The following is a 227,798-nucleotide window of genomic DNA, read 5'->3' as shown; positions in this document are numbered from 1 at the left end:
GGAAGGACAGTGAGCCTCTGCATTCTAAGCCTACAATCTCTTGTCTGTCTGTCTGTCTTTTCATTTTATGTGTATGGGTGTTTTGCCTGCATGTATGTCTGTGTATCACATGTGTGCAGCACCTGAGGAGGCCAGAAGAGGGCGTCAGATCCCTGGAACTGGAGTTACTGTGGTGAGCCACAGTGTAGGTCCTGGGAGCTGAACCTGTATCCCCTGGAAGTACAGCAAGTGCGCTCTCTCTCTCTCTCTCTCTCTCTCTCTCTCTCTCTCTCTCTCTCTCTCTCTCTCTTTCTCTCTCTCTCCTCTCTCTCTCTCTCTCTCTTGCTCTCTCCTCTCTCTCTCTCTCTCTCTCTCTCTCTCTCTCTCTCTCTCTCTCTCTCTCTCTCTCGCTCTCTCTCTCTCCCTCCCTCTCGCTCTCTCTCTCTCTCTCCCTCCCTCTAGCTCGCTCTCTCTCTCTGCCCTCGAACTCACAGCGATCTGCCTGGCTCTGCCTCCCAAGTGCTGGGATTAAAGGCGTGCCATCTCTCAGTCCTCTTTTGGGTTTTTTTGTTTGTTTGCCAGTGCTAGGGATGGAATCTCTGACCTCCTACACGCTAGGTAAACGTTCTGCCTCTGAGCCACCTCCTGCGGCCCTGTCCTGCGGGTCTCTGGCATCCACCAAAAGATGGGATTGTACAGAAGGGAGCGGCCTTAGCTTCCAGATTCTTCTTACTGTTGCCACCGAATGTGCTGGCTGTAGGACTGGATGGGACAGTCACTCTGCAACTGAAAGTTATTTTCCATCCTGGGCCCCCAAACAAGCTCCAGCCCTGCGGTGCCCTCTGCAAACCTCAGCCGCACCCAGCTCAGCCGGTCTTCCCGCCAGGCCCTACAGCTTAGCCACAGCTCTGCGCAGACTCACAGGCTCCGTCCGGGAGGAGGGGCAGCAAGCGTGCCCTGGAAAAGGGCAAGAGCAGGGCCGCGGGCCTCTTCCCTCCTGGAGCGCCGGGACCTGGCAGTGTGGGGCTGCCAAGAGCAAGTGAGGCACAAGTCCATTCTCAGCCGGTTGTTTGCGCTCTGGGGCTTATTTTCCCACAGAAACAAAGCTCAAGTGGAGGTTGGCTCCTTGCCTGGCTCCAAGGAACTGTTATTGAGTTCACAGCTACAGCCTCAAACCTTCACCCCTCCACATTGTCTGGGACTAGCTGGGGCTCTAATGGGAGCTTCTGAGACCACAGACCCACAGGCACCTCTGCCGAGGCTCTGGGGCTGTGGGAACTGGGCCCACAGAGAACACAGTTCAAGCTCCCCACCCCCTCCTTTTGGGGGTGCTAACCCAGGGCTTCTTGTCTCTAAGGCTCATGAGCTTCATCCCGAGAACTACTCACCAAAGCCATGGGGTAGAGAGTGTCCTGAACAGGGGAGTCCTGGGCTACCATCTAAATACTCAGGCTTTCTCATTTATAGACGGCAATGGGGCCAGATCCATAATTCTCTAGCTTTTTCTCTTTCTAACATTTTCTCACGGTGGTGTATGCCTACAGCCCCAGTACTTAGGAGTCAGAGGCAGGAGAATTGCGGGGACTGGAGGCCGACTTGGGCTACATAGCGCATTCCAAAGACAATGTGGGCTGCAGAGTGAGACCTTTTCTTCAAAAGAAAAAAAAGTTTTTAAAGCATCTTTTGTTTTTGTTTAAGATAGGAGCTCACTCTGTAGCCCAGGCTGGCCCAGGCATCTGAATATCTAGCATCTTGAGTGCACGATTCCAGGTGTGAGCTACTACCCTGGGCTTCAAGCAGTTTTGACTAAAACCGATTAAAGCATTGGTGAAGCTGGTGAAGGGATAGACTCCCCTCACACTGCCTATGTGGCAGTGGTGGCCACATCATGCGGCTATATTTCTTCCTACCTCTTCCTTGAGGAACGCTGGGGAAAAAGTCACAGGGCTAGACACAGCCACCCCTACACAAGTATTCAACCAGACAGACATGTACGCATACAGGTACACACAACATACATGCATGCATGCATGCAGACAGACACTAACTCACCCTAGCATTAGCTTAAGGTCTTGGAGGAAATGCAGAACTGTGCATAACATTCCAGACTGGATGGGGGTGTGTGTGGTCTGAACCCAGGGGCTTCTCAGCTCCCTGTGCAGCCATGGGCAAGCCGACACCACTCTCTTCTCCATTTTGAGCTGTAAAGCTGTATCATGTAGACTAGGGATAATGATTTATCATCATTATTATTTCTTTCCCTTTTTTTTACACTTATTTATTTATGTGTGTGTGGAAATCAAGAGAACAGCGTGCAGGGGTTGATTCTCTTCTACCATGTAGGTTCTGGAAATCAAACTCAGGTCATGGGGTAACAGCATTTACCGTCGCTTGAGACAGTCTTCTCGTTGCTTGAGACAGTCTTCGGAAACTGAAAGTCATTCCACAAGCAAGATGCGTACGAGCGGCTGAAACCATAGCCATGAATGGTGGAGCCGGATCCCAGCGGGGAAGGAAGCTCTAGGCCCGTGAGGCCCCTGTCTGCCATACTTACATTCCAGGGCATGCCAGGGCTTCCTGCACTCGGAGCAGAGGGTGGCAGCAGCAAGAACCTGCCGAGCTGGGTGAGGAGAGGAGACAGCGCAGGTGGTCTAGGGGTGCCAGGGCGCTGAGGAAGATGGAGGCTGTTTGCAGGTGAGAAGAGACTCTAGGAAGCCCAAGCTGGCCCACTGTGGGAGACAGTGGAACAGCCTCCTCACAGCCCCGTGGTTAGATGTCCTGGGACCTGTGGGACCTGTGGCTGCCATGGGAACAGGGCTAAGAACTCAAAGCAGCAGGAGCAGGGAGGCCCCACCCGGAAAAAAAACATCCTGGTTGCTGGGGCCAGGCAGGCTCTGTGGGAGGGGTTATTTTTAGCAGTTTAGGCGGCTGGGGCTGGACTTGTATGGCCTTGCTGTCTGGCTGCATAACACACCCATTGTCCTGTCTGACCTTGCATAGCTGTTAGGAGGCCTCTCTGTCTGCCCCTTGCCCTCTGGGGTGCACCCGGGCTACAAAGAACCTAGACAAGGAGCTGGCCTGGAAACACAGCCGCTCTGCATAGCCCAGGTTATCCCAGACAGGGAGAGAGTTTCTGGGGTAGTGGAGGGCACTGGGTCTTCCTGGACACCAGCCAGAGGCTCTCCTCCTGAGGCACAGGGCCAGAGGTCCCCCCGAGAGCTGGAGCAGGGCTACGATGGGTGCAGAAATGTGACGACCCAGAGGACATAGACCCTTTTATTGTAGGTGTCCCTTCTTTCCAGTCACACCCTGGGTGGTCTCTGCAGGGGCTGAGGAGTGTGTGTGTGTGTGTGTGTGTGTGTGTGTGTGTGTGTGTGTGTGTGTAAGAAGCCAGGTTGTCTTTCCATTTCTCTCGCCCACACCCAGGCATCCGGCTCAGCTCTTGGCTTTGGGTGTGTGACCTCTGTTTAATTCTGGATACAACACACACAAAGTAGGTCCAGAATTGGCTTGTAGCATCAAGGATGAAAAATCCTGCAGGGGGTACCCTCCCCGCATCCAAAGCTAACATGAGCAAGGAGGATGACTATGGAGCTGGACTCGGGGAGAAGCCACCTGACTGGACCTGCCTAGAGCTGGGGTGCTGCTGAAGGACAGACAGCATGTTTCAGCCCCCTCCTTCTGGGCCAAGGGAGCTCTACTCTCTCCTACCTGCTCATTCTGGGGTGTGTGTGTGTGTGTGTGTGTGTGTGTGTGTGTGTGTGTGTGTGTGTGTATGGAAGGTCTCAGATGTGCCTCTGCAGACATTCACCTTATTTTTTTTTAAATTTTTTTCCATTTTATGTGCCTGCTTGTATATCTGTGTGAGGGTGTCAGGTCCCCTGGAACTAGAGTTACAGTCATGAGCTGCCATAATGAATGGGGGAATTGAACCCGGGTCCTCTGGAAGAGCAGCCAGTGCCATTAACTGCTGAGCCTTCTCTCCAGCCCCCTCACCTTACCTTTTGAGATAAGGTTTCTTACCTGAAGCTCACCTATTAAGTGAGGCTAGCAGCCAGCAAAGCTGAGGGAACTGCTTGTCTCTACCTCTCCAGTGCGGACATTGCAAATAGGATTCTTTCCTGGGGCTCGAACTCAGGTCCTCTTGGTGCGTATGTGTCGAGCACTTTCCCAGCTCTGCTATCTCCCTGCTTGTCTGTTTAATTTTACACATTTGTTTTTATTTATTTACTGTATGTGCGTGTGTTTCTGCCTGTGTTTGTGGCTCATGCACCAGGACATGCAGTTAGAGGCCAGAGGACAGTTTGTAGGAGTCAGTTCTCTCCTTCTACTGTGTGTGGTTCGGGAATCAAACTCGGATTTTGATTGGACTTGGAGGTGAGCACCTTTTCTGACAGAGCCGTCTTGCCTGCCCCTATTCTCAGATCTTGAAGGCTGAAAAGTCAGGAATTTCTGGTGGATGAGGAATGAAGAAGGGAGTCATGTACTCAACGAATGTTTATTGAGCACCTACTGTGTGCCAGGTAGTTCTAGAGACCTGGAGAAGAAGGGCTGGGGCAGTCTGAAGTTGTCCCAGCTCAAGGTCTCTTCCCAAAACAAGTCCTGCAGGGGGCTGGGGACCCCTGCCTTGAGAAGTGGAAGGTCTAGTTACAGAAAGCAGAGACCTGTAGAAGCGCGACAGCTGGGAGTGGGGGGTCTCTAAGACTGGTGCCTTCTCCCAGGAGATCCGGGCAAGGCCTCTGCAGGATGAGGCAGTCCGTCCTTCATCACCTCCTCTTCAGTACGGATATGCACGATTTCTTGAGGGGCCCAATCTGCAGATGGGCGTCCACACTCTCCAGGAAGAAGGCAGGCTTGAGCCTGTGACTGAAGAGCCCTGAAAAGTGGCTGTCCAGCCGACTCTGGAAAGGGTCAGTGGGGGAGGCCAGGGCACCACTGCGGCGTGGCCGGGAGGCTTTGAGCCTCCGAAGAAGGCTCAGCTTTCCGTCTCGAACAGCATAGAAGGCCAGGGCGTGGTCAGCATACTCTAGGCAGACCCCAACCGTAGGTGAAAAGGCATGGGGCAGTGGGGCCTCCAGCCCACAGAACCAGACTGAGAATCCACGCCCATTCCACTGCAGACAGCATGAGAGTGCATTTCGGCCCAGCCGGCCCCGGTCATAGGGCTCTTGCGGAGAGAAGCCCTCGGCCATGACGCCCACACTGACCCATCCCTCGATGATCTCCACCTCCCAGTAGTAGGTACCCCGGTCCAGGGCACCCTCTCCTAGCACCTGCTCACAGTGCGTGAAGCGAGTGGGTGACTCCGGGTAGTTGATGGGACATAATACCCTCTTGACGCCTTTGGTTCCGAAAAGCTGCAAGAACTTGTCTGCTGTATCACTGTCCAAGTCCACGATGTAGGCAACTGACCCCATGGATGGGAAAGAGACACAGATCACAGCCAAGCTCGGATGGGACAGTCCCCCACAGGGACCCACCTCCCCCAAACACAGCCTCGTCCCTTCCTCAGAACCACTGAGACCGGCGCTAATGGGGACCACCCATGGAGGTGACCTTGTCCACCCTAGAGATTAAGGGGAGGGTCCCCAAGCTCTGTGTTTCTGAAGGCTCGCAGCTGACAGAGGCGGTTTGGTAGCGTCGGGCTGGCTACTTACACTTGAGGAAGTAATCCCTGGGAGCCTCACTCTCCAGCAGGTTGGTGCTGTCAGGGTCCTGGGACTCCACATCAGCTGCAGAAGGAGTGGTGTGAAAGCAACCTCTCTGGACCACCTGTGGCTGGCGGCAGGGCTACCCTCGGTAGTGCCCACCCCCACCTGTGGTTGTAACTCCATCCACCCTTCCTTCCAAAGCCCCCAGCTACTTGGTGACAGACACACCCGTAAGGGCCCTGTCCTCGTGCATGTGTATCACTTGAGTTCCCCCACCCTGGCTCCTTGTGTGCAAGGCCTTGATCTCTCTGAAGTTCGTGGGAGAGCAAGAAGAATCACTTCGGGGGTTGGGGTGGGGATGGCTTCAGTTCCTGGCAGGATTAGGGTCCCCTCCCCCAGGGCCGGACACCTTTCCCTCCTCCACTCCTGGATGGACACCAGATCTGGGGGCCCACACAGTGTATCTGGGGAGGGGTGTGAGTCATCTGGGAGGGGCACCCACCTTCTGAGCCTCGTTTCTGCAGCTCATCCTCGTCACTGCTCAGCCCCCGCAGCTGCTCCCACTGCCTGGCACAGGCTGAGACCAGGATGTCTCTCAATGCTCTGACCACTTGGGAGGACTTGGTGAAGCTGAGTTCCCTGGGGGGCCCAGGGCCGGGGCCGCACCCCTCCTCCAGGGCCAGCCGTAATGCCAGGAGCTCCTGTGCCAGACAAATGCCCATTAAGGCTCTGCTGGCCGTAGCTTCTCCCAGCCAGGGAAGGTAGCAACTGTCTTGGAAGGCCAGGTACCCATCGCCTCTGCCATCATTTCTCACCCCCACCCCCTCACTTCCATCCCCCTGTGGCTCATGAGCCATCCTCACCTGTAGGAAGCTGACTGAGTCAGCTTCTGGAACCTGACTGAGGTTGTGACGTGCCCGGCTCAGGCGACTGCGCTGTTCCTCCTGTCTACGCAGGTCACCCTGGGAGCGGCCCAACATAGTGGCCTCTCCCTCCTCGATGAACCCCAGCACCTCGGTCTGGAAACTCTGTAGGGTGGCTGTGGCCTCGGCAAACATCTGGCTCACCCTCTCTCGCTCGGCCACAGCTGCACTCTGCAGGATTGGGCGGTGGAGGCAAAGACCCAACCTGGCTACAGTTTCCTTCTCTGACTGTGTGGGCCCACCCCGCCCTACTAGGAGGACAGAAGGAGCAGCCCGAGCTCTGGGTCTGAGCCACGGCTCGGGAAACAAGGTGTTCCTGCCTAGTACGGTTGAGCGGTCCCTAATCGGGGCATGTCTAGAGTGGGTGGTCCATACTGGAAACTTACGCCCAATTTCAGAGGCCTGCTTCAGGGGTGCACAGGGGATTAGGGTGGGGTCTGACCTTGATGAGGGCCACAGTACGGCGGGACTGTGCAATGCTGGCACCCAGTTCATCCATCCGGTCCTCCACGGCACTCAGGACTTTGGGCTGCTCAGCCTGTGGATTGGGCTTTTGTGAGTCTGATGTGTGACGACAAAGGTCTCTGACCAGATCTGTGAATGGAGGGACTGAAAGTGGCTGTGATACTTCAGAATATGCCCAAAGCACCTTTGGCCAGGCTGGTGCCATTCCCAAATGCCTGGCAAGGAAGCCGGCTGTGGGCACCTGACTACCTGTCGACCAAATAAGCCAGTGTAGGGCCACCTCAGGTTCTCCATTTATTTGGGATTTTTCCCCTCAGTGGGGAAGAGGTGAAGAGTGAGAGCGTGGGGTTGGGGTATGACTGAATGAGAAGGAGGACACTAAATAATCCCGGGGATTAGCTTCAAAAGAGCCTTCACCCCCAATCCAGCTCTGAAAAATGGGGATTCCGGGCAAATCCCTTGGGTCTTATGAGTCACAGCTCCAGGCAGGAGAGACGGAAAATCCCAAAGCCAGAGGCGCCAAGACCGGGGTGGAAGCCAAAGGAAACTGGGGGTGGGAGGCAGTGGGACACTGGGCACATGCTCCCAACGGCCCCAGAATATTCGGACAGAGAAGTTCTGTGTGACCAGCCCAACCTCCATCGCGCTCCTGGTGCCTGCCACACCCATCCACAGTGGCTGACTCAGTCCAGGACAAATCTGAGTTGGGACCAGCAAGAAGAGCTCCACAGCCATAGGGCCACGCCCGCGGCCAGCCACTCCTGGTCCCCACCGGCTCCAAGGGTCTAACCCAGGTACCTCTCTGGCTTTACACCCACACTGACCCAGTTTTACACACACACACACACACACACACACACACACACACACACACACACTCCCTTTCGGCTCTTTGTCATTCTTTCATCTACTCAGTAGTTGCTTCTGACTCCGCTTCCATCCACACCAGCCCTAGCAAACGACACTATAGACTGGAAGCGGTCGCAAAGATCCTCAGGTTAGAGGGGGAAACTAAGGCAGAGCCTATTGAGTCAGAGCGATGAGACCCACGCAAAGGTGAGGACCAACTCCACAAAGTTGTCTTCTTAATCTCCACGTGCACATCCACAATAATAACAAAACAAACAAACAAAAGACACAGCCCGAGAAGAGTGGGGGGACTAAAGAGCTCTCCTGCCCCGCCGGTCGCCCATCTCCACGTGCCCGCTCAAGGTGCCCACGCCCCACCTCCTGAAGCGCGCGCTCCTGCTCCAGCGGCACTAGCTCGTGGCCGCGATGCTCCTGGGCGGCACAGGCCTCGCACAGGCACACTCTCTCCACGCGGCAGTAGCGCTCCAGCGGCCGCAGGTGGCGCGGACACAGGCTCTCCTCCAGCCGGCGCAGCGGCGGCACCAGGCGGTGGCCGCGCAGTGCGGGGCTGCGTTCGTGCGGGGCCAGATGCGCAGAGCAGAAGGAGGCGAGGCAGGAGAGGCAGGAGAGCGCGGCGGGCAGGGCGGCGCCCTCCGGGCACGCGTCGCAGCGCACCGGCTCTTCGGCGGGCCAGGGCTCGGGCGCGCAGGGAGCCGATGGCTCCGGAGCAGTAGGGGGTGCGCTGGGCGCCGAGGGTTCGGGCGTCGCGCCCCGGGCGGGGTCTGAAGCCGGGGCGGACATGGGTCCCGGGCCCGAGCCCTGGCGGAGTTGCAGCAGCTCGGACAGCGTGTGGTTCTTGCGGAGCTGCAGGCCGTCGGGGAAAGGCTCCTGGCACAGTGGGCAGCGGGCCGGACCTCCGGAACCACCGTTGCCGCCCGCACTCCGGTGCGGCCAGAGCGCGCCCAGGCAGGCGAGGCAGAAGTTGTGGCCGCAGGGCAGTGTCACCGGCTCCCGGAGCGGTTCCAGGCAGATGGGGCAGCTGAAAGGCCCGCTGCCGTCCATGGCTCCGCAGCTGCCCGGGCACCGCCTGTGCTGCTCCCGCCTGGGAGGGACCAGGGACGGTTCGCGCCCGGCACCGCCCCCTGGGGCCAAGGCCAAGGGTCCAGCCCCCTCCTACCCCTGCGCAGTTCTGCCCGCCCCCAACGCGGCCAGCCGCTGTACCACCGGTCAGCAGACACCGGGCCCGCCTGCCTTCCAGGGGCACCCGACCCTCTTGAGCCCTCCACCCGTCGTGGGGGGAGGCGGTGGCACTGCCAAACGGGCGTGAAAAGGAGAGGACGAGAACCGAGGATGCGAGGGGATGTATGGGGAGGAGGCTGGGAAGGCATCCGACCTCCATCCCCCCAACCTTGGTCAGCCCGGTGCCTCGGGAGAGGTGGGAGGGCACAGCCGTGTCGCCAAGTACCTTTGCCCTCCACACCCCTCCTGGGTACAGTTAGCAAAGTTCACGAGTTGCTGACATATAGAAAAAATTACTGCTAGTGTGTGTCTGTTTTTGCCCCCTAGAGACTCTATTTACCCGCGCTGGGGAACTTGGCCTTGTCTAGATCTGAAATGGGAAGCTGACATCACTGGACAAATCCCTTGTCTGAGGAATTTACTTCCGCTCATCACACTCGAGGGCGCCTGGAGTTCTCTAAAAGGAGGCACTGGTTAAGACTTGCCCAGCTGTGCATCTAGAATGGCGAGTCTAATTGTAGTATTTGTTTGTTTGGAGACATCGTCTGTATATGCAGCCCAGATAGACCTAGACCTCTTCATCTTCCTGTCTCAGCCTCCTCAGCTTATGCATACGTCTGTTTTTAACGTACTGTTTTTTGAGACAGGGTCTTTTTTTTGGTTTTTCGAGACAGGGTTTCTCTGTGTAGCTTTGTGCCTTTCCTGGAGCTCACTCTGTAGACCAGGCTGGCCTCGAACTCACAAAGATCCGCCTGGGTCTGCCTCCCGAGTGCTGGGATTAAAGGCGTGCGCCGCCACCACCGCCCCCCCCCCTTTTTTTCCAGTGGAGTGGTGGGTGCTTGGTTTTTTGAGACAGGTTTTCTTTGTGTAGCCTTGGCTGTCCTGGAACTCGCTCTGCAGACCAGTCCGGCCTCGGACTCACAGAGATCCGCCTGCCTCTGCCTCCTGAGTGCTGGGATTACAGGCGTGCGCCACCACCGCCCGGCGAGACAGGGTCTTTCTTATATAGCCTTGGTTATCCTAGAACTTCTTATGTTGGCCTTAACCTACTGATCCTTATGGCTCCACTTCTCCGTGCTGAGATTACAAGTGTATGCCATCATGCCTGGATAAACTGACATTGTAAATTCTACATCAATAATGTTAATTTTTCTTTCTTTCTCTCTCTCTCTTTTTTTTTTTTTTTTTTTCAAGACAGGGTTTCTCTGTGTAGCTTTGGAGCCTATCCTGGACTAGCTCTGTAGACCAGGCTGGCCTTGAATTCACAGAGATCCACCTGCCTCTACCTCCCGAGTGCTGGGATTAAAGGCGTGCTCCACCACTGCCCAGCAATAATGTTAATTTTTAAAATTCGTAGAATTCAAATTGTCAATATTATTATTATTATTATTATTATTAATATTAATATTGGCTATGAATGCTCGGCCTTATCTTATGCTTGTCTTATGCTGGGGAGACTCCTGGTGCTGGGGAGACAGCTACTCAGCTGGTAAAGTGCTGAGCAGGTGTGAGGACCAGAGTTAGAACCCAGGGCCCATACTAAAGGCAAAAAAGAAAAGGATAAACAAAATGGGTGGGATAATGTTGTTATAACCCTAAATAAAAAATAAGCATCTGTGTACCCATGCTGATAGTAATAAGTAACTGGAAAAATGAATAAATAGAGGGCTAGTAGATACCTTTCCCATTCAGAAGAACCCCAAATAATTTCAGTAGTCTCTCCAAAGTGACATCCTACTCCTTACCTGTGCACCAAGCACAATGGCTTCTTTTTCTTTTTCTCCAGACAGAGTTTCTCTGTGTATCCCTGGCTGTCCTGGAACTCTCTCTGTAGCCCAGGCTGGCCTCAAACTCCGAAATCTGCCTGCCACCACTGCCTATTATAGAACATTACTTTAACTATGGAAAGATGTATTACATTTGACCGGACGGTGGTGGTGCACGCCTTTAATCCCAGCACTTGGGAGGAAGAGCCAGGAGGATCTCTGTGAGTTTGAGGCCAGCCTGGTCTACAGACTGAGATCCAGGACAGTCTCCAAAACTACACAGAGAAACCTTGTCTCAAAAAACAAACAAACAAAAATAATAAAATAAATAAATAAATGAAAGAAAAAAGAAAAAATGTGTTACATTTATTTATGCTGCATTTGCTTAATTTTGTGAAGATGTGTTGCATTTGTTTCACCTTGCCTGCCTAAGGCACCTGATTGGTCTAATAAAGAGCTGAATGGCCAATAGCTAGGCAGGAGAGGGATAGGTGCAGCTGGCGGGCAGAGAGAATAAGGAGAAGGAGAAATCCAGGCTAGGAGAGGAGAGAAGGAGGGAGAAAGAGAGAGAGATGCCCGGGCCAGGCAGCCAGGCAGCCACCAGCCAGCCAGACACAGAGTAGGACATACAGAATGAAAGAAAGATAAAAAGCCCGAGGCAAAATGTAGATGAAGAGAAACAGGTTAAATTAAGTTATAAGAGCTAGTGGGACAAGCATAAGATAAGGCCGAGCATTCATAGCCAATATTAAGTCTCTGTGTCTGTATTTGGGAGCTGATTGGTGGCCCCAAAGACACCCTGCTACAACTGCCTGGCTAGCACAATGACTTCTAAAGGCAGCAAAGGCGCACTCTCTAAGTGTGTAAATTGGACACGCCTTATCCAGGCAATCCTGGTCAGTATCAGTCATGGTCAGTGATGCTACAGCATGGAGTCTGGTGTGATGACGAGATGGCGTGGGACAGGATGGTATATGAGCTTCCTTGCCCAAGACACATGACCTCCCAAGTGCTGCCATTACATTTGTGTGCTGCCATGATTGGCTAAAGATGTTCGTTTGGAGGGCTGGAGAGATGACTCATCAGTTAAGAGCACTTGCTACTCTTGCTGAGGACTCAGGTTCAGGTCATACACCCACATCATTGGGCTCACAACCATCTGTTATTCCAGTTTCAGGGCATCCAACGCCCTCTTCTGGTCTCTGAGGGCAGTGCAGTGCACACGGTGCACATAAATACAGGCAGGCAAACACTCATGCACATGAAATAAGTAAAAACAATATTAAAGTTTGTTTAACAGAATAAAGTCCTTGAGGCAGTTCTTCCCAACCTGGGCTGGCTAATCTCCAGTGGATGAGAGTCAACCAGAGGATAAATACATTTACAGATGAACAGGAAACCGACACAGAGGCAGGAATTCATCTTTCCAGCCACACAGCCCCTTCCTGCAGCCTAGGAGACCCTATAGACTTTGTTTTCAAAGTAATGATTTTTTCACATCTATTATTTATTTAGTCTTCATATGTAAGGGTGTCCCTCCCCCTCCCCCATGTGCACAGGACAGAGGAGGCCATGGATCTGCCGGGATGGGAATTTCTGACAATGTTGAACATCTGTGTGGGTGCTGGGCATCAAACTCCGGTCCTCTGGAAGAGCAGCCAGAGGTCTTACCTGGTGAGCCGTCCTTCCAGCTTCTTAGTTTCCTTAGCTTGAGGGTCCAAAGGGTGGAACTCAGGTAAGCAGGTGTAACAGCAGCACCTTCGACTGATGAGCCGCTTCACCTGCCCAAGAGTCCCTCTTTAAAGAAATAAACAGGGGCTGGAGTGCTGTGTCAGTGGTTGAGAATATGTATTGAGCTGGGGTGGGGGTGGTGGGGGTGGTGGGGGTGGTGGGGTGGTGGTGGTGGTAGTGGTGGTGGTGCACACCTTTAATCCCAGCACTCGGGAGACAGAGCCAGGCGGATCTCTGTGAGTTCGAGGCCAGCCTGGTCTACAAATCGAGGTCCAGGACAGGCACCAAAACACCACAGAGAAACTTTTAATAGGTTTTGGGTCTGGGATAATTTTCATTGATTAGGGGGGTTGGTTACAAGTCGTTGTCAAGGGTTAGCAAAAGGGCTAAACAAAGGAGATTAGATTTAAGGTTCTTGTTTTAAAAAAAAGAAAAAGAAAAGAAAAGAAAAATGTAAATATTTTACATTGGATTGAATTGTTTTCTATTGTATACAAATTATATATATTGAAATTGATATTGTTAGAAAATGCTATATGTATATTTCTAATTGTACTTATACCATTCATTTAACAATGTAATGCAATTTTCTGATCTTTGAATGTTATTATTACCAACTATTAGGATATAAAGAAATGAAAGTTAGTAGTTAGACATTATAATAGAACTTGTAGTCATATTAGGTATGTTTTCAAGACTGAGCAGATATATTTTAGATAGACAAGTCATCTTCAAACCCTTCAGAGATCTACAGAATATGGCATTTAAAATGTTTTAATAACTTAGAAAATTTTTCTTTTTTGTTATGACTATGAGACATGTCGGCTCCTGGCAGTACCAATCTACTTCAGAGAAAATATGGGCATTGAAGAAACTGCATATGGAGTTAACTTTCATTGTGGCAAAAGTTAGCCACTGGACAACAAAGTATCCTCGAATCAAGTGCTGACAAACAGGACAGACAGGACACGAAACAAAGGGCTACTGATTCTTGTCAAAACAAGTGTGGTTATGGCTTTATCAAAAGGCATCTTCTGAGGCCAGGACAATATGGCACCATCCCTGAAGTGGCCTTCGCAATCTGGAAAAGGTACAGTGCCCTTTTCTTTGAAGGCAGCTGAACAGGCAGTGGGCCGATGCCCTCTGATGTGCAATGGAACAGCAGCTGAAACAGTTATTCTTGAAGAGTAACTAAGCTCACGCCTCTCAATAGTAGACTGGCATTTGATGGAGGGATATGGAGAAGAATGGGATGCTGAGATGAAGCCATATATACACAGCCAAGAAGAATGGACAGCTGAATTAAAAAAACATCAACAATTTCCAGAATTTAAAATCCTGAATCATGACATGACACTAGTGGAATTCAGGTGTTTCTGGTACATGGACTACTCTCACTCAATGTGAGGTTGAACTGTTGACCTTGTGTACATCCTACTTCACAAATGAGTCTGTCAGATATGCTAAGCCTATAGGCTGAAGATGATACCCCAGCATTGCGGAGAAACCTCAGGTGACTGTCCAGGCAGCTGACTGCTTCTGTCAACTCACAATTTTTTGGAAGTTGCTTGCATGGACTTCCTGTTTTTATTTTTGTTAGCTAATATTATTTCCTTCTTGGGTCTCTGAGGGAGTTGAAGATTAGTTAGTTATAGTTGAAGATTAATTAGGATAGAAAGTGAATTAGATACAATAAGATAGATAATGGAATTATTTTCTCTGAATTTGTCAAATACAAATGGACTAGACATTGTTTAGGTATTTATTACTTGTATATATTGTATATAGTTATTGTACTTTTGTATATAGTTTTTTATGTTAGTTATAAGCTTTTTCCTTTTTTCTTTTTATTACAATAGAAAAGGGGAAATTTGGTGATATTTTATTTGTATTAAAATGTTATTTGTATGTTAATAAATAATGTTGCCCGGCTAGCTCAGTCGGTAGAGCATGAGACTCTTAATCCCAGGGTCGTGGGTTTGAGCCCCACGTTGGGCGCCAAATGTAGATGTAACCAACCATCTTATTAAATCAGAAACACAGAACCAATGCAAAGAAGAAAGCCAAGAGGTCAGAGCTAAGAGCTAAAACCTTACCCTTCCTCCTGCGGTGGTCCTACCTCTCCGAAAGAGAGCTATTTCCTGTGTTAAAGTCTTTATATAGACTTTCTGTTCTGCCTTCTCATTGGTTATAAACCCAACCACATGACCGCCTCGTCACTGCCTGTCTATATAGACCTCCAGGTCTTCTTTTTTTTTTCGGTTTTTCGAGACAGGGTTTCTCTGTGTAGCTTTGCGCCTTTCCTGGGACTCACTTGGTAGCCCAGGCTGGCCTTGAACTCACAGAGATCCGCCTGGCTCTGCCTCCTGAGTGCTGGGATTAAAGGCGTGCGCCACCACCACCCGGCAACCTCCAGGTCTTCTATGGTTGGTATTGAGATTAAAGGCGTGTGTATCCAATGCTGACTGTATCCCTGAATACACAGAGACTTACTTAGCTCTGCCTACCAAATGCTGGGATTACAAGTATACGCCACCACCGCCCAGCTTTCCTATGGCTTGCTAATAGCTGAGCAACTTTATTTATTAACATACAAATAACATTTTAATACAAATAAAATATCACCATAAGAAACCTTGTCTCAAAAAAAAAAAAAAAAAAAAGAACATGTACTGAGAGGACCAGAGTTCAATCTCTACATTAGGTAGCTCACAATTACTGTAACTCCAGCTCCAGGGGATGCCTCTAACCTCAGGCAGGCACATGCATATACATAAACATACACACATGTACATGTAAATAAAGAATAATAAAATATGTTTAATAGTAAAATGAATTCCTCTTTACATAAAGACACAAGAAAATGGGTTAGGGCCCACCCTACTCCAGTATGCTCTCACTCTAACCTGATTACAAATGCCAAGACCCTATTTCCAAAAATTGTTCCAGCCATAGGCTTGAGGGTTAGGACCTGAACATATTATTAATGGGGGAGCACATGACCCATAATGGTGCACACGTCAGGGAGGGCACAGAGCCATCACCCAGGCCAGCAGGGCCAGAGGTGGCCATTCATGTCTCCCCTGTGTCCCATCTCTCTCTGTATTCTATGGCTCCTCTCCTTGCACATGTCTCAGTGGCATTCTGCTGCTACCACCCTGACTTCTTGCCCGCTCCTCCAGCCAGGCCTCTGTCACTGCCTCTGTTTCCCCAGCTATCTGTGCTTAGAGATGGGAAAATTTCCCTCAGTCTCTAAGATCAGGTTGGAAATGTTTAGTAAGTACTTAAGTGAGGAGCCAAAGGGGAAAGATGAACAGCAGCACAGAGCTGGCCCCTTCACACACACACACACACACACACACACACACACACACACACACACACACACACGTCCCAGTTTGGAGATTTTTTTTTTTCAGTGTTTCAGTGCCAGGGATTGAGTTCAGTTCTTTGTGCATGTTAGACAAGCCCTGCACCACTGAGTCACACCCAATGCTGGCTAGGTTTATGTCAATGTGACACAGGCTAGCGTCATGAGGGAAGAAGGAACCTCAACTGAGAAAACACCTCCATCAGATTGGCCTGTAGGCAAATCTGCAATGCATTTTCTTAATTAGTGATTGATGTGGGAGGGCCCAGCCCACCGTGATGGTGTCAGCCCTAGGAAGGTAGTCTTGGGGTGCTATGAGAAAGCAGGCTGAGCAAGCCAGTGAGCAGCACCTTCCCATGGCCTCTGCATCAGCTCCTGCCCTGACTTCTCTAGCTGATAGACTGTGAACTCTAAGCTGAAGTAAAACTCAAGTTGCTTTTGGTTATGGTGTTTTATAGCAGCGACTGAAACCTAAGACACATCCCAGAGTCTGAATCCCCAGAAAAAAGATAGGCATCGTGGTACAGTCCCAGAGCTGGGAGGTGGAGACAAGAGGAGCCTGGGAGTTTGCTAGCCATTCAGTCTAGCCAATCGGTGAGATTTAGATTCATTGAGAGACCCTGTCTCCAAAAGTAAGACAGAGGGGCTGGATAGACAGCTTCATAGTTAAGAGCACTGGCCACTTTTCCAGGGAACCCAGGGTTCAATTCCCTACACCCACATGACAACTCATGACTGTCTGTAACTCTGGTTCCAAGGGATCCAGTACCCTCGTCTGGCCTCTGCAGGCACTGCACATACATGGTGAACAGATATATTCAGGGAAACATGCACACTCACAAAATAAAAATATATAAATATACATATTTAAAATAATGATGTGAAGAGTGATGGAGCAAAGAATCTGGTATTGGCTCTGACCTCCACATGCGCACACATGTGTGCACATACTTACCCTATCCCTAAAAAAAAAAAATGTTGGTGGCAGTGATGGCACACACCTTTAATCCTGGCACTCGAGAGGCAGAGGCAGGTGGATCTCTGAGTTGGAGGCCAGCCTGATCTACAGTGAGAGTTCCAGAATAGCCAGGGCTACACAGAGAAACCCTGTCTCAAAACAAAACAAAACAAAAATCAAGTGTGCAGTCTAGAGCTGGTCTGGTCAGGAATACCTAGCACTCTGTAGGTAGAGGCAGGAGGATCAGGAGTTCAAGGCCAACCTCAGCTACATAGTGAGTTTCTGGCTAGCCTAAGGTCCATGAAAGGCTATCTCAAAAAAGCAGAAACTATCCATATATAAAGTGTGTGGTCTAGCCAGGGTGGCGGTACATTCTTATAATCCTGGCACACGAGAGGCTAGGACAGGAAGTCCAGTTCAAGGCCAGCTTAGGCTATATAGGGAAGCCCCGCCTCAAAAGGGGAAAACAGTATACAGCTTGTTTAAAAAAAAATTAATAGAATCTTTCTCTGGGGCTATCTTGGGCAATGCTGGATGGTGAGCTGTATCCCTGGCTTCTACACAGTGGTTGACAGGAACACCACCTAGTCATTTACACTCAAAATAGTCCTCAGACACTACTCTGTGTCCATGGAGACTGAGTCTCAGCTGAAGGCCACTCTAGCCCTGTATCCCTTTAGTTGGTACAGGAAGCTGCTTTCCAGTGGTCTCCGAAAGAGGCAGCTCGCTGTCCTGCCAGTCCTCATCTCCCTGTGTGTACAAGACTTTACCCTTCAAAGCCTGTGTCGATCCTTCCCCTGGACCCAGTCTCCAGCTGCGGCTGTCGCTGTGAGAAGACAAGGAAGATCTGGGGAGTAGGCAGCCCCTCTGGGAAGTAAGCCAGACGTGGTACAGCCCCTGCTCTCATGAGTTAGGGCTACTGGGACAGAGTGAGGCTGACTGCTTCATGGACACCAGCCCCCTATTTCTGGAGGCCAGGAGACTGAGCTCTGTGGGGAGGTCTCTTTCCAGATCTGCAGGCTGTGATATGACATGTCCCCACTCAGCAGAAGGAGGAGTGAGATCCCTCTGCATTCCCCTTTAAAGATTTATTACTACTATTATTATTATATAAATTTAAATTCTTTATTTTTTATAATTTTAAAGTTGGTTTTATTTTATTGTACTTTATATGTATGATTTTTGCCTGCATGCATGTCTGGACATCATGAGTATGATTGGTGCCTGTGAATGTCAGAAGAGGGCATTGGATCCCCCGGAACAGGAAGGAGTTTCAGGCACTTTTCAGCTGTAGAGGGCAGAAAGGCCTCATGTACGCAGATGAGCACGGCAGAAGCCAGTAAAGTTCACCTCTTCAACGGAATGAGGTGCGCAGCTGTTCTTCCTGGAATGCCAGGAATGGTGTCGTTTGCCAACCCGGTAATCCTTTGCTGTCTGATGAGACAGGCATGGTGTACATCCCAGAGTTTACTTCTCTCAATGCTGTGGGGAAATGCTCTTGCACACTGCAAAGATTTGTCCCTCCAGTTGGTTTAATAAAACCCTGATTGGGGCTGGGCGGTGGTGGCACACGCCTTTAATCCCAGCACTCGGGAGGCAGAGCCAGGCGGATCTCTGTGAGTTCGAGGCCAGCCTGGGCTACCAAGTGAGTTCCAGGAAAAGGCGCAAAGCTACACAGAGAAACCCTGTCTCGAAAAACCAAAAAAAAAAAAAAAACCCTGATTGGCCAGTAGCCAGGCAAGAAGTATAGGTGGGGTGAGCAGACTGGGAGAAAGGAAAGGCAGAGTCAGGAGTCACAGCCAGACACAGAGGAAGCAAGATGAGAATGCCACACTGAGAAAAGGTACCAAGTCACGTGGCTAAATATAGATAAGAATTGTGGGTGAATTAAAGTGTAAGAGCTAGTTAGTAATAAGCCTGAGCTACTGGCCAAGTATTTATAAATAATATTAAGCCTCTGAGTCAACTGTTTGGGAAGCGACTGCTGAGTATTTGGGAACAGGCAGGCAGGAGACAAACTTCCACCTACATCTCAGACCCCCCTAAATCTTGAGCATTGCTTTCAGACCATAAACCCCCCTTTTTTTTCTGTTTTTTTTGTTTGTTTGTTTTTGAGACAGGGTTTCTCTGTGTAACAGCTCTGGGTATCCTGGAACTCTCTCTGTACACTAGGCTGGCCTCGAACTCAGAGATCTGCCCGCCTCTGCCTCCTGAGTGCTGGGATTAAAGGCTTGAGCCACCACTGCCTAGTTTGAGCATTGTTTCTAAATCAATAAGAAACCGTCTTATGGATAAAGCCACATGCTAAGAGCTTCAATATAAACATGTTTTAAGCTTTGTTGTACTCATGGGATTGAATTAATCGTTACCCGAATACTTTTCCTAAAATTGTACTGTGCTTAAATATGGCTAAAGTAAAATGAGCTGGGCCAGACTCTGGAAGTGCTGGTCCAGCACCGGTTACAAAAAAATCGGGCTGAGCCGATTTTCATTCTTGTCTCTTCATGGGTCACCACTGTCAGTCACCATGTGGTTGCTGGAAATTGAACCCAGGTCCTCTGGAAGAGCAGCCAGTGCTCTTAACCACAGAGCCATCTCTACAACCCCAAGAGGGTTTTCTTTTCTTTTCTTTTCTTTTTTTTAAGTTTTAATTACGTGTACTGTGTGCATCTGTGCATGTGAGTGCTGGTGCTTGCAGGCACCAGAGGTGTTGGATGTCCCGTCCCTGGAACTGCCATGGTTCCCAGGAGAAGAATCGATACTCTAGGAGAACAGGAAGCGCTGTGAAATGGTGAGCCGTCTGTCTAGCCTCTACTATTAGTTTTTATTTAGGTATATATTTCCATGCGAGTATATATACTGTGTGTGTGTGTGTGTGTGTGTGTGTGTGTGTGTGTGTGTGTGTGCCTGAAGAGGCCAGAAGAGGGCATCTGATCCCTAGGAGCTAGAATTATAGGTGCTTGTGAGCCACTGGCTGTGGGTGCTGTCATTCATACGGGCTCCACTCTCATGACGTATTTCCCGAAGGTCCCACCTCCTAACGCCATCCTCTCAGGGTTAGAATTCTAGAAAATAGACTCTGAAGGGACACACACACATTCCAGTTGTTAAATTGCCCCCCTTAGGTAGGGAACAAGTGTCAAAAGAGAAGCACACTGATGCCTGGGACCCTGGACAGGCCGGGGATGGTAGGACTGTGGAAGTGGCACCCGAGCTTGGGTGGTCCCAAGCTGCTAGGACCCAGGCGGAAGGAGACGGGGTGGGAAAAGGCCTTCTGGACAGAAGGAGCCGTGTGGGAGACAGCCTGGGTGGACCCGGCTTGGCAGGAAACCTGATAATGAGTTCCATACGTTGGTCTCCACAGCGGCTCTTGATCATGACCGTAAAGCGCTTGCCAAGCTCCAGGCGTGGCTGGGAGGCTGAGCCACAGCACCCCCCTGCTCCGTGGTTTGGTGGCCAGGCTGTTGGGGTTTGCACAGAATATACACACGCCTGGTTCTGAAGGGGAGAAGGTGCTTCTAGGTTGAGAAGGTTTCTCAAAGATGTGTCCAAGTGGTCCCTCTGTTTCCCATACAGCAGCTCTCTGTCCCCTTTGCTCCCCTAGAAGGCAAGCGTGGAGATGTGATTGATCAATGCTGGTATGTTTTAATTTAAAATTTGTGTGTGTGTGTGTGTGTGTGTGTGTGTGTTTCGTGTGTTTTTACCACGGATTCCAAGGATTGAACTCAAGTCTTCAGACTTGCATGGCAAGAACTTATACCCACTGAAGCATCTTGCTGGCCCAAGGTAGATGTTATTAAATATACTTTAAAAGTTTTAGGGCCTGGGGAGATGGTTCAGCAGTTAAAAGCACTGAATGCTCTTCAAGAGTTCCCCAGGTTTTATTCCTGGCACCCACATGGCTTAGACGCCCTCTTCTGGCTTCTTTGGGCATTGCACAAACATGGTGCATAGACATACAAGCAAGAAAAACATCCATACACAGAAAATAAGGGAATTTCTTTCTCCTTCTCCAAGTTTTAGGTGCTGGAGAGATCGCCCAGTGGTTAAAGTGCTGTGGTATAACCATGAGGACCAAAGTTCTCACCCACAGAACCCAAGTCAATGCTGGGTGGGTGTGGGAGGTGGAGACAAGGGATGTCCCTCCAGACTAGGTATATCTGTGCACTCTGGGATTGATTTAGAGACCCTGTCTCAGTGAGTAAAGTGGAAGATTGTGCCTCCACATGCAATGTGCACCCACATATGTGTGCCCACACACCACACACATGGAAATAGAAGAAATAAAGCTCTTGAGCTTTGGTGTATTTGTTAATGTGGCTTTTGTAAGTTATCTTTTTGTTTGTATTTTTTATTTATTTATTTATTTATTAATTATTTATTATTATTATTATTTATTATTATTATTATTATTATTTATTTATTTATTTATTTATTTATTTATTTATTTATTTATTTATTTCAAGACAAGGTTTCTCTGTGTAACAGCCCTGTCTGTCCTGGAACTTGCTCTGTAGACCAGGCTGGCCTCGAACTCACAGATCCACCAGCCTCTGCCTCCTGAGTGCTGGCATTAAAGTCGTGTGCCACCATCACCACCTGGCTGGAGTAATCTATTGAAAGAGGAATAGATCCTCTCTGTTTCCTTTGAGATTCTGAGCAGTTGAAGCTTTCCTTTTTAAACTGTTTTAAATTTTTGTTTGTTTGTTTGTTTTGTTTTTTGAGACAGGGTTTCTCTGTGTAGCTTTGGTGCCTGTCCTGGAACTCGCTCTGTAGACCAGGCTGGCCTCAAACTCACAGAGATCCGCCTGGCTCTGCCACCTGAGTGCTGGGATTAAAGGTGTGCACCACCACCACCCAGCTGTCTTAAATTTTTTTAAAGATTTATTTATTATGTATACAGTGTTCTGCCTGCATATATGCCTGCAGGCCAGAAGAGGGCACCAGATCTCATTATAGATGGTTGTGAGTCACATGGTTTATGGGAATTGAACTCCGGACCTCTGGAAGAGCAGCCAGTGCTTCCAACCTCTGAACCATCTCACTAGCCCATCTTAAATTTTTTAGATTTATTTTATTTCTATGAACATTTTTTTTTGCCTGAATGTATGTCTGGGCACTACATGTGTGGTTTGTGCCCATGGAGTTCAGAAAGGGGTGTCAGACCCTCTGGAACGAGAGCTACAGGCAGTGTGAGTGCCCATGTGGGTGCTGGGAATTGAACCGGATCCTCTGGAAGAGCAGCCAGTGCTTTTAACTGCTGAGACATCTTTTTGGCCCCAGTTGAGATTTATTAAAGAACTTGATTATTGCAAATCATTGGCACACTAGAGGACAATGAAAAGAGAATTCATCTGAAAATGACAGTTCCTCTCAGTTCTTTGCATATTGTGTTCACACAGAGATGGCTGCTCATGGTAATGAACACTAGTAATCCCAGCAGCAGCCCACGGGAGGTGCAAGCAGGAACGGTAGCCCAAGGTCATCTCTGGCTACATAGCCAGTTCTGGGTCAGCCTGGGCTTTGTAAGGCTCTCCCAAAAAAAAAAAAAAAAAAAAGTAGCAAGTAGTCTAGGTGTGATAGCGCACACCATTAATCCCAGCATTTGGGAGACAGAGGCAGACAGGCCTCTGTGAGTTCAAGGCTAGCCTAGTGTACAAATCAAGTTCCAGATCAGTCAGGGCCACACAGTGGGATCCTGTGCCAACACCCTCCTCCCAAATACAACATGTGTCAGTTGTGTAGCCCAGTGCTAGAGCCATAGTTACGATGTCCAAGGTTGAGGCTGTCATATTTACTTAAAGATGGGGTCTCACTGTGTTGCCAGGCTGGTCTGGAAATAATGAGTTCAGGCAATCTCCTGCCTCGGCCTTTTCAGTAGCTGAGTGTATAGACAATTTGTCATTAATGGCACAGACAAAATTACTTCAGAGCGATGTAAGAATGTGCTCACACCTGCCTCTCCTACCGTCCTTAGGACTCTGTCCAGAAGGGAGACAAATGGAAACCCCCATAACACACCTCATGGCCAGCCGTGCAGGGGAAATGGGACAAGTGCAGCCTGAATAACTCTAACCTTATGGGAGTGTGGCTGCCGCAGTACTGAGTCAGAAACAGCAGCCACAGCAAGACCCGGCAGGTATGGTGGCTCACAGTTCATGCCTGTAATCCTAACACTTGGGAGGTTAAGCAGGAGGATTGCCACCAGCCTGAGGCCAGCCTGGGGACACTGCAAGTTCCAGACCAGTCTGGGCCATAGATTAAGACCCAATCTCGGCCGGGCGGTGGTGGTGCACGCCTTTAATCCCAGCACTCGGGAGGCAGAGCCAGGCGGATCTCTGTGAGTTCGAGGCCAGCCTGGGCTACCAAGTGAGTTCCAGGAGAGGCGCAAAGCTACACAGAAAAACCCTGTCTCGAAAAACCAAAAAAAAAAAAAAAAAAAGACCCAATCTCAACCCCTCATCTCACAAAAAAAAAAGTCAAACAGAAACAAAAACAGGCCAGAAACAGTCTAGCCATGTTGGGTGGGTGGGACACGCCTATAATTTGCAGTACTTGGGAGGTAGAGGCAGGAGGGTGCCTGGACTTCAGTGGGTTTGAAGCCACACTGGGCTTCCTAGGAACTTCCAGCCAGCTAGGTTACATAGCAAGACTGTCTCAGGGCTGGAAAGATGGCTCAGTGGTTAGGAACACTTGCTGCTCTTGCAGAGGACCCAGGTATAGTTCCCAGCACCCACATGGAGGCTCACAATGGTCTGTAACTCAAGTTCCAGGAGATCGGACACCCTATTCTGGCCTCCTTGTGCATTGCTCATAGTACATGTAGGAAATACACACATAAAGTTTTTGTTTGTTTGTTTGTTTTTTCTGAGACAGGGTTTCTCTGTGTAGCTTTGAAGCCTGTCCTGGAACTCACTCTGTAGACCAGGCTGGCCTCAAACTCACAGAGATCCTCCTGCCTCTGCCTCCCGAGTGCTGGGATCAAAGGCATGTGCCATCACTGCCCGGCCATAAAGATTTTTAAAGAAAAATGCTTAAACATTTCTATAAAATAATTATCTTTCCTAGTGTATACATTATTACACATATTACCCTTTAAAAACTGCTATAGGCCAGTGATGGTGGTTCATGCCTTTAATTCCTGCACTCAGAAGGCAGAGGCAGGCAGATCTTTGTGAGTTGGAGGCTAGCCTGGTCAACATAGTGAGTTCTAAGCCAGCCAGCGTTACACAGTGATACCCCATCTCCAACAACAGCAACAACAACAAACTGTTACTGTGGGCTGCTGGGATAACTCAGCAGGCAAATGTGCTTAAGGCCAACCTGACAGTCTGAGCTCCATCCCCAGATCCACATGGTAGAGAGAGAGACCAACCCTGTACTTCATCCTCTGACCTCTGCACGGACAGTCCACACACAGCAGCCACCCCGCCGCCAGCTGCACACTAACTAAAGAGAAAAGCATTTCTAAAATCCTTTATTGGGCAATGTTTACCCATGAGCATATAAAACAGACAAATGCTTAAGGAATTACAGAAGAAAAGAAAAAGAAGTTACAAAAGTAGACATCCTTGTAAACACCAAGGCCAGAACATGGCGCATCTCAAGTAAGGAAATTATACCAGGCTGAGGACACTGTCAGCGAGAGAGGGAGGGACTCTTTTTTTTTTTTTTTTTTTTTTTAATTTGAGACAGGGTTTCTCTGTATAACAGCCAGCCCTGGCTGTCCTAGAACTCACTCTGTAGACCAGGCTGGCCACTCACAGAGATCTGCCTGCCTTTGCCTCCTGAGTGTTGGGATTAAAGGTGTGAGCCACCATGCCTGGCCAAGGGAGGAGCTCTTGTTTATAGCATTCAAAACACTCCAGGTTCTAGCTCCTGTACAAAAAAAAATTCTACTTCCAGAAATGTGAGCAAAAGACCACCCCAGGACCCTCATGGAAGCATGTTCTGGAAGAGCAAGAGCAAGCTGCTCACAGCTGCAGCACCTACACCCTGATGTCACCACATCTGCTTTCCACACTTGTGCTTGGTCCCCAGCTGGTGGAATAGTTTGGGAAGGATTAGGAGGTGTGGCCTTGTTGGAGGAAGGGTGTCCTTGGGGTGGGCTTTGAGGTTTCAAAATTCCATGCCAGATTCAGTGTCTCTCTGTTTCACTGTCTTCTCTCTCTCTCTCTCTCCCTCCCTCCCTCCCTCCCTCCCTCCCTCCCTCTTTCTCTCTCTCTCTCTCTCTCTCTCTCTCTCTCTCTCTCTCTCTCTCTCTCTCTTTCTCTCTGCCTGGTGCCTGTGGATCAGGATGTAAAGTTCTCAGCTACTGCTCCAGCACCATGCCTGTCTGCTTCCTGTCATGATAATCATGGATTAATCTTCTAAAACTGTAAGCAAGACCCCAGTTAAATGTTTTCTTTTATTGTAAGAGTGGCCGTGGTTATGGTGTCTCTTCACAGCAATAGTGGCTAAGATAGATGTCTAGGCAATGCCAAGAACTTGGCTTTTGCTTGGGGCTGGGGCATCCTATTAATTTTTTCCAGTCCCTGTCCCCTTCAAAGAGAGTAAAAAGTAAACTGATTTAGGGCTCCCCTCTCATCTCTCTCCTCGGAGTCAACAGAGAGACCAACTGCAGGGGCAAGTTTCTTGGTCTGGCCTGGGCCCGCAGTCCAGTCAAATCTCTCCCACCCACCGTCCTGCAGCCATTTATAAAATAATTACTCAGAAGCTTATGTATTAATTACAAACTGTTTGGTCTATGGCTCAGGCTTCTTGCTAGCTAGCTCTTACATCTTTTCTTACCCATTTCTATTAACCTATGTATCGCCACATGTCTGGTGGCTTTACCTGTGTTGTATCACATCTTGCTTCCCCTGGCGGCTCTCAGCATCTCCTCCCAATCCTGCCTTTCTCCTTCCTTGTACCTCTGCTTGGATTTCCCGCCGGCCTCTGAGCTGCCTTGCCATGGGCCAAAGCAATTTATTTATTAAGCAATGGTAGCAATACATATTCACAGCATACAGAAAGACCATCATCCCACAGCAGCCAACAGCTATTCCTTTTAGAATGGTGGCCTTCAGTCTCCAAGTCAAAGGCTGAGCCACCCTTGGGCACACAGGCATGGCGGCACCTATCTGTGCCTCCCTCAGATGAGTGCTGAGGCCTCTTCCCTGGGCCCTGGAGGGGGCTTGGCCTCAGGCTGATGGCAAAGAGTAAGGGTCCTCCCCTCAAGGAGCCAGAAGACTGGGAAGAGAGGCTGGCTGAAAACTGCATGGAAGGTATGCAGCCGCTGTGTCTGTGGCTCGAGGCTGTAGAAGGTGAGGTAGCCAGAGGTCAAGTTCAAATCGATGCCCAGGAGACGTCCAGGCACCCCATGCAGGCGCTGGGCCTTGCCATTGTGCCAGGCCTGGATACTGTCCTCCTGGATGGAAAGGCCCCAGGAGGAAGGCCCACGGCCGATGTTGTCCGTGTGGGTCCCCACCTTTCGGCGTGATAGGTTTGGGTAGGTGATGCCCAACGTCACAGAGTGATCAGAGGCGCGTACCTCCCAGTAGTGTTGTCCAGTCTGAAAACTCTGGGCACACTGCACCTGCCACAGCTCGAAGCTGCCTGGCCTGGCTGGGCCCTGGGCCTGGAAATGGTGTGTCACCTGCTGGTCCTTGTGGGACAAGTACAAGTACTGGTTGGCAGTGTCCGGGTCAAAGGTCAGGTTGCGATAATCTGTTGGAAAGAGTTGACCAGAGGTGGCAAAGGTGTCATTTTCCCCCTAAAGCATAGAGTTACTGGGGCTCCATCTATGGACAGTTCAAATGTCTACCAGGCATCAGCATACTAGGGAGTTGCTCATTGCTACCTCTGAGCTTTATAAGAGGGGAAACTGAGGCTCAGAGAGTTAAGTTCACATAGTATTAAGTGGGAGAACTGTGATGGACCCCAGATCCAGGTGGTCAGAATCTGCCCTTTAACACTATTCCGACTGCATCTGCCTCAGGGTGGATGTGGACAAGGTTCACATCCTGTAACAGGTGTGCAGAGGTGGAGCCTGGCCCAGGAAGGACCATGGACAGGACAGTCAGAGCAGGTCCCTCACCCCATACATACACAGGCATATGCAAGTGTACACATGCTCTCACATGCACACAAAGGTGTACCCATGCACATGTACACACACAGGCATCGGGTCTCCTTACTCTGCCAGAGTTTCTTCCTCAGTGGACACACGGTGCTGGGGACTGGTGGCGGGGGACCCAAGGCTTCTAAAGAACAAAGCAGAATCAGGGAGTGTATGGGGATGATCCCTGACTCCCCACTTCTACCCACTAGTGTGTGTGGGGGGGGTTGGACCCAGAGGGCAAGGAGAAGTCAGCCTTACCCACAGGGTCAGCTTTGCCTGCCACCCTGGGGGGCTTCTCTTCAAGGAGGAGTTCACATAGTGGGCCAAGCATCTCATTCACGCTGTTCAGCTGCTGCTCTTCATCCCACTGTGGAGCGGTCAGTGGCCCCTGAGACTCCACAGGCTCAGAGAGCTGCTGTAATTCCTGAACCCCAGGGACAGTGTCAGAGAGTGGGGTGCAAGGCAGGGAAGCAAGGCCCTAGCCCACTGCCCTGAGATCTGGTACCTGGAAGAAGATGGAGTCATCCACTTGCCCCAGGAGACCCTGGACACTGTGGTCATACTGGGACAGGACCTCCAGGTGGTCGGTTAGCCGCTGTATCTCACTCAGAGCCTGGTCCAGAGCCCGCTTCTTGGCTACCTCTATGTTCCTCAGTGTCAAGGCCCGCAGCTTCTCCAGCGCCTGTAGCAGGCTGCTGAATCTGCTGGAGACCACTGAGGTCAGGGTGCAGGCTGAACTCTGTGTGGGCACAGGAGGAACCTCAGGGTGGCCAGTCTTGGCACTATGGCAAGGTAGGCTAAGTCCTCAGTCGCCCACTGGCTTGAAGGATGGGACACAGGGAGTCAGAGCCCTGGAACCTCCTCCCCGCTGGGGCCTGGTTTCTGGCTCAGCTTCCCACTCCCTGCTGCTGGGAGGCATTTAGAAGCAGCCCAGGGAGCAGATGGTAGGGAACAGCATGAGGACATGGGAAGTACCTCGATCTGGCTGCTCTGCTGCTGCAGCTCCTGAAGCTGGGTCTCAGCCTGGGTGACCTGTTGCCGGGCAACCGCCGCTCTAGCTTTCAGTTGGTCCTGTGGCCCCCATCCAGAGGGTGAGCAACAAGAGAAGGCCAGGATTGATAAAGCTTACCTCACACCACCACCGTCCACACGGATCCTAGGCACTATCCTGCCACTCAGGGTAGACTGCCCCCTTAACATCCTAGAACTAGGTCAGAGTCCCAGGGAGGCCCGGACAGGGACCGTTCCCTGCATGGAGCAGGGATGCATACGAGGGATGCGGAAGTCTTGGGTTGAAGACCCGGCTTCCGGTCCCACTCGCACTTCCTGCAGGTTGAGTGACCTGAGCAGAGCTCCTCTCCCGCCTTCTCAGGTCCATAGTCCACCCCACCCCGACTCCAGGCATCAAACAGAGCAGTAACTCTGGCTTACAGAGTCTGGGACAGAAAGGGAGATGGCCAGAGTCGCCTGAGCGCAGAAGAGCCCAAAGGGAAGACAGGACCCCACTATTTGGTTGAGTTGTTTCCCTTGGGGACCAAAAGGTGCTGTCACAGGAGCTAGAGACACCGTGCTGGTGCTCTGAGCTGGTGTAATGCCTGGCTAAGAGTCTCACCACCTGCTCTTACTCCTTCCAACATCCTATCACCGCTGCTTTGAGACAGGGTCTCACTATATAGCCCTGGCTGGCCTGGAACTTGCTAAGTAGATCTTGAACTCAACAGAGACCTGCCTACTTCTGCCTTTAGAATGCTGGAATGAAAAGCATGTGCCACCACCATGCCAGCTAATTTATTTATTTTTAATCTTACAAATAAAGAGGTTTTTTTTCTTTTTCTTTTTTTTTTTTTGGTTTTGGTTTGTTTTGTTTTGGTTTAGTTTGGTTTGGTTTGGTTTTTCGAGATAGGGTTTCTCTGTGTACTTTTGGTGCCTGTACTGGATCTCACTCTGTAGAGCAGGCTGGCCTTGAACTCACAGAGATACGCCTGGCTCTGCCTCCCGAGTGCTGGGATTAAAGGCGTGTGCCACTACCGCCTGGCACAAATAAAGATTTTTATGTAGCCAGGTGGTGGTGACGAATGCCTTTAGTCCCAGCACTTGGGAGGCAGAGGCAGGTGGATCTCTGTGAGTTCGAGGTCAGCCTGGTCTACAAACCAAGTTCCAGGACAGCCAGAGCTATACAGAGAAACCTTGTCTCGAAAAAAACAAAATTTTATGTAAAGTTTATGTAAGTGTAGACAAATGGATGAATGCCACACTGCATGTGTGAAGGCCAGAGGTAATCTTGGGTGTCTCAGCCCTTGCCTTCTGCCTTGAGACAGGCTCCCTTGCCACTGTGTATGCCAGGTTAGCTGGCCCTTGAACTTCCTGTGCCTCAGTCCTCTCAAGCAAAATCCCGTCCCGTCCCGTCCCCCCCAGCACGAGCCATCTGGCTGAAGCGTCCTCCTTGATGAGAGCTTTTAACCTCCCTGCAAACCTTTGTGCCCAGCTTGGTCTCCCACACTTGGACCACCAGCTGTGTCTCAGCCTCCTCTCTGGGGCTTCAGCAGCTCCAGGGCTCACCCTCCAAACCTCTGAAAGTCCCTTTCTTGTCTCAAGTTAAGGCCCTGCACATCCCTAGAGGAAGAGTCAGCTCCTCATCACCACCCCATGGTCTGGTCCCCCACGACCTGGAAAGCCTGTTTGGAGATCCTCAGGGACCTGCCTCCTGCCATCATCTCAGTGAACAGGCCAGCCTTCCAGCTCTTCGCACTCCATCCCCACTCCTCTTTTTCTGGTTGGCACTTCCTCTCCCCTGAGGAGTCACCCAAAGATCACCTCTCTCTCCTCCTCTTAAGCAGGGTGGCCCTGCTGTCTCTATAGAAGGGAACACTCAGGTTTTGCCACGACACTATCTGACCCTCCGTCTCTGAAGAGCAGAAAGCACAGATGACTGATTTGCTCTACACAGCCCTCCTTCCATACTATGCTGCGTGCATGCGCACTTACTGAATGCTGGCCAGGGCAGCAAATGGGGCTGCCAGCCTTGGCCTAACACTCTGGGTCTACTTCATTCAGAGGACGTGGGGAGGGCTGGGTGCCACATTCAGATGCATAGGCACTCTGGGTTCATACTGGAACCCGGCAGCCTCCTGCTGCAGCCCCAGTCTCTGGCCTCGAGCAGTCCCCCGACTTCCGGAAGGCCCCATCCCTCACCTCTCGAACGCGGCGCTCCACGTCCAGCAGCGCCCGCTCGTGGTGGCGGCACTCGTGCACTGTGCAAGCGCTGCATACGCAGAGGCCATCGGTGAGGCAGAAGAACTCGAGCGGCCTCCCGTGGCGCGGGCAGCGTGCGCTGTGGCCGGCGCCGGGCTCCGGGCGCGGGATGGCGGCCGCCTGCGCCTGCAGATCGAGAGGCAGCGTCTGCAGCAAGGCGCTCAGTGTCACGCTGCGGCACAGCTTGGCGCCCTCGGGGAAGGGCTGGCGACACTCGGGGCATGTCTTCTCCCAGCAGCGCCATGAGTCCTGCATGCAGCCTCCGCAGAAGCTGTGCCCGCAAGGCAGCGTCACCGGGTCGCGGTAGCGATCCAGGCAGATGGAGCAGGTCACTTGGTCCTCCACCAGCTGAGCGGCCATGGCGGAAGTGAGGCCAAGAGGCACAGACTTCTTAAAGGGACGGAGGCTACCGGTGCGACTGATGCGGGAGGGAGGACAGCCCAGAAAGACACGGCAGTGTGCCAAACATCACAGGCGCTGCTGCTCTCGGTTGGTTGGCCTAGAACCTTCCTTGGCAGGGATCCAAGCCACCCTTGCCCGCCTTCTGACGCGCTGGGAGCTGGGGTGCGGCTCCCGTGGGTCCCACTCTGGCACCTCCTTGTTGCTTTTCCTGATCCTCCTGAGGATCTAGCCTTACCTTCAAGGGACCGAGGCTTGGAACCCCACTGGGCCCAGGGCCATCTTGAGATACCATCTCTGGGGGTGTTTTCTTGGCCAGTAAATGAAACTGATTGAGTCATCCAGTACGGAGCTTGGTAACACTTGGTAAAAGCTCCTGACCCCAGGCCCCATGTTTTTTTGCTGGAACAGGATTTTAGGCACTGGGGTATCTCCCTTCTCTGGGAAATGTATAATTTTGGTTCTTTTAAGACAATGATATAGCCAGGCGGTGGTAGCACACGCCTTTAATCTCAGCACTTGGGAGGCAGAGGCAGGCGGATCTCTGTGAGTTCGAGGCCAGCCTGGTCTACAAAGTGAGTTCCAGGAAAGGTGCCAAAGCTACACAGAGAAACCCTGTCTCGAAAAACCAAAAAAAAAAAAACAAAACAAAAAACAAAAACAAACCCAAAGATATGGAAATTTCTGGTCATTAAAACCCATTTAACCTTTTTTCAGAGACCCCTTATTCTCTTTTTGTTGTTGTTTTTTGTTTTTTTCAAGACAAAGTTTTTCTGTGTAGCCCTGGCTATCCCGGAACTCTGTAGACCAGGCTGGGATCTGCCTGCCTCTGCCTCCCGAAGGTGTGCACCACCACCACACCAGCTGAGACCCCCTCACTCCTTATCTGATGAGGTCTCACTATTGCAGCCCCTTGTGGCCTCTGAAGTCTTTCCAGCTATGTGAAGAGAACACTTGTTCCTCTTCAAGGGTCCTCTAAGCCACCAGCTCAACCTTTGTTGGGCAAGTTCCTGGTCTCCCAGCTGCTTTTGCATCCCATTCATAGGGTAACTATCATTTCCTCTGCAGCCCAGCAGGGCAGATAGGGGTCCCAGGGCCTCCCTGGGCAATGTGAATCAGAGTTGACATCTTTCTAACCATGCAGGTAGAACCGACTTGCTGCTAGGTCTCCTTTAGACATCTAGCCACACAGTGGGGGTTCGAGGCCTTGGCTGGAGCTGAAATTATGCGAAGGTCCCAAACCAGCTGTTGCTAGGTCTGACAGGGTCCCCAGCCCAGGGGCAGGAATAGGTTCTGATACCCAGGGCGTCTCTTTCAAAAACTTATAGGATAGGTAAAGCTTCCCTTCCCTTGTGTTATCTCCAGCTCCCAGGCTGCATGGTGCCCTCTTCTCACCCACGGGGCACTAGTTTCACTAGAGGGGGTTCTGGTATTGGCATGAGGAAAAATTACTTTATTCACACATAATCGAAGCACCTTCGAGCAAGCCCCTGGGCAGGATGGGAGAGGCCCTGCAAGGGACTGTCTCAGACAGGGCTCCAGATGGCTTGGTTCTCATGAGGTGCGACCTTCTTCCGGCTGGGCCAGCTCACCCTCTAAGATGAATGGATTCTGCCTCTCAGTAGATTCCATAAGTGGGCTCATGACTGTCCCTGTATCGATCCAGATAGCGTAGGGGCTGCTGGTGAGGGAAGCGCTTCTGTTTGGGGTGGTAAGGGGGTGGTCGCACAAATTCAAACACAGGTTCCCGCATGTCTACAAGAAAAGTAAAGGGATGGGGTAACTCCTGCCAGGAACTGCCCACCCTGGCTTCCAAAGTCAAGGCAGGAGAGGCTTTCGCCTTCAGGCCTGCCAGACCACCAAGCCCTAAAATACCCTTACCTAAAAGCTGATGGAAGGTGTGGGTGACTGAGTCATCCCAGCGGCACTGGAAGAAAGCTAGGCCAGCTGGAGTCATGGCTTCCTGGTGTTTCTTGTAGAAATCAAAAGTGCGGAAGGTCCGCTGGGCCAGCTGGTAGCTGTGACAAGATGGACAGCATCTGAGAGTGGGAGGGAGCACTCCAGGCAATCCTGGGAAGCCCCTGGAGTCCACCCAGCCTGCCGAACTTCTGCCAATCTCAAGGCCTATACCAAGAGGAGGAAGAAGCAAGAGCTACCATCCCAGAGAGCTGGCTTGGGGCTCAGGGTCCAAGTAGGGGTGTAAATTACCAGGGCGAGGGTCGGGTGTCCTCAGAGAAGTTGATTGGCTTGTCTTGCTTGAAGAGCAAGAAGACAAAGCGGTGGAAGCCAGAGCCTCGAGCAGGGAAGGGGGGGAGGTAGGGACATGTCTCCTGTCCTTCAGCCACCCTGTTGCTTGGGATGTTGGTCCTGGTCAGAGGGGAGGAAAGTACCCATTAACTACCAGGCCAGTGAGGTGGCAGGAGTATTACACCCTAGAAGCAGAGTCACCTCAGGGGCCAGACCCTGAATAGTCTCTAGCATGCTGACCTCCAGGACCTCAGGGACATGCTGCAAATATTATTAGGGAGCACAAGTGGTTCAGAAATCAGAGGGGATGGAGAGATGGCTCAATGGTTAGGAGTACTGACTGCTTTGCCAGAGGACCCAGGTTCGATTTCCAGCTTCCACATGGAAGCTGAAAACCATCTGTAACTCCCAGGGAATCCAAAGCCATAGGTGTAGCTGGAGTTTTCTCCAGTCCCGCTCGGGCCTGCAGCTGCTCAGACCCAAGTAAACACACAGAGACTTAATTACTTATAAACTGTATGGCTGTGGCAGGCTTCTTGTTATCTAGTTCTTATATCTTAAATTAACCCATTTCTATTAATCTATACCTTGCCACATGGCTTGCGGCTTACAGTACTTTACATCTTGTTCCTCATATCGGCGGCATCTCCCAACTCAGACTTCCTCTTCCCAGAATTCTCCTCTCTGCTTGTCCCGCCTATACTATACTTCCTGCCTGGCTACTGGCCAATCAGCGTTTTATTTATCAATCAATCAGAGAAACACATTCACAGCATACAGAAAGACATCTCCAGCACACAGGCATCAGGCATGCATGTGGTGCACATATAAAAATGCTTGCAGTGTGGTGGCACACGCCTTTAATCCCAACACTCAAGAGGCAGAGGCAGGTGGATCTGTATGAGTTCAAAGCCAGCCTGGTCTACAGAACAGCTAAGGCTACACAGAGAGACCCTGTCCTGAAACAACAAAATAAATAAGAAAGAAATCACTCACACACATGAAATAATAAAATTAATAAATCTAAAAAGATAAAAGACTAAGTTTGGAGTCTTCTGCAAAAAGCAAAACAAAACAAAACAAAAACCCCACAGCAGTGACAAAATGAAGCAGCTGGTTTACTCAAGGATGGGAACCAGGGCATCTGCCCATCATTCAGGTCAGGAAGCCACACCACCTTTGGGCAGCTTTTCCTTCCATGCCCTAGGGTCATGTCAGGCAGTTTCCCAGCCTGATGCTGTGGTAGCCACTGTATCCCCTGCCCAGACACAACCCTCCAGAAAGCCCTGCTAAACTGCAGTCGGGGAGCAGTGACAGGCAAGGCAGAAGCCAGCTTCCCAGTTCCTGGTTTCCATTACAGAGGGATTGCCAAAGCTCAGGGCACTGCATGACTTCTGCCCAGGCCTGTGCTCAGAGCCGAAGCCCAACACAGACTGCTCAGGGCGGAAACACCTGTGGGCTGAGTGTCTAAAGAGTGCTGCCATGAAGAGCTGACCGTTACAGCACCCCCGGGTGGGTAAAACACATGGCGACATCTCCAGTTTCATAGGACAGAAAATAGCTCAGAGCAACACAGATGCTTGTGAGGACTGGCAGGGCCTACTGCATCTTTTTTTTTTTTTTTTGAGAAAGGGTCTCATTACGTAATGTCAAAATCACAGAGAGATCTGCTTGCCTATGCCTCCAGGGTGCTAGGATTAAAGGCTGTGTCACCACACCTGGCTTCTGCCATTTTCTCCTGTACTTGTGTTAAGTACATACTTGAATCCTAGGTCCAACATTTCCAGGGCCTCCTGGAATCCCCTGGCTGGCTTCCCACCCAGATACTCACAGCAGCCAATGAACATACTCGGCATCTGGCTCCAGCAGGTGTCCATCTGCACAGAAACACGGAGAGACCCTCATTTCAAAGGAGCCAGGGCTGGAGTGTGCTACCTGCCCAGATCCCCGGGTTCTTGGCTCAGGGAAGGGAGGCTGGAGGCCAGGTGGCCCCTGACACCTACCCAAGTTGGTAAGTAGTAGTGTCCACAAGGAATCCTTGTCTGCCTCATAGGTCACCTCTGGGGCCTGGGAAGCCTAGCAGCGAGAGATCAAGGGAGCACTCACCCTCACCAGGTTTCTCTATAGAGGGCTGGAGTCTGCGGGGCACTGTGGAAGGGAGTACCCACGCTGACTCAAACCAGGACCCCTGACAGGTCCTCAGACATCGACAGAGAAAGAGATGTTTATAAACTGCCCGCTGTTGGTAGTGGGTAGCCATTCCAGCTTTGATCTGGAAGTTCCAACCCCCATTGAGGCATAGGTAACTGTCACGCCTACAAGGCGGGGCCAAGAGAGGACCCTGAAGACCCGAGATCAGGATGCGCCATCTCTCTTGGTTCCCGGACCCTGGACGCTGGAGGTAGACCGAGCAGAGTTCTCCAGAGAACACCGCCAGACTGCGCCACACCTTTCCCAGACCTTGTAACCTATCCCTTCCCTTGTAAGTTACCCCACAAAATAAACCTCCCTTTTAACTACGTGGAGTGGCCATAATAATTTCACCAATAGCTGTTCATCCTGAGATCTGAACTATAAGGACCATGTGCCAAGAGACATGGAGGCCACTCCAAAGACAGCAGCTGCTCACAGAACAGGCATAGATGGCACTTCTCTTTATCTTATTCCTGTGACTTTCATGATGTTTATTTCCAGGAAATCAAAGACACAGAGTAACAAAACTTCAAACCCAGACACTGTGATGCCACAATGCGTGTGCCCATCCACACACAGAGCATGGAGAAGCACAACAATTATTACCTCGGTTGGAGTCACTTCATTGCCATGATACACTGGGACCAGGTCCTCTTCTCCCACAGCATAGGCCACGTGAAGGGGGACCCTGGGCACAAAAGTGGCACCGTGGAACAGGTCTTGGTAGAGGCCATAATACTCGGCCAGACGCTGCTTGTGGTAGGGACCGCAGGTTCTCTCCCACTCGGCCCGCACTGCCTCCAGTGAGATGCTGGCTGGGGAGGAACAGCACAGTTTGGATACAGTGGGGAGTGTGCACCTGGGGCCCCTCTTCTGGGAGGCTCACCTGTGCGGAGGCGGGCTGCCCGCTCTTCTTCTATGTTGGCTCGAAGCTCCCTTATAAAATGTTTCCGATCCTGTAGCTGTTGAGTCCGAATGACCCGAGATGGGGGCAGTCCAATGTCAATTTTGTCTCTGGGATCTAGAAAAGTAAGACATGATGGGATAAGCAGGACCAAATCTTTAATTCGAGTGTATGTGTGTGTTGGTTCGTGTAGAAGCCAGAGGTTGACTTGGAGTGTCTTGCTCGATGTCCTCCATTTTTTTTTTCTGAGACAGGGTCACTCTATGTAACCCTGGCTGTCCTGGAACTTGCTTTGTAGACCAGCCTGGCCTTGAAATCACAGAGATGTGCTTGCCTCTGCCTCCCAAGTGCGAGATTAAAGGTGTACACCACCATGCCTGACATTTTTTCGTTTTTTGAGACAGAGTCTCTCACTGAACCTGGAGCTTGATGATTGGCTAGACTAGCTGGCCAATGAACTCCAGAGATCTGCCTGTTAGGCTACCCCCAGCACTGGGGTTAGAAGAAGACCCTAAACTGGCCTCTATGTGGATACTGGAGATCCTACCTCAGGCCCTCATGCTTTGAGGGTGGGGTAGGTGCAGGCAGACACTTTATTAACTGGTCCATCTCCCTGACCCAGAATCAAAGTTCTTTGTTAAGCAGCCTGTCTTTATCTAGTACCCCTCGCTCTGCTACTCCAGGTTTTGATGGAACTATCCCTGTGACCCACAGAGCTAACCTGTGCAGTCTGCTTCCCAGACCCGAACAGGGCTCAGCTAGTAAGAAAATCAGCTAGCAGGTAAAACTATAGCTCCTGATCCCTAGACTAGGTCACGATGTTTTGTTCAGGTCCTGGGACTCCATGTTTGAGGCCAGTCTAGATTGCACAATTTATTCTAGGCCATCCTACACTACAAGACCCTGTCTCAAAATAAAAGTAATACATACTAAGAGTAAATTCTTTAAGGCTGGGACCCTAAATCACTTTTCCAGGCTTAATTTCACTTAACAAATTACTACCCACGTAGTGTCACGCACTGTGGTGGGTGCAAGGATCCAGGGATGGGCAAGCCAGGCAAGTTTCTGCGCTCAGGGTGCCGCCCCTCTGTGGGGAGGCTGGAAGACAGGACGCGGTGTGGCAGAGTAGTTTAGGAACACTGAGGGGTGTTCCAACACGAAATGGGGGCGGAGCTGGTCAGGAAAGGATTTCAGTCGCCAAGTTAGAAGGAACGCTTAAGAGTTGGGGAAGGGCCGGGCGGTGGTGGCGCACGCCTTTAATCCCAGCACTCTGTGAGTTCGAGGCCAGCCTGGGCTACAGAGTGAGTTCCAGGAAAGGCGCAAAGCTACACAGAGAAACCCTGTCTCGGAAAACCAAGAAAAAAAAAAAAAAGTTGTTGGGGAAGGGGTTTTCCAAGTGGGAGGACCAAAAGATGTGCAAACTAGCGGGGCTTAATGGCCAACAGTGGCCTCAGGAGTGCAAACAGGTCCTCCCTCGTCCCGGGAGCACACGGGGGCCAAGGCTGGGGGAGAAGACGCCAGCGGGCCTCCGGTCCCCAGCTCCCGCTCCCGTCGGCCCGCACCTGTCTCCTTCACGAAATGCTCCCGGTAGGTCCGCCACCAGTGCGGGGCCCGCGCCTCCTGCTCCGCCCGGCGGCGGTACCGCTCGAAGCTCCGGTACTTCTCCAGCCGCTCCAGGTTGCTCACGTCAATGTCCTCGTTGGGCATAGGCCCGAGAGGAGGTGTCCGGCGGCTGAGGGAGGCTGAGGGCAGAGACCGGGCTGTCACGCTGGCGCCAGGCGCCCGCTGAAGCCCAGGGCTGGAGCTACAGGAGCCCCAGAGCTCCCTAACCCCACACCACTCACCCGAGGTGCTCAAGCCCCGGCATCTCCCAGTCGCGAACAACGCGGCACGCCACCAGGGCGCCGCCATCTTCCACTGGGGTCGCTAAAGACGCCGGTAGGACCCAGAGGTGGCCAGGCAGAAGCCTGCGCGCCCGCGGGAGGCTCCGCCCCGCCCCTCGGCTGGCCCCGCCCCACCCCTCGGCAGGCCCCGCCCTGCGGACTCAATTCTGAAAGCTCCAGGACCTTATTTCTAGGGGCGAAAAGGATACAAGCTGCGCCGGGGCTGAGAGCTGCCACCAGGCGGTAGCTCCAAGAACAACTATGGGTTTGATCCCGGGGATTTCTCTCAAATTCCTCTTCCCATGACACAGGGATTGATGGGGAGGATTCTAGAGGGGAACAAAACAGGTAATAATAGTGCTCACTTCATAGGTCTGTTAGGAGGATTTGCACGCTGATGTATCTGTTATCTCTTGATCATCTCCAGTTTATAGTTCTGGTGGTCCCTACCTACTTCTGTCCCAGCCTCAGCCCCTCTGCCCTGGAACCCACGCTTCCAATAGGGCGAAGCTTCACTTCCTCAGCTTCTCCCCAGGCTGTTATGTCTGTTCCCTCTGTGACCTCCCTGCCTCGAAGTGGTCCTTTCAGGAGGTCTTGACATCCCAAGTCCGGACTGATGACAACCACTTGCTACTAGCAGAAGTTTGACCTCTAGCTCACACGGAAATGCAATGGGGTCTCTATATCCAGCATAAATGGCCGCATCTTAGATTTCTTTGCTTCCAGACAGCTAAACCTCTCGCCACCACTGCTGCTTCTTTTTTGTACATTAAAAGAAGAAAAGAGCCGGGCGGTGGTGGCGCACGCCTTTAATCCCAGCACTCGGGAGGCAGAGCCAGGCGGATCTCTGTGAGTTCGAGGCCAGCCTGGGCTACCACGTGAGTCCCAGGAAAGGCGCAAAGCTACACAGAGAAACCCTGTCTCGAAAAACCAAAAAAAAAAAGAAAGAAAGAAAGAAAAGAAAAAACTTATTTATTTTACATCCCGGCCGCAATTTCCCCTCCCCCTCCTCCCCCCACTCTCTTCTGTTCCCATCCTCCAATCTACTCCTCATCTGTTTCTGTTTTGCGACCTAGGCATTCTGCATATATGTCACAGCTTGGTCCTCCTGTGGGACTCCTAACGGTGGGAACTGGGGCTGTCTCCAACTCTTTTATTGCCTTTTGGGACCCTACTCCTCATACTGGGTCTCCTTGCCCAGCCTTAATACATGGGGAGGTGCAAAAATTATAGGAAGCCTACAATCTCATGAAAACTGAATAATGCCCACCTGAAACACCAATGGGTCAAGGAAGAGAGAGAGAGAGAGAGAGAGAGAGAGAGAGAGAGAGAGAGAGAGAGAGAGAGAGAGAGAAGTTAAAGATTTCCTAGAATTCAATGAAAATGAAAGTACAACATACTCAAACTTATGGGACACTATGAAAGCAGTGCTAAGAGAAAATTCATAGCTCTAAATGCACACATAAAGAAGATGGAGAAATCTCATACCAATGACTTAACAGCACAACTGAAAGCTCTAGAACAAGAAGAAGCAAACTCACCCAGGAGAAATCCATGGGGAGGTGCTTATTCTTACTGCAACTTGATATGCCATGTTTTTTTTTTTTTTTTTTTTTTTTTTTTTGGTTTTTCTAGACAGGGTTTCTCTGTGTAGCTTTGCGCCTTTCCTGGAACTCACTTTGGAGACCAGGCTGGCCTCGAACTCACAGAGATCCGCCTGGCTCTGCCTCCCGAGTGCTGGGATTAAAGGCGTGCGCCACCACCGCCCGGCGATGTGCCATGTTTTGTTGAGACTCATCATCACTTCTAATTCCTCCAACAATGAGCACCCGCTGTCTGACAAGTGTTGGAGTTCACAGGTCAGGGTGAGTGAGGCTCAGGCGTCCTGAGGAGTTGATGCTTATTGAACGGTTCCCGCTGAGTGTTAGGGGGACTGAATGCATCCTGCAGTGTGCTTAGAAAGTCTCACTGTTTTAGCCTTTTGTTTCTGAATCCTCATACACAAGCCTCTAAGTTCTCTTCTTTGCTCTTGTACTGCTGAAGACACATGGGGTCTAAGGAATGTATGGAGGCTCACTGCTCAACCAGGTAGCCTGTTTTTCACTCTCATTCTCCCTGTCTGGAAAGCTCTGAAGAGAGGGGCTTGGATTTCAGCTGTTTGAGAGGCCTAGCATGGATCCACATGTCCCGGGTGGAAGCAGCAGCTTCAATAATATTAATATTAATTTTAAATGAGTGAGGGCTTTCTATGTATCCCTACCTACCTTGGCATTTATAGTCTGACTAGCCGTGAACTCATGGCAATCCTTTTTGTTTGTTTTTTTTGTTTTTTCCAGACAGGGTGGGTTTCTCTGTGTAGCCCTGATTGTCCTGGAACTCGCTCTATAGACCAGGCTGACCTCAAACTCACAGAGATCCCCTGCCTCTGCCTCCCAAGCACTGGGATTAAAGGTGTGTGTCACCACCGCCCCACTTCATAACAATCCTCTTATCCCAGCCTCCCGAATGCTGAGATTACAGGCATATGGGCACTGTTCATCTGAGTGATGCTGCGGCCCTGTCACATATGTCATAGATTTGGGTTCCTCTTCACATTTTCCTTTCTGATGCATGTTCAGGTCCCTAGGAGCACTTTTCTGTGCCCTGTTTGCTGTGTCAGGTGCAGCTCTGCTCTCTGTCCCTTCCCATGCACCAGTTTTCTGACACGCGCACGCGTGCGCACACACACGCACTCACTCTCTCTCCCTCCCTATTCTCACTCCTGCCCCTCTTGTCTAGTTTGTAGCTCATGGCCACAATGGATTTTCAAATATGTACTTGTGGGGCTAGAGAGATGGTTCAGCTGTTGGGTAAGAGTGCATGCTGTTCTTCCAGAGGACTTGAGTTTGGTTCCCAGCACCCACACTGGTACCTCCCAACTGCCTGTAGGGGATCCAATGTCCTCTTCTGGTCCCCTTAGGTACCCACATGTGGAACACGAAAACACACACACATTTTAGAAATGCAAATGTACTTCGTAAGCTTCAGTGAGCACTGATTGCCCTAATAAGCTCAAACTTTTCAAGATTTTATGTTCATGGGTGTTTTGTCTGGGTATGTCTGCACACCATGTGTATGCTTGATGCCATGAGGGCCAGCAGAGGGCACTGGATGTCCTGGAACTGGAGATGCTGAGGGTTGTGAACTGTCATGTGGGTGCTGGGAATGGAAGTGAGGTCCTCTGCAAGAGCAGTAAGTGCTCTTAAACATGGCGCCATCTCTCTTTTATTCTTTTTGTGAGACGAAGTCTTTCAGCGGAGCCAGACTCTCCTAGAGCTCACAAGCCTACAAGTCGGCCTCCGCAGTGCTGGGGTGACAGGTGTCTACCACCACAGCCAGCCAAGTTCAGACTCCTGAACAAGGTAACACAAGGCTGGCTACACCTGCTCCCAAAGTCTAAGCTTCATTGCTCAGGAAGACCATGGTTTGGGGGACTCTTTGTAGTGCCTTCCTTCTCCTGCACTGGAAGTTCCCCACTGTCCCTTCAGTTCATGGCAAACAAAAATGCAAGATGGCCCTGTATATGCCAGCTGATCACTCATCTTCAGACCCTCAACTCTTCATACCGGTTTGACTCTGGCCTGCTTGTGTGATGAGAGGACTGAGTCCCAGGCGTGCTCAGTCCTACGGGCACCAGCTCCAGAAGCAGTGTTGTTCACCGTACTTGCACTGTGTGTCACATCCTCCTCCCCTGGGGGCGCATTAGGAAGAAGCCATGGTTGACAGTTGGGACTTGAGAGTTAGCCTGGGCAGAACTTAAGCCCAGGCCCTGCTGCTTGTCACTTTGTGCAGAGTTGGCGGTCCCCAAGTCTCCTCTTCCACCCTTGAGGCAGAGGTGGTGAAATATTCCCTGCAGGTGTCTGAAGGACTGCAGATGCCAGAGGAAAGGGTATGAGGTCACAGAAGCCTGGGCCTGGCCACTTCCGGTCAGCTTTCTGCAGAAGCACTTGCCTGAGGACTGTTTTGCAGCAAATAGCAGGAGCATAAAGCAAACATTGTATTTCATTTTTGTTGTGTTTTGTGTTGTTTTGTGAGAAAGCTATCCCTGGCTACTCTGGAACTCACTCTGCAGACCAGTCTGGCCTTGAACTCAGAGTTTCGCCTGCCTCTACCTCCTGAATGCTGGGATTAAAGGTGTGCACCAGCACTTATTCTGTGGTCCAGCTGACCTGGCTTGGAACGTTCTGTAGCTCAGACTTGTCTCAAACTTGAGGTAATCTCACTTGCTCAGCCACTTGAGCACAGAGATTACGCATGTGAGTCCCCACAACTGGCCAGGGCAAACATGTTCTAACTAAGGACACATTCCAATGGGCACTGGGAACTCTAAGGATCCAGATAACAGGAACGTAGCAGATGGGCTCCAGATGCAACTCAGGGGAAGAACATTTGCCTACAATGTGTGCAGCCCTGGGCGTGATCGCCAGCAATGCAAAACCAAAACAGAACCCCAAAGAATAGAGCAGTTTAATGGGTCTGAGACCAAGGCTGCAAATCGTTGGCTAGAGAATTAGGCTCCTTTGGAATGGTCCTGAGAGCAGAGGTGGGCTCTGCTTCATCTTCTCAGGCATTGCTCCTTTGCCCACCTGCTCCTGTGGACATACCCTCAGGTGGAAAGCAAGGGGCGCTCCTGAATGGAAGCTGCTGTAGGAGCAACTGCAGTTTCTTTCCGAGTCCTTCTGCATCATTTGCCCTCTCCTGCCCCTCTCCTGACACCCTATGAGAGGGTTTTAGCATACTAGAGAGTGGAGGAGCAGCAGCAGCTCAGCTGTGTGGCCTCTCACAGGCCCCAGTGCTACCCCATTTCCAGGCAGAGGCTCTAGCTCTCAACATCTTCCTTCCTCCTCTGCTTCCCCATACACCCTCTGTGGTCCACAGCTCCCCATCCTACCTCTGGTGGGGACTTGGATGGGGAGGAAGAAGCTGGTGTTCAAGATGAGATAGGTGGTCTCCTGGAAGTAATGGGAATGAGACGGGATGTGTGCAAGTAGCCTGAAGAGTGGGGATAAGTGCTGAAAGAATCCCAGAAACACCAAACTAGAAGCTGTCTGGGTATGCTGCCCTCCAGAACAATGCCATCCATGTCCTTGGCCAGGCCTCCCACTCACTCAGCTTGGAGGCCCTTCTCCGCATTTGGGAGGGGACCTATCAGTCTGAAAAGTAGAAGGCTGTTCATCGTGTCCCACCCTACTTCCCTGAGATAAGCCCAGGCATAAGGATCCCCAGTGCCTGCCCTGTAGAAGAGGGTGATGAGCTGGGGCCTTACTATGGGACAAGAGTGGGCGATGGGTGGTGAGACAGCCTTGCTGTTATTGCTTCCAGGGGGAAGGCACCAGCTGCCTCTCAGCTGCAGGTCGTAGTGCCTGGGAAGAACACACAGATACCCTGTCCACACAAAAAGTTGTAATCAGACTCTGGGTAGTGCGCCACCTTCCTGGGAACCTTTTCCATGGAAATGGGAGCTGGTCAGCAGTGGGAGAGAGTTCTAGGGCCAGACACTTGCTGGGGAGGCAGTGGGTATTTTCAGGCAGAATGGTATGCCATATTGTAGGGCGCTTTCTTCAGAGTTTCCAGGAAGAACTGTTCATTCTCCAGGAAGTCGTGGTCCTGTGAGGCGGATTCAGATGAGTGTTCACACTTCTGTGCACTGACAGGGACTCCTGACCCTGGTGGAGCCAGCCTGCACTTGGGAACCCCTTCACCTACTCCCTGGCACTGGGAAGCAGTGGGGGTATGTGGGAGCTCAAGCATGGAGTGAGACAGGCTATGATGTCAGTCCTGGCGAGGTCTTGAGAACCTTGGAATTTATTAGCAATGACCTCATGTCTCTAGGGCACTGTGTCTTCATCTACAAATGGAGGTCAGACTGTCTCACAGCTGGGCGTGCGGGCTCACACCTGTAATCCCAGCACTTGCAAGGAGGCCTGCATGCAAATCCAAGGCCAGCCTGGGCTACAGAGCAAGATCCCAGCTCAACAAAACAGGCAAACAAAAACCAAAAAGGAAGAAAAAGGCTAAAGCTATAGCTCAATGGTAGTCATACACACATCCCCCTCATGTAGGGCTGTGAGAAAGGAAAGTTTATGATGCACATGGAGTCTTCACCTTGGAGCACAGCATGTGGAACATGCTCCTTGAGTGACAGCTGTTGTCGGGGGTGTCATAGGTTATTTGCAGTTTAAGGGGTTGTTGTCTTAGAAGCTGTGTAGGCAGTTTGCCTCCTGTCTTTTTTTTTTTTTCTGGCAGGTTTCACTGTGTAGCCCTGGCTGGCCTAGAACTTGCTGTATAGAACAAGCTGGCCGTGAACTCAGACATCTACCTATCTCTGCCTTCCAAGTTGCTGGTTAAAGTTGTATGCTCTGCATTTTTTTTCTTTGATTTTTTTTGAGATAAGGTTTCTCTGTGTGTAGTCCTGGCTGTCCTAGAACTCACTCTGTAGACCAGGCTGGCCTTGAACTCAGAGATCCACCTGCCTCTGCCCCCCAAGTGCTGGGATTAAAGGTATGTGCTACCACCACCTGGCTCAAAGCCAATTTTTAATGGGGTTCTTACTGGGGATTGAACCAGGGCCCTGTACAAGTTGGACAAGTCTTCTACCATTGAACACATCCCCAGTCCTAGCTGTCCACTCTTCCCCTTTGTGAGCAGGGGCCAGCCATCCTTGGGGCCTTGGAGGGACCGTTTGTTTTGAGTGTAAACGGGGGAGCCTGGGCCCAGTGCAGACCTACCTGTGCCGCTGTATGCTTCAGCAGCAGCAGCTTGGCAAGAAGGTGTGTAGGCACCGGGGCAGCAGGTATCTGGCTACACTGAGGAGTGGCGGGAGCAGAGGCCTGGACGGCTGAGGAGAAAGGCAGGAGCCAGTGTCAGGGGGAATACTGAGGGGCCTGGCTTTTTTCCGCAGGACCCGTACTCACACTGCCTACGGGAAGAGCCTGGCCCGTGCCTTGGGACTCTTCCAGAAAACCCAGGTTCCAGTCATAGCCCCCACATGGCATTTGTAATGCCAGTTCCAAGGGATCTGAAGTCTTCTTCTGGCCTTTGTAGGCACCAGGCAGAACACCCCACACAACATCTTTTAAAAAGGACAAGCCAGACTGTGCTGGAACAGGACACCTGGTGACATCCTGTGGGCTCTATGCATGGTGCATTACCCCCACACAAAAGAACAAGGAAGAAAAAAGCCTTGGAGCCTGTGATAGCCAAACACACCTTCAATCCCAGCATGGGGTGACAGAGGCAGGAGGATTACTCTGAGTTCAAGGCCTGCCTGGTCTGCAAGGTAAGACTTCAAAGAACCAAAAACAAACAAATAACAAAAAGGTATGGTGACCCATTAATACCAGTACTCAGGAGACACAGGCAGGAGCATTTCTGTGACTGTGACTTCAAGGTCAGCCTGGTCTACATAGTGAGTTCCAGGGGAGCCAGGGCTACAGAGTGAGACTGTCTCAAAACAAAAAAACTCGCTCACAAAGCTGGCGGCGCATGCCTTTTATCCCAGTACTTGCGAGGCAGAGGTAAGAGGATCTCTGTGAGTTCGAGGCCAGCCTGGTCTACAGAGCAAATTCCAGGACAGCCAAGGCTACACACAGAAACTCTATCTTGAAAAATAAAACAACAAAACAAAACAAAAACAAACAAACAAACAGAAAACAATAAAAGGGGGTGGGTCTACAGAGACAGCTCATAGCTCAACAGTTGACACACCTGTAATCTAGCATCCAGGACACTGAGGCAGGAGGATCTGAGTTTGAACCCAGTTTGGGCTATAAAGCAAGATATCTGTCTTCAAACAGCTTCATGCAGCCCCTAACTTGAGTAGCTGGAGGAGGTCCTGCTACCTCCTGCTCCAGGCTCTGTCCCATCCTCCTGGAGTCACTTACCCTCCATGCTGGACGCTGCTGCGCCCTGAACTGCAGAGGGCAGCCCTGGTAGGCTGGAAGGCACTTCCTGTCGCACACGGTCCAGCTGCAGCCTCTGCTGAGCCAGGCTCAGATGCTCCTGCGCCCAACCCCAAAGAGACGGATTCAGTGAGGAGGAGAGGCAGGCGGGCCTGAGGGACAGGAGAGTGGGGACTGGACCCTTGCCTGGTGCATACGCTGCTCCTGCTGCCGCAGCCACTCCTGCTGCCGCTGCACTGTCTGCAGCCGGCCCTGCTGCTCAGACAGCATCTGCTGGGCTTCCTGTAGGGCCTGCTCACCCTCCTCATACTTCTTGGAGGCCACCTGCAGGGGCGCCACTGGGTCAGAACTGGCTAGAGTCAAATGGGGGCTCTTTCCACAGCCCTTCCAAGGCACACCTTGCTCATGTGTTCCACCTCTTGTGCACGGGCCTGGAGGCGCAGGCTGGCTTTGTGTAACCTGTCCTTCTCCAGTCGAAGCTCCTGGCGCTCTCTCTCCAGAGCCTCCCTCTCAGCAGCTAGCTTCTCTTCCCTGGCCCGGAGCTCACAGGCCCTCACTGTCAGCTCTGCCTGCTCCTGAGAAGGCAGAAGAATCATTGCTGTGGTTACCCATCCAGAGCTACTCCAGGCTCTGCACAGCCCTTGGCGGTCCCTTCTCCCCCTGCCCCTGGAAGTGGGCAGTAGAGCAAGGGGCTTCTTAGACATGGACCAGAGAGGCCTGGAGCCAAGCTCGGGGGCTCCCACACAAGCCACACAAATTCAGTGTCCAGTGTCTCTGAATATCAGCTTCCTCACTTAAATATCTGAGTCAAAGGAACCAAAGAAGACAAATACGCACAGTGCCTCAGAAAGGGCAAGTGACCTGAGGTGCTGACTGCTGTTCCACATTCTTGCTATATCTAGCTGTGCTCTGAGTGCCTAGGCCTGGGATCTTTTGCACACAGCTGGGAGGCCAAGGACACCGAGGCTCTGAGCCCTACCTTGGTCAGGCTGATGATGGTGCCCTCGCGCTGGGAGTCCGCATGCATGGCCCTCTCAGCCTCGCGCTCGGCCCGTTCCTTACTCAGCTTCTGCTGTGTGAAATACTCGGCCCACTCTGCTGCTAGGCGCCGGCGCTCCTCCCCACACTTATTCATGACCGACTTCTGCTCCTCTAGCAAGGTGCTCTGTGAGGGGGCCAGTGAGGGGAGTGTGAGTGTCCTTAGGCAGGAATGGTGGGGTCAGCAGCTGGGTATGGAGCTGGACTCACCTTGGCTCTCTCCAGCTCCTCCCTCTCCATGGAGATCTGCTGGACCATGACCTTCCTCTGCTCCTCCAGGGTGCGCTGTGCAGACTCTGCCTTAGACTTCTCAGCAGCCACCCGCCAGCGTTCCTGCAAGGCCCAGGGCAGGGCTGAGGGTTGGTTCCTCACTCTGGGAGCAGGCCAGGCTGTTCCAGAGGAACTGGGCAAATCTGCCTTCTCCCAGGCTAAGTCATAAACTCCTCATTCCAAAGAAACAGGAAGTGACAGGTGCTTGGGAAATACTGCCCAGGTGCAGCTCCTGCAGTTCTGAATTAGGAGGTTCCAGTACTCAGGTCAAACTGCACCACAGGGAAGGTTCAGGAGTGCCCTGCCCTGAACCGCCCGCCAGGTCTGGCCCATTACCTACCAGTCACACAGGCTAGGAACCCAGTTTCTGCAGGCATGAGAAGTTCAGCCAGCTTAGTCTTCCTGACAGACTAAAGTTGGGGCCTAAAGCTCAGCAGTTAGGAGCACTGCCTGCTCTTCCAGGGGACTGCTCGGTTCCCAGGACACCACAGCGGCTCACAACCACTGTTAACTCCAGTTCCAGAGCGTATGACATTCTGTTCTGGCCTCCAAAGGCAAAACACCCATACACATTAAAAACAAAACAAGACTGACGCTCACTTTCATCTATGAATGACACATAGGGGGTTCAAACACCTCTGTTACAAGATGGGGTTAAATAACATTTAGTAGGCAAGAGTATCCATTCCAATGTCACACATTTCAGCTGATGTGACAGATCTGAGTGACAAGAGGGAGGGGGAAGTATAGTGATGGTGGGGACTCTGCAGGATGGCCCTGGGGCTGGTAGCTGAAGAGCAGGTGTTGGGTGACCCAACGCAGGGTTGAAAGCAGAAGCAGGAAGAGAAGGGAAGAAGAGGCCTTGGCCACTGCCTGCTTGAGTGGAGGTCACAGAGTGGCTGAGCTCATGACAGCTGGCCCTGGAGTGCAGGTATCCTGTACATCAGGACAGACTCACCTGTTCCAGGAGCCGGCTCTGTTCACTCAGGCGCACCTCCATCTTCCCAATGACCTCCTGGAGCCGGCCACGCTCTTCCTCCATGTCTCGCTGCTGCCTGCCCAGCCGATCCTGCAGAGCTGGGGCAACACACAGGGTGCTCACTGACTGCCCTCCATTCTAACAAGGGGGTCTCAGTCACAGAGAGGGGCTACCTCGCAGCTGCTCATCTTGCTGCCGGATCCCCAACTCTCGTTCCTGTGAGGTGCTAAGGTGTGAGGCCTCCACACGGGAGGACAGTGTGTTCAAGCTGCTGGAAAATTTCTCCATCTGCTCAATGATGCCGTTCAGAGACCTGAAGGATTATCAGGGTATCTCATCCTGGGGCCACCCGGGCCACCCAGGCCTAACTAATCCCTTAGGGAAGCAGCACCAGGTCGCACACATACCGAGTATGGGAGGTGGCACTAGTGACAGCATCGATCTCTTGGTCCTTCAGCATCTTCAACCTCTGTAGTTGGTGCTCATGGTCCTTGCGCATCTCCAGGATGGATGCCCTGAGGGATGGCAGCAGAGGCAAGGAAGGCCGAGGGCCACTGTGAGCAGGACTACACAGACAGATGACACCAAAGAACATGAGAGGGACATGCCTTTGACTACTATCTTCCTCTTCCTCCTTCAGGCACCTCCTCAGTGCCTCAGTTTCCCTGGCTCTTCTGTCTCCTCTCTTGCTGCTTCCATACCACATGCACACGCACGTGCTGCTCAGCAAAGGACACCTTTCACAGTGCAGGAGGAAGCCATGTGCCTAGCCCTCTGTGCTGGCCCACGGGCAGCTCTGGCCTCCAGCCTTTACATGTCTTTTCTTAGTTCCATTCTCATCCAGAGAGGCTCCCGTGAGAGCAGAGTGGGTGGAACCCCACCCATGAGGGGAAGGGATTGGTGTGCTCAGCCTTGAGCCTTCATCTCAACAGGCTGAAGGGAAGGGCGAGTTCATGCAAAGGCTGCAGAGCCACACTGTGATCTCCTGGGCACTGCTGTCAGTCAGTCAGTCCTCACAAGCCTCCTCCCCAGCTCCCTGCCCCATCCTCGCCAGTCCTTGCAAGGCCACTCCCCAGCCTCTTGCCCTTACTGCTGCAGCTCCCGAAGCCGGGCCACCTCCTGGTCCTTCTCCTGTGCAGCCACGGCCAAGTGCCGCTGGTGCTGGGCTATGAGCTCAGCCCTTGCCTGCTCAGCTTCCCGGCAGTACGACGCATGCTGGGCTGACAAAGCCTCCTTCTCTCTGCGAAGCTGCTCTTCCCGCTGCTGGTAGGATGCTTCCAGCACCTTGACACGGCTTCTGTCAACAGAACACCCACCCCGAAGGCCTCACTGAGCACACTGACGTGATCCTGGGGCTCAGGGAGGAGATCTGAACCTGAGCTTGGGCAGGCCCCCAGACTGGAGATAGCAGGTACCTGTGCGCATCTTCAATGAGCGTCAGGTCGGCCTGGTGCTGCTGCTGCAAACTCTCCAGCAGCATCCTGTGCTGGGTCCGCTCTAGCTCCAACTTCCTCACCTAGGCATGGGTGAAGCAAGGGTGCTAGGGTCCTTCAAGCAACTTTGTGCATCCAGTCGCTCCTCCCTCCTGGGGGTGCCTCCAACTACTTCCCATGAGGACAGTGGCCCTCAGTGCCCTGCAACTCTCACCTGGGCCTCCAGCTCGGACAGCTTGGTCTGGCTCTGCAGCAGCTCGGCCTGAAGCTGGGCGGTGCTGCTCTGAAGCTGCCCTTGGGTGGCCAGGAGTTGCTTCTGGTACCCTGAGCCTGGCAGCAGACTCTGCATTACAGACTCTGGGAGAAGGGGCTGTGGGAGAGGACGAGAGCTGTTCCAAGACAGAAGCTGACAGGCCTGCTGAGCTCCACCACCCCCACCTTCTCTGCTTGCTGGACCTCCTGGCCATTCCTTAAGACAGGATAAGACCAGAGCAGCTCCAGCAGGACAGGATCTTGGTGAGTCCTACGCCTTGCAGGGAAGCAGTCATCAGAGCTCCCCTTGAGCTCTGGTCAGGAAATAGAGCACCCTCCCTCCCCAAGGACATCCTCCTCAATGAGGAGCCATCTCTAGTCCAAGAGAACTTAGAACAAATGCCTCAGTTATGACAAAAGCTTCTGACCCTGGCCCATTAGGTGTAGTAAGCTGCCCTTCAGCCACTGTTTCCCAGGGCTGCACTCCTGACTGTCATACCTCCCAGGGACAGTGATGCAGTTGGAAGATGCAGAGATGGGGATGTTTTCCAGCAGAACAACAGGGTCTCTCACTCTGTAGTTAGGGTGGCCTGGCTTGGAACTATAGCCCAGGCCTGGCCTCAAACTTGATCTTTCTACCTCAGTCTACTAGACTAGGGGATTGCATGAAATAGACCATGTTGGTGCTTTGCATGAGAATGGCCCCCATAGGCTCATATATTTGAATGCTTGGTCCCTGGTTAGTGGTACTGTTTGGGAAGGATTCGGAGGTGTGGCCTTGTTGGAGGAGGTATGTCACTGGAGGTGGGCTTTTAAGTTTCAAAAGCCCATGCCAGGCCCAGCATCTTTCTCTGTTTCTGCTGCCTAAGGATCAGGATGTAACAATAACTAAGACAGCATTCTTTTTCTTTTTCTTTTCCAGTACTGGGGACTGAACCTGGGGCATTGCACATGCCAGACAGGCCTTCCTCTAGAGAGCAACCCCCACCCCTCTTGAACACAGGCTGGGCTAGAACTAACTATGTAGCCTTAGGTCAACCTCAAACATATGGTACTCTGTCTCAGCCTCTTGAGTGTACCACCATGCCAAGCTTGTACTAATGCTTTCTCACTGGAACATTCCAAGCTGCTCCTGCATAGCAGCCATCTCCAGTTCCCTGCTGACGCTGGCAGAGTGACCCCCAACTCCACTCAGGAGTAGTGAGACCAAAAGTTTAGGAAAGTGCTAATGGGGGACACCAGAGTGAGTGGGCTGCTGTCCTACTGGATATATCTGATATATTCTAGCAGAGTGTCAAAGTCCAGCTCCTTGAGTTGCCTCTGAGTAGGGGAGAATTGATCTCTGGGCCCAATACCTATACCTGTTTGAACACCTTCCCTACCTGGACAGGCACAGAGAGCCCCGTGGGTTCCTGGGAATGTGGAACATAAACTGCAGGCTCTGAAAATTGACAACAGAGAACACAGCAGGCGTTTCAAAGGACTGCACAGATCTGGACCAGTGAGTACCTGGGAAGAGTCCTTGTCACTCATCTTCCAGAGTCCCCAAAGGAGCTCAAGGGACCTCTTCCTCACCCAGGGCCAAACTCCAACCAAAGAAGGAAACAAACCTCTGATAGAGAAGTCCCCAGAGGCAGAGGCCATTCCCGTCTTGGGGTCACCTATAGGGAGGACAGTGGAAGTTTGGCTCCAACTCATGGAGGATCTGGGGACAAAAAGACGAGAGCACATTGAGTGGCTTCTGTGTGAGCGAGAGGCAGAGAAGGGAAGCAGGGAAAACCACTGGATTCAAGTGACTGGGGGCTGCTCTAGGGGCTGGGACTTTACAGGGAGTGAAGGACCTGGCTGCACTGGTGGTTTGGTAAAGGAGGTAAAACGTGCCCTCAGACATCTCTGTCATCTAGGTATAGATGCTGCATATGACAGAATCAGTAAGCCACCTTGGGTCCCGGCACAGCCATCCTGTCTATCTCCAGGGAAGGAGGCCTGAGCTGGCCCACTCCTCTGCCACCTCCCAGCCCTGTCTGTGCACATACCCTGCGACCCCAGGCCTGACGGCTGCCATCCCTTGTGCGGTTGCTCTTGAGGCTTCTCCAGCAGTGGCCTGCTCAAAGGCCTGGGTGCTAGCGACAGGTTGGCTGAGGAAAGTCCATGGTAAAGGTGAAGGCTCGTGGTGAGCTACATGAAGACAGCCCCGGACAAGCTCCTAGCGTGAAGCTTATGGCAGTCTTCTTCCCCTGCCTCTGCTCCCACCACTTGGCTGGAATTTTTTCCAGGCTTGGCTCTTGGAGTCTGTGGGTTGCCTTTCCCTTCTAGGATGCTGCCCACCTCAGCATCCATCGTGGTTCAGTAACACAGCAACCATGGGCATGTCACACACACTGGAGTTCAGTCCACACACTCAAGCTCCACAGCTACCCTTGGATTCCTCTATTCTCTCCTCTTCTTTCTGGGCTCTCAGGTCAACAGCTTTCCCTTGATCTCAGGTCAACGTTGACACTGCTCTCCCAGCACACCAGCTCTAGGACATCTAAGACACGGTGGTGGTGTCCCTGGACTCTCACAAAATCACACAATCTCCTCCACTTGGTTCTGGTGGCGAGGCTTGTTACTGCTTCCTCTGGACTTGGCCCTGTCAGCCTCTTTCCCTTCCTGCCTACAGGGTCACTCACCACCCAGCCTTACTGGACTGCCATTCTCAGGAGCTGCCCTCTCAGCTTCCATGTTTTTACTCAAACACTTCCAAGAGGATACAGGAAGCTCAACTCACACACGCATTAGCCACCTTTAACAGGAGCTGACAGAAACACCAACACTTGGCACAATGGGTTTCTTTGCCACTTTGATTGGTGCTGTGGACAGGGTCTCTGCTCAGAGACAAGGGACAGTGGATCCTGCTACCTCAAAACATCTTTGTTTTCTCTTGCCCAATCCAATCAGTACCTGTTCCCACGGCAGTCAGGGCATGAGTGTTACCAACCCCTGGCCTGTCTGTCTGCATCTGGGCAGCTCTCTGTTGCGCCCGTAAGGAAGAGAAGCAAAGCTGAGTTGGCATCAGTGCCCACAGTGGTATCTCTAACAGAGGATGGGACAGGTAAGATGGGTCAAGTTAGCTCCCCAGACCTTGCCAAATCCTTTCCACCAACCATAGTAGCCCACACTCATACCTGCTAGAAGGAGTCTGACCCAATGATCCTAGTGAGTTCAGGCCCTTAGAGGGCCCAGCATGTTCCTCTCTGGCTAGACCATGGGATTTCTTCTGGGATATGACATGGCTCAGCCAGTCATCTTCCTTCTCCTCAGAGACTTTCAGTGAGGCCTGGCTGGCTTTGGTAGAGGGCCTTGCACCCTTGGCTGTTGGCTTTGCTGCTGAGGGCAGTCCAGCTGGGACAGAGTGTGGCTCTGGGGCTGAGTGCTGGTTTGTAGGAGGGGGTAGAGAGGGTGTCAAGATGGCTGAGTCTTCTTGTTGAGCCTTTTGAACAGGAGAGGGAGACAGCAGGTCCAGGTCATCATCCTTAAGGCCTAACCAGTCGGCTCCTCCTTTCTTGGGGTGGATGGGGCTGGAAGCTGGTGGAGGGCTTTGTTTGAAGCTGGGTTCTCCCTTAAGGTCTGAGCCACCTTCTCCCAAGAACCTGCTTCAAGACAGAGAGGAGGGTGTTGGACGGGGAGGAAGCCCACCCATTAGACACTATCAGCCTGACTCTCTGCTGTTGAGGGGGCGCACGCATATCTGGCCCACAGCAAACTGGACATGGGAACTCACACCTGTAATCCCAGCACTCAGGAGGCTGAGGCAGGACTGCTGTAAGTTCAAAGCTAGCCTGTGTTACAAAGACCCTGTGTTCAAATAGTATTAACAACAGTGAACATCCCACAGCAGCTGGAGACATGGCACAGCTGGTACACCCTGTGTCTAGCATATACTAAGCTCATTCCTGGCACCACAGCCAACCAGGATGCTAATGCACACCTGCTGTCCCAGCATTCTGCCCAGAATGGAGGCAGGAGGGTAAATTCAATGTCATATTTAACTACATAGTGAGTTAGAGGCCAGCCTGTCTCAACAATAACAACAAAAAGGGCTAGAGAGACAGGTCAGCTGCCACATAAGCATGAGGACCTAAGTTCCAGGGGATCTGACATCTTCTGACCGCCTCAGACACCAGGTACGTGCATGGTGCACAGACACACATGCAGGCAAAACACTCATACACATAAAATAAAAAAAATAAATCCTTTTAAAACAAAAATATATACTTGGAAAAAAACAACAAATGCCAGAAAGTTCGTTGCTGGTCTGTTTCTGTTGCAAATTCAGAGTGTGCCATGAGGATATGGCCAGTGCCAGGGTTCCTGGAAGCCATTGGAGGAGCCCTCTGCTATTTCAGGATGGTGGCTGTGCTACTCCTTGGGCTGTGGTTTCTCTGGGAGACCAAGTGACATAACAGCCTTTCATGACATTCAGGGCTTCGATCAGAAGCAGACCCAGCTCCTCCTCCTTCTGAGGAGTCCAGGCGTCGGGGCTGCCAGTCTGCCCAGCTCCGCCTGGACTGCTGGGCACTCCTGGCTTCCATCTCCTTTAGCACCCGTAGACTCATGGCTGCCAGGTGGGATGGGGAAGGCCACAGGGACAGGCCTGTCCCCAATGCTGACCTCCCTGAGGCCCCACTTACCTGACCGACTGCCGACGGGACTGTCTGCCCTCAGAAGAGGCCACAGTGGGCTGGTAAGCCCCAAAGGTGAGGATCTCATCATCCCAGCTGTCTTCTTTGTCTGTAAATTAAAGGGCATGAACAGGATTGAGAACAAGGAAAGCCAAGCTTTGTACAGGATCTGGCAGATGCTAGGCAAGTGCTCTACCACTGGGCTACATCTCCAGGCCAAGGGAAGTCAACTGAGTGAGTGGAGGCCATAAATCAAACAGCAGCTACAGAAAGGAAGAGAGCGCTAGACCGCCTACGGTAAACTATCTCCTGACAGCTGCCTCAGTGACAGTGTTCAGAATGTGTGTTCGCAGTGAAGCTTTTGTTACAGGCTGTGCTAAAGATGTGGTGTGAGCTGAATACAGCAATACACAATCCTAGCACTTGGGAGGCTGGTGCAGGATTATCACAAATTTGAAGCTAGCCTAGAGTAATATTCTGTCTCAAAAGAGAGAAAAAAATGGGCATGGGGGCTCACACCTTTAATCCTAGCACTTGGGAAGGCAGAGGCAAGCCGATTCCTGTGAGGTCATGGCCAGCCTAGTCTACACAGTGAGTTCCAGGCCAGCCAGGAACTATAGAGAGACCCCCCCATCTCAAAAAACAAACAAACAAAAAACACGGGGTGTAGGGGAGGGACAGAGAGAGAACAGTTACCTTGCTGCTCTACAGCCTCCTCCCTTCCCACCCTCTGGGCATCCTCACCCTCTGTCTTCTGATGCTTCTTGTCTAGCTTGAACTCTCTGTGTTCCCCAGGGCCTGGGCGATTAAGGAGCTTGGCAGCTGAGCCTCGACCCAGCAGTTCATCCAGCTTTGAGCGAGCAGGGAGGGGCCCTTCCCTGCGGGACAGGGTGTAGGGAAGGAGTGTGCCATGACATGGGGTTCCCATGTTGCCCCAGCCTTTGAGTTTTTCCCTGGGCCTTAGGCAGCAGCCTGGCCAGGGACTCCCCACTTCACAAGGATCCTTACTGGTCTTCTGTCTTCTTCCTCTCTGCCTTGGGGCTATCTTCAAAACCCAGGGAGGTCATGATGTCATCGCCTTCATCAAACAGCAATTCTTTCTTCCGGATGGGAGTGTCTCCAGGAGTTAGAGGACCAGAAGGACCTAAGAAAGAGAACCAGGGCCCAATGCTTGGTGACTGAAGGGGGTGCGAGGTGGCAACTGTTTCCACCTGCCTGGTTTGTCCAGGGATCCTGACTCTAACCCCACCCCAGGCTCACACATTCACCCCCTTACTCCTGAAGCCTGATAATCAGGTTCTGGACAGGGACCCAGTGGCCTGCCCCGCTGAGGTCTCGGGCTCTGGACTAGAAAGCTGTCAAGACTCTACCCCAGGACCAGGAGTAAGCCTCTCTGTCCTACCTTGGCCTGCAGCCATGCTGGGGCTCTTAGAAGCAGGCTTACTCTCCACTGTGGGTGGCTTCTTGGCAGTTTCTTCCTCCTTATCAGAGAGAAGTCCTGCCAGTGGGTCTTCGAAGTTTCATGGCCAGAAAGAAAGACAAAGGTCAGACTGCTGTCCTTTGCTTCGGAAAAACAAGCCAGGAGCTGAAGTTAAATGGACTCTTCCTTTAATCCCAGCACTCAGGAGGCAGAGGCAGGTGGATTTCTGAGTTCAAGGCCAGCCTGGTCTACAAAGTGAGTTCCAGGACAGCAAGGACTAAACAGAGAAATCCTGTCTTGAAAAAACAACAAACAAAAAAAACCCAACCAACCAACCAACCAAAATCGGATTCTTCAGTATCTACAGAGTGGGGTGGTCTATGGGAGAGGGTAGACACAGAGGGGCTTGAGCAAAGGAGTAGGGAGCTGGGTGAACCCTGGGACTCCTAGAAATGTCCGTAAGGTATGAATCCATTCATAAAGAAAAAGGGAACTTTTCCTTATATTTTAGAAAAGCTTCATTTTGAAGCCTGGCTTCAAAGTCTTTGCAAGTAAGTTTCTCAAACATCCTGGCTGATAGAGCACAGTTAGTTCCTCTGGGAATTCGTGAAGACTAAATCATGACCAGCTCTCTATTCCTCTGACACACACAGAGACTTGGCATTATCATTATCCAGACTGCTCTCAAGTCAAGCGTTCCAGAAAGGGGGAGGATTATGTGTGCACGCGGCATTCCAGAAGAGGGGGGGTGCGGTAGGGGAGATGGGGCTCTGATACCTTCAAAGGAAAACTTCCTGTACTGTAGCCCAAAGCTGCTGGAAGCGGGAGGTGGCTTCTTGGTGGGAATGGCATCTCCTACAGGAAGAAGAGAGAAGGCTGTCATGGAACTGGGCCTTTCCTGTCCAAGGTTTTCCTTGTATTGGAGTCCCAGGGTCAGTGGGCACTTTCTTCTGACAAACTGAGGTTCTTGGCTGTAGGCACAGCCATGGAGGAATCCACACACCCTGGTTCTCACCTGGGCCACTGGAAGGGAGACATGATTGGAAGCTACTTCTACCCCTCACCACCAATCACTCGAGACAGGCTTGGGAGATTTACAAGCTGCCATCAAACTTCTTTTCCTTTTATTGCAGTGTTGTGGGGTGGAACCCAGGATGCCATGCACAGGCAAGTGATCTATCACTGGGCCATATTCCCTAGCCCAACTTTCCATTTTTAAGTAAAAAATGATCCTTTAGCAGCTGCACAAGAAGTGTGCTAGACAGTTTCAGGCCAACTTGACACAAGTTATCTGAGAGGAGGGAACTTCAGTTAATAAAATGCCTCTGTAAGACTGGGCTGCAGGCAAGCCTGTAGAGCAGTGGTTCTCAATCTTCCTAATGCTGGACCCTTTAAAACAGTTCCTCATGTTGTGGTGACCCCCCAACCATAACATTATTGTTGCTGTTATTAATCATAATGTAAATATGACATTCAGGATATCTGATATGCACCTCTTGTGAAAGGGTTGTTCAACCCCCAAAGGGGTCACGACCCACAGGTTGAGACCCACTGCTGTAGAGCATTTTCTTAATTAGTGATTGATGGGGAGGATCCAGCCCACTGTGAGTCATGCCATCCTTAGACTGATGGCCCTGGGTTCTATAAGAAAGCAGGCTGAGCAAGCCATGAGGAGTAAACCAGCAAGTAGCAGCCTTCCACGGCCTCTGCATCAGTTCCTGCCTCCAGGTTCCTGCCCTGTTTGAGTTCCTGTCCTGACTTCTTTCAATGATGAACAGTGATATGGAAGTGCAAGCCCAATAAACCCTTTCCTCCCCAACTTGCTTTTGACCATGGTGTTTCATCACAGCAATGGTAACCTTAACTAAGACAAGAAGAAGGGACCAGACCTTTTCCCCACATAAACACACAGACAACTGGCTCCTTGGCCTCTTCATCCTAGGCATATGTGGTGTCCAATGAGAATGGCTCCCATTTGCTCATAGATTTGAATGCTTGGTCACCAGGGGGTGGAACTGTTTGGCAAGGATTGCAAGGATTAGGAGGTGAGGCCTTGGTGGAGTAAGTGTGCCACTGGGGCAAGAGGGGTCTGGGGGTTGTGGGGGTGGGGGTGGGCTTGGTGTCTGTCTTTCTCCGTCTGTGCGTCAGGATGTAGCTCTCAGCTACTCTGCCAGCACCATGTGTGCCTCCATGCTCCCTGCCATAATAATGGACTAACTCTGAAACTGTAAGCAACCCCCCAGGTACACGGTTGTTTGCTTTTTTTAATAAGAGTTGCCTTGGTCATGGTGTCTCTTCACAGCGACAGAACACTGACTAAGACAGTACAGAAAACTCATAGGACACAAGAGCTAGCCTCCACTTACCTTTCTCATTAGCTGTTAATGTGCCAGCAGGCTTGGGACTGCTAGGCACTTCTTTCCCAGAACCCTTTGCAGTTCCTTTGCCAGAGGGTGGATGAGACTTCATCTGACCAAAGAGATCATCATCCATGCTGTCCAGGTCCTAGGACAGCAGGAAGAGCGAAGCCTGATGTCTGGGAAGGCGCTATGTTTAGGATTCCCCAAAGGTCCCTAAGAGGAGTCTTAGGGTGATGTATTAGGAAGCAGGAGTCCCTGGTCATTGGGGGCAGTCTCTTGAAAAGAACATCAGAGCCACATCCATCCTTTTTCTTTGTTATGCTCAAAGGTCACCATGTGACCAATACACTTCCCTGCTGCCACGGCCTCACCAGAGGCCAAACCAATTCCCGCTCCCAACCTTATCTTGGACACCGAAGCTCCAAAACTGAGCTAAAGAAATGTCATTTGCAATTGAACACTTTTCTGTAGCAACACAGAGCTGACTGGCTTGTGGGAGGAGGGGGAGGAGGGGAGGAAGGGAGCAAGGCTGAGTGCTGAGGGCACCTGGGCACAGAACTGTGAGAGGACAAAGGAAATTGAGGAAATGGAAGCAAAGGCAAGCAGAGTGGGGGAGGGGTGGGAACTGGTTCATGAGACTGCAATGAGACACATGTCACCACAAAGAATGAGAGTGGGGACATGCAACTCCTTGGGGAGAAAAATGGAGACAAGAAGAAAATGGTCACAGAGCTCTACAAGGCTGAAACCAAGAGCTCCGCCTGGGCCTGGGGACTACGGCAGAGCAGGACAAAAGTGCTGCTGGTTGTGAAAAAGGTGCTGAGGCCCAGGCCAAGCTGCCCAGTCACTGTGAGCCTATGTTCTTATCCACAGTTCACAATTTCTCTTAAGAGTCCAGTAAAGATTCATGTCCTGCTTCATCTGATGAGAAGGGAGCTCTCTTGACAGGGGGTTTGGAGGAGACACAGGAAAGGCGAGGAACATACTTTAGAGGAAACATTAATCCTGCTCTACTCCCCAGGTGGAAGCAGGGGATGTCAGGGACCCAGCTAGGAAAGTCTCTGGGTTCCCACTAGAGGCCTGTGGCAGACTTTGCAGGCTCTAGATGCTCAGAGTTATAAAGGAGAAGTTACAAGGACTGGGAAGCCTTGGCTGGGACTGTTGGGGCCCCACACCCACCCCGGCTTTGAAGAGGACAAAGCTATTTTGCTACCTTCATGTTCTGCAGGAAGACCTGTGGGTCTGCATCCGAGACACTGGAGACCTAGTCCGCAGGTGAAGACACAGTGAAACCAACGTTAGTCAGGACCCAGCAGCACTTGGGGGTTCCCCAGCCCCAGTCACACTGCTTTTGCTCAGCAGGGGCAGGGAGCTTACTAATGGGGTGCAAACAGGAGGGTCTCTTACTCTCCAACCTCCAGGGATCAGCTCTTTGAAGTCAAACCTGCCCATTTGTGGAGACCCAGAAAGTGTTCCCAGTGTGTGTTCTCCCAACTGCAGAAGCCATTTCCACCACAAGCCTTCAGGAAGACTACTTCCTGATCACGCAGCCAGACAGCTTGGACTTTCTCATGGGAAGAGGCGATACACAATTCCTACAGTTGGGAGGGCTCTATCATCTAGCTCATTGTTCTGGTGAAGAGGAAATCCATGCTGTTTGGGTCCATTCAGCAGTCCATGGGCATTACTCTACTCTAAGAATCAAGTACAATGCTGGGCATGGCAGCACACCCCTTTAATCCCAGCACCTGGAGGCAGAGGCAAGTAGATTTCTGAGTTCTAGTTTGAGGCCAGCCTGGTCTCCATGGTTAGCTCCAGGCCAGCTAAAGCCACATAGTGAGACCCTGTCTCAAAAACTGTGGGAACAGTACAGGTTGTGTGCTTGTGGGTCTTGTCTTGGGCTGAGTCAGAGGGCTGGGGCTACAAGCCAGCTTGGGCCACACAGAGAAAATCTACCTCAAAATGACACAAAACAACACAAGCCAACTTTGCAGGGACTGCTGAACCTATCTGCGAGCAGCTATTAGGCCACTCCAGTCTCACTGTTTGGGGGACATGCACAAAGGTCAAGGACTGGGGAATGGACCAGGCTCACCTCAGCATCAGCTCCCATCAGCCCTTCAACACTGTCTTTTTGGAGGAACCTGCAAAGAGACAAGGTCGGCAATGACCCGTATGAAGGGGAGGGGAGGGGAGAGGAGGGGAGGGAAGGGAAGGTAGTAGGGGAGGGAGGCAGGCCAGCCAGGTGTAATAGTATACACCTGTTATCCCACCACTTGGAAGCAGAGGCAGAAGGATGAGGACTTCAGGTGACCTCAGGTGCATATCTAACTTTAGGCCAGTTTAGAATACAATGAGACCCTGTCTCACAGAGTTGTGGAGCAGACTACAGTGTCAGAGTGAACTTGGAGCGATTTCTCCAGGGGACCAAGACAGAATAAAAATCTCACAGACAGCTGTGTGTGGTGGCGCACGCCTTTAATCCCAGCACTAGGGAGGTAGAGGCAAGTGGATCTCTGTGAGTTTAAGGCCAGCCTGGTCTACAGAGCAAGTTCCAGTTCCAGGTCAGGTAGGGCTACACAGAGAAATCCTATCTCAAAATACAAAACAAAACAAAAATCCACAGACCACATAATACAGAAATTTTCTCCTTAAATTGTTTTTCTACTTTTTTAAAGCAGGAAGCCCTTTAAATATGAATTGTTAATAATAAATAAACACTGGGGCCGAGGGAATGGTGCAGCCAGCGAAGCAGGGCTCAGCTAGCATTTCAAGCATCCCTGTCTCCAGCACCCATGTGACAGACTGGGCAAGGTCTGGCGTGTCTGCAACCTTAGTGCAGGATGGGGGAGGGGCATGCAAATCCGAGAATCCTAGGCACTCCCTGCCAAGCAGCCCAGCAGTCTGATGAGTGCTGGACACAATGAGAGAGCCGGTCTCAAAAGATAAGGTGGAGGGCACACACACACACACACACACACACACACACACACACACACACACACACACGTTATAGTTAAAGCTGGGCACAGTGGTACATGTCTGTAATCCCAGTATTTGAGAGGCTGAGGCAGAAGGATTGCTCCAAGTTTGAGGCCTATGGGCTCAATGATCAGTACCACTATGGGCTACATGATTAGTACCAAACCAGCCGTGATTACATAGCAAGACCCTGTCTTAAAACAAACAAACAAAAATAAATAAAAGAAAAAAAAAAGACAACAAAAACCCAAATAACATAAACAAAAAAAATGTTTAAAACAAGAGAGAATAATAATTGTTTTTTTGGTTTCTCTCTTCTTTTAAGACAGGATCTCACCAAGTAGCCCTGATTAGCCTGGAACTTCCATGTAGGCCTGACCAGCCTCAAACTCACAGAGATCCATCTGTGTCAACTGGGATTAAAGGCATGCATGCCCCACCCCACCTAGATGGAAAGAAGGTGAAAGGTGGAGTGCTCCTTCTCAAGAGGTTGACCTGAGCCAACCTCTCATTTTGGGAATAAGAAAACCTGGGCAGAGAGATAGGTCCAGGGGGACCCAAGTAACAGATGGAGGCCTTCAGACTCCCGGGGCTGGGTTCCTGGTTCCTTTCCCCCCTCTCAGATTCCATCAATAATCAGAGCTGAGGGGAAAAGTAGAATCTCCCAACATTAACTGCACTGGCCAAGATGGAGTGCAGTGGAGGGAGGGGGCTGGAGAGAGACGTGCCAACAGGGCCTACCTTGCTTTAGCCTTTGAAGGGGGCCACTGAGGTATGCTTGCTGTGTCTTTGGCATGTGAGGCTGGCTCAAAAGGCTTCTCAAGCAGTGCTGCTGGAACAAGGAAAACAAGAAAGACACACCACGCTCTTCAGCCACAACGAAGAGGAAGGTGATTCCTACACTTAGCTGCTTCCTGCACCTTCCCACAGAAAGTGTGGCTTGTTGGCATCACAGCATGCCCTGATGCCATTCCTGAGAAACATGAGTGGAGTGGGTACATTTCCAAGTAGGGAGTCAATCTTAGATGCCAGGAGTGCCAAATGGACAGTTTAACCCACCCCATCTGTGCCACATGAAAAGACAGAGAGACACAATGGCTTTCCATAGTCCTAACTGTAGGTGAAATACATGGGTTCTCCCTGGAAACAGAAGCCTCGACACTCCTGGTGAGCTCTGCACATCCCCTAAGCCCTGTCCCTCAGTGCAGCAACATGGACACAAATAATAAGGCCTAGCTGGGCATGGCGGCCCATGGTTATAATGTTAGCATGAGGGAGTCTAAGAGAGGGGATTTCCTCAAGTTTGAGGCCAGCCTGGGCCATACAGTGAGACTCATCTCAAATATAAATAAATAAACAAATAAATATCCAGCAAGATGGCTCAGCAGGTAAAGGTGCTTGACACTGAGTCTGATGACCTATGTTCAATTCCTGGAACCTACAGACTAGGAATTGTCCCCTGATCTCCACACGTGTGTTATTACACAAGTATACAACACCCTCCAAAAACAAAAAGTAAGAAAATAAACCTAAGAGATATTTTCTTTAAGATTTATTTATTATGCATACAGTGTTTTGTCTGTAGGCCAGAAGAGGGCACCAGATGTCATTACAGATGGTTGTGAGCTTCCATGTGGTTGCTGGGAATTGAACTCAGGACCTCTGGACAAGCAGCCAGTGCTCTTAACCACTGAGCCATCTCTCCAGCCCCCTAAGAGATTTTTTTAAAGAAAGACTATATAAGGAACTTGGGCTGCGAGAAGTAGCTCAGTAAAAGGCACTGTAGGACCCTGGGTTCCACTCCCAGCATTATAAAAAATGTAGGAAAAAAACAAAATAATAGCGTATCTGAGGACTCTTACAGCTCCACAATCAAAAGCCAAGGGCTTTGACCACAAATGAGCAAAGCTCTGAACGGACATCTTGCCAAAGATGATACCTTTAATCCCAGCACTTGGGAGGCAGAGGCAGGTGGATCTCTGTGAGTTCGAGGCCAGCCAGTGAGTTCCAGGACAGGCTCCAAAGCTACACAAAGAAACCCTGTCTTAGCCGGGCGGTGGTGGCGCACGCCTTTAATCCCAGCACTCAGGAGGCAGAGCCAGGCGGATCTCTGTGAGTTCGAGGCCAGCCTGGGCTACCAAGTGAGTTCCAGGAAAAGGCGCAAAGCTACACAGAGAAACCCTGTCTCAAAAAAACCAAAAAAAAAAAAAAAAAACCAGAAACCCTGTCTTTAAAAAAAAAAAAAAAAAAAAAAAAAGTCATAAGCACACTTATGAGAAGACACTCCACAGCATTTGGGAAACATACATCCTAGCCACCCACAGCACGGCCATGACCATGGTGGGGAGAGCTGGGCCTGGTAGCACAGGCTTGTGAGCACAGCTGGTCTGGAAGCAGAATGGAAAGTTAGTGGTTCCCTGAGCTACTCAGTGAGTTCAAGGCCAGCCTGAGCATCACAGTGAGATGAGACCTCGTCACAAATAAAAAGTAATAAACTGACTGGGGATACTGCTCAGTGGTGCAGTGGCTGCCTAGCATGAATCAGGCCCTGGGTTCAATCCCCAGCTCAACAAACAAATAAGCAAGAAAATACAAATCAAATGAAAAACCAAAGCTGGGAAATAAGCATTGGTGGGGAGGAGCCCCTTCAATGCTGCTGGTGCTGCTGGTAGAAATGTAAAACGTATGGCTGCTGTGGGAAACCACTTGACAGGTTACCATAGGGTCCAGCAAGCACCACAGCAGTTTGTGGGAGTTGGTTCTCTCCTTCCCCATGTGGGTCCTGGGGGTGGGACTCCAGTGGTCAGGCTTACACCCTCACTGGCTGAGCCCTCTTGCCAGTCTCCTATGCCCTGCCCAGGGAAGGAGTACTTACTGTCATCTCCCAGGAGGTCACCAAGGACATCATCAATGGAACCTGAAAACAAATGGGCCATCAGGACTTCAGGAGGCAAGAAGAATGACATTTATAAAGAACTCAGACTTCTGCCAGGCGGTGGTGGCGCACGCCTTTAATCTCAGCACTCGGGAGGCAGAGGCAGGCGGATCTTTGTGAGTTCGAGGCCAGCCTGGTCTACAAAGCAAGTTCCAGGAAAGGCACCAAAACTACACAGAGAAACCCTGTCTCGAAAAAACAAAAAAACAAAACAAAAAAAAAGAACTCAGACATCTGTGTTCTGAGTTCTCTGATCCCAGACTTCAGGCTGACATCGATGTTCCCTGGCCACGAGATGATTTCTAATGGCAACAAGCCACAGTGCCTTGGTGAAACCTCAGGTAGAAGTTTAAAAGAACCTTCCCGAAGAATGATGATGACGATTTTTCAGTGAAAAGTTTCTACCCACCTCACCCAAAACATGCAAGGCCATCGGGGCGGCAGTCGCACACACCTTTAATCCCAGCACTTGGGAGGCAGAGCCAGGCTGATGTCTGTGAGTTCGAGGCCAGCCTGGACTACAGAGTGAGATCCAGGACAGTCAGGACTACACAGAGAAACCCTGTCTCGAAAAACAAACAAACAAACAAAAAAAAAACCCACACAAGGCAGCAATCAGTCTTCCAGCCTCTAAGAGGCCGGTATGGTCTTCGGGAAAGCATCCACACCCATGAAAGCCTCTTGGGTCTCTGTACCCGCATCTGACAGCCCCTAGAGCTGGAGGCACAGTGGGGACACCTAGGTGAGCATGTGTGAATGAATTCTCCTATCCCGCTTTCTTCGCCTCTACCACCCTTACCTTCAACCACATGTCCCCAAATTTGGAGCTCAATGAGAAACATTTTTTCTACAGCCTCATTTCTTTATTTACCTGTTTGCTTTTAAATGTTGGGTAGTAGAGTCCACCCTGTGGTCTTCTCCACTAAGGGCTCTGTCCTCCCCACCTCTTTTTCTGGGAGGAGGGTATCAGCAAAGTCCTGCTTCATCGGACAGCCTTCTTGATCTTCTAGGTTTTTATGAGATAGGGTCTCTCTCTACTACATAGATCTCTGGAACTACATAGATCAGCTGGCTTTGAACTCACAGAGATCAGCTTGCCTCCGCCTTCCCAGTGCCAGGATTAAAATGGTGCACTGACATACCTGGCTTTTTTCTTTTTCTTTTTCAAGTTGGAACAGAAATGTGTGTCCTGACATTTGTGTGGAGGTCAGAAGAAAACTTGCAGGAGTCAGTTCTCTCCTTCCACCATTTAGATCCTTGGGATTCAGGTTATCAGACTTGTGGTGAGACCTTTACCTGCTGGGCCTCCTCACTGGCTTTTTTTTGGGGGGGGGGTAAAGGCATATCCCTTTAATCCCAGAACTCTGGCAGAGGCAAGCAGATCTCTGTGTGTTCCAAGACAGCCTGGTCTACAGAGGGAGTTTCAGAATAGCTAGGGCTACACAGAGAAACCCTGTCTTGAAAGCAAAAAAAAAAAAAAAAAAAAAAAAAACAAAAAAAAAAAAAAAAAACATGTACTAAGGGTGATGTTCCATGTCTCCACTCACCTTTCAATCCTTTCTTGGTTTTCAGTGCCTAAAATGGAGGGGAAAAAAGATCACATCATCACATCAACAAAATGCAGCAGTGAGTATGTGCTGGAACTGGGCAAGAAGAACGCTCTGCCTTTCTCCTGACCCCCAGGGAAGGAGCATCAGGCATTACAGGTGAAGCTGTTTTCCTCCAGTTTCAGAGAATGGATTTACTCAGAGACCAGACACAGTCCTTGCTAGCCAGCAAAGCCAGGGTATGGATGGACACCTCTCCTTGAACTTACAGATACCACATGCAAAAGCCACCCGGCAGGTGAAATCAATAACCAGAACGTTTTCTTCTGTTCTGTGTGTCTGATGGGTGTTTAAAATGCTTCCAACAGGAAATGCAAAGGACTCAGAGGCTCAAGAGATAGACTGGCATGGCTCACCTTCAATCCCAGCACTCAGGGAACAGAGGCTGGTGGATCTCTGAATTCCAGGCCAGCCTGGTCTTTCATATAGCAACTGTAGGCCAGCCAGAGCAGCAGTGGGACCCTTGCCTCAACAAAACCAAACCAAAGAACAACAACAACAAAAACAGAGGCTCACGGGAAACTTTGCTCACTGATTAGTTAGTTTTTTTGCAGGGCCTGGGAAGGGTCTCACTGTGCAGTCCTGACGGGCCTAGAGTTTGCTATGTCAAACAGGCTTACCTAGAATTCACAGAGATCTACCTGCCTCTGCCTCTATTTCCAAGTGCTGGGATTAAAAGCCCAACTGAATGCTTAAGGTTTTTCTAATGTGACTTTGCTATGGAGACCATCTCCCAGTCCTTGCCACAAAACTTCTGGAATATTCTATGCAGTCAAAATGTTCATGGTGCAGGGATGGGGTGGGGATTTGTTTATATTTCCACATGTCTTACGCTGTACTCTGCCTACCATCTTGGGCTTTGGGGCTTTCTGCAGCTCCTTTCACAGTACTGTCCAGTCATGTGCATTCTTGCTGAGCAAGTTCATCTTCCCTAGTAGAGAAAATTAAAGTAGCTGTTTAAAAGTGATGAAGCCTCAGCCATCAGGAGCACTTGCTGCTCTTCCAGAGGAGCTGGGTTGGATTTCCATTGCCCACGGGTGGCTTACAACCTCTGTAACTCCCATGGAGGGGAGGAGGGATAAATGGATCTGATGCCCTCTTCTAACCTCCCAGAGCTGGAGAGATGGCTCAGGAGCTAAGAGCACACACTGTTCTTGCAGAAGACCTGAGTTGGGTTCCCAGCACCTGTGTTGGGTAGCTCACAAACTTCTATAACTCCAGCTCCAGGGGGATCCAAGCCTCTGGTCTCCATGGCACCTGTACCCATATATACTTACACACACATTCACATAATTAAAAATAAAATTAAAAAAAATATGTAGTTTAGCTGGACATGGTAACATAATCCTGAAATACCAGAACTTGGGAAAGGAAGGTGGAAAAATTAGGAGCTCAAGGTCATCCTCAGCTACACAGAAAATTCAAGGCCAGCCTGGGCTATGTAAGTCTCAGAAACAAACAAAAACCCAAAACAATAAATAAACAAATAAATAAATAAAAAACAAACAAAAAAACAGCATTTACCAGTGCTTGACCCTAAGGTTGTTAAGAATCCTATAAGAGGTCAAAACCTAGCCAGGCGGTGGTGGCACACACCTTCTATCTCAGTGCTCAGGGACAGAGGCAGGCGAATCTCTTGTGAGTTTGAGGCCAGTCTGGTCTACAGAGGAAGATCCAGAACAGCCAGGAATAGGTCAGTGAATAATGATGCTTTTTGCCACCATGCCTTGCTGTGGGATGATCCTTCTGTATGCTGGGAATATGTATTACTCCCATCGGTTAATAACAAAGCTGTTTGGCCTATAACAAGGCAGGATAAAGTTAGACAGGACAATCAAACTGAGGACTGGGATGAAGAAGGGTGGGGTCAAGAGAGACTCCAGCAAGCTGCCCAAGAAGCAAGATGCCAGAGGACTGGTAAAGCCATGGGCCACGCGACAATACATAAATTAATAGAAATGGGTTAATTTAAAAGTAAGACCTAGTTAATAATAAGCCTGACCTATTGGCCGAGCATTTTGTAGTTAATATAAGCTTTTGTGTGTTTAAAGACTGAGCGGTCAAGACAGAAAAACTCTGCCTCTGTTTACAATGCCTTACTACGTGAGTTGGATCCTCAGAACACATGTGGAGGGGAAACTGAGTCCTGAAAGTTTTCCTTTTACCTCCATGTACAACTATGTTCCACCCACCCACCAAATAAGTGCAATTAAAAAAAAAAAAAAGAAAGAATTCCAGAGCTGGGTATGGTAACACATATTTAGCTTTAATTCTAAAACTTGGGAGGCTGCAACAGGAAGAGCTATGTAACAAGACTTAGTCAAGAAAGAAAAATAAGAAAGAAAAATCAACTGGGCAGTGGTGGCGCACGCCTTTAATCCTAGCACTCTGGAGGCAGAGGCAGGCGGATCTCTGTGAGTTCAAGACCAGCCTGGGCTACAGGACAGCCAGGGCTGTTACAGAGAAACCCTGTCTCAAAAAAAGAAAGAGTGGGGCTGGAGAGATGGCTCAGAGGTTAAGAGCACTGACTGCTCTTCCAGAGGTCCTGAGTTCAATTCCCAGCAACCACATGGTGGCTCACAACCATCTGTAATGAGATCTGGTGCCCTCTTCTGGTCTGCAGTCATATATGCTGTATACATAATAAATAAATAAATCTTTAAAAAAAAAAAAAAGAAAGAGTGAAAGAGCGAGCTGGCTGGGGGAGCTGAAGAGAAGCCTCAGCCATCAGGAGCACTTGCTGCTCTTCCAGAGGAGCTGGGTTGGATTTCCATTGCCCACGGGTGGCTTACAACCTCTGTAACTCCCATGGAGGGGAGGAGGGATAAATGGATCTGATGTCCTCTTCTAACCTCCCAGAGCACTTCATGCATGTGGCACACAGACAGACATGCAGACAAAACACCCCTACACATAAAATAAAAATAACTTTTAAAAAAAAGAAGAAAAAGACATAGTGCCTCATGCTTGTAATCCCAGCCTTCGGGGCCTAAGCAGGATTGCTTGAGTTAGGGGCCAGCTTTGACCATACAGTGAGTTCTTGGGCTAGGGTGAGCTCCTGTCTCAAGAAACAGTGTGTGTGTGTGTGTGTGTGTGTGTGTGTGTGTGTGTGTGTGTGTGAGAGAGAGAGAGAGAGAGAGAGAGAGAGAGAGAGAGAGAGAGAGAGAGAGGAGAGAGAGAATATATGAGAGAATACATGAGAAAGAGAGAATATGAGAATTCCCTATCTACTTATTGGGTTTTCCTTGGCTTGGAGAGTACTTGGAAAAGGCAGTCCACATCCTTTACCCTGGAAGAGGATGCTGAAGTCACAAAGAACCATGTGGGAATGGTACCACATCTTGGCCCGTTTTACCAAGAAACTCTGCCGACCATTCGTAGGCAGCATCCAGCAGAAAGCGTGAGAGTGAGCTCTGGTTTCTCCTTTCAGATGACAAACATTTCACCCTGGAAACATTTTTCTAGCATTTCCTCCCTTTTCCACTTCACCCAAACCCACCTTCACGTGCCTAGGAAGAAAGGCGGCTGTGGCGCTCATCTGTTTTCCCGGTGTGTCTAGCCTCTTAGTAAAATGCAAAGTGTGTCTGGGGTTGATGACACTGGGGAATGCTTGTGTCTCCCCCGTGCAATGGCAACTTTAGCGACCTACAAGTCCAAACGCATTCTGGCTCATATCACATCAAGGAATTTCTGCTATCTCCTAAGCATCCCGTCGCAGCTTCCCAGGTGGTGGGGCATTTTCTAGAAGCGGCTTGTAAGGGCCGAAGGGTCCTAGAATAACGTCGAGTCTTCACACCGAGTCAACCAACTCCATGAAGACATTTGAAAAGCCGCAAGCCCGCCCCTCAGCCACAGCGGTTCCGGGAGTGTCGCGCCAGGCCAGGCGTGGTGCCCCTCAATGTTCCATCCCCCGCGCGCCCATCCCGTGCTTCTCCTAGTCCCTGAGGACCCTGTTACGAGTCGTCCTTTCAGAAACACGGCCACGGAAACCCAGCCCAACCACAGTCCCGGATTCCGACTCCACTCAGTCCGCCCCTTTCCGCCAGGCCTACCACCTCTGCGCCAGCGACATTCCCACCTCGCCGCCTCCGGCCTCAAATAGAAGGCGGCGTGAAGCATTCTAGGAACTGTAGTCCGCGCCCCGCTCACTTGCGGGTCGAACCACAAGAGGTATCAGGAAGAACTACATTTCCCAGCGTGCTCCGCGGTGGGGCGCTTCTCCAGGCAGGGCGTCAGTTGGATGCTCCTTGAGTTGCTAGGAGCTGTCTCCACGGCGCCACTCCGGTGAGGAGCAGGGATAGCAAGCCCGGTTCCTCTCGCTATGAGGGCTGATTGATGACAGTAACCTTCTTGGTCATAGATAAGGTCAAAGTTGCGCTATCAGAAAACCCAAAACCATCAACAAAGACACACAGTGGACTTGCCAAGCCCGGAATCACAGCATTTGTAAAGCCTAGACTGGACCAAGGTCAAAACTGGCTGTAGAACAAATTTGAGGCCAGTTACATAATAGCGTCTCAGAACTACGATTAACATATTTTCCTGGGTGTACTTATTACAGATTTTTAAAAAGACAGAGTCTCACTATATAGCACTATCTGTCCTGGAACTCACTATGTAAACCAGGTTGGCCTCGAATTCATAGAGATCCCCATGCTTCTGCCTCTCAAGAGGTAGGATTAAAGGTCTGCACTATCATGCCTATCTCATTACAGATTTAAATATAAGATTTTATTAAAGTGTTCGCAGGCCATCAGTATCCAACCGTAATTTGCAAGCTGTGGTCCTGAGAAAAACCTCCTATCCCTATTTCTACAGGGCTAGGTAGTAATACAGGCTAAAGGTTATTGTCAGGAGCTAAAGGATACAAGTCGTTTAGATAAACCCATAGCAACTGAAAATGGAATATTTATCAACCAGTAGCAGGCAGTCTTTTAAAAGATAATTTTAATTATTGTTTGTATGTGTGGGTTTTTGCGTGAGTGCAATGCTCAGAGGAGTCAGAGGTGGGCATCACATTCCTAGGAGCTGGAGTGACAGGCAGTTGTGAGCTTCGGAAATGGGTGCTGGGAACCCAACTCGAGTCCTGTGCATGAGCAGTATCTTAGTTTGGGTTTCTATGGCTATGAAGAGACACGATGACCACAGCAACTCTTATAAAGGAAAAACATTTAATTGGTATGCCTCACATTTTCTGTTAGTCTATTGTCATCATGCAACATGGTGGTTTGCAGGTGGACATGGTGCTGGAGAAGTAGCCAAGTGTCCTACATCTTGACTTGCAGGCAACAGGAAGTGTCCTGTATCACTGGTGTGGCTTGAGCATATATGAGACCTTAAATCCACAGTGACACACTTCCTTCAACAAGACCACACCTACTCCAACAAGGCCACACCTCCTAACAGTGCCACTCCCTTTGGGGGCCATGTTCCTTCAAACTGCTACAAGCAGTATGCCCTCTTAATCACTGAGCCATCTCTACAGGGTATAAGTGGCCATTATATGGAAGATAATGTGTACTGTCTTAAAAAAAAACACTATTAAAGCCAATCATACTGTAGCAAAATAGATTCAGAATTCCTCTTAATATTTATTGTTTCTCATTACTTTTTTTTAATATTTATTTGTTTATTATGTATACAGTGTTCTGCCTACATGTGTCCCTGCAGTCCATAAGAGGGTACCAGATCTCATTCAGGTGGTTGAGAGCCACCATGTGGTTGCTGGGAATTGAACTCAGGACCTCTGGAAGAGCAGTCAGTGCTCTTAACCACTGAGTCATCTCTCCAGCCCCTTAATATTTTAAAATTATGTTTTGTCTTAGTTGGAATTTCCATTGCTGTGAAGAGACACCATGACCATGGCAACTTTTATAAAGGAAAACATTTAATTGGGGCTGGCTTACAGTTTCTGCAGTTTAGTCCATTATCATCATGGTGGGACATGCAAGCAGACATGGTGCTGGAGAAGGAGCTGAGAGTACTACATTTTGATCCACAGGCAGTAGAAGGAAAAACTGTCACACTGCCCAGACATGAGCTTTTAAAACCTCAAAGCCTGCCTCCCCAGTGACACACTTCCTCCAACAAGGCCACACCTACTCCAAGGCCACACCTCCCTGTGAGCCAAGTGTACACACACACACACACACACAACCACATGTGTTCCTGTGTACGTTGAAGGGAGACGGCAAGTGAGTGCACTCATGGAGGTCAGAAGAAAGTTTCTACTGCCCTGGAGTTACAGCAGTTGTGGGAAGCCTGACGTGGACACTGGGGACTAAATTTGGGTCCTTTGGATGGAGAGTTGGCTCAGTGGTTAAGTTTGAAAGACTGATTCCCAAGACACATGGAGGCTCGCCACCTCCTTAGGCACCAAGGAATGTGGTGTACAGATGAACATCCAGGGCAAAATACTCACACACATAAAATAATAAAAATAAATCTAAAAATAATGTAAACTTGGTTTCTCTGAAAAAGTAGTGGGTAATTTTTTTTGTTTGTTTTGTTTTTGGAGGAAGGGTTTCTCTGAACAGCCCTGACTGTCCTGGAACTCAATTTGTAGATCAAGCTAGCCTCAAACTCAAAGATCTGCTTGCCTCTGCCTCCGAAGTGCTGGGATTAAAGGCCACCACCACTTGGCTTAATTTTGAGTTTTATGTTTATGTTTAGATCAAATTCACCCTCCACTCTACATCCCCCAACTCCTCCTATATCCCCTCCCCACCTGTTCCCTCCCAGCTTCATGTGCTCTTTCCTAAAACCACTGCATTCACTAGTGCCTCCAGTAAGTGCAGGACACTGGAGCACTGGCTCCAGGAATCAGGGGAAGAATTCTGGAATAAAACCGGCGCTCCCTCTCCCATCGGCCATCAAATGCCAAAAGCTTCTCAGCCAGGGGTGGGCCTTTTGAGCCTCTCTACGTCCATGTTGAAAGCTTGGCTGGCTTGCTCTTGTGAGAGCAGTAATAGCCACAGTGAGTTCATCTGTGCGACCTCCCATCATGGTTGGAAAGCACTGTTTGCAGCAATCCCCACTACTTCTACCACTTTGACAAAGATCCCTAGCCTTAGAGTGTGTGTGTGTCCCATTTAGGACTGAGCACTTCCATAGCGCTGTCTCGGTATTGCCATCTATTGCAAAAAGAAGCTTCTAATGAAGTTAACCTGTAGACGAATTTCTAAATGGTCTTATTATATAAAAAACATGGAGCCAAATATAGGGGTGAAAGCATTACAAAGATCAGGGAAATAGGAAGGGCCACCAGCCAACCTTACCTCACCAACTCTACAGCTTCCAAATGTGAGCTACTTCCTGTCTACCCACACCTTTGTATGCCTTGCTTTTCTGCCCTGTTATTGGCTCTTAGCCCAGCTACCTCACTTCCTTGTCACTGTCTGTCTGTACAGACCTCCAGGTCTCTATAGTTGGTACTGGGATTAAAGGCATGTGTCACCACACTTGGCTGTTCCCTAGTATGGCCTTGAACACACAGAGACCCTGCCTGCTAAGTGATTGGATTAGGGTGTGTGCTGAATGACTTTATTTATCAAAGCACAAATAAAACATCACCACATTTCAGCACAAATAAAACATCACCACATTTCCCTTTTGTCTAATAAAAATACTGGCAGGTGAGAGAGATTTGTCCTGACCGCAGGCCAGGGGGGACACAGGAAAACTTTCAGCTACAAATGGCGCCAAAATGTGGGACCTAAAACCTGAGAAAGCTTAAAAAAAAATAAAAAGATTCTAAAACGGAGCTAAAACCAGCTTCCTAATTGTATCTCTCAGGCTAGCCATGAGCTACAGTATGGCGGGTTCCCAGTGGCCTGTGGGCTTGAGTGTAGCCTGGCAGATTTCCACCGCGGTAGAGTGGTATCTCCAAGCCGCACAGTGCACTGCGTTGTGATAGATTTAGCTTTTGCTAGTACAGGAAAAAAAAAAAAATGAGGTTTCTGGGCTACACACCGCTGGATGGAAGCAGAGATCCACTGCTTCCCATAGTCAGCGGTGAGTCTGGTTCCCCCAGAGCTTGTGGTAAACGTAGTTCTGCCATGTTGGGAAGCTGAGGTGGGTGGAGCCAGCAGCCAAAGCTGCCATTTCAGTCCTAGCAATGCTGCAGTTTAAAGCAACAGATTCACAATAAGGCAGATTCAGATGGAACAAGACTTTAAATGGTTTACAGTGTGCGTAAAAATATATGTAGGCTTGGAAGAGAGAAGAAAATGAATATAGACAGTTATATAAAGAAATAGTTTTATAAAATAAGTCTTTAAAGAGACAGTAAAGGTAGTATAAAAAATAAGCCACATTAAGATGGATATTACACAGAGAATCTGGATTGTGTTGTCTTTGGTATTTTTAACTGCAGAAAGAGATTTGATTGTAGAGGCTGCTAAATTAAGCCAATATATATCTTTTAAAGGTATCTTGACTTCAAAATTTGGATCTAAAGATACGTTGCTTTGGAAAGGAGGCTCTGCTTTTGTTTCCACAGGAAGCAAGAGGCTATGGATTTGTTCAAGATTAAGATACATCAGGTTTGACCAGCCAAGACCCCCTGAAAGGTCTCCGATGACACCATGGCCCAGATCTTCCAACATCCAAAATAAACTACAAGGCAACTGGTTCAGAGAATACAGTGTCACAGACTACTCCAGTCAGGACTTGACCATAATCCTAAAATTTTTTTTGTGTCCCCATAAGATTACCAGTGCCCTCTATCAGCAGGAAGTAGCCTAGAAAACTACACCCACATTCCCAAAAAATAGATTATGGATATTTGTCTTTGTTTAGGTAATTGGTTACAAATTGTTATTAGTTATAATCAATATCTTTCGAAAAGAAGAAAGGGGGATATGATATGGAAATATAGGATATAGATGATAGGATAAAAGGGTGGATTGTTGAACCTACTTTTAAAGAGCAACTTGTTTACAATGTTTTACATTGGCATAGATTTTAGTTTATTGATACAAATTTAAAGTTAATTTTTTTATACTATATATATACTTCTACTCTTGTTTAAGGTATTATGTCTGTGCAGCTCATTTAAATTGTAATGGATAATTAAGAAATACAGACTAGGGCTGGAGAGATGGCTCAGAGGTTAAGAGCACTGACTGCTCTTCCAGAGGTCCTGAGTTCAATTCCCAGCAACCACATGGTGGCTCACAACCATCTGTAATGAGATCTGGTGCCCTCTTCTGGCCTGCAGAGATACGTGCAGACAGAATACTGTATACATAATAAATAAATAAATCTTTAAAAAAAAAAAAAAAAAAAAGAAATACAGACTAATAATTAGTCTTCTATGATTATCAAACTTATAGTCATGTTAGTTAAATTTTCTAGGTATACATAGATATATTTCAATTAGGTAGGTAATCTTCAAACACTTCAAAGACCTACAGAATATGGCATTTAAAATGTTTTTAAAAACTTAGACTTTTTAGACAGTGAGACACATCTGCTCCTGGCAGCATAGATTTATTTCAAAGAGAAAGATGGGAATTGAAGACACTCCATATGGAGTTTATCTTCTTCTTGGCAAAAAATAGCCATTTGGGCAAGAAACTGTTCTTGCCTGGACTGCTTGACAAAATGTTGTATCAACTGGACATTCAGGACCCATAGGAAGGTGACCACTGGACTTTGCAAGGTAAAATGGTCCTTCAGGTTCCTACTTTGCAAAAGAAACAGTCAGACATTCTACAGGACACAGAGAGAAGTTACTGAGAGACTCTAGACCTATGGGTTGAAGATGGATGCCCCAACATTACAGAACTCTGGGTGACTGTCCAGACAGGCAGCTGTCTCTGTCATTTCCAGAATTTTGGAAGTTGCTTACAATGCATTTCCTGTTTATTGAGGTAATATTGTATCCTTCTGAGGTCTTTGATGTAGTTGAAGACTAGATAGCTATAATTTTCCTTAGTTATGATAAAAGATAAGTTAGATATGAAACCTTAGACTCACAAATATAGGATAAATAGAATATTTTCTTTAGTTTTGCCAAATACAAATAGACTATATATTGTAAGTGTAATTCTTGCTTGATAATTGTTCTATTATATGTAATTTTACTATGTTAAAGTTAAAATCTTCCCTTTTGATTAGACATAAAAGGGGAAGTGCGGGGTTGGGGATTTAGCTCAGTGGTAGAGCACTTGCCTAGCAAGTGCAAGGCCCTGGGTTCGGTCCTCAGCTCTGGAAAAAAAAAGGGCGGGGAAAGTACTGTGGAATGTCATTCTGTACGCTGTGAATGTGTGTTGCTATGATTGGTTGAAAATTAAATGATGGTTGGCCAGTAACCAGGCAGGAAGTATAGGCAGGATAAGCAGACAAGGAGAATTCTGGGAAGAGGAAGGCTGAGTTGGGAGATGCCAGCCAGCCATTCAGCATGTAATGGCACACAGGTAAAGCCATGGAACACGTGGCAACATATAGATTAACAGAAATGGGCTGAGTTTAAGTGTAATAGCTAGTCAGTAGTTAGCCTGAGCTAATGGCTGAGCAGTTTTAATTAATATAAGTCTCTGTGTGTTTACTTAGGTCTGAGTGGCTGCAGACTGGGTGGGACACAGGAAAACTTCAGCTACATTAACCCAAATTTATTTATTGATTGATTAGTTTTTCAAGACAGGTTTCTCTGTGTCCTGGAACTTGCTCTGTAAACTAGGCTGGCCTTGAACTCAGAGATCCACCTACCTCTGCCTCCCAAGTGCTGGGATTAAAAGTGTATACCACTGCCTGACAAACAAAATTTAAATGGTTAAAGCAAAACTAAACCAAACCACACTAGAATCTAGGAATTTGCAGCCATTAAAAACTAGTTTATAAAAAACTAGTTTAAAAAACTAAAAACAGGGTTTGTAGTACTTTTACCATTATAGACCACAGGAGTTTTTTAAAAATTCAGTAAGCTCCCAAGTGATGATAGCACACATCTTTAATCCCAGCACTCAGGTGCAGAGGTAGGCAGATCTCTGAGGCCAGCCTGGTCTACAGAGTGAGTTCCAGGACAGCCAGGGCTACACAGAGAAACCCTGCCTTGAAAATAACAAAGTAAACAGACAAAATCTTCAGTAAGTTGGGGCTGGAGAGATGGCTCGGCAGTTTTAAGAGCACCAACTGTTCTTCTAGAGGACCCACATGGTTCCAGGGGTCCGCCACTACATGTGGTACAGACATACACACTGGCAAAACACTCATATACATAAAATACAAAATAAAAATTAAGAAAAATTCACAAGGATAGACAGATAAAAGCAAAATCTCATATATATTCTTTAATTTTACATTTACTCACGTGTGTGTAGCACCCACACACCACAGCATGTGTGGAGGACAGAGGACAACTTCCTGCAGTTGGTTCTCTCAAAAAAAAGAAAAAATAATAATAAAATAAAACAAAGACCGACCTGTAGGAAGGCAGGCTGACGCAAGGCTTTTCAGTCCCTGATTAAAGGACAAAGGATCGCTAGAGGACTTGGCAAGGTCTGGTCTAGGGCTGGACCAGGGCCTTGAAGGATTGTTTCAGTTTGTGGGCACCTGACTTTTCTCCCTTGAAAAAACTGGCGTTATCAGTCCCAAGACTGTGCTTGGTGCATGGTGCACTTGAGATAACCTGGGTTCTCTCTGTGCAACACAGCTTGCTTAACTTCCTGCTGGCATCCCATCGTGTGGTTGCTCCCTGCTGACTCTGGCCCATTTTCCTCCTACAAACTGTATATAAGATACACTGTGTGTGTGTGTGTATATGTATATATATATATATATATATATATATATATATATATATATAAAATTTATTTATTTCTATGTGCATTGGTGTTTTGCCTGCATGTATGTCTGTGTGAAGGTATTGAATCCTGGAGCTACACACAGATGTGGGCTGCCATGGAGGTGCTGGGAATTGAACCTGGGTCCTCTGGAAGAGCAGCCAGTGCTCTTAACCATGGAGCCATTTCTCCAGCCTGATACTGGTCTAAGATATAGCTCAGGTAAAACCTCCTGACCTTACAATTTCCTATCTATATTTTCTGGTCTCTTGGTCCTTCCTCTCAGGAACCTGTCACTGAAGAAGCTGCTGATCCAGATCACCAGCCAACCATAGTGACTGTCACCCATACCTAAGTCACTTCCTAGGAAGACAGACTTGAAAAAATTCAGAAAAGGAAGAGCAACTCTGGGCAGCAAATGTTTAAACTTTTGACTCCAGAGAATGCAAGATGATGAGTTTGTAAAGTTCGAGATGGCAGCTAAAAGCTGTACCGTGAAGTTAAACCAGGAAGTAAGATTAACACACAAGTTTTAGGGTTCAGGAGGCAACAGGTTCTAGCCTTTGGACATAACATAGCAATAAGCAAAGCACCTAAGGACAAACCCAGGGCTTCTCCAGGTAGAAACCAAAGGACACATGGCTAGCGTGGTCAGCTTGATAGAATCTATAATCATCTGGTGTTGGAGCCCACTCTGCATGGGAGGTTGATTGGACCACCGGCCTGGATACCAGGACTTTGTAAGGGTCTAACTAATAAGGGGGAGGTCTTTTCTTCCATCCCTTGGCATTGTTATAAATAGATCTTTGGAATAAAGTTCTGGACCTGTTTGGATAAAGATAGAGGCCCACCCGAGTCTACCTTGTGTTTTCTCTCTCCCTCTATTTCTAAGTCTCTTATCCCTCAATCCTCAAGAGTTCCTGGGGTAAATAAGTGTGGTGGCTGGTCCACCACAATCTGGAAGACTGGTCTCTGGATATGCATGCAAGGGACTGTCAATAGATGTGGGAGATGTAGTGTTAATTGTGGGTAGGCCCATTCCTGGGCAGGGTATTCTGAAGTGGAAAGAGCTGAGCAATAGTAATCTTTTCTGCTTCTTCCTTTCTTTTTATCTTCTTTTTTTCCCGCCCCCTTCCTTTCTTTTTAAAGGTTTGTTTTTCTTTTATGTGTATGGGTGTTTTACCTGCATGTATGTATGTGTACCACGTATGTCTGGTGTCCTCAGAGGCCAGAAGAGGGCTTCGGATCCCTGGGAACTGGCGTTGCTCATAGGGAGGACTAACAAATCTCTGTAACTTCCGTTCCTAGGGATTCATCATTCTCTTCTGGCCTCCAGGGCAACTGAACACAGGTGGTGCACAGACACACATGTAGGCAAAACACCCGACGCATCAACTGAACACATGTGGTGACACCCGACGCATTAAAAACTCTAGTACCGAGTCACGGCAGCTCTAGCAACCTGGAACTCGTTATATCAACCAGGCTGTCCTTGAACTCATGGAGAGCCACTTGCCTCTGACTTTGCCACCACACTTTCACTTTTTAGAAATAAGTCTACATTGAACAGCCACGATTCAGTCATTTAAATTTATTTATTTTCCAGAATATGAACTAATGCCAATAGAAACCCAAATGAAGTGATATAGTGCTAATCTTCAATCTTTTTTTTTTTTTTTTTTTTTTTTTTTGGTTTTTCAAGACAGGGTTTCTCTGTGTAGCTTTGCGCCTTTCCTGGAATTCGCTTTGGAGACCAGGCTGGCCTCGAACTCACAGAGATCCGCCTGGCTCTGCCTCCCGAGTGCTGGGATTAAAGGCGTGCGCCACCACCGCCCGGCTGCTAATCTTCAATCTTAAGCAATTATCAGTTGTTCCAGCAGAAAGGTTAAGGCTTGTGTCAACAAATCTAACGTTATCAACTCCCCTGGGACATTTTTTCCACTCCATTATACTGTGTTCTCAATAGTATAATGTTCTCAATTTTTTCATGATGCAAATGCCATGAGAGTTAACAGGTTAAAATGTTTTCTCTACTGTGATTTTATGAACAGAGTCCTTATTAGCCAGACATGGTGGCATACATCAGGATCAAGAGTTCAAGGCCAGTCTGGGCCCTATCTCAAAACAAAACAAACAAAAAAATCACCACACAAAAAATGCACACATACACACACATACCACAAAAGGTGTATTTCTTTCACCTTTAAGCACAATGATTGTAGAGACTGGACTGCAACTGAGGGGGCCAATTGACCCCCCAGGTAAGGCTGCTAGTGGCTTACCACGAAGCCGGGTACTTAACAGCAAGAAACTAGCTGCGACCTCCAATCGTCCTTCAGCCCGCACCAATGATTACATCTTCTGAACTAGAAACCACAGCACGTGGCTGTGGCAAAGGGTTTTCTGTTGTTTCTGGGTGTAAAAAGTGACCTGAGTGATTTATATGCCAAATATTGGCCACCAAGCATTTTAACAGCTTATGACAAGATGACACAATCTTTCAAATCTGGATTGTCCCAGGAAATTTACTTAATAAAGTCACCAAAAATACAGCAGTGCCACAGCTGAGGGCTCTCCCTCTACTTAATCTACAAGGAAGGACAGTTACTGTCTTTAGTACCTCTTCCAGGAGGAAGCAAGCAAGAAACGAAGACGTCAGCCACCATGATTGAAGTCCAGGCAACGGTCAAATAAGGGAAGATAACTATGGTTACTATGTCAGAAAGTGGGGACCACAGGCGCGACATGCTATACCAGGAAAGTTAGAGCCTGGAAAGGATGATCACTCCCAACTGAGGCTTATGGCTCCCAGGCGGATGTGTGTTGAGGAGTCTTGTTGACTATGTTAACGTGAAAGTTCAGAGAAGTAACACCAGCACAGCAGGCGGCGGCGGGGCTCGTGTACCAGCCACACACCCACATCAGGGTTTCTGTTAGTTTCTGGCTCCCAATCCGTCCTCAGTGTAGATCATTTAGGCTGGAAAGTCTGGAAAATTCCACCTTATAAAATACCTTTGTTTTAAAAAACATATATTCAGTGATTAGCAGTAAAAATGTGAAACTAAGAATTTAGTAGTTAAACTGTTAATTACTCAAAGTCATGGCGTACTGGGATTAGCAGCAGTACAACCGTGAAGCCCTCTGAGTACCTCCAAGTCTCCGTGTTACTTAAAACATACTGAATTTCTCATTTAATCTCTAGTCTGCTCATTTTTCTTTACTTATAGAGAGGAAAAAGGCCAACCCATCATCTGCTCTAGAGCTACACAAATGTGATGAAGATTTCCAGAAGATCAATGAAGTGAGGAGGAGAGATTTCCGGCTGCTGTCTGGAGCATATGGACGTGTCCCAGGGAAGCTCAGAGCTTGGACAGCAGGGGTTTCAAGTGCTTGTAGTAGGACTCGTGGACCTGCGTGAGAGCAGAGGATGCCAGTGAGGACCTGTCCCCTGAGTTAGCATTCTTCTCTAAACACCAACACCACTTTGAACTGAGAAAGTAGTGAACCTTACACAGACACAAAGATAATTATTTTATGTTTGTTTTGTCTTGTTTTTTAAGCCAGGGGCTCATTAGATAGCCCAAGCTGACCTCAAACTCATAGAGATCTATCTGCTTGCCTCTGCCTCCCCAGTGCTAGGATTAAAGATGTGGCCCACTATGCCGGGCCTTTATTTAAAAAAAAAAAAGTTTTTTAAATGTATGTATTATACTATTTATTTATGTGTGTGTGTGTCCGTGTGTATGTTCCTATGTGTTCAGGTGCCCATGGAAGTCAGAAAGGGTGCTGGGCTGGCCCCTGGAGCTGAAGTCATTATGTGAGCCACTCAACACAGGTGGTAGGAACCAAATCCAGGTCCTTTGTAGGCGCATCAAGTACTCTTAATAGCTGAACCCCTCCTGCTCCATACTTATATGACACTCAATGACAGAGTCCTTGCCCAGCATTCAGTGAGAACCTCAGAAGTTGACAGACACTGTTTTTGTTTGTTTTACCTCCGTTTTGTTCAGTGGGGACTTCTTGGCCCACTCAAACAAGTTCTCGTACACATTCCCGTCATAGCGGCCAAGGACAGAGCCGAGTGCCATATCCTTAAAGTCAAAGGCATCCACCAGAGCAACAGCATTGGGGCGGATCAGTGTGAGCAATTCCAGTATCCGGCTGTTTACTTGTGACATCTGAGCCCCTGTGATGATGTTCCCCTGGGGGAAAATGAAACAAATGACTAAAGCTATGTCCAGACCAGACCTTTATACACACATAACTTTAAAACAGACAACTGTTAAGTCAAACGAACAAGCACAAAAAAGGGCTTCTGCGTCCAAAGTACTGACCTCAAGAAAATCTCCTCCTTTCTGGCTGATGCCGTAGAGAGAATACAGGAAACACAGATTCCTCAGGACAGCCTGGACGGCTTTGTCTTGGATCTTGGGGAGTTTGTCTGAAAAGATCTTAACTACCACGTAGTGGCAATGAGCCTGGAAGAAGACAAACAGCGGGGTGTGGGACCCTTGACAAGGTGGGTGTGGTGGCCTGTGTCTAGTTCCAATGTTTGGGAGGCTGAAGCAGGAGGACTGCCATGACTTTGAGGTCAGTTTTAGCTACTTGGTGAGTTCCAGATCAGCCTGGGTTAGCGAACGTCTGTCTCAAAAAGGCTACCACAGTGACCCGGGCACCAAGGAAGGGGCAGCAGAGCAGTGAGGGGAAAGCCACCACTGACCTCACTCGCCCGAACAAGGTCAACAGAAGTTAGGTTCCATGCTACTTCCTTGCTCTTCCTGTGACTCATATGAGTCTTTAGGTTTTTTGCAGCAATTTCTACTAATCTGTTAAGCAAGAAGGAAGAGTAGAGAGCTGAGGAGACCGTCATGGTTCCCACTCCTCTACTCGGCCCCAGCCTGGAAGGCCCCACAGCTGGCCTCTTACCCTGAGGGGAGCTCACCTGGCTGCACGAAGCTTGTAGGCTTCAGTCAAGCTGTCCAGGCTGTTGATGTCCACCACAGTTGGCCAGACTGCCACCTGCTGTGGCTGGATACGCTGACTGGGTAGGTCATTCAAGTAGGACACCATGCCACCCACCAACTTCCCCGAGTGCACCTGGTCATAGATTTTCATCAAGAACCTAGAAATCACCAAAACACATGCTTTTAGTAACTCTACTGAAATGACTTCACAGTCTGACCAGGTGCTGGCTAACTTTATGTCAACTTGATACAGGCTAGAGTCATCTGAGAGGAGGGAACCTAGGAAAGAAGTTGGTACCAGGATCGTGGGGTATTGCTGTGACAGACCTGACCATGTCTTTTTTCAGGGGAAGACTGTGGAAGGACTGTGGAACTTTGGACAAGGAGAGCCACTGAGTGCTCAAAGCTTGGTGAGCTGTCATGTAGAAACTTGGGAGGTAAGAATGTTAAGAAAAATGCAGACAACAGAGGCCTAGCCTGTGAGGTTTCAGAGGAAGCAAAGATCCTGCCATTGATTCTTGGGAGCTCAGTGGGCTGTTCTGTAGGAGTCTGGAAGGTAATGTTGAGATCAGTGCAGAGGATGGAGGCCTGGCCTGTGAGGTTTCAGAGGAAGCAAAGATCCTGCCAGGCCTTTTGTGTGAAGAATCTGTGATTCTGGTCAGCTGGAGCTGAAGGATCGGCTGTGATTACCAAGAGACCAGAACCGCTAAAGTTAAACCTTTGCTTTGCTGGGACAATGGATGCTAGTCTGCTGGGGCTGAGGAATCAGCTGTGATTAAGAGGCCTGAGGTGAAGTCTTCTCGGAAGTGTTTCCTCAGGGCCACCACATAGAAGCAGTGATCCAGAGGTGGCCAAGGTTGTACCTTGTGCTGGCAGCTGAACTTGGTAGTGTAAGAGTCACCCAGGTGGTGCTGGTTTTGAAGGCATGAAGGGGTCATGGAGAGCAGCTGAGGTTTATGCTGTGTGACAGGGCTGGAGTCCCTAAGAGAGCCCAGGAGAGGTTACTGGTGAAGGTGCAGCCCAGGTGCAGTTTTGGATATGCCAGTACCATGGGGTGACCACCGAGAGCAGCAGCAGCGGTGGTGGATGACCACCGAGAGCAGCAGCAGTGGATGACCACAGAGAACAGCAGCAGTGGTGGATGACCACCGAGAACAGCAGCGGTGGATGACCACAGAGAACAGCAGCAGTGGTGGATGACCACCGAGAACAGCAGCAGCGGTGGATGACCACAGAGAACAGCAGCAGTGGTGGATGACCACCGAGAACAGCAGCAGTGGTGGATGACCACCGAGAACAGCAGCAGCAGTGGATGACCACCGAGAACAGCAGCAGTGGTGGATGACCACAGAGAACAGCAGCAGTGGTGGAGGACCACCGAGAACAGCAGCAGTGGTGGATGACCACCGAGAACAGCAGCAGTGGTGGATGACCACCGAGAACAGCAGCAGCAGTAGATGACCACCGAGAACAGCAGCGGTGGAGGACCACAGAGAACAGCAGCAGCAGTGGATGACCACAGAGAACAGCAGCAGTAGATGACCACAGAGAACAGCAGCAGTGGAGGATGACCACCGAGAACAGCAGCAGCGGTGGAGGACCACAGAGAACAGCAGCAGCGGTGGATGACCACAGAGAACAGCAGCAGTGGAGGATGACCACCGAGAACAGCAGCAGCAGTGGATGACCACAGAGAACAGCAGCAGTGGATGACCACCGAGAACAGCAGCAGTGGATGACCACAGAGAACAGCAGCGGTGGATGACCACCGAGAACAGCAGCAGCGGTGGAGGACCACAGAGAACAGCAGCAGCGGTGGATGACCACAGAGAACAGCAGCAGTGGAGGACCACAGAGAACAGCAGCAGCAGTGGATGACCACAGAGAACAGCAGCAGTAGATGACCACAGAGAACAGCAGCAGTGGAGGATGACCACCGAGAACAGCAGCAGCGGTGGAGGACCACAGAGAACAGCAGCGGTGTGGATGACCACCGAGAACAGCAGCAGCAGTGGATGACCACCGAGAACAGCAGCAGTAGATGACCACAGAGAACAGCAGCAGCGGTGGAGGACCACAGAGAACAGCAGCAGCAGTGGATGACCACCGAGAACAGCAGCAGTAGATGACCACAGAGAACAGCAGCAGCGGTGGATGACCACTGAGAACAGCAGCAGCGGTGGAGTGGAGCCAGCTGGAGCCTAGGAGACAAGCTGTGTGTGCTGCAGAGGACGGAGCTGGAGAGGTGACCCAAGCCCCTTGGAGCCCAGATGATCATGAATGAATCCCAGACAGTGGACATTAAATTATTTATCTGTTGGGAGTTTGGTTTTGCTTTGTTCAGATTATGACTGTGCCCTAGTTCTTCTCTCTTCAAGTAAGAAAGTATTTAATTTATTTTTTATTTTATAGGAGTCCACAGTTGAAAGACTGAATTTTTTTTAAGTGACTTCGCTTCTGTTAAGTCACAGTATTTTTTTTTTAAGATTTATTTATTTATTATGCAGAAGAGGGTGCCAGATCTCATTACAGATGGTTGTGAGCCACCATGTGGTTGCTGGGAATTGAACTCAGGTCCTCTGGAAGAGCAGTCGGTGCTCTTAACCTCTGAGCCATCTCTCAAGCCCGAAAGACTGAATTTTTTAAAGTTTAGATTTTAAGAGATTTTGGATTTTTACAAAGACTGAATTTTTTTTCCGAGACAGGATTTCTCTGTGTAGTTTTGGTGCCTGTCCTGGATCTCGCTCTACAGACCAGGCTGGCCTCAAACTCACAGAGATCTGCCTGGCTCTGCCTCCCAAGTGCTGGGATTAAAGGCATGTGCCACTGCCATCCAACCAGAGACTAAACTTTTAAAGTGCAAGAAATGGTAAAGATTGTGGGACTTTCAAGTTGTAATATGTCTTATATTTGTGGTATTTATTAATCTGAGATCTTGGGGATGAACCAAAAAAAGGGGGGAAAGATTATGTCTTAAAAGGCCCTTTCCTCCCCAAGTTGTACTGGTCATGGTGTTTCATCACAGCAACAGTACCCTAACTGAGGCAGACCACAAATAAGTGAGTCATGACGGAAGCAAACCATCCCTGCCTTTCATGATGAAGTCTGTAAAGACTGCTTCTCACCTGGCCGTCTGTAGCATCATGACAGTGTTCTCTCCCTCGAAGGTGCAGGCTGGGGTAAAAGTGACGTAAATATTTGGAATTCCACTGCTGTGAGAATAGCCGTGCCCACCACAAGCCATCCGACATTCTTCAATACCAGCATTGGCCGTCCATGTAGTAAAAGCCTTAAGCCCAGCAGTGAGGGCGTGAAGCTAGGGGACAAGCACAGGCCATGAGAACCCTGGCTAAAACCCACCTTCTAACAGGAAAATACATCCTCCTGAAGTGCGCCGGTCAGTCACTGTCAGAACCAGTTGTGTGCATGCCCACTGAAGAGGTGGGCATCTGCAATCTGAATGAGCAACGCTCTCACACCTTTCTCAACGGTTGTACTTGGCCAGTCACCCCTTTCTTTAAATTCTATTAATAAAAATTCGAGCTTCACATATGGTCCGCCTTTAATTTTAAAAAGTTCCAAGGTTCTGTAATTCCTTTCAGGAAATTCCAACATGCAGTTTCTGCTGGATGTCTGCCAGCAGGTAAACATGAAACCTGAGGGTATCTAAGGAAATTACAGGTATCTAGGGAGGAATGAGAAAAGCACGTGCGTACCTCGGGCAGCTCACTCAGGTCCCCTTGGCCAATGCTCTCATTAATTCGAAGGTAGGTCTCCTTCATGTACCTTCCTACAAAGTGGAAGGCATAGGCAGTGGCCAGCAATGGGAAGAGTTTATACTGCTGGGTTTGAAAATCCAAAATCTGTGGTTCTGGTTCACTAAGTAACAGAAAAAAGGAAAAATGAGTAAACCCTGCCTTGTATTACCCCAGGTTTCAGTCCCAGTTCCCTGACACAGCAGCCGAAGTCACCCGTATACAGGTCCTTCCGGTACAAGAGCAGCTGTCCTCACCCTTGTCATTTTACAAATGGGGAAACGGGGAGATTAGGAAATCTGTCTGAGGTCACACAGCTCAAAATGGTGATTCTTTGGCTCCGTAAGGTCATATTCTTTTCTTTTTCCCTCCTGGTTCTTTGAGATAGAGTCTCTCTTCACAGCCCTGACTGTCCTGGAACTCATTCTGTAGACCAGGCTGACCCTGAACATAGAGATCCACCTCCTGAGTACTGGGATTAAAGGTGTATGCCTCCACACCCAGCAATAGTCCTAACCATTCTACTGCACTGCCTGAAGGCAGTCTTCCAACTGCCTCAGTGTTTCCCCTATGACTGAGGCAGCCATATCTCACGGCTACACAGAAACGCAAGCTGAACAGCTCACGGTGAAGAAGAAACAACAAAGGCCACCACAAGCTCAACACACTGTGTTCTGACCACAATCCCGGAGATGACACCATACGGAAGTAATACTTTAAAGTGTTAAGAATTGACAAAGGTCCTGGGGTTGAATATGAACAAGATGACTTTGAATATGTGCATCAAACTGTGAGATAACAATAAATATTTTTAAAAATAATTTATGGGCTGGAGAGATGGCTTAGCGGCTAAGAGCACTGACTGCTCTTCCAGAGGACCCGGGTTCAATTCCCAGCACCCACATGGCAGCTCACAACTGTCTGTAACTCCAATTCCAGGGGACCCGACACCCATGGCAAAACACCAATGCACATAAAATAAAAAATTTCTAAAAAAATTTATTTATTTTTGTTTTATTTGTATTGGTGTTTTGCCTGCATGTATGTCTGTGTGAGGGTGTCAGATCTTGGAGTTAAGACAGTTGTGAGCTGTCATGTGGGTGCTGGGAATTGAACCCAGGTCCTCCGGAAGAAGAGCAGTGAGCGCTCTTAACCACGGAGCCATCTCTCCAGCCTAATAAACATTTTTTTAATTAGCAGTTTTGTGAGGTTTTTAATTTTTAAAGACAGAAGCAGTCTGACTGCCTGCCCTTGATTCCTTGACATCATGCATGCTGGCTAGGTGGTGTGCCCTTGGGAGGCCTAGCATGTGTAAGCTCTGGCTCAACACCTAGCACACGGGGCTGCTGCCAGGGTGGAAAGGCGGATGAAGTGGCTATTCTGATCTAGTCTCTTAAGAACAGGGTCAAAGCCATCAGCACGAGCCCATCTCAGACCCTACCCTCACCCTGGCTTGATTTCAGACTGGTGCCTCACAGCGCTGTATCGTATGGCAATGGTGCATGCCTTGGACAGACACCGAGCTGCATCTCCCACGAGGAAGGACCTGACGAACACCATGGTCCCATATGTCAGCTTGTTATTCAAGGGCTTCACATATGTGCCATCAGGCTTCACCTGAAAAAACAAAACAGGCCTGAAGTGTCTTTCTGTGAGGCCAAGAAACCATGGACTGATTCTCCAAGTGTGTCTCCTGGAACAGGAGGGCCTGGCAACTGGTCTGAAACACTCAGTTTCGCCCCTGCCTCTGACCTTCTGAACCAGAGATTTTGGGAGCAAGGGCTTGATTTAAGACATGGGCTTAGCAGAGCAGTGGTGGCGCCCGCCTTTAGTCCTTGCACTGGGAGGCAGAGGTGGGCGGATCTCTCCGAGTTTGAGGCCAGACTGGACTACAGAGCGAGATCTAGGACAGTGAGGGCTACACAGAGAAACCCTGTCTCGAAAAACAAAACCTAACAAAAAAGACATGGGCTTGCTATGCAGCTCAGCCTGACCTTGAACTCGCTTCCTCTGCCTCAAGTGCACACCATATTTGGCTCACAATCTAAGTTCCAACTGGCATTCCTGATGACTCCAAGTTGCTGAAGGGCTTGGGAACCTCAAGTCACTAACGAGGTGATACTTTTCACACCCTCCTCAACTGCTTCTAAGTCACTGTCAAGAATGAAAGAAGTTCAGAAGGAAGAGCATGTCACCTTCTGCAACTAACATTTAGAGGCTGGGGCAGGAGGATTGCTTTGAACCCTAGCTTAGCTGGTCTGGGATATATAGTGAAAACTTGACGATAACAAACCTAAAACCAAATAAAATAAATAAATATACCTGGGTGAGCCGGGCGGTGGTGGCACACGCCTTTAATCCCAACACTCGGGAGGCAGAGCCAGGCGGATCTCTGTTAGTTCGAGGCCAGCCTGGTCTACAGAGCGAGATCCAGGACAGTCACCAAAACTACACAGAGAAACCCTGTCTCGAAAAACCAAAACCAAAACCAAAAACCCCAAACAAACAAAAAATACCTGGGCGTATTTCATCAGCATGTTCTCTCTAGGAATACGGTAATTGTCCATCTTCAGGTAGCCATTATCCATCTCTTCATAACCAAATTTGGGGCCAATATCTCCAACAGTAATACCTACCGAAGCAGGAAACACATGAGATATTAACGCTTTTGAATCCTTGCCTTCCTATATTGTTTAATTGTGCCTTATACTTTTTGCAGTTTATTTAATTATTTTATTTTTATGTGTGTGGGTATTTTCTGTGCATTTATGTCCATGCACCACATGTGTGCCTGGTGCCCTGGAACTGGAGTTACAGCTGGCTGTGGGCCACCATATGAGTACTGGAACTGAACCATGGTCCTCTGGAAGATCAGCCGTTGTTCGTAACTGCTAAGTCATCTCTCCAGCCCCATGCAATTTTAATTTTTACCTTGACGTCAGATGAACAATCCTTACCTGGTAAGGGCTTGTGGGTTCCAATTTCACGGATAGGGACAACAAAGGCATGCAATCCATAGCACTCCCCTTGAGTGATGAGCTGAGCAAGAACTATTGCATGATTGGAAGTCTTCCCAACTGCAACATCAAGAACAGAGGAGAAGTTAGTGAGCTGTTCCTGCTTCTGAATTTTTCTTTTCCTTTCTTTTTTAAGGTAGAGTCTCCTGAACCCCTGATCCTCCTACCTCTGTGTCCTGAGTGCTGGGATTACAAGCATGTACCACTACACTTGGGTGTGTTTTTGTGTTTTTACTGATTATATTACACTTATTTGGGGGGAAGTAGCTCATGCTTGTAATATGGCACCCATGCAGAGGTCAGAAGAAAACTTGTGGGAACTGTTTTCTCCTTCCATCATATGGGTTCTGGGGATTGAACTCAGGTCATTAGGGTTGGCACAAGTACCTTTACCTCCTGAACCCTCTCACTGGCCCTGTCTCGAATTTCTAAATGGTTGAAACACAAAAGTATGTGAAAGCAAGTCCTTCCTGTGACAACCTCACACGAAGTTTGTGGACAAAGCTTATAGCTTTGTTCTTATTTTATTTTTTGGCAGATAAATCCTACTTTAAACAAAAAGGTGTATCTTCAATTTTTTTTTAACATTTATTATTGTGTTTGTGTGTGCACACCAGCATGAGGAGGTGACACACATGTGCCACAGTGCACGTAGAGGTCAGGACAACTTGAAGAACTCAGTTCTTTCCTTCCACCATATGGTTTATGGGGATCAAACTCAGGTTGGAGGCTTATACCGAATGTGCCTTTCCCTGCTGAGTCAGCTCTCTGTTCTGGGGCCTGTCCCAGCTCTTTATCTCACTCTATTCTCAGGAATGCCTTTATTCTCTCTCTCTCTCTCTCTCTCTCTCTCTCTCTCTCTCTCTCTCTCTCTCTCTCTTTTGGTTTTTCGAGACAGGTTTTCTCTGTGTAGTTTTGGTGTCTGTCTTGAATCTCGAGCTGTAGACCAGGCTGGCCTTGAACTCACAGAGATCCGCCTAGCTCTGCCTCTTGAGTGCTGGGACTAAAGGCGTGCGCCACCGCCACCACCACCCGGCTGCTTTTATTCTCTTTAAGAAACTGTCTCTATTTCCATCACACAACAAAGTTCTAGTCAGAAGTGGTTGCTCACTCTAGGAATTCCAACACTTCAGAGGCAGGTAGATTTCTGTGGGTTCTAGGCTGGCCAGGACTACAGAGAGAAAACTTCTCTTAAAAAAAAAAAAAAAAGCAGAGGCTATTCTGAGATACTGAGAATCTGAGACCAGCCTGGATTACACAGCAAGATCTTGCTCCCCAAAACAAAAATAAACAAAGAGAGAATGTAAATAATCAACTAGTTATACCTGAAATAGACATTCCAACTCAGAGTGAAAGGAGATACTAAATATAAATTTTATATCAAAGCCAATTAAATAAAAATCTGAAAGTAACTCAATTTTTGACAGAAATAAGAAATAGGGAAGTTATACTGGGTGTGGTTGCTCATGCCTTTAACCCCAGAACTTGGGAGGCAGAGGTAGGTGGATCTCTGTGAGTTCGAAGCCAGCCTGGTCTACAGAGCGAAATCCAGGGCTGTTAAATGAGAAACCCTGTCTTGAAAAAGCAAAAAGAAAAGAAATAGGGAAATTTATTTGATTTTTTGAGACAGAATCTCACTATGTAGCTCTGACTGGCCTGGAACTCACTCTGTAGACCAGTATGGCTTTGTACTCATGGCGCTCTACCTGCCTCTGCCTCTCTGAGATCAAAGGGGTGTACTCACACTTGGCTAGGAATTTTATTTTAAGTGAGGACTATGGAAGCTATGGTATGTGGGGACATTTAGATGAAAAATTAAACCAAGTGTTGTAAGACAGCCATTACTGTTGCGCTTTTACAGTAGATAAGCAGAAGTAACATCTTATGATAGTTTAGGAATTTAACTATTTTTTTACTTCACAATTATATTCTCATATAAGGTCGACATTCTAAATATAACCTCCTAAGTCCTCAAAATGTTCAAAAACAACAACAACAAAACAACAAATGTTTTCTGTTTTTGTTTTTTTTTTAAATCAACTTACGTCCCCCAGGCCACCACTTAATAGAAGTCACAGTGGGGCTGTTGAGAATGAACTCTTGGGTTTTGGGGTCGTATGTGGCAGTGGTCTCCAGGCCTCGAAGATGAGTTCCTAAGGAAAGAGATCACATGACCTCAGACACAGCGCAGAGAGGAAAGAGTAACAAAACAGACAGTCAAGATTCTCCGCTGAGGCCTGAAAGTTCCAGGCCTCAGAGGAGCCAAGAACCGGGGATGCGTCTGTGGAGGAGCTGTGGGGGATGGATGGGCACACTCCATCCCATTGGTAACATTCCCCTGGCCAGTTCCCCACTAGGCCGCAAGCAGAAGTGCCGTGAGCATTCCACTTCTGAATGGGGCTCAGTGGGTGTGTCATAGTCACTGAAATTAATGAAAAGAAAATGTAAAGGCAGCTCGTGTTCTATACACCAGAGGCAGCTCGTGTTCTATACGCCAGAGGCAGCTCGTGCTCTATACGACAGAGGCAGCTTGTGTTCTATACGCCAGAGGCAGCTCGTGTTCTATACGCCAGAGGCAGCTCGTGTTCTATACGACAGAGGCTTCTACTCTCCTTTAAACCCGGTTCTTTCACATTTTAAAATTACATTTCCTCTGGGTGCACTGCGCATGAGCTGGTGCACACCAGCCACAGCACACACACAACCTGTGTGAGTTAGTTTTCTCCTGCCAGGTGGGTCCTGGGAATTGATCTTGGGTCACCAGGCTTGCCACCATGTACCTTTACCACTGAGCCACATCGCCAGCCTGGCAAGTGCAAGCCATTTCTAAGTTTGAAAAGGAAAACTGCCAGTCTAGCGAACTATTTACTTCTGTACTTCTGGGGACAATAAGAAAACGTGTGACAGAAACAGACTCAGCTGACCTTCCGTACGTTAGAACTTATTTCAGAATGATCACTAAAATGGAAACTAAGAACTTGAAAACATTTATTCATTATGAAAAAAGTGACGTCCTATAATTCTCCTAGAGTCCAGCAATGCCTGGGTCACGCTGGCTTTCCAGGGCCAGGCTCCACCTCAGTGCTCACGGCTCATGAGAGTGAGGAAGCTTGTGTTCAGTCTCGTGTTGCTGGAGCTGGATGGACACTTGCACTCTGAATCCTAGTTGGACACACTGCAATTCTTTGAAAAGCAGTATAGAAAATGTGGGTGTCGTTCTAATAACACTACACTGCAACAAATGCTGAGGACTTCTTCTTAAAAACCAACTACTTGGAGAAGACCAGCCTTCACTGAGCACTTTGAAACATCTAGAAATTTCCAAGCCAAGCAACAGAAATAGACAGTTTGTAAGCAACAGCCTTCAAAGCAGAAGTCAAGAAACAGGCACTGAGTAAACTCCTCTGCCAAAGCAGCCTCTGGTGACACATTAGACAAAGTGTCCTTACCAGGACAGCTGACCTCAACTGTACGCCACTTTGTATCCATGAGGAGCCTATAAAATACTGCTCAGCATTAAGAGGAGGCTGTACAAAATACACATTTTTTTCTGACTCCTCAGAATGGGGGGAGGTCCGGGGACGACACGGGATGGAATGGGACACAGGTATATACGAATGGCAACCAGAGCCAATTCAGAGAACATGAGAAAAACTACCATCTCCAGCCCCACCTGGTTCAGAAAGATGGGTGAGGTGGCAAGATGGGTGAGGTGGCAAGCGTGTGGCAAACAGAGTTTGATGTCAGTGGCCTCAGCAGGACAGCTTAACTTCTAACCTCTGGTCAAACCACCTTCCGAACTTTTCTGATGCACTACATCAAGTACAAGTAACTTCAAGACATACATACAGAATATTTCTGATCACAGGAAGTCAAAGGGCACTCACACATTAACGTGCCCCTCTAGGTAATCATCAGAAAGTAACCAACAGATGGGTTCAGAGCTTACACGCAGATTCCACAGACCGCATGGTAAGTAGGCCTGACTGGTCATTCCCGAGAGTCAGAAAGAACCAACAACCACAGTGATAAAATAACTTCATTTACACTGCCCGAGCCTCCGCTGGGAGCCGGACTCTGCAGAGGCTCACAGAACAGCCAGCAGCATCCTGCCGTGCTCTATATAGATCCGGTTGGCAGGGCCCGCCCACCCAGAAGGTAGACTAAATACACTGTACCATGACCCATCTCTGTCTGGGCATAAGTGCCCGTGATCTCCAAATTCCAGGCCGGCATGAAGAAACGCTCCTGCTGCTCTGCGGTGGCCTGGTGAAGCAAGGTGGGCAGGAACATGCCCAAGTGAAGGTCCAAAGGCTCAGGTCGCCCTCGGTGCACAGAGCTTCGAAGAAATACCAAGGACGGGCATTGGAGGGAAGCATCATCGGGTGTGTGAGAATCAATAATGTGAACAGATAGAGCAGGGAAGGAGAAAAAAAAAAACTGTGAGTATTAACCAATCACGTGCACTTCATCATGGACGGGAGCACTGTCCTTTTCTGTATTACTTTATGATTCGCAACAATGTCCATCTTTCTTAAGTTGGCAGAGTGTGCGGCAGGACGGGCTACGGAGACCCAGACCCGTGTAGCACAAAACAATGTGTAAAGGCAAATTAAATGAAAGGAAACGAAAATTCTGAAAAGGAGACTTGAAGGGGAACAAGGCGTCCTTGGGTGGGACAGAAACAGGAAAACAGGGCCGTTCTCTCTGGGATAAAATGAATTCGGGCTGAGGTTTTCCTGGATGTAATTTTAGTGAAGCGTCTAGACTGGGATCCTTTCTATTTGTTCAGAAAACATCTAGGACAGACCCACAGTCTTCACATGACCAATTTCATCATGGCAGATATTCAGCTCAGCTCTACCGGTGCAAATTAACACAGAAACTGACAGTGCTCTCCATTCCAACAATTCCAGCAATTAAAGACAAGCCATCGCTAGTGAGGACCATTACATTGCAAATCACAGGTCTGTGCGTAACAGGGTCTGCACTCCGTTATGATGCCATTTAATTATCTTAGAGATGAGCCTGGACAGCCTTCCAGTCTTTCAACCTCTCGGCTTGTTCCAGCTTGTTCCCTCTAAGCTGGGGAGGAGACTAGGCTGATATGCTCAGCAAGAGCTCACCAGGACCTCTCCAAGGCAAGTGGCTGCGCCTTCAGCTAACATCCGGACCCAGTGAAATCCCCACTTCATAAGGCAATGAAGATGGGTGGCCGAGTGCCACGTTTGCATCAAAATGATGGTGGTGAGCCAGGACAAGGATTTTGCAACCTAGTCCTGTCTCTGGTTGGCGAGCTTAATGTTCAAGTGAGACATGGACTGAGAAGGTCTAAAATCCAGAGCTGTCCTTGGAAACATCAAAACGGAAACCCCAAATGATTGGCTACTGGCAGAGCAGGTGAAAGGCTGTGGGGACTCTCGGTGCGGCTTTTTTAACTCCCTACGAATTTGCAATCATTTTTAAATTAGAAAAAAATTGAAACTGATTCATGGAATGAGCTGTGATGGTGCACATCTGTAATCCAAGCACATAGGAGGCTGAGGCAGCATTCAAGTTCAAGGCCAGTTTAAGCCAGACAGGGAGATCCTACCTTAGAAACCCAACCACATCAACCAAATCAAAGCAAACTGCATTTGTGAGATGCCTTTCTCACTTATAACTCTTCCAGCTTTTAAAACGCCAGCAATGGGAATGGGGGTAAACAGTGGTAAACAGTTTGCCTTGGGTTTGCTCAAAAACCAAACCACTGTTAATCCCACACACTTAAACCTAGAACTCATCTGGGAGGCCCTGGATTTCAATGTGGGGGGAGCCCCAGGCTGGGGTGACACTCAGAGTAGTGTTCATGTTAGCGTACTTAGACCCTGGTTTAATCCCTAGAGTTTTCCTCCCCAAAAGGCTAGGATCCAAGTCCCCAGGCAGTAACTGACCTAGGCCTGCCACCTAGGGCGGGGAGCAGCTCGCTTTCTGCTTTCAGGAGAGCTGTCTGTGCTGTCAATGACCAGAGACTGCTGGAGAAGGAGCCTGGAAGCGGCCCCCTTCAGACTCCCCTTCAGACCGAGGGAGGTTTGTGCCTGTGCGTCGGGCTAGCGTAAGAACAATACAGTGTTATCAAACACAGGGAGGAAGGCAGGCAGGCACTCCAATCAGACACTGGGACAGAAGAATGTCTGGGGAAAAAAGTGTCTCTGGTAGCTAACATAGGTATTAGTCACACATGGGTAAGATTTAGGAATGCGCAAGAGAAAAGGACAGTTTCTCTACTTGAAGTTAATTATGCATGGCAATGACACACACTACTGTGAGATAAGATATCATAAACTGTATAGCAGTACATTTGGCAAACTGTTAAAGTCAGTTCTTCTAAAGCTGCTATGTTGAAAGGTCTCCTCAGTCTCTCCTTCCACAGGCTACAAAGCTGGAAAGGCTCGCAGCCAACAGCAGGGGAATGATCTGACTGAGCGGCCCTGGGGCTGGGAGTACACAGTCAGTAGAGGGGTGGTCGAGCATGCATGAAGTCAGTTCCACCCAAAGGAAAACCAGGCTGGGACACACACCTAATAATTACACCAGAGGCAGGAAGATTCCCCCCACAAGTTTGAAGCTAGCCTGGTCTACAGTGACTCCACAAGCCCTGTCTCTCACAAACACCCTCCCCAAAAAGATCTGACTAACAGGAAAGAATTAGCTGGTTTCTTCCTGAGAGGACCAAACGAATGGAGTACTTCCCAAGAAAATAAAAAGTTCTGCCATATACCAACTCAAATTCCTGCAGCGCCTTTTGCAATGTGACAAACTGAGATGAGAATTCTGAAGTCCGGAGCTGGTGGTGGCACACCCAAGTAGGCCAGTGCTGAAGGTGAGGGAGGAGGATCGCAAGTTCGAGGCTAGCCTGGGTTATACCTCTGTGAGGCACGGCAGGGCTTGCCTGCGATCCCCACACTGCAGAGGCAGAGGTAAAAGGAATGATGAAAATTGCAGGCCAGCCTGGTCCACACAACGAGAGTTCCGATAGTTAGTAGGACCCTGTCTCAAAACAAAACAGAAAGCAAAGGAGGGGCTAGAGAGATGGAGAGACCTGCTGCTTCCCACAAGACCTGAGTTCATTTTTTGTTTCTTTTGTTTTTGAGACAAGGTCTCACTATGTAGCCCTGACTGGCCTGGAACTTACTATGTGGACCACGTGGGTCTCAAACTCACAGAAATTTGCCTGCCCCTGCCTCCCAAGGGCAGGTGTGCATCACCACACCTGGCTACAAATAAACCCAAAACAACAACTATAAAACCACCAAAGGAAAAAGAAAACTGTAGGCAAGAACACCAAACACATATCTCTTTTGTTTTGGGAGTTTGGTACTGGAGAGTGAGCCCAGGGCCTTGTACACACTGCGCAAGCAACCAATCTCTGAGCTCCACGCCCTGTCTCCAGACACAGGGAAGCACATGTGTACAGTACATTCCAGAAATAAAGTCTTACTATTACAAAACTCTAGAAGAAGCTACGAAGAACCAACAGGAAAAAAGCTGAGAGCTGAGGGACATACAAATGTAGGAAAATGTCTGAGAGTCGCTCTCTCTAAGTCAGTGCTAGAGATGAGCTAACAAACCCAGAAGACAGAGCAATCAGAGGAGAGGTCTGCACCGACTCCAAAAGGACACATTGAGAACATTGAATAAAACGTTTAACACATGAGGCAGGGATGGGGAAATTATTAGATGGACACAATATTCTGAGAAGGTCAATATGCAGATTCTATTTCCATCAATACTCGAAGGAGGGAAAACAGCCCCTTCAGCTCACAGAAGAAAATGCAGGGCTGGAGAGATGGTTCAGAGGTTAAGAGCACTGACTGCTCTTCTAGAGGTCCTGAGTTCAATTCCCAGCGACCACATGGTAGCTCACAACCATCTACAGTGAGATCTGGTGCCCTCTTCTGTCATGCAGGCATCCATGCAGACAGATCACTGTGTACATAATAAATAAATTAATCTTTAAAAAAAAAAAAAAGAAAATGCAGACAGCAAAAGAGGATGTGCATCGGCGTACAGGCTAGTAACAGAAACCGTAACCCGGACTCTCGGGTGTGTACTAACGTGGAGAGAACAAAGTGGCCACCTTGACAGGCTACCGAGACAAAGGGATTCTGAAGGCACTAAAGAAGGGACACGAGGGACTATAATCCCAGCACTGGGAAGGTTGAGGCAGGAGGATCACAAGTTCAAGGCAAGTATGAGCTATTTACAACAAGAACCTGTATTAAAACAAAGCATTAAAGATAGTACAGGCTGGTTCATCTTGGAGTCTCTTATATTATTTTATGCAATACAAACTATGAAATGAGGCTGGGTTTGTAACCCGACACTTGGGAAGTTCAAGGTCATCCTTGGCTCATGATGAGTGTCTCAGAACACAAAACAAAATAAAAACTGTTGGTTTTATTTTTTTATTTTTATCTCCTGGGACTGGAGAGATGGCTCAGAAGTTAAGAGCACTGGCTGTTCTTACAGAGGTCCTGAGTTCAATCCCCAGCACCCACATGGTGGCTTACAACCATCTATAATGAGATCTGGTGCTCTCTTCTGGCCTGCATCCATGCAAGCAGAACACTGTATACAAAATAAATAAATAAATCTTTAAAAAAAATATTTATCTCCTTCAGTGCACTAATTCATTTCTGATAACCCCCAATACTACATATGTTTATGTACATATGTCTGTGTGCGTATACACATATATGTTTTTTCTTCCTTCACTGCAGCGCTGGGGGTCGAACTGAGAGCCTCTGGTGTGCTAGGCAAGCACTGTTCTTAGACAGAAGTTAGATGAGAGCAGCAAGGAAGGGCTACAGATGCCACTCAGTGTAGAGAGCTTATCTAACATGATGGAGATTGGGTTCCATCCCAGCATCAAAGCAGAAAGACAGACGGACAGAAAAAAGTTGAGAAAATTACAATAACCCAAAACCAAGAAGCAAGTCTCATGGGAACCCCCAGGGTTCAGTCAGCTGGGAAGAAGTAGCACAGAGGCCGCAGTGGAGCGGCAATGCAGGAGGACTATTACTCAGGAAATCACGTCTGCTGTCTTCCAAGTTCTGAAGGGAGACAGGAACTTCCTCAGTGAGAGGAATCTGCCAATGCTGTCTTCCAGGGCAGTGCCTGGATGACAGATCTACATTCCTCAACCAAAGTGCTAATGTGAAATGAGGTAAAAGAAACAGTCCCTATGAGGTGATAAGTTCTTCAACTGGTCACCTGCTTTCTGACCTAAAGAAATGTGAGGCTGATTTCCACACTGTTCCTTCAACACTAGAGCCCTGTAGAGTGACCTTCCTCAGCCCAGGCCTGGGCCTTGCCACGAGGCTCACAGAACAGGTTTGATAGATTTCCTGGTATGTCTCAAGAGGAGGGAAGACACACTCTAGAGCAGCTCTTCTCAACATGTGGGTCTCGACCCCTGGGGGGGTCCACCAGCCCTTTCACGGGGGTCACCTAGGACCATCAAAAAAACACAGATATGTACATTATGATTCGTAACAGTAGCAAAATTACAGTTATGAAGTAGCAATGAAATAATTTTATGGTTGGGGCGGGGTCACCACAACAGCATGGGGAACAGTATTAAAAGTTCAGCATTAGGAAGGTTGAGAAGCACTGCTCTAGAGGGAAAAGATAAAACTGACAGGGATACTGTCTACAGGGCTCTGCCTTTTCCTTGATGGGGAGGGATTTTGTTTTAGCCTGCTCTTTACCAGGCAATACTGTCATGATACACATTAACCAACAGACCTGACCTGGGACAGAATGGGGGTGGGGAGGGAGAACACCAAAATGAATGAACAAAACTCCAAGCAGCAAGCCCTCGTCCTCTAACACTGTCCTGACCGTGTTCTCAGAGACAGGACTGAACTGACTCAGATACAATGGCTTTCTCCCCCCAGGGCACCTGTCATCAGTGCTGGCACCCTGAGGAAAGCCCTGGGTGTCTGTAAACAGGCCACACACACACAATCTCGAGTCCCAGCCCTCTCACCTGCCCCCCACTCCCGGCTGCATGGCTCTCTGAGAGGGTCTCACTATACAGCTCAGGCTCACTTCCAACTCCCAATCTTCAGCCTCCCAAGTGCTGGATTATGACTGCTCTACCATGCCCAACTTCCCTCTCCTTCACACTCCCTCCATCTTGGCAGTGAAATATGAGGCAGAACATCTCAAATTTAAAACGTTCATCCTGTTGGGCATGTGGTGCAAACCTACCATCCCAGCACGTAGGAGGCTAAGGAGATGGCCGGTTTAAGGCCAGCCCAGGCTAACAAGGCCAACCTTGTCTCTGCTTTCTTTTGTTTGGTTTTGGTTTTTCGAAACAAGGTTTCTCTTGTGTAGCCCCTGGCTGTCCTTGAACCCACAGAGATCCACCTGCCTCTGCCTCCTGAGTGCTGGGACTAAAGGTATGCACTACCACTGCCCAAATTTGTTTTGGTGTTTTGAAACAGTTTCTCTGTATAGTACTGGCTGTCTTGGAACCGGCTTTGTAGACCAGGCTGGCCCCTCCTGAGTGTCACCATACTTGACGGGCAATCTTGTCTGAAAAAACCAAAGCAGCCAGACACGGTGGTGCACACTTTTAATGTCAGCACTCAGGAGGCAGAAGCAGGTGGATCTCTGTTAAGTTTGACGCCAGCCTGGTCTATAAATTGAGTTTCAGGACAGCCAGGGATGTTACACAGAGAAATCTTGTCTTGACAAACAAACAAACAAACAGCACACAAACAAAAGTAAACCACACCCATTCTCACAGGTGTGGTCCCTGAAAACAATCCTATTCTACACTGAGTCCACAAACATAACTTGCTGAACATGCCCAAGCATTTAGGAAGGATTTAACCAAAAACTACTGGCAGTCAAGGACCCACAGGCCTTCACGGGGAACTGTACAATGAACAGCTGAAGAAAACCACCGGACTCATTTCTCAAACTGGAGCAGCTAGCAGTCAAGGAAAGAGCAGGACAGTCCCCTGCCATCACTGTGTTATTACAATGCATTCTTCTGACGTCACCTCTAGGCACTGCTAAGGCATCCATCATCCCTCTGGAGAACTTCCAACAGACTCCTTCACAGTCACACACGCCAACAGAGTTGGGTGCTCTGATATGCTTAAATGCCACCTCTCCAAGGTGCTCAGTAACTGCTCACACTGGATAAGTGTGACAAACGGTGGCTTTAAGAAGTGACACTGAAGGATGTTCATAGGCCAGAGCCCTGGGGAATAAACTCAAAAAGGGGAAACTGGGCTTTGATGCAACAATTTGAAAATAAATCCTCAAACACATAGCTGCAGGGGAGGAGGAAAAAAAATCAAACGTCAGGAGTCACTTTTCTTGAACTCATGAGGTGGTCACCCCGGGATCGTCAGATGTGGACTAACCGTGGCCCATCTCCGTCTGGGCGTAGGTACCAATTATCTGGAGATCTTTGGACGGATGCATCCATTTCTCTTGCTGAGCAGTGGTGCCCTGATTCAGCAAGGTAGGAATAAACATGGAGTAATTGAGGCCCACAGGTTCCACAAAATTGACCAAATGTAGTCTACGGGAGAGAAAAGAAAAGCGTCTCAGCCTCACGCAGGACACTGCACCCACCGCTCGTCACCGCTCACTCTCGTGAGCTTATCATTGGTGTGTATGCCAAGACATGGGGGTGGAGGCACCGGAGGGCAGAGGGCCTCCTTCCCCTCTAGGTTCCAGAAATCAAGCTCCACCTGTCAGGCTTGGCAGCAAGCACCCTGAGCTATCTTACCAGCCCCCCGACCTCACATGCTTGAGAAAAAAATCTTGGTGCTCAGGATGAAGAATAGAAAATTGAAGACCCTTTCACTAAATGAAATGTAAAATTTACCGTCTACTATATAAAAGCCAAGAGCAGGTCTTATGTGGCAGCTCTTGTTCCCATCACCTCAGGGCCAGATTCCTTCTGTTCCTCTGGCGCAGAATGGACCCGGCTCCTCGGGCAGCTAAGCCTGGTGCCAGCTCTGACCTGCAGCCCGCAGTCTTCAGAATCTCGTCTCATCTTTAAAAGAGGAGTCCTGTATCACCGCTACACTGAATCTGAAACAGTGGATGACTCTGTGGTTACCTCTGCTCTGACTGTGGGTGTCACAGAGTGGGTGTGAGTCCGGCTGCGGTCCTTTCAGGTCTAACTGGCTTGGAGGATCAAAGGGAACTCTACAAACATCCCTCACTATGGAGCCATTAGCAAAAACTCCTGACAATATCGATTTAATGTCTGTTTTTTCTCTCACTACATATCCCTGGCTGATCTAGAATTTACTATGTGGCTCAGCATAGTCTCAGATTCCTGGGAATCCTCATCCATCAGGCCCAAGTGCTGAGACTACAGGCATTCACCACCATGCCCGGCATCAAGAATAGTAGAACAGTCTCTGCCTAGACGACCTAAGCAAATACCCTGATGAATAAGTACGTATTTCAGGGCACGACCATGGATCTCTAAAGGTCACCAGGGTATCTAAGGTGAGAAGTTTAAAAATTGTCCCCAGTGGCCAGTGCACATCGCTTCAGATTAAGGGAACTGCACATGACACTGAAATCCAGCCCGCAACCTTGCCCTCAAACAGACCCCATGACACAAAACTGAGCACCCCAGCCAGGCCTGTGCTTCCACCCCGTGGACTTCCTAGGAGTCTGCTTTGCATTTTGGCCGTGTGCACCCAAAGAACTTGAAGTACAAATGCTGTGTCACCTAAGTGACTTTGATGTCTTCTCAGGGGTTACTAGAAGAGATGTCACCCAGGAGACCTTGGGCTTCACAAGAAGCAGAGCATGGACTACAGGAGGAAAGGGACACTGTCACTCCACAGAGGGGCCACCACCTTAAAAGCAGCAACAGCAAACACAGTAATTGCCTACTATTCTATTTCCGAAATAAAACCACATAAACCAGTCCAGATTCTTCTGCTTTCCATCAATCTCAGCCACTCTGAGACACTCTCCTCATGGATGCTCTTAGACACTGATACTGCCAATCAACCCAACTGAACTAATGTGATTACAGAGTCTAGCAGAGGGAGTGACTTCTGTGTCCTCTGTCCTGGGGAATGCTAATGGATGCTGCTCAGTGAATATCTGCTCTGATGTCAACAGTTCCAGTTGTGTGGTTAGGGCAGAAAGATCACTTTCCAGCTTTGTCTAGTAAGTAGAGGGCACTATGTTCACTGCCCAGCAAAACAAATAAATCACTTTTCGTGTATGCTAGGAACAAATGCCCAAATGTCCATGAGATAACTGACTAGCCAACGTGAGTACAGAGATGACAATAAAACCCCAATAATGAGGTGCCTTTTGTCTCTGATTTCTCTAACATCATATTCATCAACTACTATTTTAAACTGATGGAAGCTGGTGTGGACCTGCCTGTTACTTCAGCAAAACAGGAGGCTAAGGCAGGAGGATCCAGAGTTTGAAGATGCTGCAGAACAAGAAACAGACGGGAAATTGGAGAGAGGATATGGAAAGGAAGTTAAGCACTAAAAGTCTGGTGAGACAAACGCTTAAGTCACTCCTCAGGGCAAAACTGGAGCAGCACCCCCACAAGCCTGCATCTCCCCAAAACCATTGGTATTACACACTTCCCATTTCTTTGAGCACAAGTATGCGTGTGTAAAGAGGAAACAAGGAATTTCTGAGAAATAAGGTGTAATTGAGGAGCCAAAAATGGTGAATATATAATGCATCCATATTTCCCCGAGGGAACTGAAAAGCCTGAGAACTTTAGTAAAACACTCTGAAAACTGGAAAATGTAATTATAAAGACATTAACACAAAGCGGTTTTAGGAAATGAGAAGAGTGGGTGTGACAGCATTATCCTATGAGCCTAGTACTCAGAAGGCAGAGGCAGGCATGTAACTGAGAGTTCCAAGACAGCCTAGACTACATAGTGAGTTCCAGGCTAGCCAGGTCTACAATAATGAGACCCTGCCATGAAGGTGGAGGAAATAAACAGGATCAAGTGCTAATTTTTTTCTTAATTAAAATTCTTGTTGTTTCCCCTTCCCCAGACCACTAGAAATGTAACTGAGGAACAAGGTCTGTAGCTGGGAGCAGTGGGACACACCTGAGAACCCAACATTCAGAGCCAAGGTGGGGGGGGGTAGAGAGAAGGAATGCCTGGGCTATATGACCCTGTCCTACGCTAACCAAAACGAAGAATAAAATCTGAAACTTTGTATTTTAGTGATGGCTAATCCCTCCTGCAGATGCTTGTCAAGAAATCAGGCTTAATTAATTAATTAATGGGGTCCAGGACCTCAAACACGGAAAGTGTTCCATCAACTGAGCTGCACACCTTTACCAGCCTCAAGGGATCCTTTACCAGCCTCAAGGGATCAGCTTTAAAAACCTAAGGAGTCTATAAAAAACCCAACTGACCCTTGTTGGAATTTCAAATTACTCTTAACCTTTTCTTTCAGAGCAAAGGGTATAGTCAAAAGCACTCAGCAAGCTGAGGCTAGAGAGCTTCCAAAGTCCAAGGCCAGTGTGGGCAACAGGGCAAGACCCTGTCTCTAAAGCAGGGAGAAGGAAAGGGTCTCAGCAGTTTAGAGCACTGGCTGCTCTTCCAGGGGACCTGGGTTCAATTCCCAGCACCCACATGGCAGCTCACAACTGTCTGTAACTCCAGCTCCAGATCCCATACTGCTTTTGGTCTCCTCAGACACCAGGCAGGCAAGTGGTATATAGACATACATGCATGCAAAACATACATATACACCAAGTATTTTTTAATCAACTTTGTAAAAATAACAACACATTCTTTAAAAAGAAAGAAAAACATCAAACAAGACATAAGAGAGACTGTCTTAAGAAACAGTAGCTGAGCAGTGGTAGCACAAGTTTTTAATCCAAGGACCTTGGGAGGCACAGGCAGATGGATCTCTGAGTTCCAGGACAGCCAGGACTACACAGAGAAAATCTGTCTTGAAAAACCAAAAAAAAAAAAAAAAAAAAAAGAAAGAAAGAACTAGTAATAAGTACCTAACAAAGAGCCCGGTAAACGCCCTGCTCCCCAGGAATCCTCCTGAGTCGTCAACTCTGGCACTCCTCCCCTCCTCCCTCATTTAGCTTACCTAGTGTATTTTACAATTAATGGTAAGTTTTGGGTTTTTTTCCTAAAAACTTATTACTAGATGAAACAGACTTACAACATAGTCTACCTGAATGCAAAAAAGCCATTTACAGCAAATAATAAGAAACTGGACTACACAGAGAAACCCTGTCTCAAAAAACAACAAAACAAAACAAAGAAAAAGGAATAATGATAAGTTTTCTTGGTGGCACATAAAATTCTGACGTGAATTACAGAGTTCAAGCTACAGGTAGGACTATATGCCCACAGAAGGCCTAGCACACAGTCACTGCCAAGACCAGCTCCCAGGCTCCTCCTCTAACTTAAATGGATCTCCTGACACAGGGCATTAAAACTTATCGTTAATATTTCATCTGAAAAGGAGGCATGGCCCACAGGAAGGACTCTGTTCAAGGCCTCTGTGACCTCACTTAAATTTGTCTGCATAGTGTGCACTAACACCAGTTACGAAACATGCTGTATCATCTACTTATAGAACAAAACAGTAACCCTTCTCTCTTACGCTGCTTTGAGAAGGTATAAAATCTTAGCAAGTTTTAGGTTGTAAACCCAACTTAGTCCATTTTGTAACTCTTTCCTAGGATTTACTGTGCTTCAAAATCCCACGAGTTACAAACTTTAGAAACAAAAATGAATATTTGGAAGTTGGTGAGTATTCTGATTTGGGCTGCCAAACTAAACAGAAAAAAAGTTTAAACGTAGCTCAGACAGTCTTCAGACTGGATAGACATATAAGGATGACCTTGATCTGCCTCCACCCCCATGTGCTAGGATTACAGGTACTTGTCATCAGCATCAAACAAGTATTTCTGATTAGTCAGATTGAGTGGAGTTCTGAGGAAGTCTTAAGGGGCAAAGCGTATCACTTCATTGTCACAGTAATGACCACATCAAGTCACACGTAGACACTGAATGTACTGTACCCACAGTGCAAAGGGAAGGGGAATAACCATTGCCACATTAGCGCGGGACTTAGAATCATTTATATTAGTTCTTGAAAACATAATCTTAATAAAATGTAACCTCTTTAAGCCAGGCAGGGTGGCTCGTACCTGTAACCCCAGCACTTGGGAGGCTGAGGCAGGAGGATTACTTGGGAGTTGGAGGCCAGCTTGGACTACAGAGTGAGTTCCAGGCCAACCTTTTTCAAAAAACAAAATGAAAACAAAACTGTCTGTTGTTGCTCAAGTACTGTAGATAATCTAGGGCATGGGGCACACCAGGCAAAAGTGAGTCATACTTCTGGTCCAAATTTTTATTTCATTTTTTAAAAAAATTATTTTCGTACATGAATGCTGTTTGCAAGTATGCCTGCAGGCCAGAAAAGGGCATCAAGTCTCATTATAGATGGCTGTGAGCCACCATGTAGGTGCTGGGAATTGAACTCAGGACCTTTGGAAGAGCAGCCAGTGCTCTTAACTGCTGAGTCATCTCTCCAGCCCCCTTTATTTCATTTTTATTTATTTATCTGGCAATGCTAGGGATTGAACCTAGGGAATTGCGCATGCTAGGCAAGTGCTCTACTGTTGAGGTCTAGCTCCAGCCTCCCAATTTTACTTTTATTGATGAAAACATTGGAGTTCTTCTACAATGTAAAAACCCAGAAATAAGAAGCAGCAGAGACAGCACAAAATCTGTGCTAGAACGCCTGTTAAGGCTAGGGGGGAATCTCTATGTATAACTGAAAAGTAAAGTGTAACACAGTAAGTAAGAAAAGGACAGTTTCCCCAGCAATGGACGAAGGCAGGTTTTACACACAGGACAAAATGACCACTACAATACATTCAACAATGCTGGATTCTTAGAATGTGGTTCTCAGAATACCAGATTATTCATTCTGAGACCTGACATGTTGTTCTTCATCTACTCTCACTTTTCCTATTATTTTATACTCAAGATACACATTATATAAAAACAAAATAGGCTATTATTCCAAAATATTTAAATGTCTGGTCTTGCACCTACATTTCAGGCAATCAGTAGGCCTCTTTTCCCCTTGTCTTCAGTGCCGACAATCAAACCCTGGGCCTTGTGAATACTAGGCAACCTGTGTCCTACTGAGCCACACCCCTGGTACAGGAAGCTTTCTTACATTCTGCATTTAAATAAACCTAATTGGGATTTTTGGAACAAAATTTTTTATTACTATTTGTTTATTCTTTTTTCTTTCATTTTTTTCTTTTTTTTTTTTTTCTGAGACAGGGTTTCTCTGTGTAGTCTTGGCTGTCCTGGAACTGGCTCTGTAGATCCGCCTGCAATTGCCTTCTGAGTGCTGTATGGGATTAAGGGTGTGCACCACCATTGCCTGGGCTAAACAGAATTTTTTAAATTACATTTTAAATTGAGTTCTATTGTGTGTGAGGGTACACCACAGACTCCTCTAGTCAAGAGAGGTCAGAGGACAATCTCTGACTCTCTTTCTACAATGTGGGTCCTGGGAATTGAACTCAGATCATTAGGCTGGGTGGCAAGTTCCTTTATCCACTGAGCAGCCACCTCAGGAGCCCTTAACTTTAAAAAAAAAAAAAAAAAAAAAAAAGATACAAAATTGAGCATATCCATTCATTATTTGCATTTTACAAATATGCCACACTATCCCACTAAAAGACTTAGATGTGATGTGGAAGTAATATTGTTCACATAAAATGGAATCATGAAACGTTCAATTTGAGCCTTCAAACACATGAAAGATAAAAAAGCCTCCCCAGACTGCAGCTGTAGTCTGGGTTTGCACTACTCTGCAAAGGTACACCTACTTTTTGAACCACATGATTTCTTCAGGGTCTGAGATGCCAAACTCCCTCATCTTCTTCACCATGGTGGCACTCTTCTTAACAGCCACCTCGTAGCGTTGGCTGCGAGTGAGGAAGTTATAGTCTTCATGCTGGAAGTCTGGATCGTTCAGAATCATGTTCTCTGCAAGGCAGAGAAACGACATCAAGAGAAACCCCATTCAACCTCCCGGAACCCCAGCGGGTTAGAACGGAGGGCGGTCCTCTCCTAAGTAGGGAGTCCCGGCTTCCCCTAAACTCCAGAGACCCCAAGTTCTTATTCACGGGGTCTTCCCCGTGAAGAGGGAGGCCTGACCCTCCGGCCTCACCGATTTCTCGGCGGCGCCGGGTGTTCTCTGGGCTGCCATCCAAGACGTGCGTGATCAGCTCCGGATTGAAGGTGGCGGCGGCCCGCTCCTTGCGCAGGTCGGGGTTCATGGTGGCGGCCAGTGTTGGTGGCGGAGGAGGTGGCGACAGAAGTGACAGGCACCGAAGCGACGACCCTTGTCTGCAGCCGAAGCGCAGAGCCGGCCCTAAGAGCTGTTCCGAGACGGCCCGAGGCCCCGCCCCGCCCGCTCCGGCACGCCCCGTCCCCGCCGCCACTCCCCGCGTGACCGGCCGCGATCCCAGACGCCGGGACCGCCCGCCGGACGGACGAATCCCCTGCTGCGAGCCAGGGGAGGTCCCTGAGCGGCTCCTCGCCAAGGAGACCAAGGTAGAAGGTCAAGAAACCGCGGTAGAGCGGGAAGGGGAGCGGGGCGATCGCCGGAGTCGCTTCTCCAGGCTCACGTGATCTCTCCGGGCGGAAAGGAGGGACTTTGACGCCCAGGAGACGCGCGCAACGGATTGGCCAGGGCCTTGAGGGGCGGGATTGCGCCTGCGCCGTGGGACTCACCTAGTTCCAGGCTTTGGGGTCCTCTCGCTAGACTCTCCCGGCAAAGGAGAAGGGGAACGGGTGTCAAGGGCCGAGGGCGGGATGAGGAGGCTAGTAGAGGAAAGATGTTGGTTCTAATGGAACCCACCCAAATTGGAGCAAAAGGGGACCAGGACAAAGGTCATGTCCGGGAGAAGGTTCATTACCATCGGTTAAAAATACTGGCGACTGACCTTAGAGGCATGGGCCTGGCCCTTGCGAAGCTTCCCGGCTTATGCAGTGGACATTGATTTAAAGTGAGAGGGAACGGGAGGTGTTTCTCTACATTTTATAATCCAAGACATTTTCCTCCTAACCTGGCAGGACCTAGAAGTTTTGAAATCCAGACTTTGGTTATCTTTATAATCGTCATCGAAGACGTAAATGTACACATGCCTAAGAAGCTCCAGCGTACGATTTATAACAGAGTTCCTTTAGCCTCAGAGATAGCCAGTTTCCACCAATTTGTTTTTTAGTTCTTATTCCTTTAAAAAGTGCCAAATTGCCGAGCATGGTGGTTCGTGCCTTTAATCCCAACACTCGGGAGAGTTCAAGGCCATCCATCCTGGTCTACAGAGAGTTCCAGTACAGCCAAGGCTACACAGAGAAACGCTGTCTCGAAAAACAAAAACAAACAAACAAAAGTGCTAAGTAGTGGGCTGGAGATGCAGCTCAGTACAGTCCTTGTCTAGCATGCACGGAGCTCAAGATTTGATCCCAAGCACCACATAGACTGGGCACGGTGGCACAGGTTTATAATCCCAAATTGAGATCTAAGGATCTAGAAGTTCATTGCATTCTCAGCTGTGTAGAGTTTGAGGACAGCCTGGGCTGTGTTTTGGGCTGTTTCAAAGTCTTCAAGTACTAAGTGAAACGCACTTTCTTCATTTCCTTTAGCTGTCTTTTGACTTCACGCCAAAAGGGAGAACTACAGTTTGTTACCTCTCTCTAACTTGCCCTTGTAACAACATATTTAAGACCCATTAACGTTAATATTACCTCGAGTGGGTAAAATGAATGATTTATCTTGAAAACAAAATTTAAGGAAGCCCCCAAATTCAATATTTTAATGCAATGTTTTTTCTTGGTGCAGGAGATGGACCTCTTAGCTACAGCCCCAAAATATGTATAAGTTCAAAAGAGAAAATAAGCAAAATACTAAAAATTGAAAGACTATAATATCATTGTTGCCAATTGTACCTTTGCCTCAGGCTGCAATTTGCCTGATCAAGGTTTGATCATGCTTTGTTACTGAGGCTGTTTTCAAAGACACTCCCCAAGCACTGATACATTATTTAGTTTGGTTATTGTGAATTGTATTCCTCTTATCAAAAGCTTGTATCCCAAATACAATCAGCACAAGCTATTGATGAGATAAAACGGAGGTTAAGGTTATTACTTGATGGGGTAAAGGGGAAACACTGCATGACAAACCTTTGGCAGTGACTTGGAGAGGGGAAGATCTGCTCAAACTTAGTGACGACTGCAAGTTCGACCTGGTCTGTTGGCACAGACCTGGAATCTCAGCTACTTAGGAGGCTGAGGCAGGAGGATCACAGGTTCAAGGTCAGCCTGAGTTCAGAGAACTGTTAATTTGGTTTAAAGCTGCTCCTTCGACTGTGAGTCTTAATTATAGTTGTGTAAGAATCACAGTACATGTTGGGTGTGGTAGTAAACACCTTTAATCCCGGCACTGAAGAGGCAGAGGCAGGTGGATCTCTATGAATTCCAAGCCAATCAAAGCTACATAGTGAGACTCTGTCTCAAGACAACAACGGAAGAATCACAGTACAAAATTGGAGATGACAAGGTGAGGGGATTCAGATAACCTCAGAGGGCAGACTGGCAGTTAATGTTGTAGCCATTCACCAGGATGGACAGTCCAGGCAGAGGTAGAAATGCAGATGAAGACAGAATTCTGGCAGATTTACATTCACGCAGATAGTAAGGTATGGCTTTAGCTCAGTGCCCAGCAAGTGTGGGGTGGGCGGCTTTAATCTTCATCCTGTTCATGGATCTAGCCATCCATTAATATTTAATAATGTCGCCGGGCGGCGGTGGCGCACGCCTTTAATCCCAGCACTCGGGAGGCAGAGCCAGGCGGATCTCTGTGAGTTCGAGGCCAGCCTGGTCTCCAAAGCAAGTTCCAGGAAAGGCGCAAAGCTACACAGAGAAACCCTGTCTCGAAAAACCAAAAAAAAAAGAAAAAAAAAAAGAAAAGAAAAAAAAAAATTTAATAATGTCCCAGAAACTGGTAGATGAAAAGAACATAGTGTTAAGACTTATTACGTGTGTGTGTGTTTTGCGGGGGGGCACCCCTGAGGGTATCCCCCGAGTGCAGGGAAACATGCTGGGCAGATGCAAGCCATGCAGGCATGGCAGTGGCGGCCAGTAATTCACAACCCAGATGCTGCATCCATGTGGAGAGTTTATTATAATAGAGAGATGAAGAGAAAGAGAAGAAGAGAGAGAGAGATCGAGGGTACGCACCTTGAGGGAGGAAAAGGAGAAGAGAGAGAGGAAAGGGAGGAGTTTTTCCTTAGAATGAGGATTTTATGTCAAGATGCAGGGCAGCACCAAGTGGGGGGATTTCAAGGGGCAGATCAGAATATTAACACATAGTCATCAGAATCCCTGCCTCATGGGGATGATAATCTGGTGAGTAAAACAAGAAAACAGACGGACCTGTTTGAAACCTGATTATTTAGTAAACTGTATGAATGAAGTATGCTAATGAGGGGCTGCAGAGTGAGCAGGCTATAGAGAATGCAATTGTAGAGGTAGAGGAGGAAGACGCTCTATCAAAGAGATATCTAAAAATACCTGAAATAGAAGGGACCTAGAAGAGAAGAAACAGTTACGTAAGGTCTGGAAAAGAGAAACTGTTCACATTGGGCTGATGAGATGCTCAGTGGATAAAAGCCCTTGCCTCCTGAAGGTGCAAGCCTACAGGCCTCAGAACCCACATAAAGGTTTTGAAAGAGGAGAATTAACTCCACGAGGTTGTCTTCTGACCACCACTGTGTGCTATGACATGCATGTGCCTGCACATACACCGACAATAAATGCTATTTATTTAAAAAAAAAAAAAAAAAAAAAAAAAGGCTTGTCAGAAGTCAGAAGCAGGGAGAGCTCTGTAAGTTCAAGTCCAGTCTGGTCTACTACATAATGTTTGTTTAAGTTCAAGTCCAGCCTGGTCTACTACATAATGTTGTTATGGTTGCAGGCCAGCTAGAGCTACGTCGTGGTTTTTGTCTTAAAACTAACTGAATAAAACCTGCTTGAGAATCAGGAAGAGCTCAACTAAGGCTGTGAGTTGATCATGAGCCAGAGGAAGGGGGAAGGGAAAAAAGGGTAAAGTCGGCCACTGCCCACCCAGTGTGGCACCATGGACCAACCTAAGACTGAGTTCTGTTAGTTATAGTGAGGGGTTGCCCTTCATGCTGTTTACAGGGTGTCCTGTGTCTGACCGCCACGTGTGGATTTTCACTTTTGAACACTCAGGAATCCCAATAGGGGAATCAAGAAGCAGTTCACCTTTCACCCAGATTCCCTAGTTAACGATTGTCACAGTGGCTTTACTGGTCACCTGCAGGTCAGCTTTGTTTATTCACTTTCTCTTTTTGAGCTGTCTGAGGAAACTGTGGAAGTCCTCCATTGCTTACAGATATTTAGGGATTTCCTAAAAATAAAAACATTTGCAAGATGATTATGGTTAAGATAATTTAATGTTGACGCAACACTCCTGTCTAATCTACATTGCTTTTTATGGCTTTACTGTTGTCCATTACTGTCCTTCACCAGGTGTTTTACTCATCTGGAATCTAATCTAGCATCATAAGCGATACTGTGTTACCTGCCGGGGGCTGGTGAAATCACAGAGTGACTTAAATAACACACACTTACAGGCTCATCTCTGAGAGCAAGAAATCTGAGGTCAGAATGTCCACAGAGCTTCATATAGCAGTGCACCACTCTAAATGCCAGCAATTGGGAAGCTGGGCCAGGAGGAAGAGAGTTAGAAGCCAGCCAGAGCCACGGAATGAAACCCAGTTGTAAAATGTCCAAGGACTGGAGAGACTGCTCAGCAGTTAAGAGCACTTGCTGCTCTTGCAGAGAACCTGAGCTCAGTTCCCACCACCCATGTCAGGTGACTCACAACTGCCTGAAACTCTGTTCCCAGGAGACTGATACTCTCTTCTAGCCCACAGGCATACACACCTGCACATACACACACAGAAGTAAAAATCTTTTTTAAAAATGAATGTGCCGGGTGGTGGTGGCACAGGCCTTTAGTCCCAGCACTAGGGAGGCAGAGGCAGGCAGATCTCTGTGAATTCGAGGCCAGCCTGGGCTACAGAGTGAGTTCCAGGAAAGGCTCCAAAGCTACACAGAGAAACCCTATCTCAAAAAACCAAATAAATAAATAAATAAATAAAAATAAAAATGAAGATAAGGGCCTAGAGAGATAGCTCAGTGGTTAAGAACTCTTACTGTTCTTGAAGGGGGCCCAGGTTCCCAGCACTCACGTGGCGGCTCACAGACATCTGTAACTCCAGAGGCACCAGGCACGCAAGTGGTGCACAGACATACATGCGAGTAAGCCACCCGTGCACATTTTAAAAATAGCTTTAAAAAGGAGCTCTGGGATGGGTTACTTCCAGTTCCTGCAGTACTGGGGATCCAACCCACGCTAGGGCAGCACTCTACCAGCCGAACTGCATCCCAGCTCCAAGTTGCAGCCAGGACGTGTTGGGATTAAAGGCACAAGTGGCCCAGGTTACCAGCTTGTAGCCAGTGTTGGATTAGAATGAGTCAGGCTCCTTTGTTTCTGTGTTATCTATAGCTATTCTCAAATGGCAGGGGCTGGAGAGATGGCTCAGCAGTTAAGAGCTCTGGCTATTCTTTCAGAGGACCTGGGTTGGATGTCCAGCACCCACATGGTAGCTGACAAATGTCAGCAGATCCTTTACCCTCTTCCAGCTTCCTCAGGCACTGCTCATACTCAGTGGACAGGCATACTTGCAGGCAAAACACACATAAAAATAAAAATGAGATGGCTGATAGAAGCGGCGATAGAGACCTCCATCCCACAGAGATGGAATACATATGTGCATCTTTTTGGGAGGTGTTTCAAGACAGGGTTTCTCTATGTATCCCTGCTGTCCTGGAACTCATTATATAGACCAGGCTGGCCGCAAACTCAGAGATTCACCTGCCTCTGCATCCCAGTACCAACTGATATGTGTTTCTTTACAGACCCCTGCCCTATGGAATTGATGGAGAATGGAGACTGCAGTGGGAACAGTACTTCCCCTGTAGCTTTTATTTATGTACAATGTATATGTGTGTCAGTGTGTGATGCAGGCTTGTGTATTAACATGTGAGCTCATAACATATCAAAGACATCACAACCCTTCCTGCTGGAGCTAGTCTTCCGGATGTGGCTGGTCTCTCATGTCTTATGGTTGGCTTGGTTTATCAGGAATCTTCAAAACTCCATCCCAAAACTATTTGGTTCCTGGTGCCATCAATGCTGCCCAAACCTGGTATCTATTACTTCCCCTGGGAAGTCAGTGATGGCCAAGTTCCTGATGGAAGCACACTGCGAACGTTTGGCAGGTAAGAATGGTCATCCCTTCATGTGACAGGGGTGGTTAAATAACTCCCCTTCAAATAATCTCAATTAAAATGGTTTTAATATAATTTTGCCTAATTATAAATACACACACACACACACACACACACACACACACACACACACACACATATATGACAGGGTCTCACTGCGTAGCCCCAGCTGACTTGGAATGAGCCATGTAGACCAGGCTGACCTTAAACTCACAGAAATCTGCCTGCCTCTGCTTCCTGAGTGCTGGGATTAAAGGCATGTGCCACTGCCGCCCGGCTGTATTATTTGTTTTAATACAAATAACCCACAGAGGAGTAAAGAAAGCAGAAATCACATGTGGTATTATTGTCCAGACAACCATTGATAAACTTTGTGACCACTCTATACTTTCTCATGTGTATATGTGTGAGTGATCATCTGGGTGGAGGTGGCTACATACTTACATGCATGCATATGCATGCATACATACATACATACATGCATACATACATACATACTACGTTAGTTGTATACTGTTAATCCACAGATCACCTGAACATAAAGCAACACCAAGCATAGTAACACACACCTGTCATCCTAGCTGGGGAGGCTGGTGCAGGAGGGTCTCAGGTCCAAGGTCGGCTTGGACAGCTTGGCAATGTACTGTCTTAAAAAAGAACAAAAGAAGCTGGGCATGGTGGCTCATGCCTTTAATGCTAGGCCTTGGAAGCAGAGGCAGGTGAATTTCTGTGAGTTCAGGATCAGCCTGGTCTATATATTGAGTTCCAGACCAGCCAGGGATGCATAGTGAGACCTTGTCTCAAAATAAAAAATGGACAAAATTCAAAGCAAGAGTAAGAAAATTGAAAGGCAGTTGCCTCCCATCCATAAGGGAAGTGGGAAACACTTGTTCTGGTCCGTGGCTTATATTTTATTTTTGGATCTGATTGAGGGCAATCGTGGACTTCCAGGTAGTTGTTGGCCTCCTCTATGGAGCTTGGTGGTAGGCTTGTTGGTGAGTGGAAATGTTCACGCGTCCTCTGCCCTCCAGGTTGTGCCTCTACGACATGGCACGCTCCCTTGTGACCCTGACTGCGCAGCACAGATCCGAACAGTGTCAGCTGCACGTCTGCACCAAGCTGGTGGAGCCCTTTGAACCACACGTGGACTTTCTGTACATGGTTCTTGGGGAGCTGGAGCATGATGAGGGTAAGCTGTGCTCCCTAAAACCTGCTTCACTCTGTCTCTTGAGCTGGGGCGTCTTTGTCTTTTATGTAATCAAGAATGCACTGGGCCTGGGACACACAGCTTTAATCCCAACACTCAGGAGGCAGAGGCAGGCAGATCTCTGTGAGTTCCAGGCCACCCTGGTCTATAGAGTGAGTTCCAGGACAGCCAAGGCAAAACAGAGAAACCCTGTCTCAGACAAAAACAAAAAATAAAAGAATCAGGGAAATGTGGGGGTGGGGATATAGCTCAGTTGGTAAAGTTCTTGCCGTACACATGTGAGGACCTGAGTTCAGATTCCCAGAACACACTGAAACTCTATAGGTGTCTGATTCCAGTGTTCCTACAGGGAGGTAGGGAGCAGAGACCAGACTGGTATATACCATGGTGAGCAAGAGACCTTGCCTCAAACAAGATGGAGGTGAGGACTGACTCCTAATATTGTCCTCTGATGTCTACACATGTGCCGTGGCATACACAAGCCAACACAAAGAACTAAAAAAAAAAGTCCAGGCAGTGGTGGCGCACGCCTTTAATCCCAGCACTCAGGAGGCAGAGGCAGGTGGATCCTTGTGAGCTGGAGGCCAGCCTGGTCTGCAAAGTGAGTTCCAGGACAGCCAGGACTGTTACACAGAGAAACCTTGTCTCGAAAAACCAAAAACGAAAATAAAGGAGGAATGGATTGGCCTGTCCTATGATCTACTGGGGTTACTGTTGCTTACAGATCAGCCCCGGAGGTCAAGGACTCTTAGGAAGCAGGTGTGACTGGACTCTGGTGGACCAGCCATGTGGTGCCACGTCAGAAAAGGGATGGGGAGTGACCAAAGAGAAGTCAGGTTTCTGAGGGTCTGTGTGTGATGATGTAATTTGCTAGATCTTCAAATGTGCCCACCAGCCCTTAATCTATGTCTTATGGCTCCTTCACTAAAACCAAAACTCAAGAGAAGACGGGGCCAGGAAGTCAGGGCAAGAGAAATAAAATGCACAAGGAGGAATAGAAACAGTCTGGAACAGCCATCTTCCTGCATGAAGAATAGAAGACAAGGAGGGAGTATGGCCAAGTGGGAGATGCCCAGCATGCATCAGTCCTGGGTCCCAGCAGCAGCCTAAAAAAAAAAACAAAAACAAAAGCAAGAGTTGAGCAGGCTGAGCTCCTGGGTCATGGAGAGGACGGCATGACTGACTCCTGGGGTGGAGATGCTTATCACCGACATCCTGTGGGGGGTGTGCTGAGTTTATATCCTCATTTTCACATGCATTTGCTTCCCTAACCCCGTTATCAAAGGAATGTTGCTCACTGTAGAGCATTTAAAGAGTAAAAGGAAAGAGGAAAGGGGCTGAGGATGGAGCTCAGCAGCGGAGCACTTGGCTGCCTTGCATAAGGCTCTACTTAGTCACCAACAGTGCAGAGATGGAGGAGGGAAGAAAGAAAGAGACAGGAAAAGGTCACCGTTGATCCTACCCAGAGACAGGAACTGTCACTAACCTTGCACGGTGCCCCTCCACTACTTTCCACTTTTGTATTATTAGAAAAAAATGTCTCCTTACAGTGTCCTGTCTGGTTCCACCCTGAGTTCAACTGATTCTCTTGCCTCAGCCTTCTGGGTGATCGGCTCTGCAGGGCATGGTGCAGTACCTGACTTCAGTAGTTGGTAGGCCGCCTGTCTGCCTACTCTCTCTCAGCAGACAGCGAGGAGTTTTATTTAAATGGACAGTACAGGGGGCTGGAGAGAAGGATTATCAGTTGAGAGTACTTGTTGCTCTTGCAGAGGATCCCTGTTCAATTCTCAGCACCCTATAACGCCAGGCCCAGGGGATCTAACACCTCATTTGGCCTCCACAGGTACTGTATGTATGTGATGCACAGACATACATGCAGGCAAAACACCTATACACGTAAGATAATAAAGTAAATAAATCTTTAGAAAATGATAAGTGAGATACAGTACAGAGTCCACTACCAGGGAGCAGTAGGCAGCTTCAGCTGGAATGTGTCTGTGGGTTTTGTTTTGTTTTGTTTTGCTTTTTTTAAGTTTTTAAAAACCATTTAACGCCGGGCAGTAGTGGTGCACACCTTTAGTCCCAGCACTCGGGAGGCAGAGGCAGGCAGATCTTTGTGAGTTTGAGGCCAGCTTGGTCTACAGAGCGAGATCCAGGAAAGGTGCAAAGCTACACAAAGAAACCCTGTCTTGAAAAAAATAAATAAATAAAATTTTTTAGTGTGTGTATGTGTGTGTGTGTATGTGTGTGTGTGTGTGTGTGTGTGTGTGTGTGTGTGTGTGTGTGTGTGTGTGTGTTGTTGTTGTTGTTTTTGAGACAGGGTCTCGTGTATCCTGGGCTAGCCTCAAATTAGCTATATAGTTAAGACTGGCCTTAAACTTGTGATTAGAGCTGGAAAGATGGCTCAGCAGTTAAGATCATTGTTCATTCCTGCAGATAACTACACCTGTTGTGATATATTCACAGCACCCCGAATGGCAGCTCACAACTGTCCATAACTCCAGTTTCAGGGGCTGTGACAGGCTTGTCTGTTCTCTATAGACACAAGGCTTGCACATAATACACAGACATACATGCAAACACTCATACACGGAAAATAAATATATCTGGAAAAAAAAAAACAAAACAAACAGAAAACCGGGGGGTGATGGCACACACCTTTAATCCCAGCACTTGGGAGGCAGAGGCAGGAGGATCTCTGTGAGTTTGAGGCCAGCCTGGTCTACAAGGCCAGTTCCAGGACAGCCAGGACAAGAGAAACCGTGTCTTGAAAACAAACAAACAAACAAAAACCTTGTGGTCCTCCTGCCTCTGCCTCCCAAGTGCTGGGGTGACATGCATGCCCCACCAGACCCAGCTATGAAATGAAACTCCCCTCCCACCCCTTTGCTTTGCTTTGGGACAGAAACTCTCACTGTATAGCCCAGGCTGGCCTTGAATTTATGGTCTTCCTGCCTCTGACTCCTGACTACTAGGATTTCTCATATATGGAACCACAGCCAGCTAAATTTTTAGACTTTTCTTAGCATTTTAAAAATAACTTACCAAATTGGGTATTTATGTATTTTGAGGCAGGATATCATTTCATACCTCAGGTTGACTGGAATGTACTACATCGTAGACCATGCTGGCCTTGAACCCACAGCAGTCCTTCTGCCTTAGTCTCCCACATGCTAGGATTATAGGAGTGTGCCAATGTACCTGGCTGTTCCTTAGCTTTTCTGTTTGTTTTTTAGATAGGTCTATGTAGCCCAGGCTGTCCTGGAATGTACTGTATAGACCAGTCTGTCCTGTTGGCCTCAAGTGACTTGAATCTTCTGACTCATCCAGAAGGATTAAGACTAGCAGCATGGACTACCATGCCTAGTACACTTATGTCTCTTAATTTATACTTTTAAAAATCCATGGGCTGGAAGATGGTTGGGGGTTAAGAACACTTGCTCCTCTTGCAGAGGACCTGGGTTTGGTTCCCAGCAACCAAATCTGGTAGTTCACAACTGCCTATAACTTCAACTCCCCTTCTGGACTGTGCGGTCTCTTCACCCATATTCATTCCCAGTCTCACACACACACACACACACACACACACACACACAATTAAAAATAAAATCTTAAAAAAAATTTATAGTGAGTTATAACCTTGGATGAAATACATTAATGAAATTTGTTAATTAAATAGGGAAATTAATTAGTTTAAAAATAGAAATTAGCCGGGCAGTGGTGGCGCACGCCTTTAATCCCAGCACTCGGGAGGCAGAGCCAGGCGGATCTCTGTGAGTTCGAGGCCAGCCTGGGCTACCAAGTGAGTTCCAGGAGAGGCGCAAAGCTATACAGAGAAACCTTGTCTCGAAAAACAAAACAAAAAAAAAAAAAAAAATAGAAATTAATTAAATGGTTGATTTTAATTATATTGGGGTTTTTTGTTTGTTTGTTTTTTGTTTTTGTTTTTTAAGATAGGGTTTCTCTGTGTAACAGCCCTGGCTGTCCTGGACTCACTTTGTAGACCAGGCTGGTCTTGAACTCACAGAGATCTGCCTACCTCTGCCTCCCAAATGCTGTATTGGATTTAATAAAAGTTCATCTCACTCAGATTTAAGCTTTGAACATCAAAGTTCCTATCCTCATAATTGATTTGGCACAGATGTGAGAGGAGGCACAAAGGGCCTTTTATCTTTAAAGAAAAGACAATTTCATGACTGCGTGTGCGCACACGCACGTTCATGTTTGCCTCAGCATGCGTAAATGTGCTGGTATGGTGCTCCTTAAGGCCAACTCTCCAGCTGCTGTTTGATTTTTTTTTTTTTCCTTATAACTTTTTCTGCATTTTTCTGAGTACTTCATACATGCCACTCTGATCTTGAGTGAGGAGTTAAAGAGCAAGCAGTGGGTGGAGCCCTGTGTAGGCTGAGTGTGGCCATGTCTGTCCTGACCTCTCACCTGGGCAGAGGGTATACTGTGCGGGTGCTTTCAACCTTCCTGGGCATGGCCTTAAGTCCTCTCTGGGTGCAAAGGTCCATCAAACATGTGTTGTGCCCTGTGTCCAGGTTGAAAGTCCTGAGGACGAAGGAGAGGTTAGTTAGAGGAACTTTGCTAACGTTTCCTGTAGAGCCAGCCACAAGACTAGTGTGAGACAATGCGAGCTATGAGATGAACTCCTAAGATGTGACAGCTCCTGGTACCACCCACGGGCCTGAGGGGCTCCTGTCTGGACATGAGGTGTTTCTGACCACTTCCCCAGTCCAAGGGTTCCCGGCTTTGTAATTAGCAATAATCACACTTTGTATACGCCCCACTGGCTGTAAGAACTGCCACTTCACAAATCTCATTTCTGCTCTTTTCAAAACTGCTGTAAAAAGTTGAATTGGCTCGTGGTGAGTGTATATGCATATTATAGGGCACAAGGTGACATTTTAGTACTTGTCCATGATAGATAATGAATGGCCACATACAACAATTGGCATATCAATCTCTGTAGACATTTCGTGTGTGTCTGTGTGTGTGTGTGTGTGTGTGTGTGTGTGTGTGTGTGTGTGTGTTAGGAATACTAAAAAGTCCTCTCTAGCTGTTTTGAAATATTCAAGTAGTTGGCAACAAGTGGGCCTGGTGGTTCAGGACTGTAATCCTAGCTACCTAGGAAGTTCAAGGCCTGCCAGGGATACAGCCTGGGCCTCCAAAAGTTAAAAACAGAAAAGAAAAAAAAAAGCTGGGAAGGGGGCGCACAGTTCAGTGGTGAGAACACAAAGGCAGGAGCTTCTCTAGGAGAGACAAGGGGCATGAGGAAGCAGTTACATGTTTGGTAACTGCCTGAATAGCTGTCACAGAGCCTGAGGCCAGGCTGACCAGGTCACAGGGAAGAGTTTCTAGGCAGATGGAGGGAAGCTGCGCAGGGAGAGAGAAGATCTGAAGTCCTTGTGTTATAGGAATCCATGCAGAGGTCTGTGGTCTTCCTCCACCCATCCGGGGGTGTGACCAGGGAGGGTAGAGGCTGGAGTTCATCGGGCAGGAAGGAAGCTTGAAAGGCCAAGGCTGATCCCTACAATACCATGAAAATGACTGGAAGGTACTTAGGGCCAGCCGAGGGGACAGAGAATGTGAGAGGAAATCCAGGAGTCCCGGGGGCCTGTCGGGGCTGAAGTGGGCTGCGGTGGGAGGAAAAGGGCAGGGACGTAATTGAGAACAGTGTTTCTACAGCAGAGGTGGAGGATCCAGGGCAACCAGTCCAAGGTGCGAGGTGGGTGTGGAAGGTAGAACTGGGGCAGAGGTGAACAGTGGTGTAACTGGTTATCAGTGGGAAGGAGGAGACGGGGTGCGGTGTGAAACCTGAGCAGCGGGGAAACTCTGGACTCAACCTCCCAGCTCAGTGGGGAGTGTGGGAAGACCCGCTTGTCTGGATGATGCCAGGTTCTAGCCAAGTCCCACAGCAAAGCTAGGAGCATTCTAAAGACTCTGGAAGAGAGAGACACAATCTCCCAGAGGGTGTAAAAGGAAGGTTGCAGCAGTGTGTGCGGCGGGATGAGAACATGGTGGGGTTTGGGGTGATAGGTCAAGGACAAGCTCTGCTGTAGTCAAGGGACCACCATTAAGGGGTACACACGGCAGTGCTAGTGCTCTCCGAACAGCAGGGCAGCAATGGGACTTGGCAGTTGTGTGTGCTAACAGGGGCCTCCTGCGGGCCAGGCAAGTGCTTATGTGTCTACTGTCTTAGATGGTCTCTCTTATACACTAGACTGGCTGTGTATTGGAGGATGACCTTGAACTCCTGATCCCCTACCTCCTGAGTGCTGGTATTCCAAGTGTGTGCCACCATGTCCATTTTATGTGGTGCTGGGGCTCAGACCCTAGGCTGAGTGGGTTCTAGGCAAGTACTATACCAGCTGACCTACATCCCCAGCCTTTTCCTTTCCTTTGAAGATTTATTTTATTTATTTATTTATTTATTTATTTATTTATTTATTTATTTATTTATTTTGGTTTTTCGAGACAGGGTTTCTCTGTGTAGCTTTGCGCCTTTTCCTGGAACTCACCCTCGAACTCACAGAGATCCGCCTGGCTCTGCCTCCCGAGTGCTGGGATTAAAGGCGTGCGCCACCACCGCCCGGCCGATTTATTTTATTTTTAAGTGTGTGTGTGTGTGTGTGTGTGTGTGTGTGTGTGTGTGTGTGTGTGTATGTGTGTGTGTCTTTCTGTCTGTATATAGGTATGTGCACATATATGCAGGTACCTATAGAAACCAGAGGCCTTGGATTGCCCTGGAGCTGGAGTCAAATGGTTGTGAGCAATTGCTGGGAACTGAACTCAGGTCCTCTGCAAGAGCAGTTTGTGCTCTTAACCACTGACCTGTTTCCCAGTCCCTTTTTTTTTTTTTTCCATTGTACATTTTTGGCATGCTGAAGGTCAAACTCAGGGCTGCATACACTAGACAAGTATTCCATTTATTGTTTGAGATGAGGTTTCCAGTCAGCCACACCTTTCCAGGAGCTAGGATTCTAGGCAAGCCCCAACATGCCCAGTTCTCCTCACACCTCTTCCAGTTAGAACTGAGGCCACGGGCAGCTGTCCCCAATCATGTGCGCCCATGCCCATATTATTCCTTCCATCCAAAACAAGCTGAAACACCTGGACTGCCAGCCTTGGGTTGATTGTACCATGGGACGCCATCTGTTCTGTGGGTCACTTACTCTGTTACATGCAGTGAAGTGTTGCCCAACTAAGACTATTGACCTTAAAAATAGAAGTAATGGAGCAGGAGAGCTGGTTCAACAGTTGAGAGTGCTTGCTGTTCTTCCAGAGGATCCAAACCTGGTTCCCAGCACCCACCTCAGGCAGCCCACAGCCACCTGTAGCTCCAACTCCAGGGGAGTAAATATTCTCTTTGGGCCTTCATAGGCAACTGCACTCATGTGCACATACCCACACACATATACACTTAACTTAAAATTTTAAATCTTGGGAGCTAGAGAGATGGTTCAATGGTTCAGAGTACTGGCTGCTCTTCTAGAGGACCCAGGTTCAATTCCCAGCACCCATGTGCTAGCTCACAATCACCTGTAACTCCAGTTCCAAGACATCCCTTGCCCTCTTCTGACCTCCCCAAGCACCAGGCACACATGTGGCCAACAGATACACATGAAGACGAAACATTCACACACACACAAAAGGCTGTGCAGCATGGCGCACGCCTTTAATTCCAGCACTCGGGAGGCAGAGCCAGGTGGATCTCTGTGAGTTTGAGGCCAGCCCGGTCTACAGAGCAAGATCCAGGACAGGCACCAAAACTACACAGAGAAACCCTGTCTCGAAAAAACAAACAAACAAACAAACAAAAAACCCGAAAAACAAACAAACAAAAATATACACACAAAATAAATAAAAATATTTTAAACATTTAAACCTTGTAAATAATGTAAATGAACACTTTTAAAGATTCTGTGAGGCTGGGCGGTGGTGGCACACGCCTTTAATCCCAGCACTCAGGAGGCAGAGGCAGGCGGATCTCTGTGAGTTCGAGGCTAGCCTGATCTACAAAGCGAATTCCAGGAAAGGCGCAAAGCTACACAGAGAAACCCTGTCTCAAAACACACACACACAAAAAAAAGCAAAACAAACAAAACGATTCTGTGAGAGCACACACACATGCATAAACAAACACACACACAGACATACACACACAGACACACAGACACACTCACACACGGTCACTCTCCCAGTCTCCCCTCACACACACACCGATTGAATAAATGAATTTAAAAGAAGGAAACAAAGCCAGCCGTGGGACTAGAGAGATGGTTAGTAGTTAAGAGGGAACATTGCTCTTCCATAGCATCCAAGTTTGGTTTCCAGTAGCCATGTCGGTTGGCTCCCACTGGCCTATCACTTCAGTTCACCTCTGGCCTTGATCACCTGTGCTCATGTGCACAGATGCACGTGCACACACAGAATTAAAAAATAATAATAAATATTTTTAAAAAAGGTTCTGTGAAATTTAAGCAGATTTCTAAGAAAATCTTTACACCAGAAGTTTGGGAACATTTGACATGGGCTCCTGTTTTGAGTTTAGTATCTCCCATCCCTCCTTCCAGAAACCTCCCCCATGGCGTTCACATCAGGGCCTCATTCCTGCTGAGGAAGAGCTCTCAAACTCCTCCCGTGCCTTCCCTGTTTCTTTTGATTCATTTTGTTTTGAGACAGGGTGTCTCTATATGTGTAGCCCAGGCTGGCCTGGAACTTGCTCTCAAACTCACAGAGATCTGCCTGCCTCTGCCTCTCCCTCCCACGTGCTGTGCCCCCACCTCCTGGCTGTTTGGTTTTGATTATGTATTGTTATTGTGTGTATGTGTGAGTACAGGTTCCCACAGAAGCCAGACCTGGAGTTACAGATGTTTATGAGCCACCCAACATGGACGCTAGGAATCAAACTCAGGTCTTTCAGAAGAAGAGCAAATGCTCTTAACCACTGAGCCATCTCTCCAGCCCCCAACCCTCCATTTTGACATTGTGATCATCTGATTCTGTTCTTGTTCTTGCCGATCCTTCAAACTCTTGAGAGCAAAGTGTGTGCCCAGGCTTCTCAGGGTGGTATGAATGTTTGATTGACATGTGTAGATGTTATTCAAATCTTAGGTGGTCTTTTAATAAAAAACCCAGAGCCAGCCGGGTGGCGGTGGCACATGCCTTTAATCCCAGCAGTCAGGAGGCAGAGCCAGGCAGATCTCTGTGAGTTCAAGGCCAGCCTGGTCTACAGAGCGAGATCCAGGACAGGCACCAAAACTACACAGAGAAACCTTATTTCAAAAAACCAGAAAACAAAACAAAAAATCCAGAGCCAGATATCAGGGTGAAAGCTGAAAGATCAGAGAAGCAGAGCAGCCAGCCTCTAGTTCTTCCATCTACAAAATCCTCAGCCTAAAGAGAGTGTGTTCTGTTTCCTCACACCTTGTATACCTTTCTCTGCCCTGCCATCTTACTTCCTGGGATTAAAGGCTTGTGTACTTCCCAAGCAAAGGCATGAGCTCTCAAGTGCTAGGATTAAAGGTGTGTGCCACCACTGCCTGACCTCTGTGTCTAATCTGGTGGCTGGCTCTGTCCTCTGATCCTCAGGCAAGTTATTAGGGTACACAATATATCACCACATGTAGATATCCCCTGGCCAGAGGCCTGAGTAGTGATAACCGGCAGCCAACACCCATTCATAGGTGCAGATGGAGCCAGATACTGAGGCCTCTGTGAGTAACGCCATCTCTGCCACTCGGCACCCAGAAAATGAGGCTCAAACAAGTTCATTTTTCACAAGCAACCTATGCAGGTGGTTGAAACTAGACAGCTTGATGATGAGTTCTGCCCCCAGACTATCTGCAATAGGTAAATGGCCTAGACTAGAAAGGTCAGGCTAGACTTCAGCCAGAAAGCTGTTATCCCAAATGCATCAAAAATAGATGGAGTAATTGAGCTATTCATTGAAGTTCCTGGGAAACAGTGAGAACTCCAGGGGAAGTTCTTTCTAAGCCAGGCATGGTGACATGTCCCTGTCATCCCAGAACTTGGGAGGTAGATGTAGGGGATCATGTGTTGAGGGTCATCCTAGGATAGATAGCAAATTCCAGGATAGCCTGAACTGTACTAACCCCGTCGAAAAGCAAGTAGGGGCTGAAGAGACGGCTCCAAGATTCAGAGCACTCACTGCCTTTGAGAGGACCTGGGTTCCATTCCCAACACTCACATGGTGGATCAGAACCATCCATAACTCCGGTTCCAGAGGATCTGATGCCCTCTTCTGTCCTCTGGGGGCGCCCAGGAACACACATGGTACAATTACCTGCATGCAGGCAAAACATCCATGCACATAAAATAAATCTGAACATAAATAAGTAAATATCGGGGCTGGAGAGATAGCTAGATGGTTAAGAGCATTTGGTGCTCTTACACAGGACATGGGTTCGGTTCCCAGCACCCACACAGTGGCTCACACCACCTGAAACTCCAATTTCAGGGGATCCAATACCCTCTTCTGCCCTCTCAGGGTACTGCAGCCCCACTGTGCATCTGCATACATGTAGGCAAACATTAATCCACATAAAATAAACAGAATTTTTTTTCTTTTGAGACAGGGTTTCTCTGTGTAACCTTACCTGTCCTGGGACTGGGACCAGGCTAGCCTACAGAATTTACAGAGATCCACCTGCCTCTGCATCCTGAGTGCTGGAATTAAAGATGTGTGCCACCACTACCTGGCAAAAAAAAAAAAAAAAAAAAAAAAAAAATATATATATATATATATATATATATATATATATATTTAAATAAAAAAAGCTAAACGCCTGTTGTGGACATCCCAATGTCTTTCCTGTTTGATATTACAGGAACACTGGCATTATATATTAGGTCACCACTACATCTGCCAGCAGGTCCCCAACCCCCTTTCCCAGGGTAGGGTGATTTCCCCTTATAAGGCCAACCTTGCTTGGAGCTCAGTCCCTTGGATTTATCTATCAATATGGTTTCTCTTCACTCCAATTTCCAATGCCACTGGTCCTAGGGTGCCAAGGAAGGTGTTCCTAGAGCAGACAGTGTTTCCTCAACGCTGGACTTTTGGAAGGCAAAGGAATTAATGGCAGAGTTGGAATGTGGAGGTTCAATTCCTGCTTCCTGACTTACATCATGAGCCCACAGTTCTGGGTATCCTGGAGACAAAGTTGCCAGCTTTCTTAGTGCCTCAGGAATGAACACCAGGAAGCATCTGTAGAGTGTCACAGACCCTCTAGGAAGTCACTGCTATGCGTCGGTGTCTGTCTTTCAGATGGAGGTTCTGTGGTGAAGGCCCGACTGCTCACCTGTGTGGAGGGGATGGATCTGTCCATGTTAGAAAAAGCCATCTTGGAGCAGAGGCTGTACCTGCAAAAGAAGCAGCAGCCAATAGGAGACACCAACACCTTGCCACCCCCTCCACCTGCTCCTCATTCCCAGTGACAGCCTTCATCTGGAACCAGAGAGCAGAAAGCAGCGGCAGGGGTGGGGGTACCCCTTTCCTGGACTCTAGACTGACCTGTGAATGAACCCCCACCCCAAGCCGGCCATGGTGGCCCATGCCTGTAACCCCAGCGCTAGGGAGGCAGAGTCAAGAGGATCGGAGTTTAAGGCCAATCTGAGCTACATGAGACCCTATCTCTAAAATAAATAAAAAATATATAAATAAATATCTATATCTGTCTGTCTATATCTATATATATCTGATACCCCACCCCAGGGCCCTGGGGCTGTGACTTGTGAAGGACACAAAGGGTTCCTCCTTGTCCTCATGAATAAAGCCTAGTGTGTGTACATGGTGCAGAACCGGTTGCAGCCAGTAGGGGCCAGCAGGGGGAGCCACAAGCAGACGGCTTGCCTGACAGAGAAGCTACAGTCTGCTGAGGGCTTCCTTCCGGTGACTTCTGGGCTAAGAGGTTGAGGGGAGGATGCTAGGGGCCCAGGGGCAGAGTTTGGGGGTTCAGGAGCAGAGTTTGGGGGCCCAGGAAGCAAAGGGGTCACCTTTGGGCTAGAAGGCTGAAGTTCTGACCTGAGAGAGGCGAAGAATTGCCAAACGGGCCAAACTGAGGTCCTGGGCCCTGATGTGTGACCCAGGGCAGGATTGTGGCTGCAGAAGCCTTGGCCCACTCCTAACTTCTGCCTCAAGTCACCCTCCCCTGTACAGCCTTCCTGGGTAGATTCTTTGGCCCCGGAGCATGAGTTTGACTGGACCGAGGCATGGGCTGAGGCAGAAGTTTGGGCTCTCCTGCATTCCGTAGCCAGGCAATGGAGAAGAATCCTGGAGCTGGGTTGAGCTGGGCTGGGCAAGAAGGAGCCCCCAGCCTTGAACCATCTTCCCAAGGAGGATGGGGAGAGCAAGGCCAAGGCTGGGTCTGGGCAGGGTGTTACATGCAGACTGGAATCCGGCAGAGGGGATGCTTCATGTGGGATTTAAACGTCCAGACTCGATCTGTTTCCCCGGGCAGCTCTACAGACATGGATGCATTCCAGAAGGTCGAGAAGATCGGAGAGGGCACCTATGGGGTGGTCTATAAGGCCAAGAACAAAGAGACTGGGCAGCTTGTGGCCCTCAAGAAGATCAGGCTGGATGTGTGAGTGTTGGGGTTCATCCCAATGCCCTGTCTGTCTCTCGGGAATACCAAAACCTGCCCTCATCTCATGGGCTTGCACCCCATCTCTGTGGTAGCCACAAAGGAGCAGCCCCTAACTCCTGGCCTTCTGACTAGCCTTTGTCCTGGGTCCAGCCCTGTGAAGTTGGGGGGTGTAAAGTATGCTGAGGAGCACAGGTCCTATTCTTAGACAGACCTGTGCAGAACTGAGGAATGGTGTATGTAGTGAAACACACAAACATGAACATGTGCATGCACACACACACACACACACACACACACACACACACACACACACACGCACCCTGGCCAGAGGTGACTCCTTGTGTCCATTGGTATTTCATCTTTTCCAACAGGGAGACTGAGGGGGTTCCCAGCACTGCCATCAGGGAGATCTCCTTGCTCAAAGAGCTGAAGCACCCCAATATTGTCAAGTGAGCTGGGAAAGAAAGTGGGGGGTTGGCATCCTGAATGCCACATCCTGAGACTGACCCCTCCCTGCCAGACTGCTGGATGTGGTCCACAGAGAGAAGAAACTCTACCTGGTGTTTGAGTTCCTCACTCAGGACCTGAAGAAGCACATGGACTCCACTCCCACCTCAGGGCTCCCCCTGCACGTAGTCAAGGTGCCCAGGGAAAGGCGAGAGGGCAAGGCCACACCCCCACCCCTGCCAGCCCCCTCTGTTTAATGGCTCTTCCTCTTGTCCTTCCCACAGAGCTACCTCTCCCAGCTGCTGCAAGGACTGAACTTCTGTCACTGTCATCGGGTCATCCACCGAGATCTGAAGCCTCAGAACTTGCTCATCAACCAGTTCGGAGCCATCAAGCTGGCAGACTTTGGACTGGCTCGAGCCTTCGGGGTTCCCCTGCGCACCTACACCCATGAGGTGGTGTAGGCCGGGGGTGGGAGGGACAGCCGAAGGATGCCACTGGTGGATTCGGTCACCATGCATGACGCTGCTTCTGGCCCCCACAGGTGGTGACACTGTGGTACCGTGCCCCCGAGATCCTCCTGGGCAGCAAATTTTATTCAACAGCCGTGGATGTCTGGAGCATTGGCTGCATCTTCGCAGAAATGGTAGGAGGGGGACAAGCTGGGCTAGGGGCATGTCTCAGTGGTAGAGAGATCACCTAAGCTGGGGGGAGCCCTGGGTTCAATTCCCAAGACTGCAACAAAAAACAAAACTTTGAGCCAGTGGCCGGGGAGATGGGAAACCAGTACTTACTGTTCAGCCTGGCAGCTTGAGTTTAAAACATACACACAATCAATTAATAAATGTAAAACAAATGTTTTTAAGATTTATTTATTTATTATGTATATACAGGCCAGGAAAGGGCACCAGATCTCATTATAGATGGTTATGAGCCATGTGTTTGCTGGGGATTGAACTCAGGACCTCTGGAAGAGCAGCCAGATGCTCTTAGCCACTGAACCATTTCTCCAGCCCAGCAAAAAATTTTAAACCAACAAATTTGAGCTGGGCATGGTAGCATGTGCCCGTCATTCTAGCACTTGGGAAAACGGTGTTCTTGAGTTCAAGGCCAGCTTTAAAAACAAGGACTAAGAATGAAGCTCAGGGGTAGAGCACTTGTGTAACATTAAACAAACAGGAGGGAAGGGGGAGGAATGCAGCCTGGACTACACAGATCCAGGGCAGCCGGACCGCACTGAGGCACCATGTCTATTAGAGATGGGTTGAGGTGTATCTGTGGCTGGCTGGGGAAGCAAGTCTTGTTCCAGGAAAGATTAGAATTATAACATAACCCTGGGGAAGATATCTTTTGTTGTGTTGTTTGTTTTGAGACAAGACTTCACTGTGTAGCCTGGCTGGCCTGGAACTCACTCTGTAGACCAGGCTGGCCTCAAACTCATAGAAATCTACCTGCCTCTGCTTCCCGAGTGCTGGGATTAAAGGCATGGGCCACCACACCCAGCTTGGGAAAGAGATCCCTCCCTGTGTCTTTCCACTTTCTCAATGTGGGATTCTGTATCACAACACTCATACAGAACACACCCTTCCTCCTCTCTCCTGCTCCAGGTGACCGGCAAACCTCTGTTTCCTGGGGACTCAGAGATCGACCAGCTCTTCCGGATCTTTCGTATCCTGGGGACCCCCAGTGAAGCCACATGGCCAGGAGTCTCCCAGCTGTCTGATTATAAGAGCAGCTTCCCCAAATGGACCAGGAAGGGGCAGGAGGAGATCATGCCTAGGCTGGGACCAGAAGGCAAGGACCTGCTCCTGGTAGGTACAGGGGAGCAAGGAGAGCAGCCCAAAAGCTGCCGCTGCTCCAGAGCGCCCTCTCTCAGCCACCCTCTTACATAACCCAGAGTCGGCTGGACTCTTCTGACCTTTGTACGCCCTTGGCTTGTATGTATTAGGTCAGGAGCTTCACTCCTGACACCCAGTGTTCATCTTCCCTCTTGAACCTTCTCCGAAGTAATTAGCTTTGTTTTCCTGACGTGACTCTTGTCCCTTTTTCCTGGTCGTCTTGTGTCTGACTCTCTCTCCCTTGTGGACGTTGTGCCCCATCTCGGTGGAGCACTTCCCTGGGCTGAGGCCACACCTCCTCCTGCCTTGGTGTCCCCCCATGCCTTTCTCAGAGGTTGGTCTTCACATGGGACTGGCTGTACAGAACAGGCTGTTCCCTACCTTCTGGACTCCTGCCACCCTGTGACCCTTCAGCTGCCTCCTGGGCCTCAGATAAAGCTGTCCCAGTTTGCCCGCAAAGTCTTCACCCTGGGGTTGGGCCTGAGGAGGAAGGGCAGGGTCTCCGTTGGGGTCATGGTCAGCTTCCCAGGGGTCTATGCGTGTTGTCCTACCAACATAGTGGCAGCAGGATGGCATGCACGTTCTGCTAAGGCCCCTCGTCCTTCCTAAGCTCTTCCACGGCATCCTGCCTGGGTCGTGTACCTGAGGGCAGAGAGCAGGACAGTTCCTGTTAGTGCCTCCTTCACTTGCTCATTGTCCGTCCAGCACCACCCCAAGCAGACGTTATTTGGACAGGTTTAGGGACTGCTACCTCAACATGAAACGTACCTGTTCTCAGCCAGAAGCAGGAGGAACCTGGAGGGGACCTGGATGAACCACAGGCCTGGGACAAAACTAATGGTTTAGCTTCCATTCCGGGAGTGTCCAGAACTGGCTTACAAGCTGGGGCACATAGGCTGAGGAGATGGTTCAGGGGGTAAAGTGATTGCCGTGCAAACGCGAGGACCTGACTTCAGATCTCTGGGTCCCACACAGAGCCTGGGGTCAGGGCTGGGGGGATGGTTCAGTGGCTAAAGCTCTTGAGGCACCATCGTGAGCATCCAAGAAACCACCTAAAGCTGGACACAGTAGCAGGAATCTATAACCCCAGTGCCCCCAGGGCAGGATGGGTACCTGAGACAGGAGGATCGCTGGAGTTCATGGGCCAGCTAGCCTGGCACATGCAGTGCAGGCAAACAACAGAGACCTGTCTTCGGGCCGGAGGGATGGCTGGTCGTGCAGAGTTCAGCTCCCAGCGCCACACCAAGCGGCTCATAGCCAACTGTAACTCCAGTTCCAGGGACCTGATGCCTCGGGCCTCCATGGGGCTGCACCTGTGTGCACATGCGGACATACAGGCATACAGAGAGACACACAGAGCTCAGAGGCAGTGACTTCACAAAGTGCTGGGTTTAGGCAACCTCTCAGGGACCGGCCCTCCCAGTGGGACCTGTGAGGGAGCTCCTCTCCTGACCCTGGTTGCACCAAGTTCATTCTGTTGTCTTTCCTCCTCAGCATCTCCTGCAGTATGACCCCAGCCAGCGGATCTCAGCCAAGACCGCCCTGGCCCATCCCTACTTCTCTACAGAGCACTCCCTAGCACCCCGCCATTGCACGGTGGACCGTTTCTACCACTAAGATCATGTATGTGGGGCCCACCACCTCACACCCTCTCTGGCTGCCCCCCCCCCTTACCCCGCACCCGTTTCAAATGAAGCATATTTAGGGAGAGAATACACCTCTGAGGAATTTTACATCAGTCATCAGAAGGCCAGGCTTGGGTTTGTCCTGCCTGCAGGTTGGTGAATTCCTGTGTTGTTTGATTTAATGGTGCATTTCAAAAGGCATGCAGGTGCTCCATACATGAGGTAGGACTGGACCCCTGGTGTCAAGCTAGTTGATAGGCTCCAGCCCTCCCCCTTCCCTTCTGCAGTTACAGAGCCAGCCCAAGGACAGGGCGCCCTCTGTGGGTCTTGATTTTGTTTTAAGCTGTTTGTGGGAAGAGGAGAGTCCAGTTCTGAGGGCTCAAGCTGGAGGTGGGGTGGAACACTCTGGGGGCACCTGAGGGTGTTCTAAGTAGTTGTCACATCATCAAAGAGGCTGTGGATGTCCTTCTGTGTGACAAATGGGGAATAAATGTAACTTGTTCCTGAGTTTTCGTGTGTCATTCTGCTTATGGGGGACACAGCTTGCCAACGAAAGGGAGGTTGACAGAGGGCTGGAGACAGTTCTGACAGGGACTGAGGGATCAGGGGTCTTCGTGGTCTCTTTTCATGACCACCCATTTCTCAGGCAGGTGACTTGGACACATCTGCCCCACCTAACACATACATTGGGGAAAAATTCCCAAGCAGTGCTGCCCCTGGGTTCACCCCCAAAATATACTGATCCTGCATGCCCAAATGAGAGCAAGACACGACCCCAAGATAAATCATTTATTAGAAGTGTGGGGTGGGGGTTGGGAGGAACGATGGAGTTCCCCAAGTTTGGGGACAGAGCCCAACACCACAAATGATTGAGTAGCAAGATATGGATGGACAGAGGGAGGACCCACTGCGGGGGTTACGCTGCTCCGGGGCAGGGGGTGCATGCATCCTCCCTTGCCCTCTGCATAGCCCTCATTAACGCACGCAGGAGCGTGGCAGGGTGGGGGAGGCCGCGCGGTAGCAGCGGTAGCCTTCTAGCACGGCTGGGAGCAGCAGCAGGCCACTGAGAGGGTCTTTGCGGCAACGCTCCATGGCCTCCTTGTAGCTCAGCCGCTCCTTGGTGATGGGGTCTGTCAGATCCTTCTCGTAGCCTGACTCATCTTGCAGGAGCTGGCCCAGGTCTTCACTGACCATCCCGCAGAGCACAGCCTGAGGCACAGGGATGCGCCCCGTCCTCTTGGGGTCAATGAGGCCCCCGGTCAGGTGCTGCACCAGCAGGTGGGGAAGCACGCTTTCCTGGGGCATCCACCCCTTCTGGATGGCCTCACCTACTGACAACCTCTTCTTGGTGACCGGGTCCTCAATGCCAGTGAAGGCCTTCTGAGCATTGAGTAGCCGTTGCGTGGAGGTGTTCTCAATGAGTCCCCGCTCCACCGCCTTGTGCACGGAGTATCGCTCTCGGCTGAGAAGGTCCACGATGCCCCCTGTGGCTGCCTGGGCCTCCAACAGCTTCTGCCCAGTGATGGGGTCCAGCATGTTCTTGGCCACGGCGGCCTGGATGCTGCACTTCCTCTCTGTGGTTGTGTCGTACACCCCGGCGATGGGGAAGCAATCTTCAGTGAGCCCAAAAGAGAGGCCTGGGGAGAAGAGAGTGGTACTCTGGGGGCCTGGGGAGCAGAGTGGGGACTTGGAGATGATGGACCCAATGGAGAGTGAGGAACAGGGCTTGGTCTCCCCAGCCACCAGCAGGGCAAACTCGGAGATGGGGAGGCGGCCGTCCTTGTACCTGTGGTACTCCTCTTTGGAAATGCGGCGGCAGCGGAGGGCAGCCTCAATGGAGTATTGCTTTCCACTCTTGCGGTCCAAGAGCACAGACTCCTCCCCACAGGGGCTGGAGGTGGTGACTTCTTCCCAGTCACACTCCAGCTCCTGCAGCTGGAGGTACTGGCCTCGGTCGATGATGCCCCTCTTGTAGGCCTCGTACGGGGACATGTCATTCCCAGTCTCCGGTTCCAAGATGCAGATCCTAGTGGAAAGGTTGGTCTCCCGGGTCTGGGTTTCCTGGTTGAGCTCCTCCAGGCTCACCTTGGTGTGCAGGTCCCTGAGGGTCCTCTCCTTCTCATAGATCTTGTCCTTCTCATGGAGAATGGCTGCCTCCAGCTGCGAGAGGGCCTGGCCACGCTGGGCCGCCTTCTGACGCTCGCTCTCCGTCTTCTGGCTCAGGAGCCGCCCCTCTTCCTGCAGCTGCTGGGCTTTCTGCTGCTTCTGCCGCTCCAGCCCTCGAAGCTCTTGCTGCAGCCGCCCACACTCCTGGCTTGCCTGGTCCCGGGCCTTCTGGAGTTCAGCCTCCTCACGGGACCAGGATCTCCTCAGAGCCTCAGCCCGGTCAATCCGCTCCCGCAAGCTCCGGACCTCCTCCTCCCGGGCCTGGCGGGCTGCACGCTCCCGATTGAGGGTCTCCCACGCTCGGGCTCTCTCGCCCTCCAGCACCGGATCCTTCTCCACCCTGATCACTTCCTTATAGATGGTCTTCTCCTGTGATTTAGTTTTCTGGAGGAGGTCAACCTGGACCTGCAGGCCCTGGCACTCCCGATGCAGCTCCATCACTCGGCTCTTCTCCTGGTCCAGCTCCCGCCTCAGGGCTTCTGTAGACCTCTCCAGATCCGGGTCCTTCTCTAACTTGACCACTTCCTCCATGATGATCTTCTCCTGCCGGGCAGGAGGCCGCTTCTCCAGCTCCTGGATCTTCAGGGTCAATTGCCGAAGCTCCTTCTCGGCAGCCAGCTTCTTGCTGCGGTCCTCCTCAAAGCTGAGCAGGGCCTCCTTCTCCTCTACACTGGCACTCAGCTGCCGCACCTCCAGCTCCAGTTGCCGCCGCCGCCCCACCTCCTCATCCAAGCTCCGGCTCAGCCGACTGTGCTCCTCATGCAGCTTCGGGTCCTTCTGGGTGACCACCACCTCCTGCACTACAATCTGCTCTTCGGGCCGCCTCCTCTCCAGCAGCAGGTACTTGTTCTGTAGCTCATAGACCACATCCTCGGCTGCTCGCCTCTTCTGGACCGCCTCCCGCACCTCCTGCCGGAGCCTCTCAGCCTCTTTCTCCAGCACCGGATCCTTCTCGTGCCGCACGACTTCTCTGCTCACCATCTTGGTCTCCACCTTGGACCGTTCCCGCTTCCACTCATCACGTTCCCCCTGCAGCCGGATGAGCTGCTCCTGGCAGCGCCCGTTGGTGTTGACCAGCTCATTGAGCTGAGCCTTGAGGCGGTCGATCTCACGGAGCACCTCCGGGCTCCTCTCGTGCCTCACCACCTCCTGAGTCACTTCCTTGTATTCCACCACGGGCTTCTGAGCCCGCAGGACCTCCAGCTCAGGCAGGAGTTTCTCCACCTCCTGCTCCATGCCGCTCCTCTTGTGGCCTGTCTCCTGCAGCTGGGCCTGGAGCCGTGCGATCTCACACTCCGTCTCAGGGTGCACCTGGAAGATCTCGTTGACACGCTCCTGGAGCTGTACCTTAGGCTTCTGCTTCTCCACCACCCTGTGCTTGTCCTGCAGCTCTTGCAGTTCCCTGGCCAGCGCGACATTCTTGTTCTTCTCCTCCTCCAGGAGGCTCCTCAGCCTGGCGGCTTCCTTGAGAAGGCCAGGGGCCTGCTCCACCCTCTTTATCTCCTTCACAATGACCTTGGGCTCCACCGAGCTGATCACCTGCTCCAGGTCTTTGATACGAACCTGTATCTTGGCAACTGCCTCCTTCACCCCCTTCCTCCGAGCAGCATCCTCCTCAATCTGTAGCCTTAGAGTCTGGACCGCCTTAACCATTTCCAGATCCTTCTCCACCTTAACCACCTCCTTCACCACAACCCTCTCCTTCACGTCCATCTCCTTCTGCTCCAGGGCCAGCAGCTCAGCCTTCAGTTCTTCCAGCCGGACCGTGAGGATGCTGTTCTCCCCACGCAGCCGTTGCCGCTCATCTTGCAGCTGGGTGGCCTGGCTGTCGAGGCCAGGGTCTCTCTCAATTTGAGTGACCTCTTTGGTCAGCAGGTGAGGCTGCGTGGTCCTCCTCTTGCCCTCCAAGTGGACGACCTTTTGGGCCACCACCTCCAGCTCAGCCTGCAGGCGGGCCCGCCTCTTGGCCTCCTCCTCCATCCGGGTTGACATTGTAGCCACATCACGTTCCAGCTGGGGGTCCCGGTAGAACTCCACCACTTCCTTCTCCTCCAGCCTCGCCACAGGCTGCTGGGTCCTCAGCTGCAGCAGCTGCTGCCTCTTTTCCTCCAGCTCACGCTGTACCTCAGCCACCCGCTTCCTCTCTTTCTGAAGCTGGGACTTGAGGACCTCTGACTCTGCCCCTGCTTGGGCTGGGCTCCCAGATCCCTGTCTTGCTGTGTGTGTCACTTGGATGTCTTCACTAAGCTCCTGCAGTGGGAGGGGACAGAGAGAGTCCTGGGGTGAATGGAGAAAAGATTGGAGCCCCATTTTTCTGTACCCCACCCCTGAGGTCAGAGACCCCTTCCTGTTTTCTGAGACTGTAGATCCTGGGCCATGGAGCTGAAGACGTGGGATGCTTGGACACAGGATTTTGAGGCTCTCAGTTAGATGCTATTAGGGTACAAGGCAGGGTCCAGGCCATTTGCAGCAGATAGTGAGCACAGGACCCTCCCAAGCCCTTCCCAAACCCTCATACTGAACCTTCTCCAGTAGATGCTGAAATATGGCTCGGGAAGAGAAAAGCGGGCAAGCCGCCGGAACTAGAGAGAGCTCTTGGCTTCCACTCTACCAGCAACAGAGACCCAGGTGTTAGGACCTGGGTCCTAAGGCTGATGACTGGAGCATTTCTTGGCTCTCTGGGGCTAGAGGACATGTCCCCATCAGAGGATTGCCCATGGCTAAGCAATGACTACAGGGCTTCTCCAGGGCCTGCCCAGAACGGGCACAGGCCGGTGAACTTCTGGAGAAGTCTTCATGCGCAAGCCCTCTCGGGGCTGGAGGCTGCAGGGGAGAAAGGATGACATCCAGGCCAACAGGCCTGGTCGGCTGTGTGGGCACAGGGTGGGCGCTGTCTCTTTACCTTCTCCAGCATCTTTTTAGCAAACTCCAGCTGGTACAGCTGCTGCTGCTGGGCTGCAGTGACCTCCGTGTAAGCCTTGGCAAGGTTCTTCTCCTGGAGGTGGTGAAGGGGAGGACAGCAGCGTCAGCTCTGGCCTGAGGATCTGTAGAGCTGGTGCCAGAGGATGCTGAGCCCTGCCGGGACCCGCCTCACCTGAGCCTGGATGCTCTCCTGCAGGGAAATCACTCGGAGTCTCTTAGGAGCTGGTACTGCCAGGGTGGGCTCCAAGGAGCAGCGGTAGGTATCTGCTTGCAGCTCGTAGTCCTGAACAGGGAGAAAAGTCACTTACAGAGACTGGGCATGGAGGATCGGAGTCTGGAAGAGGGAGGGAGGGAGGCTGGTGGGAAAAGACGGAGAAGCTGAAGTAAGCGTGCTCACCTGAAGAGCTTCCTGCAGGTCCTGGGTGAGGCGGGACACTGTGGCCCGGTCCTGCTCACGCCCCAGGATCTCTTGCATCAGCCTCTGCCAAGGAGGAAGCAAGAGTCACGGGTTGGGAAAAGCCTCTCTGCTCTAGCTGGTATCTTCGGGGTCACAAGCAGCCAGCACACACAGAGGCAAAGGGAACCAGGCGCCTAGCTTCTCTGACACCATTCTCTTGGACCTTCATGTCTGACGACCCTAGGAATTCTGTCTTGGCCCAGTGGTTCTCACATTGTGGCTTTAGTGTCATCAGGCCACAGATCTGCTGGACCCAGCTGCCCAGTGGGAGACTCTGCAGCCCTGGGGCACTGCCTGAAGAACAGTCTGAACAAGCTTCCAGGTGATGTCAATGGCACCGGTTAGGGACCAGGCTCTGGAAGCCACTGCTCACCCATTGTTCTGAACCCTGGGTTTGCCTTTTGATTCACCTGGAATCTTAAAAACAAAACAACAAACCAACAAAAAATAATCACCAGCCAGTGGTGGCGCACACTTTTAATCCCAGTGCTTGGGAGGCAGAGGCAGACAGATATCTGAGTTCTTGAGGACAGCCTGGTCTACAGAGCGAGTTCCAGGACAGCCAGGGCTACACAGAGACCCTGTCTTGAAAAAAACCAAAACCAAACAAACAAATAAGAACCAAACAGTCTCAATGCTCTAAGAATTCCAACTTAATTTTTTGGGGAAGGGCACTGGGGCCCCTGCTCCCCTGGACTTCTGCCCTGGCTCTTCAGAGACCTCCCTGTCTTCATCCACACCCTTTTATCCATTGTCCATTTGGAGCCAGAGACCACTTTCAAACAATCTGAGGGTGACCTCCTTCCTCCAGGGCTCCCAATGCTGTAAAGTCAGGTCCAGATTCCTTCCTGTGCTTAGAAGAACCTGTGTGGCCTGTCCTTGCCTCAAGACCCACTTCATTGTCTGGACCAGAGTCCTCTGAGTGGGACATTTCTCCTCCACCCAACTGCCAGGCTTTTTCCTCACGTCACTTGCCCTCACTCCCACAAGTGTCCACCAGGGGGTGCTCACACTAAGCTGGTGTCTGGTCTCTGAAAGCTTTTGTTAGCCTCAGGCCTGGGATGGACAGACTGCCCAGCAGGTGGACTGCCTGAGGGAGTGGGTCTGTGCCCTCCATTCCTGGCTCATCACCTACAGCATTAACAAGGATCAGGAAGGGCATACAGCAGTGGCTGGAATCCCACCAGAGGAAAGTGCTGTTGAGCAACTGTGGCCAGGGAAGGACCACGCTCCCAAACCTCCTGGTCTCAACCGTGAGGCCTCTTGCTTTTGAGCCTTGGCCTCATGAATACAAGCAGCTGTCCCTGCTGAGGAGGTGACTGGAAAGAACAGGGAGCTAGCTCTAGGTCCCAGCTCTGGGCCAGGCCCTGACTCAGGTCAACCCCATAGCCCCAGCCCTCACCTTCTGGGCTTCCAGCTTGTAGGCAATCTGGCTGGGCCCATCACTGGGCTGCACCTGGTTGTGGGGCAGCTGCTCCAGCCAGGAGCTCAGGTTGTCCCTGATATTTGTGAATTGCTGGTAGGTGAGCCTGGCATCTTGTAGTGTCTTCTCCCTGCCGGAGGACAAGGTCCCACAAGGGGGTGAGAGCTGAAGCCAGGGAAGAGTTGGTGGTCCACAGAGGAGGCTGATGGATGCCTCCATCCTGAGACAGAGCAGAAGGCCTGCGTGACAGGCCATGTAGTTCTTCTCTCAGAGACACAATGAACAGAGCCTCCCCGACACAGGGAAGGGCAAGAAGTCAGTCTGGTTGCCACCCCATTTTAGAGGGGACGAAACGGTCTTAGAAAGGCTGTCGCTAGCTCAGCAGCAGCCATGCCTGGGCTCCCCTACGTTCCACTCACCTCAGATCCAGCTGGTCCCCTACGGCGTGGTAGCGGTCTGTGAGGACACGCACCTGGCGCTGCTGGCGAGGCAGGTCTTGGCAGAACTCTTGGAAATTGTTCTGCAGCGCACTGCATGCATGCTCAGCAGCCTTCAGCTGGCGGTGCAGCCCCAGCACACAGGCCTGCTGCTGGAGGAGCTCTTTCCGCTGGTGCTGTGGAAAAAATGGACATGCTCCAGGCTCCTTGGGATACCCAGACCCCTCCTTACCTGCCCCTTCCACCAGGAAGCTGCCGCTGAGCCTACCTGCAGCTCGTTGACCCTCTCCTGCAGCGCCCCAGAGCCTTCCGGGATGGGCCCCTCCTGGGCCAGGGCAGCCTCAAAGCCCCGAATGACCTTGTCTGCCTCCTGGATCTGCTGCTCCAGGCCCAGAGCAGCTCTGGCTCTGCAGTGAGGAAGCCACCGTCAGACACTTGGGTCGTACACTCCAATGCCCTCCAGATGTCCCCCCAGCACTCACTTCTCCCCATAGAGGTGACACAGACGCTGCACGTCATTATACTTATTCTTGACATTGTTGAGGATCACAGGCAGCTGCAGGGCGGCTGGGCCCACAGGCTTAGTAGACAGAAAGGCCTCACACTCCTGCTGCGCTGCCTCCTTCTCTGCTCCCAGGCTCCGAAGGTGCTGTGCTGTGCCCTGGGTCAGGGTGGAGCAGGCAGAAAACACAGTCAGAGATCCCTGGGTCACCTGACCCTATGAGCATGAAGGCCTGGCTATTCTAATCCCCAAGAGGATAGCCTAGGGCAGGACACCCTTCTCCCACCCCTACCCCCCCCACCCCCCGCCCCCCGTCTTCATCTGCAGAATGATGGATTGGGCCATGAAATGAGATCCTGTATATCAGGCGCTTAGCAACAAGAGCCAGGCCCACGGTGGCCTGGGGTTGGTACTGTTACTCTTGCCCGCCATCAGGCCCCCACCCTGCTGTTTCTTCAGGCTAGGCAGGCAGAGCCCTGGCTCAGCTCACTCGGGGCGCTGTCCTCTGATCTTTCATCACAATTAATTCACCCATTCCATAAGGCAGACCTTCAAACTGGGCTTTTAGTGGTCTTGCCAACACCTCTGATATGGCAATTGACATAAGAACCAAAGGACCTCTGGATGTGGTGGCTTATGGCTGTAATCCCAGCACTCAGGATGCTGGGGTGCGAGGACCAAGAGTTCAAGGCCAGTCTGGGCCACAAAGGAAGACTGTCTCAAAACAAGCAAGCAAACAAAAAAAACCCCACAGACCTATTTTGGTGTGGCAGGGTCAGCCATCAGCCTCCGATATCCTGTACCTATGACCTCCTTTCCACAAACATCCCATCTGTGAGGCCCTCCAACGAGCACCCAGTCCCCCCGCCCCCCCGGGGACCCCACTCCAAGCCAGAGCACCCACATGCAGCACCTGACTTCATATCTCCTCCTCCCTGGCTGGGCTGAGTGAGCTGCTACCTCCCTCCATTCACATTGTGCAGCAGAGAGACCAGAACAGGTTACACAACAACCTAAATGAACATGGTTCACGTTTTCAAAAACCAAACACTAATGCTATGCTGTATTTGAAGAGAAGCCGGTTTGGAAGGCTGGCTAGAATGCTTGGGCTTCTACCCAGGGCACTTCCAGGCTGCTGGGTTCATGTGTCAGAGAACGTGGTCATCACTGACACTGACAGTCTTTCCACCCCTCTAGGTAGGCTTTCCTGGAGTGCTGAGAAATCTCCCCCTACCGGGTATCCCAGGCTTCCTTGCTGTTCCCACAACTCTCATTAGAAAAACTTCTGTGTTGGGGGCCTCTGGCCAGGCACGGTCACATTGTCACTCGAAGGATGCCTGAAGGATCTGGGTACCACCCCAGACGTGAGAAACTCAGAAAAGTGGCTTGTCCATGGTGACAGAGCCTGTCATGGAAGAACCAGGATGGGAACCTTGTTCTCCGAGTCTATGGCCCCAGGAGTGTGTGCAGCCTCAGAGCAGGGCCCTCTCTGGTACCAAGCTCTCAATGATGCTCACTTACCTCATGACTATGGATGCGGTCCTCTAGGTCCGTCAGCGGAGCAGAACGGTTCAGTGGTGTCCGAGCCCAGGTCAGCACCTGCCTCTCTATCTGGCCCAGATCCCCATCCAGCTGGGTCATCTGTGTCAGGAGCTTCTGAGCCTGTGGGTCAGCTGGGGCTGAGCCTGCAGGAGCTGGGGGCAGAAGTGCCGGTGAGGCTCCAGGCCTATCTATGTCTGCCTAAAATGGGCTCTCCCTGGGTGCCTGCAGGGAGGGTATGGAGGACCTGGAGGAAGGACTGGACCTAACTGAGGGAGGGATAGTCCCAGAGATGGAGCACTGCTTGCTGCTCATTGTGGCCCTCCCATCGGCCCCCTCCCTGGCCATCCTCTGGTACCCTGCTGGCCAGGCTGTAAAGGCTCTCCCACAGTGGCCTTAAGGTGGCTCTTCACTGTAGACAGCTTCTGCTTCAGGGTCTGCAGCTCCATGGCCAGCCTGGAATGAGGAGATGAGAGAAGCATGTCTCTCTCCCTAATCCAGCACTAACACCCACTGCCTCAGAGGAAAGCACTGGCTTGGTGCCTGTGAGCATCTTGGGGTGAGCCACCTGGAGGCCTTGGCTACAGCTTCAGGGTCTGGTGCTGGGATACAGAGGCAGGCAGCTGGGGCGCTCTTGGTCTCTCCTCCAGGGCCCTGAACCACCCACGTATACGGGTCAGCGTTGTCCTTGAGGGTGTACTGCTCTCCCCGGAGCAGCTGTACCTGGGGGACAGATGGGGAGGGGGTCGTGGGGGACCAAGGATAGGAGCTGGAGAGGTGGCTAGGGTCAAGATGGGTGGGTGCTGGGGATAGGGGTGAGTGGGGAGGGATAGGGGTGGGAGGGGATAGGGGTAGGTAGGGATAGGGGTGGGTGCTGGGGATAGGGGTGGGTGCTGGGGATAGGGGTGGGTGCTGGGGATAGGGGTGGGTGCTGGGGATAGGGGTGGGTGCTGGGGATAGGGGTGGGTGCTGGGGATAGGGGTGGGTGGGAACAACAGCTGGGACAGGAACTGGAGAAGAGGTGGGAGCAGCTGGGGTGAGGATGAGGACAGATCAGAGGGGGACAGACTGGAGAGGGGTGGGGTTGGGTCAGGGAAGGAACGAGGAAGAGGGAGGGGTAGGGAGGGGTATGGGAGGGTGGGGGTGGGTGGGGGACAGACACGGGAGTGGGTAGGGAGGGCAGATCGGGTTCATACTTCTCCTGAGTCCCAGTCACAGATGCTGTCCACTTGCAGGGGCTGCTTGGGGGGGGTTCCTACGCTGCGGCAGTGGGGCCACCTTCCGGCTTTGCTGCTGCAGCTCCCCAACAGTCCGCTCTGCCATGGCCAGCTGCTTCTCCTCGGCCTGCTTGGGACCCAGGCAACAGGAGCTCAGGCAGGCTGCAGTGGATGCTACCCACCCCTTTGCATCTCCCAAGAGGAGTGTGGCCTTCGTCAGGGGAGAAGTCTAAATCAGACTGGCTTCGCACTAACAGAGGGTAAGGACACTGGCTAGTTTCACACAGGCCTCCAGAGTGGAAGCTGTGGAGACCTCAGAGCTCTCCCAGGCTTCTCCGGTCACATTCCAGATGGCACACTGAAATGTAGGAGGGTCAGGGCTCCTGCTGGAGCAGCCTTTATTTTGGGGGCCTTGGGACTGAACTGGGGACCTCTTTCCTGGAGACAGTTCCATGCCTAAGAACAGGACGCAGATGGCCCAGAGGGGCTAGGTGGGGTTATCTCACCTCCAGCTGTAGCAGGAGCTCCGTGGGGGAGCCAGAGGAGTCCCCAGGGACAAGGCCGTACTTGGTGTCCAGGTTGGAGTTGAGCTTTGCCAGGGTCTGGCTGACTGAGTCCGCCTCTTCCTGGAACTAAGGTCACTGGGTAGTCAAGGGCAGAGCCGGGGGCAACCTGCTACCCACTGATCCTGCAAGGTAGCTGGAACACCGACCAGGCTAAACTTTTACTAGGATAAACTTCAAGTCAGGCTAAACCCAGGCCAGCTACCCTAAAACCAGCTTAAAACAAAAACAGGTTAAATCTCAACCAGCTAAACAAAGACCAAGTACAGCTACCCAGGCGCCGGGACCTTTTTAGAAGGGTGTGTCCGTCCACAAATGGGGCATTTTTGGTTCATTGAAAATAGCTTTAGTGTGTCATAAGACAATCTGCTGGGTTTTGTCCTCAGGGGTCTGGTGCGTGTCGGCCACATCTTCTACTACTGAGCTACACCTGTGCCTATTTTATCTTCTTCTTCTTTTTTTTTTTTTTTGAGATAGGGTCTCAATAAGTAGCACAGGCTAGCCTCAAGCCTCAAGTTTGTTGTCCCCCTGCCCCTGCTTTCTGCTCCAAGTGCTAGGATATAGGTGTGCCCTTTCAGTCACAGCCACCACACTGGACCCCATCTGTTATTTTATTATTATTAATTTTTTTGTTGGTTTTTTGTTTTTCAAGACAGGATTTCTCTGTGTAAGAATCCTGGCTGTCAGCCGGGCGGTGGTGGCGCACGCCTTTAATCCCAGCACTCGGGAGGCAGAGCCAGGCGGATCTCTGTGAGTTCGAGGCCAGCCCGGGCTACCAAGTGAGTTCCAGGAGAGGTGCAAAGCTACACAGGGAAACCCTGTCTCGAAAAACCAAAAAAAAAAAAAAAAAAAAAAAAAGAATCCTGGCTGTCCTGGAACTTGCTTTGTAGACCAGGCTGGCCTTGAACTCACTGAGATCTGCCTGCCTCTGCCTCCCAAGTGCTAAGATTAAAGGCTTGGGTCACCACTGCCCAGCCTATCACTGCTTTTTGTTGTTTATTTGAAACAAGGTTTCTTTGTGTAGTCTTGGCTGTCCTAGAACTAGTTGTATAGACCAGGCTGGTTTTGAACTCACAGAGATCTGCCTGCCTCTGCCTCCCAAGTGCTGGTATTAAAGTCCCTCCCAAGGGCTGGGACACCACCGCCCGGCTACTATTAATTTTTTGAGACAGGGTCTCACTATGTAGTCTTGGTTAGCCTCGAACTTGCTAGGTAGACCAGGATGTCCTTGAGCTGATGGAGATCGGCCTGCCTCTGGCCTCCCCAGGCACCTGTACTAACGTGCACATATTCAGACTCATACATACGTACATATAGCTTAAAATAAATTAAAAAAAGAAAAAAAGATGAAAAGGAAAAACAACCCAGGGGCTGGTGATGCAGCTCAGTTTGTAGGGTGTGCAGAGAGGCCCTGGGTTCAATCCCCAGCACCATATAAACTAGGTGTGGTGGCACATGCCTCAATGCCAGTCAGCACTTCAGAGGATCAGAAGTTCATGGCCATCCTCAGCTAGATAGGGAGTTTGAAGTCAACCTGGGTTACATAAGATTCTGTCTCAAAATAATTGATTAATTTTAAAAATTAGAAAATAAACTCACTTGGTAGGGGTGAAATCACCCTGCCGAAGAACGCAGTCTTATTCCCCCACGGGGACCTAGGCACAATGCCACAGCTCTGTCTTCTTAGTGGCCCCTGCAATCTGTGCTGCCCTCAAGCCCCGCCCCCCCACAGCCACCCCCTGACTCCCCAGCCCCAGGCTCACCCTGCGGTAATCCTCCACATGCTGCAGCTGGTTCTCCTGGCAGATGCAGAGGTTCAGGAAATTCTGCCACTCCATTTTGAGGGCCTCTTGGTGGACCTGGAGCACAGCAGGGTGAGCGCTGGAATCTTGCCACACCTACCAGCCCTCCATCCTGTTTGGGGAGCACAGGGTTGGGGGGCATGGGCGGGACCTCCACACCTGGATGGGCCCAATGGCTGGGTGCCCAAGCTCCACCATGCGCTCTGCGTCATCCTCCAGCTGGTTTATATTCTGCTCCTGGGCCAGCAATTCATGCTGCTTGAAGTGCTAGGGATGATTGAAGTGGGGACAGCCATTAGCAATAAGATAGCCCTAGACACCCCCACTGCCTGGGCCTGTCCCCACACACCTCATATTCTCGCCTCACACCGGTGGGGTCAGGCATGAGGTCATTCCAATCCTGCTGCAGGATGCGGCCTTGCTGCTCTGCCAGAGCATTCAGCTGCCGAGTGCAGCCCTGCAGGTGTGTGTACAAGCTGCCCAGACTCTGCCGGCGCCACGAGGCCGCCTTCTGTGCTCAGGAGAGAAGGAGGTGGCAAGAGGTGGCATCAGTGCCCTCGGCAACAGTGACCCTAGGAAGGGTCCAGGCGAAGCGGTCCCCCCAACAGCAGCACCCAGACCCCGTCCATCTCCCAGCTCACCAGTAGGTCACGGTATTGGTTCCTGATGGTGGTTGCATCCTGCCTCAACCAAGGAGAGAAAGGAGGCCAGTGAGAAGCCGGGTATAGTGTGATGGCCTCCTGCATACGGGCTGCTCCCTACCAACATCCTTCCCTTGAAGCCAGCAGCCCTAGCCTGGCTGTGATGGAGGAAGGAAGGCCCACACCAGGCTGGACAGGGATGCACTCACGGGTCCCACCAGGGTCCGCAGCTGCTGCCCGTAAGCCTCGATCTCTCTCTGCAGGATGTTGTGCTCAGCTACCTGCTGCTCCAGCTCTGCCATCCCAGGCCCATACTGACCTTCACAGACCAGCTTCTGTGGAAGAGCCAGGTCCTCAGTCCCACCAGGAAGGCCTGGGTCCTAGAGTCCAGAGAACACTTCCACACCCCCACCCCCACAGTCACCCGTGCCCTCCTCACAGCAAGAGAAGCAGAGTTAGTCATAGAGGCAAAGAACGGACAGGCCAGGTGAGCAGCGTGGATGAATGGTCGCTGGTCCCCATAGTAGGGACATGCCATTCTCATGTGGCCATCGGGACTAAGGCTCAGTCCCACTGGCTCTCAGGACTCAGGTCTCACACTGTACTCTTGTGTTATTTGTAGCCTGAAACCTCAGCAACTGCTGCCGGAACATGTCCAGCCAGGACCTGCCCTTCCCCACAGTCCCCTGGTTGTCATCACAATGACGCCTGCCCAGTGTCCTGTGGCTTGGTATGTCCACTGTCCGTCTACCCCACGCCTCCCAGCAGGAGCCTTTGTGCCTTCCTGGGGGGTCCCCCACTCTTCACTGTGACCCAGCCAAGTCCTCCCACCTCTCAGCGCCTTCTTCCCCGGCTGCACTGTCTGCCCTGCCGGCTACCCTGCTGGGTCCCGGAGCTAGCCCCGGGTTCGAACTCAAAGCCCCAGTAAACACATTCTGTCTTGCTCTCTGACTGCACCGGGTGTGGCTGTGAGCTCCTTGAGAATGAGTCGATACACGGGTTCCCCTAACCTGTTTCTGCTCCAACACCCGCGCCCAGTCGACCCCTGGGCCCCACATCCGGCGAGCAACACCATCTTCTCATACAGGGCGCGGTACTCTGCACACTCCTGGGTCACCCGCCTCATGTAGCTGCTTGATGCTGCCAAGGAGTAGCCACCAGGTCAGAGCCGGGCTGGCTTCTCCCCCCCCCCCCCCCCCCCCCCCCCCCGCCACCCCACCCACGCTTCCGTTGTGAGCTCCAGCTCACTTACTCCTTCTCAATCTCCCTCAGCCTGTGGGTGCTTGAGCCGCCGAGCCTTGTCTACGTCCAGGAAAAGATCTTTGAGCAGCACCTCAGCCCTCCTTCAGGTTGCGGCCAGTCTCCTGCTGGTGCTGCAAAGCCTGGTTCTGCTCACCATTCTGCCGGTCCTGGTGTGGGACACGGAGCCACATGCAGGGCCCAAAGCCTCACGTCCATGCTCTTGCTGACCTACCCCTGCTGGACTGACTCCGCCCTCCCTCCCCCTGCAACCCGGCCCTGGGGGGGACCCTGGTTCTACCAGCCCACCTTGGGGACCACCAAGCAGAGGGCTAGGGCATCCATGCGGCAGGTGGCAAGGACTCCCTAGGTCAGATAGCAAAGGTCCTTCTATTTTATTCCCAAAGTAGGAAGCATGATGCAGAAAGAAAGCTGAGCCCTCCCTGCGACTGGGGTGGGCTATGGGCAGTTGAGGACTGGGTTGTCACCCCTCTTCCCAGAAGGAGTCTGGACATGCCTAGGCATTGACTCTGGGCCTCTGTCCCCCGTCTCCTCCCCCCAGTCGCAAGGTCCTTACTTGCTGCAGTTTCTTCTGAGTCTCCAAAATGTCCCTCTCCACCTGGTCAGCGTTGGCTTGCATGCGGGAGATGAGCAGGGCCAGCTCCTGGGTTGCAGCCCTGGTAGATAGTCAGGGACAGAGGGAAATATTCTGGAAAGGCCCTCTGTGTCTGCCATGTGGGATCTCCCCTGTCCTCCCACAGGGAAGAGTCCATGGTCTGAGCTCTGAAGTGCTCAGCCCTGCAGAGGGTTTGGAAAGTGACGGTTCAGGGCTGTCTGTGTGCTGTTCCAAAGCATGTGTACCTCAATTACTCCAAATCCTGCCCAACCACCTGCCTGCACCTTGAGGTGGGTGGGGAGGTGGCCCAGGGAGAAAGTCAATTACCTAAGATAGCCTGGCTGCCTTCAGGAGGCGCAGCTGGACCCAGTGGAAGCAGGGCAGTAGTGACCTATTCCCCCACCCCAGCTTCCCCCATTCCAGCCCTGGCTGCCCCCACCATTCTTCTGCCCAAGGGGCTTCAGCAGTATGGAGACTCTGGTGACTCCCTGGAAGAACCAGTGTTGGGAAGGGGGAGGCCAAGAGATGGCTGGGTATCCCAGTATCCTCCTGCTGATTCAGGGGCTCAGGGGCCCGGCCTCCACCTTGCTTTAATTCTTTTGTTTGTTTGTTTGTTTTGTTTTGTTTTTTTTGAGACAAGGTTTCTCTGTGTAGCTTTGCGCCTTTCCTGGATCTCGCACTGTAGACCAGGCTGGCCTCGAACTCACAAAGATCCGCCTGCCTCTGCCTCCCCCAAGTGCTGGGATTAAAGGGGTGCGCCACCACTGCCCGGCTCCTGCTTTGCTCTTTAGCACACCCTCAGGAAGCCAGGTGCTCAACCCGCAGGCTTCTTCCCCAGGCACCTACTGTGTGCGTGCACTCTGAGGGGGAGAATCGGCACACTTGAAAAGGCATCTGTCAAGGGCCTCTGTGCACAACACCCTGCAGGAGTCACAGTCCAGGTGACCGGGAGCTGCACCTGCACCCTCGAAGCACAGTGCCGGTGGAGATATGGCCTTCTGAGATGTCTATGGCCAAGAAGGCCTGGGTTTGGTCCTCCTTAGTAGTACTCAGTACATAGCTTGGTCATCCTGCCTCCCTTTCCTGAGGTGCTGAATTCACAGGCATATGCTACCACATCTGGCTTTACTTATAATTTTTTTTAGCTTTAAAAATACAAACAAACAACAGCTGGGCAGTGGTGGCGCACGCCTTTAATCCCATGGAAGCACCAGTTCCGAGCCTCACAGCATCCAGTTCATATTATTTCATTTTTATGGGTGTGGATGTTTTGCCTATATCTGTGTACCACATGCATGCCTGGTGCCAGTGGAGACCAAACAAGGATTCTCTGGACCTGAAGTTACAAACGGTTGTGAATGTGGGTGCTGGGACTCGAACCCAGGTCCTCTGAAAGAGCAGTCAGTGCTCTTAACCACTGAACTGTCTCTCCAGCCCCATTTTTGTTTAATTGAGACAGGATCTTACTGTGTAGCCCTAGCGACCTGGAACTCACTATGTAGACCAGGTTAGCCTCCAACTCACAGATCCACTTGTCTCTGCCTCTTGAGTGCTGAGATTAAAGGCGACATGTTCATTTTGGTTGCACTGATGTGGGCACCTTGAAGGTAGGGACATCCCTGCTTCTCTTGCAGGGCATCCCCAGAGCCTAGGGCAGACCTGACATACCACACAGGTCCTCAGTCAAGAAGAGCTGAATGAGTAGGCGCCTCTGAGGGGAACAAGGAGCCCTCAGGGGGATGTGTGGATGGAGCTCCGGGAGTCAGGAACTCAAGGCCAGGAGGCTTCTGGGACTCGAGAGTCCAGCCTCAGGTTGGACCTCCAAACAGAAATGCTTCCACTGGGAACTGTACACTCCACCCTGGGCTGGGCTCAGTGCCTCAGGGGGACAGGTCACTCCAGTGAGAGTCTTTACCGCTGTTTTTCCTGTCCGCCCAGATGCCCAGCCTCTGGGTTGGCACCCGATCCCTATCGAGGTAATGGGTACCCAGACCTCAGCCTTTCATCTGTGCTCTTATCTTGACACCTCTGCACCCTAACACCTGACTCCAGGCAGGCTGCTACCTCCTCCTACACAGGGCTTGAGGCCAGTGAGCGGGAAGAACATGGCCAAGTCTCTGCAGAGAGCTAGTGACCAGAGCATGCCTGGTACCACCTCCTCGCACCCCCACGAAAAAGGCCTCCTGACTCTCCTGGTGGCACAGTCAAGACCCAGGTTTGGGACCTGGGGAAGTCTGTGTTAGGTGGGGGATGTAGCCAAGCCCAGAACCCTTCTCTCAGCCTCTTGGTCCTGCCCACCCTATGCCCACGTTCCAAGACATCCAATCCAAGTGGGCTGGATTGATCTAAGTCAGAGTTGAGTGGCAAACAGGGAACCAGACTCTGCCATTCCAAGTCACCTTGTCCAGCACCTCCGCAAGGCCACCCTCCCACCTGTGGCCCCCGCATCCCTCCTCAGGAGAACGTGGGCAGCAGCAGGCTATCTATCCATCCCTTGTTCAACCTGGGCCGGAGGCAGGAGAGAGTCTACCCTTGGGCCCTTGGCCTCAGGACACCAAATGCCAGAACTGGGCTCCCAGGTAGCTGGAACACCTTGGCCCTGCACCACCCTGACCCCAGCACCGCTACCCACGGCCCCGCTCACCGATTGTGCTTGTTGGGGGAGCCCTTAGGGGACCCCTTGGCTGGGGAGCCCTTGGGGGACCCCTTCCCCTGGGAGCCTTTGCTCAGCCCCTTGAACATGGTGGTGAAGCAGGTGCCGGCTCAGGCTGGGCTCTCCTGGACGGAGGGCGGGAAGGCGACGCGCGTCCTCGCTGGCTACTAGCCGGGCTCTGGAGAGGTGGGGCGGCGGTCGGGATGGCAGTTTCTGGGAGGCCCCTCCCTGCAGGTGTGGTGTCCCGGTCAGGCCCGGCCCGCGCATGCCCCAGCGCCCGCCCCGACGTGCACAGCGAGCTCCTGCACAACCAGTCTGGGAGGAGAGGGCGCAACCCAGGGGCGGGGCGCCCGAGCGACTCCCACGGAGGCTTGGACTTGTTACACCTACACGCCCAGCTAAAGAGCAGCGATCACACCCAGGAGGGGAAGAGACCGGCCGGAGCAAGGGGAAACAGACCGACCTAAACACATATGTGGGCGCTGGCTCAGCGGGTCCTAGAGCTGGGGTTAGCCAACACCTGGGCCCCTTGCACCGAGGTCCGCTATCAGCCGGGCCCCCACCCATAGCTCGGCCTGCCAGGAGAGGTGGGGCCACCCGGGACCTTGCTCCATCTCCCACGGGGCAGCTGGGAGACATTCACACCAGGCAACTCTTTTTTTTTTTTTTTTTTTTTTTCATTTTCTTTTCAATTTGAGATAGGCTCTTGTTATGTAGCCCAAGCTGGCAACCCACCTTTGTGCCTCAGCCCCCAAGTGCTGTGATTATGGGTGTGAGCCACCATAACTGCCTGCATCTAATTTTTTTGTTTTGTTTTGTTTTTTTGCTTTTCGAGACAGGGTTTCTCTGTGTGGCTTTGCGCCTTTCCTGGATCTCGCTCTGTAGACCAGGCTGGCCTCGAACTCACAAAGATCCACCTGTTTCTGCCTCCCAAGTGCTGGGATTAAAGGCGTGCACCGCCGCCGCCGCCGCCGCCGCCGCCGCCGCCGCCGCCGCCGCCACCACCGCCCGGCTGCATCTGATATTTTTTAAATGTAGGTGCCACCCAGCTCGTTCCCCATGGGCCCCTACAGCTCCATGCACGGTCAGGACCCTCAGAAGATTCAAACGCTAGCTTCAGAGAGGCCAGGCTACCTACCCACTGCATACCTTCCTGGGTCACTACCAGAATTGGTCAGCCCTGCAGCTAAGCCTCGGCAGAGGTCACTGAACAATCCATACTACCCTGGCTGTTCTTCTGTCCAGTTTCCTGGTAGAAAAGCCACTGAGTGGCCCTTGTGGTTCTACCAAGTCAGACTGACTGTCGCATGATCACACTGATTTAGTGGCATCTTCCTCACATCAAGTGCCAAGTCAACTCCTATTTCTAGCAGGGCCTCAGGGCACCGGAAGAGGCCCAACCATCTTTTGGTCCCATCTCACTGAGAAGCTACTGAGTTTGGCCACTGAACTAGGGAGGAAGATTCAGTTTTCTGTTCCTGAAGAGGCTGATAGTAGCAGTGAGGGGTGAAGAAGGCCACAGGAGGCCCTGCAGAGCAAACAGGAAACGAGGTGGGTCTAGGCACCACATGATTAGTAAGATGGCACCAGAGGAACAAACCCACTCAGCCTCCGTCCCCCACTTTAATTCCTGTGACAATTTCCTTCTAAACACTAATATCCCTGCCTGCAATCAGCTTGTCTCACAAGGGACCATTTAAGTGACTGCATGGCCCAAAGGTCCGCGCTAACAGCCACCTTCCTCCTGGACCTGTGTCCACACGGCTCTCTTCACCTTTGAGACAGGGCCCTTCCCAGGAGGTAGTGGCTGTGGGAGGTGGGGTGGGGTGGTTGAAGGTACCCAGATTGCAGCTGGTCTGTGCTGCAGCTGCCACTCCTCTGCAGAAGCCCTCCAGGCAACAGATGAGCACTGTGGGGCCAATGTGTGCACCAAGGCTCAAGGGCTAATTGACTCACTGCAAGAAAAAACAGGAGCTGACGACTCCCTAGATGTGACTGTCAGATCAAATCGGATCGGCTCCAGCTGAGGGCTGGCCAGGGCAGGCAGGAAGACTCCAAGCTCTGAGTGAACCATCGCAGCAGGGGGTTCCTACTCAGATGGCAGAGCATTGGTCCCAAGAGTAAACCACAGGAGAAAGGACAGGGACATGGACAGAGCTGTGACTCTGTGTTGCTGTCTTGATTGAGACCTGCAATGTTGCACAGTACGTCACCAGCCTTGTGGCTGCTGAGCATTTGAACATTCCTAAACTGAACCATGTGTAAAATCAATCTCTCTCTCTCTCTCTCTCTCTCTCTCTCTCTCTCTCTCTCTCTCTCTCTCTCTCTCTCTCCTTTTTTTTCTCTCTCTCTGTGTCTCTCTGTGTGTAACAGTCCTAGCTATCCTGGATCTCATTCTGTAGACCAGGCTGGCCCCAAACTCACAGAGATCCACCTGCCTCTGCCTCCCAAGTGCTGGGATTAAAGGTATATGCCACCATGTTTCAATGAGATTTTGAGTAAATATATTAACACTCCCCATTCCCCCTTTTTTATTTGGCTTTTACTGCTGGGGACGAAGTTCGGTTAATGGAGTGGCAGCCTAGCTAGCATTCATGAGGCCTTGGGCTCAATATCCAGCGCTGCATAAACCCAGTGTGGCGACCCTTGAAATCTGACACTAGAGTGACAGAGGCAGGAAGATCAGTAGTTCAAGGTCACCCATGTCTTAAAAATGAATAACTAGGGGCTGGAGAGATGGCTCAGCAGTTAAGAGCACTGGCTGCTCTCCCAGAGGACCCAGGTTCAATTCCCAGCACCCACATGGTGGCTCACAGCTGTCTGTGACTCCATTTCCAGGGGATCTGTCGCCTTCTTCTGCCCTGAGCACGCCAACAAAACACTCACATAACATTTTAAAAATAAAGTTTTAAATAAATATGTGGCTTTTCGAAAACTCGATCATACAGGTGAGGCTTGCCATCTGTGGCTCATGTTGGAATTCTCTGGGATATAGGTGGGTGTGTGGACAGTGCTTGTTACCCCAACACTTGAGAGAAGGAGCAGGGGTTCAAGGTCATCTTCAGCTATGCAACAACTTCGAAACCAGCCAGGCCTCCATGAGACCACCACACAACAAAAAATTCTATGACACAAGCCAGGAATGGTGACACGTCCCTATAATTCTATCATTCAGGTGGCACAGGGAGAAGGATTGATTCGGAGTTTGAGGCCAAGCTGGTCTATGTAGTGAGTCCAAGTCAACCTGGGCTTCATGCCAAGACCCTCTCTAAAACAGAGAAAGAAACAAAAGCAAGACTCAGTAGCAGCCAGGTGGTGGTGGTGCACACCTTTAGTCCCAGGGCTCTGGAGGCAGAGTCAGGCAGATCTCTGTGAGTTTGAGGTCAGCCTGGTCTACAGAGCAAGTTCCAGGACAGACTCTAAAGCTACACAGAGAAACTCTGTCTCGAAAAAAAACCAAAAACCAAAAACCAAACAAACAAAAGACTCAGTAGCTTAGCTCTGAGCTACCAGCTGGACAGGGTGGGCCCCAGGTGTCCTCCTCCTCCCCTGTGGGACCTGGTTTCTGGTCCTCGCTGTCCCTTGCTCTGTTCCCTCCTCTGTGCATCCAGAGGTTTGAAGTCAGCTAAGTGCCCCAGGCCCTCTCTCCCTGTGACTTTAGTGGTGGTGTGCTCATACCCCTCAGTCTGCCACCCCCTCCAGGCAGAGCTGGGCAGCTCAGGGGAAGCCACAGAGCCGGTGAGGTCTAAGGGCTGAGCAGACTGGGAACCACAGAGCCCAGCTGAGCACAAGTGCAGCCAGGCCCTAATGGGGCAAAGATGCCAGGACTTAAGACTCCTCCAGCTCAAGGGCCTCGTCCCTGGAAGCAGATGGTGGCAATTCTCTTTTCCCCAGAAGTAGGAAATGGCCCTTGGTTTGCACAGAATCTGCTCTCTGACCCTTGGAAAACCTGAATGACTTCCTTCCATTATGCTCTTTGCCCCAGTGAGGAACAGAGGAGTTGTCTACCAACTGGACCTAGAGAGGACAGCCACCTAGGTGGGGGAGTTAGGAGAAGCCGCCTTCCACCTGTCACATGCAAAAGGTTGGGCCCCAGGAATCCACAGGGCTCTCTGGGGGAGGTTCTTTTGGCAGTGTGGCTGATAAAACGGAATGCCAGAGGAAGGTCTGCCTGGAGAGGAACAAAAGGTGGCGCAGCCCACGTGACTGTGGCAGCTCCAGGACTGTGTGGAGGGCGCACGTTCTCTTCCTTCAGGGACTTCTACACCAACCGACTAGACACAGCATTTAAAAACCACCCAGGGCTGCCAAGCCTCAAACCACAGCACCCAGGACAGTAACCCACGGTGGAAGGAGAGAAGGACCCTTGAAAGTTGTCCTGACCGCCACACCCACACCACAGCATGTGTGCACTCCTCCCCCAATAAATGGGTCATTTAAATGTGTCATTTGAGATTATTTTTGGAACCGACACCTGGTTAACAACCCCCCTGTAGACATTTGCAGAGCCTTTCCTGTGTACGCACGGATGTGAGGGATGGGCCCTCCCGTGCACACCGGACAGCTGGGCTTCCAGCCTGCCCACGGGTGCCCTGACCACAGCTGTTTCATTTCCCAGACTCTGCAGGTCTGGCAGCCATCGTGCAGGCGTGTCTAAGGCTAAAAGAAGAGCCGGTTAGATTGTTCCAATTGGTGCTGTCAGGATACGGGCAGCTTCCAATTTATTCTCTCGTGCTTTGGAGCATCGATAAATTCTACAGCTAAATCTGCTTTCCATCTCCTTTGTAGCAACAGCTGTCTTCACAATAAAAATAAATAAATCAGAAGCAGCACATATCTTTGCTATCTTTGGGTATTTTCTTAGCCCTCTGAATGTGCTAAGCGTTCAGGGCTGTGGACAGCAAGGGGCTGCTTGGAATCCTGTGATCAACTAGCTTTTCTGTGTAATTAATGGACGTTCCCGGCAGATGACAGTGAGCAGGACCCTTCTCTCCTGGGTGGAGCCAGCACCCCAGCATGTAGGAAGAAGTGCTTCCTGCAGTCCAGGGCCATTGTGGGACAAGGGTTGCTCGGTCATTGAAGGCTATCACCTCACTACCTGGGTAAGAGGCTCAGTTGCTACCAGGAGAAGGAGGCTGGGGTCAAGCTTGGCAACCTACAATCCCACTACACGCATGGGTTCCAAAAATTTACTCTTGACACGAAGAAGAACCGGGGAAGAGACAGACATCAAGTGAGGGCATGGTGGAAGAGACACTGGAGTTTCCAAAGGCCTTCTGTACCACCTGTCCCTTCCCCAGAATCCTCACTAGCCTCTCCGTGTCCCATCAGGTAGAACCTATCAGACAAGGAAGCAGATGAATGTTAAAACAGGAGTGGCGCCATTGGTGGTGGCGGCGGCACATGCCTTTAAACTCAGCACTCAGGAAACAGAGGCAGGCAGATCTCTGTGAGTTCGAGGCCAGCCTGGTCTACAGAGTGAGATCCAGGACAGGCTCCAAAGCTATACAGAGAAACCCTGTCTTGAAAAAACAAAAACATAAAAGACAAAAAACAGGCGTGGCTTCTCCCTGGAGTGCCCTCTCAATCAGGAAGACAGAAGACAGACGGACAGGAGTCCTTCCAGGAAGGGACATGAGCCACCATAGAACAGGGCCCACCTCCTGAGCCTAAGGACTGTGACTCAGGCTGCCTGAATGTCCATGAATCCTGCCAGTATCAAAGAATTTGTGAGCTGGAGACCTCAGCTCTGACCCCTGCCAAGTCTATTTTCTTATGTAAATACATTGTGTGTGTCCCAAATGCAAGGTTCTACATCATTATGTCATGGTCAGCATGAGGCTGACAATGGCCAGTGCTCCCAGGGTGTTGAAGGCAGAGATACTTGGGAGGAATGGATAGCCAGGAGGAAGAAAAAAACATTGAACAATCTTGAAGAGCCCAATCAGAATGATGTGCGCCTCTACCCCTACCATTTGAAGTGTGGACCCCACGGGACTGTGCTGTAGAAAAGGAGGAGCTGTAGGGTGAGAACGAGACGGAGACCCCCTTCCTAGGAGGATGAGGAAAACCTGGAAAGAGCCTCTCTAACCCAGTCCCTCATGTGCTTAGACACTGGTTCAAGGTGGGCTGGAGGCTTCATGCACCGTAGGGCCTCGGAGCAGAGAATAAGCAAAGGGGCAGAAGATGAATGCAGGGAGAAGCAGAACCACGGCCCATGGACTGCGCTGCTGCAGAACCGAGGAGAAGGATAGGTCCAGTGTGCGGACCTGGGTTCCATCACCAATTTCAAAAGAAAATGAAATGACTTGGCACCCCTCAGCCTGTCGGGGACATGGACCAGAGCCCTCAGTACTAAACCCAGCTGTCAGCCTCCCGTCAGCCATCCTGCTCATCTTCAGAGCGAGGGAAGCAGGAAGGAAAGCAGAGAGGAAAAGGAAACTCATAAGCAGATGGTGAAACTTTAAAACAAAACTATAAGCCCTAGGACAGCCCAAATCATATGTAATAAACAGCTTTGAGGCTCCTTGATGCCTAAGCAATTCCCAAGGGAGAAGACAGCCACCTATGAGAGTCCCAGGCTAGCCCAGCAGGTCTTCTGTGTTACTCTCCAAATCCTTCCACCCTGGTATGCACGCTAGGATACCCCCTCAAGAATGCAGTCAAACCCTCAGCTTTCAGCCTGCCCTCACCCCATCCAGCCTGTTCCAGTCTGAACCATAATGGAGCCAACACTTCATTCCTGGTGGACGTCTCCTCCCAACACATACACAGTGGAACAAAGAACCTATGCTTTCCAAAGGGACTTGAGAGGTAGTGGTGCATTTCAGGTTTATTCTTTCTTACATCGCTTGTTGGGATGTCCGTTACTGATGCTGTAACAGAAACTCAAGAGAGAAAAGTATGTCCAGAGAAAACAGCCATGGGTGAGAAGGGAAGCGACGAGACTGTGACGGCGTCCAATTATGGATGGGGACTCTGAAAGCAGTGCATCCAACACACAGCTGTGCCAGCCACCCCTGGCCGCCAGCAAGGCAGGATGCACTGGCCCTCGTGGTCACTCAACCAGGTCCCCTAGGGCTGGATGGGAGTGAGGGAAGACATGTAAAGAATGGGCACAGTCTCCATCATCTTTGCCTTTTAATAGAAGATTTGGTTTCACGGTTTCCGAGTGTAACATAGTTAAAAATAGAGCGCTCTGCTTGTTCTCGGAGGAGGGGGGAAGGCTGACCATGACTCCGGGGGACACCGCCCATGTTTCAGTCACTGACACACTTGAGGGGATTCTGGATGCTCACAGAAAGGAGTTCGTTTCAAATCCACGGGACCGAGGACACATGACAAACACTCCCAAGCCCCTCCCAATAATGTGTGTGGAACCCCCAAACACATTATTGACCAAAAGTGATCAGCCATGGCTTACAAGGGCCAGGACAGCAGCAGTCCCCAGGAGGCACAGGGGGCAGAGAGACCCCGACTCTGGGCCCAGAAGATGATAGGTTATGAAAGTAAGTCACGAACACACAAGATGTAGGGACGCAGGGCTGAGGGTGCTGAGCTCTGCCCGGCCCCGGGCCATTGGAGACCTGGATTTAATGACATGGAATTCGCTGGGTCTGTCTCACAATACAGAGCAAGTCAGGACCTCCTGCCCCTGACGAAGAGCCTGGTTAGCTCCTGAATCCAAAGATGCCCTTGATGTACCCTGTGAGGCCGCTCTTGCTCTTCTGCTCCAGCTTGTCCTCCAGGGGCGGGAAGGCCACGTGGTTGAGGGCCAGGTCAAAGAAGAGGGGCTTGCAAGGGATGGGCTGGAAGCCTGGCGGGAAGTGCACCAGGCTGGCTTGCTTGGTGACAAGGGAAGGGTCCAGGCAAAAGGTCTCAAACCGTTCCACCAGAGGCTGGAAGACAGATCAAGATGTCAGTCAGAAGGCCCACAGCGGATGTTTGCTGTGCTGGGCATGCAGCCTGCACGTGCTTTCTCTCAGCCCTCAGTGTGTGTGTGCACATGTGGACACATGCCTGAGGGCTTACACAGCATGTTCCTTCCTAACTTACCTTTTGTTATCATTGCTCCCTTTTTGTGGATATCAATGTTTTATCTGAATACATGTACGTGTAGTGCCTGCAGAAGTCAGAAGAGGGCTTTGGCTGCCCTGGAACTGAAGTTAGGGAGGGATCTGTGCCATCACATGGGTGCATGAAATTAACCCCGGGTCTCCCGCAAGAGCAACAAGTGCTCTTAACCGCTGAGCCATCTCTCCAGCCACATGTTCTCAACTTTTTTGTTTGTTTGCTTTTGTTTTTTTCGAGACAGGGTTTCTCTCTGCAGTTTTGGTACCTGTCCTGGATATCGCTCTGTAGACCAGGCTGGCCTCGAACTCACAGAGATCAGCCTGGCTCTGCCTCTCAAGTGCTGGGACTAACAGCGTGCGCCACCACCACCACCACGTGGCTATATTCCCAACTTTTATTAGTTACTGACATTGAGTCAAGACTGTTCCCCACTTCCCTAGGGATATGGACAACTAACAAGGCATCTGAGTCACTTGTGGGTGTCTGGACAAGAAAAGGGAAGGAACGGGGTGCCTAAACCCAGGGGCAGAGTGGTCCCCTAGTCCTCAAATGCACAAGCTGCCTTACCTTATTGTCTTTGACTTGAGAGGAGGGCTCTGTTTGATGGGAGTCATTTGCATCTGGAAATTTCACAGGGGTTCAGTAAGAACAGGACTCTGCACATTCTTGTCACAATAGGCTTTTCATTTTCACCACTGTGGTAAGCATGGCTCTATATTCCAAGTAAGGCTAGGTCCTCAAGGACAGAGAGAGAGTGAGGTTTCCCTCCCCGATGAAGAAGTCGTACAAACAGTGGTGAAGCCCAGATCCACTGTGGTCAACCCAGAGGAGCTGGAGAGCCTGGAAGACGCTAAGGAGAGGGGACAGTGACTGGGCTTCTCAAATCCCTCTCCACAGCTCAGTGCCTACTGTGCTGGATGATAAGGCTAGGAAATAGCAATCTTATAGAGATTAACCCAAACAAGGCTTTTTACAGTAAAATAGAGGTGTAGGGTGTGGAAGAAGAACGGAAGTCTGGGGACACAGCCAAGACCAGGGAGGTGGCTTACCCAGGATGGCTGCGGCCTGCAGCGAGCACTTCTCTGAGCGTACTTGAGTGATGAGCTCTTGCACATCAGGCAGGTCCTGCAGTAACAGAGAATACACACTCACCAGCAGGCCAGGCGGAGCAGCAAGCCACATGAACCTGCGTTAGGTGAGCCCACTGGGGGTTTGAGAGACATTTTAGACTTAAAAAAAAGATAAAAAGTCAGCCAGGTGGTGGTGCACACGCCTTTAATCCCAGCACTCGGGAGGCAGAGGCTGGTGAACTCTATGAGTTAGAGGCCAGCCTGGTCTACAGAGCGAGTTCCAGGACCCTGTTTCACAAAAACAAAAAAGGTCTATTTGCACCAGTGCCCGAAAGAGCGTCACCTCTCTGCCTGTCACACTAACTGCAGCCCATGCCCGACACCCGCAGAGCACACAGTTGCTAATTTAACCTTCAGGAGCACCCTGGGGGGCTGCCCTGGACTTCCATTTGCCAAATGAGAGCCCCTGAAGCATGGCAAGGGCAAATGCTGGGCCAGCCACATCCCCAAGAACAAAACTGGGTGCAGAGTCAAGGCCTCAGCCACTTCATCCCTCTGCAGCTGCTCTCCTCTCCTTAGAGACAAAGGTCTCACTAAGGCCCCAGGGCTGGCCAAACTCATGGTGCTCCTCCTGCCTCAGCCTTCCCAGCGCTGTGACTACATATGGATGCCACGATGCCAGTCTGCCCCACCACTTCTTTGTTTTTGTTTTTTTAAGACAGGGTTTCTCTGTGTAACAGCCTTGGCTATCCTGGAACTTGCTTTGTAGACCAGACTGGCCTCGAACATACAGAGATCTGCCCGGATCCTGCCCCATTTCTACCACGCTCATGTGGCCATGTTCTCACCCCACCTCCGACTCCTCTCAAATACTACTGGCCTCTGACTGCTCTCACAGGTGCTGAGGACTGAACTCAGGAACCCGGACACTCTGACAATGCTCTGCCCCCGAATTCGGTTGTTTCCACAAATGGACTACCACGAGCAACTGTGGCTGTAACAATTCATGTGTTTTCCGAGGTCAAAGCCAGGTCGGTCTCTCTGGGGTATGGCACGTTGTGTGCACACAGCAGTGGCTCTGTGCTGGCCATGACATACCAGTAACACCGCCTGCTTCTAAACAGGCTCTGTTTACAGAACGTGGCTCCTCTACATAGCCAGTTACTGCTTATTTAACTTTCTAGGGTCTAAGTAGCCCTGGTGGTCTAGAACTCTATGCAACCCAGGCTGGCCTGGGGCTCAAGATCCTCCTGCCTCCACGGCCTGAGTGCTGGGAGAGCAGGGTTTAAGAGCTGGAGCCTGAATCTCTACAGGCAGCTAGTCCTAAGTAGACTCTATGCAGGAAGGTCTCAGCAGGGTCACAGCTTGACTTCAGAACCACTGTGGAGCTTCAAAAACTCCAGTGTCCACTCCCAGATCCCACACCAGTCAAAGCAGACGCTCTGATGAGGACATGTCAATGTTTTAAAATTTTGCCATGTGATTTCCATGAGTAGCCAACCTGAGAACAATACATGGTCTGCTTCTTTTGAAGCAGAAAAGTGGCATTTCCCCACTCTATCTCTAGAGTTGGGCTTTGCTATGTAGTCAGGGCTGACTCTGAGCTTGTTTTGAGGCCTAGACTAGCTTCAAACTCCTAATCCTGCAGCCTCAGCCTCTGCAGGGCAGGGATTACAGGTTTGTCCTACCACAGCTGGATAAAGTGGCTTTCTCTGTCACAGCTAAATCCTCTTCAGGCCTAGAGCAGGTTAGGTCACACAGAGATGACTCAGGATGATGGGAGGGAAGGGCTTCCTCAGAAGCTGCCAGCTGCTGTCCCCTCACAGTCCCTGTATCCCTCACTAACGCTTGGAAACAAGGAGAGATCATCAGCTCACCTTCAGGCTGTTCTTGAAGGCTCCCCCATCGGAACTAACTTCATTTGCATATTTCAGAACTCTGTCATAGAGGACGAGGGCTTCGCTCCACTTCTTCACCAGCACATAGGACTGAGCAATGAAAAAACACCTGATGGGGAAAGAGCCATAGCATTCTAAAGCAACAGTTGCCTAACACCAAGGCTGTCCCTGTTGCCAGGCTTAATGTGAAATCTGGAAACAGGATTCTGAACTCTGGATCTGGGAAACCCCACCCTAGCCCTCAGCACACTTCAGCAGTATGTGTACCCCAGCAACCTCAGCTCTGCAGCTCCAACACAAGCCCTGTCTTTCACTGGTGACTGCAGAGAAGGCGGCTCCCGAGGATGGTCGCAACTAGAGCCAGGCAAGGGAGGAACGCTGACTAGATCCAACCGAAACCCTCACATACCATGTCTACATGTCTAAGCCACAACTATTTACTCATCCCTAATCATCTCTTTTCAAAAAACCAAACAAAACTCTACGGCGCCCAACAGAACCTTAGTGTTGCCCCGCCACAACAGACAGGACCACAGGAGCAAGGGCCCAAGAGCAGGAGAGCCATGAACGACAGGGCATGCGCACTCTGCTCCGCCGTCCGCCGGGTCCCTGGCCTTGTTGACAGCCCACTTTCCAGTGAGCTGCACCTTGCCTCATCTCAGGAACTGAGATGCCCAGCTTCGTCCTGCTCAGCTCAGGCTCCCTGAACCGGCTGCTCTGGTCTGCCAACACCCTTTCCAACGCTTGAGTCTTTCGGTGCTCTCAATGGAGGGAAGAAGCGAGAGAAGGAAACCCCAAAGTCTATCAGAAATGTAGATGAGGAACTCTGGAAACTACTGCTGCCGTCTTTGCTGAGGCCTTCCAGTAACACTGAGCATCCTCTGCACAGCAAGGCAGCATCAGACAGCCAATGACCACGCGTCCCACAGGGCAGTACACACTGCAAAGCTCACTGCTGGGACACACTGCAGAGCCCCGCTCACCCCGAAGGCCAGTACCTGTAAGCTTTGAACACCAGGGTCTTGAGGCCTATCTCCTTCTGGAAGGTTCTGTCCTCTTCTAAGCCAGGGAGCTGCAGCAATTCTAGCAAATTCTGTACAACAGATGCAACAAGAAAATCCATGAGGGGAGGTCTCAGAGTGATCTTGTCAGAAGACCTTTCAGGAACAGATAAGGGCAGAGAAAGAGCGTCTACACTCAAAATAACCGTTAGCCAGCACAATGTGACCTGGCAGTGACTGGCCTGGTGTCCCCTCTCGTCCCCACACCAAAAGTGCATTTGTCCTTTACCACTCAGCTCCTCAACCTTCAGACTCCGTGGACCACACGGACTGGAAAACCAGACTTTAGATTGGTCCACTCATTTGTCAGGCAGCTAGTGTGTGTGCATGCATATACCTACATGTATGTGCATGTGTGTGCACATGGAGGACAGAGGTCAGCATCAGGTGTCTTTCTCAACTCTTCTTTACTTTTCTTTCTTCTTCTTGAGACAGGGTCTCTCTATTATGTAGCCCTAGCTGCCCTGGAACTCACTATGTAGGTAGACCAGGCTGGTCTCAGACTAACAGACCCGCCTGCCTCTGCCTCCCAAGTGCTGGGATTAAAGGCCCAGTGCCATCTTTTTTTTTTTATGACTTTTTTTTTTAAAGATTTATTTATTTATTATGTACACAGAAGAGGGCGCCAGATCTCATTACAGATGGTTGTGAGCCACCATGTGGGTGCTGGGAATTGAACTCAGGACCTCTAGAAGAGCAGTCAGTGCTCTTAACCTCTGAGCCATCTCTCCAGCCCTGACTTATTTTTATTTATGTGCATGTGTGTTTGTGTATGCCACCTCTGCAGGTGCCCAAAGAGACCAGAAGAGGGCGTCAGATCCCCAGGAACCGCAGCTACAAGTGACTGTGAGCTGACTTGAGTTCTGGGGACCAAACTCAGGTTCTCTGAAGAGAAGCAAAGATGAGGGTCTAGAGAGACCGGATGGCCTTGAACTCACTGCAAAGCTTGCATGGGCATCCCAAGTGTTAGGATTCCAGGTCTGACTCACCATGCCTGGCTTATGTGTAGCAACCTTACTAACTGACCAACTTGCAGCAGGTGCCACAGTATGGATTCCGTCCCTGGATGCTCTCACACCTTTGGGTGTCTTACATGAGGAAGCACTCAATGAGTGCCTGTGGGTGCATTTATCAACACCTTAAAGTGCCTGAAATATGGAGCACTAGGCTTCAGAATTACTCCCAGACCTTTCTTTATCTTCCACTCAGCTACTAGTCACTCCTGGCTCTCCACAGCCCTTCACTCCCCAAATCATTCTGTGTTCAACATGGCAGAGGGCAGGCTGCCTTTCCAGGCCCAAGGGTTACCTGCAGAATGATGTCATAGAGCCGGATCAGGTCCTGAGGCCTGGGAGAGCGTTTGCTGTCATCTTCCGGCTGCTGCTGCAGCAGAGCCCTGTGCAGGCCTTTCGCCATGTTCTCATTCCGCCTGATGGCTGTGGACAGCTTGATGTAGGTCAGGTAGCTGCAATGTACCACATGCAGCTCAGGTTACACTCAAGGAAACTTATGTTCTGGGGAGAGTACTGCAGATTTGGGACTGACCCGGGGCAGTGGGGGTGGGGGTGAGGGGGTCACACAGCAGGGCTACCTGGCCCTTCACACCCTTTCCCAAGGCCACGGAGCTCCTGGTTCCAGAGGATATCGCTAGTCTTGAGGAAGCATCTGCTGGGCTCATGGCACAGGGCAGTGTGCTGACACCATATGGTCCCACTCACACTAGTCACAGGGGCTGCTCTGAGAGGCTGACCCGGATGAGAAGTGAAAAAGTGTGGTGGACACAGATGAGGGGAGCATGTGCAGAGGGTGGCTACCTGGACAGAGACTGACCAAGTGTTGCGAAGGATGTTAAAATCACTGAAAAAGTTAATTTTGAGAGACAGATGAGAAGGTTATGTGAGAAATTTTCCGAAAAGTAGTTATTATACACAAGCAGGCACAGATTTCATGAAATTATAGGTTGTAATTTCATGAAAATACAAAAGCTACCTGAGTCCTGACTCATCATTTTTGCCCCAAAGCTGCCCTCCCAACCGTGGAAATCTTAGGAGTGGAAACCCACACCCGTCCTGAACCAGCCACCTCTGAAGGTGGGAAGGTGACCTCAGAGCAAGGGCTTCACTGTCCCACGTGTCCTCAGCCTGGGTGGAGGTGAGGGTTCAGAGGCCCCGCTCCAGGTCAGGAGGTCAGCTCAACTCTGACTCTGGGGCTCTCCACACAGGTGCAGAGCTCTCCAGGAGCCTCTTTCTCCTCAGGCTGATTAAACAGATAACATCTATGGGCCAACCCTGTTTGATATACCAAGGACCTGAGTCATCTGACAGTCAACTTGACAGTCACAAATACCAAACCCCCAAGAATGGAGATTAAGTGTGACAAGGAGGAGTGTGAGTGTGTGTGTGTGTGTGTGTGTGTGTGTGTGTGTGTGTGTGTGTGTGTGTGTGTGGTGGCAGCTGGGGGCCTAAGGTATGCATGCTAGGCAAACACCTTGTCACTGAGTTGCACCCTACTCTGGGCCTCCAGTAGTTGAGCGTTTATGAGAAGCATTCATTATTTTCCAGAGTCTCTCAATAAATTCCAACTTTGCTGAAATAAAACAAACAAAAGTCAAAAGCAGGGAGAGAGGGCTGAAGACGGAGGAGATATTTACCGAGTAAGTTACAAGCAGTGGGCAAGAAACTTAAGATTTTCAAGGTCAATGCAAAGGAAAGTTGGGTGAGAAGTAGAACTTTCTCAAGTAATACATTTCTCTTTGGTGTTTTTTTTTTTTTTTTTTTTTTTTTTTTTTGGTTTTTTGAGACAGGGTTTCTCTGTGTAGCTTTGCGCCTTTCCTGGAACTCACTTGGTAGCCCAGGCTGGCCTCGAACTCACAGAGATCCGCCTGGCTCTGCCTCCCGAGTGCTGGGATTAAAGGCGTGCACCACCACCGCCCGGCTGTTTTTGTTTTTTAAAAGATACTCTTTCTCTCTTTTCTCTGAGATGAAACAGTAAGGCTTCATGTGCTCAACTACTAGCGAGATCTGAGGGCCCAAAATCTTTTTAAAATACATAAAAAAACCTAAACTGAACAAGGTATTTTAAGAGAAGAGAGAGAAAAATGAAGCTGACAAGGGAATTTAACATGTACATAAAGGCAAAGGGGGCAGCACACTGGCTCAGGCCTGCATTCCCCGCACCCGGGAGGCTGAGACTGAAGGACTGCTGGAAGTCAGAGGCAAGGCTGGGCGACATACAGAGACTGTCTCTAACACTAAGTAAACAGATGAGTGGGAGAAAAGCAGCAGTCCAGCACACAAGCAGTTTACGGCACAGCCCCGGCCCGGGCACATCTGTGCTGCACAGCAGCAGCACATACACAGTGGAACAGAAAAGGCCACGAGAGCACAGATGGGTGCCACGACCAACTGCACAGGACAAAGCCAGCCAGACTCTGGCCTGACACAGTGTTGCAGGTGGAATTAAGCTGAGCTGAAATTATTAAAATGTGAAAGTGACAACTTAAGATGCTCAGAACAGTGAAGAGGTCGGGAGAGGGAAGGGAGTGAGCTCTAGGTCACAGCAGCTCGAGTTACTGGCTCAGGCTGGGTGTGATGGTTCATGCCTGAAATTCCACCATGCTGAAGACTGAGGCAGGAGGATTTGTTATGTCTAAAGAAGCTCCACTTGATGCTAGGCATCCATCTTGGTACCCACCAGCTGTTGGTCCGACTCCTGTCCCTGGAAGATAAGTTCCCAGTAACCCTGACTCAGTGACTCCCCTGCCCAAAATGTATAGCCACGACTATCTACTTCTTTGAGTGCCCTTTTTTTTTTTTTTTGCTTCTGTAACTTGCTTATAGATATCCAAAGATTTGTTTTGAGTTGCCTTAACCACTTAATTTGGCAGAACAGAAGAGGTTTTGCTTGCTTGCATAGATATTGAAGGTCTTTGTGTGATTTTCCCCTTTATTTATTTATTTTTTTATTTTTTTTAAAGATTTATTTATTTATTTATTACGTATACAGCATGTATGACTGCAGGCCAGAAGAGGGCACCAGATCTCATTACAGATGGTTGTGAGCCACCATGTGGTTGCTGGGAATTGAACTCAGGACCTTTGGAAGAGCAGTCAGTGCTCTTAACCTCTGAGCCATCTCTCCAGCTCCGATTTTCCCCTTTAAAAGTTCTTCCCCACACCCCTCCTTCACGGCAATCTCAAATTTGGTTTAGAGACTGTTCATCCTGCTAGCATCTAATAAATCCCTTTTTTTTTTCCCCAAGACAGGCTTTCTCTGTGTGGCTTTGGAGCCTGTCCTGGAACTCACTCTGTAGCCCAAGCTGGCCTCGAACTCACAGAGATCCGCCTGCCTCTGTCTCCCGAGTGCTGGGACTAAAGGCGTGTGCCACCACCACCTGGCTCTAATAAATCTTTTAATTATAATTGGATTGAGTCTATAGTCTTTTCCCAGGGGTTACAAACTCCATAACGTTTGGAGGCCCCAGCGAGATCCCTGGGAGACCTCAGATACAGAGTCAGGGGTCTTGAACAGACACCAGAGGGAGCAAGTCTCAAGTGAATTTGACAGGTCCTAGCAACACCAAATTGTAACGGCCCCAAATTTACAAATTGGAAGAATTGCTGGGCAACATACTTCTGAAGTTTGGACCAATCGATGAATTGTTCTATTCTGTTTTGGAGTCCAGACATTAGAAGAGACAAAAGGCGAGATCTGACAGGATTGTAGACCCAGTCTCTGGGGCAGAGGGGAAGCTCTACTGTCCTAGTTTTGGTATATGAGTGAAGGTGGCCACCATTATGCCTGAGTTCATCTGTTTGTTTTTTTTCTTTCTGATTGTGTTGTTGTATTGTCTTCTGTTCTCTGTTGTCTGTTGGACTTGTATTTTCAAGTTTTGTTGCAGAGACGGGAATTTGAACAGAACATAGCCAAACTGTCCCTTGAGTTCTATGCAACACTTTCAGGATTTCCATGAGGTAGACTGCTTCAGGCTGCCTCTATGCTAGCTCCCCACTGGAGCTTGCTCTGTGTGTCCCTCTCATTGGCTTGCAGGAGCCTGCTGTTTAAGTCCCACAGATACATGGGTCCTTCTTTACCTTTTCCCTCACACTGTTTCTGAAGGATGTCTTTTTCTAGGTTGTCCTGTCTCTCAACTGCCCCAGTCTCTGACCACGGAGCTCTGGCTGCAGCCACTTCCCCACTACTGGGCTGGGTGATGTGGGCACTCCTGACTTACAGTCCTCCCGGATACCATAAGCCCCTGTTCTGCTGCCTGCTGCTTACTGTGCTGTTGCAGGAGGCTGGCACCCAGAATTTCTTATCTCTAAGCCTTTTTCTTCTCGGAATGTCCTGGTCTCTCCCTCTGATAACTGGATTTGGTTCTGCTGGGATTTATGTGTCTTTTGGGTATGGCTAATATTAAAATATTGTTTTATGGTATTCTACTTTATTAAAAAGCTGACTCTGGAGCTGGGGTATGGCCTCCCTCTTCCGACTCAAACATGATTGTTTAAGAATTGCCTCCAAAATCTCTGTCCTAGGTCAGAGGGCCATCTGACTCTAGGACAAAGAAAAAAAACCAAAAAAGATTTAAACATAAACTTTCTGTACCTTAAGATCTGAAAACTTATTGGATGTGGTTAAAAATCTGTAAAACACGGTTGGAAAGATGGCTCAGAGGTTAAGAGCACTGGCTGCTCTTCCAGAGGACCTGAGTTCAATTCCCAGCACCCACATGGTGGCTCACAACCATCTATAATGAAACCTGGTGCCCTCTTCTGGCCTGCAGGCATACATGCCAGTAGAACACTGTATACATAATAAATAAATCTAAAAACTGGTTATAAAATAAAATAAAATCTGTCTAAAATCTCTCAATACTAATTCTAGATATGTTTTCTTAAAATATTCAGAGCTGGACTTGTTAAAAGTTACTATTACGCCGGGCGGTGGTGGCGCACGCCTTTAATCCCAGCACTCGGGAGGCAGAGCCAGGTGGATCTCTGTGAGTTCGAGGCCAGCCTGGTCTCCAAAGCGAATTCCAGGAAAGGCGCAAAGCTACACAGAGAAACCCTGTCTCGAAAAAACCAAAAAAAAAAAAAAAAAAAGTTACTATTACTTCAAAAGGAGATAGGCAAGTTCATTGGACCTTCACACCTTCACCTAAGCGTCCGGTCCCTCCTTCCAGCTGGCTGGCTGCAGTCAGGCCCTAACTGTATGAATTCTCAAGGTTTTCTAGAGAAATGAGGGTATATAGGCTAAACACAGACTAAGAACGGCCCCGTCTGTGCAACAATGGAAAAGCTATGATATACACTGGGTAACGGCTCTAGACATTGTCCAACACTCCCTTAAGAAAAATTTGTTACAAGAAATGGTGAACTTTTGTTATTGTTATGTCTCATGTTATTTCAATTTTTTAAATTGATTTATACTAAAAATTAGGATGGCTAAATGCAAAGATGTCTAGCTCTTTGACTTCTCCCCCTTGCTTGGTTCTTGTTAACAAAAATTGTTCCCTCATCAAGGTCATGGATACTCAAAACTCTTGCTAAAATGCAAACTTTCTCTTAGGTTCTGTAAGACCATGAGGGGCGTGGGATATGGGTGAAACCTAAAAAATTCCAAGCAAAAAAAATTGACTTAAAACTTGTAAACAAAAAAGGTTAATAATTAAAAAACTACAAATAGGTAATCTTAATTTGCTGTTGCATGCTTATATGTAACTGAAATCAACTCTGGTTATTTCCTTTTTAGGTCCCTGAGATAGATTAAGATAGACTTTTATATGATGATTTTTGTCTTGAAAATTTTAAATAAGAAACAACATGTTTAAGAAAAAAATATATTTGATAAATAAGGTTTATAAATTCCTAAGGTCTACCCAGATTAACAATTACTGACTTAGGCCAGGCGGTGGTGGCGCACGCCTTTAATCCCAGCACTCGGGAGGCAGACCCGGGCGGATCTCTGTGAGTTCGAGGCCAGCCTGGACTACCAAGTGAGTTGCAGGAAAGGCGCAAAGCTACACAGAGAAACCCTGTCTCGAAAAACCAAAAAACAAACAAACAAAAAACAATTACTGTGCTGTGGGATGTTCTGTATGGCAAATGTGTTGCTAATTAGTCAATAAATAAAACACTGATTGGCCATTGGCTAGGCAGGAAGTGTAGGCGGGACAAGGAGGAGAATAAAGCTGGGAAGTGGAAGGCTGAGTCAGAGAGACACTGCCAGCCGCCACGATGAGAAACAGCAGGTGAAGATGCCGGTAAGCCACGAGCCATGTGGCAAGGTATAGATTAATGGAAATGGATTAATTTAAGCTGTAAGAACAGTTAGCAAGAAGCCTGCCATGGCCATACAGTTTGTAACCAATATAAGTCTCTGTGTTTACTTGGTCGGGTTTGAGCGGCTGTGGGACTGGCAGGTGATAGAGATTTGTCCTGACTGTGGGCCAGGCAGGAAAACTTTAGCTACATTACTGACTTAAAGATATATGACCATCTTCTTTGTCTCTGTTAACTTCTTTAACCTTTAACTATTTGGATAAATTGAGTCATACAAGAAATTACAATACTCTGTAATCATATACTTATATTAGAATCAAAAAATAAGGTTTCTGCTCTCTTTTGTGGACTATATTTATGATATTATAAAATTCCTAGTCTCTCTATGGGCTACATTTGTGATTTTAAAATTGTATTTCGATACTAAAAGGGCTTCAATTAAAAAATTATAATTTTTGCCAGGCAGTGGTGGCGCACGCCTTTAATCCCAGCACTCGGGAGGCAGAGCCAGGCGGATCTCTGTGAGTTCGAGGCCAGCCTGGACTACCAAGTGAGTTGCAGGAAAGGCGCAAAGCTACACAGAGAAACCTTGTCTCGAAAAACCGAAAAAAAAAAAAATTATAATTTTTAAGGCTAAAATGTAACAAGGATAAAACTGTAAAATCCTAATCTTTTTTTTTTTTTTTTTTAAATTTATTTATTATGTATACAATGTTCTGTCTGCACATATCCCTGCAGGCCAGAAGAGGGCACCAGATCTCATGACAGATGGTTTTGAGCCACCATGTGGTTGCTGGGAATTGAACTCAGGACCATTTGGAAGAACAAGCTGTGCTCTTAACCTCTGAGCCATCTCTCCAGCCCCCCCCTTTTTTTTTTTTTTAATATTTGTTTATTTATTATGTATACAGTGTTCTGTCTGCACATATCCCTGCAGGCCAGAAGAGGGCACCAGATCTCATTACAGATGGTTGTGAGCCACCATGTGGTTGCTGGGAATTGAACTCAGGACCTTTGGAAGAGCAAGCAGTGTTCTTAACCTCTGAGCCATCTCTCCAGCCCAAATCCTAATCTTATTAAAGCTGCTAGCTTCTTATAAACTAATAAGGATAATTAGGACATGCAAGTTATTGTTCAGTCATTTCATAAATGATCAAATTCTTTTAAAAAAATTTTAATTTATTTGCATTTTATGTATGAGTGCTCTGCATATATACCTGCATGCCAGAGAAGGGCATCATATCCTATTATAGATGGTTCTGAGCCACCAAGTGGTTTCTGGGAATTGAACCTGGGTCCTCTGGAAGAGCAGCCAGTGCTCTTCACTGCTGAGCCATCTCTCTAGCCCAATCAAATTCTTTAATGTGCTCAAAACTATGCTTGTAATCATGGTAAGTACAAATGTAATTCACTTCCAGGGACAAGTTTTATTTAGCCTTCTGTATATCTTTTCAAGGTTAAACCTAAAGCAAGTAACTAAAAACAAGCAAAGTTTGTTTAGTTCAGATACACTTAATAGACAATGGCCCTCAAACTTGTCAGAGATTCTGCTGAATACAGCATTTAAAATGTTTAATGGAAAAATATGATGTGGATTCTAATACAGATTATAAACAGTGGTGATGCTAAAATATCTAAACTTTATCTCTTTTTGTAAACTAAAGGTTCACATAAGCTTCAGAGAATTGAGGGAGTTATAAGACTTAGATCCACCTCTCACAAGTCAACTGGACTCCAGATTAGTACAGCCTAGATTTCCCCACCTGCCTGTTCCTGAAGATGGGATGTCTCTCTCTCCTGGTCCTGGGACTCCTCCCTTCCCCTGACTACCAGGAGAATGGGCCTGAAAGTTCCAAATGTAAGATTTTCCTCTACGTTCCTAAACTTTACCTTCTGTTCCTAGTCTAATGTCCCAGCAGATCTGCAATCAGCTGAAGACTGCAGGCTGTGCCTAACCCACTAGCCTCAGGTGGTCCTTTGAAACTAACAAGCCCTGGACTTGAAGTCAATGTAAACCAGATGCTTCTGACAGTTTCCTGTCAGCTTGAGCCCCAGCTTTGGACCAGCATTCGAGACTGCTCCAAAGCTACCTGCACTTCTCACTAGCTTCAGATGGTCCACAGAACCTGGGCAGCAAACCAGATGTACCCTGCCCCTCTAGGGCTTTGACCAGCATTCCAGCCTTCCTGGCCTGACAGCAACATCCTATTTCAGTGGAGAAGCAGTTATAGAAGACACTACATCACCCGTTATCATTAACAAAAAGCTGGAATGTTAGGAAACTAGATCCCCTCTACCAAAGGAGCCATCTCCCTTTCACTATCCAAAGACAAATGGGGTACATGGTGCTTATTGGCATGCCAGGGCTCACGCTGGCCTCCCACTTCTTCAGTATTACAAATACCTGTAATCAGAGAGTTACAAAAAAGGCTGAGATCTGATTGAATGGCTTAATTAAAATATCAATCTTTACCCTTAAATGTGAATCAATGATTTTGATTCATATGATCTACAGCCAATAGGGAATGGTATGGCTAAAGTTCCATTTGACACTAGGCATCCATCTTGGTACCCACTAGCTGTTTGCCTCTGACTCCAGTCCCTGGAAGATAAGTTCCCAGTAACCCTGACTTAGTGACACCACCCACCCACCCAAAACTGTACAGCATTGACTATCTACTTATTATGATCTAAGTGCTTTTTTTCGTTGCTTCTGTAACTTGCTTACAGATACCCAAAGATTGTTCTGAGTTGCCATAACCACTTAATTTGGCAGAATAGAAGAGGTTTTGCTTGCTTGCATAGATATTGAAGGTCTTTGTGTGGTTTTCCCCTTTAAAAGTCCTTCCCCACACCCCCTCCTTCACGGCAATCTCAAATTTGGCTCAGAGACTGTTCGTTCTGCTAAGCATCTAACAAGTCTTTTAATTATAATTGGATTGAGTCTATGGTCTTTTCCCAGGGGTCACAAACTCCATAACAGAGTCCTAAGAGTTTGAGGCTAGCCTAGGCTACCAGTGACTACACAAAACAAAACAAAACGAAACAAAAACAACAACAAACCACACACACACACACACACACACACACACACACACACACACAACACCAAGGCAATGGATCACCTGGTAAAGGTGCTTGCTACACAAACCTGGACCCCTGCGTTTCTTCCTGGAACCCACATGAAGGTGGGAGGGGAGAACCAACCTCACAAAGTTATCCTCTGACCTTACACGCATGAACCCCAACATACTCATCATGTACACACACACTAAAAAATAAAGGAAAACACAAAAAGCCCACCCACTGCCCCACAGCTGTAAACAAAACCAAGCAAACAAAGCCCAAACTAAACAGCAGCCAAGAGCTATTAACTGAAGTGTTCTCTCTTGGGCAGCAGAGACACCAACACTGAACAAGACAGAGACGTGTATGCTAATTAATGAAACTTTTATACAAAACAAGAAAGCTGGGGGGTGGTGGCACACACCTTTAATCCCAGCACTCAGGAGGCAGAGGCAAGTGGATCTCTGAGTCTGAGGTCAGCCTGGTCTACAGAGTAAGTTCCAGGACAGCCAGGGCTACACAGAGAAACCCTGTCTCAAAAACAACAACAAAAAAAAAAACATATCTATAGGCATTGGTATAGTTTATTACATATTTACATATTAAGAAATTATAAAATGGGTCAGGCTTGGTGGTGCATACCTTTCATTCTAGCACTCAGAAGACAGAGGCAGGTGGATTTCTATGAGTTCAAGGCCGGCCTGGTCTACACAGTGAGTTCCAGGATAGCCATGGCTATGTAGAGAGACTCTGTCTCAAAAAAGAAAAAAAAAAAGGGGGGGACGGGGACATAAGGAGGCTCGAGAGCTAAGATCTGCAGTTAGGAGCACTGGCTGCTCTTGCAGGACAGGGGTTTGATTCCCAGCACCCATACTGAAGCTCACAACCATCTATAACCTCAGTTCCAGTGAATCCGATGCCCTCTTCTCGCCTCCACAGGCACAGGGACATATGTGATACACAGATATACATGTAGGTACCCATACACATAAAATTAAAACTCTAAATTGATATAAACACACACAGAAGTAAGCTGACCCTCACCTGTGCAGGTACTGGAGATTAGATACTTTCCCCGACTCTCCATCAAGGGTATAGTCTCTCTGTTTCTGAAAAGGTAAAGAAGGTAAAAGGTAAAACTCTTGGCCTCGGCTCTCAGTTCTCCTCCACTAGCATGGTAGATAAAGTTCACTGCACAGACACACAAAGTCTTCCAAGTGTCACGCCCTCAGAAATAAAGACCTATTAACAGTACAAAATGACAAGACTACCCAGTTGCCACTGACATCCAAAACCTAGCCTTGAGTGACAGAATGCTGAGCAACAGCCAGTTGAGGGTTCCTGTCCTCTGTTCCCACTGTTTTATCCCAACACTACAGACAGTCTCGCCAAGTGTGGGCACACACACCTGCAATCCTAGCTAATCATGAGACTGAGAAAGGAAGAGCCTAAGTTTGTTTATAGTCAGGGAAACTTAATGAGCTCTTGGCTCAAACTTTTAAAAACAAACAAAACCCCACAAGATGTGCCTAGCATGCACAAGGCCCTGGTTCAGCGTACAGAACCATGAGTCAGACCACGGCAGCACTGTAGGCCTGTTTTAGACCCTAAGTCTACCATTCCTGGTCTACCCTGTGCTGCCACAGCTGAGGAAGAGCCCCAGAGCCATCCATGTCCTTAATCTCCAGTGTCTGTGCAGACGTTACCACACGTTGTAGAAGAGACTGCAGGTGCGAATATTCAAGTGTTTTTCAATTACCAAACTGGCAATCCTCCAGTCTCTGTCTGCAGAATGTTACAATTACAGGTGTGCACCACCTCACCTTTATGGCCATCTCTGTATAAGTTAAAATACCATTTAAGGAGAGCTGGAAACCAGTCATGGCTACCAACCTCTGCAAGCCCAGCTCTCCAAAGGCTAAGGCAGGAAGCGTGAGTTGGAGTCCATCTTGGGCTACACAACTAGATTCTGCTTTAACCAAACACCAACAAGTGGAGTCATCAACAGGGAGAGACAGTATAAGGGAGGACCAGAGTGTGGTGACACAGAGATAGAAAATGGTTCTTCAGTTTTCAGTCCTGATGCCTGAAAGGATCACACCATTAGAAAAGGGGAGCACCGCACACCAAGAGTACTCCTGGAGACAAGAGGCTGAAACCATGGGATGACCACTATGGAGAACAGGCCATGAGAAGAAAGTCATAGTCCTGATGGAGCCCAGAGGCCTCTGGTACTAATAAGCTGATCACATCTACAAACACCCCAAAGGCTAAGAGTGTGCTACACAGACCCTGGGGAACCCCCCCCACCCCCCCCACCCCGCACTGCTCCAGGACAGGACAGACACCTGATCAGGCTTGAGCTCCTCCCTCACGGCCTGGAGGGCATCTCGGCACTCACTGAGCATGGACTCGAACAGACGCTCCTTTGTGTCTTCACTTTCAGCCTAGACGGACGAAATGCAGCAAAGACTGTTTTTAGTAAACTGGAGGAGGGCGCAGTAGTGATCTGATCCTCCCACCACACTTACACTTTTGCCTGACCCAAGACAGCCTTAAAATTTATTTTATTTTAAATTATGTATATGTGTGCTTGTCTACGTATGTCCATGAGTACAGGTGCCCATGGAGGCCAAAAGGCATCATCAGATCCCCTGAAGCTAGAGTTGTGATCCAGTCAACACATGTGCTAGGAACTGAACCTGGGTCCTCTGAGAGAGCAGCAACTGATCCAGCCTCATGGATCCCTTTACATGTCACTGTGCAAATGATGTTGCATCCATCATATACTACAACGGGAACTATACCGAAAAAGTCAACACACTTTTCAGAAAACCATGTCTGCAGGCATCATCTCAAGCTGCCAGGGCCCTGGTGCTCCGAGTGTCTCCCTCTCACAGAACTCAGCTCTAACAACTTTACCTCTGCTAAGGGCCATCACCTAGTGCCCCTGGGGAAGTCTACAGCCCCCCCTCAGGATGCTGCTTTCTCCACTGAAGAACAACACATCAGAAGTTTCTTCCCTTTTCTCTTGTCAAGCTGTTGCATGTCAACAGAACTGCCCTTTTACTGCTATAGCTCCTTCCCAGATGAAGACACCATTGCTCCACTGGTCCCAGTGACCAACAGATGGACAACTCCACTGTCTACTCTGGAGAACAATGAGTTTGTCAGACTTACAGAGCAATGGGTGAGGGCTACAAACAGGAATGGGTGACCTTAGAGCTCCCACACTAGAAGGTCTGTGCCCAACAGGGTTAAGCCTCCTCCAAACCTGTGCAGATGGAATCCCTCCCTCAGCCTTTCCTCAGGCCCCGTGCTATGAGGGCAGACTGCATATAACTGGTTAGAAAGGGTGGCTGGATACTCAGTGAGGGTGCTATGACCCTACTGGCACCCTCCTTCTATGAGGAAATGTGGACAGTCAACAAGCCCAGCTATGACAATCTTTTGTTTTGTTTTTTTTTTTTTGGTTTTTCGAGACAGGGTTTCCCTGTGTAGCTTTGCGCCTTTCCTGGAACTCACTTGGTAGCCCAGGCTGGCCTCGAACTCACAGAGATCCGCCTGGCTCTGCCTCCCGAGTGCTGGGATTAAAGGCGTGCGCCACCACCGCCCGGCTATGACAATCTTTTGTGAGCAGCCCCGGCCAAACTCCTGAATACAATGTCAATATGGCTCAGAGGATAGGTCTGTAAAATACCTTTACAAATATGAGCCAATCTGCAGTTTGACTTCTTTTAGATTCAAGCAAGAAATAGACATTACTAATCAATATCCAACCAAAAAGGGATTTCTCCTAAATGTCAGATTAAGTTGTTTTCTCTAGACATTCTGTGTCCAATGTCATACGTGGCCAACTCAGAGAACAACTTTGGGCACGAATGGTTGACAAGAAGGAGGTGACAATCTCTATACAACTACTGGGCGTCACCCTCCGCTACACTGCTTGGATAAATGACAAAGTGAGTCACGAACTGAATGCCTGCCACACCACGTTATCCATCCTAAGGAATCTGACTGAGCAGGGGACAAAAGGCAGAAAGCAGACAGACCTGTGCTACTGGCAGACCCACTGAGAGAAAGCAGCAGCATTCCACGGCCATGTTTGACTTTCCACAGAACTAACAGTCAACCTGAGAAAACATCAACATTTAACCGCCCTCTCAGGGAGCACAGAAGCCCGCCCAGAAGGCCCACTCTTGTAAGAGATGAAGGAGCTTAGAGAAAGCTCTCTGAAGAATGCTAATGTTTTTCCTACTTTCTGGTGTAAAGAAATCTCCTCTATAAATTGCCCAAGCTAAACCAAACAGGCCCTTCCACTTACAAGCCACTTGACTTTCCTGTCCCTTACTAACTTGGGACAAATCAGGGCCATGGCATCCTGCAACTTGAGGGCAAACAAGGCCCCATCAGCTTGTTCCCACACCAGGCAGCGCCTGCTAGCCAACAGAAGTGCAGGATGGACATGTGCTCTAGCCACACTCTGCCATGCAGTGGGCAGCAGCATGTGCCGCTGTGGGACTAAGTATCTGTGGTAATTTACATGGAACAATCCAAATATGTCATAGCACTGTCTGTCCAGTGCAACCCCAGAGAAGATCCCTCATAATCATCTAACCAAATTCTGACTAATATCCTATTTTTTTTTCTTTGAGACAGGGTTTCTCTGTAGCCTTGGCTGTCCTGGAACTCGTTGTGTAGACCAGGCTGGCCTCAAACTCACAGAGATCTGCCTGCCTCTGCCTCTTAAGTGTTGAGATTAAAGGCATATGCCACCATCACTGGACTCCGACTACTTTTTCAATGTAAGATTTCTGTGCAGCTGTGACAACTGAGTAAGAGAGGTGAATACCCCTAACACCACTTAAGGACTCAAACAGTCAACCACAGCAGACTCAGCCCTAGTACCAGTTTGAGTCCACATTATCTTACAAATACACCACAGCACTCCTTTCAGATGGGTAGGACTAAGCTGTCTGGCAATGGGCAATAAATGAGGCTCTGCCTTCCTTCCTATTGGTAGGAAATGCCCCAGCTTAAAATTAGAGGATGCCAGAATGCAAACCGTCTTCACGGCCTTCATCGGCAGTCAGTCAAATTTCCCGCGGCTCTCACATAAATCTCACTGAGGATTTTATGAAGATATTCCACAATGAAGGAAAAGGCATGTCTGAAGGGAAGGATTTCGTCGGTTGTTTTCCATGTGCTGCTCACACTGCTCAGTGACTCAGAGACCACCAAGTATCTGAGAACTTGCCATGAATCTTCCCGCCCAGGGCAAATTGTCTCCAAACAGGAAGTCTTGATATATTTACAGCTTACACTTATTCTAAAACCTGTACTTGATGCCAAGATGACTCCCGAGAGGAGACACGCCTCTCAACACGCAGAGACAAGACTCCCTCTCCACATCTCAAGCGACCACATCTGCTGCAGAGCCAGCAGGGGTGTGTTCTAAACACAAAGGGCAAACTCTCTGCATAAGAATGTGTGGCTTGGCTGGACCCCGTTCCCAGGTGTGCCTATGGCACAGGGTCTGAAGCCTAGAAGTGAGGAGCTTCCTACTGGTCTCAATCAATCAATTCTAGACCTGTTTTAGGAAACTCCGAACATTCAGGATGTACTTCAGGCTCTCTTCTCAAGGGGTGCCTCCAGGCCAGGGGCTGCAAAGACACTGGCTGCAGTGTCTCCTGCTAATAAAGGGATTCCTGGGCTGTTTTCACTTGTTGATAGAAATTGTTGGAAGCCAGTGCTGTGTGACTAAGAGACACACAAGGCAAGCCTAGCCACATTCCCACCACACCCACAGGAGAACCAGGAAGGAAGCCTCACCCAGCCCTGAGAGGTCCAGAAGAGAGAAACACAAGGAAATACAGTAAACAAAGGGTTTTGCTTGCTTGCTTTTTTCTCTTTTTTAGAAAAGGGTAAATGTTCTCCATCCTACTCAGACACCAAACAAACAAATAAACAAATAAATAGAATCAGACTAATGTGATGGAAGGGGAGAACTGAGTTTTTTCAAGTTACCCTCTGGCCTCCTCCACTTGTGTGCTATGTGGCATGCTTCTCTCCCCTCCCTCCCCACAATAAATACATTAAAAATGTAATAATAAATAAGTAAAATGAACAAAATGAAAATAAGTCTTCCCCCACTCAGAATTGAAGTGTTAAAAATTATCAAGCTTGCAAATTATTTAAAATCTCTCAAAATGAGCTGCCAAAAAATAACCTCACATTACAACTGCCAGTGACCATTAGGGACTGACCAAGTATTAATATAAAATGAGCCAGGTGGTGGTGGTGCACACCTTTAATCCCAGCACTCAGGAGGGAGAGCCAAGAGGATCTCTATGAGTTCAAGGCCAGCCTGGTCTACAGAGTGAGGTCCAGGACAGGCACCAAAACTACACAGAGAAACCCTGTCTCAAAAAAATAAATGAATAAGGGCTGGAGAGATGGCTCAGAGGTTAGGAACACTGACTGCTCTTCCAGAGGTCCTGAGTTCAATTCCCAGCAACCGCATGGTGGCTCACAACCATCTGTAATGAGATCTGGTGCCCTCTTCTGGCCTGCAGAAATACATGCAGACAGAACATTGTATGCATAATAAATAAATAAATCTTTAAAAAATAAATAAATAAATAAATAAATAAATAAATAAATAAATAAATAAATAAATAAATAAAAATAAAAAACAATTAAAATAACTATTCACCCAGAAAACAGATCAAATCTATTTATTTTACTTTGAGAGGGTCTTACTGTGTAGCCCTGGATGGCCTTGTTCTCACAGAAATCTGCCTACTTCTCCCCCTAGTGGTAGGATTAGAGGGTGCTTGCCACTAAGCCCAAAGACCTGAGTTCAATCCCTAGGTACCATGTGGTGGAAGGAGGAAATGGACTCTTTTTAAGTTGTCCTTGGTCCTTCACATGCACACATCTGACAATACACACATGGTAAAGAAATAAATTATTAAAATTTAATAGATATAAACAGTGTTCTTAGTTTGAGAAATCTATTCTCAATAGTAATGTAAAACATGGAAAACGTCAGCTATGGTGGAGCACACCTTTAATCTCAGCACTCAGGAAATGCAGGCAGGCAGATCTTTGTGAGTTTGAGGCCAGCCTGGTCTACATAGTGAGTTGCAGGCTTCAGACTGAGAACTTATTTGAGACAAAACAAAACATGAAAAACAGCTGAGATATAACTCCATGGCAGAATGATGGCCTAGCATGCTTTAGGGTCTGGGTTTCATCCCCAGCTCTGCAAAACCAAAACCAAACAAACAACAAAACCTCTTCCTGTAGAAAAGCTTTGCTGCATCATCACTGGGTGCTATGAGCCATGTGCCATGCAAATCTGATGACAGACAGGCTTTAAGGGGCACTTACAAAGCACACCTGCTATTATGTGTGATGTGACGGACAGTAAACAGATGCATGTACTTAATTCTGTAAGCACATACTTAAACTAATGACTAGATGAGCTGACATGGCTGAATGGATTTTCTTTTTATTTACTCAAGTTTGGGATGTGGTCATTTTATTTTTTCCCTCCCAATTTCTTCTCTGATCAATCTTAAACTACCTTTTTCCTCCTGGTGCTAGGGATTGAACTGAGATCTTTATCATGAGTATACTTGCTACCCATGAGCTAAGCCCCAGTCCCTCAAACTGCTTTAGGAGTGTCTATCCAGATGTCAGCCCTTAGTTACAAAAAACCCAAACATGTATGTATGTGTGTGTGCCCCCTCACAAAATAAATGTATAAAGCTAAAATAAAATTAGTTCTTTAAGCCAGGCGTGGAGGTGCACACCTTTAATCCCACCACTTGGGAGGCAGAGGCAGGTGGATCTCTGTGAGTTCAAGGCCAGCCTAGTCTACAGAGCGAGTTTCAGGACAGCCAGGGCAGTTACACAGAGAAACGTTGTCTTAAGAAACCAAAACAAGGGGGCTGGAGAGATGACTCAGTGGTTAAGAGCACTGGCTGCTATTCCAGAGGTCCTGAGTTCAATTCCCAGCAACCACATGGTGGCTCACAACCATCTGTGGTGGGATTAGGCGCCCTAAGCCTGCAGGGATACATGCAGGCAGAGCACTGTATACATAATAAATAGATAAATCTTAAAAAAAAAAACAAAACAAAAGAAACCAAAACAAAAGAAACCAAAACAAAGCCGGGCGGTGGTGGCACACACCTTTAATCCCAGCACTCAGGAGGCAGAGCCAGGTGGATCTCTGTGAGTTCGAGGCCAGCCTGGTCTACAGAGCTAGTCCAGGACAGGCTCCAAAGCTACAGAGAAACCCTGTCTCGAAAAACAAACAAACAAAAAACCAAAACAAAACAAAACAAAACCAACCAACCAACCAACTGTGGAAAGTGCCGGAAAGTCTAGATGCTCAACATCCTCCTCAACACAAGTTGTAATGCAGACTCCACGTCCCATCCACGACCTGGGATACACTGGCAATGCCAGGCCTTAGAAATTCCTCTGACCCAGGAGGCCATGGTCAGAACCTCAGTTTTAAAAGATGCCCCTCACTGCCTGTGGAGAAGCTCTAAGGGCCTCAGTCATTGCTCCTCATAAACTGAGTGCTCCAGGATCTGTATCTCTGGGGCTACATCTGGGTGTTCTCAGCCACAAGCAGGTAATTATGTCAGTAAGTAGCTTCAAGTATAGCTTTTGCATGATGACTACATGGAGAGAACACAGAACAGGACATTCTGGTTCACCAGGCTCTCCTGGGCGGCCCAGGAATGGGAGGTGGCCCTGAGGCAGACGGTGAGGACAAGAGTTCAGACTGCAGGAGTGGACCAGCAGCGGCACCACCTGCTGGCCTGGTGTGCCCCTCTGCAGCTGGCAAACTTGTCCACACTCCTTTCCCCCCATGACCGGCACTGTGAAATTCTCCACCCTTAGATGTAATTCCCCGATACATATGTGACTTCCAACTCATCTTATTCAAAGGAGTACATCTCTAGATTTACCAACTCCTAAACAGCTTTAAGATAATTTGTGCCTGGGGGGGAACGAACATCCCTGTGTGACCACAGCTTGACCTCTAGACGACCTTCAGATACACAGCTGGGAGACCCATGGGTCTCTCCTCCTCACCTGGACGATAGCGGCTTCATTGTCGGCCAGTCCGAGTAAGAAGATCCTCACTTTGTCGATCTTCACTGGCACTGTCCTTCCCCTCCACTCCACCTCACTCATGGTGGCCGCCTGCTTGGCTCGAGTCTGAGTGATCAAGGCCTGCAGAACAGTTGAGAAGTTCAAGCTTTAACAGTGGCAGTGGGACAGGTGAAAACAGGGCCACCTATCGGCTGTCTCAACCAACACAGTACACCCTCCGAGCAGACTAGATTTCTACTTATTTTAAATTTCCCCGGGTATCATGAGTTTTAGTGTATGGAAAGTCAACATTCTTCCCCCAATTTCTTACATTTCTTACTTTTTCTTTGAATCTATGTCACTTGCTCAGGGAGAAAAAAAAGGTTTCCAGGTATAGTGGCTCATATCTGTAATTCCAACACTTACAAGGCTGAGGCAGGACTACCATGCGTTCAAGATCAGCATATAGAATGAGCCTGAAAATACACACACACACACACACACACACACACACACACACACAACGTGTGTAAATATTTAGGGAAGTTTTCCAAGCATGGTGGTGCACACCTTAATACTAACACTCAGGAGGCAGAGGCAGGTGGATCTCTATGAGTTCAAGGCCAGGCTTGTCTACATAGCAAGATCCAGGCTCTCAAGGGCTAGCCTTGACAGTGAGACATAAATCAAGTGTAGTGACATACGCCTTTGACCCTGGCACTTAGGAGGCAGAGTAGGCAGGTCTCTGTGAGTTCCAGGCCAGCCAGGATTACACACACAAAAAAGTAGACACACACACACACACACACACACACACATATGCATATGTTGATAGTAAGCATACATATAAGTTAAATACTTAAAGATTTAGGGAAGTTTTTTAATGTAGATACAACTATAAATATACATATATTAATAGTAAATATATCCAGGAGCTGAATTACATATTATGTCTAGACTTTTTCAAATCATCTTTCACAAACATGTTTATTATACATTACCTCCAGTTTTTCAGCAAGGAGACCCTCTGTGCCCCCAGACCTCAGTCTCATCTGCATGAGTTCATTGATAGCTGACTGGTCCCCTGAGAGACAGAGAGAGAGGGAAAATCTTTTATTCAGAATGACAGTACTTTCCCCTCTAGTGACGAAGACCCACACTACAGCAGATCCTTAACACCATCTGCTTTGAAGATGAGTTTTTTCAAAATGAACTGACGGGGCATTGAAACACTGGTAATAATGGTGGGTACATGTCATTACACTGGTCTAAATTCTCAAGAGCTCAATGTCAAGCTGAGCCCTAAGATTAATTATGGACTTTGAGACATTACGATATGTTAATGTAGGCTCAACTGTACAAAAGTACTACCCTGGTGGGGCTGGAGAGATGATTCAGTAGGAAGAGCATCCGCTGCTCTTACAGAGGACCTGGGCTCAGTTCCCAGCACCCGTCAGGCAGCTCATAATCAGCTGTTCTAGGGCTCTGACACCCTCCTCCAGCCTCCTAGGCAATGCATGCACACAGTACACATAAACTCGGGCAGGCACAAACACACAAATAAAACATCTGAAAGGAAAAAAATACCACTCTGTGGGGATGATGGGAAGGGGGTTATGCAGGTGTGGGCTGATCTTTCACTTCGCTTCACTGTACACCTGGAACTCCTCTGGAAAGAGGAGGATAGCACTGGCTGGGGACTCTAACTGTTCTTAAGGAGGAGAGAAGATAAAGGGATGCAGGTGAAGCCCAAGAGCCAAGGTCTATAGATTGGAGTGAGGCTGTCACAGACAGCTCATCATCATCACCACCATCACCAACCTATGTGTATGTGGGTTCGTGTGCCACAGTACACATCAGACAGCTCTACTTTTGCTGTCTTCAAAACTGAGGCCAAGCCAGGTACAGTAGCACACACTTTCAATCCCAGGGCTCAGGAGGAAGAGGCAGAGGCATGTGTGTCTCTGTGAGTGTGAGGCCAGCCTGGTCTACAGAGTAAGTTCAGGCTAGCCTACATAGTGAAACCCAAAACCAGACAAATGAACACCCTCAGGCCATGGATGGATGTTAAACACAGAGAAAGGCACATAAGCCTCGAAGCAAACCACGTCAGGTGAGGAGCACTGGCCTGCTCACCAATGTTGTAAGCACAGTAGCGGATGTTGGGTGAGATCTCTTCTACACGCTGGTTATACAGCACAGCCTGCTCCTCTGTGAATGCACTGGCCAGCTTCTCATAGATAGTTCTGCAAGCAAAGAAACAGCAGGTATTATGGCAGCCATATTTTAAGAAAGCAAACTCACAAGGACCATGTGACCAAAACTAAAACACAAGCCCTTTGAAGGTATTTTACTGACTACCAGAGTAGAGCAGCCTAAGGACGAAAAGAGAATAAACCGGCTGTAGGGAAAAGCAAACCGTCCTAACGTGCACAGACAGTAACAGGGTTTGCAGCTTGACCGAGACTTAATGAAAGCAGCCATTGCTTCTGCACCAGAGGACTTACTTGCATTTGTTAAAAGCCTCAATGGCAGCTTTCCATTCTTGATGTTCAAAGCGCAACATTCCTGAGAGGTAAGCTGTGTAGGCCTGTGAGGGGGTAGAAAAGAACTGCTAAGCAAGGGGCCTGCCAGATTTGCTTTTTTTAGTAGCTTTTGGGGTGCTATGGAAGGAACCTAGGGCTCTGCACATCCTAGGCAGGTACTCTGTCATTGCACTTCATGCTTAGTTCACAAAGAACTGCCTCAGCACAAATGACCAATGCTCTACCCCATGCCCTGATGGCTTCTGTGATAGCACATGCGTGGAGACACTCAAGGTGACTTTCTTTCTCTCTTTTCTGAATACAAGGTCTCACCATGCAGCTCTTACTGGCCTGGACTTCACTATGAAGACCTGGCTGGCCTTGAACTCACAGAGTTCCACCTGCCTCTGCCTTCTAAATGCTAGTATTAAAGGCATGTGCCACCATGCCCTGAAACCAAGTTAACTTTTCTTTCTTATTCAAATGTGTGCAGGTGTTTTGCCTGCACATATGTCTGTGCACCACATGTGTGCCTGGTGCTGATGAAGGCCGGAGGAGGGCATCAGAGGAGCCCCTGGAGTTACAGACGGTTGTGGGCTGCCATGCTGGGTGCTAGGAATTGAACTCAGGACCTCTGTAAGAACAGCCAGTGCTCTTAACCACTGAGCCATCTCATCTCTCCAGACCCCAAGGGCAGAGTATCTTACTCACTTCATTTCACTTAACAGTCAGTTTCTAGACCATCCTGTAAGCATCAGAGGTTCCATACTGGACCTTGGAGATGTTCAGCAGGCAAAAGTGTTTCTGTGCAAGCCTGAGTTTGATCCCTGGAACCCAAATCCCCCGGTAATTTTTCTTCCTTCCACAAATGTGCATCTGCACTCATACGCAAACACATCAGACACAATGATAACTTTTTGTTAAAGTTCAATACTGCCAGGCATGGTAGTGCACACCTTAAAATCCTAGAGCATTCAAGAGATTGAGGCAGGAGGAGTAAGAGAATCTACACCAATCTGGATGGGAAGACTTGCACTCTCCTACTCCTGAAGAAAAATAGCTGAACACATGATTATAATCTCAGGACTCTTTCAGGCTTGGCTATAAAGTGAATTCAAGTTAAGCCTGGACTATAAAGTCCTGTTTAAAAAAACAAAAACAGGGCTGGATAGAGAGATGGCTCAGTGGTTAGGATAGTCAAGAGCACTGACTGCTCCGCCAGAGGACCCGGATTCAATCCTAACACCCACATGGCAGCTCACAACTCTCTTTAACTCAGAACCAACGCTCTTCTTGCCTCCATGGGTATCTTCTGGCCTCCATGGGTACCAAGCACGCACACTGTGCACAGACATACATGTAGCTAAAGCATCCATACACACAAAATAATTAAAAACAAAAATGAGTTGAATGTATCCTTTAGTATCTATCATCCCCAGCATGCACATGGAGTGCAGACATTCAGGCAAAACAGTTACACACATAAAATATATTGAATATAACCTTTATTATCTATCATCTCTAAAAACAAATTGATTGCCAAAAATATTCCCGGAAATTTTTCCAGGTATAAAACTTTCTACCTATGCACTAAAAGAAGCCTGATTATTATCAAAAGATCAGAGCTAAAATTATAAAAAACTAAGAGCTGAAAATAAGAGACACTAACTTCACCATTCGAAAGCAAGTCAGGGCTGTAGCTTGTAGAGTACATGGATAGCCACAGGAGGCCCCTTCGATGTGTAACATAAGGAACTGCTCTGTTTAGCTGTAGGGCGTTTTAAGTTATGTCTCTAATCTCCACAAAAAAGTAAAACTGGATGTGAAGACAGTGACCTGAGCCTCTAGCTTGGTTTTGGCATCCACGCGGTTGCTCTCACACAAACGTTCCAGTTCCTCGGCATGCTTCACAGCTTTGCGAAGGCGAGACAGCAAGTGAAACCGTTTTCGGGGCTCGGTGTTGGCTTCCTGTTTGAGCTGCATGGCATAGCTCCAGGCTCTTTCTGCATCCATCAGAACCAGCAGCAAGTACCTACACCAGGGGGTTGGGAGAGTGAATGAGGGCTAGGAGCACCGGACCCAAACACATCCTCTGAGATACAATGCCCTGTCTCTCAGCTCTTCTCCTCCCTCGGGACTCCTTCCTCACAGTGCAAGTTCCCAAGTCAGCCTCTCTGAACCAACTAGAGCTCCTCCTCCCATTTCCAGTCACCACCTGGGTAGATCTCACTGAAAAGCCTCTCTCATCTCAAATCAGGCCAGCCTAGGACTGGAACCCAGTTAGAAATCAAGTGTTTAAGTGGCAGGATATTATGTTGGGCATGGCAGTGCTCACTAGTAACTCCAGCACTTAGGAGGCTGAGGCAGGAGGATTACAAGTTCCAGGCAAGCCTAGTCTACAAAATGAGACCCTATCTCAAAGCAAGCAAGCAAGCATCCAAAACCTCAAACCAACAGTCATGTTGAAGAGTGATGGACCACTGCACCAGAGCCTGAGCTGGAGTCCCACAGCCTTGTCTTATAGCTGTGTGACTGTGGGCAACTCCGACCTTTCTGCACCTCACTCTGCACTAACGTACCCAACACAGACCACGGCTGGCACTTCCTGAAGGGTCACTAACCTAAGACTGTTAGGATCCTCAGGAAGGTTTTCCTGAGACAGAGTTTCTCTGTGTAGTCCTGGCTGTCCTGAAACTCACTCTGTAGACCAGGCTGGCCTCGAACTCACAAAGATCCACCTGCCTCTGCCTCCTGAGTGCTGGGGTTAAAGGCATGCGCCACCACACCTGGCTATCAGATTTTTATTTTTTATAAAGGACCCTATTTTAGGCTCTGAAGGCCTCAGTTTTTATAAACAATACTGAATTAAACAAAACTGTGTGTGCATGTCTATGCGCATGCACTCAGAGGTCAGAGGTTAGCACTGGGCGGCATTGCTCTAGTCTCCCCCTTACGTTTGGAGATAGGGTCTCTTGCTAGGTTGGAGCTCCCTGACTGGCAGACCGGCCAGCAAACCCCAGTGGTCCTGCTGTTGGCTCCTGTCCAGTGCTCAGTTATTCCCCAGCGCCCTAGCAACAAGCTGTCTCTCCAGCCTCGGAGAACAACCTGGTCCACACTGAAGCTCCAGAATGACTTCACAGACTGATCTTTTCTTGTGGAGAGAAAGGAGCAACTGGAGATGGGGCCTCACATAGGTAATGTTGCTCTCAGATTCACTATGGAGCCAAGGACAACCCCGAATTCTTCATCTTCCTGCCTCCATTTCCTAAGTGTTGGGATTACAGGTGTGTGCTACCACATCCGTTTTTCTGTGCTGCAGGGGATCACAGCCAGGGTTTGTGTATGCTAGACAGGCACTCCACCAACGGAACCACACCCCAACCGCCAGCACAGCTCTTGAGCAAGCTACTGAACGTCTCTTCACCTACAGATGCAGGAACAGTACAGCACAGGACCCCAGAGCCAGAGCTGCTCAGAGGGCACATGAGAAAACTCAAGGGCTCGGTGTGCTGTCTGGCACTGTCCAGTCCAGGTGTCCGCAAGGCGAACTTAGAGCCTGGCACCTGTTATCGGTCAGGAGCTCCTCCGTCACTTTCTTTCCGGTGAACTTGTGTCTATTTCCCATCTTAAAGCTGAGTGTTTTCCGGAGCCGTCTTTGTCGTCTAGAACAATAGCCCCTGGGATGAGACACAAACAAGGTCATTCAGTACGCTGGACATAACAGTCTACAATAGAGTAAGGGCAAAGGTTCAGAGGGCTGTTTGTGATGACTACTGACGTCACGTCACCTGCCAAACAACTAAACAACTAACACACGCTAGCCAATGTGACTGCTGCCACAGGAAACAATGAAATTCTGCAGACCCATAATAAATCAAAGTACTCTAAAACAATTAGATTCCTCCTTCTTGGGTTTTTGAGTTAGGGTCTAACATTGGAGCCCACGCAGGTCTGGAACTCACTAGATAGCCCAGGCTGACCTCAAATTCCAAAGTAATCCTCCTGCCTCCATTCATCAATTCCTGTGTGAGCCACATGTCTTGCTTAAAATATTTAAATATTACTCCATTATCACAGTTAGTTTAAAGAGTCTTTTTTTTTTTATTTTTATGCGTATGGTGTGTACCATTTGTGTGACTGGTCCCCTCATAGGCCAGAAGAGGGTGTCAGATCCCTTGAGACTAGAGTGACAGCCAGTTGGGAGCCATCATGTGGGTCCTCGCTCTGAGGAACAGTCAGTGCTCTTAAATGATGAGCCATCTCTCCAACCCCAGAATCACACGCTCTTTTTTTTTTTTTTTTTTTTTAATAGTTTATTTAACTTTATTTCATGTGCATTGGTGTGAAGGGGTCAGACCCTCTGGAACTGGAGTTACAGACAGTTGTGAGCTGCCATGTAGGTTCTGGGAATTGAACCCTGGTCCTCTGGAAGAGCAGCCAGTGCTCTTAACCGCTGAGCCATCTCTCCAGCCCTCACACACACTCTTAAAAGCTACCAGGACACAGACTACTGAAACAACAGTCAGGCATGACGGTGCACATACAGCACTGAGATCGAGGCAGGAGGAGCAGGAATTGAAAACAAATCCTGTCGTCTACACAGCCTGTCTACACAGCCTGAGCTATGAGACCCTGCCCCCAAAACCCAAAATAAATGAACAGGTAGTAAAGTCTAAACCTAAAATCTATCAAAATGTCCACAGAAGTTGGGGATTTAGCTCAGTGGTAAAGACCCTGGGTTCGGTCTTCAGCTCTGAGGGAAAAAAAAAATTGTCCACGATACCTACTTCTCTCTAGGTCTCTAGGATAACAAAGGAGTTGTTCATTTTGTTCCATTCTAACAGTTTCTAATTCATATGCTATATAGAACTCAAGAAAAGAAAGAAGATGCAGCCAGCCCTGTGCCTTGGATTGAGAGGAAGACCAAGGAAGGGGTGTGTAAGTACACTGTTTACCTAAAGAGTAAAGAGACAGACAAGCTTCACATTAGGTAACACGCTAGAGTACAGCTCAACTTTTGTTTCTAGAAGGGAAAAGAGTGGAAGAGTGTCTGTGGGGGTGTGGCCTGCAGGAGAGCACAGCTGTAGAGAAGCAGCAGTTGATGAGCCAGACAAGTTCAGAGCTGCTCAAGTCCCCAACAGAAGGACAGCAATAATCAGCATGTGTTTACTAGCAACTGTCAGCCTAGGGAGGCTTATTTTCATGAAATTTGTTGTGTAAGAAAATCGTGCTCCCAACTATCATCAAGCAGCACCTGATTAAACAACTATGATGCTGAAGTCATGTGACCAGACAAAAAAACAAGAGCAACCCTAAACAAGGAAAGAGCGCGTTAGAATTTCCTCCAGTAAGGGAGCAGTTCAGCACACACAGGACATTTCACAGGCTGCCGGGTTCTGTCGGTGCAGGAGACCCAAGTGAGTCTGGACTCATTCTGTTGAAAGGGACATGTGTGCACCATGCACACACACAGGCAAACTCTTTCTGTAACTAGAGCAGAATGTCCTGAACTCTTTGTTCTCTGCTTCCTCACTCTCCTCACACTACTCCACTCAGCCCATCACAAAGGCCAACATTGGAGCCAGGAGACGGCTCAGTGGGAAGACATCAGCTGACAAACCGATGGATGATAACCTGAGTGCCATCCTTGGGACTCACAGGGTGGAACGAGAACCGACTTCCTCAGCGTCCCCTTGATCTCTACATGTGCGCCTCAGCAAGCACGTACATATACAAACACACGTGAACACAAAATACATAAAAGCGAACTAAAAAGAAGGCACTAGAAATGATTAAGATCACTTCCTGCTCAGTTCCCAGCACCTCATCAGGTGGTTGGTTCATCAGCCCTGAGCAGTAAGTAACTCCAGTTCCAGGACAGCCAACACCCTTGTCTGTACTCCATGGGCACCTGTCCAGAAGAGAGCATCAGATCCCCTGGAACTGGAGTTACAGACGGCTGTGAGCCTCCTTGTCAAGCCAGCCCAAGGCACATAGTGAGACGCTGCCTCAAACAAGCAAGACCTAGGGATGAACACAGCAGCGGAGCACTCGCCGAAGTGTCCACGGTTAGGGCATAACCTCCAGGACCATACAACAAACAAAAACCAAACAACAACCTGAGACTGCCAGGAACGGAGGCCCACACCTGGACTACCAGCGTGTGGCAAGCTGACTTAAGAAGATACTAGTTGAAGGCTAGCCTGGGTTACATAGCAATTCTGAGGTCAGAGTTATACAGTGAGACTGTCTCAAAGAAAGAAAAAAGAAAAAGAAAATAGAAGACATAAGCCAGGTGCCCCCCTGTAAACCAAGCACTTGCAGGTGGTGAGACAGCAAGCTGGAAGCCAGTGTGCACAACACAGACCCTGCTTTAAAATCTAACCCAAACTACATCCCTAAGACCGATGTACTCTGAGGTGGGGCTATAGCTTAGTAATCAAGTTCTTACCACGCATACAATGGTCCCGGGTTCAATCCCAATAAAAATAAAGTTGCATGTGAAAAGGGTGTATTCTATTATATGCAGAAATATGACTACAGTTACTTAATAAGGGAAGACTGGCTCAGTTATGTCAAAGAGCTAGCCCATCTGAAAGGGTTTCTGCTGACCAAGCCTGAGTCAATTTAAGCAATCAAAATATTAGCTTATAACTCATAAAATCAATTGGACACTATGAGCACATACAGAATATATATAAATATATATGAGTCTAACAAGAACGCACATTCACAGAACTTCATTTCAAAGTTTTCTCTCATAAAATACTTAGTAATCACAAAGTAAAAAAGAGTGACTTTTTAGGGAGAACCTTCCAACCCCTCCTCAGTCAAAGGCCAAAACAGACCTCAGCAAGCACAAACCAAACACTTACTTTTATTATGTGTATGAGTGTTTGCCTGAATGTATGTCTGTGTACCAGATGCATGCAGAACTGGCAGGGGCCAGATGAGGGCTTTCAACAGAGACTGTGAACCATCTGGGTGCTGGGAATCAAACCCAGGTCCTCTGCTGCTTTTAACCACTGAGCCATAAAATTTTAAGTCCCCATAAAATTTTAAAATTATGCTGGGTGGCGATAGCACATACACATCTTTCATCCCAGCACTTGGGAGGCAGAGGCAGGCAGATCTCTGAGTTTTTGTAGGCCAGCCTGGTCTACAAAGTGAGTTCCAGGACAGCCAGGATTACGCAGGGAAACATCTCAAAAAACCAAAAACAACAAAACTAGAATTATTTAGAAATTACATACCTTTTGAAGACAACATAAACACAATGCTGGACCATCTAGGCATACCTTCTGATACAGCAAAGTGAGCAGGAAATGAACGGAAGCAGCCGCATTAGAAAATGCCACAATTACTACCACACACGGAGTTCAGGACACTGACCTGTACCGCTGGAAGTCTCCATGCCGTAAGCCATGCTGCTGCTGGGACTCCTTGATAATCTGAAGAACTAGAGCCAAGATCAAGGAAAAGCTTACAGCAGTGGTTCTCAAACTTCTTTTTTTTTTTTTTAATTTATTTTAATTTATTTTGCAATACAATTCAGTTCTACATATCAGCCATGGATTCCCTTGTTCTCCCCCCTCCCGTCCCCCTCACCTTCCCCCCAACCGCCCCCCCCCCCATTCCCATCTCCTCCAGGGCAAAGCCTTAATGCTGAGACCCTTAATACAGTTCCTCATGCTATGGTGACCCCCAACCATAAAATTATTTTCACTGCTACTTCATAACTGTAATTTTGCTACTGTTATGAATCATAATGCGAGTATCTGTGTTTTCCAATGGTCGTAGGTGACCCCTGTGAAGGGGTCTTGGTCTTCAACCGCGGGCTTACGGTGGTAAGAATCCAATAGATCAAAAGCTGCACACTTATCACCTGTACGAACAAGCCTGAGGATGGTTTTGTAATCATTTTTCAACAGTTATCTTGTCAAAGGACAAGGCTAAGTTTACAGAAAAGTGAATTGTTCCAACTGTTACTTTTTTTCAGACAAAAAGAAAGGGTAGCCTGTGGAAGTGCTGAAACCTAGCACGTTAAAGAAAGCTGCTGGATTTCAATGGTGACACTGAGGAGCGGTCCACCTGCACCTCACAGCACTCATTCAAACAGACTGGTTATAAATGTCAGGTGCTGACTACACATCTCTATGCCGCTGGTGCTTGCCAAATGTAACTTTCCTTACCAGCTGTAATGTGTCCAAAACCTATGATTAACACATGTCAACCAAGATAAGCCAGTTCCCATTAAAAAAAAAAAAATCCGGGCTGGAGAGATGGCTCAGGGGTTAAGAGCACTGGCTGCTCTTCCAGAGGTCCCGAGTTCAATTCCCAGCACCCACATGATGGCTCCCAACCATCTCTAATGATATCCGGTTCCTTCTTCTGGTGTACAGGCATACTATATATGTGGTAAATAAATAAATCTTAAAAAAAAAAAAAAAAAAAAAAAAAAATCCAAGTTTTTCTCCTTCCTGGGGTTCACAATAAAACTAATGCATTCTAATATTTATTAAGAATGATATGGGGCTGGAGAGATGGCTCAGAGGTTAAGAGCACTGCTTGCTCTTCCAAAGGTCCTGAGTTCAATTCCCAGCAACCACATGGAGGCTCACAACCATCTGTAATGAGTCTGGCGCCCTCTTCTGGCCTGCAGGGATACATGTATACAAATAAATAAATCTTTAAAAAAAAAAAAAAAAAAAAAAAAGAATGATATGGAGGGCTGGAGAGATGGCTCAGTGGCTAAGAGCATCTGGCTGTTCTTCCAGAGGTCCTGAGTTCAATTCCCAGCAACCACATGGTGACTCACAACCATCTGTAATGAGATCTGGCACCCTCTTCTGGCCTGCAGGCATACATGCAAACAGAACATTATACATAATAAATAAATCTTTAAAAAAAAACAACAAAAAACAAAGAATGATATGGGCTGGAGAGATGGCTCAGAGGTTAGAACACTGACTGCTCTTCCAGAGGACCTGGGTTCAATTCCCAGCACCTACATGGCAGTTCACAACTTTCTATAACTCCAAGATCCGACACCCTCACACAAACATGCAAGCAGGCAAAACACCAATGCACATATTTTTGAAAAAGGAATGATGCAACACTACCAGAGCAAAAAGCACAGCTATAAACCCATGAGAACTGCCGGGCGATGGCGCACGCCTTTAGTCCCAGCACTGAGAAGGCAGAGTCAGGCGGATCTCTGTGAGTTCAAGGCCAGCCTGAACGAGATCCAGGACAGGGACCAAAACTACACAGAGAAACCCTTCCTCGGGAGAAAAAAAAGTCCATGAGAATTTACACAAAAAGCTAATGTTTTATTTCAGAAATTCCTCTCAATCATCTCTGTTTGATAGGCATCCCAAAAAGCACAAAGGACTCAGGCAGTGGTGTTATTTGCTTATAATCCCAACCTCAGAAGGTCCAGAGAAGAGGAGCAGGAGGTCAAGGCCAGACTGGACGACACAGCAAAACTTTGTCTCAAAACACAAAAATGGGCTAAAGGGACAGCTCAGCGGTTAAGAGCACCCTGCTCTTCCAGAGGATCCAGGTTCAATTCCAGCACCCACATAGAGGTGCTTAACCGGCTACAACTCCAGTTCCAGGGGATCCAGCACCCTCCTCAGGTCTCTGTGGGCACCAGGCACACATGTAGTACACACATACATGCAGGCAAACACACACATAACAAAACACTTTAAAATACTTAAAAGAACACACAGAACCAAAAAAGCCACATACTACTATTGCAATTACACAAATGATATATAAGTTAATAAAAACTTAAAAATTTCTTAGGGCTGGGAAGATTGCTCAGCCGGGAAAGGACTTGCTGTCTAAGCCTGAAGACCCGAGTTGGGATTCCCCAGAAACCATGTTAAAAAGGCCATACCCAGTGGTTTGCACATGTAATCCCAAAGCTGGGGTGGCAGAGACAGAAAGATCCCTGTAGTGAGCTCCTATTGCAGGTGATAAGCTCCAGGTCTAGTGAGAGACCCAGTTGCAAAAAATAAGGTAGAGAATTAGGAAGGCAATGTTGACCTCTGACCTGCACACACTGACACACTGCACCAGCACCTACACCCACACCCATGCGGAGTCAAAAAAAAAAAACAAAAAACCAAACCTACAGGCCTACTTAGGAAACTACACACACACACACACACACACACACACACACACACACACGATATAAAACAAACTAAACAGGTAAGGAGCTTTTCCGGGGAGTACACTTTCAGAGCATCGAGCTCTAAGGTTTACTATCCAGCATACAACAGCTGTCCGACAGTAGCCCTACGCTGAAAAGTTAAGGCTGCAGTTTCCTCTCCACAGCTCAGTGGCTCGAGGTACCAACCAGGAGCTCTGCGGGATGGCTAGCCTGTCAATCCCAGCTCAACCCTCCAACTGGACATCTGAGGGGCAACAGAGGGAACCTGCCCAACATCTCTACACGACTTGTCAAAAAAGCTTGGAAGGCGAGGAGTTTGCGAGGGAAGACCGGACGAGAGGCAAACCCTGGACCTGCGAGTTCCAAAAATGAAGAGCAAGAGAAACTGCATGCCCCAGCCTCCGCTGCCTCTCCCGCCCCCAACCCTCCAGATCGACACGTAGTCACTACTAGTTAGGCCACTGCTCTAGGATACTCTCCAAACTCAGGCTATCCCCGAATTCTTTGTTTGCCTTCGATCCGGCTGAAGGGCGTTCGTTTTCTTTATTCTCGTCTCCTCCGGCACTGCGTCCACCACCGCTCCCGCCGCTCCCGCCGCCGCCGCTCCCGCCGCCGCCGCCACCGCCACCACCACCCGGGACCTGCTTCTCAGCAGCCATCTTGCCCCTGCGCCGCAAAGCAGGACGGGATAGAGGAGGCGAGACGACCCGTGGCAGGAGAGAGCGGCCCCTTCCTGGCCGGGCGGACGGGACACTGACGGACTCCGCCGCGGATAGCCTTTTATCCTCTGCCTTAGCCGTGCGTTAGTGTGCGCCTGCGCGTCCCGGGTGGCTGTCGGTCCTGGCGTTCCTGAGGAAACGGTTATCCCACTTCCAGTCCACCGAGGGCAGGCGGACCAGAGAAAGACGCCTACCTCGTGCATCCCTGCACCTGGAGGGTGATGGCGCGCACCTTTAACCCCAGTACTTGGGGAGGCTGAGGCTGGAGGATTGCCTCGAGTTCGAGGTCAGCCTGGACTGCATAGTTAAACATTATTTTAAAAAGGGGGGGGGGGCGCGAAAGCCTAAACACTTCGGATTCCTGATTGTAAATGTTTTTCAACTAGGGGACTCTGAGAAATGAGCTTCTCCATTCTAGGGAGCGCCCAGCTTGTATATAACTGCTTCTACAGTTTTTTTCTGCGGTCGATGTTGAGAAACACTGGCCTCAGTCAGAAGGCAGTGTCCCCAATAGGAGCTTGAGATCCGTGGCCTTGTCTAGATTGTGTGACCATCAGTCAGTCCAAGAACGACTTGGGCACTCCCGGAATCTGGAGTCCCGAGGCTGTGCCAGGCCCTGTGCCAATCACTGCGGATGCAGAGATGCTGGGCAAGTAACTCTCAAGTCTCGCCCTGAACCAGTTCCCTCATCTGTGACAATGGGATAACCATTTAAAGTGGATGCTGAAATGGCCATGGTAGCTCATGCCTGTCATCCCAGAATTGAGGAGACTGAGGCTGGAGGACTCACAGACGGCTACATAGTTACGTTTGAGGTCAACCTAGGCAACAAGAGGTCCTGTATCAAAAGACAAACATGGTTGGGCGCGGGGGGGGGGGGGGGGGGGGGGGGGGGCAGGACGGGGACACGGACGGACGGATCAGTGGACAGAAACACTTGTCGCACAAACCAGGTCCAAGTTCAAACTGAACCCGTGTGCAAAACCCAAACACAGTAGCGTGCATCTGTAACCCCAGCACTACTATGGCGAGATGTGCGAAGGGGAGAGACACCCCGCCCCAAAGTTCACAGGCCAGCCAATGTGTAGTATGTAGCTCAGGAGCAAAAGGAACAAGAGACACTGGGCCTGGACAGATGGCTCAGTAGTTAAGAATACTGGTTGCTCTTGCAGAGAGGATCTGGGTTCAATTACCAGCAACCATATGGTAGCTCACAACCATGTGGAACTCAAATCCCACGGGATCCAACCCTTTTCTGGCCTAGAGCATGACACACATGTGGTACACGGACATACATGTAGGCAGAACACTCATATACATAAAAATAAAGAGCTGAGCAGTGGTGGTGCACACCTTTAATCCCAGCACTCGGGAGGCAGAGGCAGGTGGATCTCTGAATTCAAGGCCAGCCTGGTCTACAGAGTGAGTTTTGGGACAGCCAGGGCTACATAGAGAAACCCTGACTCAAAAAAAAAAAAAAAAAAGAAAGAAAGAAAAGAAAGGAAGAAAAAAGAAAGAAAAAACAAAAAGAAAAGGAAAAAGAAAAGTAAAGGAATATGACCATGCTACAGCACGGATGAACCTTGAGGATATTGTAGGAAATAGTAAATGAAAGGAGCCAGATGCAAAAGGACTCAAATTTTATGATTCTGTTTGTGTGAAGTGGCTGGATTGGGAAAATATAGAGATCAGAAAGATTAACAGTTACCTGATGCTAGGATGAAGTGACTGGGTTTAGGATGTGCAGGTGACCCGTAAAGTGGGAAGAGAAGAGAAATGTCCTAAAACACAAGTATCACATCACACTCGTCAGGATTCCTTCTTTTCCAAAACAAGCAAGAAAATAACATGTATGGGTGAATATGATGATTGTCACCCAACAACATGAACATACTACAAAACAAGCAAATACTTTAAATGAGCATGTGACTTGTAGTTCAGTAAAGCTGTTGGAGGAAAAAGTGCACTTATGTGAGCATTCTAGTCAAAGCCCTACAGATCCTCCTCCTGTGACTAGACTAAATGCCACTCCCCTCACAGTGGAAAAAGTTGGGGCTGGGGATACTGCTCAGTTAGAGAGCTTCTCTGGCATGCATGAAGCCTTGGGTCCGAGCCCCAGCACCACATAAGCCAGGCCTGAAATCCTAGCATTTGGGAGGTGGAGGCAGCAAGATCAAAAATTCAAGGTCTTTGGCTACATAGCAAGTTCCAGGCCAGCTTGGCTACACGAGACCCTGACTCAAATAAATAAATAAGAAAGAAAAAACGGAAAGAAGGAAGGAGTAAAAGGGGGGAGACAGGACTGGAAAGATGGCTTAGCCTTTAAAAATACTGCCTGTTCTTGCAGAGGACCCAGGTTCTGTTCCCAGCACCCACTCCAGTGGCTCTCAGCAAACTGTAATTCCAGCTATGGGGTCCTGAGCCCTCCTCTGGCCTCCTCAGGCACCAGATGCAGGTGCACATCAGACAAGCAGGCATATAAATATATATATATATATATATATATATATATATATATATATATATATACACGTATATATATATATATTTAAATATAGCTAAAGCATACATATAGTTAAAAATAACAGGCCGGGCATGATATCACATGCCTTTAATTCCAGCACTTAGGAGGCAGAGGCAGGAGGATCTCTGTGAGTTGGAGACCAGCCTGGTCTACAGAGTGAGTTCCAGAACATCCAGGACTACAAAGAAGAGACCCTCTCTAAAAAAAAATTATGGGGTTGGGGATTTAGCTCAGTGGTAGAGCGCTTGCCTAGCAAGCGCAAGGCCCTGGTTTCGGTCCTTAGCTCTGGAAAAAAAGAAAAGACAAAGTAACAAAAAAAATTACAAATTTTTAATTTTTTAATTTAAATGTTTTTTTTAATTTTTTCAGATTTTTTATGAGTATGAGTGTTCATGCACTCTGTGTGTGCAGCACCCTCAGAAGTCAGAAGAGGGTGTCAGATCCCCTGAAACTGGAGTTCTAGATGGCTGTGAGCCACCATGTGGGTGCTGGGAACAGAACCCAGGTTCTCTGCAAATGCAACCAACAAGTGCTCTTAAACGTGGAGCACCTCTCCACCCTCACATAATTTTTAAAGGACGTCTTGACCTCAACTCTTGTCACCCTTCTTGTTCATTCAACTCAGCCGTACCAGCCGTGACTTAGGGACACAACCACACTCCTACATTATGGCAACTCTCCTCCCCCCTCCCCCTTCCCTCTTTATGTCCTCTCCCAGCAATAGTGGGCTGTTTTCCTCACCTCTACACCTGTATTCAGATGTTTGGTTGTGCATTTGAGGCAGAGTTTCCCTGTGTCCCGGCAGCTGCCCCCAAATAACCATACAGAGACTTATTATTAATTATAAATGCTCCACCAGTAGCTTAGGCTTGTTTCTAACTAGCTCTTATAACTTAAATTAATCCATTTCTATTCATCTATGTGCTCCCTGGAGGCTGGTTTACCTCATCTGTGAACTTCCCATGTTGCTGCTTCTGAGTCTGGAGACTCTCATGACTCCCCGACTCCACCCTTTCTTCTTCCTAGCCTTCTCTCTGTCCCAAAAATCCTGCTAGACATCAGCCAGTCTGCTTTTTATTGACGAGAGCAACATGTACTCACAGTGTACAAAAAGATTGTTCCACAACATGCGTTGTTTTGTTTTTTATGTACATTGGTGTTTTGCCTGCATGTATGTCTGTGTGAGGGTGTCTGATCTCCTGGAACTGGAGTTATAGACAGTTGTGAGCTGCTGTGTGGGTGCTGGGAACTGAACCTGGGTCCTCTGCAAGAGCAGCCAGTGCTCTTAGAGCCATCTCTCCAGCCACTGGTTATGTTTTGTTTCGTTTTTATTTTGACAGAGTCTCATTGTGTTGTGCAGGCTGTCTTTGAATTTCTGGAATCATATGGTCCTTCTGCTTCCAATTCCTAAATAGCTGGGACCATAGATATGCCAATGTGTCCTACCACATCCAACTAAATAATTTTTTCTGTTCTGGGGATGTAACTCAGTGGTAGAGTGATTGCCCTGAGTACATGGGACCCTGGATTCAATGCTCAGGGGACACACACACACATTGATAAACAATGTTACATTCTTTTCTTTTTGGACAAGGGCTTTCTTTGTAGTCTTGGCTGCCCTGGAATTCACTGTGTAGCCCAGGGTAGCCTTGAACTTGCAATCCTCCAACTTCAGCCTCCAGAGTACTTGCATTCCATGTCTGAGTCAACAAGCCCTGCTTTAGGATTATTCATGATTAAGATTCATGATTAAGAATATTCATGATTAAGATCTGAGTGGGTAATAAGATTTGATCCATTAATAAACTGGTTTCCGTTTCGCATCTCCCTGCATTTGTTTGTGTGTGGGAGTGAAGTGTTTGTGCCTGTGAGAGCACATGTGCAAGGAGCCTGTGGAGCAGAAGAGGGTATTGGACCTCCTGGAACTGGAGTTACAGGAAATTATGAGTGCTGACATGTGGGTGCTGGGAACTGAACCTGGGTCCTCTGCAAGAGCAGCGAGTGTTCTTAAAGGCTGGGCCATTGTCCCAACCCTTCTCCTAGTATTCTTACCTCATACTTCTTTGAAGACAGTGTTTCCAGGCGCATTCCATCCCAGACAAGGGAGGTAAAGGTCACAGACAGGCTGACAGGTGAAGCAGACCTCTGCACATCAGGGACTGTCTCCTAGACCCGGGATAGGTACAAAGCACACCCTAACACCTGTTTTCACTGAGAGATCCTTTATTAATGGCGAGGGAAGGGGGCGATAAAATGACTGCTTTCTGACTCAGGCAGAAAACAGCAGCAAATGACCTTGCAGGTGTCTTTTTTTTTTTTTTTCCCATCCTCTCTTGAAGCTGGACAGCCTCCAAGAACAAGAGTACTTTTTTTTTTTAATTTATTTATTATGTATACATTGTTCTGCCTGCAGGCCAGAAGAGGGCGCCAGATCCCACCACAGATGGTTGGGAGCCACCACGTGGTTGCTGGGAATTGAACTCTTAACCACTGAGCCATCTCTCCAGCCCTGCAGGTGTCATTTTTAAGAGGAGAAAAAAGGGAGGTCTGTATTAGAATGGGCTGGGATTCGGTGGTAAAGGAGATAGAGGACGGGAGAAGGGGAAGGGGACAAGGGAAAGGGGGCAGGGGTATTTTCCTGGGGGAACAAAGGACTGCCTCTGGATAGAAGACAGATGTGACGCATAGGCAAATGGCAGTTTATAAATGTAAAATGTGCCCGGTGGTGATGGCGCACGCCTTTAATCCCAGCACTTGGGAGGCAGAGCCAGGTGGATCTCTGTGAGTTCGAGGCCAGCCTGGTCTACAGAGATAGTTTCAGGGCAGCCAGGACTGTTTCACAGAGAAACCCTGTCTCAAAAACCCTATAAATAAATAGATAGATAGATAGATAGATAGATAGATAGATAGATAGATAGATAGATAAATAGAGGTGAAGCAGGAAACCTATTATTAGGATGAGGTGCTTAATTTTAACTGGGCGTGTTAATTAGGTGAGCCAAGGGGCGGGTTGTTTGTTTGTTTGCTTGCTTGCTTTTGTTTTGTGGAGTTTTTTTTTTTGTTTTTTTTCCGAGCCAGGGTTTCTCCGTGTAGTTTTGGTGCCTGTCCTGGATCTCGCTCCATAGACCAAGCTGACCTCAAACTCACAGAGATCCGCCTGGCTCTGCCTCCCAAGTGCTGGGATTAAAGGCATGCGCCGCCGCCGCCGCCGCCGCCGCCGCCACCCGGCCCAAAGAACATTTTTGATTGCTGGATTTCAATACTTTGATAGCTAGACTTTGGTAGTCAGCCTCAGGAGAAGGAGGTGGCCAAATAAGGGAATAGACCGTGGGGGCTAGCTTTAGGAATGTAATCTAACGGCTTCCAGTGGGCCAGTGTCCCGTCAACAGTAGTGTGTGTTCAGTGAACTGCGTTAAAATGGAGGGAAACATTTGGTGGATGAAATAAAAGAAGTGAGATGAAAATATCCATTCTGGCCAGACTGGTTGGTATATGGCTGTAATTCCAGCACTACAGAGACTGAGGCAGAAGGGATGTGCGTTCAAGTCCAACTTGGGCTGCACAGAGGCACCCAGTCTCAAAACAAACAACAAAAAACCCTCCTTTCCTCCAGGGTTACCCTCTAGAGTTCCTGTGTCAGGATGAAGTGCTCCAAGGAATTAGAATTGGAAAGAGGCAGGGAATGTATGGCTGGCTATTCCACTTTGCCAGTTGTGTGTGTTGGGGGCAGGCAGGGCGACCAACCATGGTGCCTGTACTCGGTGTCAGCCCCCATATTCCGGGTAGTGGGGTGGATCTCTCAAGGGTACCCTACGTCCTGCGTGCACCCCCTGGTCCCTCCACACTGCTCCTCAGTGCACCACACTGCTCCAGGGGCGGTGTGGCATGCCTGTGAGTAAACTCAGTCTAAAGCGGGGAGAATCCCGGACCGGAGCGCAGGAGCCAGGGGAGGAGAGCCGGGAAGTGGAGCCAGGGTCATCCGACAGCAGCTCTCCTGGCGGCAGGCCGCAGCGAGGGGAACAGTCCTACACTCTGGGTGCTCGCTCCTCCTCCCGTCCCCTGCGCATCCCTGCTCTCGCTCCTGGAGCTCTGCAGAGTCTCACTGGGGCGCTGCAGCGAGGGAGCTTCAGGCTCACCAAAACCGGGACCGCTGCGGAAGCCAGGGCAGGGTCCGCTTCGCTGACACCATGAATGGCTCGGGCAGCCTGGGGGCCGAGGACACGAGCCAGGAAGTCAGCAGCGGCGGCTGGCAGCCCGAGGCGGTCCTCGTGCCCCTGCTTTTCGCGCTCATCTTCCTCGTGGGCACCGTGGGCAACGCGCTGGTGCTGGCTGTGCTGCTGCGCGGCGGCCAGGCGGTCAGCACCACCAACCTGTTCATCCTCAACCTGGGCGTGGCCGACCTGTGCTTCATCCTGTGCTGCGTGCCTTTCCAGGCCACCATCTACACCCTGGACGGCTGGGTGTTCGGCTCGCTGCTCTGCAAGGCCGTTCATTTCCTCATCTTCCTCACCATGCACGCCAGCAGCTTCACACTGGCCGCGGTCTCCCTGGACAGGTGGGCGAGCATTCTGTTGTCTCTGAGAACCAGGTACCCAGGGAGGGGCTGGAGTTGGAGCCTCAACTCAGGGATACAGGAGGGATGCGCAGAGTGGGCGAGAGTACCGAAATCACAATAGCCTGAAGCAGTGAAACAAACGCAAGCCGGAGCGGAGGAGAAAAAGGATTAAGCGTCAGTGACTAAGAATGTCCCTCGATTAAGTCGGTCCTGGGACCTCGAAGGCTGGAGAAGTCAGCCCTCTGGAGTCTTCACATTATTATTGCTTGAGCTTAATGCCTCTATGAAACAGAACCATACTCAGAGCTAGTGTAGTGTGTAACTTGCCAGATGGTAATTGAATCCTACAGGGAAGCCTCTGTTTCTCGGGACCTGGACCGTTGTCTGGCGTCTTAGGCTTGGGGCTGGGCTGTGTGTGGGGAGGGTTTGTGCTGAAGTCCAAGAGAGTGTAAGTGAGGGTTCCTCGCTGCTCCCGAACGCCCTCCGGGCCAAGGCTCCTGGCCAGGGAAGCCAGCGGCTTGATGTTCCCGCTCTAGCTAAAGAGCAGAGAAAGAGAAACTTCTAGAATGCTCTGGAGGGATCTTGGCTGGAAGACACTAGGAACAGGTCCTAGGGAGGAAATCCTGACTTGATTCTGTTATTTCCCACCCTTCCCACATCATTTGGACCTCCCCACGGAAGAGCAGTCAAGAAAGGTGGTGATCCCCATTCTCCTCCCATTTCCATCGTGTGCAAGGTGTGGGTTCCGAGTCTGCTGGTGGGGCGCACAGAACTTCAGCTTTCTTCAGGAATTTCCTCGCTGTTCCTTAACCTAAGTCTCATCTGTCAGAGCCTCAGGCACTAGGGATCTGCCTTCCCCAGGTTGTCAATAGAGGAGAATAATCACTGCCCTCAAGAGTCAAGAGTCAAGGCTAGGGCTGGAGAGATGGCTCAGAGGTTAAGAGCACTGACTGCTCTTCCAGAGGGTCCTGAGTTCAATTCCCAGCAACCACATGGTGGCTCACAACCATCTGTAATGAGATCTGGCGCCCTCTTCTGCATACATAATAAATAAATAAATCTTAAAAAAAAAAAAGAGTCAAGGCAAATTCTCCAACTTTTCGTCTTCTCGAGTGGAGTAAGTCGGTAGCCACATTCGTAGGGACAGCCGATGAATGGTCTAGACTCCAGCCATTATTGCTACCAGGTCCTGTCCTAATTCTAGGATCAAACAAATATCAGACGCACTGGACCTGCCCTTCAGACATAGGCCATATAACCTTACATTTGAGGCCTTCTTCCAGAGCTAGGGTAGGGTTGGCGGTGGTGAGTCCTCTCGTTTACGGGACACATCCCTGGCTCTGCACTGTTCCACAGGTATCTGGCCATCCGCTACCCGCTGCACTCCCGAGAGCTGCGCACACCCCGAAACGCGCTGGCGGCCATCGGGCTCATCTGGGGGTTCGCACTGCTCTTCTCCGGGCCCTACTTGAGCTACTACCGTCAGTCACAGCTGGCCAACCTGACCGTGTGCCACCCAGCATGGAGCGCGCCTCGACGCCGCGCCATGGACCTCTGCACCTTCGTCTTCAGCTACCTGTTGCCTGTGCTCGTCCTCTGCCTGACCTACGCGCGTACCCTGCGCTACCTCTGGCGCACAGTCGACCCAGTGGCGGCAGGCTCGGGCTCCCAGCGCGCCAAACGCAAGGTGACACGCATGATCGTCATCGTCGCCGCGCTCTTCTGCCTATGTTGGATGCCCCACCACGCGCTTATCCTCTGCGTGTGGTTTGGTCGCTTCCCGCTCACGCGCGCCACTTACGCGCTGCGCATCCTTTCACACCTAGTTTCTTATGCCAACTCGTGTGTCAACCCCATCGTTTACGCGCTGGTCTCTAAGCATTTCCGCAAGGGTTTCCGCAAAATCTGCGCAGGCCTGCTGTGCCGCGCCCCGAGGCGAGCCTCAGGCCGGGTGTGCGTTGTGGCGTCTGGCAACCATAGTGGCAGTGTGCTTGAACGCGAGTCCACAGACCTGACACATGTGAGCGAGGCAGCAGCGGGGCCTCTTGTCCAGCACCCGGACTTCCCAACTGCACAGCCTCGAGTAGAGCCCTCAGTCCTGTCGGTTAAAGGATCAAAGGGCATCTAAGGACATTTTCACAGTGTGGCCTGAGGACACCTGTGGGTTGCAGCCAAAGACTAATTGTAGGGAAATGCTTCTCTGATATTAAACTGCACAGATTGCTGGTCATGTGACATAAACCTTCAATCCCAGCACTTGGGTAGTTGAAGGAACAGGAGCAAAGCCAGCCTGGAGTTTGAGCCCCCCTTGAACTACACGAGATGCAGTCTGAACAATAATAAAATTCTTAAAAGATTCAAACCATTTCATATGCTGTGATGCACGTGGGATTTTGACATGAAGCCCCAAGCCTGGGGTAAAAAGCCTTTGGAACTTTACAGGGTGTGGGAGGCTTCTCATAGTGGGGTGCAGGGCGCTTAGCTTAGATACTAGAAAATTAAAGTCCCTAACTGAAGCTAGGGATCCAGTGATGCCTACCGTGTGCCCCCTACTTCCAGGTGCTAGTTGTCCATACCTAAGTTATCAGCCAACTCACGTGACCAAGACAAGCAACACATTTGAGTTGACGCTGACTGATGGACAAACATCATGTGTTTGTGTTTCCAGTTTGTTCATGCACAATTGCACTCTGAGTCTGGGCATCCTGACCAGTGAGTGCTTCACACTTGGCCCTGCATTCGCTTTGCTGCCTACAATTGGGCAGGATCGAGTACCTAGCATTTTCATTTTTGCTTGGGGGTCAAAAAGTCACCTTCCAACAGGTTCCATTCCACATAAACTACAGTGATTGATCCTAAGTACTTTGGGTTGGGGCAAGCTAATTCAGCAGGACAGGGATGCCCAGGGTTTCAGTCACTGGTCTCTATCTGTCCCTGAGTTCTTGAGCCAAGGCACTTTACATTAAGTATTTAAGGAGCAGCAAGGACAAAGATGTCTCCAACACACATCGTGGAGTGGGCTGACTTTGGCCAAAGGCACCACTAAAGGGCACAGCCAGCCCTAACTAGGGCTTGTAGAAGAGACACAGTGGAGCTGGAGAGATGGCTCAGTGGTTAAGAGCTCCTCTTCCAGAGGTCCTGAGTTCAGTTCCCAGCAACCACATAGTGGCTCACAACCATCTACATTGGTTTCTAATGCCCTTTTCTGGCATGCGGCATATGAACAGACAGAACACGCATACATAAACAAATAAAAGATCCTAGGCTTGCCTCATAGGGCAGTGTGTTCCAGGTGCTGGAAATGGAGCAGGAAAGGATACTTAGGCAGGTGCAGTGGCTGGTCTCTGAGCTTTGTCTTTGGGTGTTTGTGGAACTGGACAGAAGTATGCTTAGTCCAAGGCTGAGCCCTTCACAGAGCAGCTGCCTCCTTTCAGTGGCTCAGTCCTCACAGAATGGGCTGAATGAAGGTTGTAGTTTAGACCCCACTGCTCTGCCCAGAGTCTGATGATGGCTCTGTGGATCCAGCTCCATTTAGCCTTTCTCCAGCTCAGCAACAACCAGCTCTTGATCCAGAAGACCAGTTTCCAGGAATTAGCAATTGGTAGGTAGAGGGCTCAAGGTTTTAAGTGTTCGGATTTGGGTCCTGAGATAAACCTGACCTCATCCATCAACCTGGCTATCCTTCAACACCTGGAATTTCAGGAGGCCATCCAGATTCTGAAAAATGGGAGTGCACCACTGCTAATAAGTATGCAGGTGTTTGTGTCCAATGTGTTTAATTCGGTAGGTGTCCTGATGATGCAGCAAGGCACAGGGCCTAGTGCCAAACTGGAAAGGGAACAGAATTCAGCCTTGGCTAGTGTTTGGGCTTCCTGCTGCCTGTCCCAGTGGCCAACCCAATGTGATGTTCCCCTCCCCAGCACATCCTGCAGCACAGTGCTGATGCTAAGGCTGGTGAACTCCCACCTGGGGAGGTAGAGGTGGGAACACATTCCAAACATTAGCTTTCATCAATATACTGAGTTTAAGGATACATATGTGGAGAACGAGGCTTCACTGGACTCCTTGTGTCCCTAGTCCTGGCTGGCTGCTCATCTAACCTGGAATGTTAACATGCATTCCCAGCATGCAGTCACACTGCCCTAGAATTCACTCTGGATACCCAGACTCACATTCCAGGAAGTGTGAGGTAGGGATTTCAGGTAGGTACCACATAAGTGCCCCTCCTCCCCCTTCCATCTCCAGATGCCTCTCAGGGAACATTTCCCTTCTGGTGGCTACCACAGTTGCATGTGCAAAGAATCTCTCTAGCAGAGCCCTGGTGGGGCTGGCAAAACTGGGGGAAAGGTCTCCCCTGCCCCAGCACAAGAATGGGCTGGGCTCTGGCCATGGTGCTTCTCCCTGGAGGCTCCGAGTGGACTGGAAGGTCCAAGACACATAAGCCTGAGTGGACCAGGATGGTCATGTGGAGTTAACTTGGCCCTAACCATGGAGATCACTTGTGACTTTGAGCTCCTCCATTTCCTCAGGGACCACAGCGACTGTAGCCTCAGTTTCGACCCTTTCAGCAACACTGGTGCTCACAGAGCCTGGGGTGTGAGACTGGGTGGGATGTTAGAGAGGCTGGTCTCCAGTCTAGCCTGGACAGGGCTCTGTGACCTATCAGACCAGTGTGCACGCCCTCCCCCATCCCCATCCCAGTCTTAGGGCAGCTGAATGGAGCACAGAGCAGCACAGAGTCCATACCTCCCACCAAATCAGTCCCTCCCTGGTTCCCAATCCCCCTGCAGTGTCACAGCTCCAGTTATCAGAGCTGCTCCACAATAGCTGCTTCCTGTCCCTTCATTCTTCTCTCCCCAGAACAACTGCTCTCCACAGCCAGGACCAGGCTAGTGTCTGGGCCAGGTGTGCCAGACTTAGAGGCTCATCTCCAAAGGCAACGGAAGGGGCAGCCACCCAATACATATGCACGAAGTCACCAGATGTCACACTGGCAAAGCGTGCCCAGGAAAGCCCACAGTTGCTGCCCCATGGGCCCTAATGTTTCTGGTATGAGATGGTGGACAAAGATGAATCTGCAATCACTTCCCTGTCATGAGGTGCTGCCAAGTGCATTTATTTCCACAAGGAAAATTCATCTCTGAATCTAAGGCTCTTCTTTAACTGGAGGCCATCTGATGTGCTTCCAGAGGCTGTGAAAACCTGTGGATTAGCTCCTCTCCCATGGCCCTCAGAGGCCCTCGGAAGCCCGCAGCTTCCGTGTGCTTCAGTCTCTCCCTAGTTCACACTTGGCACCCTATCCTTTTCAGTGATGGGGCTGGTGTTCCACACCCATGTGCAGGATGAGACTGCATCAAGAGAGAACATGCAGTTCGTGACTTGAAAGCTCAGGTCCCACGCCAGCATCCCATGCCCTGCTCCAGGTGACACTTCTACCTGGGAAGAGGCTGGTAGAGCCTGGTGGAGGGGAGAGGGATGGTATATACCCAGAGGCAACACTGCTGCTCAGCTAGCTACCTTGCCTTCCACTCCTCCAAGGGCAGACTCTGCCCAGTTCCCCTTCCTGCAATCCACTGCTCAGTATGATGCCCCCTGCCCCCCCCCCAGCCCCACCTAGTCACCAAGACTGGACAGTTCAGGGCCAGCCTCTGTCCCTTCATTGGCAGTTTACGTCTTCATCTGCTGCTGCTCTTCCTCTGCACCAAGGCTGCGTCGAGATACACCTTGGAGACAAGAGCAGCCCCAACCCCGTGCCCAGAGTGGAAAAGAGTGACCTTCAGAAGAGCCCAGGACTAGTGTGGGAGGTAGGCAAGGGCTAGGCCCATCTGAGAGTGCGAGGCCATGAGGAACGAGGCGCTGGAGTAGACTTAACAGAGCAGAGGGATCAGCTGCACACTGACAGCTGGCCAGACTCCTCATGGTGGACAGGCTGGTCTGTAATAGGGTGGGGCCTAGAATACAGATTTAAGGGTGCAGCATAGTTCCCATAGCCAGGTGAGAGCTAGAACAGTGTCTCTAGAGAAGCGTCAGCTCCATTCTCTAACAGGAGGCTCATGCATCCTGAGCTCCCCTCTCTGTGTACAAAAGCAAAACAAGCCATCACTCAAATGCACCGTTGGGGCCTGCCCTTCTTGACTATGGCTGTTCACTGCCATCCTAAGTAGTACAGCCTAACTTTACCCTCATGATCTCCCACTCTGCTCCTGAATTGCTCGCCTCTGTCCACTAGTTCCCTGTCCCCCATGCATTCAGCCTAAAGCCCCTGCAACCACGGCTGCATGGCCTGGGCCATGAGTACCGAAGCTGGGAACCAGGGAACAGATGACTGAGCGGCTGGCCCCACAGGGTGGTTCAGAACTCCTCCAAATACTTCTTGCAGTGTGCCAGATCCAAAGGGACCAGAGACAGAGCTCTCCTGCCTCTTGTCACCAGGGAGTCCCAGGTGGTGGGACATCCCAGAGCACAGAACTGTGGACAATGAACTAAATCCAAGAGAGGAGGTCGACACTGACAGCCTTCCCCCAGGTCTGCTGGCTGTCGTTTGGCCTGTGTTTTGAGCCTGCTCACATCTGTGGGCTGAAGAGGATGGAAGTAGGCCAGGGTGGAGGCTGCCGTCCCATTCTTGGATCCACACGGCAGCTGGGGACACCAGTCTCTGTCTTTTTGTCTTCTGCCTCAGAAGCCATCATGTGGCCCCACCGGGTACGCTTCATTGTGAAACCCAAGGTGTGAAAGGAGCCACATTCTGGGTGAGTGCTGGTTTGACAGGAGATGTGGGCCGCAGGGGAGATGCCAACACCAGGTCAGGGCTCCCGGGTGGGGTACAAAGGTCTCTGTTGCAAAGGACTTCAGACTCACCTGGCCTGGAGGTATGTTAACGCTGGTTTACCAGTCCAACAACGTGTGAGTGTGGTGGAACCAGGCAGAACACTGGCAGGGTTAGGCAGAGGTGTCGAAAAGGCGATCGATCATGTCGCCCACCTGTTCCACACGGTACTTGATGTACTTCTCAGGGTTCTTGGTGAAGGGCACGCTGCCATACCTGACCAGGCACCATGGTAAGAGGTCAAGGGGGCGGGCATCTCCACCCTCAGCCTAAGTGTCAGCATCCTTAACACTCTGCCTGGGTGCTAAGATGCGGGGTGCCCTGAGTTAAGTCCCAAAGCCCAGAGCACCACACGTGCCGTCCTACTCCGTCGTAACTTTGTTTTTCCCCTCCCGAGGAAGAGAGCATATAGGTCACCTGGAAAGCGGACAGCAGAGGGCCTGGGGGGGGGGGGGGCGGGATGGGCTCACCTGTGCAGAAAGGCCCCATAGGTCTCCTTGACAATGTTTTTCTGAGCCTGTCGAATCTTGTCCCTCTGCTCTGTGTCTGGAATGGCCCAGGCCTTCTGAATCTTGCACAGCTCTTCAAGGCCATCATTGAATCCCTGACCACCAAACAGGCAGGAAGGAGGGACCAAGAGACAAAAGCTTTGTGTCTATGCCGCCACAGTGGCAGCCGAAATCAGTGGAAGGGAGGACCTCGGCTCACCTTGAAACGTTCTTTAATCATCTGCCGCTCCTTGTCCCGGAGCTGGGGGTCCAGAGAGCAGAGGAAGGCAGCAGAGAATGCCAGGCTCAGAGCAGCACAACGCTGTCCTCTCCTGCCCCAACCCCCTCCTGCTGCACTCATGGCCTCACACATCTCCATCTCACACCTCCAGAGAGATGCTTGTCCATTCTTCCTACGACACAAGTATCATCACATCGCCTCCCCAATCCCTCCTGGCACAGGTCTTGGACTTACCTTGACTCCAGGCTGGAACACTGGAAGATTCTTCTCTGCGATATAATCGGTCACCTTTAACCAGCTGCCAGAGAGCAGGGTGAGAGACAGAGAGGGCCAGCTTCAGAGAGTTGCTTCTTCCCTAAAGTCAGCTGGCTTGTTTTCAAATCTCTCAATCTACTGAAGGTGGGGGCAGTAGGAATTATCTGGGTCAGGAGTAAGCAAAACAACAGAGATGCTCTCCTTGGGAACAGAAAATGTTTAAGCTGCTCGCTTTGACAATTAGGAATAGGAAGCAGAAGGCACTCAATAAACTGAACAAATGCTGCCGACCACAGTTCACATCAATATTGTGGCAAATTAAGATAGAGAAACAGATGGGAAAAGAAGGAGCAGAGAACAGATAAACAGGAAGGAAGTGGGAGACACTGAGAAAGAAACAGGCCAAGGAAACCAGAGGACCAGAGAAGTAGCCAGAACCTTTCCAAGTTCAAGAGCTCTCACAACCCGCTGTTCGCTAGGGCTAAACATTGTTCATCTCTCTTTCTGACAGTTCACTTTTCAACTATTCTTAGCCATGACACTTGGCAGATCACTCTGAAGAGGCTATGTGGTTCCTGGGGAGCAGCTAGCAAAGGGAGGAAGGGAGAGCTTCTCTCTTCACCCATGAATTAGATTTAAAAAACAAGAAGAGAAAAAAAAAATACTAGGGGCGTGCCTTAGTGGCAGGTCCCATACTGAACCTGTGCGAGGCCCTGGCCTTGAGCCCCAGCACTAAAAACAAACCCTGAGAGGAAAGCAAACGGTGGGTTACCTGTGACGTCAGTCAGTAGCTGCTGGCCTCATGCTATGAGGGGGTTGAGCAGAAAGGGTGGTGGGTTCAGGCAAGGACAGCAAGAGGGCTGGTGGCTGCTTACCTCCGCTGATAGGTCTGGATCTGCTGCTCGATGTGCTCGCGGTAGGAGCGCTCAGCAGTCTTCTGGGTCACAGCCACCAGCTGGATCAGCTCAGACCTGGGTGAAGGTGGACGAGAAAGAGAAAAGAAACTCCTGGGTCCCGGAAGTCACTGGCCTTGGCAGCAACACTGGGAAGGAGGCTTCTTGTTTGGAACCTTCCTAAGCTTGAAAGCAGAAGCATCCCTTGGGTGCTGACCGAGGAGACTAAAACACACAGGGCTAGGAGGCTGTAGATGGTGCATCCAGCCCTGGAAGGCAGAGGTTGGCATGGCTGCCCAGCCGAGGCAGGGCCACTTACTTCTCCAGGGACTTGAGGATGTAGTTGTAATTGTTATGTAGGAAGATAGCGCTTAATGCTGGATCCTCATACACCTTGGACTTGCTCAGTAAGTTCAGCTGCAGGTTACCCAAGACTTTGCCTATACAGAAAGATGGGGCCACTTAACCACGAGTGTCTGATCCAAATGATCCAACCACTAGGGCCTGACAACTGTTTCTTGTTCTTCTGACTCCCAGGCCTCTGAAGCTCTTCTCAACCCTTGGGTCCTGAACTAGGATGTAGGTTACTATTCCAAGGCCAGGACAGGGACCCAGGAATAGATGGACAGCACCGAGGCAAGAGATGAGGGAGACGGAGTGGGTTCTGCCAGTGAAACTCACAGATATAGGTGCTCAGCAGGCGCTTGCTGAACTCGGAGCTGTAGCTGGTGGCCGAAGAGCTGGTTTCTGAGAGGAAATGTGCTGTTACTGTGGTGGCAATGGCCAAGACCCTTGATGGCCCTTCCCACACCCCAGGGGAGAGGAGGGATTGTTGGAGAGGCCCTGGGCTTTGTGGGCAGGCAGGACTGAAGGAAGAGCCTAAGCAGAGATGGGCACCTGCTGAGCTATAGGAAGCACAGTGGATTCTTTCTGGGTCCCAGGGCTGTCTTCCACAGTAATGGGTTAAGGAACCAACCCATGAGAGCAGGCAGGCAGATAGGAGAAGTATGGGTTACCAACACCTTCCCAACCTTCTTAGCCTGGTCCCCAACCTAAGATGGGCAGTATCTATTAGATCTTTTGTACTTATTTGCCAACAGCAAGGGTTTCTGGGCAGGGTCACCCAGTCTTTCCACCTTCTCACAATCCCCCGATTCCCCCACCCCCAGCACAGAGACCAGATGATATAGAACGGAAGGCCAAGGGGAAAGGTTAGGCTAGCCAGGGGGTGTTCTTAGGGTGCTGGAGCCATTAGGGTGCTGCCTGGTTAGGCTTAGAGACAGAGGTAGCTGTGACGGGAAGAGGGAGAGATAAGGGCACCCTTGAAGAACTCATGCCCCTCTGGCCTGCCCTCAGTGAGTCCTGAGAACTGGTCCCCTGGGAACCTCACCCACCGGCCTTTGGAGGGGAGGATGGGGCTGGGGGGGGGCACACTGCTTACCTCGGGGGTCTAAAGGAATATTGTATGTGTCCCCAAGAACTACGGAGTGACAGGCAGTGCACACAGAGAGGGAGGAGGGAAAGAGGAGGAGAAAGATGCAAAGTGCAAAAACCAGGTTAGAAATGGCAGTGCCACCCCGAGCCAAGCAGACCTCCCCCAGGACACCAGACACAGACAGCAGCACACACCAAGACGAACTAACTCAAGGCCAGAAAACACCCTGGAAAGTGCAGCTCAAGAGAACTGGCAGCTCCTTGGCTTCTTGCCCCCAAAATAAAAGCAAATGGAGGGCGCAGGACCTCCGTTCTTAGGATGACCTAGACGAGCACTCTTCCTTACATGCCAGCCTCCCAAGCTCCAGTCCCATCAAGGGGCAGCAAGGAGATGGAGCAACAGAACAGGCAGACGATACAGGAGGGAGTGGAGAAGTACGGCAGTGTGGCGGGGCAGGACGGGCACCTGAGACCTGCAGTGCCCCCCAGAGTACTGACAGCCAAAGGAGCAAGCAAGGGTTGGGGTTCCTAAGAGCGTCAACAAACCCAGCCCTCCTTATGCTCATTCTCGAGAAGTCCATGGGGCTGAGGCTCCCCCACAGGTTATGCCTTAATCCCACTCCATGGGCTACAGAAGACACTTCACCATACCCTGCCCTCACCCAGAGCAAGTCAGTGCCTCTTAGGGGCCTAACTCTATGTCCCCAGGCAAGGGGGGGCAGCAGGGCACAGGCAAGCCCAGCTCGGGTGTTGTGTACCTTGGGAGGCCAGCATGGCACCCGCTGTTTCCTGGAAGTCCAGAAGCTGCTGTAGGAAAAGGATGGCCTGGTGGAGAGAACAGACCCAAGAGGGTCAGGGTAGGCCCAAGGCAACGGCTTCCCCCACATACCCTTTCCAACCAGCAGGGCAAGTCTTCACAGTGCCAAGAGCAACTGGAAATTTCAAGTGTTATCTTTGCACTCTGGCTGCCTGAGAGGCCCTGTGTGCTGCAGAAGCTAACCCTTCACCACCAATGACTGCTCATGAAGGCCAGAAGCTCTGGGCAGGCTGGGTTCCCACTGCTGGACCCCCAGAGCCTGAGCCCGAGTGCTCTTTGCCCCCCTCCAGCAGTGCTTGAGTGGCACCTACGTTACTTGTGAGCTCATGAACGGTGCCATCCTTGGGCATGTTGTATTCTTTGTCTGGGTCATTCTGTGGGAAGGGAGAAAAAAGAACACCCTCTGAGTCCCAGAAAGGGCTCCCACAGTAGCCCCTGGCTCATCCTGAGCCTTAGTCAGCCTGCCTATGGCGCCACCTCCTGGTACATGGGTGTTAGGCATTCCTTCAGCCTCAGAAGCTGAGCAAGACAAGGATGTCAGCCTCAGAGGGCTTCAGTGCCAGGGAAGAAACAGAGAAAGCCAGAGGGTCTCCCCGGAAACCAGCAGCGCAGGGGCTTTTCTACAGAGCAAGCCTGACTCTCTTGAAGGGCTGCTCTCTTAGGAGTCCCCAGAGCTCAGTGAGCAAGCCAGGCCTGATGAAAGGGAAAGGGGCTGTGGGCACCTTAATGTTGTCAGCGAAGTCTTCTAGTGCTTTGGCTCCAATGGTCTCCATGGAGGTGATGAGGCCAGGCAGCTTGTTCTTGGTGCTGGCAGCTGTGCCCTAAGGAAGGACATGGCTGACATATTCATCAGAGTCCAGCTCACTGCCCTCTCCAGGAAGCTGTAGGCCTAACTCCTTCCAGCTCCTCACTCCAGAGGCTGCATTCTCCAGTTCAAGATTAGCTACAGCTCTTCTATTACCTTGTGAGCACCCTACCTTGTCCAAAGCCTCTCAGGAGCCACCTCAGAAGAGAGGTAGGAGACATTGGAAGAGTTTCCCAGAATGAGTACAGGGAAGCCGTGTGAGAAAGGCCCTTAGGGCCTCCCAGCCCACATACCTGGAGCACCTGGTCAAACTCAGGCTTGGTCTGCTTGAGGTGCCGCAGGATGGGGAAGACTGTGAGCACTGTGGAGAAGTCATGGCGGATGATGGCTTTCCTGGCAGCAGACACGATGTTCTCCCCTTCAAGCATCAGCCCATCCAGTGCATCCTGGAAGAAGGATAAGGACCCTGCTCATGCAGGGGCAGAGCAGAGTTGGTTCCTAGAGACAGTCGGGGCACCTCGTGGGTGTGAAGGGGAGCCAACATGCTGTGAAGGATGGGGGAGGGGGTCATGACTACACCAGAGTCACGGGCTCAGGGCAAGAGGTCTGCCCCACCCTCTTGATTCTGAAGTAAGTTACATGGGTCAGTGCTCAGAGCTGCAGGGCGAGCAGGTTAAGACCTGAATCAAGGAGTCGAAGGTTCTCTTCTGATGGTGCTCAGGGATGATGTCCATCAGGAGCTGGTATTCACTCTGGGCCAGCTTGACAAAGGCGCTGACGCAGTGGATGTAGGCGTCCGTCTCCACATCCAGCATGTCGTCTCTCCCTAGAGGGACAGCAGTGCCCTGAGTAGCCGGTCTGGGAGGACCTCGCACTCCACTGGGGTCTGAGTCTTGCGAGCTCCTGGGCTGAGCCCAGACCAGCAGTGAGTAGACAGAGGCAGACTACTGCTCTGGCAGGCCTGGGAGATGATGCCAAGTCCAAACACTGTCCTGGCATCGCTTTCCACTCAGCACGGGCAGTGTTTATGGCTCCAGTCAAACACTAGAGGTGGTGGGAGAAAGCTGGAAGGAAGGAAAACTCCTAGGTCTGAGGATCCTGAATTGTGCTTGGAAATGACAGTGTGGGATGGGCAGGTGGCAGTGTCCACTTTAAGGAGGGGAGTCACTGTGGTCCTTAATCTGGGAGATGGTTCTTATGAAGGTCATTACCAATCTTACCAGACCCTAAAAAGTGTAAGGGAGTAGTGGGCTATGGCCTCTGAGGCTGGCTCCTGTGTGTGTGTGTGTGTGTGTGTATGTGTGTGTGTGTGTGTGTGTGTGTGTGTGTGTGTGTAGAGGAGAGCTAAACAATCCAAGAAGAGATAAGTGAGCCGCAGAGAGGGAGGGCTCCTTATTGAGCTGCCCCAGGAGCAGACAGCACCCCACTATTGGAGGATGGGCAGTGGCCCCAGGACAGAACAGTCTGGTTTTATATGTTATGGATGGCTCCAAGTGGTGAGATACCCAGGCTCATGACCTCAGAGGAGCCACCTGCCATCCTGCCTGCCTTCCAAGCTCAAGCTGCAGCTCCTCCTCTGGCCAGGCCCCGAGAGCCAAGCATGCACTCCCATCTCACAAGAGGCAAGGAGACCTAGGGCCCAAAGGAGACTGGAGTGGAGCCGGGCCACAGGCCAGGCCCATCTTGAGAGCAGAGCAGGTCATCCGGGGGACCACTTCGTAGGTAGTGTCAGCGGCTGCCCTGGGGCTGGGCTACGGTACTCACCGGCCAGTGGCCCGTGCTTGTCGTTCCGGGCCTCGGACAGGTGCTTAACTCGGAAATCATGCTCGTGACCTAGCAAGATGTCAGCCGCACAAACACAAGCAGCGTTTATCCAGGGGCCAGGCAGCTGCCCCTTGGGGTATGGGGAGGAAGCCCTTGATCTCCAGGAGCGGAGCATGAAATGGGGCACAGGGAGGGAGCACTGAGGAGGGCTCTGAGCCCCTCCCCTGCCTCAAACCCCGCTGGGAACAGCCGTTTCAAGCCTGACTCTCAGGGAGTGCTAAAGACCATCCCTGGCCTGGTTTGTTTTTCCAACCCAGGGAGGCCAAGAGAAGGTGCATGGCTCCAGGGAGACTCATGAGAGCTGTCACTGCTGAGTGAATGAGGACAGGCCTCCTTTGCATCCCAGGGTGACTCTTTTGGAGGAGGTGGGTCCACCAACACAGCTGACCTGGCTATCCCTCCCCTGACAGCAGAGAAAAGCCATGTCCTCCAGGCAGCCTGTCCCCTTAGATGCAAGAAGTTCCCTTTCTACAGAGAGGAGTAGCTGGGAGGTTGACCAACTTGGTCCTGCCCTGCTGATGCGGGCGTGAAAGGGCTGCCCCGAGACAATTTTCTCGGAGTTTACACAGGACACAGGACAGAGACAGGGAGGGTGGGCCTTAGGAAGAGCAGAGCCAGGCAGGACCAGGCCAGGGTCACGAAACTTGTCCTCAGGCCTGCTGAAACCTGAGGAGTATCAAGGGTTTGCCACCCCCACCCACCCCCTCAGGATTTGTCCCAAGGCCCTCCTGGGAGAGGCTCTGCCCCGCCTAAGGAGCGAGTGGACTCGCAGAGGAAGAGGGTGATGGAAAAGGGGCACAGGGTGATTACCTTCCAGAGGAATGAGGTTAGAGCCCCCCTTTTTCCCATCTAGACCATGCTGGGAATACTGTTTCAGAAGGTTCTGAGCCTTACGGATCGTCCCTGTCACCAGAGCCACAGAGAGGAGAGAGGAAGACCTAGGAAATGAGTGAGAGAAAACAGCAGCAGCCCTCCACCGGCCCAGCCCGCACCCGCCCCAACAGCGAGCATGCCCCTCAACACCTCTGCCAGTAGGTCCTGCCAGGGCCACCAGACACCCTTAAGGATGGAGAGAGGAGAATGTGGCCAAACTCAGCCCTGGGCTCTGCACTGACCCTCAGTTCTGTAGTTGACTTCACTTTAAGAGGGACAGAAAAGACAAAAATAAGGTCATAAAGATCCATCAGGAAAAGCAAACCTTCTACTGAGTGGCGTCTTAATGGAGTGGGTTAAGGCTTGGTGGCAAAGCTCTCACACTCAAGGGCAGGACAGGGCGACCTGGGGGTTTCCTGGAAACCAGCCTAAACTCCAGGCTGAGTTCCCTGAGCATGCTCAGTGTTGGGACAGAAGCCAAATAGCAGTCTAGGGCAGGCAGCCCTGAGGGGATTGGGGTTGGGAAAACAGGTCTAAGCTTCCTGGGGAGCTGCAACAGAGATGGAGGTTCCAACACCCAGAGGCAGAGGCCCCCGCGCCCCAGAAGGCACTCAGCCAACACAGCAATGGTAATGGACTGAAAAGCTTGGGAGGGGCCAACAGGAACCACCACCTGCAAGGCGAGCCATGGTAAAGTTGACATGCTCTTGCCATGGGGGAAAAAGAACAGTTAGTATCACAAGTGAGAACAATGAAATGTGGCAGCCCAGCTTTCAGGGCTGCCAGCTCCTGGGAGTAAGACATTTTGGAACCCACAATGTGGGGACATAGGCAGCATGTCAGTCAGCAGGCACTGCTCCCAGGTAGCAAAATGTGCCAGGATAATGAGTCATCCAGGAGCTTAACTGTGCCGCCTTCCTGAGACTCCCTCCACCACACCCGAGCCCAGCAAGGCGGCTGTCCTCACAGCACCCACCAGCCTGGGCAGGCGGGGCAGGGTTCAGCTGGCTCATCTCTGTTTGTACCACGCTGAAATTAGCTACTGGTAACTCTTCTTGGCAGGCCAGCTCACATCTGCTTCCCTCCGCGTTCCCTCCTAAGTGAGCGAGCGCCCTAGTAATGAGTGAATCAGATTCCCGCCCCACAACCTACCCAGGAGCAGATGGGCTGTGGGCTCAACAGGGACCTAACCAGCACACTGGCTGCGAGGAAATGGGGATGCTGACCTGGCAGCAACCGAGTCCAATTATAAGGGCAGATGCTGAGGTTGGTGCCTCATCACCAATGAGGCCATCAGCTCTCCTGTCCTCAGAGTGCAGACAGACGTCCGGAGGACCTGACTCCATCATCTTCATCTCAGTCTTAAATCCACTCACTCCTGCCAACTCCCAAAGCCCTACAGAACCACAGGGACCTCACAGACCTTTGCATCTCCATGACAAGGACAGATTAAGTTCATGGAGAGCCCTGAGGTTATATCCCTCATCCTGAAAGGCTAGGACCTGCAAGGCCAGTGGATACTGGGGCAGGGCAAACAGGGTTCTGGAGCCTCCAGTGGGCTTGTCAAAGAACCAGGAAGAAGAAGCGAGCACAGAACAGCTGAGGCCCTGACAACCTCATGGACACAGCTCCTCCCCATATCAGGAGGGCACAGAGGTGGACTGGCCAGCCATGCGGGCAGCTGTAGCCCAGCAGCGTGGGTTAGTAGAGTCACTGTTTATAGCAAGTTCTCTACTGGGGCAGCCAGGACACTCACTGAAGGAAGGGCGGAAGACAATGCAATTCCTGCAGAGGCCACCAAGCCCTGAAGGCAGTCTCCCTTGGCCATGTCTCCAAACCTCAGCAAAGGCTGAAGAAGCAGGTGATGTGGTTGCTCTCTGAAGGGCTTGGGTGGGTTAGGACTGGGAAATGAGGGTGTGAGCTCTACTCAAGGCCTGCTGTTAGGAAAGCACGTTCCTTAACCAGGCCTGAGCTGCAGCTGGAAGCCCAGGGTGGGCACCTCACTCCAGCCCACTGGCTTTCTCTCCCGGGACTACTGCAGTAGCCAACATCCTCTCTTTCCTGGGGCTGGGGTCAGCCTCTCTTGAGGCAGGGGACTGCCAGGCTGACAGAGACAGTCAGCCTGGAGCACAGGCTAAACAAACGTGAGGTCAGGAGGAACATATAGTGGGCTGGAGTCTCACTGCCCACACCTACCTCTACACCATGCCCACTTTTGAGCTATGGAGCAGTTTACATTGATCTGGCTTTCTGGAAGGCTGGGGTGCCTGCCTCTCCTCACCCAACAGGATCACAGAGCAAAGGGAAGGAGACCTAGCAAGTCACTCTGACCTATGGCCTCTGCCAGCCTGCCTCAGAGACAATTAAGCACACTAGTGGCCCTGCACCTCCCATCCCCCAAACCTTATGGAAATCACCCAGCTGCTGGGTATAAGAATCATAGGGCCTTTTGAGTAGGGGATATTTGCTCTATCCGGTGTCCCTAGGAGTCAGGTGACCATAGACATGGGCTATACTGCTGATATCAGAAGGCTGATATTGCTCACCCCAGAGTGGACAAAGACAACCCAGACTCCAGGGATCCCTTGGTAGGTTATTTAAATAGTCAGAGTGGGCTCACCTGGCCGCTTGACGGGCTTCTTGGTAGGTGTGTCTTTCCTCTTGTTGGGGATGGCAGGGGAGTAGGGAACCCCAGAGGAAGAACTGCTTTTGCGAAAATGCTCCTTTAGGCCTTTGATGGAGCGGTCCAGCTGGCTGGAGCGAATCTGGTAGTAGACATTCATGAAGTCTGGAGAGAGACAGGAACAGAAGTGTGCCCCAGGGCCCCTATGCCTGTGTCATTCTGTACAGGAAAGCAGCAGAGTCCACGATGCTACGGGTTAATCTCTTCCTAGCACCTGCTCTGGCTTCTAACCACTCATGTGGCCTCATCTCAAATCAGGCAAAGTCTCAAAGGGAAAAACTATCCTCCAACAGAATAATTATGAGGCTGGGGTTCAAAGCCAGGAATTCCAGTATGCCAGGCAAGTACTCTTCTACAGAGCTATACCACCTTCCCTACCAACTTGTGTTGGTGCCATGTGGTTTTGTTGTTGTTCCTGTTCTGCGTTAGGGAGGGCGCAAGGCGCAGGTAAAGGTACAGCGTGCTTTCAGAGAGCCTGAGTTCAGTTCCCAGTACCCACGCCAGGTGGCTCACTAACACCGATAACTCTAGTTCCATGGAGACGGCTCTCATCTGGCCTCTACGGGCAGGTGCATGCATGTGACATATACTCACATAGACACACAACATACATGTAAATAAAAGGGAAATAAATCTAAAAAGAACCAAAAAACAAAAACAAAGGCAATATTCAGACTTTGTCAAAAGATGTGAGCAATGGCTGGGTATGTTAGCGCACACCCATAACCCCAACACTTGGGAGGCAGAGGCAGGAGGATCTCTGTGAGTTTGTGGCTAGCCTGGTCTACAGAGTGAGTTCCAGGACAACCAGAGCTTTATAGTGAGACCCTGTCACAAAACAGAGAGAAAAGGTTGGGGAGGTGGTGGGAAAGCTGCCGTTCTTCTGGCAGAGGGAGCCCCCTCACCTTGGTTCCGGCCGTACTCCACCAGCCAGCGGGAGATGCGGACCACATCCTGGAGTACACTTTCAGGCAGGTGCTCCAGGGTCCCTTCTTCCTGGACCTCCAGTTCATCATCCCCACTGATCAGGTCCAGGATGAGCACAGGGGAGACGACCTTGCTGTGCCTGGTCATCAGACTGCGGAACTCAGACCCCAGCGACTCCTTCCCTCTCTCAAAGAGTAGCTTCTGCCAGGACAAGGGAAGGAGGCCGGCTGCTGATGCTGAGCTCTGTTCTGCAGCCCCTGCCCTCCCCGCCCTCGGGCCTCTGTGAGCCCCAGCCACGCCTCAACCCACAGAAGAAACACTGGGAAGCCTAGCTCGGCCATTTCCTTTCCTTCTGTTTCTCAGAACTGATGGTTGGCCGGTTGCGGTGGCGCACACCTTTGATCCCAGCACTCAAGCAGAGGCGGGGGATCTCTGTGAGTTCGAGGCCAGCCAAGACAACACAGTGAGGCCCTGTCTAAAAATAAACCAAAAATACTTGATGTTGACGAGTAAAACTCTGCTTAACAAGCATTAATTTATTATTTTCTCATTTTCACTGTTAATTTGTCTTCCAGTTAGAAAGGAATTTGCAAAAGAAAAAAGGCAGGTATTGATGTGCTGGCTACTTTTATGTCAACTTGACACAAACTAGCGTCATATGAGAAGAGGGAGCCTCAACTGAGAAAATGCTTCCATAGATCTGGCTGTAGGCAATAGGGCATTTTCTTAATTAGTGATTGACAAGGGAGGGCCCAGCCCATTGTGGGTGATGCTATCCCTGGGCTGGTGGTCCTGAGTTCTATAAAAAAGCAGGCTGAGCCAGCCATGAGGAACAAGCCAGTGAGCAGCACCCTCCACGGCCTCTGCATCAGCTCCTGACTCCAGGTTCCTGCCCTGCTGGAGTTCCTGCCCTGACTTCCTTCAATGATGAACCACAATGTGGAAGTGTAAGTCAAATAAACCCTTTCCTCCCCAAGTTGTTTTGGTCATGATGTTTCATCACAGCAACAGAAACCCTAAGACAGTTGGATTATCTCAAATTAGTGTCAAGGGTTATCAATAAGAAAGTGAAAATAATGTCTGAGAAAATATTTACAAATCATGTATCGAAAACACAGAAGAGACTTCAAAACAAATGTCCACACTAAAATATAGACCCAAAGGTCAATACAGCATCATTCACAATGGACAGGAAGTGGAGACAGCTCTAGTGGCCATCAAGTGGAAATGGCTGAACAAGTGTGGGCCATCAGATCGGCCAAGATGGTTCAGTGGGTTTGGCATCTGCTGCTGAGTTTGGAAGGAGAAAGGAGCCTCCTGTGAACTGTCCTTTGGCTTCCACATACACCATCACACGAATGAAATGAATAAACACATTTCTTTTCTTTTTGGTTTTTATGAAGCAGGGTTTCTCTGTGTAGTTTTGGTGCCTGTCCTGGATCTCACTCTGTAGACCAGGCTGGCCTCGAACTCACAGAGATCTGCCTGCCTCTGCCTCCTGAGTGCTGAGATTAAAGGCGTGCACCACCACCACCCACAAACACATTTCTTTTTTTTCTTTTTTTTTTTTTTTTTTTTTTTTTTTTGTTTTTTTCAAGACAGGGTTTCTCTGTGTAGCTTTGCGCCTTTCCTGGATCTCGCTCTGTAGCCCAGGCTGGCCTCGAACTCACAGAGATCCGCCTGGCTCTGCCTCCCGAGTGCTGGGATTAAAGGCGTGAGCCACCACCACCTGGCACAAACACATTTCTTAATGTTGTATATCTATATCATTTAGCAATAAAAAGGTATGAAATACTGAATTGATACAGTATGCTGCAAATCGATGAACCTTAAAAATATTACACTAAGCCGGGCAGTGGTGGCACACACCTTTAATCCCAGCACTCAGGGAGGCAGAGGCAGGCAGATCTCTGTGAGTTCTAGGACAGCCAGGACTACACAAAGAAACTCTGTCTTGAAAAAGAAAAAAGAAAAAAGATCAACAATAACAAAAACATACTATGATAAAACAAAGAAGCCAAGGCCTAGGAAGACAGGCCAGCTGGTAATTTGTTTGCTCTGTAAGCATGAAAACCTAAATTCTATTCCTAGCACCTACATGAAGAGATAGGTCTGAGACAGATGTGGTGCCATACACCTTTAATTCCAGCACTTGAGAGACAGAGCCAGGCAGCTTTCTACACGGTGTAAGAAAGTAAAGCCAAGACCACCGGCTAGTTACCAGCTCATCTCACAGTATCACATAAATACCCTCATTTCTGACATAGGCCATGACAGAACGGAAGGGGGTAAGTCTGCTCCTAAGCAAAGGCCTTCTGGGGCTGGGGCTGGGGCTCTGTGGTAGACAAGGCTGGGCTCTGTGGTAGACAGGGCTGGCGCTCTGTGGTAGACCACTTGCTTACTATGTGGGCGTCCCTAGGTTCAATCCCCAGCATACGTAAGCACACTGAAACAAAACAAGAAAACAGCTGAGGAGGGGCGAGGGGAGGCACTTCCCAGCATGGAACGGCTCACAACTACCTGAAAGTCTAGTACCAGGGGATGATCTGGTGCCCCTTGTGGGAGGGCACCCGCATGCACATGGTGTACAGACACAGTTAGGCATACACACATAGACATAAAATAAACAAATGAATATTTTTAAAAGGTTAAAAAACAAGAAGGACTGTTACTGGCTAGGAAGCCAGCTCAGTGGTAGTGCTTGCCTAGCATGTGGAATGGATCTGATACTTAGCACCCCCAACCTCCAAAAGGGGGGCCAGCAACAGGATGAGGGTGCAGGGTGGCCCTCCCCAAGTACCACTTACTTCTCTAGATATTGTGGAGATACTCTGAAATGTGGTGATATTTTGTTTGTGCTCTAACAAATAAAGCCTGTCTGGAGATCAGAGGACAGAGCCAGCCACCAGTTAACCATAGAGGCCAGGCAGTGGTGGCACACACCTTTAATCCCAGCATTTGTGAGGAGGAAACAGGAAGTGATATGGCTGAACAGAGAGAGGAAGTGATAAGCCGGGGTGGAGACAGGAGCTTGCCCCCTTTCAGTCTGAGGATTCCTAGAGGTAAGAAGTCTTTCTAGTGGCTGGCTGCTCTGCTTCTCTGATCTTTCAGTTTTCACCCTGATATCTGACTCTGGGTTTTCATTATTAAGACCAATCAGAATTCGCACTACAAGATATGGCCTCTTCCCCGACCTTTGCCCTATGTACAACATCTTCCCTCACATACAGCAGAGACCCCTCACTCCCAGCATTCCCCATTTTTCTACAATGATCTAATGACCTAAAAATTTAAACACACAAATACGATGCAATAAGAGCACATAGACTCAGGGTTCTAGAATTGTCGAATCCATAAACAGGAAGTAGAAGAGAAGTTAATCAGATGCTGGAGGGAAGGGCACTGTTGTAGGAATTTAGCAGAGTCGCTGTATCTGGGGTAGACATTAGAATGAACAGCTGTTTTCTAGAAGTCCTTTGACCTTGAAGAATCCTTGTGGAAAACAGTGACTGTTTTCCGGGACTTATAGAAACGTTTTACTGAAGGAGCATTGCAGCCATCCCATGACTTTGGTCACAGACGCCTCTGGCCACCTGAGGCTCTTGTGTTATTGTGTACTGCACAGGATCCATAATAAAGGACTAGAGTCATGAGGGCATGGGATGCTTCCCTTTAGTAAGACATGTAAATTAGATTAGGGACCTTGGTATGAGGAAATACTTGGTGTTACTTTCAATAAATACGCCTTTGTACAGCTGTTCAGGGTTCAGTCCATCAGAAAGGCTGGACGGACCTTCCTGCTGCCAAACAGACCTTAGAATTTCAACTTGGAGTGCCTTCTTTCTTCAACCGACACACGCTACACAGAACACCCTGAAGGACATGTGGTGTTAAACAGTACAGAGCTGGGTTTCAGGAAGATGAAAAGATTCCGGAGACAGACTGGGGTCAGGACCGGAGTCATGGTGGGACGACAATGGGAATGTACTTATGCCACCCAACTGTGTACTTACAAAGAGTCACAAAGGCAACACTAATGTTTTGGTTTGGGTTTTTGAGCCCCTGATGGCCTCACATTTACAGTAATCCTCCTGCCTCTGTCTCTCTAATGCCAAGAATACAGGTATTTGTCATCACGCCTGGCGGAAATGGTCAATTTTATGTGATTTATTTATTTATTTTGCTTTATGGCTTTGAGACAGGGTTTTACTATGGAGCTTTGACTAGCCTGGAATTCACTATGCAGCCCAATCTAGACTTACAGCAATCCTCCTGCCTCAACCTCCTGAGTGCTAGAATTACAGGTATGAGGCACCATGCTAGGTATAGGATGAGTTTTTTTACCATAGTGAAGAAACCACCAATGGATATATGAAAATCAAATGTTAAACTTACATTTGAAATTTAACTAAACTATAAAAGTATGGTAAGAAGTTATAATTCCTGAAGCACAGAACCTAATGCCTACATTTTGAATACTATGTATCATCTTTTTTTTTTTTTTTAAAAGACAGGGTTTCTCTATGTAGCCCTGGCTGTCCTGGATCTCACTCTGTAGACCAGGCTGGCCTCGAACTCACAGAGATCGGCCTGCCTCTGCCTCCCAAGTGCTGGGATTAAAGGCGTGTGCCACCACCGCCTGACGTATCTTATTCTTTCATATACTTTCTCAATATTTTGAGATAGGTTTCACAAGTTCTAGGCATGAGTCACCACACCTGGCTTCAACATACTTCTTTTTTTTTTTTTTTTTTTTTTGATTTTTCGAGACAGGGTTTCTCTGTGTAGCTTTGCGCCTTTCCTGGGACTCACTTGGTAGTCCAGGCTGGCCTCGAACTCACAGAGATCCGCCTGGCTCTGCCTCCCGAGTGCTGGGATTAAAGGCGTGCGCCACCACCGCCCGGCTTTCAACATACTTCTTTAAACTAGTCATGTGTCCCTCACAAGACTAGGGATTGATGTCCCATATGTCTCACATTAGCCCACTGATTCCTTACCACTTTGTTGAGCTCTGGACTGTCTGGGCTATTGTCCTGAAAATATTCCACAGCCTTCTGGATTTTGGCCATGCTTCCCAGGTATTCTTCCAGCCTACCTGTGGGGCTGGGAAGGAAAAAACGCTGGGTCAGCCTTGAAGGGTGGGGTCACACAGATGGACTAAAGAGCATGGAATGCCGGAGGGGAAGAGAAGGAACATCCCATGAGGGACTCTAGGCTCAGACATGCTTTATTCCCCTTCTAAGGCCTGGAGTCACTGGTCCAGGAGACAGTAGTTATGTGGCCTCTGCATGCAACTCACCCTTCTCTGATGACCTTCTCAGTGTCACTGGCTACGTGGTAATAGCTGATGACATGGTCCAGACAGGATAACGTCTTTTCGACATTCTCTTGCAGCCTCTGCAGATTCTCCGTTTGCTTGTGCACAGGGATGATGGAGTTCTCCAGCTTCATGAGACGGCTCTCAAAGGACGACAGGATAGACACCTGCAGGAGGAAAGCCTCTGGCTTGCAGGTCTCTGGGCTATCCTGGCACCTATCTTTTCTTGGTTTTCTAGACAATAAGTTACGTCTAGGAAGGAACACAGTTGACTTGTTTGCTGCTACTGTGTCCCTAGTTCGGTACAGCGAGTGTGATTCAAGATAAACTGTTGAAATTTCATTTTTTAAAAATTTATTTATGGGGCTGGAGAGATGGCTCAGGGGTTAAGAGCACTGACTGCTCTTCCAGAGGTCCCAAGTTCAATTCCCAGCAACCACATGGTGGCTCACAACCATCTGTAATGACATCTGGTGCCCTCATCTGGCCTGCAGGGATACATGCAGGCAGAACACTGTATATGTAATAAATAAATCTTAAAAAAAAAAAAAAATTATTTATTTTTACGTACATTGACTTCTTTTTTTTCTTTTTCTTTTTCTATCTTTCTTTTTTTTTTTTTTTTTTTTTTGCCTGCATGAGTTACAGCCAGTTGTAAGCTGACATTTGGGTGCTGGAAATAGAACCTGGGTCCTCTGGAAGAGCAGGTAGTTCTTGTCTTAAGGCAAGAAAAATATCAAACTAATTCTTCTTAAGATAACCACCCCCAGGGAGCTGGAGAGATAGCTCAGTGGTTGAGAGCACTTGCTGTTCCTGCAGAGGACTTGAGTTCCGGTCCCAGAACCCACATCACTGCTCACAACTTAACTGCCTTCAACTCCAGTTCCAGAGGATCCAATGCCCTCTTCTGGCCTCTGAAGGCATTCTTGTCTACCCTTTAAAGCCCAGTCTCAATTTCTGTTCTCTCTGAAGTTTTCCTAGACTTAACAGGAAGTAGCTTCATGAAAAGAAGTCTCAAATATATGGCTATTACTTTAAAAACCCGCTTTCCCTGCCTGGTGGTGGTATCACACACCTTTATTCCCAGCTCTCGGGAGGCAGAGGCAGGTGGATCTCTGTGAGTTCCGAGGCCAGCGTGGTCTACACAGTGAGTTCCAGGAAAGGGGCCAAAGCTACACAGAGAAACCCTGTCTCGAAAAACCAAAGGGGGAGGGGGCACCCGCTTTCCCTAAGGGTGAATCGCATTTAAGAAGCATACAATTTTATTATTGTGTGACTAAACACAAATGCAAGTTTGTATTTACTCAATTTGTGTTCCAGTTTCCTCTAAGAATAAAGAAGCAAGCCAAGTGGTGGTGGCACATGCCATTAATCCCAGTACTGGGTTGGCAGAGGCAGGCAGATCTCTGAGTTCAAGGGCAGTCTGGTCTACAAATCGAGTTCCAGGACAGGGCTGCACAGAGAAACCCGTCTCGGGGAGAAAAAAATAAATAAAAGCACTTTTAAAGCACCAATCATATACATCATACGTGTGCAACATGCATCGGTTCATAGACCCCTTCACAGACACACTGGGAGGCTGTCGTTGTCTGTTTCAGCAAACGAATTAACCAAAACTCAAGTCTTGCCCGCCAAGAACCACATAAATAAGCTGTGGGACAAGGGCTAAATCTAAGATCCATCAGCTCTCTGAGACGGTTCTATCACGAAAACCCTTTGGGACTTCGCTGTCTCGGTAATCTCGCTGAACCAACCTTCCAGGCGAGCATCCATCACTTGACTTGACAGTGACACGGGGCCAGTACCAGCCCATCTACGGAGTATCACTAAATGTTTGCAGAAGGACAGACAACAACAAGTCCAGACCAGCGGTGTATACATTTATTATGTATATAATAGATCTGCGGTGAGGAGGCGGAGACTAGGGAGCAGAGATGCCCATCGCCGCTAGAGAAGCCCACACGTTACCACCGTTGCTACCCACGCTGGACTCAGTCGCCGGACCCGTCCGTCACAAGCCCCTGCTCTGGGTCCCGGGGCCTGTCTGCGGCCTTCCAGCTGAAGGGCTACTCACCATGTTCTTAGTGAGCTGGTCGCTCTTCTCCAGGCTGTCTCGGATGAAGGACAGCGTCTCCTCCTCCTGCGAGGAGTGGAGAGGAGATCATCACCCCCAGCCGGTGGAGAATGGAGACCACCACCGCCCGACCCCACGGCCTACCCTCAACCTCACTTCTCCTTCCACCCCCGCAGTCGATGCCCTGGCACCCTTCCTTCACTTTCTACCCTGCCTCACCTTCTTCAGTTTGTCCTCGATTTCCCGCCGCCGGGCGGAAGCCTCCTGCGGGGGAATCATCGCAGCGGACAGCGAGGCTCCCACTGCCCGCTGACTTCGCTCAGAGGCCCGCTCGGCTTCCGTCCCTGTCACACCCACTTCCGCCCTCGGTCCCGCCCCCGGACGCTCTGCTGGCGCCATGTTGGGAGTGGCAGGCGGAAGTATATACCTGTCGCAACTGGAGAATGGGCTGCGGGCTGAAGCCATCTTGAGTGTGGCTGGAAGTGCGGCTCTCCTGGGGTTTAGAACCTTCCCCTGAAGGCTGAAGGTGCTCTGCTGGCTTCTTTGAAAGACAGACTCTTGCTG

General features: G+C 49.6%; 12 protein-coding genes and 1 non-coding gene across 31 annotated transcripts; 4 read left to right on the top strand and 9 right to left on the bottom strand.

Annotated features, from left to right (window-relative positions):
- Positions 1 to 4,458: 4,458 nt before the first annotated feature.
- Trim47 (tripartite motif containing 47) lies at positions 4,459 to 9,441 on the bottom strand. Its single transcript, XM_052758302.1, has 6 exons — positions 8,246 to 9,441; positions 6,996 to 7,091; positions 6,494 to 6,724; positions 6,133 to 6,331; positions 5,637 to 5,711; positions 4,459 to 5,386 (listed from the first exon to the last, which is right to left on the bottom strand). Exons 1-6 carry the CDS (start codon positions 8,927 to 8,929, stop codon positions 4,746 to 4,748), a joined length of 1,926 nt encoding a protein of 641 aa, XP_052614262.1. The 5' UTR covers positions 8,930 to 9,441; the 3' UTR covers positions 4,459 to 4,745.
- A 16,207-nt stretch (positions 9,442 to 25,648) lies between these two features.
- On the bottom strand, positions 25,649 to 31,998 carry Trim65 (tripartite motif containing 65). The gene is made up of 6 exons (XM_052757419.1): positions 30,226 to 31,998; positions 28,009 to 28,104; positions 27,539 to 27,772; positions 27,292 to 27,457; positions 27,110 to 27,175; positions 25,649 to 26,639 (listed from the first exon to the last, which is right to left on the bottom strand). Exons 1-6 carry the CDS (start codon positions 30,643 to 30,645, stop codon positions 26,065 to 26,067), a joined length of 1,557 nt encoding a protein of 518 aa, XP_052613379.1. The 5' UTR covers positions 30,646 to 31,998; the 3' UTR covers positions 25,649 to 26,064.
- Positions 31,999 to 32,116: 118 nt separating this feature from the next.
- Mrpl38 (mitochondrial ribosomal protein L38) lies at positions 32,117 to 38,019 on the bottom strand. The gene is made up of 9 exons (XM_052757420.1): positions 37,873 to 38,019; positions 37,591 to 37,770; positions 36,011 to 36,145; positions 35,731 to 35,939; positions 34,935 to 35,007; positions 34,763 to 34,808; positions 32,893 to 33,051; positions 32,566 to 32,702; positions 32,117 to 32,439 (listed from the first exon to the last, which is right to left on the bottom strand). Exons 1-9 carry the CDS (start codon positions 37,937 to 37,939, stop codon positions 32,303 to 32,305), a joined length of 1,143 nt encoding a protein of 380 aa, XP_052613380.1. The 5' UTR covers positions 37,940 to 38,019; the 3' UTR covers positions 32,117 to 32,302.
- Positions 38,020 to 38,054: 35 nt separating this feature from the next.
- Fbf1 (Fas binding factor 1) lies at positions 38,055 to 69,916 on the bottom strand. 12 transcript variants are annotated; one of them, XM_052757407.1, is made up of 30 exons: positions 69,291 to 69,915; positions 66,640 to 66,722; positions 65,732 to 65,759; positions 64,125 to 64,166; positions 61,991 to 62,081; positions 60,363 to 60,411; positions 59,481 to 59,531; positions 58,274 to 58,412; positions 56,685 to 56,762; positions 55,890 to 55,997; positions 55,496 to 55,631; positions 55,232 to 55,365; positions 54,497 to 54,596; positions 52,991 to 53,458; positions 51,860 to 51,961; positions 51,434 to 51,528; positions 51,206 to 51,264; positions 49,786 to 49,941; positions 49,554 to 49,654; positions 49,229 to 49,435; positions 48,546 to 48,653; positions 48,312 to 48,451; positions 48,118 to 48,236; positions 47,100 to 47,222; positions 46,831 to 47,016; positions 46,250 to 46,426; positions 46,038 to 46,175; positions 45,834 to 45,951; positions 44,679 to 44,788; positions 38,055 to 38,240 (listed from the first exon to the last, which is right to left on the bottom strand). In XM_052757407.1, the coding sequence occupies exons 2-30, from the start codon at positions 66,640 to 66,642 to the stop codon at positions 38,073 to 38,075; spliced, it is 3,534 nt and encodes a 1,177-aa protein (XP_052613367.1). In that variant the 5' UTR covers positions 66,643 to 66,722; positions 69,291 to 69,915; the 3' UTR covers positions 38,055 to 38,072. The 12 variants fall into 12 exon arrangements, with proteins under 12 accessions (XP_052613367.1, XP_052613368.1, XP_052613366.1 ...); XM_052757408.1 differs by having other exon boundaries at positions 61,991 to 62,078; XM_052757406.1 differs by lacking the exon at positions 66,640 to 66,722 and having other exon boundaries at positions 52,991 to 53,455; positions 69,291 to 69,916.
- On the bottom strand, positions 65,068 to 65,195 carry LOC128123562 (small Cajal body-specific RNA 4). Its single transcript, XR_008222737.1, has one exon. It is a non-coding gene; the product is annotated as a small Cajal body-specific RNA 4 (non-coding RNA).
- A 9,836-nt stretch (positions 69,917 to 79,752) lies between the features above and the next one.
- On the bottom strand, positions 79,753 to 107,683 carry Acox1 (acyl-CoA oxidase 1). 3 transcript variants are annotated; one of them, XM_052757418.1, is made up of 14 exons: positions 107,575 to 107,683; positions 107,231 to 107,390; positions 100,740 to 100,900; positions 91,359 to 91,466; positions 89,254 to 89,373; positions 88,813 to 88,928; positions 87,744 to 87,913; positions 86,258 to 86,420; positions 85,667 to 85,857; positions 82,520 to 82,699; positions 82,298 to 82,403; positions 81,912 to 82,055; positions 81,573 to 81,779; positions 79,753 to 80,987 (listed from the first exon to the last, which is right to left on the bottom strand). In XM_052757418.1, exons 1-14 carry the CDS (start codon positions 107,681 to 107,683, stop codon positions 80,937 to 80,939), a joined length of 1,986 nt encoding a protein of 661 aa, XP_052613378.1. In that variant the 3' UTR covers positions 79,753 to 80,936. The 3 variants fall into 3 exon arrangements, with proteins under 3 accessions (XP_052613378.1, XP_052613376.1, XP_052613377.1); XM_052757416.1 differs by lacking the exon at positions 100,740 to 100,900 and adding an exon at positions 93,492 to 93,652; XM_052757417.1 differs by lacking the exon at positions 107,575 to 107,683 and adding an exon at positions 93,492 to 93,652 and having other exon boundaries at positions 107,231 to 107,345.
- Positions 107,682 to 126,690, top strand: Ten1 (TEN1 subunit of CST complex). Its single transcript, XM_052757421.1, has 4 exons — positions 107,682 to 107,960; positions 113,644 to 113,780; positions 114,821 to 114,978; positions 126,290 to 126,690. The coding sequence occupies exons 1-4, from the start codon at positions 107,682 to 107,684 to the stop codon at positions 126,457 to 126,459; spliced, it is 744 nt and encodes a 247-aa protein (XP_052613381.1). The 3' UTR covers positions 126,460 to 126,690.
- A 209-nt stretch (positions 126,691 to 126,899) lies between these two features.
- Cdk3 (cyclin dependent kinase 3) lies at positions 126,900 to 132,009 on the top strand. Its single transcript, XM_052757014.1, has 7 exons — positions 126,900 to 127,607; positions 127,982 to 128,059; positions 128,131 to 128,251; positions 128,342 to 128,512; positions 128,602 to 128,703; positions 129,665 to 129,868; positions 131,390 to 132,009. Exons 1-7 carry the CDS (start codon positions 127,282 to 127,284, stop codon positions 131,510 to 131,512), a joined length of 1,125 nt encoding a protein of 374 aa, XP_052612974.1. The 5' UTR covers positions 126,900 to 127,281; the 3' UTR covers positions 131,513 to 132,009.
- Positions 132,010 to 132,301: 292 nt separating this feature from the next.
- Positions 132,302 to 149,891, bottom strand: Evpl (envoplakin). Its single transcript, XM_052759150.1, is given in 27 exon segments — positions 132,302 to 135,936; positions 136,589 to 136,681; positions 136,781 to 136,891; positions 137,006 to 137,089; positions 138,468 to 138,618; positions 138,908 to 139,101; positions 139,194 to 139,332; positions 139,408 to 139,586; positions 140,949 to 141,145; positions 141,268 to 141,422; positions 141,535 to 141,689; positions 142,163 to 142,207; positions 142,209 to 142,310; positions 142,690 to 142,815; positions 144,510 to 144,605; positions 144,708 to 144,815; positions 144,898 to 145,059; positions 145,190 to 145,228; positions 145,399 to 145,524; positions 146,200 to 146,241; positions 146,244 to 146,309; positions 146,311 to 146,329; positions 146,442 to 146,455; positions 146,457 to 146,528; positions 146,530 to 146,598; positions 147,006 to 147,105; positions 149,689 to 149,891. Coding segments are annotated over 27 exon segments (6,183 nt in total). The 5' UTR covers positions 149,787 to 149,891; the 3' UTR covers positions 132,302 to 132,495.
- Positions 149,892 to 156,820: 6,929 nt separating this feature from the next.
- Srp68 (signal recognition particle 68) lies at positions 156,821 to 194,653 on the bottom strand. Its single transcript, XM_052756771.1, has 16 exons — positions 194,455 to 194,653; positions 191,186 to 191,252; positions 187,357 to 187,470; positions 185,630 to 185,825; positions 183,776 to 183,858; positions 183,405 to 183,514; positions 182,270 to 182,352; positions 181,269 to 181,409; positions 174,497 to 174,595; positions 173,193 to 173,257; positions 163,108 to 163,264; positions 161,737 to 161,831; positions 160,718 to 160,847; positions 158,820 to 158,895; positions 158,338 to 158,390; positions 156,821 to 157,595 (listed from the first exon to the last, which is right to left on the bottom strand). The coding sequence occupies exons 1-16, from the start codon at positions 194,636 to 194,638 to the stop codon at positions 157,368 to 157,370; spliced, it is 1,881 nt and encodes a 626-aa protein (XP_052612731.1). The 5' UTR covers positions 194,639 to 194,653; the 3' UTR covers positions 156,821 to 157,367.
- A 4,954-nt stretch (positions 194,654 to 199,607) lies between these two features.
- Galr2 (galanin receptor 2) lies at positions 199,608 to 205,435 on the top strand. Its single transcript, XM_052756520.1, is given in 3 exon segments — positions 199,608 to 201,777; positions 203,134 to 203,822; positions 203,825 to 205,435. Coding segments are annotated over 3 exon segments (1,119 nt in total). The 5' UTR covers positions 199,608 to 201,409; the 3' UTR covers positions 203,887 to 205,435.
- Positions 204,453 to 208,102, top strand: Zacn (zinc activated ion channel). The gene is given in 11 exon segments (XM_052756213.1): positions 204,453 to 204,548; positions 205,387 to 205,740; positions 205,855 to 205,961; positions 206,023 to 206,168; positions 206,226 to 206,243; positions 206,246 to 206,477; positions 206,967 to 207,036; positions 207,136 to 207,193; positions 207,196 to 207,255; positions 207,484 to 207,581; positions 208,007 to 208,102. Coding segments are annotated over 11 exon segments (1,335 nt in total).
- On the bottom strand, positions 206,873 to 227,571 carry Exoc7 (exocyst complex component 7). 6 transcript variants are annotated; one of them, XM_052756512.1, is made up of 20 exons: positions 227,454 to 227,571; positions 227,235 to 227,300; positions 225,143 to 225,327; positions 224,841 to 224,946; positions 219,822 to 220,044; positions 218,854 to 219,021; positions 216,171 to 216,263; positions 214,217 to 214,362; positions 213,830 to 213,982; positions 213,454 to 213,552; positions 213,043 to 213,105; positions 212,673 to 212,739; positions 211,922 to 211,960; positions 211,162 to 211,227; positions 210,800 to 210,920; positions 210,463 to 210,558; positions 209,567 to 209,630; positions 209,312 to 209,353; positions 209,074 to 209,207; positions 206,873 to 208,819 (listed from the first exon to the last, which is right to left on the bottom strand). In XM_052756512.1, exons 1-20 carry the CDS (start codon positions 227,511 to 227,513, stop codon positions 208,717 to 208,719), a joined length of 2,094 nt encoding a protein of 697 aa, XP_052612472.1. In that variant the 5' UTR covers positions 227,514 to 227,571; the 3' UTR covers positions 206,873 to 208,716. The 6 variants fall into 6 exon arrangements, with proteins under 6 accessions (XP_052612472.1, XP_052612473.1, XP_052612474.1 ...); XM_052756513.1 differs by lacking the exon at positions 211,922 to 211,960; XM_052756514.1 differs by lacking the exon at positions 213,043 to 213,105.
- Positions 227,572 to 227,798: the final 227 nt, after the last annotated feature.

This window comes from Peromyscus californicus, unplaced genomic scaffold (genome assembly GCF_007827085.1).
Source record: "Peromyscus californicus insignis strain IS unplaced genomic scaffold, ASM782708v3 Scaffold_3__1_contigs__length_106647218, whole genome shotgun sequence".
Classification (NCBI taxonomy): Eukaryota; Metazoa; Chordata; class Mammalia; order Rodentia; family Cricetidae; genus Peromyscus; species Peromyscus californicus.
Note: the sequence above shows the minus strand (reverse complement) of the source record. Positions and strands in the feature narration are given on the sequence as shown.

What these genes read in the sequence shown, in the direction of transcription:
- Trim47 (XM_052758302.1), bottom strand. Translation starts at nt 8,929, where the DNA reads ATGGACGGCAGCGGGCCTTTCAGCTGCCCCATCTGCCTGGAACCGCTC. An exon ending in GTACTGTGGCCCTCATCAAG is followed by an intron (nt 6,725 to 6,995) that starts GTCAGACCCCAC and finishes CCAATCCTGCAG; the next exon opens with AGTGCAGCTGTGGCCGAGCG. An exon ending in GCAGAAACGAGGCTCAGAAG is followed by an intron (nt 5,712 to 6,132) that starts GTGGGTGCCCCT and finishes CTCCTTCTGCAG; the next exon opens with CTGATGTGGAGTCCCAGGAC.
- Trim65 (XM_052757419.1), bottom strand. Translation starts at nt 30,645, where the DNA reads ATGGCCGCTCAGCTGGTGGAGGACCAAGTGACCTGCTCCATCTGCCTG. An exon ending in TGGAGCGCCGCGTTCGAGAG is followed by an intron (nt 28,105 to 30,225) that starts GTGAGGGATGGG and finishes TGGGGGCCACAG; the next exon opens with GACCAACTGAAAGCTAGAGC. An exon ending in GAGGAAGAAACTCTGGCAGA is followed by an intron (nt 26,640 to 27,109) that starts GTAAGGAGACCC and finishes TCTTTCCAACAG; the next exon opens with ATTATCGCAACCTGACCTTT.
- Mrpl38 (XM_052757420.1), bottom strand. Translation starts at nt 37,939, where the DNA reads ATGGCGGCGCCCTGGTGGCGTGCCGCGTTGTTCGCGACTGGGAGATGC. An exon ending in GAGTATGTTCATTGGCTGCT is followed by an intron (nt 33,052 to 34,762) that starts GTGAGTATCTGG and finishes CCCTCTGACCAG; the next exon opens with GACCAACATCCCAAGCAACA. An exon ending in CACCTTCCATCAGCTTTTAG is followed by an intron (nt 32,440 to 32,565) that starts GTAAGGGTATTT and finishes CTTTTCTTGTAG; the next exon opens with ACATGCGGGAACCTGTGTTT.
- Fbf1 (XM_052757404.1), bottom strand. Translation starts at nt 69,329, where the DNA reads ATGAGCGCCACAGCCGCCTTTCTTCCTAGGCACGTGAAG. An exon ending in GCAAGATGAGCAGCTGCGAG is followed by an intron (nt 48,237 to 48,311) that starts GTAGCCCCTCTC and finishes GTGTTGCCCCAG; the next exon opens with CTCTGCAGGATCGGCTGGGC. An exon ending in CCATCATCAGCCTGACCAAG is followed by an intron (nt 46,427 to 46,830) that starts GTAGGGCTCAGA and finishes CTGCCTTCTCAG; the next exon opens with GAGCAGGCAGAGCTGACAGT.
- Ten1 (XM_052757421.1), top strand. Translation starts at nt 107,682, where the DNA reads ATGGTGGCGGCCAGTGTTGGTGGCGGAGGAGGTGGCGACAGAAGTGAC. An exon ending in TCCTCGCCAAGGAGACCAAG is followed by an intron (nt 107,961 to 113,643) that starts GTAGAAGGTCAA and finishes TTGGTTTATCAG; the next exon opens with GAATCTTCAAAACTCCATCC. An exon ending in GGAGCTGGAGCATGATGAGG is followed by an intron (nt 114,979 to 126,289) that starts GTAAGCTGTGCT and finishes TCTGTCTTTCAG; the next exon opens with ATGGAGGTTCTGTGGTGAAG.
- Acox1 (XM_052757418.1), bottom strand. Translation starts at nt 107,683, where the DNA reads ATGAACCCCGACCTGCGCAAGGAGCGGGCCGCCGCCACCTTCAATCCG. An exon ending in ACCTGAGTGAGCTGCCCGAG is followed by an intron (nt 85,858 to 86,257) that starts GTACGCACGTGC and finishes CTTGTCCCCTAG; the next exon opens with CTTCACGCCCTCACTGCTGG. An exon ending in CCCCACTGAACAAAACGGAG is followed by an intron (nt 80,988 to 81,572) that starts GTAAAACAAACA and finishes GCTCTCACGCAG; the next exon opens with GTCCACGAGTCCTACTACAA.
- Cdk3 (XM_052757014.1), top strand. Translation starts at nt 127,282, where the DNA reads ATGGAGAAGAATCCTGGAGCTGGGTTGAGCTGGGCTGGGCAAGAAGGA. An exon ending in AAGAAGATCAGGCTGGATGT is followed by an intron (nt 127,608 to 127,981) that starts GTGAGTGTTGGG and finishes CTTTTCCAACAG; the next exon opens with GGAGACTGAGGGGGTTCCCA. An exon ending in GCTGCATCTTCGCAGAAATG is followed by an intron (nt 128,704 to 129,664) that starts GTAGGAGGGGGA and finishes CTCCTGCTCCAG; the next exon opens with GTGACCGGCAAACCTCTGTT.
- Srp68 (XM_052756771.1), bottom strand. Translation starts at nt 194,638, where the DNA reads ATGGCTGCTGAGAAGCAGGTCCCGGGTGGTGGTGGCGGTGGCGGCGGC. An exon ending in GGAGACTTCCAGCGGTACAG is followed by an intron (nt 187,471 to 191,185) that starts GTCAGTGTCCTG and finishes GTCTCATCCCAG; the next exon opens with GGGCTATTGTTCTAGACGAC. An exon ending in GCAGGCCGCAGCCATCCTGG is followed by an intron (nt 158,391 to 158,819) that starts GTAAGCCACCTC and finishes TGAAATTTCCAG; the next exon opens with ATGCAAATGACTCCCATCAA.
- Exoc7 (XM_052756512.1), bottom strand. Translation starts at nt 227,513, where the DNA reads ATGATTCCCCCGCAGGAGGCTTCCGCCCGGCGGCGGGAAATCGAGGAC. An exon ending in TCGAGGACAAACTGAAGAAG is followed by an intron (nt 227,301 to 227,453) that starts GTGAGGCAGGGT and finishes CACTCCTCGCAG; the next exon opens with GAGGAGGAGACGCTGTCCTT. An exon ending in CCTTCGACTCCTTGATTCAG is followed by an intron (nt 213,983 to 214,216) that starts GTCTTAACCTGC and finishes TCCTTCTTCCAG; the next exon opens with GATGCACTGGATGGGCTGAT.